Source organism: Ursus arctos, unplaced genomic scaffold (assembly GCF_023065955.2).
Source record: "Ursus arctos isolate Adak ecotype North America unplaced genomic scaffold, UrsArc2.0 scaffold_5, whole genome shotgun sequence".
Classification (NCBI taxonomy): Eukaryota; Metazoa; Chordata; class Mammalia; order Carnivora; family Ursidae; genus Ursus; species Ursus arctos.
The window spans coordinates 43540597-43828954 of record NW_026623067.1 but is presented as its reverse complement, the minus strand read 5'-3'; the positions used below and the strand labels follow the sequence as shown (position 1 = coordinate 43828954).

The 288358-nt window shown below is 43.4% G+C and overlaps 2 protein-coding genes and 2 long non-coding RNA genes across 5 annotated transcripts; 1 reads left to right on the top strand and 3 right to left on the bottom strand.

Moving 5' to 3' along the window:
* Positions 1–52878: 52878 nt before the first annotated feature.
* On the top strand, positions 52879–163757 carry DPYSL3 (dihydropyrimidinase like 3). Of its 2 annotated transcripts, none has more exons than XM_026498969.4 (14): positions 52879–53414; positions 130581–130669; positions 134705–134889; positions 137704–137868; positions 140116–140177; positions 141045–141125; positions 144699–144767; positions 147971–148091; positions 152228–152384; positions 153056–153197; positions 154876–155046; positions 156282–156461; positions 158888–159050; positions 160460–163757. In XM_026498969.4, exons 1-14 carry the CDS (start codon positions 53025–53027, stop codon positions 160546–160548), a joined length of 2064 nt encoding a protein of 687 aa, XP_026354754.2. In that variant the 5' UTR covers positions 52879–53024; the 3' UTR covers positions 160549–163757. The 2 variants fall into 2 exon arrangements, with proteins under 2 accessions (XP_026354754.2, XP_026354755.1); XM_026498970.4 differs by lacking the exon at positions 52879–53414 and adding an exon at positions 102040–102231.
* On the bottom strand, positions 55783–70272 carry LOC113255339 (uncharacterized). The gene is made up of 3 exons (XR_003316253.4): positions 70200–70272; positions 58072–58157; positions 55783–56147 (listed from the first exon to the last, which is right to left on the bottom strand). It is a non-coding gene; the product is annotated as an uncharacterized LOC113255339 (long non-coding RNA).
* Positions 140065–146191, bottom strand: LOC123001048 (uncharacterized). The gene is made up of 2 exons (XR_006409573.3): positions 145961–146191; positions 140065–143752 (listed from the first exon to the last, which is right to left on the bottom strand). It is a non-coding gene; the product is annotated as an uncharacterized LOC123001048 (long non-coding RNA).
* Positions 163758–166486: 2729 nt separating the features above from the next.
* STK32A (serine/threonine kinase 32A) lies at positions 166487–287879 on the bottom strand. Its single transcript, XM_026498972.4, has 13 exons — positions 287797–287879; positions 283904–284051; positions 254097–254152; positions 252754–252905; positions 226755–226928; positions 204831–204868; positions 197286–197375; positions 189448–189545; positions 186561–186677; positions 183856–183981; positions 182251–182379; positions 170137–170201; positions 166487–169732 (listed from the first exon to the last, which is right to left on the bottom strand). The coding sequence occupies exons 2-13, from the start codon at positions 284007–284009 to the stop codon at positions 169642–169644; spliced, it is 1242 nt and encodes a 413-aa protein (XP_026354757.3). The 5' UTR covers positions 284010–284051; positions 287797–287879; the 3' UTR covers positions 166487–169641.
* Positions 287880–288358: the final 479 nt, after the last annotated feature.

The following is a 288358-nucleotide window of genomic DNA, read 5'->3' as shown; positions in this document are numbered from 1 at the left end:
TGTGGGGATGGGGTTTCCAGACACAAGCTGGGTGTCCTAACTATTCAGCTCAATTCTGACACCATCAGGAGATAGTGGCTATTCGGCTAAGGGATCGGTCCTACAGAGGTGCCCTCGCACACATACTCGATATGCCAGTTGCAAGCCCCAGGCTGACAACTCTGTTTCTGGCCGACTGGCTATAAGTCAGAGGTCCCACACCCTGTCCTCAGGTCTGGTTACTTTGCTATAGCAGTTCACAGAATTCAAAAACCCCACCTACCCCCTAGATTACTAGTTTATTGTAAAAGGATATTAACTTAGGAGCAGGCAGGTGGAAGAGAGGCGGAGTGATGTGCGGGGAGAGAGTGTGGAGCTGCCATGTTCTCTGGAGTGTGGCCAGCTCGGGCTATGCCACTCTTCATGGATTTCCACATGTTTACCAACCCAGAAACTCTCCACACCCTGTCCTTTTGGGTTTTTATGGAGGCTTCATTCCATAGGTACAATTGATGAAATCACTTGCTGTTGGCAGTTGGGCTCCATCTCCAGCCCCTCCCCCCACCCAGAGGTCAGAGAGTAGGACTGAAAGTTCCAACTCTAATCAGAAGCAGGGCTCCACGAGCAACCAGCCCCCATTCTTAGGCTCTTTCCAAGAGTTGCCTCATTAACATAACAAAAAATGCATTGATCCTCTCAGCACTTAGGAAATTCCAAGGGTGTGGGGAGCTGTGAGCCAGGAAGGATGATGGACGAAGACCAAATATATATTTTTCTTACAAATCACAACATCCCAGCTGGGAAGGATTTTAGAGAACTATTTGGTCAAAGGTTTTCAGGACTAATCATTTTTATCTCACCCTTAATCCTGAGGAACACAGTGTCTCTGCTCTTTCAGAGTGCCCAAGGCCCTTCTTTTAACTTCTTAAATCACACCATGCATAATACCATAATAACCCGTGCATTTCCATGCCAAGCAATGAAGCCTCAGCTTCTTCACTTATGCAAGTAGGAGAATACTAATACTTCATAGGATTCCTGGGAGGTTGAAGGGAGGTGGTGCAGGTAGCAGATGACCACGGTGGCAGGTGCATGGCAAAGATGAAATCCTACAGACCTGACCGTCCTCAACCACATCGCTCTGAAGGCAGTTAGAGAAGGGGCCGGGTACTCGTGACTCTATTCTTAGCGCCTACTACAGTGTCAGGCATATGAAAGGTGCCCAAAAGCTATGAAATGAGTAAAAATATTATCAAAAATCTAGAATGCCCAGGGTCTAGAATTCAGAATGATGAGAGGTCTATTTGAGGGTTTTGTTTTGTTTTTTGTTTTTTACCACTCACATAAAAAATCCAGTTAGAGAAACTAACGTTCACTTTACAAGGATATGGAGGAAAGTTCAAAATTCTTGGTTTTATCCTAAACAACAACAGAAAGAATGTGTTTCTAATTAGGGGAAAAAAATACCTTGACCACCGGCTTCCAAACACGGACTTCCTGAAAGAAAGTGGAAACATGCAAATCTAAATAGGAATCTGCAGCTTCTCCAAGAAGGCACCATATCAAGGAACACTCCAGAAGGGAGTAGTTTGCATCCACCAATGAAACTAGCTTCCCTCTGCAAACCCCCTTTTATAGGCAGAATTCCTTTATCCATTTCCTTGGGGTTTTACTTCACTTTGTGGGCTGCTTGCAAATTTCTGGTTTGAGAGAGCAGTGGGGAGGCAGGGGGCAGAATGCAGGAAGAGTTCCTCCAAATGTCAGGCTGGGTAGTGCCAGGACAGCTGGGCCTGAAACCCTGCACCCAGGAGGGGCACTGGTGTGGCCTGGAAGGAGGTGAGCTCAGCCTCATCTGGTTTCTCTTACTGCTCACTGCAAAGGGACTGAGTTATTGCATTCTTTCTCGATGTCTTACATAAAATCAGATTATTAAGTGCAGAGACAGTGGACTGTTCTCTGTCCTCCTGGCTAGCATTTTACATCACCATAGCAACGTCAATAAACAGAGAAGTAAATTAACCTCTGAAGAAGAAGTCTGCTGGCTTTATACTGTCCAAATTGCTCTGACTTTCTTTGCTCAAACACACACACACACACACACACACACACACACACACACACACAGAGTTGTCGTTGTGATTGCAATCTCTGTGCATTATTTGACCCAACAACAACAAGGCCTAAGAGCACAGCTTGGTTTTTGTCACCCTTCTCTTTAAAAACCGGTCAGTCGCTTCGCATTGCCTACAGTATGAAGTCTGATTTCCTTGCCTGGTGTTCAGAGTTCTTCATCTTTTTCAAAGATCTCCACCATTATTTGTCAGTAGCCCCTTCAGCCACTGATAAAGAAAGAGGTCTCATTTCTTTATCAGACTTTTTCTTGCCTCTCCTTCGTATTTCTGTCTGTGTTTCCAGCTGTCATCTGAGCACAACCAAGGCAAACTTTAAGTCCACCCCCAACACGGAATCCCAGACTTCCCCTCCTCCCGTTTCTCTTGCCACCAGCAGGGGCTAAACTATCCCCAAGACCATCCTGGATGACCCAACAAGGGTCTCTGAAATGGGCGGAGTGCTGCTACTCCTGGGCTGTGTGGTCTGTTTTCGATATGGCCGTCTGAATGATCTTTTAGAAATAGAAATCAAATTAGTGCATCTTCCAGCTTAAAATTCTCCTGTGATTTTTCTAGCACAAAGATGTCCTCCAAAGGCCTCACGCTGCCTGCTGGGTCCTGTGTGATTGGGGCGGACCCATCCATCTGACTCCATTTCATCCCCTTCTATACCTTGGCTCTTACTCTCTTCAATCACTGACATTTCCATTCCTAAACATGCTGAGCTCTTCCCTGTTTCTGGCCTTCAGATTTTCTCCTGTTCTGGAGTAGTTACCTCTGATTGTTTTGGGGCTGACGCCTTCCCAGCGTCACTTAGGTCTCAGCTTAAATGTTTTCTCTGTAGAGAATTTCTTGACCACCCCTGTCTGTGGTTATTCCATCCTATCTCAACACTCTATCCTACGGTCCTGTTTTGTTTTTTTGATTGCGTGTAACACTCTCTGACAGTATCTCTCTTATTTAATGGATAAATTAATCAAAAACTCACCGTCTGTGTCTCTCTGTTAGGGTACAAGTTGGGGAGGGACTATTTCTGTTTGCTTGCCACAGAATCCCTAGCACCTCGTAAAATGCCTGCCACACAAAAGGCCATCAATCAATATATTTTGAATGAATAAATGAACATCATTTTTCAGGATCCATTTATATGTAACCTTTCTCATGAAGCCTTTATTACCCATTACTAGAAACTTCCTCTCCCTCCTATACACATCTCCTACACAGTTCTGATCATTTCCTTTCTTTTAGATGAGTGATTTGCATAGCTGCTGTAGCTATTAAACCACTACCTTCTTAAGGATCATCTGGTTCATTTTCCTAACTTCCCAAACATAGCCTTCTGTATCTGAGGTGCTCGGTAAAAAAATGTGTCTTGCTTCTTACCCTGCAGACATAGGCCTGGGCCTACAGCAGGCCTTCTGGTAGATGTTGAGGCAGACATTGTTTATTTCTTGGTTACTAATTATAGCAGACACTTCTGGTGGCTCACATCCCATTCCTGGCCCACATGCGATGTGTGAGCTGTTGAGCACAGGTCTTTGCAAGCTGAGTCATGCTAGCCAATGTCTCCCGGTGGGAACCACACATAAGATCTTCTTCAAAGTTCCACAGGCCACGCCACCCACATATCACTTAAGAGCCTTTGAAGCTGCCAGAGTACTGTGTCCCGTCTACCTAGAGGTAATCCTCAGACGGGGGAGACAGAAACTAGGAGTAAGTGTCTCGTTTTCCTGTTTTTCAGAGGGGTCGTCTTGGGAAACATTCCAGGTCATTTTCAGATGTCCTGATGGAACTGAACTGTTGTCAATAATGGCAGTGACCTCCACAATAGACCTTTTTACTAGGTTTTTATCCTTTTCTGTGTCATTTGCCGCTTTCCCTCATTCCTGCTTCCTGACATCACCTTCTAAATAAGTTGTCAATAAGTTCTTATCACAGGCTCTGCTTCAGAGGAACACAAAATAAAACATTAACTTTTCCTTCAAGAACTTGCTTTGCTTTCAACAAATGGCGTTAGTAAAACTGGATATCCACGTGCAAAAAAATGAAGTTAGACCCTTACTGTGCACCATATACAAAAATCAGTTCGAAATGGATCAAAGACCTAATCATAGGAGCTACAACTACAAAACCCTTGAAGAAAACACAGGGAGGATTTTCATGACATTGTATCTGGCAATGATTTCTCGAATGTGACACCAAAAGCACCAGAAATGAAAGAAAAAGAGATAAATTAAACTATATTATAATTTAAAACATTTTTATTATCTTTTAAGGATTTTATTCATTGGGCACCTGGGTGACTCAGTCAGTTTAATGTCTGCCTTTGGCTCAGGTATGATCTCAGGGTCCTGGGATCAAGCCCTGTGGCAGGCTCTCTGCTCAGCAGGGAGTCTGCTTCCCCCTCTTCCTCTGCCGCTCCCCCTGCTCATGTTTGCTCACTAAATCTAAAAGATTTTATTCATTTATTTGAGAGAGAGAACATGAGCAGGGGGAGGATAAGGGGTAAAATCATCTATTGATGGACAGTTGGCCTGCTTCCATAATTTGGCTACTGTGAATAATGCTGCAGTAAACATGGGGGTGCATATGTCTTTTTGAATTAGTGTTTTCATATTCTTTGGGTAAATACCAATAATGGAATTATGGGATCATATGGCAATTCTATGTTTAATTTCAAAATTTAAAGCTTCTATGCATAAGGACTCTATCAGCAGATTAAAAAAAACAACCTATTGACTGGGAGAAAATATTTGCAAATCATATATCTGATAAGGTGTTAATATCCAGAATATATAAAGAATTCCTACAACTCAACAACAACAACAAACAATACAATTCAAACATGGGTAAAGGAAACAAACCAACAAAAACCAAATATAGGTAAAAGGACTTTAATAGACATTTCTCCAGAGAAAATATACAGATGGCTAATAAGTCCATGAAAACATCACTAATCATTAGGGAAATGCAAATCAAAACCATAATGAGATACTATTCCACAACTGTTAGGATGGCTATTATGGAAAAACAAAAACAAAATATAACAACTGTTAGCAAAGATGTAGAGAAATTAGAACCCTTTTGCTTTGCTGGTAGGAATATAAGATGGTACAACTTCTGTGAGAAACAGTATGGCAGTTCCTCAAAAAAGTGAACATAGAATTATCATATACTCCAGCAATTCCGTTTCTGGGTATCTGCACCAAAGAATTGAAAGTAGGATCTCAGAGACATCAGCATGGCTCAGTCAGTTAAACGTCTGCCTTTGTCTCAAGTCGTGATCCTGGGGTCCTGGGATTGAGTCCCGAATTGGGCTCCCTGCTCAGTGGGGAGCATGCTTCTCCCTCCCTCCGTGCCCCTCCCCTGTTCATGCTCTTTCTCTCGCTCATTCTCTCAAATAAACAAAATCTTTAAAAAAATAAAAGTAAGTTAAAAAAAAAAAGAAAGGATCTCAAACAGATATTTGAACACCTCTATTCATAGCAGCACTATTCATAGCCAAAAGATGGAAGCAACCCAAATGTCTATTGACAGATGAGCAGATAAACAAAATGCGGTCTAGATCTACAATGGAATATTATCCAACCTTGAAAAGGAGAACAATTCTGATACATGCCATAACATGAATGGACCTTGAAGACAGTATGCTAAGTGAAAGAAGCCAGTCACAAGAGAACAAATACTCTGTGAATCCACTTGTATGGTGTACCTAGAAGGGTCAAATTCTCAGAGAAAAAGTAGAATGGTGGTTGCAGGGATTAGGGGGTGGAGAAGAGGGAATTATTGTTTGATGGGTACAGAGTGTCAGTTTTGGAAGATAAAAGAAGTTCTGAAGATGAATGGTCATGGTGGTTGGAAAACCACATCAGTGAACGTGCTAATGCTACTCAACTGTACCCTTAGAAATGGCTTAATCGGTGAAAACGTAACAAAACAAACCTTCCTTTGCTATACATCTATAGTAAGAAAGAAAGGATTCGTGGTTACCTAAGGCTGGGCGAGGTTGGGGGAAATGGGGAGTCAATGCTAATGTGTAAAATGTTGCTTGAAGGGGTTGATGAAAATGTTCTCAAATTTATTGTGGTGATGGTTGTACAACTCAGAGAAATCCTGAAAAGCTTAGAGCTATATATTTTAAATAGGTGATTTATATGGTATATGAATTATATCTCAACAGGTGGTTATATTTAAAAAAGAAAAAAGCAAAAAAGAAACTTCCTTTCCCATTTGACAATTGCTTTACTTAGGCAACTAATCAATGATCTTGACCCTGCATGACATTCCTTCTTCGATCCCCATATTCACATTCCTTCCTTTTTCTCCATCAAAAACTATCCTCTGCCCCATTTTTTCCCTCAACATTGTATCTAAAACCTAATATGGTACACAGCTATATTTTTAAAAAAGGCCTTAGGGCGCCTGGGTGGCTCATTCAGTTAAGTGTCTGACTCTTGGTATCAGCTCAGGTCTTGATCTCAGGGTCCTAAGTTCAAGCCCCGTGCTGGGTTCCAATGGAGCCTACTTAAATAATAATAATAATAATAATAATAATAATAATAATAATAATAATAGAAATGATAAAAAGTCCTAATGAGTATCTATGGATAAACACATTTGGTAAACAGCTGCTGATTGAGAAGTTCCAAAGATTGAACTGTTGTGGGAAGTCCAGGAACCTGTCAGACCAAGGAGGATAGACTTAGATGGGGTCACAGAGAGCACACTAAAAGCTGCCCATAACTCTTCTCTTTTTGCTGCCAAGGGGAATAGAAACTATCAGTCACAGGGTTAAATGTTCACTTTCCAGAAAAGAAAAAGAAAATATGGAGCAGAACTTCCCAGCAGACTGAGCCATGGGACTCAGCAACACAGCAGTGTTCTAGATTGCTTTTGGTACCCCCCCCCCCCAACCACCACTGAAAAATCCTGGGATTCATTGTAAAGCTCAAGATTAGAAAGGGCAATCTGGGTTCTAGAGGAGCCCTGTTTTGTGTCAGAGAGAAAACCAGACACTGGTGGGAGTGGCAAAATAGATTTTCATCAAAATACCCTATTGCAGTAGGAGAGGAGTCCAGCATGAAGTGAACTCAACTTTGATTTATAGAAGAGTGACTGGTGTTTTAAAAGGAGAATGAGGGAATAGGGAGCGGGGTAAGCAGGGGCTCAGTAGAGTTGGTCCAAGGGAAATCCATCTGGTTTGTTAACCAGCCCTTAGGGAAGTTATGCCCTGCCCATCCCACAGAGGCTGGGAGACAGGGGCCCTGTCTTCAGGTGCTAGATGGAACTGATTAACTTCTTTTGGCAACCTTGAGTTTTCTCAGTCAGCCACTCTAGGGGGTGGGGGTCATCCTAGGGATGTAGACTTGAGCTACTAGAAACGATGTTAGTGTTTTGTTCAAGGCTTTTTTTTTTTTTTTTAAAGGTTTTATTTATTTATTTGACAGAGAGAGAGAGAGAGACAGCCAGCAAGAGAGGGGGAACACAAGCAGGGCAAGTGGGAGAGGAAGAAGCAGGCTCCCAGGGGAGGAGCCCGATGCAGGTCTTGATCCCAAGACCCCAGGATCACGCCCTGAGCCGAAGGCAGACGCTTAACAACTGAGCCACCCAGGCGCCCCATGTTCAAGTCTTTTTAGATTATAGTTGAGGTCTAGTTCTGATGAAGACTCAGAGGAGCCTGGCTAGGGTTTAGTCAGGGAGAGCGTGTCATCTATCACTTACCAGCTCTGAGGTCCTGGGTAACTCACTTATTATCTCCGACCCCTAGTTTCTAAGATCAAAATCAAATTCTTCCAACCCCAGGACCTTTACCAATACCTCACCTCTACCAAAGACACCTACTGAAAGGTGGGGGACTTGGGTTTGAGTCTCATCTCAGCGTTTAGTAGTTATGTGACCTTGAACAAGTTATGTTGTAGCAGAGCCTCTTAAAATGACAGCACATGATCTTTACCAAGTTTGGAATCTATGATTCCTGCTTCATTGCATTTCCTTGAATATTTCAAAGGTGGATTTAATCTTAATAGGGACTTTCACTATTTTGACTGGCAAAATGAAAATTAAAAAAAACCCAAATGTCTTTCAGTAGAAGGTTAGTTAAGTAAACAGCAAATTCATACAATGGAATCCTAATTAAAAAAATTAATTCTTCATTTAAATTCAATTTAGTTAACATGTACTGCATTATTAGTTACTTGGGTAGAATTTAGTGATTCATCAGTTGCATATAACACCCAGCGCTCATTATATCAAGTGCCCTCCTTAGTGCCCATCACCCAGTTACACCATCCCCTGACCTCCCCTCCAGCAACCCGCAGTTTGTTTCTTAGAGTGCAGTGTCTCTTATGGTTTGCCTCCCTTTGTGTTTTCATCTTATTTTATTTTCCTTCCCTTCCCCTATGTTAATTTGTTTTGTTCCTTAAATTCCATGTATGAGTGAAATCATATGATATTTGTCTTTCTCTGACTGACTTATTTCACTTAGCATAATACCCTCTAATTACATCCAGGTCATTGCAAACGGCAAGAGTTCATTCTTTCTGATGGCTGAGTAGTATTCCAGTGTGTGTGTGTATGTGTGTGTGTGTGTGTGTGTGTGTGTGTGTGTGTGTGTGTGTGCGTACCACATTTTCTTTATCCACTCATCTGTTGATGGACATCTGGGCTCTTTCCTTACTTTGGCTATTGTGGACATTGCTGCTATAAACATTGGGGTGAATCTGCCCCCTCAAATAACTATGTTTGTATCCTTTGGATAAATACCTACTAGTGCAATTGCTGGGTCATAGGGTAGCTCTATTTTTAACTTTCTGAGGAACCTCCATACTGTTTTCTAGAGTGGTTGCACCAGTTTGCATTCTCACCCACAGTGTAAGAGGGTTCCCTTTTCTCTACATTCTCACCAACATCTGTTTTTTCCTGAGTTGTTAGTTTTCGCCCTTCTGACCAGTGTGGGGTGGTATCTCATTGTGGTTTTGATGTGTATTTCCCTGATGCTGAGTGATGTTGAGCATTTTTTCATGTGTCTATTGGGCATCAGTATGTCTTCTTTGGAGAAATGTCTGTTCATATCTTCTGTTCACTTCTTGAGTGGATTTTGGGGGAGGTTGAGTTTGATAAGTTCTTTATAGATTCTGGATACTAGCCTTTTATCTGATAAAACATTTGTAAATATTCTCCCATTCCATAGGTTGTCTTTTAGTTTTGTTGACTGTTTCTTTGCTGTGCAAAAGCTTTTTATCTTGGTGAAGTCCCAATAGTTCATTTTCGCTTTTGTTTCCCTTGCCTCTGGAGACGTGTGTAGGAAGAAGTTGCTTTGGTTGAGGTCAAAGAGGTTGCTGCCTGCCTTCTCCCCTAGGATTTTGATGGATTCCTGTCTCACTTTTAGGTCTTTCATCTATTTTGAGTTTATTTTTGTATATGATGTAAGAAAGTGGTCCAGTTTCATTCTACTGTATGTGGCTGTCCAATTTTCCCAACACCATTTATTGAAGAGACTGTCTTTTTTCTCACTGGATATTCTTTCCTGCTTTGTCAAAGATTATTGGACCATAAAATCGAGGGTCCATTTCTGGGTTTTCTATTCTGTTCCATTAATCTATTTGTCTGTTTTTGTGCCGGTGACATACTGTCTTGATGATTACAGCTTTGTAATAGAGCTTGAAGTCCAGAGTTGTGATGCCACCAGCTTTGGCTTCCTTTTTCAACATTACTTTGGCTATTCAGGGTCTTTTCTGATTCCATATAAATATTAGGATTGTTTGTTCCAGCTCTCTGAAAAATACTGATGGTATTTTGATACGGGTTGCATTGATTGTACAGATTCCTAAGGAAAAATTTTTAAATAGATCTTTATAATAGACTTAGAATTAAGTCCAAGAATCATAAAGTGGAAAAAAATCAAGTCATAAGACAGGATTGGTATTAGATCTCAATTTAATTTCTACTAGATCAAGCATATAAATAGTAGTGTATGTAAATGAGCATATACATGTTTGTGTGTGCAGAGATAAAAGCTGTACCAAGCATTAACATAACTGAAAGGAGTGTGTGTGTGTTCTGTGTGTGTATCGGAGTGTTGGGGAGGAAGAGTTCAGGTCAACAAGATGATAATTGATCAGTGAGGATCCCCTTGTAGATCAGGTAGTTTGTACCAGCCTACTATGCTAAGCCTTTTACACTCAGTAATTCATATAATCATCCAAATAATCTGAGAGGTTATTATTATTAATTTTTATTATTTCTGTTTTACAGATGAGAAAAGTAAGGCACAGAAAGGTTAAGTAAGTTGCTCAGTGTCACACCACCGTAAAGTGCCAGAGCCAAGATTCTCTGTAACCAATCTTTAGCTTCTCAGCTAATTGCTTTTGAGATAAAAATAAAAAATAAATACTTATCAGTAGAGTAATCTCTAATTCCAAGATAGTTTTTCTTTCTTCATCACAAAGATAGCACACACAGATTTTCTCATTTTTATTTAATATGGGGAAATATTTCCCACTTAGGAGTGTATATGGGTAAAGAAATACCTATCTATATTATATTGATATCATCAATAATATTTGTTCTTATCAACATGCCATTTAAAAGCTTCAAACTCTCACTTTGTGGGGTCCCTGGCTGGCTCAGTTGGTAGAACATGCAATTCTTGAACTGGGGTTTGTGAATTCACCTAAAAAGAATCTTCAAATTATCCCTTTGTTTTCCCTACCATTATAAATAGTCCAAAATTCAATGAGGGGAAAATCTCAGTATCCAAAAGTCAAAAACCTATCCCTCCCCATTTGCATCTGCTTCCTGCCCCTGCCCCTAATAATCTGAGGAAGAATGAACATCTGTAGATAAATCTCTACAGATGTATCCATAAACCAGAGAAGTCACTGCCTGAGAGTAGAAATGGGAATGAGAAAGACTGAAAGGTTTTCAACCACTTAAAGACAGAAAGAGTAATTTAATTGAAACACAATTTGCCAGTTTTCCAGCATGTTCCAAATCAAAATAGTTTTGGAAGATGAGGGGAAAATGTCAATTTTGGACCAGTGCAACCAGCTTTCTTGGCAAAGAGCATGGAGGTGGGGTTAAGCGATGGAGGGGAAAGATGGAGGTGGCGGATCAAACATACCACCACCCCCCCACACACACATACACACAAACACGGTGTTTAGCAATTACATGAAATGAACAAGGAAGTCCGCATTCTTGCCCAGAATTCCTTATTGGGTGACTTTGGCCTCTTTGAAATTCCCATTTCCCCCATCTATGAAATCACATCCTTCCTATTTTCTCTCTCACAGGAAACAATTGTCAAGTATCCATTCTTTGTTGAGTGCTTTGAACATTGAGGATTTATAAATAAAAGACATGATCAAGGCAAAGAAATACACTAGGACTGGTAATGCTGGTAGACTGTTTCTCTTTTCCCTCTTTTCCTCTCTTTGACCCATATGAACCTTGGCCTCTTGCTTGACCTCCTTTCCTGGTCTCATTGCATCTGAAGCCACTCAAAACCCATATCATAGATGTATTCCCTGTTCTGTGTCTAATTGGACACATGTACAAACATGCCAAAATGACAGAAACTATTTTTGTTGTAATCATTTTGGTATAGGATGCGTGGGAGAGATGGCACAATTCACAACAGGAGATCACAGAGTTCACTGGTCAGGCGCAGAGACTATGCTAGCCTGTCACCGGACCCACCCACTCTTCTTCTGGGGCCCACAGCCACAACACGTGTCCCAGATGGCCTAGTGGTCAGAGGCAGTTAATACACAGCTCCCAGCTCTGGTCCTCCACTCTCGTTCTCCTTCCCAAATTGTTGTGAAAAAAGGACAGAAATCTGAGAAGCTATGTGTTGAAGGAAGCAGAGCCATGGAATGGAAGGAACCGAGGCACCTGCATCACCCTGTGGAGGAGAGAAGCTCACCAGTCCAGAACACCTCATACGGGTTTTATACGGGCAAGAAAGAAACTTCACTTTTATGTGAGCCATGATGCTTTTTGATGTGACTTTGTTACAGCAGCTCTTCCCCCCTAACAGATACGAGTTTCCTTCCACCAAAAGAGAGCCTGGGATGAAGAGGCCATGGCTAAGAATTTGATCAGGTTGATAGAAAAGGCTACAGTGCAAAACACCATGGTCATCCATTTTGGTTGAGAAAATGGAGACCCCAAGAGAGGGACTGAAAATCCAAGAAATCTGGTCAGAACTCAAGAGTTCTGCATAACAGAGTGAGGAAGTTCTTAATAGTTTTCTAGAGCAATCCAAGAGGTTTTATGATGCAAATTTTGGGGCTGAAATTATACTCAGGAGAGATGAAAGGAAAATATCAAAGAGAGCATGAAATGGAGCAAGAAGACGGCATGAGTGAGAGAAGCTGCAGAGAAGCTGGCCGGAGGCAAACTGGTCAGTAGGCTGCTGGCAGGAGGATTTTAAGAATGTGAAAACCTTACATGAAAGTCTATGTCATTTGCTTTGTTATGATGTGACGTAACTGTCTTCAACTGATGTCATGCATTTCCTTGTATTGGGATATTTTAAGGAAATCGAGGAAAAGATGCTGCAGATCACACCCAGCCTTTGGGAGAATAAGACATATAAAAAAGAGTGACAGTAATTTCTTATCAAAAGCCAGCGAAATGGGAGAAAAAATGAATAGGAGAAAAATGGAAGTCTCCCAGAGCTCTCGGGGATAACGGTAGGATGCTGGATTTTCCACTATGTATGAATACATAATAATATAAACTGTTTTTACACACTGGCTCTGAGGTTAGACTGCTGATGACTTACACCAGTTGTCACCAGTTACTAACTGTGTGACTTTGGACAAGTCAGCGTATTTCTCTGGGCCTCAATTCCAAACCGTATAAAAAGAGGATAATACTAGAGCCTGTCTCTGAGTGGTGTTATGAGGGATGAATTGATTATATGATGTTAAGATAAATGAATATAGTATCTGGAATATTGTAAGCCTTCAATAAATTTTATCTATTATTGTTGTTATTACTATTCCATGTGGAAGATAATGTAGTAAAGTCAGGAACTGGTGAAGACGAAAGCTTTTGAGTATGTAGTTTTATGAAATGATTTATGATGAAGTGACATTTATATACAACTGTTATAAGTGAAAGTAAAATTAGCTAACAGAGCAAAAATGTCTGCATAAAGAAACATTATTAAAATGAGGCTATTTCCTGCCAACATGGCTAAAATTAAAAAAGATTGATCATTCCTGAATTCAAATGGAATTCTTATATATTGCCAGTAGAACTGAAAATGGGAGCAGCCCTTTTGGAAAACTGTTTAGCATTATCCTCTCCTAGATGTGTAGCATTATTTCACTCCCAGATGTATGCTCAATAGAAATACATATATTTACTCACTGAAACTCTTCAGTATCTTCAAATCAGATACAACAGTGTCCATCAACAGTAAAACAGAAAAATAAATTCATGTCATGGAATACCACATAGCAATAATAATAAAAAAAGAACTCCTGGTACATGTAAAAACATGGGCAAATCTTACCAAAATAAGACTGAGAGAAATGAAGCCAGACACAAAGGATTAGATGCCAACTGGTTTACTTATATCCAGTGAATATATAGAATTATGGATATATAATGAATATACAGAGTTGAATATAGTGAGGTAAGGTATGGTGTTATGTGTCGGCTGAGCAGGGAGCCTGATGCGGGGCTGGATTCCAGAACCCCGGGATTATGACTGGAGCTGAAGGCAGACACTGAGCCACCCAGGCACCCCCAGGAAGTGTTCTAAAGAGGATCCTTAATAAAGGTTGGATTCAACTGGATCCAAGGTGGTGCTTGTTCTCTGCTCCCAGGATCACAAACTTTCAGTCTCCATCCTTGCTCAGAGACGGAAGTGAACACAGAGATGGAAACCCGCAGACCCCATAGTTGACGCAGGGCTCCTAGCTGCCTCTGGCCAGAGCCACGGGCCCTTACTTACTGTTCAAGAAACCTGCAAAATTGTCTCAGGAAATAACAAAGTCGCCTCCTCAGAAGTCTATGGGATGCCTTCCTGCTTGAGATAACAAAAATAATGTGTTGTTTGCAAGAGAAAATAATAATAATTTGCAGCTTGTACTAGTGACAGGATGTAGAACTTCTGCCTTTGTACACTAGACATGGTGCCACCAATGCCATCTGCCGAGAATGTTTTACGTTCCAGGTGCCTGCAGCCAAATGACCACCTCACTACAGTCACCCCAAAACCAGAAGGGAAGTTGCCAGAAGGGACAAGATGATCACGAAAGGAAACATTATGGCTGACCTAATCCCTAGTCAATCAGCATGATACAAGACCCTGAGACCCTTAGCCTGAGTTTTCACCTTTTAAAAACCCCTGCTTGTAAGCCATCGGGGAGCTGGGGATTCTGAGCCTGAGCTCCCCGTTCTCCTGGGTGGTGCCACACCAATAAAGAGCCTATCTTTCTTCACCGTAAAAGCTTGATATTAGTTTTTATTGGCCTGCTGCACATTGTGTGGACGAACTCTTGTTTGGTTTAGTTACAAAACCATAGAAAAGACTCCATCCTTCCCACAAAATCACCTAAAATCAAGGAACCAAGGAAATAAGCAACTAAACCACACATTTCAGTCAGTTCCCCACAAGCTAATCTTTCCATTCAAAATTGCTTCCAAGCTCAGAAAAATGAAGAAAGACATTCTATTTCCACAGACCTATTTGTCTTACCATTTCCATTGCTCTGCACAGGAGGAATTTTCTTTCCTTTTTAAAAAAAATTAGCTATTTTAGATTCAATGTTGAAATGCATTTTAGTAAGGTTCTTGCAAAAAAAAAAAAGTTATCTGTGAGTCTTTTGGTAGAAAAGATTCAAGTTCACTCACCGAGTCATTTCTACATCTGGCGATGCCATTTTGCCCCCCAAAATATTTCTTAATAAATTTAATAATCAGAAATCCCAACCACAGAGAACCTTATCTTCCTCTCTACTTACACTTGCAGTGACTTAGTGTGTGTTGTCTTCTTTCATTTGTGTCTTACCCATGGGACTGTAAGCTTCATGAGGGCTGTGATTAAATCTTTGCTGATTCTTTGTTTGATATTTGGTACCTAGAAGATAGATGAATAAATAAATCACGGAATATTTTTATGATCCACCGAAGTCAATATGTTGTCAACATTTTTAGGGAAGCAGCAATCAGTAAAATCTTATGCAGATCCTTGCTACATCCAGTATATAAAAGTGAAGCCATGGTGAAGGGTTGTCTTCAGGTATCTCTACGCAGTCCAAAGGGGCCTCACAGAAGGATATGAAAACCATGGGACCGCCTAGATACACAATCATATAATTCTGTGTACCAGGTAGAACTAGTCATCTAGTTAGCTAGCAGGAAAGTTTCTGGATCCTTCAGCAGACCTGCAAATAAGCAAAAGCAAGGCAGAGCAGAACTGGCCCCCCTGGGAAACCACCATCATCACCCTCGGGATTTCTTCCAAGTCTCTTATTTTGTGTGCACTCTCCCTTCACGTCTTTCAGCAGTTTGTTCAGACCTGTGAAGCTGTCGAGTAGAATAGTAAAAATAGATCCTATTTATTGAGCAATTACTCTTGCTTGTGCTGTTGTAAGCACTTTATGCACATTATTTTATGTGATCCTACTTACTACCATTTTGTAGCTGGAGGAGGTAGAGGGTAGAAGAGATTAAAAATTGGGCACAAATCAAACATCTGCTAAATTGGGATTTGAATACAAATCATTGGTTCACCCATTGTTTCAGCAAATCTGTTGTTTTTCCTTTTTTTTTTTTTTTTTGAGTGCCCACCTTGTTAGATCTACTCCTGTTTAGACCTAAAACAACTTTACTATACCACCAACAGTAAGTGCCTCGTGTCAACCTGTCTTGGCAAAATACTTCACTGTACCTCCATATCCATTCATTCTTTTTTCTTCACTAGGGTGAAGTCTTTTAGCTTACTATTTTAAAAAATTATTGCTAATACTTCTGAGAGACACTCAGTATTAGTCCTAGAAAGCTATGTTTGCCTTATATGCCACGCATCCTGATTCTATTGTCAAGAACGTCTGTAAAAGAGCTAGCATCATTCTCCCAGGATAGAGCAAGCCTGATGGTCACCTTGACCATGGCCTTGACCATGAAACTTGATGGAGCAGAGATTGGACACTGGATAGAACCATATAAGAGAAGTGAAACATATTGGGCTCCCAGGCGTCCGTCTGTGGTTCGCTGTATGGGAACCAAAGAGTGATTCAGGGAGCAGCAAAAGGCCTGTTTTCCAACCATCTTATTATCTACATTCCATGTGTGCTCATCATCAGCTTATAGTGCAGATGTTTCTTTTCTGATCGCAGATTGTACTTACATTCCCATTCAGGGTGCCATTTCATCTGAAAATCTCCAAGGCCTTTTCCCAGAATTAGGTTTTTTCAGACGGGAAAAAAAAAGACAATATAAAATGCAGAGGTTATATCATCCAGCTCTGCAAGCAAAAACTTAGAACCCTCCTCCAAACCACAGTTTCTGTCTTTGTTGGGTCATATGTTAATTTAATTAGGAAGTATGATGCTTCTGTTATTTTCTTTGTTGACTTGGAGAATTCACAGACATACCCAGAGTTGACTCAGGTTTGAGTTTGGGACATACACCATATTACACAGTAAAATTAGCCCAGGGAGGTATTTCACAGCTACTGAATACCATGTCAGAATGGAGATGTGAATAGGGGGATTGGCTTCTTCAGGAAATACAGTTCTAATCTCAAGGGAACTAGGTGACTTCTGAGAGCTGAGAACATATAGGAGACCCAGATTAGCTCCCAATAAGCTTCTAACTCCACACAAGGATGTCAGTGGTTGTCTGTGACTTTGTTCCTCCTTGTGGTTCATATAAAGTGTATAATGTAAAATGCACACATTTTGGGGGTTTTTCATATGTGATATTTTATTTGCAAGAAGCTCTTCAACAGCTCTTCAACATTGTGAAATATTTACTGAGAATCACCTTAGGTGATAATGTATCATGTAGAAAATTAATACAAAAGGCAGGCAGGTAAAGGTAGTAATTATATCTATACTCTCTTGTGTAAACTCACTCATTCATTACTTATTGAATTCAACAAACATTTACTGGGTCACTACATGTGTGTCTGGCACTTTTTAAGTCACTGGGGTTATATTAATTTAAAAAAATAGGCAAGATCTTTAGGTCCCGAGGGAGACAGATATAAAATAAGTAAATATGTTAAAATTACATGAGAAAGACTCTTAGTACTGTGGAGTAAAATAAAGACAGGAATAACGACAGAGAGTGAAGTGGAAAGGGTATAATTTTAAATGGGAAGGTCAGAGAAGGCCTCACTGAGAAACTAGCTATATTAGTCAGGATTTACCAGGGAAACAGAACAAAGAAAAGATAGATGATAGATAGATAGATGATAGATAGATAGATAGATAGATAGATAGATACATACATAGATAGATACATAGATAGATACACACATACGTACATACATATGTACATACATACATACATACACACGTATAGTGATAGAAAGAGACAGTAAGAGAGGCTGGTTTGCACCATTATGGAGGTGAAGAAGTCCCACAATCTGCTGTCTGCAGGCTGGACGTCCAGGAAAGCTGGTGGTGTAGTTCCCATCCAAGCTTGAAGGCCTTAAAACCAGGGAAATCAGTGGTGTGAGTCCTGATCTAAGTCCAAAGGCTTCAGAACCATGAGTTGTCGATGTCCAAGGGCAAGAGGAAATGGATGTTCCAGCTCAAGCATCAAATTTACTCTTCCTCTGCCTTTTTGTTCTATCCAGGCCCTTAATAGATTTGGATTTTGCCCACTCACATTTATTTGGTATACTGATTGAAACGCTAATCTCTTCTAGAAATATGCCAACAGACGCAGCCAGAAATAATGTATTAGCAGCTCTCCAGGCATCTCCTAGCCCAGTCAAGTTGACATGTAAAATTAACCATTACAATTACATTTGAAAAGGCCTGAGTTCATAAGAAGTTGAATGTGGAAACCAGGAATACAACTATAAAAAAAGTGCTTCAGGCTCAATGTCCAGTTCAAAGGTCCTGAGATAGCAGAGTGCTTGTGCTCTGCTCAGCAAGGAGGCCAGCATGGATAGAATAGAGCGAGCAAGGGGGAGAGTTGTAAGAAATAAGGTCAGAGAAGTAACAAGGGGCCACACCATTTGCTGATACTTGGAGCAGAAATAGATTCAAATAATCACAATTCAGCAGTGGATATACCCAAGGCTTATTTCTAGGATCAGTTATCAGAACATAGGAGTAGATATTATTTGATGAATAAGTAAATAGTAAATGAAAAATTAAAAGATCTACTCTTTGCAAAAACATTCATGATCCAAGAAAATTTGATGGATGGGATATGTTTGAATCAGTTTTTGACAACAGGGAACATTATGGAGAACTCAGAAAATGAATGTTGAGACTATTGAAGAGACCATCCTAGATAACCCTAGAGGTATCTCTGTACTGTAGAACCAAGATCTTGCTAAAAGGGTGTCTCAGAGAGTATTCTATATTGTAGGTAATCAAAATGCGATTCAAATTGACTTAACTAATGAAGGAGATGTATTGCCTGTCATAGCTAGAAGATTCAGAGTTAGCAAAGACTTCAGAATTGATTTGATTGAGTAACTCAGTGGTGTCATCAAGCAGCCATCTTTCCATCACTCTACTCTGCCTTCCAAGCTGACACCTTATTCCGAAGAAGGCTACCCTTATGACAGGGTGGCTGCAGCAGCTCCAAATTTCATCTCTTTATTCCATATATCCAGAAGGTGAGAAAAGATGTTTTTTAGATGCTGTCTCAGAAAAGTGAGCAACTTCCAAAATTACTTGGAAAAGATTTTCTTCTCATTGACCTTAACTGAGTCACAAGTACTTTTCTGATCCAAACTCTCGGCTGGGTGAAGTCCATGCATTGATGACAAAGAACTGGTTTACAATGACTCATTCATTCATTCATTCATTCATTCATTCAATTAATATTTGAGTGCCTATTATGTGTCAGGCATTGTTCTAAGAATTTGGAACACAGCAGTAAACAAAGATCCATATCACAGTGGTGAGGGAGATAGACATTAACACAATAAGTGAATTATATAGTTTAGAAGGTGATAAATGCTGAGGAATAAAAAGAAAAAGCAGGGGAAGGGGGAATTGGACCATTGTAAGTTGAAATAGATGGTTTCAATTTTTTTTTAAGACTTTATTTATTTGATAGAGAGAGATAGCCAGAGAGAGAGAGGGAACAAAAGCAGGGGGAGTAGGAGAGGAAGACACAGGCTCCCAGCAGGAAAGCCTGATGCGGGGCTCGATCCTGTAACGCTGAGATCACACCCTGAGCCGAAGGCAGACGCTTAACGACTGAGCCACCCAGATGGTTTCAATTTTAAATTAGATGGTTAACATAGGACTTATTAGGAAGACAACACGTGAACAAAACCTTCAAGTAAAGGAGGGAGTTATCCATCAGATTATCTTCACGAAAAGCACTCCCAGGAGAGCATATCACTGATGAAATGACTCTAAGGCATGAGCAAGCATGGCACATTCAAAGAACAGCAGTGAACCCAAAGTGGTGTGAGGGAAGGATTGAAAATCAAGATGAGGTCAGAGACATAATAGAACCAGATTATGTAAGTTTTGTGAGCACTTGAAAAGGCTTGACTATTACGTGGAATGAGAGGGGGAGCCACTGCTGGTTTTTCAACTGAGGAAGTTCATGATCTGACTTGTTTTAAGAGGAACCACGTAGGGGCGCCTGGGTGGCTTTAGTGGGTTGAGCCTCTGACTCTTGTTTTCGGCTGGGGTCATGATCTCAGGGTTATGGGATGAAGCCCTGCATGGGGCTTGAGCTCAGTGCAAAATCTGCTTGTTCCTTTCCCTCCTGCTCTGTTCTCTATCTCTAAGATAACTAAAAATAAAAACAAAAAATGAAAGGAACTATCTAGTTGATGAGTTGTGAATAGACTATTGGGGGACAAGAGTTGAAATAGAGGGTCCAGTTAGGAGGCTGTTGAAGTAATCCAGGTGACATAAGATAGCTTCTCAGAATAGGTGGTAGAAAGATGTGGCACAAAGTAGATTCAGAACATGCTCTGAAAGTTGAGCTAAGAAGATTTTCTATTGAATTAGATACGGTAAGAAGACTCAGGGATGATTCTAAGCCTTCTGGTCTCAGGAACTGTAAGAATGGTGTTAACAATGAATGAAGAAGAGTCTACAGGAAGAGTAGGATTTCAGGGGAAGATCAGGAATTGTTTTGTCACATTAGTTTGAGATGATAAGAGGATATTTGAAAATAAGAGTCATAGTTTGCAAGATAGGACTGAGCAGGAATATAAATTGTGGAGCCATCAGTTAATAGATATTATGAGATCATCAAAGAAGTGAGAGATACTGCTATCGAGTGAGATTATAACTGAGAATAAATCATGGGATTTACAATATGGAGGTCATTGGTGATTAAGACAGGAGCAGTTTTAATGGAGTAGTAAAGAGAGGAGAAAATGTGGTAGAAAGTCTACGAAGATAGCCTCCATCCCTTTCTCTCCTCTTTGTAGGGAAGTATTTTCCCTCATACTTAGAGAGGAGTCTAACACTCCTCACTTTCAATTTTTGTTTCTTGCTTGACCAAAAGAAGTGATGTTCTGAGAAGTGACAAGATGTCCTGGTCTCTTCAACACTTATGCTTGGAATGGCCCCACTTGGTACCCAGCTACCATGCTGAGAGAAGCCCAGGCCACATGGAGAGCCTATGTGTAGACATTCCAACTGATAGTCCTGACTGATAGCATCAAATGCCAGCCTTGTGAGTGAGCCATCATACATGTCTAGCCCAGTCAATCTGTTAGACGACTCCAACCTCAGCCATTGTCTGAGTGCAACCATGTTGTAGGTTCAGTTCCCCTGGAAGCAGATTCTGAGAGAGAGGAGGTTCATTAGGGGTTGCTTTGGGGATGAATACCTGTTGAAGGGAAGAGAAGGGAAGGAAGAAAATTGACAAAAGGAGAAATCAGACTCTAAGCAATCTCATCAGAAATCTCAACTGACTCCTTTAGAGAGTTCTGAGGATGGGCTAATCCCTTATATGTATCCCAAAGTGGGATGAAAGTATTGGACTTCATGTTCACGTACTCATCAATCATTGGATATGGGCAACTCTGGGAAGAGTATGAGACCTTGGGTGAGGTGACCTCAGAGGCATTCCCTGAATGAGACTGATAGCTGAGGTCTGTTGGCCATGCTCCTAGCAACTGATGTAATATGTCCTTCATTCCTAAAATAAGATCTCACTGACATATCAGTGTTCCCCATACACTTCATGATAGATCCCAAGAGAAAATTGTCCAGCTGACTCCAATCAACCCATGGAATCCTAAGAGGTGACAATAAATTGTTGTTCTAAAGAATTTCTAGTTGACAGAGATTGTTGAGCATTCTTGGATAACTAGAAGAAAAGAGGGAATAAAGATTGAGCTTTGGAGCAAGTGTATAGTAAGCGTACATGGAGAAGAGTAGAAGCCAGTAAAAAGCCAGGGAAGGAGTGACCAGTAAATAGGGGATAAAGCAAGTCTCTTGTGCCTGACTTGGCCCTGTAGATCCTCAATCCATCCCTCATCCTTCCCCCACTTGACCCTTTATGTCAGTGGAACTGACCAGTGCAGTCTGCTTTTCCAGGATTCTGATATTAGTTGGTTTCCAGCTGGGATTATCTCAAGAAGGACAATGATGGAAAATTGCAGTGAGGGGAGAAAAAGGAGAAATCAGGGACATTCTCTCCTTTTCTGGGGTGGTGTCTCTGGGTGTGGCTGTATCTCTTCCTGGGCTGTGGCTTCTGCTAGACAAATCCTACATAGTTGTAACTTCTGCTGGTTGCCCCCAAAGCCCATGGGCCCCTTCTCTCCTCTTTGTTCCGCCAGCCTAGGTTGGTACTGCTTTTCTCCTGTTGCCAACTCCTGCTTTCCTCACACTTTCCTATTTGGCTTTTCATCTTTTGTCACCTGTGTCATCAAGTTCCTGAATTAAATTCCTTCTGTTGAAATACCAAAAAAGAGTTTCTGTTTTCCTGATTAGATCCTGATCGATTAGGTCCTGAAAGCCAAGTGAAGAAAGTGCATCAAGGAGGAAGGAGTAATTAACTGTGCTAGCTGCTGCTGACAGATCCAGAAGCTGGGGGCTGGTAATGGATTCGTGGATTTAACAAATTGGAGGCCACTGGTAACATGACCAGAGCAGTTTTATTGGAATGGTGGGCAGGTGAAAGATCAATCGTGTGAAATCAGAGACCACCACTGCAGCAGTGGTAGGGTCAGTTCCCCAAGTATTGACATACAGAGAACCTAGAGTGGATGTGGGGAAATAACCACAGTATCCAGTCTTACTAGGGAAGAGAAGGAAGACTGAGGGCACAAGAGGGAATTCATCTAGGTGGAAAGAGCCAGTGGTCAAAGGCAGAGACTTCCAGTGAGTAGACTCAAGGACTCAGGTTCATGGCAGAAACACATGCTGTAGCAGGAAGGTAAAGTCACATAGGGAAACTTTAGAAAATTTGTGTAAAGCATCCCTTTTGGGGAAGAGTGAGTTTCGGCTTTCCAAACTTCGTTTCTGTAATTGGACAAGTGTATTTCAAGAAGTTAGTATAAGGCAGTAAAATATGTTTATCTGCAATAAACTTCAGAATACAACATTTTTGAGTAGTGAATCCACTTGAGAGACTCTAACCCAAAGAAATAATCCTAAAAAGGAAAGTGTTCAGGCGTGAAGATGAATACCGAACTACTATTTATTAGAATAGAAAAGTTGGAAACATTAGTTGTTCAGGAATCTAGAAATAGGTAATTAACTATAGAGTATCCACTCAGAAGACTGATATGAAAACTAGTAAAACTTATGGTTCCCTAATGAAAATATACAAAGAAAATACAGACAGTTTTATGTTCAGTTTTTAAAATGAAGGATGCAGCATTTCTCTGCAGAGCATAGTTATAACTAAGTAGATGTGCACCAACATTTAAGTAGCAGCGTGAGGGTTAGGTAAGCTAGAGACCATCGGTAATCTTTCTTCTTTTCTATGCTTTATTCATTGATCATGTATGTTTTTTAATAGTAGAAAAAATAAACTCCTTAAAAGGAAAAAAAAGTAGGTGATAAGAAACAGATTCCCTATTAGAGAAATTCTGTTTAATAAGAGGCACAGTAGAGATGGTTTCTTTTAATATTAGGATAGATGAGGAGCACCTGGGTGGCTCAGTCGGTTAAGCAACTGCATTCGGCTCAGGCATGATCTAGGAGTTCTGGGATCAAGTCCTGCATTGGGCTTCCTGCTCAGGTGGGGAGTCTGCTTCTCCCTCTCTCTCTGCCCCTCCCCATGCTTATGCTCTCTCTCTCAAATAAATCAACAAAATATTTTAAAAAATATTGGGATAGACGATATCTTAGCTAATCGAAGTCTTAATCTGAGTTCTAATTTCTTTCACCGCTTGTGATTAGCACAATATTTATACCTGTGTCAAAGCTGCCTCCCTTTCTTATCCCATTACTAAAGCTCGTAATTCACATGTCATACCACAATGCTTGAACTCACAAAATCGCATGTATGCAGATGTCACAGCCAACTGCTGCAAGTTTCTGGGATCCTAATTATATAGATGGAAGCTTGTGTTGCATGCAAATAGACTGAAAATCTTCACAGAGAGAGGAATAAAAAAAATATGCTGTATTAAAAATATCTTTAACACAATCTTTAGGAGAAAAAAATGGAGGATTGAGTCTGAGATAAAATTATGCCACTCAAATATATTATGAGTTCTCAGTCTCAGATTTAAAAAGATTTGTCCACAGTCTCCCCATCCAGAACCAACACCTTTTTCAAACCCCTCTGTTATTTCAAAAATCTAATGGATAGCATAAATGTTATGCTTTCTTTATATTGTTGGGGAATATATGCTGACAAAAGATAAGGGAGCTCTCAGACCTGAAGATAAGCTGAGAAGAATGTCAATGTCAACCAGTGTGGTAATTCTAGCAAACCCCAACAGCAAAGACATATTTGCGATTCCATCATAAATGAGGAGAATTCAAAAGTTCTTATTGCTTCTTCTTAAGGTTAACCAAGAAGCATCAAGCAACATTATCTCCTTGGCTTTGATCATAGCAACGAAACATTCCAGATATCTTATGCAGACAAGGATTGGGGATCTAAATTTCAGTTCCTGTTACATTCCTCAAATTATTTTAAAAGACGAATAAACAGCAGATATGTTGTTTTGGTAACCCAAGAGATTTTTAATCAGGTGTATGAATGTTTTCTCCAAAATTTGACATTCTTCCTTCCCTCAGATCAGGCACTGTGTTTTTTTTCCACTCCCAAAAGTTCAAATTCCTCTTTATCCGTTGAGAGATTAGAGATGAGCCTACTATGTTCAAGTTTTAACAACACCCTGGGTCAAAACCAGGGAATTAATTATATAGGGCAATGAGTATAGTGTAGTTTTAAAAGCATAGGCCTAGGAGGTAAAGTTCCTGGATTCAAATCCTACACTTACCACTTCCTAGAAAATGAACCCAGGCGAGCCACCTCACTTCTTCGAGACCCATGACTTCATTCATGAAGTAGGGATAACAATAGTACCTTCCTCTAAGGAGTAGCGTGTGACCAAATGAATTATCCATATGAAGCCCTTAGAGGGGCTCCTGGTACATTGTGTGTATTTAATAAAGTGTTAGCCGTGAGTACAATTGGCAACTTTTGTGTCCGGCTCCAGGAAATTCTTTGGAGATGATTACACCCACCCTCCCAGATAATATGGTAGGACTGATAATTAATCTCTCTAGTTCATTTAAGTGAACATCTGGTCAAGTTTTCATTCCAAACAATATCAGTTGGAATGACTCGGCCAGACCATGACTATATAAGGCAAGCATTCTCTAATTCTACTCTACTGCTGACCAAGAATGTCTTTCCCCTCTGCATAGAGCCAGAGACAATGTTAAGGCAGGGTGGTAATTCATTTTATTTCACAGACAAGGGAGTGTTTAAGCTAAATACATGGATTCCAACTACAAATATCTGGATAAAATATTTTTTTAAAAGCAGACACTTACCACACCATGCATATTTTCCAGGAATTTCTCCACCAACTCTTGGTTGTTCGGTGACAAAATATCTCTCCCATAAGGAGAAAAGATGGAGCCAATATAACTGCTTTGCAAATGGCGATCTTCACAAAGCTGGTGCTGCTCTGTACAACAAAACACCTTCTTGTCCACAAAACCTGGATGCCCTGTGGATTCCAAAAATAGCACAAACCTCTTTATTCTGTAAGAAGAGAATAAGGGACAAAGGGATCTTTGAGGTCGTCTCTTGTTCAACCACCCCATTTTAGACAAGAAATCATTTAAGAGAGAAGCAGAAAAGTGGCTTATTTAAGGTCACGTGGCAAGTTTAGGACAAATCTGGGACAAGAGGTAGATCCCCTAACTCCTAAGGGAATGCTTTCCACTGTTGTCATAAATTCCCAAATGCCACACCTACGGAAAAGAGGGTGTTGGCTCTGAAAGTAATAATGCAGTATATGTTGATTAATTGGTTTTAAATAAAACAAAACAAAATAAAAATAAATAAATTAATTAAAAATTTTAGAAAAGGGGGGGTATTGGCCCATTAACTTCCAGAGAGATATGGTGTGGATTTCTTTCATCTGTTGTCTCTTTACAAACTGAAACCGAAGTTCTTTTCCATCCTGACCATCTGGACACCTTATGCAGCATATTTGGTAGTTTGAAAAATAAAACAAGTTGAAGGGGTGCCAAAAAATTGCAGCAGGTGATCAACCATACATGGTACCTGGGATGGTTCAAGCAATCTAGGATTGAAGATTCAGGATGGGCCACGTCCTGGGCTAAATGCTCTCGAAGGGTTGCTTCATGTACTGCTCAGGAAAACCTTACTATGTAGTTAATATTATCACCACTCTTTGCCAGATGAGAAAATCAAGACTTAGGGAAGTTAAGTCAACTGACTGAAGTCACACAGGTATGAAGGATGAGTCTAGGCATACAGTTTGGAAATCTTATCCCCAAGCATATGGGCAAGGCTTTTTCTAACTTGGGGCCATCTCTGCTGTTCCCAGATACCACTCTCTGATTGTTCTATTTCTTGGTTTAAAGTTTACAAGAATGTGCTCTAGGTTTGTTGCCCTGATACGGTTTTTTCCTAGTTTTTTATTTTATTTATTTGACAAACATTTTACAACAGTTAGGCAGCAGCCATTGTTCTATACGATCCATGTCTATCACAAATATATTTATTTGGTCTTTACCACAACCCAATGAGCTAGGTGAAATTAACATCCTCATTTTTAAAATTTGAGGATAGTTGACACACAGTGTTCTATTAGTTTTAAGTGTACAACATAGTGATACAACAATTCTATATGTTATGCTGTGCTTACCACCGTTTGGCTCCCATCTGTCACCGTACAATCCTATTACAGTCCCACTGACTATATCCCCTGTGCTGTACCTGTCATCGGTGTGACTTGTTCATTCCATAACTGGAAATTAATACTCTTATTTTGTAAATAAGGAAACTCAGGCATTGGTATAATTTGCCCAAAGTGATACCGCTCATAAATGACAGAATCAATCACAATGCTGCATCAACTGATGTTATGTATTTTTCTCTTCTTTCTTTCTTTCTTTCTTTTTTTTTTTAAGAGCATACTTTTGAAAGAAAACTTAAAGGAAAAGGGTTTTGAGAGAAGGAAGGTGGGTTAGGCCCAGATTCATCTTCGTCTTCTGTACTGTGGTAAACTTTGGGGTATGCCAAGGATCATAAAGTGAAATTCACTGCTTTAGAATGTGCCTAAATAATTTTTTTCTTCCTCACTTATTTCACGTAATTGTTACCTGTTCTTAACCCAAAGGAATTGTGTAGCCACAAGCAATAACTTGCAGATGATTATGCAAACATTAAAAGAATAATTACAAGGACTATGTAATAACATGGCAAGGTGGCTATAATGCAAGATTAAGTGGGGAAAAAAAGGAACACAAAAGTGCATCCATTGTATGATTATAGTTAGATGCAAATCCATATGCCTATACATCTTTGAATGGCTATGTTAAAGGACTGGAATTATGAGTGATTTTTAAAATTTCATCTGAAGTTATTCTATCATTAAATTGAAAATAACACCAAAAAATTACCAGAAAAAAGAAAAAAAAGAAAGATTCATGAGGAAGGATATACTCTTCACCTGAAGGAAAGACTTAGTTGTAGTGACTTATCAGGATAGAGATTCTTCTGTAGATGAAGTTTGTGGGATATCTGTCTCCTAATGGTCTACTAGCATTTGGATTATTGTAAGGGCATTACTTGAAAGTTAGTCAAGAGCCTGATGAAGTGAGTTATGCCCATCCTCTTGAAACATAGTTTAGCCATCGAGAGTACTACTTATGGTCAATTGATGACATGGAAAGCAATATAATGTTCAAAAGAAAAGCAAAAGGGGCACCTGGGTGGCTCAGTAGGTTAAGGGTCTAATTCTTGATCTCAGCTCAGGTCTTGATCTCAGGGTCATGAGTTCAAGCCCCATGTTAAAAAAGAATATAATAAAAAAAATAAAAGGAATGCAAAATATAATGTTGCATATATGTCTTATGATCACAGTTATATTTAAACATTTTTAAAGGTGATACTTAGAAATAATACAGAAAAGAAATACACCAAACTCTTAGGATTGGTTGTGTTGGGGAGAAGCTATTGGGTTATTTTTTCTCCTTCTTTAATTTTTTTTGTATTTATCAAATATTCTACAATAAACATGAATTATAACTGAAAACTGTAAACTTTAATTTTAAGAAGAATTAGAAATCTAAAGTAAAAAACAAGAAAAGTGAGCATTTTATTTGAGAATTTTTTTTTTAAGTAGGCTCCATGCCCAACATGGGGCTTGAGCTCCTGACCCTGTATCCAAAATGTGAGGTCAAGAGTCACATGCTCTACAGACTGAGCCAGCCAGGTTCCCCATATTTGAGGATTCTAAGCGTGGTAGAAATTGTTTAGAGTTCCACTTCACATCTGTCCCTCTGTGGGATATGGGAGACCGAAGGGAATGGAACATCCTCCAGTGAACACTCTCCAGCCCAGCAATGGCCGTCAGATTTCTCAAAGCCACATGGTAGCTGCTGTTTCAATCCCTTGGGTCTTAGACAAAGTCAAGGTTCAAAAGAGTATGCACCTTTTGGAATTTTAAAATTACAGCAGGCTCGGGATTCATGGGTGGCTCAGTCATTTAAGCGCCTGACTCTTTTTTTTTTAATAATAATATTTTTTTATTATATTATGTTAGTCACCATACAGTACATCCCTAGTTTTTGATGTAAAGTTCCATGATTCATTACTTGCATATAACACCCAGTGCACCATGCAATACGTGCCCTCCTTAATACTTGATTTTGGCTCAGGTCCTTATATCAGGGTCACGGGATAGCAAACACCCCCCCACCCCCACCCCCGCACTGGGCTCCGTGCTTAGCATGGAAAATGATCGTCCTTCTCTCTCTGCTCCTCCCCCTGCATTCTCTCTCTCTCTCTTTCAAATAATTAGATAAATAAACAAGTAAAATCTTAAAAAAATAAAATTACAGTCGGCTCTCTTCTCAAAGAAATCATTTGTTTTGTTTTTAAATACAGTTCAAAGATATTAAAAAATTAGAAAAAGAAAATAGTCTATTGGTTGCATTTTCCATTTGAGCCCAATAGAAACAATTCCATTTAGGAACTACCTACACCGCCCCAGAAACCCCCAATCCTGGCTGGTTATCAGAACAACATGGGAAGCTTTTAAAAATAATAGGTGCCCGGGTATGCAGGCCATTAGGCCTCAGTACACAAGTGATGGGGTCCTCTCTGGTTTGTGTAAGCAAGGATTTGTAACTAGGCCAAAAAATACCATCCTACAGTGACCAATTGTTCTGATTTTCCCAGGCCTGTTTGAATTTTAGCTTTAGCCGTGAAAGTCCTGCATGTCAGGAAACTCCTCAGTCCTGGGCAAACAGGGATAGTTGGTCACTGTAAATTATCTTTCCAGACACCTAACCAGAACACCCTTGAATCACTTTTAGTCCTGATGCAAACACAGAGAAATGAAAACCAGAAAGAATGGAGTGAAATCTTTGAAATGCCTAAGTCATCTCTTTGCGGAGCACTGAAACCATGGAAGGGGTCATATCTGAAAAAAGAAAAACCACTTAGATTTTTAATCTTCTAACTTCCTGAATGTTTTTGTTTCCCAATAAGATTTTATTTAAGAGAACATGAGACAGAGTTTTAGCTGTTATGATTGCATTCTAAAATGCCTCTTAGGAAAAGGCCCAAAGAATGACAATTGTATCCAAAATGTGGGTCCAGTCCGCAGCCATCATGGGTAAACACTGCCTTGGTTTTTGTTTTTTTATTTGACTTTCCAATGGTAAGATAATAAACTCAAACATTAACAAGAAGGCTTTCTTTCAGAGTCTGGACTGGAATTAAAGTGTTTGGGTCCCTGTTTCATCTGTTGAAGCTGGAGTGGGGTCAGGTATAATTCTAGCGTTCCACTCCCTTCACCCTTTCTTCAGTAACAACAAGTTGGGGGTATAGAACAAGAACTCTTGTGCGTTAACAAGGGGAGGGAGTGATGTTTGTTATTATTAGAGATTTCTTCTCTTAGGAGGAGCACATGCTGAATCCTGAGAAGTTACACAGATTTAAGCAAGCCTCTTATAAATGTAGTGAAGAGAGACTTTGCCCTCTCGGCATCAAATCATAGTGTGGGGGAGAAAAGTGACCAAACAGTGGTTTTTCAGTCATTGTCCCAAATAAAGCTATACTATTTTCCCAGTAAAAATAAAACACTGTTATTTTTACCTTTCTTAACTCACTGTTAAGGAGAAAGAAATTACATGGAAGTTTTAAAAGAAAGGATTTCATAACAAGTCCTTTTGACATTTATCCACAGTGCAGAATCTTGGGTAAAGTTGGCTTATAAAATTTTAATAGCTTTGGCTCTGCTTTCAAGTGTCTTATTTACTTTAACAACAGGCTTCCTGACCAGGATCACAGAGCGAGTAATCTATGGCTAAATCCGCCTGTCATCCTGGCCGGGGCCAAGGAAAATCAAGGGACAGCAAAGCTTTGGAGAAGTGGAGGTGGCGGGCATGCAGTCAGGAGACAGTGTCATGTCGCGGTCAGCATACTGGCTCTGGAGGCAAACACTGTGTTCAAATCCAGCCTCTCCTTCCTCCTAGCTCTTGAGCCACAGGCTAAGCCCCAGTCCCCACCTGTAAAACAGAGTGATAGTACCGACCGCATAGAACCTTTCTGTGGCTCGAATGAAAGAAGCAAACCATCTAGCCTAGTGTGAGAAGTGAGGTGTGTGCCCCGTAAGTGTTGGCGGCTAATGTAAGTTTCTCTTCACTCTCCATGTTTCATCCACATGGGTATGTTAGACTATTTATAAAATAGCCTACAAGTTCGATTTTAACCACAGGCCTTCACAGCTGCTGGTTCACCTGCAGGAAGCTCCCCTGGCCCTTACGTGACCAACACTGGGCACCGTCCCAGTCTCTGTTCTCCAGGGAGACCTTCCCCAGGCACCTGAACCATCGGCTGTCATGACGAGGCCTATCATAAGCACTTAACAGACGATAATTATTTACTAACATCATTCTCATTTAGAAACGTGATGTCATAAATCCAATACATGGGGAAGATAGCTTTATGAAATAATGCTATTTATAGCCAATGGCTTCCCACCTCTTGTTGCAAGTAATCAGATTATAGCAGAACCTATCATACAGTGTTTGCCGGATTTCATTAATTCTTATTTTAACATCATGGTTTTTGCCATATCTATACAATATCCATAGTGTTTGCCCAGAATTTTCTTTATATTGCGTCTTTTTTGTTTGTTTAGGTTAATTCGTTTTGAGGAAATATTAAATTACAACCCTTCATGAGAAGCCGGTGTTTGCTAACCACTAATCTGCTTCATCTCTACCCTTTCCCATATCAGGTAAATGAGGCCTAGAGAAGGGAAGGAACTTTCCTCCCATCTTTTACCAGGTGTATCTACCAATGGCAGTAACTCAGATCTCCCACTCAGCGTGTCCTTTCTAGTATTCTGCGCAGCTTTGTGTAAGTTTCATGCCAGACAGGACCTGTTTTGGTTTGGTTGATACACGTGGAACAGACTGATAGAATAATCCATACTGATTTTGAATAACTTATAAAGCTAACTAAAGATCCACACTGCTGGTAGCCGCTTCTAACAGAAAAAAATGCCTTCATCCAAGGGCATAATTTGTGTTTCCGAAACCATGACAGACCAGTGACCTTCTTTCTGTCTCTGAAGAGCCACTCTAATAGCTTCTACTTCAATCACCAACAAGTAAAAACAGTTAAGTTAATTAGAATAAATTTCATCATTGCAGTAATGGTATCGTAATGGAAAAGCTGCCTCTTCTTTCTAAAAAGCTTTATTAAGTTGAATTCACATATTGTACTATTACAGTAAATTCTCCGATGTTTTTAGTGTATTCACAGGATTGTGTAACCATCGCAACAATATAATTTTAAAACAGTTTCTTCCCCTAGAAGAAACCAGTATTCATTACCAGACAGTCCCCACCTTCCCCCCTTCCTACTCCCTAGTTCCCTCAGCACTAAGTAATCACTAATCTATTTCACCTACTTTCTGTCTCTATGGATTTGCCCAACCTGGACATTCCATGTACGTGAATCATACAATATGTGGTCTTTGTGACTGGCTGCTTTCACTTAGCATCATGTCCTCAAGGTTCATCATGTTGTAACATGTATCAGTACTCCATTCCTTTTCATAGCTGGAGAACATTGCATTGTATGAATACATTCATGAGTTGATGGACATTTGGGTTGTTTTCACTTTCTGTGTATTATAAATAATGCCATTATGAATATTCAGGTTCAGGGTTTTATGCAGATGTACGTTTTCATTTCTTGTGGGTACATACACCTAGGAGTGGAACAATGGGGTCATATGGTAATACTACATAAAGCTACTGTTTTGCCTGCCTAAAATCCTTGACTCCTCCTTCTAGTAACAGTCCTTCCTGCCTCCCTTCCATTTTGCTATATATTTTCTCCCATGTTGGCTGCAGTCTTGGCAAAACTGTCAATCAGCTCATCAGGACCTCGCCTGCCAAGGGGTGAGCGTGTGATCCCCTGTCCTCTCCCTGGAATTTGATTCTTTGGCGGAGAGCCAGTGAGGCTGGAGGGAGCAGGGACTCATCCATCACTGTCCAATCACTGCCTAGCATCTACATCTCAGAGCTGCACTTACGCATCAACTTTCTCAAATACTGAGTTCTACCACATCCTTCTGATAAATTCTATGACTTTGTTTATGCCTTTAGCAGGTCAGATGTGGCTTTGTTGCTTGCACCCACCTTTAGCCTCATCTGGAACACTTTCTTTGGATCAATAAAATGCATGCATATTTAGTATCCCAAAGTGGCCTTTTGTTGATGCTATCTATAATTTAGTCAATTCAAATCCTCTCCCCAATCCCAGTCTCTCACCCAAGAGGATCAGGAAAAACACCCTCCATTGTATGTCCTGATCCCAAAAATGTGGAATAGAAACGAGTCCCTGAATTCACCATGTGTCCCAAAGACAGAGATCCAGCTGCCAGAGCCACGAGAGATGGTGGTTCTTCCTTGGTCAAGCTGTATTCTGAGGCTTTCCAAGAGCATGAGCCTTGCTTCATGTATATGAAAAGGGTTCAGTTAACACAAATGAAAGGTTTGCCTGTCTTTGTCCTGTATTAGCCCACAGACCTGCAGAAGTGTTCTTCAAACCCAGAGATGAGGTCCTGAACCTTCTTCTTTCCAACTGTGAAAGATACAATGCACAGGACAACTAAAGAGATGATTTCATCAGTCTAATGCACTAAGGAAAATGTTCATTAATGAAGAGGCTCTCAAAGGAAAGGATGGGAACCTGTGGTTTTATAGAGAAGTAAACAAACAAATCATGAGACAGAGTGGAGGTGGGTCTGAACTGAGTCATATGGAAAGAGTGGTCCTTTGTGGGTTAGCTCCATCCTGAAGCAGTAAAGCCAGGGGAATTCCTTTTTTGGTAGAAGAACTTTTTTGGAGCAGAGTGCTTACGTAAAGTTCAATGTCCTCCCTCCCTCCCTCCCTTCTTCCCTTTCTTCCTTCCTCTTTCCATACTTTTGTTCATTGTGGAAATACGTATTAAGTGTCTATTTTTATGCTGGCACCAGGGCTGTGGCCTTAGGAGAGGAGTCTGATCAAGGTCCATATGAAAGGAAACAGAGCCTTGTAGATGCTAGACCTGCACGGGCTGAGGAAACACTGGGTTTTGAGGCAGACTTTTTTTTAAAGAGCTTTTTTAAGTACATAGAAGTGTTTACTTTTTTTTAAAGATTTTATTTATTTATATGTCAGAGAGAGAGAGAGAGACAGCAAGCACAAGCAGGGGGAGTGGCAGGCAGAGGGAGAAGCAGCCCACTGAGGCTGAGCAAGGAACCCGACACAGGACTCAAAGCCAGGATCCTGGGATCATGACCTGAGCTGAGGGCAGACGCTCAACCCACTGAGCCACCCAGGTGCCCCTGAGGCAGGCTTTTAACTGCCTCTTTCCTGTCATCCCATTCCCATGTTACCTCCCCTCTCTTGGTCTCTGTATCTTGGATCAAGATGTTTCTCTGCATAGCACCTCTACATTTTCGTACTCCCTCCCTGGGCAATCTAAGTGCCTTTTCCTGCAAGCAATTTTTCTAGATTTCCAAGGGAGTATATGAGATAGCTTTGGGAGGCTTCTGTGGTCCTACTAAGCCCCATAGCATTCTTTTTTTTTTTTTAAGATTAATTAATTTATTTTATATAGAGAGATAGAGTGAGCAGGGGCAGGGGGAGGCAGAGGGAGAGGGAGAGCCATGCTCCCTGCTGAGCAAGGAGCCTGATGCAGGACTTGAGCCCAGGACCCTGGAATCATGACCTGAGCCGAAAGCTGACGCCTAACAGACTGAGCCACCCAGGCACCCCAATAAATAGAATCTTTAAACGTCTGCTCTGGTAGTTTGGTTTTTTTTTTTAATTTTTTAAAATTATGTTCAGTTAGCCAGCGTATAGTACAACATAAGTTTTGTTGCAGGGTTCAAGGATTCATTAGTTGCGTATAACACCCAGTGCTCATCCCAAGCTCTGGTAGTTTGTAGAACACTTTTTACTTATTGACTATCTCCCAAAATGCCTTCCACACCTCTCAGGTGTAAATGTGAGTTTGAGGAGCAAGGGTGAATTGCACGTATTTTACAGAACAACTAGTGCTTTGGCGGAAAACCACACATTGTCCATAGCGCATCCTTCTTGTGTTATCTTACTCTGATTACATGGGAGCTACATTCCCATAAGCTGTAAATAACTGACAACAATGTAAAATAATTCTTGTCTCTAGATGGGCAAATTCTCTTCTGTGGACTTCTGTCCCCCATCGTGGAGAAGTTCAGTTTTGCCTCCACTTCACATTCACTTTAGTATTTCTGATATCTCAGTGTGTCTCTTTTGTGTATGTGTGGTTTTAGCACATCTTTAGATCATCATTAATGAGTTAAGAACAACTTTGACACATGGTCATATTTATATCTATATGAGAGTTATGATTTTACCTATTTTTGAAAATTATATTTTAACAAGATTGAATTGCACTAAATTGCTTGGATCCTCAAGATGGACTGAGGAAATGCCCAACAGGTGTGAGTTCAGGGGTAACAGAGTGCAGTACTTGTTTTTTGGGGTTTTGTTTTTGGGTTTTTTTTTTTTTAATTTATTTATTCGACAGAGATAGAGACAGCCAGTGAGAGAGGGAACACAAGCAGGGGGAGTGGGAGAGGAAGAAGCAGGCTCATAGCAGAGGAGCCTGATGTGGGGCTCGATCCCATAACGCTGGGATCACACCCTGAGCCGAAGGCAGACGCTTAACCGCTGTGCCATCCAGGCGCCCCTGTTTTTGGGGTCTTTTCCCCCCTAAGCTCTGTGACCTTGGGCATGCTACCCCTTCAGTGCCTTGAGTGGAGATAACACTACTTTTTATAGGGTTGTTGTAAGGATTACATGAGCTATCAAACAGTGTGTGACATATAGTAAGGGCTCAGTAAATACCAGCTATTAATATTATTATTTAATAAGGAGACTTGAAAGTAAATCCTGGCCCCATTAAATTTTAACAGGTTAAAGATGAAAAGCACAATTTTACCAATCATCTGTCTCAAGTATTCACAGCCACGGTTCCATTTACAGGAGGACAAGGTGAGGTGATAGAAAGAGGTAGAATCAAGCTCACTTGAGATACTATTCTGCAGTCTTGTCCCACCTTACAAACAAAGCATTAGAATGTTAACCCTGGAATTTTCAAAACAAGGCCACTTAATGGACAGACAACAGAACTTTTCTGTTTCTCTCTCTCTCTCTCACTTTTAGACACAGTCTCCCACATACTCCCTCTCCTAGGATTTTTTACACATCTCCCCTCTGACTCAAAATGGAAAATGGGGCTGAGGCACAGGTATCAGGGTTATATGTGTCTCAGGAGAACCATTTTCAATGTACCCATTTAGAACCCCTTTCCAGCCAATTCCTGTTAAAGTATTTTTTGGAACATTATTAGGTCCTTCATGACCTCTCATTTTATCATCTCCCTTTTTGGCCGGAGAATAGCAAAGCTCCTTCATGGCTGTCTCTGATTGGATGTCTGGAAGATAAAGATAAAAAAGAGGATGAAGAAACCAGAAATGGTAGAAGTAGGGAAAGGGAGTGTCTGACTGACCTGGGAAGCCAGATTGGGAGAGGCAGCCTTATCTGAACGCGCACGCGCGCGCACGCACACACACACACACACACACACACACACACACACACGGCAGTTTGTGCCCTGTGCCCAGGAGGAAGGAATTATGTCTCAGGGAAATAATCACAGTGCTTGGGGGTTTTTTGTTTATTTGTTTTATTTGTTTTATTTTTTTGGTTTTCTTACAGGGAACGTGTCTTTTCTTTAGCTGCTTTTGTTTTGAACAAAACAGAACAAATTTTTAAAAGATTTTGATGCATAGCTTTGTTTTGCCTTGTCTTGTTTTTAACTCTCTGCGTATCTCCATAGGTCATAGAGGAAAACCACATTTATTTTTTCCCACAGTATCAAATTTCTTAATTATGGATTTATAGACCTTTCAGAGGTCAAGACAGGTAAACATTTTGAAGCATATATATATTAATAAATTCTCCCAGGGACCTTAATTTTGTTAGCTACTTAAAAGGGCTCAGGATTAACCCAAATTTTTTAAGACTCACTGCTTCAGAGGATTCTTAAAAAATGGAATAATTTTATAATTTCTTTTAGTCAGTAGGCAATAGGGAGCAAGCGAAGAAGGGATTTTTGACTCAGCCTTCGTTCCAGCTCCCCTCCAAGGCCAGCACTTGACATGAATGTAATTCAGAAAGGGAGAGAGTGATTGCCAGGGGGCAGCGGATGTGATCATTGCAATTTCACAAAATAATAAGAGACCACTTTTCAAAAATCTTGTCTATTCAGTGACATTAAAAAAAAAAAAAAGGAAAAATGGGTTCATCTTTCTTTTGGAGCAGTAAGCCTTCAAGTTCAGCTGGTTAAGTGATGTGGCCCAAGTTCATTCAAGTGTTAGATAATGTTCTGATTATTTAGAAGGTTTGGAGAGATTTGTTCTCTGATGAGGCTGGAAAGCACCACATTAAGACTATCAGTGACTCATCAAAAAGGTCAGGGGAGAAAAAAACTATTCCCTCCCCAACGCCCCCGCCCCCGTCCATCTTAAATGGTTGAATTCATTCTCCCAGCTTTCAACCTGCTTCTGAAATGCTCTGAACTGGATAACACAGAGGGAGAGGGGGAGGGGGAGTCCATTTATTGTCCTGTTTGATTCCTCAGTAGACAGCACAGACATATTTAAAATTTTTTTTAGATCATGTATTGAGCAAGCCTTTAAAAAGGAGGTTGCTTTTGATTAAGGAATTTCATATTTAAGAATTGCTTGCCCTTGAACAATTCAAGAGAATCTCTAGGGGTGGGCCCGCGTCATCATTAGGTTTCCAAAGTCCTCCCAATGATTCCAGTGTGCAGCCAGAACTGTGAATTGTTGGAAGTCAGAAAAGTCTGGATTTTTAAACTCCATTTCACTCTAAATCACTTGAAACTCACAGCCTATTTCCTTATCTGTAAAGTGGAGACATGCAACAAATATTATCCTAGGCTTTAATAAATATGGAAAAAGAAAAAAAAGAAGGGCACACTCTTAAAATTATATGTTAATCCTTTCCCATCCTACAATAGACACTCTCCCCCACAAAGACTTATAAAAGTGACAAATGTCTCATTACCATATTCAAATGTAATGAATCTAAAATAACTGGGTTTTTGGAGATGATTAATTCTGACCAAGCATCTTTTCCTCTTTGCTGAGTGAATAATAATAATTAATTTACAGTAAGCAGGTGATTCACATTCTACTCACACTTAGACATTTCTTGGCTAGAGCCAATGCAGAGGATCAAGCCATCTTGGCTGGCTGCCCATTCATCCGTGGGATTATTCTTCTTTGCAAACAGACCCAGCCACAGCAAGACGAATTCATGCCCAGCTGAGACAATTGTCCTTATCACCATGCATCTTCTGGGAATGTTCCCCAATCCCTGCCACATGTCCTATGTCTCCTTTTGTAATAAGACAAGCCACCATTTTCGAGTGCCTTCTCCGTGCCGGTCAATTTGTGCTAATTATTTTCCATATATTATTGCACTTAACCCTCACAACAGCTTTGTGAATAAAGCACATTATCTCCATTTTACAGATGATGAAATAGGCGTAGCGAGGTTAAAAATTTGCCCGTGGGCACAGAGCTAATATGTAATATCTGGATTTGAATTCCAATCTGTCTGGCTCTTAACCATGACAGTAAATTCCTTCTCGACCCACCAAGATTCTGCCCTTTGTTCTGGCTCCAAACAGAGAGTAAATGAAGTCTCCATCTCAGAAGACCTAAACTTAGCATTTCTATTACTATAATAGCTAACATTTGTTGAGGGCTTACCAGACACCAGATCCTTTATATGCCTTCTTCTTTCCTTTGAAACATTTCCTCTAGAGTTTCCACATGTATGTATTTTTTATTTTTATTTGTTTATTTAAAAATTTTTTTTAAAGTAGCCTCCATGCTCGGCATGGAGCCCAGGGAGGGGCTTGAACTCACAACTCTGATATCAAGACCTGAGCTGAGATCAAGAGTTGTACGCTTAACCAACTGTGCCACCCAAGGGCCCCTATGTTTTTTATCTTTAAACTAATGAAATAGTTCACCTATTCAAAACTTTGTGCATGTACTTACATATATCACATCTACCCACTTTATTTCTCACACTCTTTGCTCCTCCCCCTCTGACCATAAGAAACTTACCAAGAACCAGCCAAGCTCTCTCTTGCCTTTGGTCTTTTGCACGTACTGTGACCCTTGAAAAACACTGGTTTGAACTGCAAAGGCCCACTTACACACGGGATGTTTTGTTTTGTTTTGTTTTATTTGATAAATATGGCACTGTAAATGTATTTTCTCTTCCTTATGATTTTCTTTTTTTTAAATTGATTTTATTTATTTATTTGTCAGAGAGAGAGAGAAAGAGAGAGAGCATGCACAAGCAAGGGGAGCAGCAGGCAGAAGGAGAAGCAGGCTTCCCGCAGAGCAAGGAACCTGATGCGGAACTCGATCCCAGGACCCTGGGATCATGCCCTGAGCCAAAGGCAGACACTTAACTGATTGAGCCACCCAGGCATCTGATCTTCCTTATGTTTTTCTCAACATCTTCTTTTTTCTTGCTACTTTTTCATAAAAATAGAGTATATAATACTTATTACATACAGAATATGTGTTAATTGACTATGGTGCTGGTAAGGCTTCCTGTCAACAGTAAGCTATTAGTAGTTAAGTTTTGAGGCAGTCAAAAGTTATACACAGATTTTTGACTGTGTGGGGGGAGGGGAGGGTCAGTGCCCTTAACCCCTGCTTTGTTTAAGGGTCACCTGTAATCTTCTGTGGCATGCCGCTTTAACACCACTTTCCTTCTCCCTATTCATTGTTTAGAACTAACCTGGATTCCCTTACCTTCTGAAGATGGCTGTGTGTGTCCCATAACTGAGCTGATCCTTTGGATAGCACTTAGGTTTTATTTTCATTGGCAATTTATTTGTTTGTCCCCCCTGTGATGTCGGTCGCCCTACACCACAATGACTGATGCATCAGCTCTGTAAAACAACGTGTCCACATATGGTAGATTCAGGACATTTTTTATATAAGGGAATTACTTAATTCCAGCTTTTGATCCACATTAGATCACCTAGGCTGCACCTCACATCGTATTTCCAATCCCCGTATTGCCAGTCTCTTGGAAGTGGAACCAAAAGCTATTTGGTACAAAATAGCAGAAACGTATAGAACTGTTTTACATGATCAATGGCTTCCTCTTTTTGTTGTTGTTGTTTCAATTATTAGCTTTTTCTGTGCCTTTCTCAAACTTTACCTTTTAACAGACATAGAAACATTAGCTAGGATATCAATTTGCTTCAGATGTAAAAACGGCAATAGGGAGCAGTTGGATTAATTAAATTGTTAAAGTCAGTCCAGATTTTTTTTCCTTCTTGACACACGGCACACAATTTCAGCTCTTTGAATTGGATGTCAAAATTTAAAGCAGAGTGTTTCAGCTTAAAACACAACAGAGCCAAAACGGGGTGTTATACTGTGGGGACTATGGGCAGAACTTTTTTCCTGACTATAAAACTGTTAAGTGTTGGGGCGCCTGGGTAGCGCAGTCGTTAGGCGTCTGCCTTCGGCTCAGGGCGTGATCCCGGCATTCCGGAGTCCCACATCGGGCTCCTCTGCTGGGAGCCTGCTTCTTCCTCTCCCACTCCCCCTGCTTGTGTTCCGTTTCTCTCTGGCTGTCTATCTCTGTCAAATAAATAAATAAAAAATCTTAAAAAAAAAAAAACTGTTAAGTGTTTGCTTCCCAAAAGAGAGTGGAAGCACACTCTTTGAAGAAAAAGGGCATTCTAGTGTGTTAGAAAAAACCCAAATTGTGTGATTTGCAGCCAATATGAGGCTGTTACCATTTAACATGGAGAATTCTGAGAGTTGCAAGGATTTGCTCTTTGAATAGGGACCCCTCAGTTCCCTGTCTGCATTCAGGTGAGGGAAGGACCCTTGAAAGGACCTGTGGGGCATGGTGCTGAAAGAACAGTTCCTACAGAAACATTTTCACCTATACCAGCACACACAGGGAAGTGAGACCTGGGTCTTCCCCAAGTTAGGAAGTGTCCACACCATGTAACAGAAAAAGAGTTTCTATGGAAGTGGTCTCAGAGACACAAGAGAACACTATTTCAGACAATGTGCTCTGGCTGAGAACCACTTGTAGCAGAAACTTCTCTTTCAACTCAATGGAAAATGTCTTGCAAGAGCATCTCCTACAGAGAAGCCTGGAGACTTAGCCATGTGCTCTTGAATTATGATCTCAAGGCTCCAACTATAATTGACCACTTCTGGTCCTTGTCAGGAAAATGCCTGAGGCCACCTCAACTGGAAAGAGGTTGCTGAGGCTGCATCTGAAGGTTACATTGCTGATTAGAACCATTTTTTAAAAAGATGTATGTATGTATGTATGTATGTATTTATTTATTTATTTGACAGAGAGAGAGAGAGCACACAAGCAGGGGGAGCTACAGGCAGAGGGAGAATCAAGCTCCCTGATGAGCAGGGATCCCAATTTAGGGCTCGATCCCAGGGCCCTGAGATCATGACCTAAGCCGAAAGCCGATGCTTAACCCACTGGTAGAACTATTTTATTGTGACCACATGATGTAGGAGTATGCCACTGTTCTGAGTCACAATATTTGACTTCACTGACTTAAATATTTGGGGGACCTCAGCCAACTAATAACTCATCAAGATTTTGCTTAGGAATTTGTCCCTAAATTTTATATGAATTTCTACATTATATATATTTCTACAACTATTATCACTTCATCCTTACAACAATCTTGCTTGACCGTTATAGGAATGTTGCAGAATAGGTAAGTCTGTTAGGTCTATTGTCCCATTGTACAAATTGTAGAGGTTCAGAGGACTGGAATGAGCTGCCTGAGAGCTCTCTGCTAGTAACTGATGCTGCCTGAACCCAAATCCGGATCCCGCAATGCACTCTTCCACTGTTCCACAAGGACTCTCAAAAAAAGACAAAGCATTTTATTTAATTCAGTGTATATACACTATTGCATATTATCAGGCACTCACTATAACATCGTTTTGTGCATTTGTGCTGGTACCCTGAATGTCATATAGTAAAATTCACCTATAAAATATAATTTTGAATCATGCAATCATAACCATATCCACATAGCCATCCTCAAATATTACAAATGTAGTTATTTTAATTCTTGGAAGATTTTAAGTACTAACTGCTGAACAGTGGAGGGAGTTGTATAGATATATAAGGAATGGCTGGCCCACTTTTCAACCACCTTTCCCATGGATCAAGAGCATCAGTATGGGCTTCGCACCTGTTAAAGATTCCGGCACAACTCTGTAACAAGCAGAATTCTGAGATGGCCTCCAACGGTCCCACAACCCTGGTTCCATCTACCTCCTCCCAGTTACTCAATCAAACATTAGTCGAGGTGCTGCAATGAGATTGCAGATGTAATTAAGGCCCTGCATCCATTGATTTTAAGTTCAGGAGGTAATCCTGGATGGACCTTACCTAATCAGAGGAGACTTGAAAAGAAATCGGAGACTGAAAGCAAGAGAACTTCCTGCCGATTCCGGAGAAGCAAACAGCCGTGCTGTGAATTGCCTATGAAGGGGGTCTCGTGGCAAGGACATGAGGGTGCCTTCTAGGAGCTGGGAGTCACCCCGGGCTGACAGCCAGGAACACTGATGCCTGACAGTCTTGTAACTGCCAAGACCTGAATGCTGCCACCAACCAATGAGCTTGGAAAGGGACCCCAACGCCGAGATGAGATCTCAGCCTTGCCAGATACCTTCATTTCAGCTTGGTGAGACCTGAGCAGATGACCCAGTTAGCCTGTACCCAAATTCCTGAGCCATGGAAACTGAGAGATAACAAATCTGTGTTGTTTTAAACTGCTGAATTTGTTACATGGCAATAGAGAACTAGAGCACTCTCATCCATGGAGAATGGAAACCTTTCTTCAGTGCCTCTTGTTTAATCTTACATTTCACGCCCCAGCCCTGGTCAAGTGGACATCTGCTCGTCTCATCAGTCACAGCTCTGAGCTTTCTGCACTGCTGTTGAATCTCTCATTGCCCAAAAACTGCTCTCTGCCTGCAACCCTGGACAAAAAGAGATTACCTATCATCGTGAACACGCTGCAGACTCATTTAGAAACTCGCCCCTTCTGCGGCGTCTGGGTGGCTCAGTCGGTTAAGCATCCAACTCTTGGCGTGGACTCAGGTCTGATCTCTGGATCCTGAGATAGAGCCCCATGTCGGGCTCCTCCCTCAGCGTGGAGTCTGCTTGAGATTTTCTCCGTCTGCCCCTCCTACTAATGCGTGCTCTCCCTCTCTCTGAAATAAATAAATAAATCTTAAAAAAAAAAAAAAGCGAAAACTCCCCCTTTCTGTGGTGAAAATTTGCCTCCCGATTCTAACCCTTCTCCAAACACTCCTTGCGCCGCACCTGAGATTTCACACTCTGGCGTTCTCTGCGCCTCCCGAACCCACTCAGGAAGGGACAGGAAATCCATACACTGACCTGGGCAGGAGGGCTCACTCTCAGGAGAATTTATATCTACAAAAGCGTTGATGTCTTAAGTAATAGGATAGAGGCCCTAAAGATGATTTCAGACAGCTGTACGAAGACAGAGAAATTTGGGCAGAGGGCAGATGCTGACATGACTGCTACATCTGAAATCAAACCCAGGGACTCAGGCTGTAGGTGAGGTAAGTTTTGCAAAGCCGGTATGGCCCAGTGTATAGCTACTTTCCCAACTGAAAAGTTGCTTGCTTTTCATTCGGGGTCCCCCCACATTCAAGCCCTATCCAATCTTCCTGGCCTTATCCCTTACTCCCCTAGGAGCATTGTGCTTTCCAGCCAAGCAGGCCTGCTCACTGTTTCCCATTTCTCACTCTGCCAGGAATGACCTCACCCATCTTCCTCTGTCAAAACCCAACTCACCCTTTGTGACTTGTGGTTTGCTTTTCAGAAGGCCTTTGCTGATCTGTAGTTCCTTTATCCTCTTGCAACACTTATGACAGGCTAAGCAGCATGAGATTTCCCTAGTTGTCTTACCACCTATATTGTAAACTCCTGCAACATGTTGAATATTCCCTGGCAAAAAAAAATCAGTACTCAATAAATATGTAATGAATCGAATTGATTAAGCAGACTGTTCCCCTTTTGTTACTTGCACAGATTTTTGCTCTCCCTTGGCTGAGGGAGAATGGACTTGGCTCAGATTTTGTCTCTTCTGCATTTGAATTATTTTAGGACAGCAAACAGACCTGATCTTTGGATTAAAAAACAACAAAACAAATAAGGCAGTTGCAAAAATTCATAGTTTTTCTTTTTACAAAGACAGATTTCAAAGTAGTTTCTGAGACATTCTTCACTGTCTTCAAAGGAAAACAAACAAAACAAACTTGATTTCGGGAGCGTTGGGAAGAGTATTTAAAGATCTACGGGAACAGTTGTATTTCTAATAAAATTGGATCTGCCTTCCCCATGGGGAGTTTTCATTTATACCTGGTCCTGAATTAAAGGCTTCTCAGGATCCAGATGTAAAAAGTATTGGTAAATATCTAAATGGTGAAAGTAATCATCATTATATGATTTAACATTATATTTTAATTACTGATTATTGAATTTTTAAATAATTATGGACTTGCCAGCCAGTGTCAAAAATTATATCCATAACAATGAATAATCCAGCCAGCTAACAATATTACATCCTTCCTGTGTTTTGTTCAAAGGGTAATTCCCACGTTCTACATCTATCAGACTTATCAACCACAGTACTATGGACATTTTATAAATCCTATCCATGTCTTCAGTCACTCAAATTTTTTAGTTTAGTAAGTAATTTTTAGCTAAAATAAGCCATAAAATAAGTTAATATATTAAAAATAAAATTCTTCACTGGTAATTAATCTACTATAATTTTTGCATAGTATTCAACCTGAAATTTTCTTTTGAAAATCCTCCTAATTTATGTGTTTGATAAACATACGGTTTTGAGAACCTTGATTAGTTCATCTTGATATACTCTTGCTATTCCTAGAACTGCTCCATCCATTTATTGCAAAAGACAGCAACATATATGTTTGTAGGTGTAAATTTTAGAGTCAAAAAAATCTTTTTTGATACAATTAATAGTTTTGTAGTATATTATTTGAGTGTATGGTCATACTGAATATTTTTTGGTAAGAAATAAACTTCGGCAAGTTAACATTGTACTTTAAATGTTACAATTTCTAAGCCAATATTAAGAATTATTAAGTTGTTAGACATCGTGTAGTCAAAACTGAGTAAATTTTAATGTGGGCTCTGCTTTAAAACATCAATCTTTAAAAATATTTATATCTTATTATTTCTAGTGTATTTTGATATAACGTTTCACATATACATCTGAGTCTACCCTGGGTCTAGGATGCTTTCAGGGGACAAATGTCTAAAACTTTTAGGATTGTAATAGAAGGTAATCTGACTTGGTTTCCCAGAATATATTTTTCTCTTCGGTCACACCTAAGATTAATTAGTAATCATTAGCTACATACTACATACAGTTTTATCTACCATTGAAAAACAAAAATTCTATGGGGTGCCTCAGTGGCTCAGTCGGGTTAAGTGGCTGCCTTTGGCTCAGGACATGGTCCCAGGGTCCTGGGATCGAGCCCCTCATTGGGCTCCCTGCTCTTCTGGGAGCCTGCTTCTTCCTCTCCCACTCCCCCTGCTTGTGTTCCCTCTCTCGCAGGCTGTCTCTCTCTCTGTCAAATAAATAAAATCTTAAAAAAAAAAAAAAAAGGAAAAGAAAAACAAAAATTCTAGATAACATTAATTTGAGACCTGTTTACTGTTTATATACAGGGTCTCAGACACTGGGGCCAAGCACTGAAGAAAAGAAAAGTTAACATTTGTAGAAAGCAGTTATAAGTTGGTATGCAACAACTCACTTTATTTTTTTTCAACACCATAGCTTTTTATCTGCATTTTGTTGATGAGGGAACAGAAAGAGAGAATTTATGTAATTCCCCAAAATTCACTCAGCTAGTGATGGACCCATAATTGTAGGCCAGATTTTGTGACTTCAAATCCTAAGCCTTTCTCAAATGTATCTCATAGCATGTAAATACTCTGGTATTTTGTAATAAGAAAAGGAAATCAGGGCTACATGCTTAAACTAATTGTCTCCTTATTTTTTTCTTCATATTTCCAATATAAATCACTATAAAATCTTGCAACATTGACAGGATCCTATTTCCTACCCATTCTTCTTAATTATAAAGGATCTGGAGGAATAAGGCTTTCCAGGGAGCTGCCTGGACAAGGAGTTATTTATTAACAGAAAAATGAGCTCAGACAAAGCGCTGGGGTAAGAAGGCACTACCAATGCATTTATGTGTCTGAATCTATACAGAGCTATAACATTCTCAATGAAAGAGTTCTTCACCATGTGTTACATTTTTTTCCTTCCATATCTCTTAGTATCTGTCATTTATACTCTGGCCTGTTAGCTATTAAGCTGGAGCCAGGATGTGGCCTGGTCTTGTGGAGCCAGCAAATTTGTGTCTGGAATGAAAGGAGCTTCTCTTTTCAGATTGTCATTTTATTTGACTACCTTTCTATGTCCATTATTTAGTTTCTGCTCTAGGGAATACTGAAATAAAAAGTGATCTTTTTAAATGTTAAGTGCAAGTTATATGTCCAGTTTCCTGGAGCCACTCAAATCAGGATGATAACGAAAATATTCCCTTCAAGAGGAAATGGTTGGTTTTTGTGCTTGTCTCAAACAGAGCCAGTATTGGTTGATACAGAAATCCGGTGATCTAAAGACACACACCTACGCTTAGAGCGTGAGTGCCCTGATAAATGAGTGAGACGATTATCTTTATTTAGCAGGAGAAACCCTACTGGTACTGCTTCAAGCCTTAGTTAGCTTTCTGGGAGTGAGGGGCTTCTGTATATCAAAAGTCATGGTTATTCCTGAAAAGCAAATAATTAAACAAGGACAGTAGTGTATTTGGCAGGAAAAAGAGGTTTACGAATCTCAATGAAAGGAGGCACTTAGAACAGATAGCAGTCTCTATGAGAAGACGAGAGATGAATACAGGTTAGTGGTTCTTTTTCAGAGGGAAGAAGACAGAGTAGACCAGGTAAGGGGCACTTGAACTCTACTATATTTTATTGCTTGAAAATATAGGGAAAATATGATGAAAAGTTAGCGTTTAAAAATTCTAAAGAGTGAGTATATGGGAGTTCATTAAATTACCATCTGCTTTTCTGTACTTCTGAAATTTTCATTGAAAAGTAAAGACAGAAGGGAAGGAGAAACAGACAAGGATTCATTACTGCTTTTTAAAAAATCTTTAGATGGCAATAGGTAAGAGAGAATTAGTTTTATTTTAAATAATCAGAATGAGATTGTTATAATAATAATGTAGAACAAATGGGATGCTTTTGTAAATGGACAAAAATCAGGAAAAATAGCTGGAAAAATAACAAATAAGTACATTTTTTTAAAACCTTGGAAACAGGGGCTCCTGACTGGCTCAGTCAGTTAAATATCTGCCTTTGGTTCAGGTCATGGTCCCTGGCTCCTGGGATCGAGCCCCCATCGGGCTCTCCACTCTTCCAGGAAGTTGACTTCTCCCTCTGCCCCTCCCCCTACTTGTTTTCTCTCCTGTGCTCTCTCTCAAATAAATAAATAAATAAATAAATAAATAAATAAACAAGGCCTTGGAAACAGATTGTGATCCATTGTGGCTGTTAAAGAGGTTGGACAGATAATAGCTTTTTTTGTCTTTTGTTATTATTATTATTATTATTTTGTTATACCCTGTAGTTACATTTATTGTCTGGCCGTTCCTTAGAGATTTTTCACTTAGGAGATTAAATTGTACCTGTGAAACTGCACCAAAGGAAACTAGAGCATTAGAGCATTTGAAGTGAATATTGTTTTCTCATATTGGTCAGCAACTACCTAACAATTGTCTCCTTCCCACTTAAGGCAAAGGAAATTCCGTGATTAGAATTGGCTTTTGAACATTTGAAAATAGCAACATCAAAGAGAGATGCTCAGTGTATAAAAATTGGGAAGGAAACGCCAACAACTTCTCAGTAGGAAGGTGATCTTGTCGTGTCTTATTAACTAATCCTTTGGTGGAAAGGATTTGCCTCGAGGACATTTCTAAGCCCTCATTTCGTGTTCTTGTCATAATGATCATTTTCTTATTCAGCTGTCCAGCTGCTGATATGCTTTTTGCATGAGGTGACAACTTGACTCTGATGAGGAGTCTGATCATGTTTTATTTTTATTTTGCATTTTTGATAATTGATCTTCATAATAGAGTAGGGAGCTAACAGCTTGGTTCAATAATTCTCTATCAGCAATTTTCAACATGTTCAATAGTGTGTTTTTATCTAAAATAACATCCTGGACATATATTTAAAAATACATTCTGGGGGTTGCCTGGGTGTCTCAGTTGGTTAAGCAGCCAACTCTTGATTTTGGCTCAGGTCGTGATCTCAGGGTCATGAGATCAAGCCCTACATTGGGCGCAACTAGCATGGAGTCGGCTCGGGATTCTCTCTCTCTCTCCCTCCTCCTGTCCCTCAACTTGTGCATGCATGCACTCTCTCTCTTTCTCAAATTAATAAATTAACATTATGGGGCACCTGGGTGGTGCAGTCGGCTGAATATCTGACTTTTGGTTTTGTCTGAGGTTGTGACCTTGGGGTCATGGGATTGAGCCCTCCATTCTGCTCTGAGCTCAGAGGGGACTCTGCTGGAGATTCTCTCTCCTCCCTCTATCCATCACCCTGCTCGTGCTCTCTCTCTCAAGTAAATAAACAAATCTTTATATAAAAGTAACTCACATTTATAAAGATTTTGGAAAATACAGAAATGCATGAAAGAAGAAACTGGAAGTTACTCATAATTCTACAACTCAGCCTTTATGAATATTTTGACATATATTCTTGTTGATTTTTCTCCCTACACATATATATATACGTATATATATATATACGTATATATATATATATACGTATATATATATGTATATGTGAAATAGCAGGAATTTTTCTGCACGCACACCTGGGATTATTAAAAATATGTTAACAAACTGGTTTTAACATTGTGTGTGGATTTGAGAAACGACCTGTTTTTCAGCTTCTAATGAACACTTTGGTCACCAAATATTGAGCTGAAAATCACTAGTCGCCTGTCAGAATTCTTAAGGTGTGATGGAGGTGTATTGAAAATAGTAGTGACTTTTTAACATGTATACTAAACATTATCGTAATTTCAATTTGTTCCATAAAACCTTGCAAAGCTAAAGTTACAGGGCAAGGTCAAGCTCATTACTACAAACTCTGTGATACTAATGATGTAGCTAAATATACTCTGAGGAAATGGGGGACTAAAATTTATTGAGCATCTACAATGTGTCGGGCAGAGTACTGAATATTTTGCAGAGATTGCCTCATACATACGTGACATCTGTAGGGTGAAAAATGACATTTCCAATCTCTGTACCCATAAAGTAGGACAGAAATAACCTAGGTTCAAATTTTTGCAATTCAAGGATGGAAGAGACAGGGTGGATTTTGATCAGAAATATTTAAATTCACTGTTGAATCAAGGAAAAGTGCCTAACTCCTCTATTCTCTCCTTATTTTGAGTATGGAGGCAAAGCCTTAGTGAGTATTAAAATTGTATCTTCTGTTGGGTAGATTTTTTGCTTTATAAGAATTCAGTGCAATGTAATTTCCGTAAAAGATATCCTGTGTGCTGCCGTATCAGGATTGCTTGTGCATGCATTGCTTACTACAGGGGAGTCTCTGCCTTCCGCTGATCTATAGGTAATAGAAGATGCGTCTGGAATACATTTCCCTAAAGTTATAATCGGATATGCCATGGGCTCACATAACAAGTCATGTCAATGCAAAGCGGCAAGTCATTTACTGAAGAGTTACAGGAAATGCATATTTGATCTGGTGTGTGACAGGTTGAAAGCTCTATTCTGCTGCCCGCCTTATAGAAATGGCTTGCTCTTTGCACGCTGTTTTACATAAACCCTTTGCTGGGAATTGTGAATTAAGGTGACCATAGGCACGATGCTGCCCTTATGTTGGTGATTGTCATAAGTAATGTATCTTCTACCTTACCAGGGACAGACATGATAAAATTGGCATGTGTTCACGAGGCTAATACCTTTGTTAGGAGGACATTGGTAGGATATTTATGTGAGTGTTTTTCTTAAAGTTTGCCTTTGCCCCCAAACAAGTGGGGCACTTAGAATTTTTCGATTTGTTAACACCTTACTTGTGGTCTTCCCGTCATCATCTCTCTGAATCCTTACACCAGAACTCTGTGTTGGGCTGGCTTTTAGGAGCACGGGCTCGGGACTAGCTAGTACGGTTTGAATTCTAGCTTGAAGTGCTAGTGTGATACTTTGGGCAGGAAACTTAACTCGTCTAGGCTTCCTTTTCTCCCCTGGTAACGTGAGGATGGTAGTCACACCACATGTGCAGGGTTGTTGTGAACGTTAAGGCAATGCATGTGAAGTCCTTAGCACAACATCTTACTCAAGGAACGAAATCCCTCTAATCCTGTTAGGTGGGTGAGGCAAATAGAAAGCAGAAAGACATGAAGAAGTTAAGTAAGACCCTTGGCCTAAGGCCACATAGCTGCAGAATTGGAGTCAGATCAGCCATTCCCATTTCAGCCTTCTTCCCAAGGCTGCTTTGCTTTCTTAATTAAACACATATGTGTATATGCAGCTGTTGACTTTTAGATGCGATGTTTCATCAACAAATGTAATTATGGAGCTTATACATTGCAATAGACATCGTGGTGAGGCAATGTAGCTCTAACAATGGGACTTATCTATGCCCAAGCACCCACACACACGAGCACATGCAAGCACGCATCTGCATTCAGGATGTTCCGTCTCAAAGGAAACCTCACGCTCTCTGCACATGTCTTCCTTCTAGTTATGGTTCTGTCACAACTTGGGCATTTACTCAGAGCCTCAGCCTTCTTGCTGGTAAAAAAAGAAATAATAGTATGTGACTTGTGTAGTTAATTAAGATATTACTAATCCAAATTAATCAAGATAGTGTATGAAGCGTCCTTAGCATTGAGCCTGGCACTGAATAAATTCCTAATAAACGTTAGCCAATATCTTTATTTACTGTCGCCCTTGCTGACAGTGCTGGTGCCCGTGGTGTTTATGGAGTCAGAGGGGCAAGACTGTCCTGACCCACCCATCTAAAAGTTGGGAATCTTGTTTTCTTTATAACTCTTAGGACTATCTGACCTGATATCATCTCTTTCCTCCCATTAGATTTATGTTCCACAGAGGAGGGAGCCCAGGACAGTGCTGGACACATAGCAAATGTCCCCCTAAAAGTCTGTATATAAATTAATGAATGGAGAAAAGTTTGAGAGCAATGGGAAAGAGGAAGGAAATCACCCATGTAAGCAAAGAGGGAAGGAGCAGCTTATATTACCTATTTCTCACGTGAACTTCTGGGTCTGTGGGCAAGCAGCATTTGTTAAAAAAGCAGTGTCCCAGAGGAAGTCCGCTTAAGAAATCATAAATAATTTGACAGAGCTCCGGTGGTTCAGCAAGCATCTTTCTCCTCATGGGGATGGAGGGCAAGTACAACTTGCATCAACACAATTGTCTTTGATCTGAGTTCACATCAACTTCCATCCCCCAGCCTTTCATGACTGTCACAATCCTGCTATCGAGTCCCTTTTCCAATATCCTAGTTACTCTCCAAAATTGGACTTGCAAGTTTCAGTTGATCAAATTCATTGCAGATGCCTTCAAAGATGGTGCGTGCACAAAGACGCCTGCCATATGCTTCCGAGCATTGAGCGAGTTACTGTATGGGACACAATAACAGTAGTGACTGGCACACAGCAACAGCTCCATAAATGTTCCCTGTTGTGGCTGTTGTTATTATTCTTATCATTACCCACTTATGCAAAAAGGATTTATGGAGCTTCTCATATGTCCCTGCAGATGTTCCGGGCTCAAGATACTTAATGGTAAACTAAACAGACCAGATCTCTGACCTCATGAAGCTTAGAATGCGGTGGGGAGGTTCACAAAAGCAAGTCGAGTGTGTCACGCGGGGTGGCGAATGACTGTGCTACCTAGCCGGGTGGTTGCGGACTACACTCCTGCTGGGGGCGGCCCCCTCTGCCTTGTTTTAACACCATCGCTCCAGTATCTTGGGAAGAGGCATAGTAGGCATTCGATTCTCGCTGGATGAATACAGGAGGGAGCGAATTTCTGAAAGGGGGCTCGTCTAATGTGGACGCTGCAGGTTCTGGAGTTAGGCTGTGTGTGCGGGCACCACGCAAGCTCTGCCCTTTGCCGACTCTGCGTTTACTGGCAAAGTGTGCGTGGACGCGGCACATGCACAAGTGATATCTGTGTGGAACTGAGGTAGCACGGAAGGCAAAGGCTTTAGTTGGGTGTTTTTGAGGTAAATCTTAGTTTATGTGTGAGCCCACGTGGAGGGTTCTGACTGAGGTAAACCTGAGCTTGAGCGTGAGGGGTCAGCCTCGGGCTTGTCGTGTGACGGGGGATTGGAAGCACTTTACAAGACACAATGTAGGTGTGTGCGTGTCTGTGACCTGTGAAGTAACTGTGAGGCTAATTATGCGTGGGCAAAAAGCACAATCTAGGGTGCTCAATGTGAGGGAGGAGTCGTTTAGTGTAGATTGGTCTGTGAGTCAACGACAGGCTTTTGTGATTGTCAGCGAAGCAAGAGGGTCTCTCTCTCCACCAACTCGGGAGGTCTATCTTTGAGGGTGCAGCTTTGTGAGGCAGATTCTAGAACTGGGGACAGTTGTGAGACAATTCTAAGATGAGAATGAGACACACCTGGGATTAGGGGGGAGCAGTCTAGGATTGTGAGGCTGGTAAGCCTGAGTTGGTGTGTATGTGTGTTGTTGTAAATCAGAATTTGCCTTTCAGATGAATACACCTGAGCCAGCTAGGTTTGTGGGCACGAGTGGGGCAGAGAGATTTGTCTTCGTGAGGCAACCTCGGAAGTCAGTGTGGGCGAAACGGGGTTTGTGTGTTGTGTGCGTGAGGCAAGTTCTTGAGTGTGACTCTGGGGCGTGTTGGGCGGGTGTGCATGCGTGCGTGTGTGTGTGTGTGTGTGCGCGCGCGCGCCAAGTTGGGATTTCTACTTTCGAAGGGCAACCCGGCCGCGCGACCCTGTGAGGCCGCGTTAGGGTCGGGTGCGCGCCGAGGGGCGGCGGGCGGGCGACGGGTCCCGTGGCGGAGCGCGCCGCTGCCCCGGCCCCTGCGCCGCGCGCTCGCTGGCTGGCTGGGGACTGGCAGGAACCGGAGCTGCACTGCCGCCTCTGGCGCGAACGCTCAGGCGCCTCCTCCCGCCCCAGTCACTGTGGCTCGGCGCACGCTGCCGGCGGCTGCCCTTTCTGCCTCTGGGGGAGCGAACCCGCGGGCCGCTGTGCGCCGGAGCCATGGCCTCGGGCCGGAGGGGCTGGGACAGCTCCCACGAGGACGATCTGCCCGTGTACCTGGCCAGGCCGGGCACCACCGACCAGATCCCGCGGCAGAAGTACGGCGGCATGTTCTGCAACGTGGAGGGCGCCTTCGAGAGCAAGACGCTGGATTTTGATGCCCTGAGCGTGGGGCAGCGGGGCGCGAAGACTCCCCGGAGCAGCCAGGGCAGCGGCCGCGGCTCCGCGAGCCGGCCGGGGGTCGAGGGGGACAGCCCGCGCCGGGGCCAAGGCCGGGAGGAGGGCAGGGAGCCCGCGCCCGCCTCGCCCGCCTCGCCCGCGCCCGCCGGGGTGGAGATCCGGAGCGCCACGGGCAAGGAGGTTTTGCAGAACCTCGGCCCCAAGGACAAGGTAAGGAGGCCCGGGGCCCTTCTCCTCCCGCCCTCGTTCCCTTGGCGGCCCGGGGCACCCCGACCCGGGCACAACTTTCTCCCGCTCACTTCGCTCGGGCACGGGGGACAGGGAGGAGGAAAAAGGGCATCCTCTGCTGAGCGTACCGCGACCTCTCAGCCCGGACCCGGATTCACGCGGGTCCCCCGTGGCAGCATCTTCGTGCGCGTGGGACCGGGGTGCGCGGGTTCCCCCCCCCCCCCCCCCCGCCTCCCTGCCGCACCCTCGGGGCCAGCGGGTCTGGGTGGGTGTGTCAGCCCGGCCCGCTGCGGAGGCTTAGTGATTCCTAGCCCTTCTCTCCGTCTGAGTAACCACCAGCCCAATTGTCTTGGCCACACTCTGGCCCTAGATTAAATCTCAACCCGGGTCACCAGGGCAGAGGGCAAACCGGCGCTGCGAAAATGGGGTCATTTCCATAGTCCCCGGATGAACGTACAGGATGGGCGGTCTCCCCTCTCACTCTTCAAACATCAGCTCTGTCCCTGAAACTTTTGGGTGTGGAGCCACTAGACTAAACACCCTAATCTGAGTGCCTCTCTTCTGTCCTAGATCGACATTTCACATCTGTGTTTGTGAAGTGTACGTTTGTGTATGTAGTTTGTTGCAAGACTGGGTACCACAGGGATCCAGCTGCCTCTGGAAGAATATCACTTATTTTTGAAAACAGGCCCGAGTATTAAGGGTGCACTTTAAACTAGCACAAGCTGCAAATTCTCTGCTGCTCCTCCATGTGCCAAAGCCAATTTGTTCTGTATGTGTATTTTTGAGAAACTCATGCCACAGAGAACTGACTGGAGGTATGGCATTGAAATCCAGCTTGCTCTCATCTATTTGTTTATTTCATAGAAAATCAGAACCATAGTTTAGAAAATTCAGGGTCTGGGCAGGGCTGGCGTATTCAAAGTTCAGACTGATGCTGTAGAGTTGGGGAACAATAGTAATCAGATACGTCACTCTTGTGTAGATAATGGCTGCAAAATCCATCCACATATATTATTCTGTGTAAATACTGATATGAATAATATCCCGAAATGGAAATGTCTGCCCCAGAGCAATTACAGTTAATGCTTACCCAAGTTATAGATGTTTTTCCATTCAAATGCAGCCAGCCAGTCAAAGGAAAGCATATCTCTGCACTGCTTGATTTTTGAAAGTTTGAAAAAGCAAACTAAGCTTTAATTATTGATACCACTAGGGAAAGAAAGCACTGAACTTCGTACTGTGTAAGGGTGCCATTGGGAAACAATATCCATGTCCCTTGCAATCACTCATTTAATTTGTGATTTTCCTATCGTCCTTAGAATATGGGATTCCTCTAGGCCCTGCTCATATAATCCTTTTAGGAAAAACTTCTGATATTTTGGAAAAGCTGTGGCTGATTCCTAAACTTTAAGAACAGTGTTACAGGAAGATTATTGCCTCTCTTTGGGTCTGAGCTGATGGGGATTGAAATGTTCCCTTCCTGACTCTAAGGGGTGGGAGAAGTGATGGAAAAGGTCGGTAACAATTGCTGTGAGTCAGTGCTATTCCCTTTGCTGGAACACCCCTGATGTAAGCCAGATAATATGCCTGGTTTGCAAGATTTAAGAATGGTAACTAGAGAAAGGGAAAATGTTCCTCCTGTAAACCCAGAAATTCTCTCGTTTTTCTTCCTTTTGCAAACCCTATACTTTCTGCTCCTAATTGAAAAATAATAATACAACTTAAGCATCAGCAGGATTTCTTGTGCTACGTGGTTATTTCTAAGTTCAGGCTTGCTGTCAGCTTCATGCAGGCCATGTTATTATCTCTAATTTGGTTGAATCACACTGCTAAAAGAGTCAGCAGACCTTATCTACTTCTGTACTTGATGCCTATTTCCTTGAGGATATGGATTGTATATTTGGATTTATCACTGTGGCTGAAACGCCTGGCATGTTGTAGGTGGACCATAAATGTTTGATACATTAAACCTCCTTAATTAAGCCATATTTTTTGCTACATAGATGCACAGTGACCATCTGGCCTCTACTTACTTTTTTATATATTTTTTAATTTCTTAAAGTAAACTCTAGGCCCATTGTGGGGCTTTGAATGGATGACCCCGAGATTGAGGGTCGCATGCTCTACTGACTGAGCCAGCCTGGTGTCCCTTCTGGCCTCTATTTAAATACCATGTTTTCAGGGAGTACTCCACCTCATGAAGCAACTTTTGGAAAACTTCACTTTAAAAAAGTTAAATTAAGCCCAAATCTGCCTCCTTGTAGTTTCTATAAGCTATTCTTAGTTCTGACCTTTTAAAATACAAGAATAAAGTTTTTTAAAATTCTGAAATAGTTTAATAGTCGACTTGAAGCACATGGATTTGTTTAGCTGTCAGCAAAGGCTGGATATTGCCACAGTAACAAGCAGTCCCCATGTCTCAGTGGCTGAATCAAACAACAGTTTATTTCTTGCTCCTGCTACTGTCCAGCAAGGGTCAGCAGGGCAGCTCTAGTCATCATTTCCCAGCAGGGACCTAGATGGATAGCCTAATACAAGTTTCGTCTTGACGCACCCATGTTGGCAAGAACATGTGGTGAGTTGCTCATAGACTCTTGAACTCCCATGCTGAAGTCGCAAAGATGACTTAGGTTCCCATTTCCCTGGCCAGAGCAAATCATTAATCCGTGTTCAACCTCAAAAGAATGGAGAGGGTGCAGTCTTACTGCGATCCTGTAAGACAGAGGTTAGAAATATTTAGAATATAGCTTTAGTATCTCTCCTCTATTTGAGGCGGGACTACTGGGATGGGACCTGGCTCCACCCACCCGAATTATGTGACTGGAAGCATGTAACTCGGCCCCTGTGCCCCAACTTTCTCATCTGCAAGGGTGGATAACAGTGACTACTTTGCGCATAATAAGTACTCAGTGCATGTTAATTACTATTACTCTGATTTTCATGACTGTTATGTTTGAAGGCAATTATCACATTCTCCTTAAAATTCTCTTTTTTAGCCTTATTGTTCCTAGCTTCTTTAGCCTTCCTGTATGTAAGCCTTTCACCCTTCTGATATCCTTTTCAAGTTATACTATATTTTATAAATGTTCTTTCAAAAATACAGTGCCTAGAACTGAACACAGTGCTCCAGATGGGATATGGCCATGACAAAATGTACTAGGTTAGTTCATTTCCTTGATTTATAGACAACATATGCTTCTGTAGTACGAGATTACACCTAATAATTCAGTATCCATGTGCTGCTATTGTCTCCATAGTATATTCTCTGTTATTCAAGTGTTCAGAAAGTTTTTCACGTCAGCTGCTATTAAGCAAGGCTGTCTCCATTCTCTACTGGTACAACTGAACTTAAAACCAAAAGTAAACAAACAAACATAAAACCTTTAACTATGGGATTTAATTTTTATTCCTTCTATAATATTTATCACCATCTTAGCTCATCTTTCTGTCACGATAATTTTGAACGTTAATTCTATGACATAGCGTCCCTCTCCCCAGCTTTGGACCATCCGCAGATTTGATAATAAGTACTCTTTTTGAGCACTTTCTGTGTACCTGATATCTATGTCTCTATCTAGATATAGATATATCATAGAACATGATTTTACAGATAAAGAAATTGAAGCTCATAGACTCTAAGTATTTAGCCCCAAATCACATTGATAGTATGTGGGGAGCCACAATTCAAACTGATTTTTCTGAGTCCAGAGTCCATTTTTTCCAGACAGGGAGGCTGCTGCTTTATTTAATTCAGTGAGCCTGACCACTGTGTCTGCTACTGACATGTTACTATCATGCAGGGCAAGGACAGAGCTTTCTGTCATGCTTCTAGAACCTTCCTTCATCTTGCCACCAACCATTATCCAGGACACTTGGAGAACAGTTGCTCAGCCTATGAAAACAGTTGCTGCAAGATCCTTATTTTTCCAAGTTGAATGCAGAGTTATTAAGAGGGATTTTAAAAACATGTCTCAATAAACTCACAATATGCTTTGTCTATAGCATATCTACTTATTGTCTCCCACCTTAAGGAAATGAGTTTAGTTAATAAATGAATAAATGACAAAGAAATTTCACGACAAAAGTGCATGGCAGAATAAAAGTAAAAAAGAAATGTCTCTGAGTGCCAAGTGCCAAGTTTGAAGTATGAGTTAGATGTTTATATTGTGGTTCTAGACTTACCTGTAAACACTTTGTTAAATTATGCAGCTAGATTTTTCTTATGCTAGACATTTATACTGCCCAAATCCTCCATGGTTGGGTCACACAATTTTTGTTTATAACGTTTGACAATAAGTGCATAAAAAAGCAATTTTAAATGAAAAGGAAATATTTTTCACCATTTCTCGAGATAGTTTTTCCTGCAGTGAAGAAATTACTAGCGGGAGAAGAATTATGATATATGGTCTGCCAAGAGCAAATGATACTACAAAGACTCTGTCATCCAGTGAAAACAAAGTAATGACATTATGATTACATGGGTCTATTGATAACTCCCTTTCAGGAGCCCTGGGTCATTTCTAGTTCCTTGCTTCCCACGTGAGCCACTTTTGTGCAAGATGTTTCCTTTGTGAAGTCAGTAGGGGTTCTGAGTGTCGGAGGAGAGCATTTGAAACAAGCGAGCTGTGGTGCTTACCTTTTTATCACTTGTCATGTGCTTTTTTGGTCCTGGGTGAAAAGTTTTCAAAGCGATCCAGAGAAAGTGAAGTTCTCTTCCTTATCCTGCATAAGGGAAGACAGGTGGAAATAGAATTCTAGGTTTATATAGGCCTCTCTAAATCATCAGAATGCCTGAGTGCATGTGAATTTTACAAAGCTGCTCTGACAAACGAAAGTTTGCCCTTAGGCTGGGAAAAAAGGCTCTTGCTTACCTGGCCCCCAGGCCACACTCGAATCTGGGACTGTATTTACTTACCCAAACTTGGAAGTGTTTGAAACCTTTCAGAACTTTGGTTTAGTTTGACAATAGGCATTTGAGGGACATAAAAAATGTGCCTTCCAAGTAATGCTGCGATTGGCAGTGTTCCCTCAAAGTAATGGCCCATGGAGACAGGGTTTTGCTGACGGCTCTTGTAAGTAATGTTTCTAAAATGGCCAAGGGATTGTCCGGGAGGCTTTTCTGTCAGTGATTTCTATAGCTGATTCTCTTGCTGATTAATTTCCACCAGGCGTTATCCCTACAGATAATGTTCCTGGGAGCCAGTGGATAAAGCTTACTAGGAGTAGGCAGTCTGGTTGTGGGGAATGCGGGCGGCTCAGCCCTCCAGTTTTGAGAAAAGGCAGACGTCCATTTAGGTGTGTAAGCACTTTTTTAAAAGCTAAAACTTCCAGGAAAACGTAATGTTAAAACTTACCTGTACTCTTCACCTGGACTTATATGGCATTCAAAAAACAGTTCTACTCCATCAGAAAACAATGAGATGAGGCAAACAAACAATAAAAAAATCAACAAACAAAAACTAACGCAACAGGGTAAAGCATTAGCAGGCTCGGCTTGGAGACCCAGCCTTTCACCAGCTAGACAACTTGGGCGAGTTACCTCCTTTCTCTCTCAGCCTTAGCGTCCTCCCTTCTAAAATGAAGGGGGTGGACCAGGTGGTCACCACAGCCATGGTTTATAAGCTTTTTTGATTATGCACCTCTAAGCAAAAGTTTTTTGAACATGGTCTGTCTCTATGTATATGTACACACATGGGCGTATATATAAATTACATGTACAATTTATGGACAGTTGACCTTTGAAAAAAGCAGGGGTTATGGTGCCAGCTCCCGTGCAGTCAAAAAACCATGTGTATGTACCTTTTGACTCCCTAGAACTCTAACGACTCATAGCCAGCTGTTGACCAGAAGCCTTACCGATAACCTAAAGTCGTTCAACACGTATTTTGTATGTTATATGTATTATGTACTGTATTCTTATGATAAAGTAAGCTAGAGAAAAAATGTTATTAAGAAAATTGTAAGGAAGAGAAAATATCTGTACAGTACTGCAGCTGTATTTACTGAAAAAAAAATCCATGTGTAAATGGACCAGCGCAATTCAAACCTGTATTGTTCAACGGTCAACTGTATTAGTACCTTATGACCATTCTACAATACAGAGAAAAGTATAAAGTAAAATATTATATATGCAAATATAGGTCCTTATACCTTAGTGGCTTGTCTTACCCACCAAGTTGGGTAAGTGCTTGTAAGTCTGTAATCTTCTAGATCAAAGCCATTAAAAGTCAGTGGTTCTAATACTATAGTCCTAAATGAATTCATTATCGGTTTGAGTTCTTAAGAGATACATGCTCTTTTTTAAAAAAAGGTTTGTTTATTTATTTATTTATTTATTTATTTATTTATTTGACAGAGAGAGAGAGAGAGATCGCAGAAGCAGGGGGAGCGGCAGGCAGAGGGAGAGGGAGAAGCAGGCTCCCTGCAGAGCTGGGACCCTGGGATCCTGACCTGAGCCAAGGGCAAGATGCTTAACAGCTGAGCCACCCAGGCACCCCATGCTCTTTTTTTTTAAAATTAATTTATTAATTTATTTATTTGAGAGAGAGAGAGGAGGGAGGAAGAGGGGCAGAGGGAAAGGGAGAGAGGGAATCCCAAGCAGACTCCCTGCTGAGTGTGGAGCCTGATGCAGGGCTCGATTTCATGACCCCAAGATCATGACCTGAGCCAAAATCAAGAGTCGGACACAACCCACTGAGCCACCCAGGCGCCCTGATATATGCTTTTTTACAGACCTGTTTCAAAGAGAAAATTCAAAACTGTTGAAGGCTTGTTCTAAGGCTACAGACCAAGTGTTGGGTAGTGCTCAGTATACTCTCTTTATATATGTGGGGTTGGGCCTGTGTGTGGATAGCAAGGGTCACCATAAATATGATGAGTCCCCAGATCTCCCTTGAACCCCTATTTTTTTCTCTACTTGTTTATTCAAAAACACTGATTAAGCATCAGCTATGTAGGTGCTTAATGAAAAACTAATTTTGAAGAAACAAAGATGAAACAAACAGATAAACAACAGGAAAACATAAATTGCATTTCCCTATAGTCTCCCATAGAAAATTGCCATTAATGCAATGGTGTGTTCTTCACATCTCTGTGGGTATGACACATGTGCTTTACATTCCAAAATGAAAGCGGGAATATACAGTATTGTCTGTTTAAAACTATTGTTTACCACTTGAATACATTTTCATCAACTTTATTTCTGAGAGCAGTTTTAGGTTCAGAGCAAAAATGAGTGAAAAGTATGGAGATTTCCCTTAATTCTCCTGCCCCCTCACCTCTGGAGCTTCCTCTCTTATCCACATCTTCCACCAGAGCGGCTCATTTGTTACCCTTGAGGAACCCTCACTGACCTATCTTCATCGTCCACAGGTAGCGCTCATTCTTGGTGCTGTTCATTCTGTGGATTTTGACAAATGCCTAAGGACATATATGCACCGTTAGAGTATCATACACAGGATTTTCACTGCCCTGAAAGTCCTTAGCTCTCCACCTATTCATCCCTCCCTTCCCTCTAACCCCTGGCAACTACAGTCTTTCTCTTGTCCCCACGGTTTTGGCCTTTTTCAGAATGTCATGTAGTTGGACTCCTACAGTACGCAGCTTTTTCAGACTGGCTTCTTTCACTTAGTAACGTGCATTTAATGTTCCTCCATGTCTTTTCATGGCTGGGTAGCTCATTTCTTTTGAGCCCTGAATAATATTCCAGTTTCTGGATGTAGAGTTTATTTAACCATTCACCTACTGGAGCATATTCTGGTTGCTTCTGAGTTTTGGCAATTGTGACTAAAGCTTCTATAAACATTTGGGTGCAGCTTTTTAGGTGGACATAAATTTTCAGTTCGCTCGTGTAAATACCAAGGTGTAGTGCAGTTGCTGGATGGGATGGTGAGAGTATATTTAGTTTTGTAAGGAATATCTAAACTGTCTTCCAAAGTAGCTGTACCATTTTGTATTCATTCCTACCAGCATTGAATGAGAGTTTCTGTTGCTCCACATCCTTGTCCGTGTTTGGTATTGTCACCGTTTTGGATTTTGGCCATTGTAATAATAGGTGTGTAGTGGTTTCTCATTGATGCTTCAGTTTGCAATGATCTGATGACATATGATGTGGAGCATTTTTTCATATACTTACTTGCCATCTGTGTATCTTCTTTAGTAAAGTGTCCAGGTCTTTGGCCCATTTTTTAATAGGTTTATTCATTTTCTTATTGTTGAGTTTTAAGAGTTCTTTGCAATATATTTTGGATAACAATCCTGTATCAGGTGTGTCTTTTGCAAATATTTTCTCCCAGTCTATGGGTTGTCTTCTCATTCTATTGACATTGTTTTTTGTAGAACAGAAGTTGTTTTTTTTTTTAAAGATTTTATTTATTTATTTATTTATTCATTTATTTTTTAAAGATTTTATTTATTTATGTGACAGAGAGACAGCCAGCGAGAGGGGGAACACAGCAGGGGAGTGGGAGAGGAAGAAGCAGGCTCCCAGCGGAGGAGCCCGATGTGGGACTCGATCCCGGAACGCCAGGATCACGCCCTGAGCCGAAGGCAGATGCTTAACGACTGCGCTACCCAGGAGCCCCTAGAACGGAAGTTTTTAATTTTAATGAAGTTCAGCTTATCCATTATTTCTTTCATATGTTATGCCTTTGGTGGTGTAAGTTGTTGCCATATCCACCATCATCTGGGTTTTCTTCTATCTTCTAGGAGTTTTATAGTTTTGCATTCTACATTTGGATCTGTGGTCCATTTGAGTTGGTTTTTGTGAAGGGTTTAAAGTCTGTGTCAACATTCATTTTATTGCATGTGGATGTTCAATTGTTGCAGCATTATTTGTTGAAAAAGACTACCTTTGCTCCATCCTATTGCTTTTGCTTCTTTGTCAAAGATCAGTTGATTATATTCATATGGATCTATTTCTAGGGTCTCTATTCTGATCCATTATTCTGCTTGTGTATTCTTTTGCCAGTACCACATTGTCTTATTTTTTATTTTATTATTTTTTTAAGTGGGCTCCATGTCCATTGTGGCGCTCAAACTCACGACCCCAAGATCAAGAGTTGCGTGCTCTTCTTCTTCTTCTTTTTTTTTTTTTTGTCTAGATTATCAAATTTGTGGGCATAGTGTTTTTTATAATATTCTTTGTTATCCTTTTAATGTCAGTGGGATCTGTAGTGATGGCCCCGCTTCATTTCTTATACAGTTTGGGTCTTATCTCTTTTTTTTTCTTCGTTATTCTGGCTAGATGTTTATCAGTTTCATTGATCTTTTCAAAGAAACAGCTTTTGGTTTAATTTCCTTTATTGATTTCTTTTAATTTCCTTTCATTGATTTATGTTCTAATTTTTATTCTTTCTTTTCTTCTGCTAACTTTGAATTTAATTTGTCTTCTTTTTCTACTTCCGTAAGATGGAAGCTTAGATTATTGGTTTTAAGTGTTTTTTTTCTTTTTTAATCTACTCATTGAATGTTATAAATTTCCTTCTAATCTCTGCTTTAATTGCATCCCACAAATTTTGTTATGCTGTGTTTCATTTTTATTTAGCTCAAAATATTGAAAAATTTCTTTTGAGATTTCTTTAATGACCCATGTGTTGTTTGAAAGGTGTTGTTTAATCAAGTATTTTGTGATTTTCCTGCTATCTTTTCGTTACTGATTTATGGTTTAATTCTATTGTGGTGTGAGAGCAGACATTATATGATTTCTCATTTTTTAAATTTGTTAAGGTGTGTTTTATTGCTCAGAATGTGGTCTATCTTGGTGAATGTTCTATGTGAGTTTGAGAAGAACGTGTGTTCTGTTGTTAGATGAGGTAGTCTGTGGATATCAGTTATATCTAGCTGATTGATAGTGCTATCTAGTTCAGCTATGCCCTTATTGATTATCTGTCTGCTGGATCTGTCCCATTTTCCATAGAGGGGTGTTAAAGTCTCCAAGTATACTAATGGATTCATCTGTTTCTCCTTGCAGTTCTATTATTTCTTCCTCACATACTTTGATACTCTTTTTATAGGCATATATATGCTAAGAATTATTATGTCTTCTTGGAGCACTTACCCCTTTTTAATTATACCTGATAACTTTCCTACTTGGAAGTCTGCTCTTTCTGAAATTGATATAGCTATTCCTGCTTTCTTTTCATTAGTGTTAGATAGTATGTTTTTCTCTACCCATTTACTTTTGGTTCATGTGTGTCTTGTATGTTTATCTATCTATCTATCTATTATTATTATTTGAGAAAAAGAGCATGAGTAGTGGGGAGGGGCAGAGGGAGAGGGAGAAGCAGACTCCCCATTGAGCAGGGAGCCTGACACAGGGCTCAATCTTGGGACCTGAGATCAGACCTGAGCCGAAGGTGATGCTTACCTGACTGAGTCACCCAGGTGCCTCATGGGGTTGTGTTTTTGATTCACTCTGACAATCTCTGTCTTCTAATTTGTGCATTTAGACTGCTGACATTCAAAGTGATTATTGATATAGTTGGACTCATATTTACTGTATTTGCTTGTGTTTTCTACTTGTTCCTTTCCCTTGTTCTTATTTTGTCTTCCATTCTTTTTCTGCCTTTTGTAGTTTTAAATGATCTATTTATATGATTCCATTTTTTCTCCTTTCTTAGCATATCAATTATACTTTTTTCCTTTTTCTAGTGGTTGTCCTAGAGTTTACAATATCCATTTATGACTAATCCAAGTGCAAGTACCATATAATAACAAAATATTCCCAATTCTTCCCTGCCCTGTCCCTTGTATTATTACTGTTACTCAATTCATTTATACATAAGCATATATAAACATATATAATTGAAAGCATTGTTGCTATTATAATTTTGAACAAACTGTTACATGTTAGATCAATTAAGAATAAGAAAAATTTAAGTTTTTATATTATCTTCACTTATCCTTTCTCCAGTGCTCTTTCTTTTTTTAAATGTAGATTCAAGTTTTCGACCCATATCATTTTTCTTCTCTCTGAAGAACTTTTAACATTTCTTGCAAGGCAGATGTACTGCCAACAAATTCTCTCAAGTTTTATTTGTCTGAGAAAGTCTTTATTTCTCCTTCCCTTTTTTGAAATTAGAGTTGACATACAATGTTACATCAGTTTCAAGGGTACTACAAAGTGATTCCACAAGACTGTATGTTATGCTGTGCTCACCAGAAGTGTAGCTCCCATCTGTCACTATACACACTATTACAGTACTATATTCCCTATGCTGTACCCTTTATCCCCATGATTTATTCATTCCATAACCGGAAGCCTGTATCTCCCACTTCCCCTCACCCATTTTGCCCCTTCTCTGACCCTTTTCCCCCCTGGCAACCATCAGTTTTTCTCTTTATTTTATTTTTTTAATTTTTTAAAAGATTTTATTTATTTATTTGACAGAGATAGAGACAGCCAGCGAGAGAGGGAACACAAGCAGGGGGAGTGGGAGAGGAAGAAGCAGGCTCATAGCGGAAGAGCCTGATGTGGGGCTCGATCCCATAACGCTGGGATCACACCCTGAGCCGAAGGCAGACGCTTAACCGCTGTGCCACCCAGGCGCCCCAGTTTTTTCTCTTTATTTATGGGTCTGTTTCTGCTTTCTGTTTGTTTGTTTCTTTGTTCATTTGTTTCTTAGATTCCACATGTAAGTGAAATCATGGCATTTGTTTTTTTCAGTCTGACTTACTTCACTTAGCATTATACCCTCTAATACCCTCTAGTTCCATCCATGTTATTGCAAATGGCAAGAGCTCATTCTTTTTTGTGGCAAGTAATATTCTGTATATATATCACGTCTTCCTTATTCATTCATCTACCGATGGACATGGGTTGCTTCCATATCTTGACTATTGTAAATAATGCTGCAATAAACATAGGGGTGCTCATATCTTTTCAGATTAGCGTTTTGTTTTCTTTGGGTAAATATGCAGTAGTAGAATTACTGGATCAGCTGGTATTTCTATTTTTATTTTTTTGAGGAACTTCCATGTTGTCTTCAGTATGTTTTCTAGCCAGCATTAGTGGCTGCACCAATTTACATTCCCACCAACAATGTATGAAGATTCCTTTTTCTCCATATCCTCACCAATGCTTGTTTTATCTTTTTGATTCTAGCCATCCTGACAGGTATAAGTGATGTCTCACTGTGGTTTTGATTTGCATTTCCTTGATTATTAGTGACGTTGAGTGTCTTTTCATGTGTTCTCTTTCACTTTTGAAGGATATTTTGCAAGGTCAGAATTGTAGGTTTGTTTTTTTTTCCTCTCAACACTTTAAATATTTCAGTCTATTCCCGTCTTGCTTGTATGTCTTCTGAGAAAAAATCAGAGTAACTTTTATCTTTGCCTCTCTGTAGGTGTTAGGTTAGGTGTTTGGTTTTTTTCCCTTTGTCATCTTCCAAGATTCTGTCTTTATCTCTGATTATCTGAAATATGAGTAGAATAAGTCTACAGTAGTAGAGGTACTTGGGGGAGGTACTTGATGTTCCTTGAGCTTGATGTTCCTTGAGCTTCTGTGATATGGTGTCTGACATTAATTCTCAGTCATCGTTGCTTTAAATATTGCTTCTGTTTTCTTTTCTCCTTCTGGTATTCCTATTATATATATGTTACATTTTTTGTAGTTGTCTCGCAGTTCTTTGATATCGTGTTCCATATTTTTCTGTCTTTTTTTTTGCTCAGTTTTGGAAGTTTCTATTGTTATAGCTTCCAATTCAGAGATTCTTTCTTCAGCTGTGTCTAGTCAACTAATGAGCCCACCAAAGGCATATTTCATTTCTATTACAATGTTTTTGATTTCTAGTATTTTTTTGATTCTTTGTTAGAATTCCCATCTCTCTGCTTATATTATCTATCTGTTCTTGAGTGTCATCTCCTTTTTCCATTGAAGCAAATTAATCAATTTTTTTCTAAATCCCTCATCTGATAATTCAAACATTCCTGCCATATCTGACTGGTTTTGATGTTTGTTTAGTCTCTTAAACCTGTGTTTTTTCCCTTTTCGTATCCCTTGTCATATTTTCTTGAAAGGTGGATACAATGAAATGGGTAATAGGAACTCCAATAAATAGACCTTTACTGATGTAGTAGTAAAGTGTGGATCAGAAGGGAAGCACTCTATAGTCCTATGGTTAGATCTTAGTCTTTTGGTGAGCCTGTGCCCTTGGACCGTGAGCTTCATCATGCTCATTCTTCCTCTGCCACCCCTTAGGTGGAAAAAGATGACTGGATGGGGATGGAGATGTGTATTTCCCTTCCTCTACATGGAAGGCTCAGTGGAGCTGGAGTTAGGTATTTTCCTTCTCTTGTGTGAAAGGCCAGAGGTGTGGTGTTGAGTGTATCCCCCTTTCCATCAGGTAGCTTAGATTCTGATAGCAAATTACGCTCTGGTAAAACAGTTGATCCTGAAGTCAGGCCTTGTTAAGAAGAATGGAATGTTCTGGGGGGCTGGGTGGCTCAGTTATTAAGCGTCTGCCTTCGGCCCAGGGTGTGATCCCGGCGTTCTGGGATCGAGCCCCACATCAGGCTCAACCACCGGGAGCCTGCTTCTTCCTCTACCACTCCCCCTGCTTGTGTTCCCTCTCTTGCTGGCTGTCTCTCTGTCAAATAAATAAATAAAATCTTTTTTTTGTTTTTTTTAAAGAAGGATGGAATGTTCTGGTGTATTTCAAAAATGGTTCCTTCACCCCTTCCCATTCCAAAAACAGGAGGGGATCTTTTTCTGATAGCTGCTTTGAGGACCTTGGAGAGCTCTTGGAGGTAATGAACACAAAACTGGGAGGGCCTCCCATGACTGGGCCCCTCTGGAGTTTTGAACTCTCAGGGTTGTCCACACTGAGCCTCCATCCATTGCTCCATCACAGTTTAGGTTTCCTACCATGGCACTGGCGCCTGTGGAATTGTTTGCTTGTGAGTTAGTGCTCATGTGAGTCATGATGCTCTCTATTTGCCTCTCTGTCTCTCCAATTCTGAGGGCAACGGTTTTCCATGTGACTTTACCTTTCTGCTAAGTCTAAGGGGAATTGTTGGTTTGTCAGTTTGTTCAGCTTTTTACTTGTTAGAGTGGAGTGGCAACTTATTAGCTCCTTACATGCTGACCTAGAAACACTAAAATTATTTTTTTTAAAACCTAAGTTATTATGGCATCTTTACAGAGCATCAAAGATTTTCCAAAATGTAATTTACAATGGCAATGTAGTACTCTGTTGTGATGTATCACAAATTTAATTACTAATTTCCTTTTTTTAAAATTTTATTTTTAAAGTAATTTCTACATCCAACATGGGGCTCGAACTCACAACCCCGAGATCAAGAGTCGCATGCTATACTATAGACTGAGCCAGCCAGGCACCCTGAATTGCTAATTTCATTTAAGTGGACATTTATATTTTAGCTTTCAGTTTTGGTTTCACTTTTACTTCCCTTTTTTTGCCATTGTAAATAAGGAGGTGATAGACCTTCTTCTAGCTAAATCATTGTATATATTCATTTCTTTATTGTTTGTCAGTGGAAGCTTCCTAGAAATGGTGGCATGTGGTGTGATTGTTTTCATGCTGCAGGATTACTGAGCATGGGATGGTTGCTTGCCATGTGGCACTTCAAGGGCAGGACTCTGGGTAAACCAGGGAACACTTCTGCATAAATCCTGTAAGAGGGAGGAGTGTAGCCTGGGCCACACTGCCCAACAGCAGATGAGATTAAGGGGCCACAAGAGCCAGGCAAGTGGGGATGAAGTAAAAGACATGGGAAGAAGATGATTTTAAATCTTAGCTGGAGATAAAAATGTAGAAAGAGAAAAGTGTCTTCTCTTTCTTTACCAAAGAAGTTCTCACCATAATCTACTGGAATTTTACTTTTCCTTGGCTTTTGGAGCACAGATATGAGGTTCATGGTGTGTTCTAATGAAAAGCTCCATTTACAGAGTACTTATTTTTGCAAGGCATTGTTACCTCCAATCCTTACAATCATTCTACAAAATAGGTATTAATATCTACACACTCTGGAAAAGAAACCGAATCCTGGCGAGGTGCCTTGACTTCCTGTAATCCTACAACAGGAAATGGACAAAGTCCAGATTTTAGCCTAAAGACTGTCTGATTGATTTTTATATACTATTTTGCTGTTCTTTTATATGGTGGCAGCTTGAGCATTGGTGCTGAATGGGGTCTAGTGCTAGAACTGGCTTGATGAAGAGGATTATCCAAAATAAAATGTCTACTAGGGAACCTTTCTGGAGAGTGAGTGGGCGGGGCTCACAGAATCAAAACAAGGAACCTGAATTTGATCCAGTCCAAAAGGTGAACACAGTGGCCGAAGCAGAAGACATTAGAAGCTATGAGGCCTAGAGGAAGGCCAGGAGATGGAGCAAGGGAAGGAAGAGTGGAGAGGCTCAGACAGTTTTCATGATATGCCCCAAGTGCCCTAAAGGTAATTTTTTGTGGATGCTGTGGCTTGCTGGTAGGTTGACCTGACTTAAAGGCACCTTTACTATCTGCTAAGGGCAGATCATATTCAAAGGAAGGTGGCAGATAGGGCTCAAACTGAGGTCTACAGGAGGTGTGGGACTCACCACTTTTCTAGACAGACTCTACTGAAAGCAAAACTATTTGGTTTATTTTCAAGAAGCTAGCCTATGTCCAAAGAGAAAAGATGCAGTGCTTATGTTGAGTTATAAGTGAGCTAGGGAGGGGCTGTTTTCTTCTTACTAATATCTTCACACCCTGTCACTTGGATAGAAATAAATAAAACCACTGAAATGAGAAGTTGTGGGATAAATGGATACTGTGTGAGAAAGAATAAAACTACAATTGATGAATAGTAGTATCTCAGAATTGGTAGGGAGGGAAAACCTTTCCAGAGATAGTTTTCTTCTGCACACCAAGCAAGAATCAGGAAGCCAGCCAGTGGTACTTAGGGGATGTTTAAGTGAGACTCTAGAGTGGGGTGCAGGGAGTTTGAAATGGCTGTAGGGGATTTGAAAGGAAGGCAATATCTGGCAATGCATGCTGTCAGCTAAGAGTTTGTAAATAAGGAATGAGATATCCCTCAATTGTCTACAACAGGAGTCTATAAAGGTCCAGATAATAAATATTTCAGGCTTTATGGGCTATAAGGTGTCCACCACAACTACCAAAGTCTGTGTAACAAAGCCATCCGTAGACAACATGTGAATGAGTGGGTGTGACTGTGTGTCAATAAAACTTTATTTACAGAAGTTAGGTGGTAGGCTGGATTTGTCCCAAGGGCAATTGTTTGCCAACTCTTGGTCTTGAATATAAGAGGAGCACAGGGGAGTGTGGGATGTGTTTGTGTATGTGTGTGTGTGTGTGTGAGTGTGTGATTGTGTGTGTGTGTGTTGTTTGTATGTGCAATGTGCATTGGAGTGCAGACGGGCACCCAGAAACTTAACTTTTCTTTTCCCTTTCTTTCTTTCCTTCTTTCTTTCTTCCTTTCTTTCTTTCTTTCTTTTTTCTAGAGGGGAGGGGGAGGGGAAAAGGGAGGGGGGGAGGAGAGAACCTCAAGTAGACTCTGCACTGAGTGCAGAGCCCATCGCCCCCCATCTCTCAACCCTGATATCATGATCTGAGCGGAAAGTCAGTCTTAACCCACTGAGCCACCCAGGCGCCCCCCCCCCCCCAGCAACTTTTCAATATGAAAAGATTCGAAAACTTGAAGTAGGTGTGATAACTAGGCAAGACAGTTTGGAAAGCTCAGAAACATCGGTCCTCTTTTTGGGATGTCTGAGATTGAAGGAGGAAATTAAAAATAAATACATACCTGACAATGAAGAGGAGAACACTGCAAGATATTTTAGAGAATCCCGATTTATGAAGCGGAGGCAAGGTTTTATAAAGAACAAAGACAGGGGAAGGGGGGAGGTTGCAGAGGCTAACCTGGAAATGACGAGAAAGAAACAAATACCGGAAGTCCGAACGATTAGGAAGAAGGAGGTCAGGCTGAAAATAAAGCTTTGCTGCCCTGCGAGAAAAAGGAGAGGTGTGAAGGCAGCCAACAGCTTGGAGCTGCAAAGGGGAGAGGAAGTGGTGGAAAATAGGTTTTCTTGGAGTTGTTAACAGAACGTGACAATGTTAAGTGAACGGGGAGAATGCTAGGATTGCTCACACGCAAGACATGTCAACAGATTAAAAATGGGGAGTTGGGAGAGCTGCAATAATGGGTTTATAAGTGTGTGCTTAGGAGATTTCAGAGAAAGGGTGTACTTGGGAGGGTGTGTAGTGCCTCCTGGAAGACGTGTGCTCGCGGCTCAGGAACCTTGACTTGCCGTGAGGAATTCAGCGGGGGCTGGCTCCCTTCGGGGCATGCAGCGAGAGTTGGGGGCTCTCCACTTGAGCGTTCATTCATTTCTTTTTTGCTGCATCCATTCATGGGCCCAACAGGTGCTCACTAAGAGTCCATCGTTAGCCTCTTCAGGGTCACCGCAATCAGAGATCCAGCAGGTACTCGAAGCAGTTTGCGGAAGAGGTGATAGCAGCTTCAAGATGAGCGCGCAGAGGAAGGGCGCTGGCCTCCCTCCTGCCAGGAGAGGGAGAAGGAAGGAAATTATTCATCGAAAAGATTTCTCCATCAAAAGGCAGACTCATCCTACTAGACTGTAGAATCTCAGAGCTAGGAGCAATTTCAAAGGTCATTTTCCCCTCTCACTTTATGAATAGGAAAACTGAGATCCCCCAAGATGGGAATAGGGATGAAAAATAAAAATTTTTGAGTGCTTTTTATATTCCAGGCACTGTTTTTTTAAACTGTGGTAAAATATACATAAGATAAAATTTACCATTTTAAAAACCATTTTGAATTTAATTTTTTAAATTTGAAGTATGGTTGACTTCTTTTATTCAAGTGTAGTTGACATTAACCATTTTAAAGTATAATTCCATTTACGCTGTTGTACAGACATTACCACTATCATGTTCCAGAACTTTTCCATGATCCCAAAAGGAAGCTCTGTACCCGTTAGCAGCCACTCCCCATCTCTCCCTCCCTCCAGCCCCTGGCAAGCACTAATCTGCTCTCCGTCTCTATAGATTTGCCTATTCTGGACATTCCATAGAAATGGAATCATACAATATGTGGCCTTTTTTTGTCTGGCTTCTTTCACTGAGTGTAATGTTTTCAAGGTTCATCATGTTGTAGCGTGCATTGGTATTTTATTCTTTTTTTAGGGCTGGATAACGTTCCATTGTATGCATATGCCACTTTTTTTTTCAAGTCCCTCCTGAACAGTTTTTTTAATTAATAGACTACTTTTTTGTGCAGTTTTAGTTTAAGAGAAAATGAACAGGAAGCACAGGTTTCCAACACACCCTCCTTACCCTCACCCTCCAATTTCCTCTATCACTGACATCTTGCATCAGTGTGGTATTTGGTTACCATTAATGGGCCAGTATTGATACTTTGTTATTAAGTCCGCAGTTTATATTAGGGTTCAGGCTTGGTTGTGTATATTCTGTGGCTTTTGACCAAAAGTACAGTAACATGTATCTGCCATTACAGTATCATACAGAATAGTTTCCCTGCCATAGCTGAATAAGACTTTTAAAACATTTATTAAGGAAGTATAGTTGATCTATAATGCTACATTAGTTTGAGGTGTAGTCTATTCCACATTTTGTTTTTCCATTCATCAGCGGATGTACATTTCGGTTGTTGCTACTTTTTGGCTGTTGTGAATACTGCTGTGCCAAGCATTTGTAAAAGCACTTTACATATATTAATTTAGTCTGTTCACAAAAACCCTTGGAGGGAGGTTCTGTAATTATGCTCATTTTATAGATAAGAAAAGAGAGATTAGGCCATTTTCCCCGGTTACACAGTTCTTCGGAGGGGGTTGAGGGGGAGCTGAGACCCAGATGTCCTGTTTCCCAGCCCACGCCCCCTCCGCCCTCCCCACTATCTCAGCTCTAAGGGCAGCACGCACCCCTCACTCTTACTGCTCCTCCTCAGTGTCCGCGACAGCGCACGGGCTCGGTGTCTATGGTATAAATTAAGTGAATTAAACCCCTCTGCTGAATAACATGTAGGAAACTAAAGGAAAACTAGAAGCAATTTCTAAGAAGTCACTCTCTTGTAATAGTAAATGTGTAAAACAACTGCCTCAGTCACAAGATCTTGCAAATAATTCATGGACTGTTCACATGACAGAATACTACAGAGCCATTAAAAATGATGCCGTGGAAGAATCATAGCGTGAGAACATGTCCTGGTTTACTTAGTCCTTCAGCCTTAGCAAGGCCCTGGGCGGGAAAACTGACGTTTAGATGGTTGACTAATCCGCAGGAGCTCAGACAGCTTGCAGAGCCAGAATTCTGTCTACACCTCCAAACCATGCTCTCAGCCACAGTAAAAATTACATGGAAATTTAACAGAATCTTAGCAGCGGTGTATTTCTGAGCAGGGAGATAATACCTCGTGTTTTCTTCTATTCCTTCAGCACCGTTTTCCATCCTTTCTACAATGACATAGCATTGCTTCTTAAGTTGAGTAAAAACGTTACGTTTTCTCTTACAAAGAAGAGAAGACTGTTCAAATTAACCTCAAAATGTTGTTGACTTAAAAAAAAGAGAGAGGGAGAGATTAAACCTGTCAGGGAAGAAAATCGGAAGAAAATATGGGCCTCAGCAAAAGTAAGGAGCCGTGCTGGTGAGAAATCCTCCGTGGGGCTAGAGTTCTGTGGCTACTTTCTTCTTTACCGCCTCCACATTTGGCAACTATTAATGGCTGCTGACCCCTCCTTTTCCCTAAATAAGCATTTCTATTTCCCAATTCTGGACAGAGTTCTTGTGATGATTTGGGAGAGTGGTGAACGAAGCACACTGCATCCCGGGCGGAGATTTGCAGCATTCAGGTATTCGAGTTCTGCCCCTCTGTCCTCTGACCCCTGCGTGCAGTTTTCCCTCGCTCTCATTGCTGAATATCTCCAGGGAGCACTGGCTTGGGGCCTGACTTTTATCTTCTGGGTAGTCTCCAGGAGGGATTTGAGAAATAAGCCGTCGTCATATTGTTCATACAAGAACAACATTCGTGTGTTATTGTTTGTTACTGTTGATAGGAACGTTACAAAAGCTAGTCATTGTCTCTGAGGACTTAGGTTGTTGATATTTAATTCCAAATTTCCCCTTTCACGTCCCGTCCCCTCATTCAATCAGCTCTGATGTGACTCCACAATAGCTATAATATTGTCATAATTTCCATAGAAACCGTCCGCAAAGCTGCAAACACAGGATTACACCCTCCCTGCAGGCTGAGGCAGGAAGGCCAGATGGGCTATGAAGGGGAAAAGGCCCTCAGTGAGACATCAATCACTTGGTGCGGGGGGGGGGGGGGGGGGGGGGGGGAAACGACTCGATGGGGGAGGGGTGAGGAGGAAACCACTTTAAGAGGAAAATTGTGTTTGGTACAGTCTTTGCCACAGGGTGAAATTGCCAGTCGAAGTGGCCAGCAGCTCAGGCTCCTTTCCTGGGCCCGGATCTGGGCCTGCTTACTTGCTTGGACTCCGGTGCTAATGAGGCAGGAGACAAAGATTTCTTCCTATGTAGGCTCTTGACTTACTGATCATTAACCACAGAGAGATATCAGGTCCTGGTCAGCACTCGTGCATAGGGAAATAGAGACAGGAAGTGACACGTAATGCCATGCCAGCCCTGTGTGCCAGGCTAGAGCCTTCACATGAATATTTCTTTGGACATTCACAGCATCTCTTAAGGGGCGAGATACCATGATTCCCATTTTACAGATGAGGTAACTGGGCTGCTCTCTCTTGCTTTCCTTCCTATCTCAGCTTCATTTTGAGTGTTTTCAGGGACTTTTACCCAGGCCCTCTAAGGCCCTCTAAGTCAGGTGAGGTGCTCTCGTGTGCTACCTGTATCTGATACTTAAACGCTATTTTATACATTCTTGTTTGCCTCTTTCCCACTAGCCTGGATGTTTTTTGAAGACAGTGCACGTAGTTTCTAACACAGGGATTGACTCACAGTCATGTTCAATACATATTTTTGAATGAATAAATAGATGAATAGGGAAGTTTCAGTAACTTACTCAAACTCTGTTTTTTTCAGTTATGTCCTGGCAGTTAGCACAGTCTCTGGCATATAATAGACCCTCAATAAATATTTGAATGAAATAGTTAATGGAATGAACATCAATTAGCTCATCACATAGTGTATCAGGGATTGATGCCAAGCTTTTCTGACTTCCGATGCTGTGTTGAATTAGCTGATAGGAGAGATCATTCTCATGTCTGGCCAGGCAATTTAAAGTGCATGGCTTCCTGATACTGGCATGGTACTGTCTGCTTTTAGAAGTACATCTCATTATTAATAATGGCTCTTACACTTATCTGAGGCCACCTCCACGCTGTTGGAGAGAACATTTGTCTGAAAGCCATGAGAGCAAGGGAGAGACATGGTTCTCTTACTCATTGTGTAAATTTGGCCAAATCACTTCACCTTCTGGGCTTTAGCTTCTCCATTTTTATTTTTTATTATTTTATTTTATTTTAAGATTTTATTTATTTATTTGTCAGAGAGAGCAAGCACAAGCAGGGGGAGTGGCAGGCAGAGGGAGAAGCAGGCTCCCTGTTGAGCAAGGAGCCTTATGCAGAACTTGATCCCAGGACCTTGGGATCATGACCTGAGCTGAAGGCAGATACTTAACCGACTGAGCCACCCAGGTGTCCCACTTTCTTCATTTTTAAAACAAAATTTTATAGTTGTTGAAGTTGGGTCATTAACACATGAGGTTTGTTATGCTTTCCTCTGTATGTTCATGTAAGTTTGAAATTTCTTTTCAAATAAAGGCTTTAAAATGTTGAATTCTAAAAAACAAACAGAAAAACCCCTGAATCCCTCAAATTTTAGTTGAGTTAAATTTGAGATTTTCTAGGAACATACCTCCCTACCACCTTTTTTAAAGGAAATATGGTTGACACACAGTGTTATACATGAGTTTCAGGTATACAACATACTGATTGAACAAGTCTGTACTATGCTATGCTATGCTGTTGTGTTACATGATGCTCATTACAAGTGTAGCTACCATCTGTTACTAAATAACACTGCTACAGTTTCATTGACTGTATTCCCTATGCTGTGCCTTTATCCCTGTGGCTTATTCATTCCATAACTAGAAGTCTGTATCTCCCACTTCCCTTCACCCATTTCGCCCATTCCCTCCACTACCTCCCCTCTGGCAACCACTAGCTTGTTCTCTGGTATACCTCCCCTTTTTAAAAAAAAAAAAATAAAAAATAATCTTATGCATAACCCCAATAAAAGTGGACCTTCATGGGTAGAGTTCTTTATCTTCCCTTCATGTGCCCACACCCACTCTTGATAGCCTCTGAGAAGGCTCGTCGAACAACTAGCTTCTTGGTAAATACAGTTCAGAACCTACTAGAATAGATTACATTTAGGGCCCCTCTCATTCTAAAGTTTAAGAATTTTAGAAAAATGGATACTGAACCCTGCAAACTATATTGTCAATTCTGGGCTAATGGTATGTGTGACATATCTTTCCAAAAGGCATCTTAATGGAGATGATTGGGCATGGGATTTGGGGTCATACTTTCTGATTTTTGAACCCAGAATCACCACTTCCCCAAAGGTTATTACGATCGAGCAAGTCATTTTACTTTTCTGAGCCAGTTTCCTCCTCTGTAAGCTGAGGAAAGTATTCTTTTATGGTTGGGTTTTATGAGACTCATAGTGATAACAACCACTTACTGTGTAATTACTAAGTACTTAGTGAATTTTTCAGGAGAGGCAATCTACCACGGGCTTTGAGTTTCCCTGCATATTCCCGTGGCTATCCCCAAAATGCAAGGCTCTGACTACTCTTTACCTGGAACATTTCTCATGGTTATGTTTTCACTGAGCAAGCTTGAAAAATGAGGTAATGTTTCCCCCAAAGAGTAGTCTTATTTCCACTTACTCTAAAATGAGCGAGTACCCCAAGCACAGTGTTCTATAATGGAACCCACTGTATGTGCAGGCAGCCACGACAGGCCCTTTGTGTCATCCTGTGAGACTCGAGGGGCATGATCAAAGAAAACCAACAATCCGCTCTGGCTAGTGCTTTTGGCATGAATAATGAAGTTGTTGGTCTCTGACCCAAGAGTTTCCTGTCTTCTGCCATCAGCCATGAAATAGCAATAGGCTAACTTGTTAGGTTGTAAGTATGATAAAAATCTCAGTTTCCGCATAGTTCTTGACATACTATATATATTATGTTACATTAGTTAAATGATCACAGCAGTCACATGGGGTAGGTAGTTCTAGTAACCAGATTTCATAGGTCGGGAAAGAAAGTTTCAACAAGGTTCGGCAACTTGCCATAGTTCACACAGCTGTTACATGTTAATCTTTAACCAAAAATTAAACTCATGTCTGTCTTACTGTAAAGGTTATACTCTTAACTATAATATATTTCCTTTCTGGGGACACCTGGGTAGCTCAGTGGGTTAAGCGTCTGCCTTCGGCTCAGGTCCTGCTCCCAGGGTCCTGGGATCAAGTCCCACATCGGGCTCTCTGCTCAGCGGAGAGTCTGCTTCTTCCTGTCCCACTCCCCCTGCTTGTGTGCACTGTTTCTCTGATAGATAAATAAATAAATAAGTAAATAAGATCTTCGAAAATGCATCTATATTTCCTTTCTGAATCATGTGAAGTAATGGCTATGAAATCTCCTCCAATCTCTAAAGCATTATACATACCTGTTATTATTAATAAAACTGTAATTGTCATGTGAGCACTAAGAAATTGGTTCATTGCAGCACATCCATACTGACGATCTGTGGTGATCCTTGCTCCCCACGGCAGATAAAGCTGCCTGTTCCAACCCTAGTGGAAAACCCTAGGTTGGTAATGGCCATGCTGCTTACTCACTGTGTGACACTGGAGAGGGTACTGAACATCTCTGTGTCTGTCAAGGTTGAGTCATAAACACAGACGGGGTACTAGGTACTCCAGAGAGAGGGGATTTAGCACAGAGAGTGGAGTACACACGTGTTAGAAGCTGAAAGAACAAAAAGGAACATAGATGTCAATCCAGAGAGAGCAGCTAGAAGAAGCACCAGCGACCTGAGGCTGAGTGAACAAAGGGATAAGGCTGCCAGAACGGAGGTGTGCCGAGGGGCTGCCCTGCAGGGCCGGCGCTCAGGTTTTTGAGACCCTCCAGCTGGCTGCTCCTGGTGCTGTCGACAGGGTGTGGTGAAACTGGGGGTAGCAGCGCCCGAAGAAGCTGCAGCCTGGAGACCACTGCCCTCCAGGAGTGAGGCTGCAGGAACAGGGAAGCAGGAAGGAAGTTCGCTTTCCCTTTCTTTGGACTTTCTCAGCAAGTGCATGTGCTGCCTTCAGTATGCAGAATTTAATGGAAAACTAGCTGGTTACGCGTCCTGGGTCATGCGGTGTGCGGAGTCCCAGCCAGGTAGAAGTTAGAGAGTAGGGACTGTGGCAGGATGGATTTGGGGCTGAGAAACAGTCAGCAAGTGACGGGCACAACTGCTGTCTCTTGGTTCTGCGTCTGTAAAATGGGAATAATGTCCTCTCTCGTTAGATGCTTTTGGAGGATTGAATGAAATAACCACTCAGTTGCTGGAGACTGATTGCAAGTGCCCAATAAATGTAAGCTTTTATCATTCTTATTATGCTAAGCTTGCTTTCTATATAGTCTGCTGCCTTGGCCTGTTTTCCAGGGGGCTGGGGTATTATGCTTGCTTCGGGGATTATCAGGCCATCTGGGAAGCTGGCTTTGCTAAGCCCCATGTGGAGAACAGGCTTCAGAACTCTTTGCTTGCCCTTGTGAGTCAAGATGGGAACCCTCTCCCCAGGGATATTTAATTAGCTCGTTGTCAGAATGGTGTTGATTAAATGCTTGTCTTCGATTGGATCTGTGGCTGCTCTGATGTGGGATTCTCAGTTTACTTCATTTGTCATCCTGCTTCCTCTCTGTCCCAAAATAAAGCCCCCTATGGCCTTTCACTGCTGTCTCTTCATTCTCTCGTCAGACAAGATAAAATGGCCTTCAGTGAGTCAGCAAGATTTGTACTACCAAACAGCTGTTCAGTGTTCTGGAGCCTCCTGCTGCAGGCCTTCTCAGAATGTACAGCCACCTGGAGTTTCAGCAACGTAGGCTCGGAATTAGAGATGTCGATTGTGCAGTAGAAACAACCAGGGTTCGGATCCCTGCTCAGCATTTGATTAGCTGTATGACCTTAGGCGCATAACCTCCCTAAGCCTCAATTTCCTCATCTGTAAAATGAGCCTGGCTGTTGTGTGTGTATTATAGGGTTGTCGGGAAAGTGGAAGAAGATAATTCATGTAAAGCCCTAAATCCGGCATGCCTCAGATTTCATAAACTCCTAACACACGATAACTCTTATTACTGCCCACCTGCACTATTTTTTTTATAAGCTCCTGAAATATGCAGAGCTGAATTTATTAATTAGTTTATTGGACACCTATTAGGTGTCAGATACTGTGAAAATAATTGGTGAACCAAAAATGAGCAAAATACAGATTTGACCTGTGCAATTAGAAAAGAATTCCTGCCTTTGAGGTGCTAACAGTTCGGGAAGTGGGCGGGGGGTAGGTTGGCCATGATCAGAAACACTTAACAGCACAGTGTGATGGGTTTTACAACAGAGATATGCACAAAGGGCCGGAGGAGCTAAGAGACAGACGGAGGACTAAACTGAGACTCGGGGGATGGGGGTAGCTTCCTATGGCCTCGTTGCACGTTTGAGTTAGCCTGGAAAAATATGCATGTATGGTATACTGTTAGACACATATGCTTGTGTGGGTGGGAGGTGGTGGCAGGAGCTGTGGCGTGGGGTGGGGGTGGGGGTGTTCCAAGTAGAGGATCTATAAAAGAGAAAGCATGGCATGCTTAAGACCTGAAATCATGGGGTCCCTGGGTGGCTCAGTCGTTAAATGTCTGCCTTTGGCTCAGGTCATGATCCCAGTGTTCTGGGATCGAGCCCCGCATCGGGCTCCCTGCTCAGCGGGAAGCCTGCTTCTCCCTCTCCCACTCCCCCTGCTTGTGTTCCCTCTCTCGCTGCCTCTCTCTCTGTCAAATGAATAAATAAAATCTTAAAAAAAAAAAAAAGAACCTGAAATCCTATAGATAGTGAGGACATAAGTTGGGTAAAAGTCAAAGCCGGAGAGGTCAGCCAGGGCCAAATTATGTGGAAACTTACAGAGCCTATGCTGGGCCATGATCCCTGGGATCCACCATGGACTCTTTTTCTCTCTTGGCTTCTCCTTCTTGCCAGAGAGGCCTTCTGCATCTCAGAACATTCCTCCTGTATATTACGGTGTTTGTCTAACCAGTAACCATTTGTCTCCTTTCTTACTAAGACAGCCCTCATTTTGCTGAGGGGGAGGCAGTGTGCCCAGCTTGAAAAACTCCCATTTTCCAGTTTCCCTTACAAACAGGGTTATGCATGGCTGACTGCCAGTCGTAACTGACACTGATGTGTACAGCCTGGAGATGCAATGAAAATAAAAAAGAGTGCATATTACGATCTGTAAACCTCCTCTAGCAGACCAATAAATGCAAAGGGAATGTTTGAAGCTTCGGCAAATGTGTCATCCTACACAGTGGATAACCCAGGATAAATCCTTTATTAAAGAACATTTTTATAAGAGCAATAATTAAAGAGAGAGCTCAAAATGTTAGGACTCAGGGGATAGGAATTCTGGTCCTAGTTCTCAACAGTCTTAATTGTGATCCTAAATGGGCCATTAACTATCAAATAACATAATTCCCTGGGAAGATGGAAACAGCCTCTACTGCAGTGCTATTGTGAAATCGAATAAAATATGGTAATAGTGGTAACACTAGCTAATGCTCCTTGAGTGTTTCCTACATCCCAGGCACTGTTTCGAGCATTTTATATCATTTCACTGAAAGCACAAAGCTTTCTGATCATCAGTGAGAGCTACCACTTAATCGATACGTGAAACGAGACAGATGGAATAACTTGCCCAGCATCAGAAAACTTCTAGTAGAAGCAGGCAGAGTTAGGATTGCTGTCATCTGATCCAGAGCCAGAGATCACATTAAAAAAAAAAAAAAAGATTTATTTATTTGAGAGAGAGCACGCGCGTGCTTCCGAGCAGGGGAGGGGCAGAGGGAGAGACAGTCCTCGAGCAGATTCCTCCCTGAGTGCAGACCGACATGAGGCTCCAACTCAGGACCCTGAGATCACGACCTGAGCCGAAATCAAGAGTTGGATGCTCAACCGACTGAGCCACCCAGGCGCCCCATTCAAACCTACTTTTAAGAGTGTTTTCAAGAGTTTGAGTGGCCTTCCTCGTTATGATGACATGTTAAGACAATCCTTTACGTGGCATTACTTCTGTAGTTTCTAATGACTTTGATCTTTCCACCTTTCCTCTGGTAGCTTTTACTTCTTTAATGTAGTTTATGTTTATAAAGTAGCCTTGAAGCTCTGCTTTCATTGTTCTCTCCCTTGTTCTCTCCCATTGTTCTTTCCCTTCTCTTGAATAATCTTCCATTTTGAGCAATTTGTGTTGTGATTTCGGTCTTTCTATCAAGTCTTTGGCAGTGAGGATCACATTGTGTCAATTACAAGGAAAATCATATATGCCAGCTTTCAGGTTTGGGTAACTTCTTCAAAACTCATCTTGGCATTCCTTTTGAAATGCCACTATTTTAGCTTTTTTATTTTGAAATGATGACAGGCTCCCATGAAGTGGCAAAACTCATACATGAGGTTCTTTGAGCACTTCCCTCAGCTTTTGCCACTGGTCACAGCTTAAATATCAGCAGTACAGTATCAAAACGAGGAAATGAACATTGGTACAATAATGTTAACTGGGCGCCACGGCCTTCATCAGGTTTCAGCAGTTCTTACATGCATTTTATGTGCATGTGTCGTTCTATGTGATTTCATCCCACACATATCCATATAACCACTATTGCAATTAAAATACAGAACTGTTCCCTCACTACAAAGGAACTCTCTCACGCTCCCTCTTTATTGTCACACCTACTCCTTTCCTGTCCGTTGGCAACCACTAATTTGTTTTCCATCTCTATAGTTTTGTCATTTTGAGGATGTTGTATAAATGGAATCACACAGTGTATCACTTTGTGAAGTGGTCGTTGTTCATTAAGCATCATGCCCTTAAGATCCAGCCTCGTTTTTCGTCTACCCAGGGTTTGACCCTTTTTATTGCAGAGTAGCGTTGAACTGTGTGGGCGTACCAGACTTTATTTACCCATTCACCTATTAAAAGACATTTGGGTTCTTTCCACTTTCTGGCTCTTATGAATAGAACTGCTATAAACATTTGTGTACGAGCTTTTGAGGGAACATAAGTTTTCATTTCTTTGAGATAAGTGCCCCAAAAGTGCAGTTGGTAAGTTGAGTACTTATGGCATGTTTAGTCTTATAGAAAACTGCCAAATTATTTTTTGGAGTGGTTGTACCATTTTACATTTCAACCGAAAGTGAATGAGAGAAGTACCACTTTTTTTTTTTTTTTAAGATTTTATTTATTTATTTGACAGAGAGACAGCCAGCGAGAGAGGAAACACAAGCAGGGGGAGTGGGAGAGGAAGAAACAGGCTCCCAGCGGAGGAGCCTGATGTGGGGCTCGATCCCAGGACCCTGGGATCACACCCTGAGCCGAAGGCAGACGCTTAATGTCTGAGCCGCCCAGGTGCCCCAGAAGTACCACTTTTGACCCAATAGTATTTTCTCCTCTAAGAAAGCTATGAAAACTTAGATTTTAAAAAATAAAGGACTTTCCTGGTGACAAAAAAATGGTTCCATCCTTAGGTTGGGGTGATGGTTGTATGACTCTGTGAATATACTAAAAAACCATTGAATTGGACACTTTAAATGGTGAATTTTATGGTATGGTAAGTTATAGGAGTAACTTGTAGAAAGAAATGGGTATGTAGATATGGATATGTATGTAGAAAGAAAAAGGCTATTACAAGAAGGGATCTAATTGTATTATAAAAAATCTTATTCTGTCACACAGTTTCTGATGTTTATTAAGAATTTACTATGTGGCAGGCATTACATGTAATGTTTGGTACACATCGAACCATGCCCCCTTTACTAACTAGGATGTCATTTAACCATTCTGAATTTCCACATCCTTTTCTGTAAATGGGAAAAGGAAAATTACCTCCCTTTGTGAGGATTAAATGGAATAATGCATATAAAAGCATTTAGAGTGCTGCCTGCACAGTATCATTATCCTTGTTATTAAATTCATGAAAGGACATTTTCCTTATAGCAGTTCATAACTGCCTGGTAATAGTGTTATGAGAAAGTGAGCCATGCATAGTAATAAAGGATGACAGAGTCTGCCGTGGTGTGTATGGGAACACAAGGGAAGCAGCTGACATTTACTGATCGCCTGCTATGCACCGGACACCGTATTTACTAGCCACCATTCTGCACATTTCTTCCAAATATTGCTCCACAACAGAAAGTAGTATTATCCCCATCTAGTAGAAAAGCAAGCAAGCTCAGAAAGATTCAGAAACTTTCTCAGTTTCATGAAGGAATTATTTGATGGAGCCAGGATAGAAACCCACGTCTGTGTCCCAAGGTTGTGCTTTTCCACTTTCACCCATAAATTGATGTCAGCAAGACTATTTTTCAAACACCACAAGTAACTTCTGGTATTTAGATACTTGCAGCTTTTCACTTTATTTTCTCTCTTTATTCGGAAATGAAAACTTAGCATTTCCAAGGTGGTGGAATTAAAAATATTTTTAATGTATTTTTAAAAGAAGGTGGACATCTTTAGAATAGTTCAGAAAGAACACTACGGTTCTGTCCAACCTGAATGTCCACCTGCTTAGAGCTTGAATGAGAATTGAACTGTAAAGAGCCAAACTGCTGCTGGCGAAGTCCATGGCCACAAGTGCTCAGGAAGAGGTGAAGAGATGTGTTCTAGAAGTTAGAAGGCAAAGCCCGCCCACCCCTCCATGCTAACTAAGCTCAATTGAAAAACAAGGGGTCCCTGGGTGGCTCAGCTGGTGAAGGGTCTGACTTTTGATTTCAGCTCAGGTCGTGATCTCAGGGTCGTGAGATCCCGCTCCACCTGGGACTCCATGCTCAGCGGGACACCTGCTTGAGATTCTCTCCTTCTCTCTCTGCCCTTCCCCCCACTCATGCCTCCTCTCTTGCTCTCTAAAATAAATAAATAAATCTTAACAGAACAAAAAACAAAGCCCAAAACTAAATCCAAGCTCAGAAGAAAAGAAATCGTTTGCAATAATATGTCATCAAAGCCATTTCTCAAGTTTATTCACCCATGGCTTAGTCTTTGTGTTCTTTCTTTCTTCAGACTCCTTTCTCTTTAGCAACTGCCAAGTGTTGTAATGGAAGCAAAGACGGGACTCTAATGTCAGCCAATTTATTGAGAAAAACAACAAAGAGAAGTCATTTCCTTTGTAGAAAGCCTCAACGATTATGCATTCCCATTCCTCAGGTTTATGGAGGAACTTGGCTGTAGGTTTCCACTGGAAAGAAACACAAGGATTTGGAATGCCACTCGGAAAACTTAGGTCTTCTTGATTTCTGGATCAACTCAGAGAGAGAATCCCAGTGGGCATTCTCATATTGATGAGAGACAGGAGATCTTTGGCTAGGAACCTCCTAATTTATTCTCTGGGCTTTAATAAAGCTCTCTGCTTCATGTGTTGGTATGGTATAACTGATTTTATTTTACTTTATTTTATTTATTTTATTATGGGCAGGAGAAACAAGGTCTGGTTCCTATATGATTAACAAAACAAAGCAAAACAAAAACAAGTCTTGGGTTGGGTGAAGAGGTTCTCTGAACCATGCAAAATGACCTCGAAAGTGGCTGAAAACCTCACCAAGAATGAGAAATGGCATGCAGTGGGTTCTAGGAGGATGCTGCCGAGCTCAGCTTCAGGCGCATTTCATTTTGCATTGTTATGAATGGCTTGGAAGGAGCTTGTAAACCTACTCGGGTAATTAGATCTGCAGATGAGGGTAAATTTGGTGGTGTCCAGACCCTAGTGAGGAAGAGACATAGCACAGAGCAACCTACAGAGTAGAAAGATGGACAGGAAATGAACAAATGAGATCAGCCTGGAAAAGTAGAAATGTGCATCTGGAGAAATACATAATTTGAAAAACAGAGAGGTACTTAAAGGAAGGTCAGACTTGGAAAGCAACAGTGGTAAACAGGGCTTGGAGTGGATATCAGTTCCGGATATGTGTGTAACATGATGGAAACATAATACTAAGCCTTGGTGTTCATATAGCCTTTGGAGTGCATTTGTTTTTCGAACAGGGGCATTTCCATGATCTCATTTGATCTTCAGCCCAAAGAGGTTGGAAGCAAAGAACTTATTCTCTATTAAAGAGATGAAGAGAGGGTAGATAAATTGCGTGAGGTCAAACAATTTGTTAATAAAGTAGACATGGCTAAAGCTTGGGTCTCTTGACTCCTTACTCTTTTTCTCTTCTCACAACGATACCTCATCATTATGTTTCAGTATAGTAATTGTTTGTGGCTCAGTACTTTCCTCTGTTTCTAATACTGTGCACCGTTTTATTTCATTTGAAACTCAGCTTAGTGTTACTGAAGCTTTGACCAGGCAGGAAGCCCGCCCGCCCCACCCCTGTATAACTAGGATGAAGGGAGGCACCGTCTGGTGGATGGCAGATCTGTGGATGAAGCGTCAGAACCCTACGCTGATGGTGTCATTAACTGTGGGCTTAGGGGTGCACAGACCATATGCCTTCTCTAGTCTCATGTGCTTCAGCTGTAGGACTGAGCTGATAGCTGTGGGCTCATGGAGTGATCTCTTTGAAGATCTAAAAGAAGAACGAAGCTAGTACAAATAAAGACCGAGACCAAGAAGCTTGAGAAAGAGCTAGAAGGGGTGGGGAGTACGGATACATGTAAATATCTGGACTGAGAACACTTACTTAGCATATGTCAAGCAGGCAGATTAAGCAGATCCTTATTTTCAAGGATCCCCTTTACAAAATTTATCACTCGCAGTGTGATTAGAATGAAGAAAGATGGCGTAGCAAATGTTCAGAGAAAACATGCAGCTAATGTAAATAGAAGGGGGGTACAGGCCTGTGAGGCCTCAGAAGGTAGAAGACTGTGGCAGATGGATCCTGATTCCAGCCTGTCTGGATACCTCTACTTGGATCCTTCCAATCCAGTCCCTCTTCTTTAAAAAAATTGTTTTACTGCGATTGTTATCTTTAACTTTTAACAAGGTATTTTTACTAAGCGTTAACCTAAATGATAACCCGTTAATATGCAAATGAGCCTGTCTGAAACGTTCTGCCACCCCCACCAATCCAATATCCTTCAGGATGCTGCTCTCAGGTCGGGTTTGCATTTGGTTTGAGTTTGTCTATGCGTGCGTGTATGTATGTGTGCATGCGTGCATAATGTATATATGTATATTAGCATGTAGTCATCCAAGGCAATCCTTTCTTTGACTAAAAATTTATTTATTTATTTTAAAGAGAGAGAGAGCCCAAGTGGGAGGGGCTGAGGGAGGAGAGAGAATCTCAAGCAGACTCCATACTGAGCTGAGTCTGACATGGGGCTTGATCTTAGGACCCTGAGCCAAAACCAAGAGTCAGACACTTAACCGACTGTGCCACCCAGGCACCCCCATCCAAGGCAATCTGAACACACATCTCATGAGTGCCTTCATCTATAAGCTAGGCACTGTGTGGACCCTGGGGATGCAATGCTGAATAAACAGAGCCGCATCCCTTCTCAAGGAGCCTGGTGAAGATGGCTAATTAAAACAGATAATCATAACATACTCTGTAAGCCCAGGACTGGAGATGGGCAGAAGCTCTGGGAAGCACCAGGAGACACTGAAAAGATGTTAGGAAAAGCTTTCTAGAAGAGACAAAGCCTGAGCTGAGTCTTAAGGATTGTTCGGAGTTTCCCAATTTAAGAAAGGGGGTGGCGCCTGGGTGGCTCAGTTGGTCGAATGCCTGACTCTTGATTTCGGCTCAGGTCATGATCTCGGAGTCGGGATTGAGCCCCTTGTTGGGCTCTGCACTCAGTGCAGAGTCTGCTTGTCTCTCTCCCTCTCCTCCAAGCCCTGCTCCTGCTCTCTCTCTCAGATAGATAGATAGATAAATAAAATCTTAAAAAAAGAAAGAAAAGGTACAACTGTTTCTGGCCAAAATTCTGACAGGGGCAAGCACTTGGGGGCAAGGAGCGGCATGATGTAAGAAAGGAGCTCCTAGTTCCTAGGGTTACTTGGACCCAACATGCAAGTCAGGAGTGAAGAAAGGTGAAGCCACAGAGGTGAGCAGAGGCCAAGTGGTGGTGGTGGGGGAAGGGATGGTGCATGACATTTAGCATCTTAGATTTCAGATGCTGAGTCTGAAGGGGAATGATTGGAAACCTGCAGGTAAGTGAGGAGGTGACATTCAAGATGACACCTGAATGATAAGGACTCAAACTGGTTGAGGTTGATCCAGGCAGAGGGAGCAGACAGGACAAAAGTACCCAGGATGGAGGCCTAGGTTTTTGGTTAAGATGACCAGGTAAGGTGAGGTATCACCAGCTGAGCTACAAAGCACTGGAGAAGGTACAGAAGGTTCTGGAGCCTACCTGAGACATGCTGAGTGTTCTAGTTTCCCTAGAGAACAGATCATAAGGCAAAGATTAACATTCCAGAAGTTTATTAGGGGATGGTCTCAAGATCAACACCAGGGGAAGGGAAGGAAGCCGAATTGGGTGAAGGAGGTTGCAGCCTCAGTAGAAACCTCGGCTAGCCCTGCAGGGAGTTCTGAAGAGAGAATGAAACTTCAGCTCTGCTCCGAGTTAGGATAAGAGGGTCAGGCCTCAACTCCCCGCTGGTACCAATGAAGACCACCCCCCAGGGCAGTGTCATTCAGGCAAGGTGGATCTGCTTACCTGAAGCAGTGTTCAAAGATGGTTGACAGCTGAGAGCATCTGCCAGAGGCACTTGTAGCATCTGGAATCAGAAGCCCTTTTTCCCAAAGGGGGAGGCAGGCCATGCACCGCGGGGAGTGGGGTGGAGCAGGGTGCCCCTGGATCGCTCAGACAGAGGCTTCCCGTGTGCAGTTGGATGTATGAGCCTGAAGCTGAGAGGCCAGGGCTGGCCAAGAGGCAAGGTTTGGGAGGCAGTATCTTACCAGTGGTGTGAATGCATTAATTCGGGGGGTCGTGCACACTTTTGAGAACCTGAAGGAAACTAGAGACAACCTCAGAAAAAATATTTGTTTGGCTGTCTTTGGCCTGGGTTCACTCAATAACTGAAATCACTTAGTAACACTCTATACCCTGAGCAACATCATGCTATATGTTAATTAATCTGATTAATTAATCCGGTTTCTTGGAGCATTCACAGAGTATCAGGTACTCGCCATTATTTCACCTGATGCTCATGCCATGTAAGTTCACCATGTTGTCCCCATTTTGCAGAGGGTGAAAGTGAGAACTTGTCCGGGGTACCACAGTCAGTACATGACAGAGCTCGAGCTGAGATACCTGGTGATGTGACTGGTGGAGTTCAATTCCAGAAGTCCGTTTGTGAGCGCCATGGTGGGCTCTCCAGGCCCCTTCTTTGGCACTCTCAGGGTGACAGTGGATTCTTGCCAAGTAGGGGGAGAACCAGCCACCCAGGCACCAGTCAAGCAGGTTGACTTCCGCCATTTACTAGGTTGCCTTTTTGTTTTGCCAATGACTTCCTTTGTTGTACAAGAGCTTTTTATTTTCGTTTAGTTCCAGTAGTTTATTTTTCCTTTTGTTTCCCTTGCCTGAGGAGACATATCTAGAAAAATGTTTCCTAAGGCCCATGTCATAGAAGTTACTGCCTATGTTTTCTTCTAGTTTTATGGGGTCAGGTCTCACATTTATGTCTTTCATCCATTTTGAGTTTATTTTTGTTTATGGTATAAGAAAGCGGTCCAGTTTCATTCTTTTGAATGTTGCTGTTCAGTTTTCCCAGCACTGTTTATTGTAGAGACTGTCTTCTCCCCATTGTATATTCTTGCCTCCTTTGTCATAGATTGATTGACCATATAAGCATGGGTTCATTTCTGAATTCTCTGTTTTTTCTACTGATCTATGTGTTTATGTTTGTGCTGGTATTGTACTGTTTTGATTATTGCTGCCTTGTAGTATATCTTGAAATCTGGGATTGTGATACCTCTAATTTGTTCTTCTTTCTCAAGAGTGCTGTGTCTGTCGGGGGTCTTTTGTGGTTCTACAGCAATTTGAGTATTATCTGCTCTGGTTCTGTGAAAAACGCTGTTGTTTTTTGATAGGGATTGCATTGAACATGTAGATTGCTTTGGGTAGTATGGACATTTTTAACAGGATTCTTCCAGTCTATGAGCATGGAATATCTTTCCATTTGTTTGTGTCCTCTTCAGTTTCTTTCATCGGTGTTTTATGGTTTTCAGAGTATAGGACTTTTACCTCCTTGGTTAAGCTTATTCCTAGGAATTTTATTCTTTTTGGTGCATTTGTAAATTGAATTGTTTTCTTAATTTTTCTTTCTGCTACTTTGTCATTAGTGTATAGAACACAACTTGTTTTCTGTGTTAATTTTGTATCCTGCAACTTTATTGAATTCATCTATTACTTCTAATAGTTTTTTAGTGGAGTCTTTAGAGTTTTCTATGTATATTATCATGTCCTTTATCAATGGGGACAGTTTTACTTCTTCCTTACCAATTTGGATGCCTTTTCTTTTTTGATTGCTGTGGCTAGGACTTCAGTACTATATTGAATAATAGTGGTGAGAGTGGACATCTTTGTCTTGCTCCTGACCTTAGCAGAGAAGTTCTTCGTTTTTCACTCTTGAATATGATGTTCGCTGTGGGTTTTTCATATACGGCCTTTTTATATTGAGCTTTGTTCTCTCCAAACCCACTTTGTTTAGAGAATATCATGTACAGAGTTTGAATTTTGTCAAATGACTTTTCTACATCTATTGAGCTGATCACAGGATTTTTATCTTTTGCTTTGTCAGTGTGGTGCATCACATTGATGTGCCAATATTCGGCGTACTTCCAAGAGTCTTTACCATCTTTTTATACTAGTTAATGAAAAGTCAATTAGCAAGATTATAGTAAATTTGTCATCACAATGTTAATGAGTCTCATATCAGACTTCTGTGACAAAAACAGTTTCCACCTTTATCTGCATAGAAACTTTCACAAGAAGCTTTGTGATAAAGTAGTTTCCTGTGAGAACCTTTCACAGTCCCAAGATTTTAAATGAGGAGACCTTGGATCCTATTAAAACAAACTTTCCACGTGACAAAAACTTAGAAGACTTAAAGAGAAACTCAATGTTATGGTGACAAAATAGATAATATAAAATCTTATATTTACTTTAAATTCTATAGTAAATATATAAATTCATCTTAAATGCTATAGTAAACATATAAAATTTCAGTAACCTTTTCCCATAAAACTACCTCTACAAGTGGTTTCCGGGGTCCCTGCTTGGAAACAAGATGGTCCCTTAGTTTAACTTTAATTTTAGTTAAGGCTGAGTAAGAGATAAGTGGGCTTTTATGAAAGCGGCTTTCCACAGTGGCTTTAGCGTTAAACCCTCATTACAACAGAACTGTTGTTCTACTGACATCTGCTTATACATTACTTTCATTTGTGCTGTAGAGAATCCCCAAGAAATGTATAAACTAGGTAAGTGTCAATAACAAAATGTGTTCATCTCTGTAGCAGTGTGTTGAGGTTTTTAAAATGGAGATCATCGTAAATTATTTGTGGCTATGAAGTAATGAAAAGAGGACTTGGATACTTGTTAAAATATGCATTAGTTAATTATGCATACCTTTTGGGAAGGTGCTCAGTATACTGTGCTGTAAGTCCAGAAAGTCCTTATCTAATTTGGTACATGATTTCAGCAGGGAGGCAAGATTAGGAACTGCTCGTGGGCCGGCTTGGACAAGGGTTCTCCGTTTTCCATCCACTCACTATTACACAAACTCCAAGACTTATTCTTTTAATCACTCCATGGCGTAATGATATAAACCAGCAACTCCTTTTAAATGAATCACTCATCTTTCTGTTCCATAAGACCTGTTCTCTCATGTTTCTTGTTAGCATATCCACTCAGTTATTGTACTGACCCATTTTACAGATGAGGCAAGTAAAGCTCAGCAGGTTTTTCACACTGTTAATTCTAAAGTCAACCAATCTGAAATGAATTTAGAAAATCTAACAGTATTTCTCTATTTCAGTCTCTGGTTCTTCTGCTTATGTTCACTGTCTTCAGTGAAAAATGGACTACCTGGACCTTGAAAACTGACCAAGCACTCTGCTTGGGGCCAGGTCACTCATTGATACTGGGTGTCCTAAAGTCAGAAATCCAGGGTTTCACTTGGGATCAGAGTGTAGAGGTGACCAGTCCAACAAAGAAGAACACATTTGTTGACATAGCAGTGATACGCAAGAGGAGTCTCTTTTTCATTCAACAGCTCCTCCGGAAATTTGCTCAGAGAAACCTGTGACTAGACCCTCAGGCATGTGTTTCTGCCATTCCTCCTTCTCTGAAAAGTTAGGGAGCCAGAGGCTGATGAGGCCCCATAGCCCTGGAGCGTTTGCTATAACTGAATACAGGAAACCAGAGGGGGAAAAAAACCTAAAAGACTTGCAGCCAAAGTCCCTTCCTGGAGAGATTGGGGAAACCTGGAAAATATAAACTGGAGTTGCCACCTTGCATTTGGGGGCTGGCTTGCTATCCTGAGCCTCCATCCAAGAGTGAGTCTCACATCTCTCATCTAGGAGGGAGCTTTCGTGCTCTGCGGAGAGAGGTCTGAATCCAATCACGTGCGTTTCCGTTCAGCCCCAGGCTGAAACTGACTGCACTTAGCAGTAGATTCTGCAGCTCCGGTCATGTTCTCGCACAGGCTTTTAGCACACGGCCTGTAGTTCCGGGATTCAATCTTGCGGTTTAGGGCGCACTGGGAGTGAAGTGGGGGTGGGCTGGGGAAGGAGGTAGTTCCCTGGAGATAACTCACTGCTATCTCAATTCTGAACAGGCAGCAGAGACTGCTTTGGAAAAAAACAACCCTCACCTTTGAGACTCAGAGGCCCCTACTCTTTAATGCCTAAATAATTCAAGAATCTCCAAATGATCTGGTGTCAGAAATTCATGTAACTATATGCCAGGCAGGTGGCATAAATAAACGGAAGCCAACCTTTCTTCAAGGCAAAGGAAACAGCAGACATAGCTAATGGGAGAGTACGTGTTCTACCCAGAAGGCAGCCGGTATTCGATTCTAGCTGATGGGCACCAATGTGTATCGGGGAGCCCAGAATTCCTGAGTTTTCCAATTTTTTAAAAAAGATGTATTTATTTATTTGAGAGAGAGAGAGAGAGAACTTGAGAGCGAGAGGAGGGGCAGAGGGAGAGGGAGAGAATCCTCAAGCAAACTCCCCACTGAGTATGGAGCCTAACATGGGGCTCAATCCCACGACCCTGAGATCATGACTTGAGCTGAAACTGAGAGTCAGAGGCTCAAGTGACTGAGCCACCGAGGCACCCCCCAAGTTTTCCAATTTTTAAAGATATCTAAATTTGAGTGTGAAATCTGTACATTTTAAAATATTGGCTTAGTACAAAATATCATCCCAGGTATATATTCACTTACTACCAGCCTCACTTTGCATATTGAATTTCCTGGGGTACAGATTCTGGAGAATAACATGTAGGAAGTTTATTAGGGATCACCATCTGTGCAAGGGAAGGGAGGGGACAGTTAGACAGAGGGGGAAGTTGAGCTGTGATGTGGTCTACAAGGCTTTAGCTGACCTGACAGGCTTTGGAGTTGTTACCCTGTTGTGGCTAGGAGGCCAGGCCCTTACTTGCTCCCATTAACCACTTACTGGATCAGGCTGCCCTTGGGGTGGGGGTGGATTACCTGAGACAAGGACGGTTTCCAGAGAGGGCTGATTGCTGAAGGTTGAGAGCACCTGGAGGACAGAGTCCTTCAATCCTGAAGGCGGGAAGGGGGGCCTGGGTGTAGCTTCAGAGGGTCTACTACATCTTCACTGCTCCTGGTGGTTTACTTGGTGTTGGGAGATGGACCCTGGTCACCATGCGCTTGTCCATTTATGGCTGATGTACTTGTCTATTTACTGTGAAGACTGGGCAAGGTAGTACCTAAAAGAACCCACGTGCATTGCAAGGGTGTCGCCGTAATTCTCCTCCCTGCCCCCATTGTGTAACAGCAGCCCTACCTCCTCTTGATAATCTGGTCCTATGAAGTTGCTGATTCTCTTCGTTGCCTGTTTAGTCCCTGGGCATAGAGAGACCGGAGTGCTCCGTAGCAGCAGTAATGGAGTTCAGTAGGACTCTTGCTCTGCCCCCTGGTGGAAAGCGTTTCCCCTTCGGAGAAAAGATAGGAAACAACCCAGAGTTGCAGGGAAGTGAAACACGTGTTTCCCACTTGGCTCCCTGGGAGTGATGGTCAAAGGGGTCACTCTTGCTTCTTCCCCTTGGTTCTTGGACTCATGTATTCTTCTTTTTGGGACAGTACATACTTGATAAAGGGCACTGATTTAAAATGACAGTGCATCCTGGAGGATGTTGCCTTATCCTTGCAAGGAATCATCCCTGAATTCGTGCTTCACTTGTGCCTTCAGTAGATCATTCCTCCACATTTAGGATGGCATCTTCTACGTGGGGAGTCTTTGCTAGAACTACTGGATCTTGCAGTCATATGACCTTTCATGCATCTTGCTTGCTATTAAATAGACCCCTTAGTCCGATGTGATGTTATGGAACCCACGCCATTGCATCAAATACTCCTTAGTGTCGAACTGAGGCTCTAGAAGCAGCAAAGGCAAATCCATACCTAGAATATGTATTCACCTCTTTTCTTTTTTTTAAGATTTATTTATTTTTTGGGGGGGGGGGCTTTTTTCTCCACTCTCTAAAGTTCGTGTGTCCTTCGTGAACACTGTACAGCTCATGTGTCTTACCAAAGCCTTCAGCATACTTGTCACTTCTCACTCATCTCATCAGTTTTGCATGATGTCATCCAAAGAGAGTACCAGTAGGATGTTCTTCAAGATGTCCAGACTAGATCTTTTCAGACTGTATTTTAATGGAGGGAAGGACAATCGTAGCCCTGGTCAAGACTCTTCATGTGAATTGTCATCTGTTTCAAGTGCATGCAAACTGCTTTGCATTGCTTTTGTGGCAGGGATGGAAAAGAACTTCTTGGATAGTTCAGTGGCTGTGTACCATGTGCTTGAGGCCATGACAATATGCCCTAGGAGAGTATCACAACACTTTCAATTTGGGATCTTAATTGATTGAGTTATGAATTGGGATTTGTGTGTCTTTTGTACTATCTGGAATAGTGAATTAAATGACAATATAATGGGGATTACCAGCCCCATAGCATTTTGGTCTTTAAGGCCATTCTCTTAAGATGCAAAAAATTTTTAAATTTGCTATCTTGATTTAACATCTTGGGGTAAAGGTGGGGAAGAGTTTTAGAGCCTTCTCCTTGATCTTCCCAGCTTGATTGCTGTTACCCCACAGGCTAAGAAACCAACGTGGAAGTGTGCTAATTGCCATATTTGTCCATTCCAATTAATTAATAGAGGTTTGAAAAATGACCAGTAGGTGGATCTGTAAAGGTAGTGGGCCAAAGGTAAGCCAGAACTGGACCAGGAGTCCATTTGTTACTTGGCCTCAGCATGCTTTCACTCTAACAGAAGAGTTCTGCTGATGCAAGTCTCTGGGTATCAGTGTCAACAGGGAACTTATATCCATCTGTCCTCCAGATGTTTAGGTAGCCCCCTTTCCCATTAATAGGTGGTGCTAGGACCCCTTGGGGAAGGACTAGAGGAATCATACTCATCATGGTGTTGCAGGATCTTTCCTCATGATGACCCGCTTCTCCTTCAGTTAATGTTTTGCAAACCTCAAAACTAGGTTAGATCTAGAAATTGGACACAGGATTATGACTTTTTAAAAAAAGATTTATTTATATATTAGAGAGAGAGTGTGTGTGTGAGCCGGGGTGGGGAGGGGCAGAAGGAGAGGGAAAGGGAGAAGCCTCAGCAGACTCCCCACTGAGTATGAAGCATGATGCAGGGCTCAGTCCCAGGACCCTAAGATCACAACCTGAGCCAAAAACAGGAGTCGGCCGCTTAACCAGCTGAGCCACCAGGCGCCCCATGGGATTATGACATTTTAGTGGAGTACTACCTTCAGCCTTCTGATCCTCAATCCTTGATTCATTTTGATTACTACCTATTTTAGTTTCCTACTGCTCTTGTAACAAATGTGACCTCTCCTGTGGGTCTAACATGTGTTGGGCCAGAGAAGGAGATGAACACACAGTAATTTATCCCTCCGTCCCAACCTTACCCCATAGCCCTAGTGGCCCTGCCCGGGGCTTTGAAATGAACTACCATCATATCTTATGAAGGCCAGAGGCCTTCGGAACCATCCTCTGTTGAAGAAATGAATGAGAAGCTCTATGCAGGGAGAAGTAGGTTTGCACACCTTGCTCAGGCTGGTATAAGTATGATTTTGGAATAAGCCCATAGGAATGTTTTGTGTATTTCTATAATATTTTTATTTTTTATTTTTTGGCATATGTGTATCAAAGGTAGAATTCTTTGTCCAAATATTTCTGTGTCTTTAATGTACAATCATCTAATAATAGCAGGTGAATCACCACCTTGATTTTCATTCTGTGATACTGGAAGCATATGACTAAGACTTCCCCTGTTTGAACTGTGGATAAAACATATGGACCCAAGTGACTTAATGGGCAGTTCTGTGATTAAATGTGTATTTGCTAACATTAGAAGAGCCTGTGAGTTTCACAAAGGCTTTGGATATGGTTTTTGCCCCTTCAGAACTCTTTCTGTATTTGTTTTGGAACTGTTTTTTTCCTCTATCCTGAAAATGGAGATCAAGGAAAATGTTTCACCATGTTAATATAGCAAAATGTAAATTTGTTTTTAAAAAAGTAGAACATATTTTCAGTGATCAAAACTATAAAAATGGCTGATCACTTATTTTAGGTATATTGGAGATTAAAAGGACAGAGAATATTCTTGATTTTCTCCTCTATTCAATTTATCTTTTATTTATTTACATTTTTAAAAAAGATTTTATTTATTTATTTGGCGCAAGAGAGAGAGCAAGAGAGAGCACAAGTAGGCAGAGCAGTAGGCAGAGGGACAGGGAGAAGCAGGCTCCCCACTGAGCAGGGAGCCTGATGTGGGATTCGATCCTAGGACCCTGGGATCATGAGCTGAAGGCAGACACTTAATCGACTGAGCCACTCAGGGGCCCCTATTCAATTTATTTTATACTGCATTAATTCTACTCTATTTCAAGCATTGTGAAAGAGCTGGACACTGAAAAGATAAATAAGACATAGTCCCTGACGTAAACGAGTTTGAAAAATCAGAACAGTAGAAGTAATGGCAGGAATAGTTGCCATCTAATTAACTTGCTTTGGACTAAGAGTTTTACATGAATAATCTTATTTAATCTTCAATATGTTCACTATCCTTTATCTTCCTATACACTTATGCCCTGTTTTCTCATTTAAGGACACAAGATCCCTTGCTCCATCCTCACTTCCCTGTGGAGGAGCCATCTTTGCTCCTTGCTATGGGCAAGCCCTCTATTTGAATGCTAGATGTCACCTGTGTTGCCCACTCAAGGACAGTAGGGCTCTTGTCCACATTCTCTTACAGAGTCAGCACCATAGGCCTACAACCATGCTCGTACTTCTCTCCCATGAGATTCTGCTTTCTCTGCCTGTCACTGCTCCATTTCCTTGTCCCCATGGGCAACAAAATCCCTTGAAAGAGGTGTCTACATCAGATGTTTCCAATTTCCACTTCGAGTGTCTCTTGGAAACACTGATCAGTTTTCACCCCCACGACTTCATTAGGACTGTGCCGGTACACACACACATAGTAGGTACTCAGGAAATATGACTTGAATCATTTAACATACGCTCCCCGGAAAACCACTGTGAGGTGGCTGTTAAGATACTCATTTTATAGGTGCTCTGGTGAAGGCCCACAGCGACCTTGACAGTGTTTTCATGTACTAATTAATTCTCACTTCTCATCTTCCTTGAACCTTCAGCAGCATTTAACAAAGTGAATATGTTCTCCTCTTTGAAATGATTTAGTTTCTTGACCTTCAGAACACCATGCTCCCATGGTGTACCTTCTGTCTCACTGACCCCTGTCTCCACTCCTTTTCCTGGTTGCTCATTTCCCCTCAGGACACTTACTTACCTCAGACCTGTCTGCCCTCTGTCTCTACTCACTTCCTTGCTCATCACCTCCAGTATTATTAAATAATACCTAGAGGCCGACAACTCCTAAATTTGTGTCTCTGGCCCAGATCATCCCTTAGATTTCCAATCTCGAATATCCGCCTGCCTGCTCAACATTTCGCTTCGATATTTTTTTTAAGATTTTATTTCTTATTTATTTGCGAGAAAGAGAGTGTGTGCAAGCATGGGGGGAGTAGGAGGGGCAGAGGAAGAGGGAGAAGCAGACTCCCCACAGAGCAGGGAGCCTGATGCGGCCTCCGTCCCAGGACCCTAAGATCACAACCCCTGCCAAAGGCAGATGCTTAACTGACCACTAACCACCCAGGCACCCTTTCACTTTGATATTTAATAGGAAGGTCCACAGATACATTCCTGATCTTCCCCCCAGTCCCTTTCCTCCCACATTTTTCCCTGTTGCAGTGAGGCACATCTTTATCTTTTGAATTGCTCAGGCCAACAAATTTAGTGTAAGTGTCATTTCCTCTTTATCTCACACCCTGGTCAATTCCATCAGCAAAAACTGTTGGCTTTACCTTGAGATATATCTAATATGTGACCATTTGTCGCTGCTTCTACAGTTACTACTTGGTCCAAGCTACCGTCATCTCACCTGACCTTCTGTGACCTCTCTACGTAAAATTCCAGCCCAAACTCAAGACAGTGGAATGGCTTTCACCTTCCCACTCCCGGTTTAGTTATCCTCAGTGTACTTCCCATCATTTTAAACACCATGTATTATCATTTTTAACCTTTGACTTGTCCCCTTTCCTAAAACGTAAGCTTCAAGAGGGCATGGATTTTGTCTATTTTATTCAAATATTTGAATTCCTAATGTCTAGGTGCCCACAGTAGGTACTCAATAAATAAAAGTAAATAAATAAGTAAATATGGACCAAGGTCCCTCTATTTCCAAATCCAGATCCTTAAACAGCACACCATTCTTTGTCCCTATTTTGCCCTCGAAACCCAATATCAATTGTTTTTTAATTATTTAAATTAACACAAGGCTCTCAATGTTCTCTTACAGTTTGATGGCAGCTACTCTCAAAGTCACAGCTCTCTAATTAGTGCTCAGGTACTAAATCTATTCTACCGAGTCGTTCTTTGGCCCATATGTTGCCTTAGAATTTTGTGACTGTATCATATTAGCAAAGGGATTTCCTCACAGCCTGAATGTACCTGCTGTGAAATCTGAAATCAGGAAACTCTAAGAAGCCTTAGAGAAGCAAAAATAGATATTCTTTTTCTGCTTTTAATATTTTATTTATTTATTAGAGAGAGTTCACAAGCAGGGGGAGGGGCAGAGGAACAGGAAGAAGCAGACTCCCCGCTGAGCAGGGAGCCATTGTAGGCTCATCCCAGGACTCCGGGACCATGACCTGAGCTGAAGGTAGAGGCTTAACCAACTGAGCCATCAAGACACCCCCAAAATAGATATTCTTAAATCTAGATTTTATCACATGCCCTTTAATCATAGGAACATTCTTGTTCCCATGTATTTACTTTTTCTTCAGACACAATTTTAAAATTCACATAGTCACTCACCTAATAATTATTGAGCAATTTCTGTGGGCAGAGTCCTATTTCACACACGAAGGATATAGCTGTAAATAAAACCAACATATTACCTGCCCTCACGAAGCTTACATTCCAACGACGGGGAGAAGGATAATACTCAATGATCAATTACTATGCATATGGTGAAAAGTACCATGAAGCTAACACAGGCACAGAAGGGCACCAAGTGCCTTATTTTTGAGTAAGGGTATAAGGTAAACTTCTTGAGATCTGGGACGTTATTATTGTTATTCACCTCCGTAACACTAGTACCTGGAAAACTAATAGTGTGTCGTAAGCACAATATAAATATCGTGTGAATATTGTGAGAACGAATGAATGATGGAAAGACCCAGTGAGGGGGTTTCTGCAGCAGTCCATGTCAGACGTGAGGGTGCTAGGCACAGGAAGAAGTTTTGCAGATTAAGAGGTCGTATTATTGTCCAACAGCACGCAGAGTACAACTTCGTAAGGAGTTTGCTGTCTTTTATTCAAGGGAAAACAGTCCATAGATTGGGGGGATACCGTGCCTCATGAGCAGTAGAACACACTTTCTGAGGGATTTTGGGCAAGAGCGAGTTTTACAGAGAGTTAGAAGAAGCAGCGTGGAAATAGGGCATGGTTGGCCAGGGATTGCCGTGTAATACTTATAATACCCTAATACTTTAGGGTAAAGTAAGCTAGCTAAGCTGCGTTGGAGGATTGTGATTCACGCTTGTTAGGTTTCCGGTAAGTGGAGGCTGATTTAGGTTTAGATTTGTGACATGGTCCCAGGGACTGGAGCCGCCTCCATTTTGTGGCTCTCAATATATGAATTAACTTCATCAATCTGGATATAGTTAAGAGACAGAACCAACAACATTTCCTGAAAGATTGGATATGGAGTGCAAAGTGGATGGACTGAAGGAGAAGAGTCAAGGCTGATGCCATGCCTTTGGCCTGAGCAACTAGAATGAAGTAGCTTTGATTGAGGTGTGGAAGTCTACCAATGTGGTAGGTTTGGTGGCCAATATTAAGTTACTTTGGGACCATAAATTAAGTCTCTCTATGTCTCCTTTTCCCCCTCTCATCGTTTCCTGGGATACCTAAAGCCAAGCTGTGTATCCAAGGAAAACCATCCAGAGTCATTCTACTGTGGAAAACAGCCACGCTGGTTTCACTCCTCACTCTCTTGGCCAGACACAGAGGCATCCTGTATTCAAAGAAAGGCCCAGCCAAGGAAGGCTTTTTCCTTCAAACTCATCTTGGACACTTTCTTTTGATTTAAGAAAGAAAAAGATGATTGAGGGGACAAAAGAGGGAAAAAATAGTGTTTGTTGTACATTTCTGATTGTGGCAACAGCTTGAACCGATTAGCTGGTTATTATGCATTCCTGTGCACGGCTTGTCACTGGAGTCCGATCCGGAGAAACGAATCACAAGTCCTATTCTCCATGGCTGCTAGCATGCAGACCTGACCTCAAAGAGTTTAACCCCAGGTCTTCTAATTTGAAATAACACACACACACACAAACACACACACACACACAATCAAGTGACCAAAAACATGGTATAAATCTATTTTAGTAGAGAGTGTTCTGGATTATAATGACAGGAACAGAGGACATAAATAGGTTGCAAGAAAGGGAAAGAAACCTCTAGTATTAAAAAAGAAAAAAACGCAGTGGTATTTCTTTAGGATAGTCAATATCCCCTACATATTTTTGCTTTTCTTAAGAACTTGCAAGATCCCTTCCAGCAAGTTTGGGACACATCTTTGGGAAAGATACAGAGAGAGCTCTGCAGGGTTTCATAGTATGTAGTTAATTCTCTTTTTACCCTGTTCTAAATATAATCCTGCTCATTTGCATGCCAATCCCCAGAATGCATTGTAATTTCACAACTCTTGGCTAGTGGTCTCAGCATAAGAACAAAGCAAAATGTTTTGGGCGTGACTTTGGCCCTAAACCCTGCTCAGGCTTTGCAAAAGAGCACAGGGAGGTGACTTTGCCTGGCATTCATCCTTCTAGCCAGGGTATCACAGAACTAAAGTGGAGGTGGCTGGGGACTTTCCCTGTGAAGACTGCATTCAGTCCACTTACCCATGAATAACCAGAGGTTTGGGTTAACTCACTTGAGAGGAAGGAGTCTTGAATTCAGGGAGCTTAGTCTCCCCTCGGGGATTATGTGCCCAGGGTGGTTCATTTTAGGTTTTTGGAAAGCCCAGGCTGGAGTATTCTGTTCCTATTCTGGTGGATGCTTTATATAGTTCCTCTACTGCAGAGAAGGCCTGCAATTTAATGAAAAGATGGCCAGAACTGTGGTCAGTGGCCTGCCTTATAGAAATGTGAATTTAAGATTATTCACACAGACCTAGTTGTGCTTAGTGACATCTGCAGAATATTCAGTAGGCCATTAGCAGTGACAGTTGGGGAGTGGGGATGGTATGAGACTTGTCTTGAAAGGGTTTTACAGTTCTTGCAAAGCGAGCCATTTTTGTTCTTTAAATGATATGTTTGGAATCATTTTCAGGGAGAGCTGAGGGATCTCGCACCAGGACCACCAGGTAGCCCCCGCGCATAAAAGCCCCTCCAAATATGTCTTCCTTGACCATTTAATTTTAGCGAGGAGCTTAAGGACAATATATTCCAGCGCTAAAAGGCCATGTCTTTGCTCGCAATGACATATTGACTTTTGTCCATCAGCTCTGCCTAAAGTAAACTCGGGATTTTCAGCAGCGCACGCTGTTCACAGCCCAGGGGAAGCAACAGTAGTGTCCCTCACGCATCCTTGTCTGCACACCAGCAATGTGACGGGGGTGGGGGGTGCTTTCAACCACAGGTGTTTTCTACTCTTGACTCACAGAGCAGCATTAATGCACTTCGCCTATTCTGAGAGCCAGGCAGTGGAGTTCCTCTACAACAAATTATTTTGAGACTGTTTTTAAAATACGGAGAACAGTTGCTGGTAACTGACGCGGAGTCCCTCGCAGCCCCGTGAGAGCGAGTGGTTGCTTTACATTTTCCGACACGTAGTGCCAGGATCTCAGGCGAGCCGCGGGCCGGCCGGGCTGCACCAGGTGTGAGCAGGTCTGGGTTTTCTCCGGGCTTCGGCGGCGGGTTTACACCCGCAGCGGCCGGCAGAGGCGGCGTGCCGCCCTTCGCTGTAACAAAGACGGCGCCGCCGCCTGCAGCCCGCGCCGAATCCGAGGAGCGCGGACTCCGGGAGGGAAGTCGGGAGCCTTCTCTGGTCCGAAATGAGGGTCGGGAGGGTGGGAAACCCGACCAGGGGCTGGCCGCTGACCGCGTTGGTGCTTCCCGGGGCTCGGCCCGCGAGGGCAGGGGGCGACGCTCGCGCTCTTCTTTCTCCACCCGGGACTGCAGCATCCCCGCCCCGAAAAGTCCCTCGCGCCCCCTGGTGGCTGTGAGCAGGCTGGCTCCGCCGCACTCCTAAGTCACAAAAAAAGGAAGAAAAAGAAAAAGTGGGTGAGGCAGATGCAAAGAGGAAAATCAATAGGGATAAGAGAGAAGAGGGAGGAGTCGCGGAGCAGCCATTCTGGTCTTACGGGGTCCCAGCTGGCACGGCAAAAGAAAAAAAAAAAAAAGCCCGGGCGTGAACGCGAGTGGAGGAGGGTGTGTGTGGCGGGGGGGTCGGGGGTGAAAGGGGGGACCGGGGAGATTTACTATTGTCTCTGGCAGCCGCCGCGGGAGCCCGGGAGGGGGGCGGAGGCGAGAGGAGGCGGCGGCTGTGGCCAGCGCACCATTCGCTCCACCTGATCTCCGGCGCTGCGCGCTGAGGAAGGCGCGGGCAGGCAGGAGCAGGAGCAGAAGAAGGAGGGAGGGAGGCCGCTGCTGCAGGCACCGCCGCCACCATGTCCTACCAAGGCAAGAAGAACATCCCGCGGATCACGGTGAGTGGGGCGCGGGGCGCGGCCGCCTGCGTCTCTCGCTCGCTCGCTGCTCGCTGCGCCGCGGGCGGGGCGCCTTGGATCCCGCCGGCTACCCTGGTCCGGTCCCCGGGGAGGGACGGGGACCCGGGGTCCCGGGGGTGGAGAGCGGCGGTCAGCCCAGCCGGCGCGCCGGGCGCCACCCAGACGGAGCGACCCTGGCGTTTGGGGGAAAACAAAACAAAGAGGAAACCCAGAGTGGCGCGGAGAATTTTGGATTATGTATCAGAAGGATACATAATCCTCTGATTTCCCACCAGCCGGTAGTTTCCAAATAACGCAGGGCTCAGGCCCTCCCTGGATCCCCGCGCCGCCCGGGGTGTCAGTGTGCGCTGCCCTAGGCAGGGTGTGCTTTTTGTTTTAGGTGCCTTTTGGCGAGGCGGGGTATGGAGAGATGACACCTTTCCCCAGGGGTGCCTGGTGGCACGACCGCGCCCCTCTCCTAGCTCCAACCCCATGTCTCTGCCTCCCGCGCCGCGAGGGTGGCGGCGTGTCTGGACCTTCGGTCTTCACCTTGTCCCCTTCTCGCCTGCATTCACCCCGTTCATATTTCGGTACGTCATATTCCGGACTAGACAACTATTGTGGCTGTAGAGGCAATGACCAACTTTTTTTTCCCCCCTCGATGGATTTTTCGTTTTTCAGGTCATTTCCCCCCCTCATCCCTAGAAAAGGCTGAGTTTGAAGAGCAAATTTTAGTTTGGGGTAGTAGGCGCACGCTGTGTGCCTTACAGTGAGCCTTACATGTCCGACTGCCATTGTGTGCAAAACCGAGCCACCCGTGGCTGGCGGGTGTCAAATGCCCTGGGCGAGCGCCTAGGGCGGGGTGGGAAGGGGACCTGCCATTATCAGGTACAGAAGCCGCATCTTCGCCAGAGGCAGCTCTCAGCGGCAAAATACCGCGCCCCAGCTGAGCGTTTCTGTGGGATGCGCTGCAATGAAGCCCCTGAATGGAAGGGGCATAAGACAACCTGGGATGGGCATTACCAAAAAAGGGGGGGGGGGTCGTAGGGAGCAAAACAACAATAACAAAAAACACTGACATTGGTTAGTTTCGCATGAAGCAGTATGGTTGTGCTTTGTAGTGAATGGGGTGTGTGTGTGTGTGTAGTGTGTGTGTGTGTTTGTGTGTGTGTGTGTGTGTATAGTGGGGGAATGGGTGGCTACTCCATCTTTGCAAGGCGAACAAAGGAAGCGATCAACTGGCCCCTGGGAGGCTCTGCAGCTGCCCTAGGGCAGAGCTGTACCTGCTACTATAGTTCATTTGCCAGGGATCCACCAGATTTTGCTGTGGGCATGAGTCTGTTTGCACTTGGTCCGCTATGTTTGGAACGCCCTGTGTGCTTGAGACTGCCAATGCAGGACCTTACCTTTGTAGGCAGGGGGAAGCTGTTCTTGGCTCTAGTGCACTTTATTCTCAAGTGGTTTTGTTTCTATTGAAGCAGGCTATCTTTTTCATGCACCTGAGCCTCACCCCACACACGTGCACCCCACCCCTACCTGCCGTCCACCTGGTCTTAGGGAATAAACAACACTGCTTAGGAGAAGGAGAGGTCGGGATGGGTAGGGATCCTTTTGCCAGGTAAAGGTGTCGGGTGTACACATACCCTCCTTTACCACTGCGTGATAACATTGACTTCACATTATTGAAGAAACATTGTGGATCTTTACAATGCACGGTGGTTTTCTCAGTGCCAGTTGTCTTTGCAGACAGCTGTGGAAGATATTTAAAAAAAAAGACTGGGACAAAAGCTCAATTTTGATATTTTCCCTCAGTGAGGAGAGATGAACCCCAGCTCTCCTGATGAACCCCAGCTCTCATGCTGTTTCATGCATGAAGCATGCTGCTCAGATGCCCCTTGCCTTACCTCTGCTATACATTTGCCAGTTCTCCTGTTGGGGATAAGCAGAGAAAAGGTTATTTTTTTTCTTTCTAGTCCAAAGACCGCAAGGTTCTTCTTATGAACTCAGCCTGTGCTGTGGTACCGAGGGCCACGCCCATTCTCATAGGTATCACTAGGCCACCTTTCAGGAGAGCTACAGAAATTTAGCCCTGATTGATAACTTGCCTTCGAAACCCCCATAAATGTGGCTGTGCCCTAATCCTAGGGCCAGGTTTTCAAGGGGTTCCCTTTTGTTCTTGTTTGGATGCTCTTCCCTGGGGTGCCTCCTTCATTTTCAGCGCAGCTTCCATCCTTTCTCTCGGTGCATGGGGCGTGGTGCTGCATAGCCGCACCTTCAAGCTGGGGCTGTGTGTCTCCAGCAGCTGTGAGGAGAATGGACAGTGGTTGTGAATTTCTTCAAGCCAGACTACCTTGTATTCACATTGTTGCAAGGGGTCTGGGGTGGGGTGGGGGAGAAGAGGAGCATAGCAGGAGGTGGGGGGTATTGGGCTTCAGGGGCAAGGAATCCATTTGTAGATTTTCCTCAGGCTTTGTGTTGTATTTCTGTAAACAAGCGTTCTATTTTAGATTCGATTATTTTTGCATGTTTGTATGTCTTTAGATGATTCTAGTTATCTATACACTGTAAGGGTTGAGATACTCTTCCTGGATATAATTAAAAACATTAAAATATGGACACATATACATACATGAGAAAATGTCATTAAAGATCTAAATGTGACATATATCCCCTACTGTCAATTCTAGCATATTTTTTTAAATGGCAAGATTATGGAATTTGAATTAAGTTTTTTAGCCTCTGTATTCCTTTCTGTGAAGGCTGCCCCACCCAGTAGCTAAAATGTCACTAGAATCTGAGGACCGATGGGGGCAGTCTTTCTTGCTGGATACCCATTGCCTCCCCAGACACCACCCTCTGCCACAATTTGCCCCCCCCACCCCTACCCCCGTAAGGCTTTGATTGTTTTTGTTTTTCCTGCCACCTATTTTTGCTGCCCTCCTGAGATCAAAGCCTTCTTATACCTGTGTTTATTGGTTTCTCGGAGAGAGGGGTTTCTCTGTCCTTGGTAGAATTGGCTGGAGCTTTCTGTGTGAGTGGCTCAGGACTCCCATCTTATTGTTCTTCTCAGGTTATCCACGTGCATGACCTGTCTGGTCTACCTCGATACCAGCCCTTGCTTCTAAATGTTAGGCTGGCAGTTTAGTCTGGTTCAGCCGGTCACAGCAGGGACATTGTGCTGCCGTCACCTCTGTCTCCACTGTCTAGCATGGTCCCTAGCACATAGATGTCTCCTGGTTATCAGTTAAATCAATAAATGAATTAAAAATTGTTCCTAATAAGAAGAGCTCATACCTATTGAGTGTTTATTTTGTCTGTTATTGTTCTGTGTGCCTTACCTCCATTGTCTCCTTTTGATCCTTGACTTAACACTGTCTAAAAGGTGCTATAGTTATTCCCATTTTATAGATCCCCAAAAAAACACCAAACAAAAAAACCCCCAAAGAACCAAAAAAAAACACCCCAAAACCCATAGAAAATCAAAAGCCTTTGCCCAGGATCAGAGACTGTGTGGGTGTTAGAGGCAGGACTCAAACCTGCCCACCTGCTTGAAGTCAAAGTGCATGCCCTTCACCACCACATTCTTTGTGGTGTTTCTGCTTCTACCATCACTATTACTTGGTGTTAGTAAGGCAAATGGTATAGAGGAAAGACTCCGCACCCCCTAAGTAGTCCTGGTAGCATCTGGGAGGCGTATTTTGCCTGCCAATGTCAACAGATCCCTTAACATGGTGTCTCTTACTTATATTCAGTAAATGTAAATAGCACTTTGGGGGAGGGTAGCTAGCCGCCTATCAGTTCCGCGGTGGGGAGTTACCGCTTGAAGCTGACCGCAAGACTGGGACGGATCTCACAGTCACGTTCCAGTGCTTTATATGTATTCTCTTGTCAGAGTCTCTGCAAAAACCCATTTTAAGGAAACTGAAGCACAGATAGGTGAAGTTAGTTATGCAGAGTTACCCAGCGAGAATTTGGGGGCAAAGCCTGAAGTCAGCTCAGGCTTCTCTGGCTTCACAGTCTCAGCGGTCCTGGTGCAGCTGCCGCCTCCCAGAGGCACGTGCAGCAGAGATCTGGAAGGTGTGGATAAAGAGTTCCAGAATTCCCTCTGGGAGGGGAGGCACATCACAGAGAATTGGCTTTTTGCAAACGGTAATTGGATTTCCGTAAATATTATCTTGCAGATAATGCGTTTTGGCCGCACTGGGGGTTGGGTTGTGTGTGTGTGATGTTTGGGAATTCCCAGAATACACATCCTCAGGCAGGAACACAACCCGGAGAGTTCTTACCCGGGCGCATAGTCAGGACGCTGTGGTCTGGTTTGTCGGGTGGGATCGTGACCTTTGTGAGTGCCATAGGAAGTTTTTATTCTTGAGGGGAAGGGAAGGGGCCTTATGAAGTGCAGCAGCTGAGCTGGGGGCCTGGAACCAGCGGAGAACCTGGAGGAGGCGCGAGTGCAACCCTGCCCCTGCCTCTGTGCCTTCTTCTTGCTTCAAGAGGTGCCACTTGGGACTGGGACTAGTCACTTGGGACTAGCATTCGGGAGACCGAAAGAAAAGAAGTCACCCACAGTTGGCTTTATCCGTGTAAGGCATCTTGGTAGGGAAATTCCAGAGTAAAAGACCGAGGGAAAGTTAGGAATGGAAAGCATCTTAGATATCTGATCATGGAAATCTCAGCCCCGGCCCTGCCTGGGGTGTTCATTTGTTACTTTATATTTTGAGAAGCCATGTGGTGATTCTCGGCCAGGTTAGTCCTCTTTCCTTCTTTTTTTTTCCAAGTTTTTTTTTTTTTTTTTTTTTTTTTTTATTGGGATGCCTGGGTGGCTCAGTCAGTTAAGCGTCTGCCTTTGGTTCAAGTCATGATCTCCGGGTCCTGGGATTGAGTCCCGCATTGGCTCCGTACTTAGCAGGGTGTCTGTTTCTCCCTCTCCTCCCTGATCCTGTTCTTTCTCACTATCTCTGTCTCTCTCTCTCTCTCTCCAATAAATAAAATCTTAAACAAACAAAAAAAAAAGATTTTTAAAATGTATTTGAGGGGGGTAGAGAAAGAGAGAGAATCCCGAGCAGACTCTGAACTGAGCGTGGAGCGCAACACAGGGCTCGATCTCACAACCTTGAGATGATGACCTGAGCCAAAACCAAGAGTCAAAAACTCAACTGACTGAGCCACCCAGGCGCCTCTGGGTTATTCCTCTTTCTGAAACACCAGCAAAGTGCCTCAGGTGTATAAAGAGCTCTGCCTATTAGTAGCTATGATGGAGCTGGCTGGGCATTTGGGGGAATTCTAGAGGAATAGATTTTCTCAGAGAATTCCAGCCTGTGTGGTAGAACTGTCAGCTTATAAATGAAAATCTTCCTGCTTATCTCCCTGGGCTGTTGAAAGGCCCCAATGAGGAGAGTGACCCTGAACGTGGTCTCTGAGCCCCGATATCTTCACAGTAGTAAATACTGATTTATTTATAAAATCTCAACTACTCTGGAATGTGGAAATTCATGAAGGGGACGACATGATAAAAGTCTGGGATAGAAAGAGGCTATTAGGAAACTATTTTTTGAATGCAAGTTTTTAGAAACAAAAATTAATACAGTGTTCTATAGAAGCTCCTGTTATTTTTTCTTGCTTAAGTTATGTCACAATGTTTCTCAAAATTAGTCTTCTCATTCATTTCTGACAATCTAATAGAGGCCATTAGACTGTCTTTGGTCTTTGATATAGAGACTTTCTCTTAAGCTGAATAAAGGATGTTTTTCTTAGTTGCACTATATTGTTTTTCAATCCTAATTAGCTTGTAGACTAAAGTGACACAGGTTATGAACACCCTTTCTGGCAGGTTCTTTACGACTCCCTGTTCAGTAGCTTTTCCCCTGCCCTTTCTCCTCAGTTGGGAAAAAAAAAACCACTGAATTTGAAAAAGAACAAAAAAAACCCCTTTATGTCCTAATGGTTCCTCTGTTCTTTACCTGTTGACACATTTCATAGGACGATTTGCTTTTGCTTATTACATTTGAAAAGTTACAAAATGTTTACAGCAGTAGGAACTTCTCCCTAGGATAGAAATCTGCCCCTCTTTGATTAAATCAGTGCTCCTAATCATAAGGGGACTGGAAATTTGACTGTGTTATCGCCTCCTGTGATGAATGTTGATAGGAAGCCTGACAGGCTCCCCAGTTACTCCCTCCTCAAATGAGTGCTCCATTTTACCTTTTCTCTCATTTTCTGTAGGCCACTCAGAAACAAATGAGAAAGACCCTGGACAACCCAGAGAAATAGGCTATTTTCTATTTTCACACTCTTCTGTTGTGAAATTTCTCGTTCCTCAGACTCGGTCTATGGGTATTTCAGTATACGAAATAGACCAAAAATACTATGTGGTCAAATAGGATGAGCCCTTCAGTTTGGCCTCTTTGTTTGGCCCTAGTCTCTATGTGGAGTCTACTTACAAAAACAACTTCTCTTGGGCTGCCTGGGTGGCTCTATCAGTTAAGCTTCCGACCCTTGATTTCCAGCTCAGGTCATGATCTCAGGGGCCTGGGATTGAGCCCTGCCTCTGCCTCTATGCTCAGCACGGAGTCTGCTTGTCCCTCTCCCTGTGCTCCAACTCCTGCTTGCGTGTGCTTGCTCTCTTTCTAATAAATAAATAATAAATAAATAAATAAATAAATAAATAAATAAATAAATAAAATCTTAAAAAAAAAAAACACCCCAGCAACTTCTCTTGAGAAACTTTACTCTGTTAATTAGATTGTAGGGATCTCGGTGGTTAGAAAGATGGGACTAAGCCTAGTGGAGCTGTTGAGCTACCGCTTACTGAGTGGCTGTGTGGATTCCCTCACTTGACTCATAGCATCTCCTGTAGCTGCAGTGATTGACCACCATTTTTGTGCTCTGGATAGAGGCTCCAAGAGTTTGAGTAACTTGACTAAAGTCATACAGTTGAAAAAACAAGATCCTGGGATTGATCCGTCCAGAGGTGAGTTCGTTTCATAGGCAGGAAAGCAGTCATTCCCTATCCACAGGTGGTTTTCCCCATCCCCGTCACCTCCAGCTGTCAGCACCTGTTAGCTCACAAATGCGGGTCAGTGTTCTCAGGGTGGAAGGAGTGGGGATGATCTGGCCAAACCTGTCACATCACCCCCGGAACAACTACCGAGTGTATGTCCTCCTCATAGTGGTTCGTGCATGGCTTTGCCATCCGTCTGAATTCGCTTCTGGCTTTTGCCCAGATGCACGTGTGAGTGGACGGTGGAAAAGCAGATGCTGTTTTCCTGCCCTGCATACGTACAGTCTGGGCCCAAGGCCCCTTCTCACTCTCTGCCTGTCTGCTTCCCAGACTTGGAAGGAGCCAAGCTCCCCATTCCGCCAGAGAAATATAGGACACTCCCAGCACTCTGAGCCAGATGGGGGAGCTCCACTTTAGAATGGTCCAGGAGCCTATTTGGGACATCTGGAATTCAAGGACACATTTCTCATGGCTTAATTAGTCTCTTTTTTCCTGGGAAGCCCTGAACAACGAAATATGCAGGATAAAGTGAGATTTGATTTTTTTTAAGAGAAAAGTTCTGGCTAGTACAGCAAAGGAGCCCTCCAGCTTTTTTGACACAGGGAGAGACAGCCCTGGATGGAGTATCAGCATGTTGTGGTTCAGGCCTGCCCTTGCCTCTAATTTACGTGTGACTTGGGGCAAACCCTTATTATCCCTCTGAATTCTGCATCAGTCAAATGAGGGCATTGAACTAAATGATCCCCAAGGTCCCTGCCAGTGCACATGACCCTGTGAGCCTTTATTTTGTCCTCTCTTTTTTCCTGAGATCATGGTCAGCCCTCGTCACTGTGTTCCAAATTTAGAGAAGAGTCATAAGCCCTTTCCGTGAGGGAAGACAATGCAGTGAGAAGAAAGTCAGAGTAGTCCTTGTTGGCTTAAAATCGGTGGGACCAGCCCAGATCTGTGCTGGGTCTAAGGGTCTTTGGTTGCCTTTTACACTTAAAATCCCCCCTTTTTCTCATTCAGAGGGTAGATGTGGTCAATAGACTCTGTACAGGAGAGAAATGGAATAATGTTGTCCTTTTCTTAGCAGAACTTTGGTATTAATTCAAATGAGTGTTCTTCGAATGAGACCGTGATTCCTTTGCTGGCACATAATAGTTTCTCTTTTGGATAAGGCTACCATCAATAAGGGCACGAAACTGATAAATTGCCCCAAATCTACACTGGTCAAGCAACTAGGTGGACCAACAGAAAACAGCTCTTAGTCTGTATGTGCTCCAGCAAGCTCTTTTCAGTTGCTCTTGCCAATATTTTAAGTGAGGTGGCTGCCATCCAATGGAAATAACCCACCCCCAAAAGCCAAATAATGCCATGGACACCCCATGAGGTAGGGATGGTTTTGGTTTTGTTACCACTGAGTCTACAGCACTCAGTCTTTGTTGGCACATATTAAGCCCTCTGTAAATATTTGTTGAATGAATGGGTACATTTAACACTTAAATTGAAGGAATGATGTCAAGCCAGAAGATGATCAGAACGTACATACATTTGTGCTTGTATGTCATCCTTCCTTTCACTGGCGGCCTTCTTGAATATTAACTTTTAAGAGACCAGGCCTGGCTCTAAGAAATCAGCAGAGGCTCACTGAGCCAAGGGAAACAGGACAGCACACCCGTAGAGTGAGCAGTGTCAGCTGTACTCCGGGACCTGACCGGGGCCGACGGAGCCCGGCCCTCATTTGTCCTTCTCTCTTCTTAGACCTCCCTTGCTTCCCTTCCTCCAAATCCTGCATCTGACCCCATTCTCAGCCTGTTTCAGAGCCTACCTGGCTACTCCTTGCTTGCAAACAGACCCGTTGTTTCTCTTCCAGGAAATGATTGAAAAGAAAGAGACCTTTATGCCTCCTTTCAAATAGAGAAAATTGTCCCCATGACTTTTTGAACCGGGATCCAACATAGATCTGAATTGAGGCCTTTCTGCCTTTGCATAGAAACCACAAGCCTTTGGAGTTATTAGTTATTCATTATTAGCAGTTAGATAGGGCAATCTGCTTTGCACAGAAAACCCCGCCTTTTAGAAAGCTTGGTGAAGGAGCAGCCCAAAGGTCTTTTTTGCTTCCCTATTAGGGTTGGCCATTTTGATGGAGTGTTTTCATGTTTGTGTGTGTGTGTTTACTCAAAGATTTTTAGTCCCTCATTCCACCGCATCTGTCAGCTTTTTCTGGGCTTATATTTGGAGCTATTCCTGTTATTAGCATTTATTCTGAAGTTCATTTTTTGCTTTGATCGGTGAAGACGATTAAACTCCCAGCACATTTTATCAAGTTCATCCCTGGCTGTAAACCATGTGGTTTGTGGTCTCAATAATCTTTAGGTAATAGTTGTCACTAGATCCTTTTAAAAGGAGCATTAATGGGGCGCCTGGGTGGCACAGCGGTTAAGCGTCTGCCTTCGGCCCAGGGCGTGATCCCGGCGTTATGGGATCGAGCCCCACATCGGGCTCCTCCACTATGAGCCCGCTTCTTCCTCTCCCACTCCCCCTGCTTGTGTTCCCTCTCTCGCTGGCTGTCTCTCTCTGTCGGATAAATATATAAAATCTTAAAAAAAAAAAAATAAAAGGAGCACTAATAAGAGAAGGCAAAGTGAAGAAGTAAAGTCTATTCATGGAACCTAACATCTCAGGTCAAAAAGCACGTGAAATACTTTATGTATTAGAAAAATCATATATAAAATAATCAAGTATAATAACAGCATTTTGCTCTTTTTTGATTGTAGAACAAGTATTGACCATTGGCTCTGGACCTAGAATTGCAATGCTTGTCCCTGGAGCATCTAATCTGGAACACAGATGGGAAATTAGTTTATGATAACAACTACTACTACTACTACTACTTACTAACAATAACAAATTTTTATTGTATCCTGTGTTAAGTGCTTTTTTTTTTTTAAAGATTTTATTTTTTAATTTATTCATTCAACAGAGATAGAGACAGCCAGTGAGAGAGGGAACACAAGCAGGGGGAGTGGGAGAGGAAGAAGCAGGCTCATAGCGGAAGAGCCTGATGTGGGGCTCGATCCCAGAACGCCGGGATCACGCCCTGAGCCGAAGGCAGACGCTTAACCGCTGTGCCACCCAGGCGCCCCTGTGTTAAGTGCTTTTTATTCATTATCTCATGTAATGCTCAGAACTGTTCAGTTAGGTAGACGGATTTTCCAACTCAGGCTTCCCATTTCATTGAGGAGAAAACTTAGATCAGAAAATTTGCCTAAGAGCACGCAAGCCTTCAGTGGTGGAACCAAAATTCGGACTGACTCAGCCCACATTGTCAACTGCTAGGTGGAGCTATCTTAAATTCTACCTTCTTTTATCTTCTTCCACCTCCAAGGTCATGAGACACCCGTTCAAATTGGAATTCACTTAATTCAGGTCCAGGGTGAAGGCCTTCCCTGCACCTGTTTCCTGTGAACCTTGCGTAGTTGAGGTTATGGGAGGTACAGAGAACAGCCCTTTGGTGCCCTCCTCTGCACGAGCACTGCCTGGTTCCAGAAGCTCTCCAGCCTTCCCATTACAGGCAGACTCACTTCCCAGCATGTCCAAGGCAGCTCCACACGATGGCACAACCCGGGCCAACTTGCCAGGGGGGCGGCCACCACTTTTAGCAAAGAAGACTATTTTGCATTGAATTAACAAAAATACCAATGGGGGTTTCTTCTTGATGTGGATTTGAATGCCTCCTTCTCATTCCATACCCCACAGGACATTCCCCAGCTTCTCAATAAATCCAAAGCAAGATTCTGCCAAGGTTTTGATTAAATGTAAGCTCTGTGAGATTGATAGAGTCAGAATTCCCTTAGAGAGAGTATTTTAGTCTAGATTTCCCTTACAGGTGAAGAAATGGAGACGGAGATGCAAGTGGGTCTGAATGAATTAGGGCTTCTTCTGTCTGGTTTATTGTAGGGCACTGAGATTTTAAAATTAAGTAGGAATTTTTTTCCCCGATACGAAAAACAGCGTGAGGGTTATAGAAAAATTTACCAAAATAAACACAATGAGGACAATACAAATAAGCTATAGTGAAATTAATCAGAGACAGACGTTGTAAATTTTATGAATACACCCATTTTGAGCTTTTTCTTAAGACTATATATGCTATTTATTAAAATGGTACCACGTAGTGTTCATGCTGTTTTATGTCCTGCTTTCCATTCCACAATATATTATGACATCTTTCCATGTTTCAGATATTTTTCTATAACATAATTTTAAAAACCCACATATTACCCCAGTGCTTGGGGATCTGATTAAATTAATCCCATTTTGGTTGAATTTTTTTGGTTTGTTTCTACGATCGTGATATTAACAAACATGAAATGATGCATTTGTTTTCAGTTGCTGTTTTTTAGTGAAGTTAAATTAAAAGCTATTCCAGGATGAGAGGTTAAGTAACTTGCCCCGAGTTGCTCAGCTCAAGACTGCCAGACTAGAGATTTGAAACCCACTGTCTTTCATCTTCGTCCTGTATTCTTGTCATTGCTCTGATTGCTTTGGTAGTTGGGCCGTTTTCCATGGAGAGCTCTGCCTTCCCTCTCTCTTCTTCTGCTCTTGAATGAGCACATTGGTTTTCTCACGTCCGCCCTTGCTTGCCTGTCTGACTCGCCGAGGCTGTTGACATTTGTAGAGGTACACAGAGTTCTGGGACCTGAAGTTACACAGCTGGAGAGGAAACATGCCCAGCTCTTTCTCTCTTCTCCTTACTGGCTTAACCTATGAGCTTGGAAGCTGGTTTTAATTTTACATTCTCTGTGTGTATGTATGTTTGTTTTTAAAACTTTTTTGCCCTTAATTCTTTCAAGGAGACCTTTATTTGAAATCATATACTCTTTCCCTCAAAGCCAATTTGTGCCCCAAATCTTGATGAGATTACTTTGTTTGGGGATATTGATAAATTCACCTTGGGGTTTCTGGTTTATCCAACTAAATTGGTTTAAATTATGGCCTGACAGAGAGAAAGGGCATAAACAACTTAGAAGGTTTTAAAGCAATTGGATCTAATCCTCTGCTTCTAGAGACTTCATCCTGGGTTGATTCCACAAAGAAGGTATGTTTTGTTTTGTTTTTATTTCAGTTGCTTCGTGGCGCGCTCTATCTCAGACCCTTTTTGATGTGAGAAATTATGGGAAAAACTTAGCTTTGCTCGGTTAAGGGCAGGAAGAGAAATAAGGGATCCATTATTCCAACCCCCTCATTTTAATGATTAAGAAAATATGGGCGGAAGAGGGAAAATAATTTGCCAAAGGTCACACAGCAAAATAATTAAGGAAAAAGAGAAGTGTAGAACTTGTTTCCCTTACTCTAAGTTCAGTATTTTTCTCACCCCCTTTTCTTCTGAGGCAGGGGAACTTGAGGATCTGTTACTGGATGAATTTTGTCTCCTAAAAGTTCGTGTGGTGAGGTCCTAACCCCTAGTACCTCAGAATGTGACTGGATTTGGCCATAGGGCCTTTACAGACATGGTTGAGGTAACTAAGGTCAGGAGGTTGGGCCCTAATCCATTATTGGCTCTAGAAGAAGAGATTAGGACACAGTCACAGAGCAAGACCATTTGAAAACACAGGGAAGAGAAGGCCATCAGCAAGTCAAGGAGAGAGGCATCGGGGGAAACCAACCCTGCCGACACCTTGATCTTGAACTTAGAGTTTCCAGAACTATGAGAAAATAAGTATTTGTTTTTAAGACGCTCAGTCTGTGGTACCGTGTTATGGCAGCCCTGGCAGAATGACACGGGGACGTTAAGGACTAAGACTTTTAAAGATTCAAATCTTCAAACTTGAGAAGCTCTCAATGAACAGAAAAGGGAAACCCACATAAATAATGTAAGAAATGATGCCTTGTCAGAGCCATACCGACTGGTTTTTCATCATAATTTTATCTATGACATCTCGTTTCATCCTTACGTCTAGATTATAGTTATTTATAGCTCCACTTTACAGATGAGGAAACAGATTCAGGAGGGTAGCTTATCTCAAGTCACATAGTTAATAACTAGCTGGTGGAGGAAGCTCCCAGTTCACCTCCTTGTCTGACTTGAAGCCCTCACTTAGTACATGGTGCTACTTCCCGGGCAGGAAGTTAATCCAAACTGTAGAGTCACGAGGGTCATCTAGTTGTTTAAAGTTAGGAAGAAAAAAAATGTACCCCAGAGTCTCAATGCCTTGGAATCCACTTAATGGATTGGACAGGACATATTTGGCCCCTGATTTTAGGAAAAATTCAGAGATCAGGGACATTTTAAAAGATAAGCTATTTGAATTTCACTACAAAGTCTTCCCTTCACCTGTTGAAATGGACAGCTATACATAGTGAAGGATTAAGGTTTGGGATGATGGACCCCAGGCCCCGAAGAACTCCGACCCATCGCAGGGGAATCACTTACGTACGCTGGATCGTATCTGCTCAGGCAGGAATCCAGACCCATACATCTGTAACATGAATGGATGTGGAAATTATCTATGCCAGAGTTTTAAAACGACATACTTTAGAAGTATTTTCAACAGGAAGGCCTGATAAATACGCAGTCACCTAAAAAAAGAGAAGAAAAAATGAAATTAATTTGAGCTGCTGGTAAACCCAAAGCTTATCATATGGGAAATATGAGGTGCTTTGCGTGTTGAATGTAAATGGTGGTCTTCCAGCCCCATCCTCCCCATTTTGTCTGGTCTATCAGTGCTTACATGTAGAGGTTCAAGTCACTCGGACTTTGTTAGTAAGAAGGCACGATCAAGTTAAGAGGTGAATAGAGTTTGTTTTCAGGAGATACTGGGGGTAAGGCTCAGCTCAGCTGTAGACAAGCCGTGCAACTTTGTTGGTTCTGCCTTTAGAATAGAATCTCCATCCAACCCCTGGTCACTATTTCTCATCACTCGCCACCGCCCTACCTCAAGCCTCCCTGGTCTTACCGTAACCCCCAATTGAACTCCGTGCTCCCACTTTGCCTACACTTAGGTCATTCTCTGGGCATCACCAGGGTGATCCTTTAAAAATGTAAATCGGATCAAGTCGCTCCCCCAGCTCAAACATCTGTTGCACTTGGAATAAAACAGACCGTGACTCTCTCCAGATTCCACATGGCCTGGCCCTGACTGTCCTCCTTTCTGGACGCCCAGCCCTGCTGCTGCTCCTTCCTGGGTGACTGGCGGCAGCCGGCCTCTGCTCCCGCGCTCCCTGGGACATCTTTGTCTGCAGCTCAGGGCTGCTGTGCTTGCTGCTCCCCGGGAGTGGGCAGTGGTCTTTCCTAAGAGCCGTTCTTGACTTGGATTGCTTCCTCAGATCGTTCAGAGTTCTGTTCAGCAGACAGCTTCTTAGACATATCTTCTTTGAAAACCTCCTCAGACACAGTCCCAGACGCTTCCAAGCCTCTGCTATCCCCTTGCCCTCGGTCTGAATTCTCTTTATCACTGTCGCAAGTACAGTACTCATTTAGCTAGCTTACTTGTTCTTTGCTTTTCCAACCACGACAGTACAATGTCAAGGAATGTATTTTGTTCATGTTGTATCCCTACTCTGTGAACAGGAGGCGTTTATAAACATTAAATGACAGAATGAAGGGATAAATAAATCAGGGAGTGAAAAGGCTCACTGCTCCTTTACTTGAGACTAATGTGCTTTCCTTGGGGTCAGTGGTTTGGGGAGAACAGGTGTCAAGGAAGCAGGGTTATCAGAAGGCTACTGAACGGTCTGCTCCATGGTGACAGGGACCACTTCTGTGTCCTTCCGCATTCTCGCACCCAGGCCTGGCTCAGTCTCACCTCGAATGAACGGAGCAGCGGATGAAGGTGAAAAGATTTGAGAACAGTGGCAAAAGAGGTAACACGTGGACAGACACCTGCTCTCTCTGAACTGAAGGGAAGAGACCTGCAATGGTTACAACTTGCTTGCTGTGTTTTAGACACAGTTGAATACGTGTCACAGTGCACGTCTTGCTTGGGTATGCATCCAATGTTTGCAACTCTAAACATCCGTCCTCAGAGCACTGTTTGAAACATTTCTGAGCAGAGACGGTCATAAAAAAAAAATTGGGAACTATATCAAAAGATTATTCTGCTGGTGTTAGAATCTTAGAATGTGAAATAGTGTTTATGAGGCGGGGAAGCAACGTCAAGGCTTTGCAGGTAGGGAGGAAGCCTGCAGGCCTTCAGGCCTGGGGCATACAGTCCTGTGATTTCGGTGTGATGCTTGCAAATGGAAGGCAGTCTGAAATACATCTTAGGGGGTGCCTATTGTGGGAAGAAACCTTTTGTTGTAGGATTAACTGCCTGCCAATCTCGTTTTTGAGTTCTGATAATTTTTAAATGGAGGCTCAGTTGTATTTATTTCAAGGGTTCACTTCATTCAAAGTCCGCCTGACCTCTTGAAGTCCTTGTTCTCCGAGCATCTGCACTTTTCTCTGTCCGTATTACTTGGAGAAGTTTGGGGCCCAAGAGTCAAAAAATAGCCACTGCTTTAATAACCACCTTCTATCAAATGAAAACAGAGCTATGGGTTTGCAGGTTTCTAGGCAGATAGAAGAATGAGCAAGAGAATTGGTCATTACCACTGTCTGCTAATTGTGTCAAGAAAGAGCCAGAAAAGGGGCGCCTGGGTGGCACAGCGGTTAAGCGTCTGCCTTCGGCTCAGGGCGTGATCCTGACGTTATGGGATCGAGCCCCACATCAGGCTCCTATGCTATGAGCCTGCTTCTTCCTCTCCCACTCCTCCTGCTTGTGTTCCCTCTCTCTCTGGCTGTCTCTATCTCTGTCGAATAAATAAAATCTTTAAAAAAAAAAAAAAGAAAAGAAAAAGAAAGAGCCAGAAAAAAGAGTGAGCTGGTTCATCCTCTCAGCTCCCCATATTCCTTGGAAAGTGTTTGGGTTCTTGCAAGAAGGTAGTTTGTATACACACACACACACACACACACGTACACACTAAAAAGAAATGAAATGTCAAGCTACTTTTCAGGGATAGAGGAGAGAGCAGGGAAGCATCCAGGTGAGAAGCACTGACCTGAGATTTGTGTCCCAACCTGTAAAGAAACCTGCATTTATTCAACACCTACTATGCACCGCAATTTGGGCTTACTCCTCACTTTAGTCCTTTGGGGTGGATATCATTTTCTCCATTTCACAGTGAGGATTGTGCTACAAAGCCCTTTCCTCTTTCCTCCATTCCGTCTGGCACGGATTCACCGCTTGCGTTCCTAGCTACAGAGTGAATGATGCGGCCCCTCTCTGCGCTCCTCTATGGACCCAATCTCTGACGTCTGGGCTCCGAGGCAGAACAAACTGGGGGACATCTCTGGTCTTGGAAACAGCCCCTTCCTCCCACGATCTCTCTTCAAGGGCCCTTTCCACAGCAACGTGGTGTGAGCTGGAACATCCCAGCTGTAGCTCTCTTAACGCATCCGCCACCGGACCGGTTTTGGGAAGTTGCATAAGCCAGTGGTTATGTGCTTATAACCACAATCCCCAGGCAGCCCCGCCAATTTTAAAAGTATAAGGTCAGACTTGGAGAAGCATCCCTGTGGCCTCTGCAAATAGCTGGGGAGCAGTTGCCTGTCATTTGAAGGTGCCGCTCACACATTCCAAGGCCCAAGCCCGCATTCCTCCCCTGGGAATTGCAATTGGCCAGCTTTCAGATTCAGTGAAAGAGTTTCTTGTTTCTGACAGGCAATCGGGTGGGAATTCACTAGGTTTCCCTGTCATTCTAAAGGCTCCGTCAAAGCCAGCTGCCAGTCCTAAATGATCAAAGAGGAGTCTACTTCTTTTTTTTTTTTTTTAATATTTTATTTATTTATTTGACAGAGATAGAGACAGCCAGCGAGAGAGGGAACACAAGCAGGGGGAGTGGGAGAGGAAGAAGCAGGCTCATAGCGGAGGAGCCTGATGTGGGGCTCGATCCCAGAACGCCGGGATCACGCCCTGAGCCGAAGGCAGGCGCTTAACCGCTGTGCCACCCAGGCGCCCCAAAGAGGAGTCTACTTCTAAAACAGGAAGTGAGTACCGCTCATTGGACAGTAGCCCAGAAAGGCCAAGTGCCTTGCTCAGGGTCGCAGAGCTAGGACCAGGATCTGGGGCTCCTGACCCCCATTCCAAGAGTCTACTCTCCTTTCTTGCCTTTCACTTGGCATAGCCAGGTTCACAATGGCATTAACGCAAGTCCATCCATTAACACCTGCCCATCCTCCTAAATCACAGGCTCCCATGTCTAGCTGTTGGCTTCATGGCTGTATGATTGACCAGCACCTCAAAATTATTATTGATACTCTTGCACCTCAACTTTGTTCTTCTCTTTTCCTTTCTCCATTTTTATTTGTGAGTCCTTCCTGGCCACCTTGCCTTGAAACTTCAGTCAACTTAGACACATCATTTTTCCTTCCCCTGCAGCCGCTGAGTTGATTCTGGCTTTCCTCCGCGTCATGCCTCGTATTTTCTAATCCGTATTCTTGCTCTCACCTGGGCCATAGTCATTACCTTAGTCTTTTTCCTCTTTGTAATTTTCTTTATTAAGCCCCTTGTAAAAGTTATAAATGGCATATGCTTTGTGCAACTAGTGACATAATATAAGTAAATAGTGGAGAAACAGAAAGGAAAAAGTAAGTTTTCCATACCCCTTCCATCTTCATCCTTTCCCCCTACCATATCCAATGTTAATAATTTGGTTTACATCCTTCCAGACCTTTCTCCTGCTCACACAAAAACATAACAAAACACGTTTACCTATAGTATTTTTTTTTTGCTTTTGCCACAGTAGAATCATATTTTGCACATTGATCTGTGGCTTATTTGAAAGTCAAGATACAGATATAACTTGTTGAAAAAAATAGGTGTATGACTACCCATTGTATGGCTGTATTGAGGTGTATGACATCATGTCTCACGGTTGGATATTCAGGGACTGGGCAGGATATTTTCAGCTTGCCTCTCCAGTTACCTCTCCACTTTTTCTGCTCTGCTGCATGCCGTGGGGCTCTCTCTCGCCTGCATCTGTAGGCCCTTTGCCCTTGGGCTCCTACTTGGATTCAGTTCCTTCAGTGCAGCTAGGAGATTGGAAGGAAGGTGCACAGCTCAGGTCAGAGTATCTCGCCCTCCTGATTCCTTCCTGCGGGGTCACTGAGGAGGGGCTGCATGCCTCTCCTGCAGGTCACACCTCCGAGGTCAGGCAGAGCTGTGCTCACAGCGCCCTCTTCAGCTGGGTGACTTCTCTCTCCCCTTGTCTGCTTCAGGCCTGGCGATAGGGTGGCTCCCTGCTGTGGGTGGGCACAAAGCCTGCCCACACTTTGTTAAAGAATCCCTTTGTTACACTCTCTTTAATAACCCAGTTATTAACTCACTTTCCTGGTACCCTGAATGGTATAAGCTGTTTCTTTTCTTTCTTTTTTCTTTTCTCTCGCCATTAGCTATGGCTTTCCAACTAGTTCCTTCCTTTATCTCCAGCATGGTTATTCTGTCAGCTTAATTTTCTCTTCTACTCGGAGACTGTATTTCATTCATTTTCTCAAAATCCTTCTAGAGCTCCCCAGCATGCACAGAATGAAGGTCAAACTCTTCAGCCGGCCATCTCTTGAGCGTCCCCCATTCCAGAATCCTAGGCATCAGGGACTCTGCCCAACATCACAGTTGCCCACTGAAATGCGTTTCTTGAGTTGATGCAGTTAGTTCTCCTACTGACTGGTTATGTGCTGTTGGACCATGAGCCAATCTCTCCAAGCTTTCCTGTCTTCGTCAATTCAGTGAGGAGAACAGCAACGTTTCACTGACAATTCATTGATCTCTTTGAAGACTTTCTAGCACATAAAAAGGTTTCAGTAAATGCTAGTTATAAATTATTGTTCCTTGGGGTGCTTGGGTGGCTCAGTCAGTTGAGCGTCCAACTCTTGATTTTGGCTCAGGTTATGATTTTAGGGTCATGAGATCTAGCCCCCTGTTGGGCTCTGTGCTCAGCAGGGAGTCTGCTTGAGATTCTCTCTCCCTCTCCTTCTGCCCCATTCTCCCCCTCCCCCCACCAGCTCTCTGTCTCTGAAATAAAATAAATAAATCTTAAAAAAAATAAATTATTGTTCCCCTGCTCTGATCAGAATTCTCTCTTTGGCCGTACCCAGGTGTCCAGATCAGCCATTTTCCCAAGACCTACCTTGATAAGGCCTCACTGGACCCTCCTTTGATTTCTACTGGACAGAGGATTTTTCTCCCTTTCTCTTTCTCTCTCTCTTCATTGACAGACTTTGCTTTTTAGAGTACTTTGAGGTTTACAGAAAAATTGAGTAGAAAGCACAGAGCACTCTCATAAACTCCCTCCATTCCCCCCACCCCAAAGTGTCCCATTATCAGCATATGGCATTGGTGTGGTACATTTTTTACAACTGATGAACCAGTATTGATATGTTAACAGAAGTGATAGTTTTACATGAAGTTTCACTCTTGTGCAGTTCTGTGGTTTTGACAAACACATAATGTCCTGTATCCACAATTATAGTATCGTACGGCGTAGTTTCACTGCCCCCCAAACCCTGAGGGCACCATCTGTTCATCTACTCACCACCCACCTCGTTCCCTACCTCCCCACACCACTGGCAACCACTGATCATTTTATGTCGATAGTTTGATCCTTTCTCTTGACTTCCTATTGCTGTTTGTGTTCATAGCTTACTTTTCCTACACGCTCCAAACCTACAGCTTCATGGGCAGTAGTCGCAGATGAATGAATTATTAAGCCCATTTATCCCTAGAATCAAGGCCTGGGTTGAAATTTCATGCACTCCTTCCTGATGAAGTAGGCATTTGGCTTTCGCACAGGCTGTTGACCTAAAGGGACATGGGATCGTGTTTGAACAAAGCTGGACTCAGTTTTCTAGTCTGCCTGTGTGCAGAGCACTTTCACCCATTACTGCGTAGACTTGAGGCCTAAAAAGGAACAAACGAACAAAAATAAGGTCATAAACCAGACACAAAACTGTCATCTAAAGTCACGCCAAAGATGGCTGTGAATTAGTTCTTTAAAGCACTAACTGTTGTTCAGTCTGTAGTCTGCTTCACATTCTGGTCCTGGGCAGGACGTTTTACGTATCACAGTAGTGTCCTGTGATGTGGATTTGGCTCTAATTGTCTGTGTGCATTATAGCAGCAGCAGTAGTGATGTGCCCACCACTTACGGACCCCGCCTGACAGTTAATCCTCACGTTACGATCTATACTTTATAGATACAGAAGCAGGCCTTTTTAGAGAACGAAAGCCAAGGAAGCCGAGGATTAATCGAACTCCGCCCAGCTAAGGAAGCTGAGGCCCAGAGACAGATCAAGTCACCTGCCCAGTACCACCTCAGACCTGCAAAAGCAGGTCTGGCTCCCACACTACCTTGGTCTCTCCCTAAACTCTTGTGAGGCTCTACAAACTGCTGTCAGGCCTGGTTTCCATCCCGGACAGCAACCTCTCCGTCTTTCCCTCCCAGAGTCCAGCTAAAGATGAGCTTGTTTCTTCATGAGCCCCAGTAATCTCCCTGTGGCTCTGCTTTGGGCCCTGCTCTTGCTTCTGACAAGCCCGTGTGGACCCACATTGGCCCACGTCGGCCCACGGTGGTCCCTGATGAAGAGCAGGGGTGGCATTCCTACATGGAATCATTTTAGGTTGTTCTGTAAGAGGGCATTCAGTAACACTGAATCCCACAGTGAGACGTGTCCAGTTTCTAGTTCTTTTTCTAACCTGCTGAATAGCTGAAGGAAGAAGGCTCAGCGTAGTGCTGGTCTGAATCGGACACCTCCCTGACACTTGGTAACTTCATTTTTTAACCAAGGTAGCAGATCTGAGCTCCTCCTTTGGAACCTTTTTCAAAGGCAGCGGAATGTCCCCAAAATGCAGTGAGTTTTTATAGTATTCATTCCTAGGTTGCTGTCTATTTTTGGTAAGTGATAGTGGCTTAGAATTTATAGGAGTAAGACAGTGTTTACTTGGAAAATACATTTATGTAAGGATAATACCATGCAAATGACAGTACAGTTTCTACAGGTTATATCAACTGCCATGAAAATGGTGCACAAGTGTCTGAGGTTTGGGCTTCATCGGCCCAGCTGACCTTCCTGCTTGCGACTGGAATGGCTTCGTGGCCCCTGTGCACCTCCCCTCCCCGTCCTCTCGTTCCTACCCTGCTTATCCACTTGTGCGGATGCGTGTCTGGAACCCTGCTGAAGATTGAGAGACCGTTATCAGGGGGCTGGGATTAAGATGCCATCCACAGTTCATCCCCCACTCCATTCTGACCCAGGGCAGGCTGCATACCTTGTCTGGCCCCCTGATAATCACATCTCTAAAATGGTTAACATGGTTCTGGGGAGGGAAGAATGCACCCAGCTGCCTTTGATGTTCTAGTTCAGAAGACTGAGTGTCCACCCTGCTCCTGTTAATACTGCCCGCGGCTACTGTTTCCTCTGTGTCAGCACCTCTTTCCTCCTTTTCTGCTTTGGGTTCTGCCCCTCCAGGGCCAAACTACACATAAGAAAGAAAGCGGAAAATGGTGCTTCCCATTGTTACCAATTCTGCTTAGTGGGCTCTGTGTTGAAGGGTGTGCCCCAGGTTAACCTTCCTCTAGCACACCTGGTCTTAAGTATGTTTGGATGATGCGAGAAACAATGTTTTTGAGACTCGTCCATAGCATTTCAGAGGAATGGAATAGCCAAGGTTGTGAAACTAACTGCTCAGTTTCAGTGCAGACTCAGAGCCGAGAAACTGCACTCCTCTTCAAGAGGTCTCACTTCTCCCAGATCTTTGTCTTTCTGTCTGTCTCAAAGGCCTGTTTGTCACTGAGGGTCCTAGAAACAGATCCATACATGGCATAGGGAGAGTGGGTTTGGGGCCAGGCGTAAGACCTTGCCTCCCACTCTCCATTCCTGCTGGGAGAGAGCAAGTGGATTGTTATCTCCTCTTCCAGAGGAAGAATGACCTGGAGGCGCCATGGGATCTTGCCCTCCGGGGGGCGGGTTTAAAAGGAGAAGTCTTGGCTGAGCTTGGCTGCTCGTGGCAGGAGCTGAGAACAGTTGCCGAGGGTTGAGTGGGGCCTGGCGTCTCTGCCAGTCCCTTTATGGCAAGGTCTGTTCTATTTTGATTAATAAAGTGCTAGTTCAGTTCTTCCTGAGTATTTGTGAGCGGGCAGCTCTACAGTGGCCAGCTCTGATAAAGATGGTAGCTCACATGTCGTCAGCATTTACACAGAGCCAAGCAGAGCTCAGCCGTTCACACATGGTATCTGCATAATCCTCACCAGCGCCCTCAGAGAAGGATAGCATTGTCCCCTTGGAGGTAACTGAAGCCCGGAGAAGCGAAGTTACTTGTGTAGGCACGGGTAGCGTTGGTGCGAGAGTGTGAGCTCAAGTCTGTGTGTCTCACTGGAAGCTTCATGCTTAACAGCAGAGCCGGGATGGGAACCCTGGTCCCGTGGAGCCTACTCAGTACCTTTCCCCAAATACTGTGTCGGGTCAGCCGGACTATCTTAGAAAGCCCTTTCTCTCTCTTCTTTAAATGATGCTACTTTGTGGGAAGAAGACCAGCAAGATCATCCATGTTGTCTTTCCATCCTAATGTATTCTTCAGAGTGGGAATGTTTTTAGGGGGTTAAATCTAATTACCCAGATGGGAATTTATTTTAAATAACCAGCTGCGCCTTCATGTGGACTTTAAAAGGATCTTGAGTCCCCACCAAAGGTCAGAGTCTGTGCTTTGTGATTTGAACGCAGGTAACAAAACATTTGATTTTGGAAGACATTCTTCATTTTATATCCTCCTTTTCTGTTCCTAGGATTATAGTTTTTATTCTGAGCTGCTGGAATGTCGGCAGAGTATAGAACAGATGTGTCTTAAGTACTGTTCTCAGGCTGACTTTATTCACTGGGAAGAAGTCCACAGAGGGCTCCGGTTTCTCTGGGAGGCATATTCTCATTACCTCAGATAGATAGAAGTGGTGATTTAAGTTCTTTTAAGTTGAAGACTAGACAAGGAAAACTAAAATGGGAACCCACATCTCCAGTAGGCTTGAGTTCAAGATTCTGTTCTTTTATTCTCTGTTCTAGTTTGAATCTAGCCTTTCTTTCCTTCTTTCTTCCTTTCTTCTTCCTTTCTCTCTCTCTTTCTCTCTCTTTTGGCTCCACACCCAGTGTAAAGCCCAGTCAATGCAGGGCTCAAACTCATGACCCTGAGATTAAGAGTCGGATGCTTAACCAACTGAGCCATCCAGACACCCCGAATCCAGCCATTCTTAACCACATCCCTCCTTACAGAGTTTGTTTTTTTCTCCCTCTCCCCCTTCCTTCCTCCTTCCCTTGCTCTCTCTCTCTACTCTTTTCCTTTCTTTTTGTCTCTCTTCTCTCCCTTTTTCTGATAAACTCCACATTTTTTTTATGATTGATTTTTCTAATCATTGCCATACATTAGTGAGGCTTGAAGGGCTGGTACTACCCTGGATTGTAAGTTAGGTCCCTTTATAAGCTGCATGAACACACTCGGGCCGTAAGGGGCAGGTTGATGCAGTGCTTTTATAAGTCGCATCTTCAGGGTTACCAGATTCCTTAAGTTACCTGCTGCAGAGAACTGCATCAGTTTGAGCCCTGGAACAGTCGGATTCAGCAGCAAATGGTAAAGAGAGCCCTGTCAGAAAGAGTCCTTTGTCGTGAGGTTTAAGGATCAGTGGTTCAGTGGCCTCAGGTGGAAATCTGTCCAGTGCCCAGAGGTAGGAGTCCTGGATTCGCTTCCAATTGAAACTAATCAGCTCTGTCACTTACGAGAAAGATGCTCGCCCTGTGCGTATCTCCTCACTTGGAAAATGGGGACAGTCTCTCTCCAATATACTTAATTTAAGACTTTTAAAAACATTTTGAAGGGCTGTAAATAATTTGAATGGAATCAATATAATGAATATTTAAGATTGTTTACTGTGTGTTAGTTATTTGATATGCGTGCGTGCGCACACACACACACACACTTTCCTCCCTCATTTATTCCTGGCAGCCACACTGTGAAGTGAGCTAGGTATTATTATCCACTCTGAGCTAATAAAAACTGAAGTTCTGAGGGTTAAGTCCTAACTCAAGATCACACACCTCGTTAAGGTGTCCACCTGATTCTCCCAGCCGTGGGAGAAGCCAGCCAGACCCAACCTGGCCTGCTGCTATGCCCGGCACCCCACTGGCCTGCAGGACCTCACCACACTCAGCCTTGGCAGCAGGGCAGGACCCAAGGCAGTGGGGGTCCTTGGTTATTTTAGGCTCTGAATAGCTTTTTTGGGGTTCCACGTGATCCCAGTGTGCTCTAGAAATACCATCACATATCTATATATCTCTATATCATCACATGAGAAGCCTTGCTCGATGTCCAGACTAGACCATTTCACGTCTTCGGGTATCAGCTCCTGGACACGGTCAGCGGCTGGGAAAGGAAATTGAAGAGCCCTGCAGGGCCCCATTCACAAGGCCTTTCTAACATCATGGAGGATGACTTTTAATCATAGATGGCAGATCTGTTTGTCTTGTGGGTTTTCAACCCTAGCGTGTGTTCATCTATAGGGCTGGTCTGTAAACTCACAGGCAAGCATATTTTGTAACCAGTAAGGTTTGGTTTTATGTAACCTGGGGGTGGTCAGGAGTTCTGCTGTTCTTCAAGGCCAAACGCAAGGCCTGCCTTTTAGACTTTCCTGTGTCTGAGGACAGTTTGCCTAGGCTACCCTTTGTAGTGGATCCCACGTGCATGGAAAGAGTTAAAATTAATGAAGTAGTTTCATGAGCCCCTTTAATAAAAGATAGGGGACAAGCCGGGGACCTCCAGAGACAGCATGTGTTGGGGCTCTGTGAATTGAGGTTTGTGTATCTCTGGTCTGCGTGATGAAAAGAAATATTAATACTGTAGTAGTCCATAGAGCAAGAGTCTTGTTACTCCTATCTCTGAAACTTATGCCAGGCCTGTAATTCATCTTTATCTATTCAGATTCCTGACTATTGAGCCAGAGAAGGTGTATTTAATTAGCATGTGAAGAGTTTCCAATGATGCCATCTCAGTGATGTCAATTCCACTTGGCCCACCTCTTACTATGTACGTGGGCCTGAGATAGCTTTTGCCCCTCTGCTAACATCTGATGCTTGTTGAAGGAAGTAACGATCATGCCAGTCGTTCCCTAGGCGGGATGTTCCGCAGGCGGGAGAGTGGTCGTATTTCATACCTGGGCTCACTACAGGTGGTAGCTGGCCCCTTTCCAAAAAGCAGTTTACTTCGGTTCTTTGCTAGGAAGATAAAGAACGTCAGAAGAGCACTGAGCTATTAGAGGGACACCGTACAGTTACCAAGACTATTATGGAGCTGCTCTTGGAGATGCTTCTGCTGCCTTCGTAGACACACGGAACTGTGCCCAGGACACACCGAAGCCTGGTTTCTGGTGCTGGTCTCTAACTTGGCGCTGGACTGGCTGATGGCTGCATGAGAGCCATTTGTGGAGTTTATAAAATACAGATTTGGTGGGAATCCATATTCTTCTAATGTGCACCCTAGTTTGGGAAGCACAGCCCCGGGACTGCCTCATATAATTTTGCAACTACTGTTAAAACAGTAGTCCAATTTTCTGGCCACATCACATAATTTTGTGACTCAGCTGGTCTTTCCGTCATAATAACATGATACAGCCTCCTGTGTCCCACCCTTCACCCATTTGTTTTACCAGTATTTGACAGCCGTCTAGGGTGGGCTCCACGAATGAAGGGAACAAGATCAAAAGACACAGAGTCCCAAGACCAAAGGAGTTTTTGCTCTAGGCAGGAGACAGGAACGGGAAAGCGGCTGTTCTAGAACAATAGAGTTGTTTGAACTAAATGGCGAGGAGAGCAGGTGGAATTTGCTGGCAAGTCAGGTAACGCATCCTACAGGAGAAGCCCTTCGAGAGGGTGGTCGTCAGAAGCCAGTCGAACATGGGAGAAGGCAGAGGGAACTTTGTTGCAAAGTCTTAGTGGCCACAGAGCCTGCAACGTGACAGTGACTACATGTTTTTTACTTTGCCGTGGTATGAACATGATGATGGATACATGATGATGGCCATACATGATGGAAATGAGGGCGGACCTTTGGACTAACGGCAGGTCGGGAGGGGCTTGGGGATCAGGTGTGGCGGGAATTCGCATTTCATGTCATCTGCATATCTTTCTCCGGCGTCTGTGGGTGTTTTCCTGGGTGCCTCTTTGATCTGTATCTCGTTCCGAGCCTCTCCCCTGACAGTATGGTGTGATGAAATCTCCTGGTCCCACGTAATCCCTGGGAAGTGGGAGGAACTCGGTGGCACTTTCCTGTATCCCATGTGGATGCCTCACCTCAATTCTCCGTTTCTGGCCTTGTTCACACCCTTTTGTTTCTGAAGCCAGATGTCAGCCTGTTTGTGGTCTTCCTCCCCCGTTAGACTGATGTCCTTTCTGAAAGCCAGTTGCCTGCCTCACCACCTTCCTTTCCTCTCTGCCGCTTTCCTCCTTGATCCCTAAGCTCTCCATCTCGAAACTGATCTTTTTCAGGTTTTCAAAGGAACAAAACTTATTTCTACCACAGGGCTTCTGCTCATGCTTTTCCCTCTGCCTACAGCTCTCCATCCCTGCCACATCTACTTGATCTTCTCCGTAAGGCCTGTTTCCACCTCTGGTTAAACAAGCCCACTCCCCTATACATTGTGACGCTTGATACAATTTTACGTTGTTTTGCTTGTTTTGTTGACTTTCTTTTTTCCTTATTGCCGCATAGCCCCTTTTGGTTTCATGAAAGCAGGGGCATGGTATGACTCATTAACAACTGGATCCTCTCTATGTATTTAGTCATACATATCGAATAATTACTTGCTGAATGAGTGGATAGAGGAACAATGGATGGATGGATGAATGGATGGATCGATGGGCGGGCGGATGGAGTTGAAGTCTGTAATTTGAATTCTTAACAAAATGCAACATACCATTCTCTTTTCAAGCTGTTCCACTCAGCCACGCTCCTGAGATTTCTCTTCTCCCTCAGGAGTCCAGCAAAGCTGCATATACCCTTCATGCTACAGTCCAAACTCCAGTCATTCTTTTAATGAAATGTGTGATACTGGAAACTGACTCTGATTGGTTCCTCCTGAAATATATGAACTATATATTTATATTTTCTTTTTTTTTTTTTAAAGATTTTATTTATTTGAGAGAGAGAGACAGAAAGCACGAGAGAGAGAGAGAGCACGAGTGGAGGGGAGGACAGAGGGAGATAGAGAAGCGGGCTGCACATTAGCCAGGAGCCCGACACTGGGACTGATCCCAGGACCCCAGGATCCTGAACTGACCTGAAGGCAGATGCTTAACCAACTGAGCCGCCCAGGCGCCCCTATATTTTCTTAATAACCTTGGAGTGTATGGGCATTGTTTCTAGTTGCATCACTTATCCAAATTTTATCTAAGCTATAATTTTAAAAAAGACTTTAGTTATAAGAAAGGCAATTTTTTTCATAATAAAGACAAAAAATACATTTCAGAAAATGTGAGAGTTTAATGAAGCAAATACAAATCCTGCATAATTTGTCCATCCTGGTTAAATACTATAGAATACTATAGCTATTTTGTCTTTTTTCTATTCACTGCTTTTCCTACACATTCCACAACCTTGTGTGCACGTGTTCGTACATGTATAAATATCCTAAATTTTAAACATAACGTACTGAGGGCTTCAGAGGGGAGGGAGGTGGGGGATTGGGATAGGCCAGTGATGGGTATTAAGGAGGGCACGTATTGCATGGAGCACGGGGTGTTATACGCAAACAATAAATCATGGAACACTACATCAAAAACTGGTGATGTACTGTATGGTGACTAACATAACGCAATAAAAAATTTAAAAAAAACAAAAAAACCCATAACGTGATCCTCATGTCATTATAAAGACTTTCAAAGACTATTTCATTGTATGATCCCAAGTTCTGTTTTTGAGAATCACTGCTGATCGCCAACAGGATGCTGGGCACTCAGGCATATATTATACACCACTTTTAATATTTACTGCTTACTGAGCCAGGAAAAATAATACAAAGAGTGTCTTCCCTCAAGTAGTGCCATTTCTGAGTGGCTATGGTAGGTTCCAGAAGCAAGAGGTGAAACTGTAGAATAATTTGAATTTGGGGCAAACGTGAAAGGCTGTATCCCCAACAAATATACCCAGTTCAAACACTAGTGCACTGAGCGCACAGTTGTCTTAAGTAAATGTGTTCCTCCTAGATCTCTAGAACAATGAACTGGGAAAACCTTGGCAGACCAATCTTCTCCGAATTCCTAGCTATGAGAATGACTTTTATTTGCCTTCTTTTCTAGAGTGACCGTCTTCTTATCAAGGGCGGTAGAATTGTCAACGATGATCAGTCCTTCTATGCTGATATTTACATGGAAGATGGCTTGATAAAGTAAGTATGTAGAAACTTACCTTAACTTTTTGTGCTTCCTCTCTTCATTAGAGGCTCAGGAAGAAGCTTGCTTCTCTTTTGCTTCCTAGGCCTTTGATTCTCTGTGTTTCATTTCTTCTTCTTAAAAATGAGTCTGTATTTTTTTTTAAAGATTTATTTATTTGAGAGAGGGAAAGGGAGAGCACGTGGGGGAGGAGCCGAGGAAGCGGGCGAGAATCCTCAAGTGCACTCCCTGCTGAGAGTGAAGCCTGATGTAGGGCTCCGAGGTAGGGCTCCGTCTCACGACCCTGAGATCATGACCTGAGCTGAAACCAAGAGTTGGATGCTCAACTCACTGAGCATCCCAGGAGCCCCAAAGTGAATCTTTATTTTAACCTTTCGTTCTGGATACACATAATCCCTTAAAATGGGAGCTAGCCTTAATTTGTATGAATCTTGTGAATGAAATGAGAAATCTGAATTTGAGCAACCAAATGATGCTGCGGGCCCCTTTGTGCAAACTGTATTGATGGGCTCTCTGTGCATCTTAGAGAAGTGGAAGATGTGACTCTTGTCCTCTAATTTATTGAAAAAATGTGCACAAAATGACAGCACCTTAAAAATATAAGGCCTTGTGCTGTGGGTGTCAAAGGAGTTCAAGTGAAGATAAATGCACAGAAAGGAGAAATCCCTTCAGAGGATGGGGTGGGGCTGGAGAGGGCATTTGAACTGAGCCTTGACTTAGGTAGAACCTAGGTGGGCTGAGCATGGATGGGACATACATCTCAGACAAGATTTTCAAATGGATACTGCAGGGATGTGTTACTAGGTGTCCGTAAGCAGCGTAGCCAGGTTCCCTTTTTCTGTGGGCTCCCTACCTAGTAACCTGTAAAAGAGGATTTGGTCTACACATAGCCTTTCATCACAGAGAGTGAGCTACGCCCTCATGCTGAAAAGATATTGTATAAGATCAGTGTATCCAGTCCATCTTATTAGCCATCCCTGGCCTTGTTCCGTTTTATTTTTACATTTGTTAAACTCACTGGCTTGTGTAAGATTCTGGCCATCGTGGCTCTCTTCCTTCTCTTTGAAGACTGGGCTTAGGCATAACTTTCTGTAGGTGGCTATTTCTCGTCAGCCCCCACGTCTAGGCTGGTTTCCCTTCTCGTGCCTTTCTCAGTCCCAGCGGTGCTGACACTGTTAGGCACAGCAAGCACCCTGTCCTGTTCATCTCCATATCTGAGCGCTTAACTCAGTACTTAACACGGAGACACTGTTATAAGAGCTACCTTTTAGTGACAAGGTAGTGTGTGCCAGGTGCTGTTAAATGTTTTACATGCCTCATTCCATTTAATCTGCCAGCAATCCCACAAAGCAAGTACTATTACTACCCTTTTTCTCAGATGAGAAGAAAGAGGAACACAGGGAGGAAGTAATTTACTAGCGATCAGCATATTAATCAAGTTCATTGAACTTATGAGTGAATGGATAAATAAATGTGCAAGAATGGAGATATCCTGTTTAGTCGCCTTACCTACATATAAACACTTTTTCATATTAGGAATAGGAGATACGGAAACAGTAGGCAAGCTAACCAGTGTGAAACAAGAAGTTCTTTGAAAGATAAGCCCCAGTTGATCTTATATTTTTCTCTTACTAAACAATTATTGTATATAGTCGGCTGTCTTTGGAGATAGCAGGTTCCCTCATTTAGAGATTTTCAGAGATGGAAAAAAAGGTAGCACCTAATACTCCTTCCTCATTTCAGAGCTCATGATGGGCATCACTAATTGATCACAGCACTTTTCACAGTTGAGCCTGAAATACAGGCCCAGAATCCGTCTTCCCACAGCGAGTCAGGCATCTACGACCAGAGTTGACTATGTAAATCCCTTTTGCCATCTCTATTAGAATAGACTAGAAGGCCACTTGCCAAGGGTGTTATGGAAGAGATGTAACCTTTGGATGTGTGTGCTGGTGGTAGAGAGAAGGGTGGATCTTCATCCAATCCTGACATTTTCTTCAAAAACATTCTGAAATCGCAGAGCGTAAAAACAGAAATAATTCCCTCCAGTTGTCACAGAGCTGTTTGTCTATCTGTGACTGTTTGTGGAGTGTCTGCAGTGTGGAAGGTGGTTGGCTAAAGCATGGGACCCATGCTATGTCACATGCTATGGTGGCTGTCATCGGGACCCACATCTGCCCCCAGGACCTTGCAGTCTTTTCGGGGGGCATAACATGACCAGGTACTAGCAGCAATGAGGGTTAAGGTAGTAGAGGAGATGAGATTCAGGGGGAAGGAGGGTGCTATGTGGGATTAGCATGGTTATTAATTATCATAGCTGATGCTTGCTGAATTTTCCTGTGCCTAGCAGTGTTCCGTGGGCTTAACACCTACTAACAATCTGCACGACATTTTTATTTTACAGAGGAAGAAATTAAGACCAGTGAGGTTAAGCAACTTGGCCAAGGTCGTAAAGCTAGTAACTAGTGGAGCCAGGATTGTGAACCCACATAGCCTGCATCCAGGGCAGATCTCTACTCTTAATTATTAGACCTGGCTGTCTGTCGGGATTTGACCAAGGAGGGGAGATGGAAGCCAAGCCTTCAAGGATTCATATGGCCTTGAGTGGCTCCGTGGAGGAAAAGGGGGGAAGGCATTTCTGTTTCAGACATGGTATTCCACTCGTTTTCAGAACTGGCGGAAACACCCAAGCAGACACACACACACACACACACACACACACACACGGGCTGGGTAACTAACTCTTCATGCCCTTGGTTCTCAGTTTACCTCAGAGGAAGATCAGGGAGGGAGAAAAATGGGAACATCGTGGCCAGTATCTGGACTCTAATGGAGGTACAATCAGAGGCTGCATTTTTTCCACAGCGTGTTTTGAATTGTGGTGGCTCTGGAATGGCCCAGTGGGGATGTGGTGAAGTTGAACTCTTAGAGATGTCAGGAATACTTTATTTTAGTTGCAGAACTTTGATTTTGGAAGGCCAGTGGTGGCCTTCTTACTGTCCCGAGAGGGTGTCTGTCTCGGCTCGCTGTGAACAAAAGGGGAACGTGTTCGTGCCACTGGTAGTGGGGTACAGGTCTCCCCAACGTAGGACGTGTTTAATAATAATGTCGAGGCTTGTGAATCTTAAGTCTCCCTAGAATTAACTGGCCATTTAAACCAAGGGTGTGAAGTCACCTATAAACCAAGCAACATCAGGCGGTCTAGGAGGTGACATCTGGCCAGGAGTAGTTGTCTTTGTCACTTGCCTGGTGTAGGTAGTGTGTCTCTGGAGTACTCATCAGCTTCCTCCCCACCTAAGTCCCCCTTTCTTCCTCCTGGGGATGCACTGAAGCTTCCTGGGCAAAGGTGTGTCTGGTAGAGGTTGTCACCATCACCTTCCTTGGCTTGACGCTTCTGCTGAGACGCCCCCCAGCTGGGCGTCTGTGTCTTCCGCTTCCTCCTTTGAATCTGCCTTTGGCTGTGACTGACAGATAAGTTATCAGGGAAGGGTGGAATTGGGAGTGAGGACTGACGTACACAATGACCCCAACAGATTCCTCTTGTCAGGAACACAGATGGACTCACTGAAGAGGATAGCCAAGTTCACATACGTATTCTTTAAATGATTCATTACTTCCTTCAGTCTCTCCTAATGCTTCATTATTTTACATTCTCCTAATCCTTTTCCAAATGTTACTTTCCACCCTTCACTCAGATAAAGAACAAAATGAAAGGGATACCAAAAACACCTATTCTTAAAAAATTATTTCTTACACACCCTCTATTATAGACACTGTCCCACCCGTGGGGTTGCAGCACTAAGCCAGGACACGTGCACACTGTTCCACCAAGCAGCAGATCAGCTCGTTTTGCGCCTATAAAGTTGTTTTCTGGGTGTACACCTGTCTTTATTTGCTTTTAGATTGTTAAGCTTGCGAATCACTTGCAAAGGCCGTTCTAATACAAGTTGCCTCATCTAAAATCCTTACAGTACTATGTTTGTCTTCAAAGTCGCTCTTTTAAGTGACCAGTTGCTTCCCTGTCTCACCAGGCAAATCGGAGACAATCTGATTGTCCCTGGAGGAGTGAAGACCATCGAGGCCAATGGGAAGATGGTGATCCCTGGAGGCATCGATGTCCACACTCACTTCCAGATGCCATACAAGGGAATGACCACAGTGGATGACTTCTTCCAAGGGACGAAGGCTGCCTTAGCGGGGGGCACCACCATGATCAGTGAGTCGCCTGACCCTACATGCTCCTGGTCCCAACAAGTGACTGTTTCACTGACGTCACAACCCCTGTGCTCTCTGGCAGTAGCTTATACACGTCTCTCAGTTCAGTGTACAGACCTTCTGCCTGATGGGACCTGAGGAAAGCAGGGGCTAGGGAGGACCCTGGCAGCTCCCTGAAATTGCCTAGAGGAGATTCACGAGGCCAGGGAAATAGCTGTCCTCTCTCGTCCGCCTCAGAGCAGGGGCTGGGTATACCGTGGGTGGGGAATCGGCAATCATCTCTGGGCCGGACACTGGGAGAAGTGTGGAGAAGGGCCCTACATTATTTTAGCACTTCCAGCTCGGGCCTGGGGCAGGCGGGGACAGAGCGCGCGGGCAGAGCGCTGTCAACGGGACTCAGTGTCCCCGCGAGGGAAAGATAACGGGGACCTGCTGTGCTTGAGGAACTCGTGGGGTTTGGTGGCATTTACTGTTATCTGGTCTGCCCTGGCTCTTGATCAATTCCTATCTGAAGGTGGGGCAAGTGGTGGTGGTTTCCTTTGGTTTTTGTTTCTGTTTTTCTCTTTCTTTTCTTTTCTTTTCTTTCCTTTCCTTTCCTTTCCTTTCCTTTCCTTTCCTTTCCTTTCCTTTCCTTTCCTTCTCTTCTCTTCTCTTCTCTTCTCTTCTCTTCTCTTCTCTTCTCTTCTCTTCTCTTTTCTTTTCTTTTCTTTTCTTTTCTTTCTTTTTCTCGGAACTATTGCAATTCCAGAGAAACCTAGGGAGTTGCGTGCCATTGGATTACGGAACAGATAACATTCCAGGGCAGTCCTTCCTGTCCCAAAGGAATCCCAAGGAATTGGGTCCCATCCCAGTCCTGGGCCTAAACTTGGTCAGCAAGAGCACTGTTTATTTTACCACCGTGTGCACCCATCCAAGGACACAGAACAGCCTGAGCTGTGGAGTTGCTCATTGTCCTTGGGCTCCTTTTGACGGGAGCCCTGCAAGGTTGAGCTCCAGCAAGCTGGGTGTGGAAACCCGGGAAAATTGCATCAAGGCCATAAAAGGTGCAATTCAGGGAGACTGAAGCTTTTCTCCAGCTAAAGGAAGGAAGCCAGCTGACTTCTTAGCAGCCGCCTGCCCACAGAAGCCCTGATGTAGGTCCATACGTCAGTGATGCAGCTCCTTGCGTCTGCTTTCTGAGAAGCACACTGGGCTGCCTGGGGTAGGAGGCTGAGGAAGTGAGTGATCTTGGCTTGGCTTTCTGCCTTCCCGGCCAGCAGCTGGACCTGTTCAGTATCCGGGGAGTGTGTATTGTGCTTGGTCTTCTAGGTTAGGGAAGGAGCTGGAGGGGGGTCAGAGTTGTACGTGATGAGAGAAAACCATACCAAGAAATCCAAAGCTGTACATGTCCTTCATAGATAAATTAAGACCCTGGATATGCAGCAAGAGAAGAAAACCCATAAAGCCCCCATCACTGTTACGGTTTGGCTATAGTTTCCTTCCCGTGAAGCAGAAACAGGATCATAATAGACATACTGTGTCTTAGTGGTGTTTTAGTGTATCATTTCAGTAAAAAATCCTGGCAGGGATGTCTTTCCATCCATTATCTTTTTATTCCACTACAGCATTTAAAATGGGTGCCTGCTCCTCCATTCTATGAAGGTGTATTTATCATTTAGTTAAACTTCTCTATTGTTGTAGATTTTGATGGTTTCCAGTTTTTCACTTAAATAAACATAAATAATGTTTGCAGTGGCAAACATCTTTGGCACCCACGTTTTGCAAATGGCATGTCGATTTCCTTGGAAATAATTCTTTGGCATGGGAATAATCATCGTGTTAAGGTATGAAAAATATCGAGTTGTTATGTGTATTTCAAAATTTTTCTTAGGAAAGTTGTACCAATTTGCACTTCTCCACAACTGCCCAAGAGAGCTACGGGAGTGGCAGTCTTGTCTTATCCTCCTCAGTTGTAAATGTCATTATATTAAACAGTGTTGTCCACGTTGCAGGTACTGTGGAAGTAGATTTGGGTCTCAAAAGAAAACATATTCTTTTTTTTTTTTTAAGATTTTATTTATTCTAGAGAGACAGAGAGAGAGCAGGGGGAGGAAGAGAGGGAGAGGGACAAGCAGACTACACATTGAGCTTACTGCAGGGCTTGATCTCAGGACCCCAAGATCGTGACTTGAGCCAAAACCAAGAGTCGGACACTTAACTGACTGAGCCACCCAGGCGCTCCAAGAAAACATATTCTTGACAAAAAGTTTATATGGAAATAAGATCTGTGGGCTGAGCATCAGGTTCGTGACACTGGCTCTTTCCTGTGGCAGTAAACACAGGATGTCACTGCCCTGTTACCTGGCATCACTTTAATTACCCTCCTTCCACCCTCAAAAGGGAGTCTGACTTGCTTCACTAGCAGTGACTTCCCATAATTCTGGTAATAATGGCACCTAGTAGGTACTCATTGACATTATTGAGCACTTACTATGTGCCAGACATCGGGTGAGATGCTTTTCATGCATTTTGCCATTTAATCATACAACAAAGTTAGAAGGAAGGAACTATGACATTCTGCCCTCTACCCCACTGAGCCCCGATCTCAAGGATGAGAAAACTGGGGTTTAGAGAAGCTAGTAGCTTGTCCAAGAGCAACACGGGTAAGTGACAGTTAAATGATCAGCAGTCTGGAAACTGCCAGGGAACACTTTCTAACGCTATGCACAGGAAGTAGAGGCTTTGCAGCCTTAGCTAAGCAAGCAGGAGCAGGCCTGTGCAGAGGGGAGCAGAGGCCGTGTCAGTGACTTACCCATCTGGGGCCTCTGTCGTTCAGTTGACCACGTGGTGCCCGAGCCCGAGGCCAGCCTGACGGAGGCTTATGAGAAGTGGCGAGAGTGGGCGGATGGCAAGAGCTGCTGCGACTATGCCTTGCACGTGGACATCACCCACTGGAACGACAGCGTGAAGCAGGAGGTGCAGAACCTCATCAAGGACAAAGGTGAGCCCCGTGTGCCCTCCTCCCTTCTTTTTTTTTTTTTTTTAAAGATTTTATTTATTTATTTGACAGAGATAGAGACAGCCAGCGAGAGAGGGAACACAAGCAGGGGGAGTGGGAGAGGAAGAAGCAGGCTCCTAGTGGAGGAGCCTGACGTGGGGCTCGATCCCATAACTCCGGGATCATGCCCTGAACCGAAGGCAGACGCTTAACCGCTGTGCCACCCAGGCGCCCCCCTCCTCCCTTCTTGCTCGGAGCCTGGACGCTTGAGCGTGAGTGCTAGGTGAGGGTACCACTGCGTTCCAGGCACTTTGTCTTGGTGTACGCCATCTCCCTCCTTATGAGAGCCTCAGAATAAGGATGATTATCTCAGTTAGCAGATGGAGAGCCTGAGGCTCAGAATAAGTGGCCCAGGATCACAGGGCTAGTTAGCGGTAAATATACCCAAAGTCTGTACTCTTCACCTCCATGCAACACTGCCCATTAGAGGAAGAAACTGAGGCCAGGAGAGGTTAGCATCTTCTAGAAGGTCACACAGCTACTAAATGTGAGATTAGGAATTTTTAACCTTTGTAACTTGCGCTCTAAAGATCAAACCATTATGGTTCTCAAACAGTGTTATACTCAGGAAAGGCTATGGCACTTGTGGGAGCAAAGATGTGTTCGTACTCAGGCTAGGAGCTTAGGACATGGAAATGTGTGTGTCCTCTCAGTGGGTACATGATTTGGGTTTCCCTGGTCGTCTTAGATTCTTCTGTTCTCTACTTCCTTCTACCTTTCAATCATCAGATATTTCACGTACACGCACTACCCCCTCATACACACAAATAGACCCGCAGTGTGCTCAGCATCATAACGTCACCTGGGGGATTTAGGGACATGTAAGGAATGGTCTCTGCTGAGCGTGCAAGGCCAGAGGAAGCAGGCCAGTGAAGAGCTACAGGATAAATGCCACAGGGTGCTGGATAGTGTTGTAATAGTAATAGCATTACACTAATTTCATCACAATCATGGTCTAATACTAATGTAATAAGATGTATTGTTATAACACTAAATTAATAATACTGTTCTCAGTGAGCTGCCTGGATGCGGATGCCGGAGTGCAGTGGAAAGAGTGAGCTCTGGGTTGCAGGGGAGGGGAGAGGATAGGCTCCCAGGGTCCACGTCCCTCCTCATCCGACGAGCTCTGCCCAGACCTTCTTGATCCAGGATATGAGATTGCAACCCCCCTCCTGTCTTGTGATTCCTTTCACACCATGCATCTCAACTGGGGTAGAAAATGGAACGGCTTTAACGCCCACTTCCCTTCCAAGGAGCCCGGGTCATTCCGCAGATGATGCAGAGGCTTATGGGAAGGGTAGTGTTGGGAAAAGCTGCCCCAAGCTGAACCATTCTGGGTAGGGAAGTTCTCACATTACAACCCGCTTTTGGCCTGGAACACTGTGGGCTGAGATGGCCCTAATGGTTGGAGACCAAAATTATCCTCCTTTCCTCAAAATGACTCTCTGTTTGTTCCCCAGCCCCACCTATTTATATAAATTACTACATTAATAGCCTATTTGGGAGTGAAAAATTAAATAGCGCTTTCGTTATAGCCCTTACAGCTTAGATATTTAAGCACACGGTGCACCTTGACTTCTGCCCCTTAGCTCCGTTAGTTCCCCGAGGATGTGGTCTCCATCCTCGATGCAGACCCCTGCACAGGCTCTAGTGTGGAGCAGGCATTCCTAAAGTGGCGAAATAAACCCATCCCAGGAGCTGCATTAATGAAGCTCAAATATGGTGCCAGGTCTGGTGCTGAGCCTTTGGTATCTGTTGTCTCACTGAACGTTTCCAACTGCCTTCCGAAGTAGGCTGTGGTCATTTTTCCATGTTACAGGTGAGGAGACGGAGAGGTGAGGTATCCCAAGCTCACTGAGCTAGTAGGTGCTGCTGCCCCCGATTCTCGGTGCTGTATCCTGCCTCGAGCAGTAGCAAAGCTTACTGACTCCCTGGGCTGGGGGACGGGGGAACGGGGGGATGGGGAGGCAAGACAGAGGCGTAGCAGAGCTCCTTCTGCTGTGACACCACGTCGGCATTGCTGCTTCTGCACGGGAGGCGAGAATGGAGAATGGGAAGCAACTGCTTTATATTGGACGGGCGCCTGTCATGCACTTGGACCCCACGGCCGACGGGAGCAAAGGAAGGAGAGTGGATGTGATGTGCTAATGGTTTTTTCTTCCTGTTTTCCCTCCCTTCCCTCTCTTGCAGGGGTTAACTCCTTCATGGTTTACATGGCCTATAAGGATTTGTATCAAGTGTCCAACACAGAGGTAACAAGCCATTGCTGTGTGGTTTGGGGTAGCTGGATGGGTTTCCCATTGTTGCCGATGACCTTGGCTCTTGGAGCGTGAGTCACTGTGGTCTCTGTGGGAGACTGTTGGGCCAGAGTGCTTCTTAAGGCCCTCGCAGTCCACACTACATTTTAAATAAGGGAGCAGGCAGGGTGCCCATGGCAAGGCAGTCCAGGAGCTAGAATTTCCACTGGCAGCAGCTTTCTCAGAAGGACAAGAGGAAGGGCATGCCGAAATCTCCAGCTGCCACACCAGCCCTAAACCCTGCAGGAGTTCAGCAGAAGTATGAGGTGCTCTGCCTCGCAGGATTAAGAGGGCCTTCTGCTGTTTGGGCGAATAGCTTGTCTCTGACTTTCCCTGAGACATTCTCATGGCATGTGTTGGTTTGAGATGAATCTCACATTTTCAGAGGAAATACAAGGAATGAATTCCCATCCCTCCTGGGTAGGAGGTGGGGGGGAGGTCTACCTTGAAGGGTTAGGGAATAGGGGTGCCAGCTTTCCTTCGAGCTTCTGGCCAGGCTGTAGCAGCTCTCAGGAGCACTTGTCGAGAAGGACCATTAAAAACGTGCTGGAGGCAGCGTAGAAGGCTCGACAGCACGTTGTTGTACATTTACCCTGTCGGCTGGGGAGACATGACATGTTCTTCACAGAGAGTTTCCTAGAGTTCCTGTGGACTCACACTTCTTGGTCGTGCATGTTTTAGTCTGTGTTTCTTGTCCTAATCACTGATTTTCTCTGGCTTTCCTCATTTGTTTTACTTGTGGCCCTAGTGATGGACCCCTGTGTGAAGTTGTTGAAAGCCTCAGTGGTTGGTGAAGCTGACAGCAACTCCTTTCTCTTTCAGCTTTACGAGATCTTCACCTGTCTGGGTGAGCTGGGAGCCATTGCGCAAGTCCACGCAGAGAATGGGGATATCATTGCCCAGGTAACGCCGCGCAGCCCTGGGTGTGCTCTCTGCACGGGCTTGGATCCCCGGCCCGTCTCTCTCCTTGTTCCTGCAGTATTGCATGAGCTTTTCATGGGCGTGAGGCTCGGTCCCAAACCCTCTGCTAAAAACAGCACCTGCCCCAAAGAACTTCCCAGGCTAGGAGGAGGCAATGAAGGGAAGCAAGGGAGAAAGCCGAGGGTGCTGTGAAAAGGGGGACTGTCTGACCATCCAAGGGGATCAGAACAGGCATCCCGGAAGAGGTTTTCCAATTGGGCCATTTAGTGGGAGAGTGTTGCTGATTCTCTTTGAAAAGTGAGTCCAAGCTACGTGACAGTCTCTGTCCTAGGGAAGAACCCTCAGGCAGTGCTTCTCAGAAATCCGATCCAGGACTGCGGAGCTCACGGCTTTAGGTAATAAAGGTAATAAAAATCTTGTGGGGATCAGACATCCCACTGGTTTCCTAGAAGTTGTACTGAGAAACCTGAGGCAAGAGTGAGGAAAGCGAGGCCCCAAGACCCAAAGTGATGGTTTATGAGGAAGCAGAAGGCACTCTCTCCATCTCCCGGGTCACTTAATGGGCTGGCTGCCCAGATGTGTCTTAGCCAGGGTCTTCTTTACCTCAGAAGCATTCAAGATTGGCCTCTACTAGGAGGAGGCCGCTAGAAGAGTGGGAGCTCTCTTGGTCCATATAATAACATTCACAGCTAAAACCATTATTCATTCTTTCAGAGAGTATTTCCTGAGCGCTTTGTGCCAGGCACGAGTTTACTGAGGGGAACCAAAACAGACACACTCCATAGCTTGCTAGTCCTTGGGCTGAGACTTCATTTTAGAAGTCGTGCAGGACTTGGTGAATGTGGTCAGCAGGGTGTGGGAACCATGAGGCCGACCCTTGTCTCAGACCTGTGAACATCAAAGAGCAGGTACCATGTTGTGAGCCCTTCCGGCCGTGTGCGAGGCGCTGGTGCGCGCTGTAGTGTGTTCTCACTCTTCACCTGGCCCTTCAGAGATGGCTACCATCTACCCTGTTTTGTAGAGGAGAACTTTGGGCTCAGAAGGATGCAGTCACCGGCCCAAGGATCCCAGCCGGTAACTGGGAGAAGAAAATCTTAGCTCTGAGGTGGTGTGGCTTCGCCAGAGTCGGTGCGTCCTGGGCCTGTTGCCCCAGCAGTCCCGCTGCAGGCCCCCCAGAGAGACAGCATGTCCCCGCAGCGCGGGGCTCCAGCTGCTAGGATTTCAGACTCTGGGTGTTATCTCATGAGCAGAGGAGGTGAGCTAAATGTGTCGTTTCCTCTTGCTGACCAAGGAGATTCATTAGTCAGGCCCCTGACAGCCTTCTCCCACGTCCCCCACACACTCAGAGATAATGAAATCATTTTCCAGAGAGGGTCCGGTGCTCACAGGAGGCATCCCCGTGGTGCTAGAGCTTCACTCCTCCTCTTGCTCTCCATTTTCAGCACAGCAGCCAGAGGACCCAGCCCTCCTTCCAGATGCCCTAGAAACCAAACTCCCCACTACTTCCTCCAAGGCCCTGTGGAGGCAAACAGACTCTAGTGCTAAGCCCCCTTTCCAGCTTCCTCTGGTGGCCCCTTAGCACCAAACTGTCTCTGGTTCCCCCCCCCCCCGCCCCCGTCCCCTCTCTTCCCTACCTTGTCAAGGATCTGTTCTCAGTCAGGGAAAGAATAAGGGCATTTTTCCATTTGGGTGAGTTTCTTGTGGGTATTTATTATATTCAGATTGAGCTGAAAGATTTTATCACATTGTCGAAATGAAGGCAGCTGCTGTATTCAGCCTTGATGCAGAAATCACCAAAGAGCAAGAAGAAATCTCCTCATGGGTACCAGCCATGGAGATTTTCAAAAGTTTCAAGCCGGCAGGACCATCTGAGAGGGTAGCCTCTTTAGCCGTTCATCTCACAGTAGTTCCTGAGCACCTACTATGTGCTGAGCCTTGGAGAGGGAAGATGAAAAAAACAGGGTTCCTGTCCTCTTGGAGCAAACCAAAATTGTGTCATTACCCAAACTGGGATGTAATTACAGCCATGGTCAGTGCCTCAAGGTGCCCACGCCCCCCCCCCCCCCCAGGTAAGGTGGCTTCGAAGGGTCTTTGCGTCCCCTTCCTAACCTTCCAGCTGTAGGGACACCAGGGCGTTTAGACTGGGACTTCCCAGCAGGAGCAGCGCATTAAAATCACCTGCGGAGCGTGGGGATTCCTGGGATTCTCGTGGCTGCAGAGATGCTGGTGTAGGAGGTCGGCACTCAGCTTCAGGCACGTGATGCAATGTCCTGGGAGACCGCTCCTGGAGCGCGCTCCCTCCTGTGCGCGGGGCCAGCACCCTTGGACAAGATCGACGTGAGAGTGTCAGATGAGACAGAAGAGGCTTTGTAGTTGGACACCTCGACCTTTGTGTGACTTCAGGAGACGACACAGAGCAGAAGCTCTCCAGAGTTCAGAAGAAACTGGGTTCAGTGCAAGTTTCGAGAAATGGAACAGTAAGAATGAGAAGTGAAGGTTCTTTGCTGCAAAATCAGCCTGTGGCCTTTTTTCTAATCCTGTAGAGCTGGAGACGGTGATCATGCCTCTTCTCACAATTGCTTCGAGTGTGTGCATCTTTCTTCCTATACCTTTAAAAAGATTTATACTATTAGAAACAAAATAAAAACAACAATGACAAAAAATAGTTCTTCTTGTGCAGAGAGAAGGACTCCTTTCCTTTCTACACATCTCCTACTTCCAAAGAGCCACAAGGCTTCGTTCAGGTCACTCTCCCTCGTCTCTCCCTGCACAGCGCCCAGGTTCATTGGCACTGGCCTCAGTGCTTGGAGAGTGAAGCCCAGCAAAACTACAGACACGGCAGCTTAGGAGTCCTGCCAGTCCCAATTAGCCCACGTGTGTGTTCACTGCCCAGCCACCTGCTCCTTCCAGAAAGCTGGCCATAGTCTGAAGAATTTAGCCATCAGCTGTGAGGGGTAGGCAATTTTGTCACAAAACAGACTAATTAAATAGAATCGGACCGTAAGACCGAGTCAGGTAATGCTGTTTGGAGGCATTGTTTCATCTGGTTAAATTCTGAGTCTGTTTGTTGCAGCCATCCATTTAAACGACAAGAAAGCCCGAGGGCTTTGTTAGAGCGCAGATCCCCAGAATGTCACCTCTGCATTCCGATTTGGAGAGGGCCAGACAGCCGCACGGCTACAAAAGCAAGCCGGGCGATTCTGATGTAGGGGGAGGCGACTAGACCTTGTGAAACACAGCAGGAAGCTGTAAGAAGTCAGTGAGTTGGTGTGACTTTTGATGTGTAACAGCGACAAAATTCTGATGCTCTAAGTGACTGCCGTCCTTTTAATAAAAAAAAAAAAAAGCTACCCTGAAACGTTTTTTTCTCCTCTTAGTTAAGACTTGACCCTATTTTATAATTCCAGATGGAGCATTAACAAAGGTATTCAACATACACGTCTTATTCTTTTTGTTCCCTTGGACCCTTTTCTTCAGATTAAGATACCAGCATAGTTTTTCCATGCCTCAGTGGAGCTTATCTCAAAACTGTTCTCGGTTCTTTTCTTGCTGTAGGAGCAAACCCGGATGTTGGAAATGGGGATCACTGGCCCAGAAGGCCATGTGCTGAGCAGACCAGAGGAGGTGAGTTGTGGGGGGCCGGGGATGGGGCTGGAGGAGGGGGCAGGACAGCCGTGGAGGTGCTCTGTTTTTCCATCATCTTCTGGGAGACTCGTGTTCCTACAGTCCCCAGCAGCCTGGTAAATGGCCTCCTGCTCGTTTGACACTTGGAGTGTTTGTGTTTGGCCTGCCTCCCCCAGGTATGTGCTTACACGGGGTAGGAGCAAACCTTGAGGAAAGGTGGGGAGAGTCTGTGAATACCAGACAGCAGTATTGGATCATTTCTTCCAAAGACCACACATCTGATGGACCAACTCAAGGGACTCAGAGAAAAGTAGAAAGCAACATGAGGGAAATGCGTACTTGTGACCCCTTGTCTCTCTAAAGAGAACTCAAGGTGGAGGGTCTTCCACACTTACTCATTTGGAGAGGTAAATACCTAAATCCTTTCTTAATCAGGGTCCATCTCAAAGACATTTCCGCTTCCTCCCTGATTCCATATTATATTCTGAGTCCTGCAAAATAAAATATCAGCCATATGGGTAGTAGGTGGAGTGGGTGTTTCATAGACATTATGTCTATCGATTTGTTGTAAGGTGATGAGTAAGTCTGCATATGGGCGTTTCCCTCGTGTAAAATGAATGATGAATAGAGTAGGGCCTGCTTAGTAGCTGACGAGTGAATAGATGCTAACTAGTGGCTGATCGCGTGTGTTTGGGATGTCGGCAGCTTCAACTGCTGGCACAGGGTGCAGAACGGGGCCTTGGCTGGCCACATGGCTGACAGCATACCGGCTTTGGGAGGCCAGCCCGGGAGTGGCGCCTGGAGTGCCTTCAGGGCCCTCTGTGCAAGTGGCCTGAGCCCAGCTCCTGCCCTGTCGCCCCAGCACCCCCCACTCTGCAGAAGGCAGAACCAGAAACAAGTGATTCCTGTGGCCTCTTTTAGAGGCTTTTAAAAATTAAAAGGTCACTCACAGACAAATGTTCCTATCATAAACATTCGAGGACTTTTTACGAGCTGAATACAGTTGTGTCACTCATGCCCAGCTGGAGAAGCAGAACTGTCAGCACTCGTGAAACTCCTCAGCATCTAATGACATTGTTGTTCCCGGTTAAAATCATTTATCCTTATTTCACAGCATTCCAGAAAGGTCTGGCTCCGGAATATCAGGCCCCTTCTATGGAACGCTAGCCCGTACCCGGCGCTGTGCTAATTACCTTAGCTGTCCTTGATGCTGCTCAGGGTGCTGGGCACTACTGTTGGGCGAAGAAGCGAAGGCTCAGGGGGTTAAGCCCCTAGCTGCTCCCATGTGAAGGACTGGAAAGCTGTTTACGCGGCGTGAGCGGGCCGGGGTGATCGGCACTGTTTGTGAAACTTTCCCTAAATGCTGGTCGCGGCAGAGATTTGCTGGCAAGATGGGTTTGTGTAGCAGCAGCCAGGGGATTTCTGAGCGAAGTCTATTTTTGTTCCTTGGTTTGTTTTCCCAACCCCTCCCCACCCCACTCCTCCTGTTCCCGTCTCCTTTTTAGTAAAAAGCTTCTCAGCTGTAGATCTGGACAACCCTGAAAGCCCTTTTGGGTGAAGCTGCAGGGTGATGTCACCTTCCAAAGATAGTCATGTTGTCAAGGTGCAGAAGAACCCGCAGAGCTGGGAGGGGGTGGGACCCGAGGGGCCAGACTGAGGCCGTGGGGAGTGCAGTGGGCAGCACAGGTGTGAAGAAGGCGGGATGGGCGGAGGGGGGGCCAGCCCCTCTTCGGTTCGGAGCACACTCTGCTACCATCTCAGCACACCCTGTGCAGAGAGAGCTGAACCTGAGCTTTGCTCCCGAAGTCCGGTGCTTCAGGAAGGTGGCCATATTCATCTGTGGTCAGAGGCTCCAGGGGCTCGTCCCCTTGGAAGCAAGTGCCGCTTGGGGGATGCCAGCAGGCAGGACCCGCCAAGTTCTAGAGTCTGTTTCCTGAACCACACCCACCAAGGGCAGTGGCTGGTTTGCGTTATGCAAACACCGGGCATCTGCAAGCTGTTTTTGGTATTTTTTTAAAGTGTTGGGCTGCATAGGCTGACCAGAATGTCCTATCCATCCAACATGGAACTATTGCCGATTGAATGGGAGAATGCCAGCATCATTGCTTTGGGCTGAATCGGACTGCCTTGGGCTTTGGGCAGTGACACAGGCTCTCCCACACTGGCCAGGAGCTGTGATGAGCAATAAGACCAACAGCCCGCCTGCCAGGCTCACTTGCCTTGTCCCAGGGGCAGGTCAGGTGCCTTAAAGGATGAGCTCTTAGAATCCTCACAACAGCCCTGTGTGCCAGGTCCTATTACTGTCCCCATTTTACAGACAGGAAACTGAGGCTTTGGGAGGTTATGTACCATACCCGAGGTCGCCCAGCTTGTCTGTGGCAGAACCAGAACCCAGACCCAGGCCATTTGAAAGAACCTGAGCTCTAAAGACCGTTTGTTAATAAAGTAAGGGGAAACTCATTATTTCTTATTGAATAAATCCAACCAAGTTGGCTAGCGTATTTGAACATGTAGATTCTACCTTGGAGGGGATGGAAGAAATCGAGAAGAAGAGAACCCTCTGCTGAGAAGCCTGGGACTCATTTTCTTTTTAAAGATTTTATTTATTTATTGTAGAGACAGAGAGAGAGAGCACAAGTGGGGGAAGGGACAGAGGGAGAGGAGAGGGAGAATTTCAAGCAGAGGTCACACTAAGTGTGCAGAGCCTGACGTGGGGCTCAGTCCCACAACCCTGAGATCATGACCTGAGCTGAAATCAAGAGTCAGCCCCTTAACTGACTGAGCCACCCCAGTGCCCTGGAAGCCTGGGAATTATCAGTGCAAGAAATGCCTGCTGGGATGGCCACCTCTGACTGAAAAGGATTTGATGTCTAATCACCTTTACTGGTTATTATTTCCATATTGGTGTTGGGATGCTTTGCCAGAGAATCTGTCTGGGAAGACTGGGGAGCAAAAGCTTCCATCACATGAAGCCACTGGGATCATGACAGGGAGAGGAGGGAAGCAACCTAGGAAGGTGAGGGCGAGACTCTGAGACGCCAAGTGAAGCGCCACAGCGGGGACGTGGTGGGTTGGGGGCCTCTAACTGCAGACCCTCTGGGCTTTGCAGCTCGGTGCTTCGCTACATTCTCAGCTTACAGAGGCAGGGGAGTGGCCCCTAAGAGGCTTGTGCTTCTCTTGACTCCCGGGACTTCTTTTTGCAGCTGGAAGCTGAGGCTGTGTTCCGTGCCATCACCATTGCGAGCCAAACCAACTGTCCACTCTACGTCACAAAGGTCATGAGCAAGAGCGCGGCGGACCTGATCTCGCAAGCCAGGAAAAAAGGTGATTGGTGCTCCCAAGGGCTCAGCACCAGCCATGTGGCTCCTTCCCCCCTCTGGCTGTCCTGTGGGAATGTGCTTATTTTACTCCTTGCCTTGCTCTCTGGGAAGCCCTTCCTCCGTGTTAGTGCAGAGGGTCCTGTGTGGATGGCAGGACTCTGGCATTTCTCCCACTTGGTGGGTGAGTTTACTAGGCTCAGGAAGGGCAAGTTGTTTGTCTGGGATGACACAGCTTCGATCAGTGTTTTGAGGCGTCTTTCTTTTTTTTTTTTTTAAGATTTTATTTATTCATTTGAGACGGAGATACAGAAAGAGAGAGCATGAGCAGGGGGAGAGGCAGAGGGAGAGGGAGAAGCAGACTCCTGGCTGAGCCAGGAGCCAGACGTGGGGCTCGATCCCAGGATCCTGGGATCATGACCTGAGCCGAAGGCAGGCACTTAACCATCTGAGCCAGCCAGGTGCCCCAGGTGTCTTTCTTCCTCCCTTTGATCCTTCATTGTCAGTTCACATTATCTGAGCTTTATAAATGGACATACTAGTCAAGATTATAGTGGGTGCAGAAGTCAAAGATCCAACTCAAATGGACTTAAACAAAAGTAAATTATTGGTTGAAGGTGTTTCAGGCATAGCTGGATCAAGGGGTTTCAACAATGATGTTGGGGCTCTATCACTCTTGATCCTTTCTTGTCTCTGTTTTCCTCTCTTTTGGCTTCATTTTCAGGGTGAACAGTGACAAGAGTAAATGCTCAGAGGCACCCGTTGTCCTCAGCATTCAATGGGGGGGCATCCATCAAAGATGGAGCTTTTCCAACAGCTCCATCAAAAGTGCCCAGGAGGGCTCTGATTGCCTCGGCTTGGGTCATGGGCCCCTCCTAGAGCCAGTGTCTGCTCCGGGGATGCTGCAATTGATCGGCCAGGGTGGAGGGCAGTGAGCAGGGGCGGGGTCCCACCACCTGAGCCACACAGGTTAGCACAGCTGATTTTGGACAAGGAGTTGAATGGGTCTCTAAAGCATGACTCGTGGCACCGCCTTCACACCCCGGAGCTTTGTCCCCACCGCCTTCTGCCTCCTGCTGTTTTCCTCCGTGGCTGTTAACTTGGGCTTCATTTGCTCCTCCGGTACCAAGCAGAAGTTTACTCTCATTTCAGAGCTTTCTCTTCTGCTTTTTGTTCTCGTCTTCCGTGGCACACTCATGGGCTCACTTGTGAGCAGCGTATGGTTGAGAACCTGGAGGTGTGGGGCCCTGTGTTAGTCGGGAGAGAGGATTTCCTAGGCCCGTGTGTATACTTGTTACCACCCTGTCCTGGCGGCCATTGTGGTCATGGAGACCCCAGATAAGGGACTTATCCACCAAACTCTGAGCGGGTCTGTAAAGACCCGCATGTGGGTGGCTTGGGTGGCTAAAAATAGTTCCCCGGACTCTGATGGCTGAGTGTTCAGCTGCTTGCCCTTCTGGCAAAGGGGACCCCTTTCTTCTGGGAGGGGATTCTTCCTAATTGTCTAGACAGGCTTCGTAGCTAGTACATTCTGGGGCATCTCCTGCCTTACCCCGCTCACAGTAAGCCTGCTGTTTTCTTTCTTTGCTTGTAAATGTCTCAGCGTGACATGGGTGGCTGCTCTCCTGGGTATGAGTCATTGGGTGAGAGCCAGGAAAGTAGCCCAATCTTCCTTTCCCATTCTTGGAGAAAGGCAAAAAGAAAAAAAGCAAGCAAGCGAGCAAGAAAAATGCATGGGGAACCCTCCCACCCTCTCCCCAAGACCACCTACCATACTTACTCTCATGCCTTCTGCTCATGGCTACATCCTCCCTCAGAACCATCTCAGGATGAGCGAGAGTCTCAAGGACAGAGAGCTTCCACTATACACTGGGTCTTCTTTTAAACTCCTGGAGAAAGATGCCTCACCCTTTGCCTTCTGGCTCATGATTGTCTGGCAAGAAGAGCTAGGATAGCCATGTCTCCAGAGTGGCCGGGAGGCAGGGAGACCTTGTTTCAGGGCTGAAACGCTGACTCCTGACACGGAAGCCAGGAAACATCTTGGGACCTGTCATTCACAGGGAAGGAAAGAAGCATACTTAGAGCAGGGAGAGAGTATAGCAGGGCTTACTCTCTTCCCTCCTGACCTGAAGTCCGGTGTCTTCACTCACCAGGTATTCTTCAACAACTCTGCATAGCTGCTCAGAATTAATATTAGGGATTCACAGTTTAATAAGGACCAACTGTATGCCCCGCACAGAGATAAATACTTCAAATTTATTGTTACGCAGAATTGTCAAAGAGCCCTGAGAAATAGACATTATCCCCATTTTTCAGATGAGGAAATTGAAGCACAATGTGTCAGGATCTCCCAGCTGGGAGAGCTGGTGTTCAAACCCAACCATTATTAAAATTTTTGCTTATTCTACTCTTCCATCTAAAGACAGTCTGAAGGGAGAGTTCTTCCACTTTTTTTTAAAAGAGATTTTATTTATTTATTAGAGAGAGAGAGCACGAGCGGGGGGAGAGGAAGAAGCAGGCTCCCCGCTGAGCAAGATGCCCGATGTGGGGCTTGATCCCAGGACCCTGGGATCATGACCTGAGCTGAAGGCAGACGTTTAACCAACTGAGCCACCCAGGCGCCCCAGAGTTCTTCCACTTCTAAGATCGTATTTCTCTTAATAGTACCTGGGGCTTGCCTTGACCTCCATTTCTTTCTTTGTGGTCCTATATGATGTAGTTGGGTAAATTGCTTTAGAGAGCCCTTGAAATTCTCGTTAGTTTTGTGTGGATCCTTTTTCCCGTCCTCCCAAAGAGCAGGGCTGTCATATATGAATCATTGCCATTGATTCCTTCTTTTGCCTATGGCAGACATCACAAGTCAGTCTTGACTCTTACAGTGAAACCAAGAGCATATTTAGAATTCTTTTGGCAAAGAATTCCAGGCAACCAAAACCCATAGATTGGAGTTGAAGGAAGGCAAGACATATTTATAATTTTGGCCATAGAGCCTTCCTACACTTTGACAATAGGGGGAACCTGAATGTGGAAGGTGGAAGACTGAAGCTAGAGAAGTCCTGGGCTTTATGGGGCATCTTTTGCCCAAGATTCTGGTGTAGAGAAACTTGGTACCAAACAACCTTCTGTGAGACAGCATTTGCCTTCTCTTTCTCTCTCCCTTCTTCTTTAAAAAGCTCAGCTTAGATCAGTTTATTTCCCAGTATCCCTTCTCCTTGCTGCTTGGTTTGCGCATATAAACCCTGAATTGCAGACACAGGGTCCAAGAAGTGAGCCTCATCTTTGATGTGTCCCAGGTTATTGGGTGCCCTCGAGCAGATATCACTCCTTGTTTTAGCTTATGGAATAACAAGCATGATGGAAAGATTATGAGAACCTCATTGTGGAACCAGAGCATGTCCTTGCAACAAGCAGGAGCTGGCAGCTCCCAGGCACGCAGGCGCGCTGGGGGCTTCGGGCGTCTGCCGTGGGAAGGAGTAGCAGTAGCATAAGGAAATCGCAGTCACCAAGCGTCTCGTGTGTACCAGACACTTTGTACGTGCCAGATCCTTTCATTTTTTTTTTAAGTTTTTTTCTTTTCAAGATTTTATTTATTTATTTGACAGAGATAGAGAGAGTACAAGCAGGGGGAGCAGCAGGCCGGGGAGAAGCAGGCTACCGCTGAGCAGAGAGCCCGACATGAGGCTGGATCCCAAGACCCTGGGATCATGACCTGAGCTGAAGGCAGATGCTTAACTGACTGAGCCACCCAGGGGCCCCCAGATCCTTTCATTTTCAGAATCCTGAGAAGTAGACATGGTCTTATTTCATCTATTCCAGGAAAGGCCTAGTCCATATTTTAACATTTCTGAAATGTCAATGAATCTTAGAATCAGTATATATACATTTTTTGTTTTGCCTCAAATTGGGGCTCAAAGCTGCACCTTATAACCGATGGCTTCTTGTGAGCTAGGGGATACGACATTGTTCATGTTTAGCAGATAGAAAAGCAGAGGCTTAGAAAAGGTGGGCACCTGGACTTGACCCCAGGCCTGCATGACTTCAGAGCCACAAGCCTTGAGGAGGGCTCGGGGCCGTGATTACCTGAGCCTGGCCCAGAGCAGCACAGACGTTAGCAAACCCATCACCTCTTTCCTACCATCGCAGGAAACGTGGTCTTTGGTGAGCCCATCACTGCCAGCCTCGGCACAGATGGAACCCATTACTGGAGCAAGAACTGGGCTAAGGCAGCTGCCTTTGTGACATCTCCACCTCTGAGCCCTGACCCCACCACTCCTGACTACATCAACTCCTTGCTGGCCAGGTTGGTGCGGGGATGACGAGCAGCATGCATCCCGTGGAAACCTCGTGGGACTGGGGTGGGAGGGTGGGATGAGGACTGGAGCAGCCCATCCATCAGCTAGACTAGAATCTGCAGTGAGGAGAACACATGGAGAGCAACGGGCTCTTCCCCGTCATAGTTTACACGTGACTAACAGTAATCATATTAATAATGACAGCAGCAGTTAACATATAGCATGTGTTAAGTCCTGTGGCGAGACTACACACATGAACTCATCGATCCTCATGACAACTGTATGCGCGAGGGACTGTCATCTCCATTTTACAGGTTAAGCAACTGAGGGTCAGATCATGTGTCTAATTTTGAACAGCACCTAACTGAAATGAAAGGGACGCTCATTGATGGCTGACCCTGCCCCCAGGACATGTAGGGTCAGTCCCGTCACTCATTTGGGTCTCTTGTACTTTGTTACCCAGAGATGATCTAACCCCCTGGTTTTCCATTTGGGCTAACTGTAAGCCCCGGGGAGGGAAAGAACTCACTTATGCTCACACAGCTGCTAAGAAGTACAGAAAGGATCCTAAACTCAAGTCCTCGAATTCAGAATGCTGACTTTAGACACTTGATGCTTGTCCCCAGCGGTGCCTCTAAGCCACTTCTCTGGTTTATATGGAGCTTTTTTCCTTTGCCAGTGGAGACCTGCAGCTCTCTGGGAGTGCCCACTGCACCTTCAGCACTGCCCAGAAGGCGATTGGGAAGGACAACTTCACAGCCATCCCTGAGGGCACCAATGGTGTGGAAGAGCGGATGTCTGTCATCTGGGACAAGGCTGTGGTAAGGATCAAGGTCATGGATGGGGGCCAGGGCCAGATCAGAGCCTCCTGCCACTGCTTTTTGTAGGTGAGCCCTCATGCCTGCTGAGATGTTTCTGGAACCATGTGTCTCAAGTGGTGTAGGAATATCATTTCTAGAGGGATGAGCCTTGAGATTGTGAGGAGACCTCCTCCTCTAGATTGTTAAGAACTAGGAGCCACACATACAGACCCTTCATCTGATGGCATGAATGATCTGTACTTAATAGTGAATCAAAATTCTTTCTCTGGAGAGTGTTATCACTTCTTTTGAAACGTCTCGACAGAACCCGTTGAAATGGTAAGCAAGGGGGGCGCCTGGGAGGGCGCCTGGGGGGCGCAGGCATTAGCGTCTGCCTTCGGCTCAGGGCGTGATCCCAGCGTTCTGGGATCGAGCCCCACATCAGGCTCTTCTGCTGGGAGCCTGCTTCTTCCTCTCCCACTCCCCCTGCTTGTGTTCCCTTTCTTGCTGGCTGTCTCTCTTTGTCAAATAAATAAATAAATAAATAAATAAATAAATAAATAAATAAATAAAATCTTTAAAAAAAAAAAAGGTAAGCAAGGGGTGTATGCCTAAGAGACTGAAGTCAACTTGCTCATCAAGGATGCCCTTCACTGAGTGTGTGGTCATCTAGGCTGTACGATGGATTGTTGACCAAACAAAAGAAATAGCCATGCAAATGAAGGCTGTCCCAAAGGTCTTAGTAAAAATAATAATTAACTCATTAAGTTGATCACTTCCTTTTTATTTTTTAATTTTATTATATTTTTAAAAGAATTTATTTTTAAGTAATCTCTACACCCAACATGGGGCTCGAACTCACAACCCCATGATCAGGAGTTGCATGCTCTACCAACTGAGCCAGCCAGGCGCCCCCCTTCTCTTTTATTTTAAAAACCCTAAAGACAATTATTTCTGAGCCACATATATTGCTTATGAATTAATGCCTCATTCATCTACACAGTGTAAGCCACCATATTATTTCCCTTCTTATCTTAGCTCCTAGGAAGTTCAAAGTTAGATTTGAAACTAAATCCAGGCTTTTTGTTTTGTAAAGAGGAAAAGTATAAATATTTTTGTCTCTTCTCTCACATACTTAGGTTTTGTTTTTTTCTTCAACACTGGTACATATTTGTGAATATATAGTGATCTTAGTACAATCTGGAATTGTTAAAAATAATATATATTTTTTTTAATTCCACATGATACATTCTCATTAAAAGAACACTTGGAAAGCACAGAAAAGCACACACATGAAAGAAAACAAAAATCAATCATAATTCGACAACCCAGGGTTAACCATTATTATCATTTGGGGGAAGCTCTTCCGTGCTTATCCCGTGACCATGCAAATACAAATAAATATCTAAAGAAGGAGCTCGTAACCACATGTGTTTTTACTGGGAACTCTGTAATTCTTTTTGGAATTAGAGGGGCAAGGAAGTAAGTGTATGCACATATCCAGAGAAAACGCACACTCCAGGAGTCGTAACGGCCTCCCGAAGCTGCGGGTTAGCCGCTGTGCGTGTAACCGGGACAGCGCGGCCAGGTGGGCAGCTTGCCGGTGGGGTCTGTACTCATCACCTCAGAGGCCCGTCCCTATGGTCACGGTGCTCTGACCGCGGGAGCCCTGCACTGAGTTTTTTTGGTATTTCCATAGGCCACCGGGAAAATGGATGAAAACCAGTTCGTGGCTGTGACAAGCACAAATGCCGCCAAGATCTTCAACCTGTATCCCCGCAAGGGGAGAATATCTGTGGGTTCTGACAGTGACCTGGTGATCTGGGATCCGGACGCGGTGAAGATCGTCTCCGCCAAGAACCACCAGTCGGTAAGGCTCGCGCAGGCGGGAGAAGAGCAGCATGGAGAAGGCGTGGGTGGAAGTCGGCCAGGAGAGATGTGTGCATGTGCCTTGTGCCAGGCCAACTAGACCCGGATGGGTCGCAGTCACAAACCGTACCAAATTCTCAGTGACGTAACACCTCAGTACGTTACTCCTCACTCCTGCTCTCCTTGATGGGTCAGCAGGGGGCTGCTCCCAGCACAGTCAACACAGAGGTGACATGTCTACACCCGCCTCCGTGATCGCTGAGGCCGGGGACCAGGTCATGGTCCCTGGAGTACTGCTCAGAAAGGTTTCCTAAGAGAAGTGGTATATGGCCCTTCCTCTCATACCGCACTGGCCCAAGCCAGCCCTGTACTTGACCTTACCCGAGGAGGGCGGGGAGGGCAGGATCCCCCCTGCACGTAAAAGGAGAGAGAACATGAAAAAAATTGGTCAGCAGCCCAGACAACTTCCTCATGAGGAGTTTCGTGTAAAGGATAATAATTAAAGCCCAGTCCCTAAGGGAAACGGCTTCATCCGTGTTAGTAAAAATAGTTCATATTTTTAAAGCATTTATGTTTCAGGCAGTGTGCTTTTCATTCCCTGAATCTCCATTACAGGCACTGTTATCATCCGCATTTTATCGGGGAGGAAATGGAGGTGCAGGGAAATTCAGTAGTTCATACAGCAAGTAAATGGTGAAGTTAGGATTCAGACCCACACATCTGGACTCCAAATGGATGTCCTTGACCCTTTGCAGTAATGCCTCCTGCTTGGTGAATAAATGAAGGCCGTGGAGAGAAATCCCATTTTTGGTGGGGATGGCCTTCATTCAAACATTGTGTCACATCATTCACTTTTGGGCTAGTGGAGACCTAAGGGTCGTGGAGCCCACCCACTCACCCAGTGCGTACAGCAGGGCCAAGCACAGCATCCCTGACAGTTTCCGAGCTTCTCTTTGAACACCGCCAGTGGCAAAATGTCCGTCCACACCAGGGCCTTTCTAAAAATCTTTAGATGCTTCTCTTTGTTGGCAAGTCCAGCCTCTACTTAGCAGCCATCTCTCTCCGAGGGCTTCTACCCACCCAAAGCTTCTGGTGGCGTTGGAGGCTCTTCCTGGCTTCCCCGGTGCATTGGTTATAGTGAGGCTGAAGGCAGGCCCCACGCCCAGGAAAACCGTGTCCCTCTTCTCCCCATCCTTCACCCCCACTCATGGCTTTGTCCCTCACCCCTGTCTCTAGGCTGCAGAGTATAACATCTTTGAAGGGCTAGAGCTGCGCGGGGCTCCTCTGGTGGTCATCTGCCAGGGCAAGATCATGCTGGAAGATGGCAACCTGCACGTGACCCAGGGGGCCGGCCGCTTCATCCCCTGCAGCCCGTTCTCTGACTACGTCTACAAGCGCATTAAAGCCCGGAGGAAGGTGAGACGCTGGCCGGGCCTGGGGGTGGGGGGAGGACTGTGTCCCATTCAGGCCCAGGGACAGTAACCACAGGATCAGGAGGAGTCTGTGGGCCTTGGACCCTCCCAGAGAAGTTCACAGCAGTGATCTCTTCTCCAGAGACACTTGCACAGATTTAATGTACTATAAAAAGGGGGTTTCCGAAACTTTTTTGGCCCAAGGAACCTTTTTTCTCAAATAACTTTCCTCCATTTTTGTAGTACTCTCAATTAAAAATAATTTAAAATTTTAATAATTCAAAATGTTTATATATTTTTAAAAAATAACTCTTGAAGGCGTACAGTGAGAATCAGCAGCCCACACCCACCCCTCCCAGTCTCATTTCTTCCATCCACTGTTGCTCCATAGGGCAAATGTTTATAACCCTTTTAACTAGTTCTATGGTTCACATAAAATCTTGTTTATGTCCCTGATTTCACAAAGTAGAAAGATAGATACACAGACACATATGTGTGTCTGTGTATCTACCTAAATATAACAAACTGAGCACTCTACTTAATTAAGGGGTGAGGCCCAGAAGTCTGTTTTTTCAGCGCCCCCAGTACCCCCACACCCGCCACACGGTTGCCTTCCAGTAAGGCTAGGGATCCACAGAGCGGGGTTAGACCAGCCCTGGGATGGGGTGGAATTTGACCCCGGTCCCAACCTTGTCTGTTGGAAGGCACACAGTCATCTGTGCGCATGGGATGGGCCAGCACCCAGCAGCCGGGAGCGTGAGTCTTCAGTCATGGTGACGGTGAGGCGGGGGGCTGGGGACACACTGTAGTGGCCATTAAAGACAGACTCACGGGAACTCCGTACCCAAGCACCCAACCTACTCCCAGACCGCCAGTGAACATCCAGCCTCTGAGAGCGGATGCAGGGAGCCTCGCTGTCTGCGGAGGCAGCTGCCCTCTCTGCCTGTGACAACCAGCTTCTTCCTGCGGGCCGCAAGGCTCCCTCCCTGCAGTCGACTCGTGCTCTGTTCTGCCCCTGGCGTCCTCGCGGAGTGAGGTTCACCGTCTCTTAGAGCACGTGTATGTTTCCAGACGCATCTGTCCTTTAGTCTGAATATCCCTGCACAGCTTATGATAGCGTTTTATTCTATTTTAAAGATTTTGAGAGAGCAAGAGCAGGGCGGGGGGGCAGAGGGAGAGAGAGAAGCAGGCTCCCCACTGAGCAGGGAGCTTGACTCGGTACTGGATCCCAGGACCTTGGGACCATAACCTGAGCCCAAGAGAGACGCTTAACTGACTGGGCCATCCAGGTGTCCCTTCTGACAGCGTTTTAAATCCCTGCACCGGCCCTGCCTCTAACGTTAGGTGGTACGGAGTTTAACTGCACACCCCGGCTGCGGCCTACTAGAGAAGAGAGTGGAACTCAAGCCTACCATCTACATTACGTCTTTATTTCTATTAATGCGACTTAGATTCTGCACCCAAAGAGATGTTGAAGCTCTAGAGTTACTGGCTAAAGTTTTTGGGGAACACGGCTAGAGACAAGGTCCCACCTGAGTTGTCCGCACCTGCAGATGTCATGAGCGTCGCCTCTGTACCTGCACCTGAGTCGCTCCCAGAGGGGAGGGCAGGCTCTGTGGCAGATGTGATCAGCGTCTTACCGTGGGCCACCCTGTACTGCTGGCCTCCTCTGGCAGCCGGGGAGAGGACATGGGCGTAGGTGCTGTGCGGGCTGCACTGCTGCCTTGCGTGATCCGGCAGCCTGTGTCTGATAGACCGGGGGCCCCTCTGGGGGAGGCACCATGTTTCGTGTGACCCCCCTGCCCCTGCCTCCCGCTCCTGGCACCAGGCCTAGCCTGGAGCGTGCCAGGTGTGGGGCGGGGCGGGTGGTGCTGGCTGGCTCCCCAGTCCCAGGACAGGTTCACAGCCACAGCGAGGCCAGGGGGTCAGTCTGCAGGACGCTCCCTTTGTGGTTTGTCAGCTCTGCTGCGCGCTGAGGAGTGTGTGGGTGGAGCTCCCGCCGGACCTTACCCTGCCAGCACGTAGACCTTGGCCCAAACGGCTGCCTTTCCCGCTCCCTCTGCTCCAGGCCTACAGGCGGTCCTTCCATCTGCAACATTTCCCCCACCTGCTTCCTCTGCGGGGAGCGCCGCCTTCTACCCTGGTCCTCTGCCCCTCGCAGCGTCCTCCTTCCCTCCTGCCCGGCCCCACAACAGCCTCCTTTGTTCTGTAAGAGGGAAGCTCACCTATTTAGAGAGGACTTCACTGACCTCTTCCACTGTCACTCTATCCCCACGCCCCCTTTATTGTCTGCATCTTCTTTCCTTAAAATTACCCTATTTTATTATTTGTTGGCTCCCACCACCCCCTGAATTCCCTGACTTATCTTGCTACGTAGCACAGCCCTTAACTGTTGACAGACTCAGGGGTGACTCACTTTCTCTGCTGCAGATGGCAGACCTGCACGCCGTCCCGAGGGGCCTATACGACGGCCCGGTGTTTGACCTGACTACCACGCCCAAAGGGGGCACCCCCGCGGGCTCCACCCGGGGCTCGCCCACGCGGCCCAACCCGCCCGTGAGGAACCTCCATCAGTCAGGATTCAGCCTGTCCGGTGAGTGGGACGTGGTGCCCCTCGCTGGGGAGGGGGACAAGGGAGAAGCAGCGAGCGCTCCAAGCTGGCGGGTGATCTGGGAAAGAGCCCGAGCTGAGCCCGAACCTGAGCCTGGAACACCTTCTGAGAAAGACAGTGAGGGGAGCCAGCAGGAAGCTTTGCCCAATCAAAAAGAAGTCCCCTTGAGAAGGCAGGGTAGGGCTCGATGAGGTTAAAGGTCAGGTTTAAACGATGACCAGTTCTGCTTAGCGATCACACCTGCTGGGGCGGGGGCGAGAGGCTTCCCATTAGGAATTGGTATTGATTTTCCACGTGAGACCATGGGAGCTGTGCGTGGTGTTGTCCCGTCTCTGTGTGCCCAGGGTAAAAAGAGAGTGGATATTGCAGGGGCTTCTTCGAACCTGGCATTTTTACTCTCCACACCCCCCCCCCTTCCTAGTAATAATGGTGGTGCTTGCACGAGGTGCCCTTGAGTACGTACTTACCCTGGGCTAGCTGTACCATTAACCTCAGCTATGCTTTAAGAACTGATATTGATAGAAAATAATTACCCAGTTGCTCCATAGCCAGTAGTCTTAAAAGGGGGGACAGTAAATGTCGATTTGTGTCTCTACGATGAACAATTTAAGTGGAAGGGAAGCAAGACAACCAGAGGGGCAGGGAGAGGTAAAGAGGAACAGGTCTAGGGAAGGAAGAGGAGCGAGAAATGGCAGAAGCCAGAAAGAGACAAGGGGACAGGGTCAGGGGAGGAAGGCAGAAGGAGAAAGCTGCAGGTTTTGAGGCGATGTTGCCACAGGTTGCATGATTGTCACACGTAGTTTTTGTCAGTGTTTTTGGCCATTTGAATTGCTCCCTGGCTGACCTGCTCCCTAACGTGTTGGCAGCTCCCCAGTGAATGGACGTAGGTGCACGCGAGCGCGTCCTTCCATGCTGATTTGCAGGGGCCTGACCAGCACTGGGCCGGGCTGTGAGACCTTGGTCAGGTTCCCTAAGCTCTCACAGCCTCAGTCACAGCCTCTGTTCAATGGGAGCAATCACAGTAGCTCCCTGTGGCAGGATAGTGGTGAGGGTCGGGCGAGGTGTCTGAGGGCCACGTGAGACTTTGCTCGGCACGCTGAATGTAAAACAGCTGTTTCTCAGATCATCGGCCTTGTTTTTTATTGTCGTTTTTATGATGCTAAGGGTCCGATGGCATCTAGATGAGAACCTGGTTTTTCCTGGCGGACACGGGTGTTCAGGAGGGTGGATATGAAATGCCTGGAATGCTTGACAGACTGGAATGGAAGTTTCTTGGGAGATGAGGCCAGGATGGTACTTGCCATCTGACACCCTGAAAATTAATGTAATTTCTCTCTCGTCCACACCCTGCTCTCCCTTTTCTCTTCCTGGGAATGTATTGCCAACTTCAGGCACCCAAGTGGATGAGGGGGTCCGCTCGGCCAGCAAGCGCATCGTGGCACCCCCTGGAGGCCGTTCTAACATCACGTCCCTGAGTTAAGCGACCCCTCCCCAAAGAGAGGGGCAGAAGCAAGAAGAGATTTTTTTGAAGCCAAAATGGTACACCAATATTTAAGAAGGAAAGCGAATCCAAACAGTTGCGATCTAAAGAATCAATAAGCCTCAAGCCTTATGTTTCTCCGATGCTACACTCGCTTGCCTAGCTTTACGAATATTGCTTTGTTTTCTGTTCATGCATAGCCTTGATTGGTTTGACCCTGCCTCCCCGCATTTACGTGCATGCAATCAGACAGGCTACTAAGGTAAAAGTCTGCTATATAGTGTTGAGAGCGTGTGTAGTGCTGCATTTTATGACAAGGGGACAGACAAAGCTGGGATGTCAGGAAAATCAACAAAAGGGACGCAGTTATTTGGGGTTAGGGGGTGGTGGGAGCCCAGAGCGAGGCGGAAGGCTCAGAGGGGCTGGGGTAGGGCGTGGAGGGGGGGGCGGGTGGGTGGGTGAGCATAAGGGGGCTTGTGTATTGTGTTGATGAAGCACGTTTATTTCCACGGAAGATGGCTACTTGGGGCAGCCGTCCCTTCATCACGGTCCACAGGGGTCTGTGGAGAAGGCAGGCAGTCTTCAGGTTCCAGACTTTCTCACATCCCCTCCTAGATTTTATTCCTTTGAACATTTTATTAAAACACCAAAACCCAACCATTACTTTCACCTGTTTGATTGTGCCAGTGTTTGGTGGGGCCTCTTTCTCAGCGTTGCTTTCAAATTCTCCTCTTTCCTGGGCTGGGAAGGAAGAGAGGAGAGAGGAAACCACCCTTCTCCTCTGTCCTGCCTGCCTCTTTGGTGCTCTTTAAAAGGCAACAGCTGGGAGCACACACAGGCCCTTGGGATGAGGGCAGCCATGCTCACACACCTTCCTCTAAACACATGTTGGAGATCACCTCTCATTCGCACGGCTTTGCGAACCGGGAAGAGCAGCGTGCCTCCGGCGTCCCGAGTTAGGACCAACCGAACTGGGACCCCAGGAAGGGCTTCTCTTGCTGGAGGTTAGTGGCCGATTTTTTTCTGTCTCAAGATCCAGGCACATCTGTGATTGAATAGGATTTTTTGTTTGAAAATGAAAGTGGTTAGGTGTTCTCTGAGTTTTGCTCTGAACAGGTAATCTCAGTTAAGACGGGAGCCAAGCAAGGATTTAGGAAAGCTCGTTTGTGGAGCTGGGGGAGCACATTCTGGGGCCATGGGTCTGCTTTTCAGCCCTGAACCATCGGTCTCCTCTTCCTTTAGCACATCCTCTGGGGGAGCTTTTTCTTTCCTTTTAAAGCCTCCCAAGGTGAGTGGAAATGACAGGCAGCTTTGTGTTCTGTGGCCCAGAACGGAAGTGAAGCTCAATGTCCATTTCCCTGGCCTGCCACTTCTGAAAATTCAGTGTTGGAGCAAGTTCTCTGAGCCAGCTGAAGAGCTGTAGAACTAAGAGGCCCAGAGGCAGAAAAAAGTACATTCACCCTGGGATCAGAATATCTGTGCTTGGGGGATCCAGCTGCTAGGACCCCTAACCCTGTGTACTAGGTACTTGGAAGAAAAAGAGCAGGTCTCAAACACCTTTCAGGTGCTCAGGAGAAGCCATTCTCTCTGACAGCAGCTTTAATAAGCTGAAGACCAGAGGAAAGGGCACAACGCATGGCTAAAAAGGAATTTGGAAATAGCCAAGGAAGAGGATATCCCCTAGCCAGCTAATTACTGTTCTGTTCTTGAAAATGATCGTTTCTCCTCATAATAAGGAATCTTGCAATTTTAAGGCTTTTTCATGGTGCCTTTATTTTAAAGGAAACTTAAGGGGAGCATGTAGCTCTTGATTTATAACTCAAAGATGTGGGGGCCTGTCGCAGAACTCAGAATGACAGTTTTGCAGGCAGAGGGAGATTGTGAGATCTGAAGCGTGTATGCTATATACCTCAGTGGCTGGGCTGTTCTGTAGGAAGTGTTGCAGTACCAGCCACAACCACCAGGTGGAGGAAAAGACAAGAAACCAGTGGGGGCGTCCTCTTCTGTACCATCTGCTCCTTTTACGTAGCCAGAGCCCAGCTCCTCCCTCCCTGACCTGTCTGTGCCATGACAATAAATCTTTCGTGGCCAGATTGGTCATCTGCACTGCACTGGGACTGCTGAATGAAGCATTCAACCAGAACTTCATATCCTACACAAGCTTTCCAGGTTGCAGGGATGCCCGCTAATGCCTTCATGATGGGCAACGTGATCTGGGAAGGCCTCCCTTTCTTCACTTACTATAAGTAACTTCCCAAGCACAGAGATTCCTAAGAATTGCAAGAAAACCCCCTTTCCTTGACTTTGTTACTTAAGTTAAAATTTATATTCAAATGCGCCCTTTTCCATAAGACACAGCAAAGTGCCCTCCCTATGCACAGGGTTTAGGAAGAGAACATGACGCAAGTCACTGAGCTCTCAGAATTCACGGCATCTCATCCACGTGTGGGAGGGCTTGCTGGGCCTTCTTCTCCTGCCCAAGCTTTCTTTTGCCCTCTCGTCTCTTGGGCCTGGCCCCTCTCTAAGGCTGCCCTGCCCCCCCCAACCTTCTCGCATTATTCCTTACCCAGATGGCAATCAGCTGGGGTTCTCTCTGGGAGGGCCATAATCTTAGGTAGTTGAGAAGGTATTTGTGGAATCGTTAGATCAGCCAACCCCGTAGAGGTGTTTCTTCTCTTTCTGCTTTTTAAAAATGGCAGGGTTGTAGTCATCCTGAAAATGGGTTTTCTTCAAAGACCAGTCACCCTTTGGCCTTTTTCCTCATGCCTACACCAGGAGAGTCATGCTCTGCTGTGAAGGCCTTAATCCTAAGCCTGGACTTGCACTCGCCCTGAGAGGCCCTTCCCAACAGGGTGGATGAGCCCCCCTGACTTTGGTTCTAGCCACAAGCTTCCCAGGCCTTCCCCCCTGGAAAACTCCAGCTTGAGTCCCAGATATACCCATGGGCTATCCTGGGCAGCCAGCATTCATTGTACAAGTTCCCTCTTTGGAAAACGGTGTGTGGGTGTTCAGTTCTGTGTCTGGTGAATATGAACAGACCGTAAATCTCCCTGTGATCTGTGGTAGCTGTGAGGCAGCTCTGGAACGTGAAGAGCTGTTTGGTTTGAACCGTGAAGAAAACTGTGTTTTGAGTTTAGCTGAGATTAAAGAAAAGTTCATCAAGTGACTGTTAATGTACACCTGGTTATTAAAATAACTATGAAATTACGGATGTTGTTGTCCAGCCTTCTTCTGTACGCGATGTGCCGTTTCACCTACACTATGAAAATTGTGCAATAAAACTGACATGGTTAACGAGAGGGGCAGATTTGATGAAAACAAGAGGTTTCCAGAGGAAATTTGGGGGGTTTCTATCTTCTCAGTTGAGGTTGAGTTTTTGTTTTGGCCATAGAATTTGATGACCATTATTGGAACTTAGAATGACTGAAGTTTTTTCTGAGGATTGTCTCATGTAAAACGCATTGCCATTTGAGATAAAGTCTGGCTGAGTCCAGTACAGATCCTGAGAGGGTTTCTTTCATCTGTTTGTTTTTTGTCATCCCCTGAAAGAAATTCTGTTTCTCCCTAAAAGCCTGGACTTTGAGGAAATTCAAACTAAGCATTTTCCAAGGTATGTTCTTTTTTTTCCAAACCGCATTCTTTTTTTTTTTTTTTCAAGATTTTATTTACTTTTTGAAAGAGAGAGAGCCAGAGAAAGAGAGCACGAGCAGAGGATGGGGGGCCGAGGCAGAGGAGAAGCAGATTCCCTGCTGAGCAGGGAGCCGACTCGGGGCTCAATCCCAGGACTTCAGAATCAGGACCCAAGCCAAAGGCTTAACTGACTGAGCCACCCAGGCATCCCTCAAGGTATATTCTTTAACATACTGATCCCAAGTTGTGTTGGCGTGTTGGAAAGGATTATTTACTAAGCTACTTCTCTGACAGATTTAAGGTCCTATCATCCAATTAAAAGGTATGAGAGATCTCGTAAGCCTTTCAGAATTTGTCCTGTTCAAGGTTCTCAAACTTTTTTTGACTGCTGAACCCTTCTATCCTATATCCTCTTTTAACATCCCAGTGAACCTATTATGGTAAACTCTCTTTGGGGAAACACACCTGGATCCACTTCCATATTGTATGGGATACTTCCCATTGCAAATGGTAGACTACCATATGCACAAAATTTTTTTGAAAAGGGTATTTAAAAGTCTGGTGTAATGAGAACTTCAGGGATAGAATTGGGTTGATTGGAGCATAGCTGGGTCTAGAACATAACTCCTAATCTCTTAGCCCTGCTTGCTTTCAGTAAGTGCTTCTTTGGAAAGCTGGGTGTGGGAGTAGAACTGGCCATCGGCATCCCCTGGTTTTCATTTTGCCTGCCTAGCAACTTGGGAAGGAGAGAGGCTCCCTCACTAGTTCCAACCAAAGAGACCAATTTGGTTGGCCTGGCTTGGGACCTGTGTTCACCGTAGGATTAGGCATCCTGGCTAGGACACTGAGGCTAATGAGCCCTACCTGGTCATGTGCCCAGCCCCAGATCCAGGTGAACCCTGAGGACTCTGGATCATACCCAGAACAACCAATTTGTGATACCAGATCTGGATACTGGATGGGCAAAACCAGCAGATGGCCGTGGCACTTTCTCAAGCCTGCAGGGTCTGAGTGTTTTGCTCAGTGAAGAGGCTGTGTGTAGGTTGGAGCAGGTGGACATGGGGACCAGAGAATGGTATTTTCTTATTAATTGCTTGTATGTGTCGTGATCCCTTCTCGCATCTGTAGAACAATGCTGTCAGTACAGGAGCGTAGAGTGATGATAGCTTTTAACACTGAAGCTTAGAAAACATCAAAAACTACACTCGGCACAATTTAGTTTGAGGTTCAAGGTTTGGCCCATAGTCTGTTTGCAGCTTGAACTCAGGATTGGTGAAATACCTGTCCCAGATCATGACCAAGGCAGCAACTGAGCTCTGCTTAGGATTAGAGTGGGTTTAAAGGGCATGGGCAAAGCTTAACTAAAGTGAACTCAGGTTGTAGGGTTTACAAGAGATGAGGCAGTGTTTTTAAAAAATGTTGGTGAAACAGACATAGTGACTTTCACACCTCTGTGGGTGAGAGCTGTTTGGGGCTGAGTCACACCTGACCAGGCAGGGGATGAGAGTACTGCACAGGCATAAGAAAGGTCTCTCTGCTTTCAAAGAACCTCTGGAATCAGCTCTGCTACCATCAAGCCATCAGAAAAGGGACACCAACCATGAGCAGGAAATGGGGGATGGAAGGGCCAAAGAACTGACAAAAATGAGATCACATACTTAAGGGTGGCACTCTTCAGAATCAAGAGTTCTAGATCTTGCCGTGTGCTCAGTTGGCTACTGGGGACAAAACAAGGCACCTGACATGGCCTGGACAACAGGTCACTCAGCATTTAGGACTTCAGAGCCTACATGACTTACAAGAGCCTACTGACTTCAGGACAAGCCCAGGGTACCAGCTGGCCTGGCTGCTAAGCGTCTGTGGGCGTAAAAGGAAGTTGCTTCCAGCTACAAGGATCCAGAGCTGCCTGTGACGCTCCTGTCCCAGGGTTGGAACATCTTCCTACTGTTCCGGTGTATGGAATGGGACAGGACAAAGATGCTGAAGGGTAGCAAGGCCCAGTGCTGAAAAAGAGGGTCATGGGCTGTCACGGACGAGGTCCGAGCGAAGGGCAAAATCTGGAATTCTGGGCTGTGCTCCCTAAGGTGTGAATGCTAAGGGGGTCAGGCTTTTAGGTTTGCTATTTGTGGATCAGTTAAATGGTACTCCATTCCATCATTCTAGAACGTCATCTCTCATACCAGCTTGTCCCTGGTCGAGGACGGTCCTCACAGTGGGAAAGAGAAGTACGAGCAGGTGACTTTGGGCACCCACAGCCCTACCTGTAGGAAAAACAATGACACAGCTGACAAGGAAGGACCAGTGGCTTACTGTGTACAGAAGACATTTTAATACACCAGGGCACATTTACATTATATCAACAGAAGCACGTGTTTCCCACCCAGCGGCTGCCTGTTCACAACAGCGCAGACCACTGAAATATGGATTTTGAACATCCATGACTAACATCAGACACACTGAGCTTGTAAGAAAGAGCAATCACAGGCGGACAGGAGGAAACAGGATGTTGTGTAGACAATGCAAGCATGACTGGCTGCTGAAACAAACACGATGTGTTGCACGCCTCCTCGGTCGGCTGGAGAATGAAAGCCTTAGCATGACTGCATCATCGAAAGCAGTGACACTGTGTCCTGCTAGCTCGTTTACATCCTTTCTCCCGAGCTATGTATCTGCCCATCCAATCTAACGAAGCTGTGCTGATCTACAGCCTAGTCGTTTCCGGTTAAAACGTTTCTATCCCAAGATGCTTCACTACTAATTAGTGACCGTAATTCATTTAGCAGTGCTTTGTGCTGCTGGACATTCACGGCTGCCCCGGCCATGACCCCAGCCCAAACCAGCGCTGCCCTCGAGATGTGTTAGCCATTAGCAGAGTATGGACTTCCACGGAGTTCGGGGCGTGGGCAGGGTTGCCGGGCTTGGGTGCCCACCCACCCACTAGGGGTCACTGAATGCAAGGGGGTGGGTGGCCCTGCTTGCGTGTAAGAGTGACAAAACCAGGATGCTTCTGGTCTTGCTTGGACTTCTCAGATGCTCCACACAGGTTAAGGGAGGAAACAGAAGAACATTGTAGGAATTCCAGACAAAGGGCTGCAATACTCGGCTTGTTTTCTAAAATTCTGAGCCCTGAGCCTTGGTTGTCACAAATCTAATTGATGAGACATGTTCCAGCTGGTTAAGATAGTAACTTTTGGCCCAAGTTACAGAATAAAGTCAAAGAATCTGATACCATCATCTAGCAATCATGGTGCAGGTTTAGGCATCCTTCTGGTCTTTGGAAAACTTGTCCTAATGTTTCAAACGTGTGGTGGTGGGAGATGCTTATAATCAGTTGTTCTGCACTCTAGATGCAATGCTTTTTCATTTCTAACTGGAAACACGTGGTGGGTCTGTAACCTGCTTAGGACTGAAAACCCATCTTACCGCTCGGAGGCTGTGCTCTCTAGTTGGTGTGTCCATGGTTCCTGACTGGCCACAGAGGTGCCTCAGGCACAGCAGCAACTCACTGGAAATAAAAACTAGGGGTTCAGACTACAGACATGGTATGGGGTTCCTATCCTGTTATACATTGTACAAATGGCATAGAGAACTGGCTCCCTTCCCCACGGAGAGCCTCTGATCCCACTGTCATGCGGCAAGTGTTTCTCGAAGTCTTTCCCTGCAATGACACACACAAGGTCACAGCAAGAGGAGGCACCAGGGGACTACAGAGCATCAGGACTTGAGTCAAAACGCATGAAAGATGCAAGTTGGAAACATGCCAGTGGCCCCTGACACTCCTGGGGTTACCAGCCTGGAACAGAACCAGGTCACCTTCTTCCCCTTGCTCTTTTCATATATAATCAGAGATGGAGTCAGGGCCAGTGCGTAGTCTATAGTGTTTGGAGAAAAGCAAAATAGCACAGGCAAATAATATGTGGGAACCATAAAAAAAAAAGAATCAGAAGGAAAGAGCTGGTTTTAATTCTTAACAAAAATATGGTTGCTCTCACAGCAGAGAGGCACTGTTCACAGCTCTGCCAGGAATTCTGGGCCTGTTAACTCAGGAGAAAATCCTGGAGGTCAAGTTAAAATCCAGCATTGGCTTCCTACCCACGTTTAATTGCCTGAGTGCTGCTTGCCTCCTTGGAGGTCTGGCGTGGCGGGTGTGGGATCTGTTCCTTCTGCCTGTTTTCTCTGTCTGGGCTTCCCTGCTGCCTGCCATCTTGGCAAGGCCTTACTGTCTGTAAGGACAAGGTTTCGGTGATCGGAGCGGCATCTCGTAGTTCTGTTATTCCAGTCTATAAAGGAATGTATAATCGGTTCCACATTTTGGTTCATCTGATACTGGCCAAAAATGAGACCAAAAATAAAAGACAAAATCAAACCCCCAAATGGTGATTAGTTTCATTACTGAGAGGTGGCTCACTGCACTGGGGCTTCGCTGAGAAGATACCTACCATAGTGTGTGTAATTTAAGGGAGTTTCCAAGTGTAAATTTTACCCTCTTCCAAATTCGCCTCCATTCTACTCAGACTATAACCCTTGCACCGTAAGGGAGAGCTTGACTGGACTACAAGGTAGACATGGTCCCGATGTGACAGTATTATTTTCCGGTCCTCCCCAGACACAGGTCTCTGATAAGACAGCAATTCCCTCTCAAGGAGCATACTTACTAGAAGAAGGTGAGCAGTATTCTAATAACTCCTTCACAGCTGGCTTGTCTGGGGAAGAAAAGCCCGGATTTGAAGCATTTGCCCATTTCCATGGTGTAAATATTGCCAGTATTTACCAATCATCACCATTTTCAGCTGCCCAGCTTCCCATCACTGTCTGGGGGATGGGAGTGATGTGCTCACTAGGCTCTTGCTGGCGGACACGAGCTGATAGGGTGTGCTGACTCCAGAACACCACTGGAAAGCCTCAGAAATCTGGTTTCTTCTAATCTGCTCCCATTCATTGCTTCCTGATTCATTTCCTGCGCCCTCTTCAATCAGATGGGGGGATTCTGACCTGTTTCTGAGATTTGCTAGCTCTGAAGAGCCTCACGCAATCATCGCCCACCTGGCAGTGTCCATTTGCCCATTTGTCACAGGGTAGTTAGAATGAGTGGAAAAATAAATCTACATCTAAATATTCCTTTTAAAATAAAGGCTGTGTGGAGTAACAGAATGGTACCAATAGAAAGGGCGAGCAGAGCTCCTCTAGTGTGACCCTCTTATCGTAGATGATTGACCCGAAGCAGAGACTGTGGGGAAGTGGCTTGCTCAAGGCCACACAGTTCATGAGTAGTGAAACTCCATCCCAGGAGACCCGGGACTCTCCGTCTGTCACGCTGCCTCCTCCCAAAGGCTTTCGTACACATTTTCTAAGGTGTGTGAGGTGTGGAGAGGTGAGAACTACTGTCAGCAATTCCCGGCCTGGGTTGGCAGGAAGTTCCTGGCCTGAGGTGGCAGGAAGTGTCCCAAGCAGATGTGGAGGACTTCACGCCTTATTCGGGCCATTCTCTTCTTGTGGGTCTTTGGTTTGTTCCAAGGCTAGATTAGCCGGCCTTTTATTAAAGTCCCTTTTTACTCTTAAAAGAAAAAAACAAACAACCAGGGCTTATTGTTGGAAAGAAAAAGAAACAATTTAAGCTTTGAAATGATAGAATTAAGCCCCACGATGTATAAAGCGGCATGAGCCAAGGAAACCATCTTAAACACGTCACTGATTTTAAGTGTTTTTAGTCCCATGCCTCTGTCCTTCCCTGAAACAGAAACTTGGTGCTAAGCTAATTTACCTAGTGCAATTTTTGAAATCTCATACGGGGGGCAGGGGAGGGAGCTTCTGAATTTTCCAATTCTTTCTATTATGGATACATATCATTTTTGATGTGAGAAGAAATAAATGTTAGAAAATCTATTAAGGCTCTGCGAGTAAGTCTGGCAGAAACACGCCATCGTCTGCTGGGCTGCTGCGGAACCAGGGCTTACTTACTTTTCTCTGTTGAAAATGATGAACTCCTTCTGGACAGACTCCAGATGCTCTTGAAGAAGGCACATCTTCCGGGGGAACAGGTGGGAGTGGGGTGGGGAGAGAGAGGTGCAGTTAGCGGACCAGTGGGGATCCTCAAACGTCAAACAGCCAGTGACCTCCTGTCTGTCCACTGGCTTAAATCTCACAAGCGCCAGTGTATCTTCCCAATGGACACCTATCTAAAAATATGTGGCAGGAGACCCCAATTAGAGTAACAGGGGAGCAAATAAGGAAGAAACCGCCAGAGGATAAAGCAGGTCAACTCTGCTCCCCACAGCAAGGAGGACGTGGGTTTTGGCTTGTGAGCCTGACGTCAGCCCATGAAGAAACAATGGCTTCGAGGTGGGTGGGAATGAGGGTTTACTGAGCTGATTACCTACTCGCCAGTCATCTCCTGGCCTGCTGTGAAAGGTTTGGACGTTCTACTTGGATTTAATGAGTAGCCTGGAAACACTGAGTTCTGCTGGAATGTTCCCTTCAACAACGGGTAACTATAGACCTCAGGAGCAATGAGCAGGATCTTGTGACTTTCTCAAAGACATGCAAAACATTTGCTTTGACTGTACTATCCAGCTTTCAACATCTCTTGATGACTTCTCCATTATAATGAGAAAATTTAACCTCAAAATGGTGATTATCATCAGGCCCAGGACAGTGTCAGACCCAGATCAAATGTTTTACAAGTCTGCAACAAAATACTTCCAGATGACTTCGGATGAAAAAAATATTCCCTGAGGAAAAAATAGTTATTGATTTATTCATTTTTTTTTTAAATCTAGGAATTAGGAAATAGTAAGGCTTCAAGTACTGGAGAATTTTCTTTCCTGAGTGCACGTTTAGGTGATAGCAGAGGCAAATGAAAAGGAGAGGACATTTCAGAGGAGTGGGGAGGGGAGCAAGACAAAGGAGAGAAAGAAGGCTCTGCTACACTTAGTCTTGTTCTCAAAGTGGGGTATTTGTAACCCTGAGGGTTTCTAGTATCAATCATGATGACATGAAACCGTGGGGTAAATAAAAACTGATAGAGCTTCTTGGAAGCAGCTTTTCCCCAAGATTTTTATTTAAAAATTTTATATATTTATATAAATAAATATATAAAGCTTATACATAGTGTTCTTAGAAACATCTTTATTAGATGTATTGTGTTTCCCCTAGTTTTATTGAGATATAATTGGTATGCAGCCCTGTATAAGTTTAAGATATATAGCATCATGACCCGATTTTCATATATTGTGAAATAATTACAACAAGTTCAGTTAACATCAACTGTCCTATAGATTAGAAAAGGAAAAAAAAATGGTTTTTCCTTTTGATGAGAACTCTTAGGATTTACTGTCTTAACACCTTTCTCTAGATCATACCACAGTGTTAGCTGCAGCTATCATGTTGTCCTTTGCCTCCTGCTGCTTATTTATCTTATAACTAAAAGTCTGTACCTTTTGACCTCCTTTATCCAGTTACCCAAACCCCACCCCCCTGCCTCTGGTTACCCAAAATGTGATCTCTTTCTCTATGAGTTCGTTGATTGATTTGATTCCACAAATAATTGAGATCTTGTAGCATTTGTCATTCTAATTTCACTTAGCATGACACCCTCTAGGTCCATCCGTGTTGTTGCAAATAGCAAGATTTCCCTCTTTTTAAAGGCTGAATTAATATTACCATGTGTGTGTGTGCATACCACAACTTTACCCGTCCACCCATGTCTTGGCTATTATAAATAATGCTGCAGTGAACATAGGAGTGCTGGTATCTCTTCAACACAGTATTTGTGTTTCCTTTCGATCTATCCCCAGAGGTGGAATTGCTGGATCATAGGGTAGTTCTAGTTTTAATTTTTTGAGGAACCTCCATACTGTTTTCCTTAGTAGTCACACCTATTTACATTTCCACCAACAGTGTTTAAGCGTTCCCTTTTCTCCACATCCTGGACGAAATTTGGTACTTCTTGTCTTTTGATGATGGGTATTCTACTAGGTGTGTGTGGTTTTGATTTGCATTTCCCCGATGTTTAGTAATGTTGAGCACCTCTTTGTGTACCTGTTGGCCTTCATATATCCTCTTTGGAAAAATGTCTATTCAGGTCTTTTACCCATTTTTCAATTGCATTATTTGGTATTTTTTTGTTTGTTTGTTTTGTTTTTTTGAGTTGTATGAGTTTTATACATTTTTGGATAATAACACTTTATCAGATACACGATTTGCAAACATTTTTCCCATTTCGTAAGTTGTCTTTTTATTGATGCGGTCCTACTTGTTTATTTTGGTCCTGGTGCATTAGGTATTATATCCAAAAAATAATTGCCAAGGCCATTGTCAAGGAGCTTTGTTCCTACCTTTTCTTCCAGGAGTTTTATGGTTTCTGGTGTTACATTTAATTCTTTAATTCATTTTGAGTTAATTTTGGGGAGTTGATTTTTGTAAGATATGGGGTCTAGTTTCATTTTTTTTACATGTGAATGTCCAGTTTTCCCGGCACCATTTATTGAAGAGACTGTCTTTTCTCTGTTGAGTATTCTTGTATCCTGTGTCAATATTAATTGATGGTATTTGTATGGGTTTATTTCTGGGCCCTTGATTCTATTCCATTGGTCTATGTGTCTGGTTCTCTGCAAATACCATACTGTTTTAACTACTCTAGCTTTGTAGTATAGCTTGAAACAAGGACATATGATGCTTCCTACTTTGTTGTTCTTTCTCAGAATTGCTTTGCCTATTTGGGGTCTTTGGTGGTGCCATATAGATATTATGACTTTTTTTTTGTTCTACTTCTGTAAAGATCCCCTTGGCATTTTGATAGGGATTGTACAGAATCTATAGATGGCTTCGGGTAGTACAGACATTTTAACAATATTAATTTTTCCATCCATGAATACAGGATTACTTTCCATTTATATGTGTTATCTTTAATTTCTTTCATCAGTGTCTTATGGTTTTCAGTATAGATATTTTTCACCTCCCTGATTGAATTAATTCCTAAGTATTTTATTGTTTTTTTGATGCTATTGTAAATAGCATTGATTGATTTTTTTCAGATAATTCATTGTCAGTATATAGAAATGCTACTATATGATAATTTTGTATCCTGCCATTTTACTGAATTCAGTGATTAGATCTAACAGTTTCTTGGTGAAGTCTCTACAATTTTCTATATATAAAATCATGTCATCTTCAAATAGGCAATTTTGCTTCTTCCTTTCCAATTCTGATGTCTTTTATATCTTTTTGTTGCTTGATTGCTCTGGCTAGGACTTCAGGGCTATGTTGAATAGGAGAGATGAGAGTGGGGACCCATGTCTTGTTCCTGATCTTAGAAGAAAAGCTTTCAGTATTTCATCACTGAGTATGGTGTTAGCTGTGGGCTTGTTATACATGGCCTTTATTAAGTTGAGGTATGTTCCTTCTATACCTAATTTGTTATGAGTTTTTATCATGAACAGATGTTGAATTTTTGCCAAATGCTTTTTCTGTGTCTCTTGAGATGATATGATTTTTCTCTTCCAATTCTATCAATGTGATATATCACATTGATTGATTTGCATATGTTGAACCATCTATGCACCCCAGGCATATATCCCACTTGACCATGATGAACATTTCTTTTAATGTACTGCTGAATTTGGTTTGCTAGTATTTTATTGAGAATTTTTGCATCTGTATTCATCAGGGATGTTGTCCTGAAGTTTCCTTTTCTTTTCATGTCTTTTTCTGTCTTCGGTATCAAGGTAATGCTAACCTCATAAAATGAGTTTGGGGATGTCCCCTCCTCTTCGAGTTTTTGGCAGAGTTTGAGAAGGATCAATGTTTATTCTTCTTTAAATGTTTGGTAAAATTTACCAGTGAAACTATCTGTCCTGGGCTTTTCGTTGTTGGGAGATTTTTGATTACTGATTCAAAGTCCTTACTAGTAATTGGTAACTTCAGATCTTTAATTTCTTTGTGATTCAGAATTGGTAGGTTGTATGTTACTAAGAATTCTTCTTAGTAAAAAAAAGCCCATTTTTTTCTAGGTTGTCTAGTTTGTTGTGTATATAGTTGTTCATAGTAGTTTCTTATGCTCTTAACATTTCTGTGCTGTCTCCTACAGAGAGGAGTTGTAATGTCTCCTCTTTCATTTATATTTTATTGATATGGGTCCTCTTTTTTCCTTCGTTAGTTGAGCTAAAGGTTGTGTTTTTTTTTCTTTGAGTATAGTTCACCAAGTGTTTTTCTTTAACATTAAAGTATTACATAAAACCTAAATATATAAACGTACATATTATACAACACTTTTACATATACAATATTTTATGTTTATATATGTATATATGTTTATAATATAGATCATATATTAACAAAGCATATTTATATAAATATACATAAAATATTGTATTTAAAATATATGTAAAATTATTGCATAATATGTTTAGATATTTGTATATGTTTATATAGAATATATAAACAAAACATTTATATAAACACATATAAAGATTTATATACATATATGGACATATAAAATGTTACTTAAAATATAACATGAAAAATATTTAAAATATTAACATTTTAAAATATTTTTAACATTAAAAGTCAAGATTAAAATCAACTAAAAATGTAGAAATTCATGTGAATTTTTTTTTCTCTATCACCTAATTCTGTTTTACTTAGAGATATAAAATAGGCACTCAGAGAAGAATTTGTGATCTGGCACAGTAGACTCCACGAGTCCCCCCACCCATTCCCCCTGGTCCATGAAGCATTCACATTTGACACGTTCTCTTTCCTCTGCTTTAGGTGAAAAAGTTTAAGAAGTTCAGTGACATGGCTAAGTCAACAACAGTAGCCAGAAAGAGAAGATGAGGGAAAGGGGAAGGCAAACGGAATGGAGGGATGAATGGGTCTTATGTGACTGAGAAGGAAAAGGTTAGTTAGAACTCTTTGAACCCGCTTCTCAGGGATGAGCAGAGCAGACAGCTATTAGACTGGTAGGCACGGAGGTGGCATCAGAAACATCTGAAGGGATTGGAGCAGGTGGAAATCTCAGGAGATAGTAAAAGAGGACTTCAGTCATTTGCCTCAATAGCAGATCAGCTAGGTGGTGTGTCTGTGTTTTTCGTTTTATACTTTAAAGTTGTTCATAAGCAGAGAGGGATAAAGGGAGAATATTCTGGAAGCAAAGAAGTAGAGGCATCTGACATGAACAGGAACAAAAGTAGGAACACGGGAAAGAAAGAAGTTAGGAGTCAGGACATAGAATGGAAAAGTAAAACATCATAACTGATCATTTTGCTGGACACATTGCATGAACTAATTGACTCAGAATAAGTCTATGAAATGGGTACTGGTATCAACTCCATTTTATAAATAAGAAAACAAGAGAAAGGGAAAATTGTAGTGCTCTTACTTTATTTAATCACACCCTAGATTCCGGAGCAATGGATCTCAACCTTAGCTGCAGATACAGAATCACCTGTAGAACGGTTTCACATACTGACGCCCAGGCCACACTCCCGGATTCAAATGTACCTGATCTTGGGGGGGACCCAGACACCAGTATACTGAAAGAGTTTCCCCAAACGCGCTAAGTGTGATGCTAAGTTTGAGAAGCACTGACGCAGCGGGGACCTGGAGGAGAGGCCCAAGGGGTCATACAACAAGCTTTCAGCACTATTAATGGTCAATATGCCTCACTAACATTATCTTACTTTCTCCTCAGATCACTTGTAAGAGGGAGGTCCCATTACTATTGCTTTTTTTTTTTAATATAAAGGAATCAATGCTTACAAAGGATGCATGAGTTAGTGTTTAAAGCATTCCATTTAAAAGAACCATATAGCTGTTTGGTAAGTAACCGCTGCGCACACTGCCTCATCTAGTCACAAGAGGAAGTATTCACAGGAGATGACAGCTCTCACTGGAGAGAAGGGACATGTACTCTCTAACAGATTCTAAACAGTTTATCGAAGATCAACTGTCACCATGCTAGTTGTATTAGCAGTGACTGTTCAACATACAGAAACCATCATTGCAGATAGTTACGCACCCCACATTCCATCTTTTCACAAGATAATTCTACCCCTTTCTTATCCTTATTATAAGTTTAGAGCTTTTCAGGCCTGCCTCTTTCTGTTCCATACTCACTAACGCAATTCCATTTCTTAGTCTTGAAGCACACAGACCCTCCTAACGGTGGGCGAAAGAAGTCTACATGACTACGAGATGGAAAGAAGAGAATTTTCCCTCTCCCTTATGGCTACAGATAAGAGATCTTCATCATGAAGGCAAAACAAAAACAACACACACACACACACACAGATTCTAGCAGATATTTCTAAGAAAGTGTCTTGTAAGACTTTTGGACTTCAGAGGTTGTTGATAAGCCCTGTGGAAATAGATTCTACCCTCTAGTGTGTCTACTATGTTGAGTGGAAAGCTTCCTTAATAACATTTATATCCCTTCCTCCTGAGATGTAAATAACTACATAGATTACCTTTACAAGTTGAGAAGGCATCTGAGGCATGACTCCCCTCACCTCTTTTCCCACATGAAAAAGTTAAAAAACGAAAACAAAGCAACTCTACGAGAGTTACACATATTTATGTAAGATGTGCATAAATACAATTTTATATTTATAGAACTATATATGTCAAATATATATTATTATATAAATACAAAATATATATACAAAAACAAGATATATATATAAAATATATATATATAAAATATATATATAATATATATATATAAATATATTTTATATATATATATTACAATAGGTTTTATTTTCCCATACACGAAATTGGCATTGTAGGGCTTTTTAGGATATACATATAGGCCCATGGGATAATTATATCTTGCAAATTCTCTCTCACACCCTAGCATCTCTTAAAACAATTTTTTTTTTTAAGAGAGAGAGTAGGGGTGGGAGGGGCAGAGGAAGGAGAGAGAGAATCTCAATCAGGCTCCACGCTGGGTATGGGGCTTGATCTCACAACCCTGAGATCATGACCTGAGCCAAAATTAAGACTGAGTTACCCAGGCGCCCCTCTTAAAACAATTTAACCAAAACAGACCAGATAAAACACAGGTTAACGGGTTTGCAGGATACTTAAAGTACATCTTTAAATGAAAATGATGGCTCTGTGAATACAATTAATTGGGCTAAAAATTATGACAGAATTTCCATTTTAATGAAATGCCAAATAAGAAAGCAGATGGAAGGTAAAGGAGAAGATAAGTCAATGGGTTTGTTGCGCATGTTTTTTCCCAACCAGAAAGCAGGATTTAAAGATTGAGGGAGTAGTAGGAGACCATGCATTATCACTAAAATGACCACAGTTGGATTGCTGACCACTTTTCCAGGTCAGGTCTGGTTCCAGATCTGGTTCTTCTAGGTTGAATACAGGTAGCCACACAGAAAACAAAGGATAAGGGCGTTTCAGGACTGGTACATCCTGAGGGTATAGAAATGCCTTCATTATTTCAAAAGAAATGAAATGGCAGATGGTTGCCAACAGTCAGAAATACCAGTCCTGTGGTCAAGAGACCTGGGCTAGACAAGGAACCACATCAAATGTTTGCTCTTCTGGAAAGCCTGTCTTGGACCTTCACTCAGGACCCATGAGTAATTCCCAGAGCACTTTGTCCCTCTAAGGTCAGCAATGACTAGCAAGTCAGAGATATTTCCTGACATAGCAGGCACTTTACTATCATGTATTGAATGAATGAATGAATGAATGAATGAACGAACGAACGATCATGGTAATGCTGTAATGAGCTGCGAAGATTGATCCTCGCATTTTAAAAACCTTGATGTGAAAGAGTAGGTAGAGTGCTATTTGGAGATTCAAGATCTTTCTGATTCTTCTTTGGGGGAATACTAGCCCTCACTATGAGGCAAAATAATTTTTATTTTTAAACTTAGGGTACCAGATTAGGAGGCACTAGAACATTATATTAGGCAGCTCCAAGCTCCCCGTCAACAGAAAGAACAAAGCAAGCAGAAACTGTCAGAATTCTGGAAAGCAATCAAAGTTTTTTTGTTTTTTTTTAACAACCAAGGAAACACTAAATCAAGAAAAAAAGCAACTTAAAAAATGCTCCTGGTGCTCAAGGAAATCTCTGTCAAAATATTAGCTAAACACAAGCTAACATAACAGGAACTGCAGGGATGACACATGACAAGGAATACGGTGTTTGCAAAAGTGGTTTGTAAAAGTTACTTTAAAAAGGATAAGCACTGCCTTCAACAATCAAAAAAGAGCAAACCCTACAAAAGGAGAGAATCTGATTTCTGGAGGTACTGCATTATAATATTCAAATGTCAGGTTTTCTTTCTTTTTTTTTTTTTTTTCAAATGTCAGATTTTCAACAACAAAATCAGAAGGCCCATTCAAAGGAACAGAAATTATCTCTGAGGATGCCCAAACATTGGATTTACTAAACAGAGACTTCATTTTTAAAAAAGATTTATTTATTTACTTTAGAGAGAGAGAGCAAGAGCAGGAAGGGCAGAGGGAGAGGAAGAGAGAATCTCCAGCAGACTCTGCCCGGTGCAGGGCTAGATCTCACAACCCCAAGATCACGACCTGAGCTGAAACTAAGAGTTGGACACTAAACCGACTGAGCCACCCAGGAGCCCCCAAACAGAGACTTTAAAACAACTATCTTAGATATGCTCAAAAAGATAAAAGAAACCGTGGAAGGAAACCATGTGTTAGGGTACAAAAACAGTCTCAATACACTTTAAAAAGATTAAAATCATACAAATTATCTTCTCTGACCACAACAAGATGAAGCTGGAAATCAACAACAGAAGGAAAACTGGAAAATTCACAAATATGTGGAAATTAAACAACACATTCTTCAACAAACCACTGTGTCAAAAAAATCACAACAAGAATTAGAAAATACTTCAAAATAAATAAAAAACCCCAACATATTAAAACTTAGGGGATGCAGTGAAGTCAGTAATCAGAGGGGATTTAATAGCTGTAAACGTCTACCTTAGAAAAGAAGAAATATCCCAAATCAATAACCTAACTTCATACTTTGATGAATTAGAAAAAGAAAAGCAGGCTAAACCCAAAGCTAGCAGAAGGAAGGAAATAATAAAGATGAGAGCAGAGACAAATGAAATAGAGAATAGAAAAACAACAGACATAACTGCTGGTTCTTTGAAAAGATGAACAAGATGGACAAATGTTTAACCATACATCAAAAAAGAGAAAAGATGCAAAACATTAAAATCATAAAGTGGGGACATGACTTTCAACCTTATGGTGAACAACTGTACATCAACAAATAACATCTAGATGAAACGGACAAAGCTCTAGAAAAACAAAAATTACTACGCTGACTTCAGAAGAAATATAAAATCCCAACAGACCTATAACGAGAGTAATCTACAAGAAAAAATCTATAATAAGAAACTTTCCAACAAAGACAAGTCCAGGACCAGATGACTTCAGCAATGAATTCTACCAAATGTTTAAAGAAGAAATAACACCAATCTTTCTCAAACTCGTCTGAAAAAAAAAAAGAAAACACACACACACACACACACAAAACAGAAGGGGAGGGAACACTTTCTAACTCATTCTATGAGCCCAGCTTTACCCCAATACCAGCTAAAGACATCAAAAGAGAAGAAGATTACAGGACAATTTTCACTACGAATATAGATGCAAGAATCTTCAACAACGTACTAGCAAACCAAGCCCAACAGCATATTAAAAGATTATACACAACGAGCAAGTGGGATTTATCCCAAGAGTGTGAGAATGGTTCACCGTAAGAAAACCAGCCAACGTAACACATTGCATTAATAGAACTAAGCAAAGAAAAATGTGCAAGATTATCTCATTTGACCTAGAAAAAGGCATTTGACAACATTCAAAACCCTTCATGATGAAAACACTAAAAAAACCAGGGATAGAAGAATACTTCTTCAACGAGATAAAGGGCTTTTACAAAAACCTCACAGCTAACACAATACTCACTGGTAAAAGGTATTTCCCCCTAAGGTCAGAAAAAAGGCAAAGATGCCTGCTTTTGACGTTGCTATTCAACAGTGTGCTGGAATTTTTAGCCAGAGCAATCAGGGGAAGAAAAGAATTAAAGGCATTCAAACGGTAAAGATAGGAATAAAACTATTCTTATTTGCAGATAACATGGTCTTATAGATAGAAAATCCCACAGAACCCACGAGGAAGCTACACAGCTAATGAACGAGCTCAGCAAAGTTGCAGTATACGGAATCTACGTAGAGAAATCGGTTGTGTTTCTGTACGCCGGGAATTAACAATCCAAAAAGGAAATGAACAATCCCATTTCCATGGTGTCCAAAAGAATAAAATACTTAAGAATAAGCTTAGCCAAAGAGGCAAAAAATTTATACTCGCCAAAGCTGCAGAACATTGCTGAAAGAAATCAAAGAAAAAACAAATGGGGTTTGGGGTAACAAAAAATTTTGGAACTAAAGAGTGGTTGGTGGCCGTACAGCCTCGTCAATGCACTTCATGCCACTGAATCGTACACTGAAATATGGTCATAACGGGAAATTCCATGTTATAGGTATTCTACCTCCATAAAATGTTAAGAACAAAACAAAAAGATCCAGTGGGGGTACACTTCCCTGATTAGAGATGGAAGGGCCTGTTTTTATCATGGGCAAAGCCACTTCTTGGTAAATGATTCTGAGGTCGATATGAGGCCTGGAAGAAAGGGGAAGCAGCACCCCTCGTTTGGGTGGTCTTTGAAAATGCGAGGGTCTGTACTGTGGGTGAGCGGCTCGTCACCTTTCGCATCAGGAGGGAGGCTACCTGGGGCTGGGCTTTGGGGAAGAACTAGGACAAGAGGGCACTCCAGGAAGATGACCAGTGGGGCAACATGACCTTATAACTCTAAAAAGAGCGATGCCTAATTTTCACTGTGCAGTTACAAAATGTCCTTTCCTTCCAATATACTGAACCTCTTGTTTATTGAGCCTATGCTGTGTGAAGGCACCGCTGGGGTTCCATGAAGACACTGGTGGGGATGACCTGGGCTTCCCCCACAAGGAGCCCGCATTTTAAGTGGGATAGAAAAAGAAACACATAAATATTTGTAAATTATGTTAATGTCATGAAGGAATTAAAAACTGGGGCTGAGAAAGAGCGCAGTAGCGAAGAGACCTTATCTTCAGCAAATGGCATTTAGGGTATAAAGGACGATAGGAAACCCCCTACATCAAGATCTGAGAGTAGAATACTGAAGGAAAAGGGAAGAGCAAAGGTCTTAAAGAAGGACGAAACCTGTAGTTAGAGAGGGTCGGGTACCTGTAGGGTCATGTGGTTGGAAGGTCTTGAGCGAGGGCAAGAATGATCCAGTTTAAGGACCAGGTAGAGCATGGTAGGCCCGGTGAAAAGTTATTCACAAACCGCTGTCGTCACTGAAACTTTAGAATACTAATAAAGATGATCTCTTGGCCTGGGCTACACTGGGGGGTCTGTTCTTGGGGGAGCCTGTCCGGGCAAGCTCTGCAGGTGCACAGCAGGGAGCAAGGCTGGAGAAACCAGCGGTTACGATGCCAAGAGCAGATCATTAGGAGGAAGGTGGTGGAAGTAGAAGCAACAGGCACGATGGGTCTGGCCACACCGAAGCCTCCCTTGGAAGGCTGTAGAAAATACTTGAGGACGGGCAGCTGGCAAGAGGCCCATTCTATGAACAACCGCATGTGGACGTGGCTAAATGGACTGTGAAGTATACAGCGTCCCTGGAGGACTAGAGACACGAAGGACATGGAGAATATTTATTTGTTTGTAGAGCTACCGATTGGAGTGTCTTCCAGGAAATTGTACAATTTGAAACGAGAGCTTGAGAGGACAATAGCTGAATGAAGTTCATGGCGGAGCCAGGGTCCCCCCTGAAACGTGGCTGTTCTGCTCGGAACCCCAGAGCTGCCCAGGCCTGTCATTTCAGAAGCCCGGGTGTCCTGCGACCCCGTGTGTTCCCTGAATAGCCGTGAGGGGTGCTGAGCGGTCCTCCCACCAGAAGTTCTCGAACAGCGGCCATCAGGGACAGTCCCGTGACCCCGAGTCTGGCGGGCACCAGCTTACCTGAGAGGAATCACACTTCCTCATCTCCTTCTCCTTCTTTGCCAGACGCTTCTTTTTCTTGTGAAGAGGTTTGGACTCCAGAATCATTTCTTCCAGTTCGAAGGTGGGGTCGCAATTCAGCCTGCCTTTCTGCAAGAAAGACCAGTTGGCTCAGTCCTTTGCTTCTGGGTCATTCTACAAGGATGCCAGGCCGAAAACCAGGAAGACCACCTAGTTTTGATGGCGCCGTCCAAGAATAAGGAGCTGTGATTCCTACTCTGTTTTAGATAATTTATGGTCGGCGTTGTTTTTCATACACCTTCATTTATATTTTGTTTTCTAAACTCCCCACAAGCCTTCTGTGAGTGAGAAAGGAAATCAAACTCTAGTTATTTTTCTGCAGTTTGAACTTGTGAATTATGTTTCTCGAAGTGTGTTCTGACGATCATGTATGCAGATCAGAATCACCCGAGTTGTTTGCCCAGCTGCCCAGTTCCCCGGCCAGGCCTTCAGAGTCAGTGTTTCTGAACAGAGGCTGAGGAAACTACATTTTTAAGAAGCTTCCCAAATGATTTGCATGGACGGTAAGGTTAGAGAATCACACATGGAGCCTCTCCTGAGGCAGGGTGGGTGGCTAATGGCTGTGGTGTGTGCGTCGGAGGAAGAGTGGACGCAACAGCAGGTGTGTCTGGGTCTCCACAGTGTCATGCATCCATCAGCCACGGTACACGTGGCCCCTGTAGGACTCTGCATCACGGCCTGGTAAGACCTCCACCTATCTTCTTGTTGCTCCACGAGAGAGCAACTCCCCAACCCAGAATTCCACCACACTGCCTACTCATGTCTCCCACTGTGCTCCTTCACCCAACCCACCCGCAGGTGCGTCGCCCTCTGTTTGCACAGGAAGGATCACACCCCCACAAGCCCACGGCATGTGTCTCCCTTGGGCTGCACCACAGAAAACTCTGAACTGTCTCAGTTGTACCCTTTAGGAGTTCATTATTCTGCCAGTCTACCCGATACTGAGTGTGTAGAATCAGACTGACAGAGGGAAGCTAGAGGTCTCCCTTGGGTCCCTTGGCCGAAGCTTCTGCACTCCAGCTTTTACCAGTGGTCTGAAGGAGGCCACAGATGTCCTCAGCCACGTACTGACCCAGTGGGACTTACTTCCCTTTGGCTATTAGTGCTTATGAATGTGGCTCTGTGGCAGCGAACCACCAAAGGAAGAGGGGTGAGTGGTAAAAATAACCCCAACATTTTCAATGCTGTGACTCACAGAACTCCATGGAAACAAATTTCTCCATCTTTAAAATCTGAGAAAACACTGTTTCCTCAATGAGCAGATTCCTGGGAATGACTGTTTGGAGGACCAGGGCTTCCTTCCAGTAGCACACCACAAAAAGCGATTAGGAGCTAGAACTGCAGATGCAGATGGACCTGGACGAGAATCCCACTCGGCCACCTGTTAGCCACATGACCTTTGGTGGCCCACGTACCCTGTGTGTGCCTCCACTGTCTCATCTGTGAGATAGGAGTTGGGCTGTCTCACAACACTGGTGGGGTTATCTAATGAGACCGTGTGTGTAATGGATGAGAGTTATTATGGGTGTGTTAGGATTGACTCACGTTAGGAATAAAACCCGGAATGAGCCTCTTCTGCAAAACTGCATCCCAGTTCATGTCATTCATATACGGGAAGTTCTGGACGTCAGACAAGTGAGAAAAGCGTTGGTCTGGATTAGGCTCAAGTAGCTGCCAACGGAATACAAACATCAAGATCATAATGAAGGTCAAAGTCGGGCAAAAAATCATACAAATTCCCTGTAAAAGTTTTCTAGTGTGGGTCTGACGGAAACAAGGTAGTGTTCCCCTTCCCTAATCCTATCAAATAATAACGATAATAATATACATAAATAATGTGATAATGCGTGGACAGAACGAGCTGTAAGTAGGTTTTTGCAGTGTGGTGAGTGAAAATAGATTGTCCTATTGGGTCAAACATACCTTTGATTCCTGACTCCCTTATTTTACTACCTATGGGCAAGTTTGTCCTCTAAACCTTAGTTTACCCTCTATAAAAAGGGGATAATAGCTTATTTTGTATGGTTGTAGCTAGGAATAAATGAGGCCATGTATATAAAGTACCTAAGAGGATGTCTGCCCTTATTATGTGGGGAACGCTCATGTGTTTTTACAAATGAAATTAATTTCCTACTAAAAGTCGTAGCTGTTCATACAGTTAATCAAAGTATATTGGGTGTGCCACAGATAAGATGTAACCAAGGTTACTATTACGGTTTGGGGTTTTGCTGACTGTGATGAAAGATCTTCCCCCGGTAACTGCTTCACAGCCAATATCACATTGGTCTCCTGGCTTAAATGGGAAATGTCAGTTCTGCTTGAGAATTCTCCTGGAGATTATAGCCATGGATCATCAGTGTGTAATTGTGGGGTGAGGAGAGCTGTCTTGGAACTGAGGACAATTTGCTTATGGAAAATAACCCCTCTCTTCTTCATCTTTGACATCATCAATATCCCTATTCCATAACAGGGTACTTGACCCCAAAGGCAGGAGGCACAGGGGTGAACTGTAGGCCCTCAAAGCTCTTATCCTTAACTGGCCACAACCTGTGTGTGATTTTTCCTTTTCAAAGAAAGCCAAGTGCATCCTGTGGGGCTCCTCATTCTTTCCTCCTTATAATAATTCAAGGCATACAACTTAGCTGCCGCTATAGTTGCCATTAATCTTTTCCATGAACATGGGCATCCTGCAAATCTGATAGACACTATGGACCTCATTTATTCAAATACCAGATTTTATCACCTATTAGGCTCTGTGCTAGATGCTGAGGATAGCATGGTAAAGAAGCCCCTTATAGGGCTTAGGAGACAGTAATCATTAACCCAAGAATCACACATACGTAATACATAAGTTCAAATTAAAAAAAAAAAATGGTATGAAGGAAAGATAGTGTTATGTGAGCTTACAACAGAAGAAAGCTTCCTGAGGAAGTGATATCTGAGCTGAAATCTAAAGCTGTGCTTCTCAAACTATCTATGTAGAAGGGCCAACTTTTTCTGTTTAATTTCCAACCATGAGATTAGTATGTGGTCTTCTTGTGCATGGCTAGTATGCAGGGCCACACCATGTACACCTTGTGATTTGAGTTAATACCCTGTTCAATGAGATGAGTCCATTGACCATGTACTTAGAGGCATCCGCAGTACCGCATTGCTATAACAGTTTCTAAACGCTTCTCTTAATTTCTATACTTCTCAAGGGCCTGTAGGAAACAATTCATGGACTTGAACCAGTTGGTGAATCCCATTGAATAATGTTGATCTAAAGGAGGTAGTGGGAGGAGCTGGGGATGGGGGCACTGTTCCAGGCAGAGCATGTGCAAAGGCCCTGTGGTAAGAGATTGATAAATGATGGTGAGAAGGGACAAGAAAAGGAGAAGACAAGAAGTCGATGTATAGTCAAAAGGGGAACAAAAGTCCAAAATAAGGCTTGAGTGGTAGTTGGAACCTTTATATCATACAGATTATTTTGATCTTTATTCTGAGAATAATGAGAAGACAATGAATTTTGCTTTGAACAGATCAGTATGGGGCAGAGGGGAGAACTGATTGGAGTGTGTAAAAGTGTCCGGGACAAACCAGTTATAAGGCAAGGCCTGATGGCAGTAGGACTGGGGAGATGGCAGTAGAGAGGAAGAGAAGTGACAGAGTCACGAGATATTTACAAAATCAGGTTACAAAACTTGGCAATGAATTGGAAATGGGGATGGTGGGTGACTTCTGGTTTCTGGCTTCTATAACTGGCTAGATGGAGGGGCCAGTCATTGAGAGAGGGAACATCGCAGCAAGTCCAGGAAATAGAGAGCGATCAGAAACTCCGTTTTGGACACACTGAGTTTGACATGGCTCAACAAGAGGACACGCATGTTGCCTTAATGAAGCCATGGGTTTGAAAGCTGTTAGGTACAGGGGCGCCTGGGTGGCGCAGTCATTAAGCGTCTGCCTTCGGCTCAGGGCGCGATCCCAGGGTCCTGGGATCGAGCCCCACATCAGGCTCCTCCGCTATGAGCCTGCTTCTTCCTCTCCCACTCCCCCTGCTTGTGTTCCCTCTCTTGCTGGCTGTCTCTCTCTCTGTCAAATGAATACATAAAATCTTAAAAAATAAAAAATGAAAGCTGTTAGGTACAAGCCCACTCTAGAAATGTGTATTATCATGGCTGCTTCCAATATTATAAACTAACTTTTCACCTCAAATCAGAGGGCATGCTTCTCTTTATCACTTCCTTTTGTCATGCGGTCCTCCTTCTTACCTTCTTAAGTAGTGACACCATTTCCTGTGACCAGGCAGAGGGGTAAGTCACAATAGCGGTCTCAAACATGTGTGCGATCTCCTTGCTGGAGGTACTGGAGCGAATATGGTATGGTCTCTTGGGGAAGAGAAGAAGGAAGAGTCTTCATTTTTATAGGGTAAAGAAAAGATTTTGCTTGGCCCATGTTCCCAAGCTAAATTTTCAACCAGTAAAATCTCAGTATCATTTTCTGATCCCTTCCAGTTGATTGTTGTTTTCGTATGCAAATGTGGTCTACTGTTGCCAGATCTTTTATTTAACAAAAAAAAAAAAAAAAAAAAGACACCAGAAATCTCGAGTTTCCTGTGAAATCTCAGAATTTTTAAAAACTTAGTAACTCCACTGGGCCAAATGAAACATTTCTGTACACTAAACACACCTCTGAGATCCCAGTTTGGGAGTGTTTTGTAAGGCAGGTTACGTAAGTATTTACGTGAAACATGGGACAAATGTTCAGTGATTGTAAAGAGATCCAGAGTTTTACTCTACACCTCTTTGTGCTTTTTGAAGCAGTAGTAAGTTCAGGATAGAATGTCACCCAGAAAACTAACTCCAGTCTAAAATGCTATGAGTTGCTAGTTCTGTGGAGTGGGGTGGAGAATTTGATGATGAGGCATGGTATTTTTACTTCTGAGAGAACCAAGGTCTTTTATAGTTTTAACGTTGGGGCAAAGAAATCAAACAGAACAGTGGTTTTGTTATATTTTTCATAGCTGTCCACTAGAGAGCAGCCTTTACCTATATTAATTTCTCTATTTCTCAGAAAATAGATTTATGGGGTTTTATCTTTTGTGTGAATTGTGAGCTACTTAGGGCCAGAGATCATCCCCTATTCATATTTGTGTCCATTGGACCTAGCACCTAGTAGACGCTCATTACATGTTTGTTGAATGAACAATTCCCGTATTAGAGCAACCAACAATGGGACACTTAATATGGACACGTACATTCATCAAGTGCCTGGCCCTTTCGAGATACTTCATAAATGACTGTGGACTGATGGAATAAATTGGGAGAGGTGGAAGAGTTTAATATTCTTCCTGTTGTAAATCAGTATTAAAAGGTAATGTAATTATAGATGGCTAATAGACACATAAAAATATGCTCATCACCACTCATCACCAGGGGGCCACAAATCAAAACCACAGTGAGATATCACCTGACACCTGTCAGAATGACTAACATTAACAACACGGGAAACGAGGTGTTGGTGAGGATGTGGAGAAGGGGGAACCCTCTTACACTGTGGGTGGGAATGCAAACTGGTGCAGCGACTCTGGAAAATACTATGGACATTCCCCAAAAAGCTAAAAATAGAACTACCCTACAATCCTGCAATTGCATTACTGCGTATTTACCCAAAGGATACAAGAATACCAATTCGAAGGGATGCATGGACTCTGATGTTTACAGCAGCCTTCTCAACAATAGCCAAATTATGGAGACTTAAGTAAACACTTAAGTAACTTAAAGCGAGAAAAGACGGGCCTTGCCTTTACGATGGCAGATAAAGCAGCTTAATGGCTAAGAGGCCCGTTCATGTGAAGTTCTGAAACCGCAGAGAGGTCAAGCATATTTGTCTTCGAGGCATGTATTTTTCTATAAATGAGAATTTGTAAATGTGGAGGAGATCATTGTTTAGCGCCCGTCCTCTGTGGTTTGGTTGTGTTGATAGTTGTAATTAAATGTGATTAGCTAGATTTTGAACCCTAATGACCTACAGCCTACTTGGTGATTCTTTGCTAGAATGTGGCAGAATTGATGTAGTGCCTTGTTCCCCCATTCATTCAGTACACAGTGGTTACGGATCTATTTAAAGTTAAATACTGGGGATAATACTAAACTGTATAAGGTACAGTTTATATGCTTCACCTTAATGAATTTGTAATCTAATAATATAGAAGAGATAAGGTAAAAATGGATAGATCTCGAAAAACTCACAAGGGCAATACTTTACAAAATGGAATTTAAATTCAATAATCTGTTAGTACCTTTTCTTCACCTCCCCCTACCCCCAAAAAAGAAAGAAAAAAGTGAATCTGACAATGTTAATACATCATATGACAGAGAACTACCACGGAGATAAAATAATATGGGAGGGGGAATATTTTCTGGGTAAAATTCTTCCTAGGCATTTTCTTAGTTTAAGAAATGTCTCCTTTAGGGGCGCCTGGGTGGCACAGCGGTTGGGCATCTGCCTTCGGCTCAGGGCGTGATCCCAGTGTTATGGGATCGAGCCCCACATCAGGCTCTTCCACTATGAGCCTGCTTCTTCCTCTCGCACTCCCCCTGCTTGTGTTCCCTCTCTCACTGGCTGTCTCTATCTCTGTCGAATAAATAAATAAAATCTTAAAAAAAAAAAAAAAAGAAAAGAAATGTCTCCTTTAAAAGGAAACTGCTCTAAGTTGCCCCCAAACTCAGAACCCAGGAGCCAAATGACAGAGAGGAATCCAACAAGACAGGGCATGAATTGTGTTGTATTAATAATTCACACTCACCTGGGGGAACTATGTCGAAGTTAGAATCCTGTACTGTGACTGCCAGATGATTTTCTTTAAACAAACAAATGTATTTCCACAAGATATTTAGTGAGGTGCACTGATCTTCCCTCTCTGGGAGTTTCTAACACACACATATTCATTTAATTTTATCTGCAGTTAAAGCGAACTCACATGCTTGGGTCCATATATAGGAGAGTAGTATGTGCCGAAATCCCAGGTATCACATGGCATAGTGCTTTCACCTTGCACACAAACTGCTTGATTTTAGGGGGGAAAAATCCATTCTTTCATTCTAAAAATGAAACTTGCTGGAAGAGAAACCAAAGAGAAACGCAGTTCTAACATACCCGGCCTCTCAAGAGCTCATAGGCCGTCACTCCCAGGGACCACCAGTCCACAGCAAAGGAATAGCCTGTTTCTCTTCTGGAGTTGAACATCTCAGGCGCTGAAAAGATAGGAAAGTGAGGTCAGTTTTACTCCCGGGGACGTGCCCAAATCTCTGCTCCCAGCGTGTTCCTCCTGAGGCGTAGTACCAGGGCAAGGAAAACGAATCAACACTGCCACGGACGTCTACCATCCCTTGCTAGATGGCGCACAGCAGGCAAAACCGGCTGATTTTCTTGTCTCAGTGGCCTCATTCATCCGCCAACACACAGGCATGCACAGGCCTGGATGGACAAATTCCCTTCTTATTTATAGTGTGCAACTATTAAAAATTGGATCCCGTAAGGCCTCAAATGTTCAGCTGACCGTCAAATCAGGAAGGCTGGGAAGATGTTATTTGTTGCCTTGATTTGAAAGGTTTGTGCTAAAGGACTGAGATCCGTATTCCTGCTGCAGACAACACTTAGAATTTGGTGCAAGGTGTATTGGATTGGCTTTCCGTCTCACCGTCATCTCGAAGACCCAAGGGCAGCGTTTCCAGCCTGCTGTTGGTGGTGAGGGAGAGAGAAGGAGGGAGTGGGCCCTCTGAGAAATAGAAGCTTTCACATGAGGTGGAGAAACTTACACTTTGTAATGTGGTTATTTGAAAGGACTCCAAGGAAAGGCAAAGCTACAGTCAACTTTGCCGCCGGTGGTGGCCGCCTGGTTATGCGTTCTCTAAGCACGTCGATGCCCTGAGAACCTTCTTCATATTCCTCCAAGCACATACCTGGCTCGTGAGGGGTAAAGCCAAAGCAAGGGCAGGGTGCTCACCACTACACTTCTAGGGTCTCATATTGAACCTGGCAGCTAGAGTCACTCAACAGAACTGTGTTGACCAAAGAAACGACGAGGAGTCAAGTCAACAAGAGATGGTGGCAGTCATTTGCTCTGGAGACATGCCGTCTGGGGTCAGAACCTGCCTTTACCACTTATCCTGACCTTGAACAAGTCAGCTGCCTGAGTTTGAGAAGCCTCATCAGCCAAGTCAAAATAAGATGATCTTTAGAGCGTGAGAAATTAAATGAGATGCTGCATGACGAAATCTGAGCTCCGTTCCTGGCATCTAGAAAGTGCTCCAAAAACGAGTCACTGTTCTGGAGAGGCAAACATAGGGATGGGAATGTTACTTATCAAAAGCTATACACAGTTGACCCAAGCCTCTGGTAGTAAGGCGCTGGCTCTGGACAAAGGAAATTGGCGCGATGTGAGGCCTGCGCACGGGCTTGACCTAGCTGGGGTACTCACGTCCCAGTAAAATCCTGTGGACGGCATCCAGTCCGAGGTAGAATGTTGACATCCCGGTGCCTGGACTGACCCTGCCTGTAAGAGCCTCATTTCCCAGCGAATCCATCTCCCACGCATCACTGCATCCTATCTTTAAGTCACAGCTCCCCATCAGCTCGGGAGATAATGGCCCTGACCCCAGGGTACCCCCCACATTGGATGGAAATGGGCTTTATTTCCACTTTCCCTTACCAGTACCCCCGGTGACACGTGACAGGCATCTCCTACCAGCTGGGTATTTTCGATTTGACAGTATTGTGAACAATGCTGTCATGAACACTCCTAAAAGTCCACACATCTATAGGGTGTGTTCCTGGAAGGGGAGTCTCTGGGGATACGATGTGATTCTTCGTACTCTGGATAATGATCAATGATTTAACCAAAGTGGTAGTACCGATTAACATGGTGACCAGCGTCGTATCAGGGTTTCCTTCGCTCAGCCTCCTTACCCACACTTGGCGTTAACTGACCTCTTGAATTTTGCCAGTCTAGCACGTGTGTATTGAGCTTTCATTGTGGTTTAACTCGGTATTGTCCTGATTACTAATAAGCTTCACCACATTTTAATGCATGTATTGGCTATGTGGATTTCCATCATTTAGTTTTCAGGTTTTACAATATCTGGATAGTAGATTTTTTAAAAAGATTTTATTCATTTTTAGAGAGAGAGAGTGAGGAGGAGGGCAGAGGGGGAGGGAGAGGGACAAGGAGACTCCTTGCTGAGCACGGAGTCTGACATGGGGCTCAATCTCATGACACTGAGATCCTGACCTGAGATGAAACCAAGAGTCAGACACTTAACTGAGTCACCCCCTAGATAGTAGATTCTTGGTCAAGAAATAAAGAAAGGGCCTCCAACCTAATCCATAAATGTAATGCAATAGAAATAATTAATGAAATTTAAAAAAAATTCTAAATTTCATCTACCGAAAAAATCTGTGACTAATAAAGGTTTTCTGAGAAATAAAGACATAGACATGTATCTCATGTATTAAATTATATTATAAAGCTGTAATAATTAAAATTTGAAAATGCTTATATATAAGAATATTTAGTTTATGGTGAACATATTATAAATCAACATGACATATCGTTATTTGATATGTCATCTCAAAGCAATTATTTAATGATCTAACAAAAAATAAAGTCAGATCCTTACGACATACCTTCAGTCAAGATTATATGTAACTGGAATAAGGGGAAAAATGAAACTATAACAGCAATAAAAATATTAGGTAACCATATCCCAAATCTGGAGACAAGAAGGTCTTACTAAGAATACCATCAAAGGTAGAAACTCTAGGGGCGCCTGGGTGGTGCAGTTGGTTGAGGGATTGACTTTGGTTTTGGCTCAGGTTAGGATCTCAGGGTTGTGGGATCGAGCCTTTGTCAGGCTCTGCATTCTGTGTGGAGTCTGCTTGAAACTCTCTCCCCTTCTCCCTCTGCCCCTCCCCTGCTTGCGTGTGCACTCTCTCTCTTTCTCTCGTGTGCTTTCTGTCAAATAAGTGAATGAATCTTTAAAAAAATAAATAATAAAAAAGGTAGAAACTATGAAAATGACTAATGGTGTGATGATGTTAGAAAAATAGTTCATTACAATAAAAATGTTATAAGAACAACAGCAAACTAAAAGGTAGGAAATCATATTTATAACACATATGATACACTATCATATTCTGAATATATAAGGCTCCAGAACTTTTTATATAATCAATAAGAAATAGGATAAAAATATTAACACCCTAATAGGAAACAAGCAAAGCACAGTTTACAAAAGAAGTCAGAGAATTTCAGTATTAGCATCACGAGGGACCATTTTAAGTGATCTTTTCAGGAAGATTAAAGAGATTCAATGTGCAGCCCGGCTGAGAATGCAGGGAAGTGAATATTCTCAGACACTTCCAGAAAGAACGAGCAGAAATCAATGTGAACTTAGAGGAAATGCACTAACACATAAATATCCACTGATCCAAACTCCCATCTTTGAACGGGAGTTTGTCACAAGGATAATCAAGTTGCAGGACCCGTTTCTGTGAACAGGAGTTTCATGACAAATCTATTTATGTTTCAAAATCAGAAACAACCTAACATTCCACAATAAAGAATTGGTTAAATTTGCTGCAGTCCTCTAGTTCTGTAGCACACGATCATTAAAAATGATAGTTCTACACACAGGTGTGGGCCAAGAAGAAGAATATCATTTGCCAAGACCCAGGCTCTGGAGTCCGAGAGAAACAAGTTGCCATTCTGGCTGAGGCCGGGTTAGAGACCGGAGGCCGAGAGGTTGCACAGCATAGCAGAGTGTTCGAGAGTTGGGGCTCTGACCCTCGACAGCAGTAGCCCTACCCGTACCCGGGGCAAAGAGCTTCATTTCTCAAGTGGCATGTTTCAAGTGGGAATAACAATAGTATTGGCCTCACGGAAGTTTTCGTTTCCACGATGTCATACATGCACTTCGAACAGTGCTTGGCACACAGAAGAGCGCAGTCAATGTCGGCCATTGTCGGCCCTTCATCATCATCACCACCATCATCACCATCAGTGCTAAGGCTCGATTTCAGACGTGGTGCTCCACCCGTCTGTGCTCCACCAGCTACTTGCTGTGTGATTATGAACCTCTTTCACAGGGTTGCCTTGAGAATTTCAATGCACAATAAATGTTAAAAGCTTAGCAAAGCGTTTGGGTCATAATGACTACTCATTGTATGATGTCTATTGTCATTACGTTATAAAGTAAAAATTTAGGTTACAGAAATTCAGTATGATTCAACTTTTAAAAAATATGTGTTCGTATGTGCACAGAAAAAAAAGTCTGGAAGGAAACCATAAATATCTACAAGGAGAGGGATTAATTTAACCTCCTTTTGCTTATCAGCATTTTACACATTTTCCATAGTGAATTTGCTTTGTTTTTAACTGGGAAGAGAGGAATGTTTTCCTCGGTGAAGCTCTAAGAGATCTGGATTATACTCACACGGAGGAGAAGTGAGGGTGAGGAAAGAGGAAGAGGAAAGGGAGTCGGGAGCTGAAAGGGAGGTGGTTCAGAGCGGGGAGACTGCTCAGCCCGGCCTCTCCAGAGCCAAGAAACTGCTCTAACGTGCTCAGCACCTATCTTAGTAGATGTCCTATATTCCTATCAACCTCAGTATTTCATCCTCATTTTCTTTCTTTCTTCTTAGAATATTTTTTTCTTTCTGGGGCCCCTGGGTGGCTCCCTCAGTTAAGCATCAACTCTTGGTTTTGGCTCAGAATTGTGATCTCAGGGTCAGGAGATTGAGCCCTGTGTTAGGCTCCGTGCTCAGTGGGGAGTCTGCTAGGGACTCTTTCTCCCCCTCGCTTCCCCTCCGCCCCTCACCCCACTCGCACACATGCAGGTGCACTGCGCAAGTGCTCTCTCTCTGAAATAAATAAAATCGTTAAAAAAAGAAAATTTCTTCTATACCTGCCAGTTAGTATCCCACAGGAGCGCTTTAAATGGGTATGGGTGCTGGTGAATGTCTGTTACCTAGATATTACTAAATTATTTGGATCATAATTGTTAAAAAGAAAAAGCAGATTTCTACCTATGACACCTCTTAGAAAGACTCTTACCCAAAAATCAAAGGCAACCTCTGCATTCAGAGTGAAGTGATGACAGATACTCATTTATACTGAAATGAGAAACATTTCTAAAAGTTTGGCTTACCTAAATTGATTTGCAACCTTTTACGGACCACAAATAATTTCTAATAAATTTCTCCCTTAACTCTCTTTCAGGAAGAAGCTTGACTTTCTGAAGTCGGAGCTTGCTTTAAATTTAAGCTTTTTCAATTATTAGCCATGTGACTTAGCTTCTGATTTTCTCATTGTAAAATGGTGATAATTATAGTCTGCCTCATAAAGTCGCTGAGAAAAAAAATGAGTAAAATGAACGTTAAACATTTAACACGTTGTCTGGCCCATAGAAAGCTTTCAATAAATATTAATAATTGTTAATTATAAGGGTGAAGGTGGAAAAGCAGAGAGAACCTTGAACGCACTCCAATTTCCTAGCTCCGTGTTGTGAAAGGACCCGAAATGCCAAATATGAGGAGAATTAAATTATACGGATATTGTATTTAAAATCACTGGGGAGAGAAAAGAAGGGTAGTCTCCCTTTACTCCTCTCACCATGGAAACCAGGCCTAGAAAACCCAGATGCACATTCTGATTTGGCTCCAAGAAAATAGCCCTTAATATGGAAACCCAGGAAACCTGCAGAAAAAATTCATCAGACCAGCAGGCTCAGATATTTCCTTTTATCATCTGAGAACTGTGAGTTTTAGGCAGAAAATAGGCTGAATTATATGTGTCCATTATTTTAGAAGTGACAAAGGAGATTTATTCCCCCGCACTGGTAATAGGAAGCCAGGAAATCTGTAGTTGTTCAAATATCATCTAAAATAGGACTCATTTTTTCCCCAGAGGATTTCTTTCTCTTGGAAAGTGAGGTGGCCAAGGGGTTTTCTTTTCTTTTCTTTTTTCTTTTCCTCTCTCTAGTTATATGAGGAAGGAAATGACATATTAAAAGTGGCTTTGCTCTTACCCTTGATTTCAAGGTCAAATATTTTGCTCATAAATTACTCTGACCATATCTAGTCAGGACAATTCATCCCACCTCCCTAATTCCACTGGCTTAACCAGTGACATTAGCTGCTTTAAGCATCTCAACTAATTAGGGTAGAAGCAGAAATAGGCTTTTGTCTTCCGTCATCTGCCTACAGCTGTGCAGTGGCTAGCTTCCCGTTTGTGTTGGGTAGGGGGCTCCCTTGATGATAGCTCCTGGTCTCTTGCTTAATACATTTTAATCCTTTTTGCCTGGTTGAGGGATAGTGGAGGTAGAGGGATCCTGAGGTGATCTCTCTTTAGTTGCTTCTAATAGCTGACGTCTCTCCTTCTCTGTGGCAACCCTCTCAACCCTGGCTACATGGCAGAATTACCCGAAGAGCTTCTAAAGCACCCTGTGCTTGGGGGGCACCTCCAGGATTCTGCTATGGTTGAGCTCTATTGGAATTGGTGGTGTTTCCAGTAAGCCACACCGATAGGGACCGCCCTCCCTCCAGGCTACTGGCAGGGTCCCAGACAAGCTGGACCCCACCCTCTGGCTAATCCAGACACACTCCCACACTACTGTATCTCTGTCTCCTAACGTCATGGTCCCTGGGAGGACTTAACTCCAAACTCATCAAACCCCCATGGACAGATCGGGTTCTGTGAGTACCAGGACCCGTCAGCACGGACGGTGACGAACCAGACATTGACCAAGCTTGGAAATCCAGGTCACTCGCCTCACAGTCACCCACCGACTTTCCAGATAATTCTCTTAAGACCTGACTCACCGTCCTAGGTGGGGAGAGCGGACAAGTCCCTCTTCCTGAATCCCTTCGGGAAAAGGACAGCAGTTCTCCCTTTACGTTTCTTGGGGGTGGGTGGGCGGCAAGGCTAGTTCTGCCAGAATGGTGTCCACACAGAGACGCTCCAGCAAGAGCACTTAGAATGCGTAGTAATTTGTGAGTGTTAACATAATTGAATGTGAGACCTCGTTGACAGTTTTGGCACCTAACCTATCCTTTTCATCACCCTCTGGGTGTATTTTGAATCTTCAGGCAAAATCCAGTTCTTCATCTTTAAGAAGGAGAACTCATGGGTTTGTCGTGCTGCTAAAACTAAAAGTAAAATGACATCTGGGAGGCGTTGTGTGAACTTTACAGTCCTATGCGTGTAATGAGGGGTTGGTTATGTAAATGATGGGTATAGTAATACTTATGTCACCTATCACCATCTGATTTATTACTGCATTTTACTTCTATTTGATTCTATTTTTAAAGATTTTATTTATTTATTTATTTATTTATTTATTTATTTATTAAGACAGAGAGCGAGGGAGCTCATGAGTGGGAGGAGGGGCAGCAAGGGACAAGCAGACTCCACGCTGAGCACAGAGCCCAATGCGGGGCTTGATCCTATGACCCCGAGATCATGACCTGAGCCGAAACCAACTGACAAAGCCACCCAGGTGCCCCTGATTCTATTTTTAAGAACTCCTCTCCCTAGAAGGTAAGCTCCATGAGCAGGAGACCTTGGGTATTTTGCTCACGTACGGGGTCACCAGTCCCTGAGACTGTGCCACGCCCACAGAGGCCGTTAGTAGAACTTATTCAATCAACTAGCAGTCTTTGTTAGGAAGTGGGTAGAAGCTGTCCTGCATAACTCATAAAGCAGTGTTTCGAAGCGTCATCAGTGGCCCTCCTGAACCAAGCTCAGATCAGGTGCTCGCTCAGTGGAGCCTCCTGAGACCCACCCCAGACCCGTGAACTCAGAAGCTCCCCGGGGAAAGTCACAGGGGAACTTGGCATTCTGAGCGCAAGAGGCTCCAGATGCCTGGACCTGGAGTAGATGTCTACCGGAATGGAAAAGCCCAGCCTTGCTCTTACACCGCCGCTCGCGAGGCCCGTACCCATGTAAGGCTTGGTGCCAGCCACCGTGGTGAGCCCCGTCTCCCTGGGCAGCATCGCGGCGATGTTGAAGTCCGTGATGTGCACGTGCCCTGGAGAGACAAAAGCACCACACAGAACGTTAAGTCCCGTTCAACTCCGTGGCGCAGCCGTGCTTCTTACGGAGAGCCTCTGGAAGCTGCTTTTGTCAATGCCTGCGTGCCGGTAGCAAGCGCGGTCCAGGCAGCAGCAGCACAATTATTCTGCCCTCAAGACCAGCGTCATCGTCAACCAGCTGAGTCTGCTGGTAAACCTGCAGTTCAATCTCAGAAAGTTTTAAGCTGCCTGGTTAAGAGCTCACACTCTGGTAATTCTGCTTATGATTTTTCGTTGGCAACATTTTAATTTGGTCACACCTGTAAGCATCAAGAGGGAAGCAGCCAGGGGTATTCTATGTATGGAATTTCCAAGCATTTTTCCAAGTGTCTCTTAGGGGATTTTTTTTTTTTATGACGTAAATTCTCCTGATTGTTTTTATTTAAAAAGCACACGGCAATCTTTTGACAGTAATAGCGAGGAAACAAGCAAGGGTTTCTGAATCTAGGTTAGGAAATAGGCTCCACTTAGGGAATTTTTTCCCCGAGATAAATATTGCTACACAATTTGCTGACACAAATGTGGATACATGTATTTATTTCTTTGCCAAGCAAGAGTACCTTTTTCCTCCTCGTTTCTCTGAAATATCATGAGTATTTTTTGTCTGACAGTTTAGGTTGTCCTCTACCCACCCCCAACAAAATAATGTATTAGGGGAAGGCAGGGGCAAAAAAGTCAAGTTTTATTTATAAAGAGGCTGTATCATGAGCCCTGGGCAGCGAGCCAAGAGACCTGAGTTCTGCCCTGAACTCTGCCCCTGATATCTCATAGACTTTGAGTCCGTTTTCATGTTGAACCCAAGTTTCTTTTTGTAAAAAAAAAAAAAAAAGAAAGAAAAAGAAAAGAAAAAGAAACAGGCAGACTAGCTCCTCTCTAGGGTCTCTCTCAGCTCTGACACTCAGGGCATAGAGCGTGGGTCTGACGCCTCAGCTCTGCAAGGAGCGGCCCCTGCCAAGGGTCCTGCATTTCCAGCTTGAAGGAGGAAGAGGGCAGGAGCAGCAGCAGGCAGACTGCCCGTGATGTCAGCTGTTGGCACAAAATTCATACGCTTTCAGAGGCCCTTGAAGTGTTGGCATTTCCATTTCCATGCCCTGTGGTTTTGATGAGACACGGCTGCCCTGGGAGGGGATGTCGTCGTATCCTTCTTCCGTGGCTCACAGTCCACACTCCCCACTCCCCACTGCCGAACCTCTCAGTCTGCTCCCTGATAGCACCCAGTGTGCGCTGAAGACAAACCTCACTGCCTGTATCGCTGGGGTTTTGTTTTGTGCAAAAAAAGAGTTTTGTGTGCTGATGTGACGACATTTTAATAAAGTAAGAGTAGCACTCGTCCGGCTGAAAGTGAAGGTATTCTTGCTCAAATGGTACCAACAGATAATTCTGATAACTCTTCTAATATTGTATAGGCTGCCTCCGTTTTTTCTTTCTTTCTTTCTCCCCCTGAGTCAGCTCAAGGGATTCACGGATACAAATTAGGTCAGCCTAGAGACACTGTAGTTACGAAAGGCTTGTTCTCTGGAGTCAGGCTGCCTGGCTTCAAGTCCAAGTTTGACCACTAACTTTCTGTGTTACCTTAAAAGGTGACACCTTCTCTGTAAAATTGGGATGGCAACAGGAATTTTCTTATGAGTTTGTTGGGGAGATCAAATAAAATAATACCGTGGAAGAACTTCGCTCAGCATTTGGAAGGAAGAAAGTGTTCGACTGTTGCTCTTTCTCATGATCAGAAACCCCAGCACCATTTTGCCGAACACACATGCCTGGACTTGACTCTGCTAGCAGTGGGACTGTAGAGAGCCAGACACCCGTGTTAGAAACAACCAGAAACTCCACAGGTGATTCAGATGAGCAGCCTGGCAGGGGACCCTTTACTTTAGTCTGAGCAGACGTCCGGAGCCAACTCAATCCTGAGATTATCCATGCTCTTACAGAAATAAAAGGTCGAGGTTGTTTTCGAGCCCCGTGGTTCTGAGAGCGTGGTCCTCAGACCAGCAGCACCTGGGAACCTGCTAGAAATGCAAACTCCTGAGTACCGCCCCCAGCCTACTGAATTAGAGAATGAGGGTGGGACGCCCGTGTTTAAACAAGCCTCCCAGGTGATTCTGACGCTCAGTCAAGTTTGAGAACACTCTTTTACAGTAAGATCTGGCCTGGTAGAAGATCCCGACCCAGTAAGTACTCGTTATGTATCTTATGAATCTGTTGACAGGCTGCTGGATTTTATCTTTCAGTGGTATTTACGTGTATGGATGGATTGCTATTTTCAAACGGGTTAGCCGGGCGCAATAGTCCCTGTTTAATAGAAAAGTTGTTTGTGGCTAATTTCACGGAGCTCAGAAGTAGCAGAGCTGGGATTAGAATTGAGAATTTGGTCTGGGACCCCTTGGTTGAGCTTTGAATTTCCTCCAAACTTTTTGTGCTTTATCACAAGACCAAAGAGCTGGAGAAACTGAAACAGTCCCTTCCCGGTTGGCTCAGAGTTGGTCTCCCTGCCAGAGGGCACAGTATGGGTGGGGAGAAATTGTTTGAGGGCTAGCCGGGTTCTACTGGAACCTGGGGTCCGGGGCTCTTAGCGAAAGCACACAAGCAGAACTCCGCGGAGCCCGTAGACCCTGGCCCCAAAGCGCAATTCCAGGCCCAGGATGTCCCCATAGCTGGTCATCCCTCTGCCAGGTTCCTCCCAAGCTGTGAAAGTGAACCTAAGTGCTGGCTCACAGGGGGAGGGGCAGTCCCCTGCTGGTTGAGGGACACAGGAATTGCCTTGGGAACGGGGGACCATCAGCCCAGGCCCTTCCGTGGAGTTTCTCAACCTCTTAGACCTGGTCATTCTTCACCGTGGGGCTGTCTTGTGCATGGTAGTAAGTTCAGTAACACCCTAGCCTCTACCCACTAGAGGCCAATGGCACTTCCCGCTCCAGGCTGGAATCCTGACCATGAAAATGTCTCTAGACACTGCCAGATGTCCCCTTTGGGGGCAGGAAGTAGAGCAAAACCACCCCCAGTCAGAACCACTGCCTTCACGTGGGGTTTTCCAGGTACAAGGCTTAGAAGCTCCCGATTTGGTACCTTAGGAAAGCATTTTTGCCTTTCTTTTCACCTCTGTACCTTGAGATACAGAAGCACATTGCAAATCTGAATCGATAGCACTGAGTCATTTAATTCAACTATCATTATTGTCATTACTTCTAGCTCTTTCTCACTATGTCTGCTCTGCCTGACGATCTTTATCGACACAGCACTCCTGGCCACCGTGACCAGTCCGCCGGTGTTGCCCCAGCTTTCAAACATTTCCACCACCCCGAAGTGTTGAGAGGGTGGGTGCCATGTCTTCCGGGATTCTTGTTAAAAATGCATATCCTTAAGTACCATATGGTGACTCACATAACATAATTATTAAAAAATGCATATCCTTAGGCAGTAGCTGAGACTCAGTGAATTTGGTTATTGGGGATAGGGTGCTGCTTTTCTCTCTCTCTTTCTCTCTCTTCATATATTTATTATCTATGTAGCCGCCTAAACCTATAGGTACTAAATAGATACAGGCATTTAGTGATAGATAAATAATTGTTTAAAGATTTATTTATTTATTTTTAGAGAGAGAAAGAGCAAGCACAGAGGGGAAGGGCAGAGGGAGAGTCTCAAGCAGACTCCGTGCTGAGCGCAGAGCCTGACCTGGGGCTGGATCCCATGACCCTGAGATCATGACCTGAGCCAAAACCAAGAGTTGGATGCTTAACCGACTGCGCGACCCAGACACCCTTAGAGAATTTTTTTCTTAAAAGGAGATTCCCACTAGATTTTTAGGCCCATTTTGGGACTCGGCAAGGAAGAAGCTGTTCGGGGAGCACGCGTCGTGCTTCCTCTTACCCCCAGACCGAGTTTTTGCCTTTCTCCGGTCCCTGGGACCAGGGATGATATTAAGGGAACTAAATTATAGATGATGCCATAATTGTCGTTTCCTCAGATACTCCAGGCAGACATTATTGTTCCTCTGGATGCAGTATTTATTTCCTGAATAATTTAAGACACACACAAAAATTCAGACACGATGGAATTGATAGAATTGGATGCGGTACTTTCGTTGGTAGGATATGAAAATATCTATCAGGATGACTGAGGATAAGCCGTCCGAGATCTAACGTCGGCTTGGGCTCTGAACTAGTGAATGAGACATTTGGGGAGAATAGTAGCAGGTATGCTCTAAATCAAAAACATTCTTTTCAGTCCCGTTCTGAATGCTCGTTGACGCGGTGGAAAGATTCTGCGTTTTACAAAGGGCTTCAGCTCCTTTAAATAGCAGTCTTTTCTGATGACTACGAACCAATATGAATCAGTAAGAATAAGACAAAGTTCCCGCCTGTCGCCGTGTGGTGCTGAATTAAAATGTAAGCCATTGGTGTGATGCACAGCTCACTTGGAGGAACGGGCGTAGAAGGCATGGCAGACACAGGCAATTATCCTTCCCGGCTGCTAAAATCCCCGTGCAAAAGGCGCGCGTGACGGCCCATCAGGGGTGAAACCCTATAAATGTGGATAGAGAGGACAAATGAGGGTTTCAAATAGGAGCCATGGAAAATCATGCCAGGAGACTCTTGGAAAGGCCCCCATGGATTTGCGGGGCAGCCGAATCTCCCAGGAGCAGCTCTATAGCATGTGCTCAGGGCTGGGGGTTATCAGGAATGGACGCACTTAAGCGTGGTTGACTCTAGTCCCTGAGCAATGCCCGAAAGGCTTAGCTTCTCAGAACTGGCATAAACAGAGCAAATAACCTTAAAAATTATGTTTTTCAGAAAGGGGTCCCCAGGACCGTGTTCAGAGAAAAGCTCTCTATCTTTTTGGTTTGTTTGCTTCGATCCCATTCACAGATCCGTTTCTTTCCAAAACAATGTCTCTCTTATTAACTGTGGTGATTTTCAAGTTGAGTTCAGGATGAGAAAATAATACCAAAAGAGGCCTCTTAATTCATTGTTGAAACCCAAAACCTTAATAGTGAAAGGGTCAGTGTTAATAGTTCACTAGGTAACAGGTGTAGACTGGGACTGTCCCTCTGGCCGACTGGGACGGCCGCTCATACTCCCTGAACAACAGAGCCCCATCCCTAGCAAGAGTAAAATGCCCCCCAAAGTGGGCTGAGCCCCCTACACCCAGGAGAGAAAAGCAGAACAGACCACTGAAGGCATAGCTGCCTGAGAAAAAGCGCCAAACAAAATGGCTTAAACACAAGACCTACCAAGTAGACACACAGAAGCTTTGGCATATTCCCTCCAGAATCAAAACAATTCTTTAGAAAGACAGGCAAGAGCCCAGCTTTCACTGACTACCTGCTATCGACAGAGACACATAAAACAAGATCTAGAAGCCTTAGCTTCCTTCTTTAAGGGAAAGAGTCACTACTCCTTCGTGAAATTGTACTAATAGTTATCTTCTGAGTGATTTCCTGGGGACGGACACTACAATCAGCACTTTATAGATAGTAGGCTAGTTCATTTCTACAGTGACTCTAAGAATTACTCTTTTGGTTCCTCAAAAAACTGAGATTCAGAGAAAGTTGAGACAGTCTGTGGAAACTCTCAGAGCTAGTGATTAGTGAGGGGGTGAACTGGGTTCGAACTCAGGCAATCGGGCTCCAGAATCCATTCTCTTGACTATAATATCATACAATTATTCTTTCACATGGGGGTTTCTAAGGGCAGGTAAACTTGAAGATTAATTTATTTCTGGACTGTTCTCCTAATCTACAATCACCAAGTTGACAAGAAAATGAGAAGGAGAAAGAAATCGAATGAGAGAGGATCAGATGACTTAATGGTAGAAATAAGATGAAGCCATGTTTGGGGCCCAAGATGAAAGCGTTGTTCTCTGAATGGGAGGTAAATCTTGAAAGGTTGTGGACAACAGGACTGTATGTCTCCATCCAGGGCTCCACAAGTGGCAGAGCAATACATCGTACACAAAGGCAACCAGAAAAGGGAGCAGGTAGGGACAGAACCCCAGACTGTGTTCTGCCTGGCCAGCCATGCACCTTCGTGGGTTGGGGTGGGGAGACAGAGAACCTCTTTCTAAATTGTGCAGGGGCAGTCTCTCTGGGTGAGGGGCGGCCCTCCCCATGACTGTGAGGCCCCACAGAGTTTATCCGCACCAGGGTGAGAGAGGCTCCCGCCTCTTCTTGGAGGCATGGAGAGCCGGTGTTCTCATGAAAGTCACCTTCACGCCAAGTCTCACACTTGTTCACATTTTGGAGATTCTGAGAATCTGCTCCTGATTGTCAGAAGCAGTAAAGGGAAGGAAGAAATTAGGCACCGGAAGAAAGTGGAAAAAATCTTTTTAGACAGTCCATAAATAAATAATGACCCTGAGCTTCGAAATTAGAGGTCATACGCAAAAGTGTTTCTTAGCCCTCCGAGAGCAGGTGGGGTCTGGCAAATCAGGTTGAAAGCGCAGTGAGGTAAATAAGTAATGAGCGATGGATGGTACGTGGAGTTGCAGTCCCACTGCACATCCCTTTTGTACAAGTCAAATGAATAAGGAGCCCTGCACACCTAGGACTCCCTCATCCAACAGCTTCCTGAACACGTAAGAAGGATCTCAGTGCCACTGTTAACAGTTATAAGCTGCAGGCTGTGCGTCCGACGGCTCTGCCCTGGTGGACCCGTATATCCGAATGGACATTAAAGGAAACAGTGGGAAGAGATGACACACACTAGTCATTGTTGCTGAAAGTTTGCTCTCAGGATGTCCTTCATCTGTGTTTCTTGGGTTTCCGGCATTCACTGATCACCTTCATGGTGATTGCCAAATTCCCTGTATCACTTTCCCATCCGGATGCCACATGCACTGTGGTCCGCTTTCTCTTTTTCTTTAAACCGATGCACTTTCTTCAACTGAAAAATCTTTGGACGAAAAACTTGGTTTTCTCTTCTGCAAACGTGAAACTAATTTTCCCTCATAAGAAGAAACGCATGAAAGTAGATGCAATGAGATCAAAATGGTGTCACTAATCATTTGGGAGATAGTTTTGCCTGCCACGTGCTCTGAGCTTGAGGCCTTTTCTGCTTTATTAAAAAAGAGATGATTTTTAGAAAGATATTAAGGCAAATTAGCACCAAAAAAAAAAAACTGTGATGGTTTTCTTGAAAAAATCAGAAGTCTAACAAGTTGAAAAGGGAGTGACGTTTTCATTATGTAAATATAATGTTACTTAAGGGTGTCCTAGGGTACCGCGCCACGCTACAATAATGGAGTTCACCCAGCTTGTCCCTCCCGCCCATCAGATCAAGTTTGTGCATAGAACTCAACTGAATGAACCAGGGCGTTTTCCGTGCGTAATCCTCCTTTGCCCGGGTAATCATTTTTGTCGCACATGCTTTTTCTATGTGCAAGCCATGTTGATTGCAAACAAATCATTTACTTACCATGTTCATCCAGCAAAATATTGTCAGGCTTCATATCCCTAGGGGAGTAAAAGGAAAAGAGAAAGTTGCTCATAATCAGACAAACAAACCAACCAGAACTAAAGCGTAAAAGCGAAAACGCACAGGAGTTCCAAGGAGGGAACAGCTAGCCTGTCTTCCTTCCCAATCTCATCCGTTGCCCATGGTGAATCTCCGACAAGCTTACCATGAAGACCCCCAAGTTCTAGATCAGAAAACGGGGGCTTCAAGAGGTTAAGCAACTTAAGGTCACAGAGTTGGGAAGAATTGGGCTTTGAGCTTGAGCCTCTCTCATTCGAAAGCTGACATTCTTAAATTCGTAAGCAGCATATGACTTGTAAACGCGCAAGTTTAGCTCCTGGGTCACAGAGGGAATTAAATGGCCGTAAGGTAGTAGTACTTATTATCATTTTCGCTGTGTCACTAGACTGAACATCAAGACGCTACAAAACCAGGGGAAAATGATACATAATGTGGTTATATTTTAAAGTTGCCGAAATTAGAATCTTTTTAAGGATGATTCTCTTATGCCTCTAGTTACTTAATAACTATTACAGCTGGGGTAGTTAAAGGAGTGGGACTCGTCTTGCAGACACTAGTGAGATCCTTAAATCCATGCGAGAGAACAAAACTCACCTTCTTCCAGTGAAGGGAGTAGTTTGATGGTAAATACCTAGGGGAGTGGCCCGCAGGGTTTTCAGAGTCCTTGTGACGTGAGCACCAGCGTGAGCCGCGCTCCTCGAGCAGAGAACAGCGCTGTTGTTTGTAAGCGCCCCAGCTCTTGCATTCTCGGTGTTTTACTGCCCTTCCCTAATGCACCATTAAAGCCCTTCAACCTAAATTCACAAAAGCCATTAGAGATGAAATTCTGCAATAGGTTTTGGGGACGCATTTTCAGTCTAGTCAAGTGGCTTTTATGTCACCAGAATAAGGTGACCTTAGTCTTTGACAGACCGAGCATGTCAGGGTCCTCTTTTCTTGAAACTATGAATGAATACCAAGCCCCTTACCTACAAGCAGAACCAAGCTTATGCCACACCAGCGTGCAGGTGCACGGATAGTCTCACGAACTTGGAATATTTTCTTATTTCACGTGTGAGGTCCCTAACATGAATTCTGGCCTCGTAAGTGATCATCTGTGTCTGTGGCACATTCTTCTCTGGTGCGGGGTACAACGGGCCAAAAAGATAGAGGGTCAGAGGGTTTCCAACTGCCTGTTTCTATGGCTAAACTCTCTCTCTGTTGCAAACCACCCCGAACCCTTTGATGGATGCCATTGTTTCCAGAATTACGCATTCCAACTCACTCATATGAAATAAAGTCCCTTTCATAATCTGGCTCCTGTGCTCCAGCCACACAGAAGCAGGTGGCATCCCTACATGCTCCCTACGTCCCCTCACCTTCTGCTGTCTCTTTGCCTGAATCAGAGCTCTCTCACCACGGGCTCAGCAAAAGCCGATTCAGCCCTCGACTCAAAGCTCCAGTGCCACTTCCTGCAGGAAGCCTTCTCTGAATTTCCATTTCTGAGTCATTGCCCCTCCTGGGTGCTCGGCGAGGTATACTTCTTCCATCATAACATTTATCATGCTTATATTTATTCTTCTCCACCTGGATCGTGAAGTCCCAATGTCAGGGATGGTTTCTACGTTAACGTCCTATTCCATTACATAGGCTCACAGTGCTCGGTAGGCCGTAAATGAATGACAAGATGACACCAGGAGAATTTCTAGTGCTTCGAGAAGGTGAATCCTAACAGTACATACCAGTGCACTCATGGTGTGCCATCAAATACTGGGCAATTCAAAGCTCAAGGTAAACCGGGTGTCAGGCTCTTGCTACTTCTTTCAGACCGGCCCCAGTGAGCATCCGCAAAAAGGAGGCCCCATGGAGCTCGGCCGGGAGGGAAGACACTTGGATATGGCAAGATTAACACTGTGATTTCTTTGCCTTGAATTCTGGAGGGGTTGGTGAGAAAAATGACTTGCTGTGGGTTTGACTCTTTGGGAACTTTCTATGAAATCCTAGAGCATCATTTTTCTTAAGTATCAGATCAAAGCCACATCTCATTATATCCACTACCTTTCCCAGAATCTGCCCTGAAGTTTAAAGAATAATACAGAGATCAGAGAGGTACCATTAGCTCATGTGATGTTCTTACTTCAATCTCAGACACGTTTATTCATCGAGTACTTACTACTTTGATAAGGCACTGTGCTAGAATATAGGAAATTAAAGACAAACGAGATCTAGTTCTCTCTGGGATGGAGAGGGTAAGAAAGGTTCATAAGGAACCAAGCTGAAAGGTTTACCGTGGTAAAGGGGTGTATTCACTACTAAATTCGGAGAAGGAATAGGAGGAAAATATAAGACAAATGTTTAAAAAGTGGACTTTTAACATAAAAATTAAGTGTAAAAACACAGATTCTGATACATAGCTTCCCCAAAATGTGGCGAGTAACTTCTAAGTCACTACAGGGTAAACTGCAGCGTGCTAACATTGTTATGGAAGGGCGTGAAAATAAACCCCTTGTACTATATTAAAATTCCTGGTAGAACAAGTTGACATTTACTAGTTTTGAAATTTAGCACTACTTCCTTATCTCTTTAGCCTGGTTAAATAATACTAAGTATGAGAGAACTTATTCTAAGCTGTTTCTTCCAATTAAGGTGACCTATACTATGGTTTAACTCGATGGTTACGTTTGGAATCACCTGAGGGGGCTGTAAACAACCTGGGTTCTCTGACCTAGTTCAGTCCTGGGGCAATTGGACTCTCTGTGGCCAGGCCAAGGTGTCTGTCCAAAAACAAGCAGAAACTTCTAGGACCTTCTGATGTACAGTCATCTTCAGAAATACCATCCAGGCATTGTCCACAGCCAAAGATGTCAATCTGATTTTAAACTATGAAACTCTTAAAAGCTTATCTATGAATGAAAAGGCATTGGCAAAGCACAACACTTAGCATTTTTGACAAAATTCTTTGGTTAAGATATATATAGAGGACTCTTACAACTTCTATGTCATCAGCGGATCACGAATGAGTTCCCTCTCTCTCTCGTTATTCATCATTCTTGATGATGACAAGTCTTTGCGGACATTCCATCGAATCCCTTAGCACTCACTGGCCCAAATTACCTACAGTTATCTTTCCGTTTATGGACCTCAGTTGTTTCCTGACTCCTATGTCCTAACTGTTCCTTTGCTGTTACAACAGCCCTCCCCCTGACCAACTTCACCTTCTATCCAATCCGCTTCCCAAGCTGGCACATGCAGCCCCACAAAGCCACCAATTATTGACTCTGTCACTTTGCATTTACGCATCACAACTCTCACTCATATCCTCAGTCCCCTTCCACAGCCATTGTTAACCTCCCTTGTACAAATCTTTAATTCTCTTACCCCCGGCAATGGTACTCACCTATTAAAACCCCCATATTGGTTAAACCCAACTCCCCAATTCTTCTCACCTACAGCCACGCCCCTAAGCTTTTCTAGAAAGATCATAGTAGTATTGACTTCTCATTTAAATTAATGGCCACACATCTCAAGCCAGCAGCAGTGTGCCAAGCCACAGAGAGATACCTTCTCCAAGAGGAGCACTGCACACTTTCCCATTGCCTTCAGGTCTCTTCCATGTTCCCTCCCACTTTCTCTCAGTTGATGACCGAACCTCCTTACTTCACGAAGACAAGAGAACTATCTACCACTAAGTCTACCAACCGCCCTATTTCTATAGCCATACCCACGGTCTTGCCTCCAGTTATACTAGATGAAATGTCCCTGTGCCTACCCCAGACAGCTCTTCTCCTGGGGCTCTGGATCTCATCTCCTCTCACCTTCTCACAGATTTCTCTCAGCTAGGTATTCCTTCCTTCTCCTACACCTTCCCTTTCTATCTCTCTTGTATGAAGTATGTTATGATTGAGTCTCTTGGAAATACCTTCCTCGATGCATAGCGATCTCCACTTATCGTCCCATTTTACTATTTTCCTTTGCAATAACAACTCTGGATTGAATGGTTAATAGGTGAGAAACTAGAAACAGCATCTCCATTCTCCTCCTCAGCTGTTCTAACCAGGCTTCCATCCCCTCTACTTCCAGAAATTGCCCCTGTCAAGTACATGGATGACCTCCAGCTTGCCGAATCCACTGGCTGCACTTTTATTTATCAAATTGACTTCTCTGTGGGTTGATCATTCCTTCCCTTCTGACGTCTTTATTCTTGTGGCTTGCAAAAAGCCCCTTTCTCCTGGCTTTCCTCCTGCCACAGTGGTTCCTCCTCAGTCTTGTCTGCTGGTATCTTCTTGGTGCAACATCTAAATGCTGAGATTCCCCAGAGCTCAGTTGTATATACAGCTACTCTCCACTTCAGTTATTTCATTTAGTCCTGCGATTTTAAATATTATATATATTTTATAAATATAGATAAAAATATATATACGTATGTATGTATATAAAACCTCTATCCCTGACCCTGGATTTCTAGATTAATAACATAACAAACTTCTTGCTTGATGTTTCTGTGTGTCTAACAGCCATAGGGATAAATGTAATATGTTCTAAAGAGAACCTTTACATTTATCCACATCCCACACGAACACCCAAACCCCTTTATTCCAGAATTCCTTAGCCCAACACATGGCCCCATAATTCTCCCATTATAAAAATGAAAATCTTGAGATCATTTTGGGGGGGGGGAGTGAGGGAGTGCGCACACAAGCAGGGGGAGAGGAAGAGAGAGAACTTTAAGCAGGCTCCACACCCAATGTGGAGCCTGACACAGGGGTCGATCTGATGACCCTGAGATCATGACCTGAGACAAAATCAAGGGTCAGACGCTTAACTGACTAAGCCACCCACGTGCCCCATCTTGAGATCATCCTTAATTCTGTTCTTTCTTTAACTCATAACACCAGTCCTTCAACAACTCTTGATAACTTTACCTCTGAAGTAAAATTATTGAAAACAATATGGCAGTTCCTCAAAAAATTAAACATGGAAATTAACATATGATCCCACAATTCTATTTCTGTGGGTCTACACCCAAAAGAATTGAAAAGCAGGTGCTTGAACAGATAATTGTATATCCATGTTCGTAGCAGCACTATTCGCAGTAGTCAAGAAGTAGAAACAAACTGGGGCGCCTGGGTGGCACAGCGGTTAATCGTCTGCCTTTGGCTCAGGGCGTGATCCCGGCGTTACGGGATCGAGTCCCACAACAGGCTCTTCCGCTATGAGCCTGCTTCTTCCTCTCCCACTCCCCCTGCTTGTGTTCCCTCTCTCGCTGGCTGTCTCTCTCTGTCGAATAAATAAATAAAATCTTAAAAAGAAAAAAAGAAGTAGAAACAAACCAAATATCCATCAGTGGCGGGAGGATAAAAAAATGTGGTGTAGACGGACAGTGGAATCCAGCTTTAAAAAGGAATGGAAATCTGATGCAGGCTACAACATGGATGAACCGTGGAGACATTATACTGAGTGAAACATGCCAGACACAGAGGGACAAACATGGTATGATCCCACTTACATGAGGTACTTAGAATAGTCACATTCACAGAGACAGAACATAGAATAGTGGTTACCAAGGGCTGGGTGAGGAGGGAATGGTAATCGATGTTTAATGGGTATAGAGTTTCAGTTCGAGAAGATGGGAACATTCTGAAGGTGAACGATGGTGAAGGGTACACACAACTTTATCACTTGAAAATGGTTAAAATGATAGATTTTATTTTATATATATATTGCTGCAATAAACATAAACATAATCACCATTTCCACTGCTACCATTGCTTCTCTCAGTTGAAGTACTGCAGTAGTACCTTCTTGCTTCTCCTAGTGCCCCTGACGATCCACTGACCACATGGCACCCAGGGACGTGGGGTTCATTACACACGTCTTCCCAGTGTAACATCCTCTGGCTCCCAACCCACATGGAATACAAAATCAGCCATTCACCCTGTATGTCCTGCAGCCCCGCACAGCCCTGAGCGCCACGTACTAGCGTCCGCTCCCTGCCACACGCCAGGCCCCAGCCGCACTGGGCCGCCTTAGCTCGCCTGCAGACGGCCCCCTCCGCCCGCAGCGCTCTCCTCCTAGACCTTCACTTGCTCGCTGCTTCCTGTCCTTTCAGGTCTCTGCGAAAACACCATCTCCCCCAAGCTCTTTCCTGAGCGCCCGACCTAGCGTAGCCTCCCCCACCATGCTTACCTCTTGCCTCCATCTTATGCCCAGTGAATCAACTTAACACTGTTTTCTTATGTATTTATGATTTTTCTACCCCCCCACTGGAATGCAAGTTCTCAGAGAAAGGACATCTTTTCTGTAGTGTTCAGTGTTATAGCTCCCAGGCTCGTAGAAGTGCCCAGAACGAAGAAAAGGTTTACGTAAATATTTGTCATAAAAAACGAGTGAATCTGGTCCCTTGGCTTCTCAGACTTCTGGAATAATAAGCCATGTATTTCTTTTCTCCTTAAGAAGAGAGAGAGAAAAAAAAACAAAGCAAAAAAGCCCTCTCTCTATCCCCGATACACTGTATTTACTGTTGGTCAACGAAAACATCAGTCATTTCTATTAAGTTTGAGTGTATATTAGAGTAAGGGTAAGAAAGAAGTGATTTCTGCATAATTAGAGTCTGAGATTTCACGGAGGGCTACAGAATTTTGGGGGTGGTGAATTGCAGTTCTAGGGACACACATTCTGTAGAGATTCTTTATTCCATCTTCATTTGATGAAACAGAAGAGGCTGGGTCGGCTGCCGGCTCCTGCGCGACTATGAATAGGCCGCGGAGATACAGTGCTCCCCGCGGCGGGTCCGAGGCCCAGCTGATACATCAGCTCTTCCCACTTGAATGACTTTACACGACAGTAGCAGAACTTAATAGGCTAATTACATCCCTTCACTGCACCTACCCAGGAATCAAGTTGTTCACCCTGCAATCCGATATGGGGTGTTGTGAGACCAGGGAACAGGCAAATCCGTGTCCAAGCCACAATCAAGCCGGTCAGTGTCCAGGGCTTTCTGACAGGCCTCCCGTTGGGGTTTAATTCTCTGTTACATAACGTACTCTGGGCCCTCCTCAAGCTCTTGAGCAGGGAAAAATACACATACGATTCTATAATATATTATTTAAGATGTCACACAAAGGCTATTGGGCACATAAACAGATGTATGTTAAGAAAAAAAAAGTGAGGAGGGGATGGCAGGGTGGCAGGGGTAACTAAGCAGGAATGCGTGGTTTGGAACAGGAGGCGGCAGTGGAGCGCCAGGTATGTTATGGACCAGGTACAGCCTCTGTCTCTTTTCTACTAACTGGCTGATTTTTTTTTTAATCTAAATTTCATTTTTAAAAAAATTGAGATATAATTGGCATTCAACATTATAATTTTTTCCGGTATAGGACATAGTGATTCGATACGTATATATATTGTGAAACGATCACTACAGTGAGTTTGGTTAGTATCCATCACCACGCAGCGTTACGGTGGTTTTTTTTGTCTTTTGTTTTTTACTGTGGTGAGAATTTTTTAAGATTTACTCTGTTAGCAGCTTTCTGCCTGCTCATTTTTGTTGTTGTTGTTCAGCTCCAGCATTTCCCACAGTTTGTTCAAGGGAATAGGAGTTACAAATATATTCTGTAATAATGTAATATGGAGCACATATTGCATATATAGTATATATATGTAGCTCTGCTTCTCATTTGTCATCCCGCTACGCAGATCCAGTGCCTTTATATATTAATCAGGTGTTGAGGGCAGTGATTTTACTATCCTTGCATCCATGAAAATGTTACACAGTATCCCGTTTTGAATTTGTGTTTCTTTTCCCAAAGTATCACTGAAGACACCAGCACGCTCCCCATGCCTTCCTTCTCTCGGATGTCTTCTCCCATGGCTTCTGGATTTCCCCTCCATTGTCCGTAATAATTTAGCTTACATGTCAAAACCAAGCTAGAGCATTAGAGCCCCATCTCAGCATCTCACTCTCCTCCAATCCCCACCACCCAAGCAACGTACGAAGAGATTCACCCAACCAAGATAGGTTTCTTCGATAAAGGGGAAGGGTGGTAGGGACCAGATGTCGATGACCTTTTGGTGAAAAAAGAGGATAATTCTTCAGTAGAGAGCTCTTGAGGGAGTTACAAACAAGCTCTTAACTCAGGATCTGAGAAGCAACTTCTGGATAGTCAGATACTTCCAAAGTCGGCGTGAACTATCATGAGATCTTAAAATGTGACGTGGATGCTGTCACTGAGGCTGGATAAGCAATTTGACACCAATACAGCAAGTGGGCCGTGCAACACAGGAACACTAGCCTGCTCAGATGACCCTTCACGACACTTTGAGCCCGACTCTCTGTGAGCCACCCAAGGCTTCTCACAGAGGCTCCCTAAAAGTCACCCCCCTTCATGGATTTATCACATAGATGCCAAAGGAAAACAGTACTATCCACATTTGCCAAAAAATAAAAATTAAATAAATAAATAAAATACATTTTAAAAAAAAGGAGACTTAAGGGCCCTGGCTTGCCTACAGTCTCATGGCTCATAAATGGCAGAGATGGAATTTAAATGTCATGGTCTTTCCACTGTTGCTCACTTGGTTATATTTGGCAAGTAGGTTCCAAGCATGGGGCCAATTCTTTAGTCAGCAGTGTCTGCCATGTTGAAATGGAGGGTGTTCACGTTCAAGAGAAAAGAGTGCCAACCTTGATCAGCAAATCCTGACATAGACACGGGAAGAGGGGTTTGAGGATTGTGAGGTGCAATCTCCGTTTACATCTCAAATGTTTATATTGTAGTTTTCCTAAGGAGAGAGGAGAATATCTTCACATACCTGGCGGTCTGGGATGTGGCTCACATTAGGCTGCAGCAAAGTTTAATTTTTTTCGTATAGTTGAAAATCATGTATATTTTCCACCCTACTCGATCGTATGGCCATGTCTCTTTTAATGTAAAAGTGAAGTTCCCGGTGTCTTACCGTGGAGTAAGTCTGTTGTTCTAGGAAGGTGAAGCATGCTCACTCTGATGGTACAGACCCAGTAGCACAGACACGCCGCTGAGAAGCGTGGTTATATACCGCCATCCCACTCACTTGAGATTTTCAGCCAACTTGCAGTCTTCGGAGGCAGAATGTTTGCTGACAAGGCTTCCTGCTTTGCTGTTTAGCATTAGTCGATGCTCATTCACTGTCATTATTTCCTTTAATTTGGATTCTCACAGATAGAAACCTAGGTCACATTTACCTGCTCTGTAACCAGGGAAGAAAGAACACAGCATTAGGGACCTGAACTAAATCCCCTAGCCACGGACACTGGCCTGAACTCGGATCTCCTGGATTTTTCCCTCAACCCAAAGAGATTTTAGGGATAGAAATGTACTAGTTAGAGGAAGGGAAAGAGTCTACATAGTAAGAGAGACTGAAAGTTGGTCATCTATTGATGGTAACAAATTAACTGTCATGAGAGGGTTGTTTTTTTTTTAAATAATCAAATAGAGGAGAAGAGTATTCAATTTGAGGCAAAAAGCAATTTGTTCCATTTCAGCTCCAGAACTGAAAATACCCTCTCTTGCCAGGGTCATACATGACCCGGCTGGAATTCAGTCCCAGCTCACCGGGTACAGCCCCCCTTTTCCTCGCTGCCACACTGCCTGCTTAAAGGAGATCATGAAATTTGTCCCACCTTCTTCCTCGGTGATAGAACCCCAATTAGGCAGCAGTACCCCCAGTCCCAGGTTGAGGGATGATTGGCATACATCAGTCATGAGAATCTGGTTTTCCTTATCACAGCCTCCTTGAACGTGGGGACGAGCCAGAATGGCCAACGAGCGCTAAGGGGGATTCTACTGTAAGGGCCTTCAGAAAAACTTTTGCTTCCCCAGTAAAAGATTATAAATAGCCTTCTGAGACTGAGACCCCTGATTCTGTATCTCGAGGACATAACAGTATCTATACGGTTGCCGTGAAGGTTTAGTGAGACGAGGCAGACAAAACTCTGAGTCCGGTAGTCTGTATACAGTGGTTGTTCCCCTATCAGGAAACATTGAACAAATGATTAGGAAGTATCCAGTGGTAGGAAGGGCTAGATGGTGAGAAACTGATGTTACCCTGAGGGTATTAAAGGATGAATAGTTGTTTTCAACTATCATCGCACCATTGTGATGTACTAATGATGGTAGATTTCATTTAACCAACGTGCGAGAAACCATGATAAGCCTTCAAGTGCTGTATTCTACATTATTCTCAAACAGCCTTATCAAGTCGGTCCAATGATTCTCCCTATTTCATAGATGGGGCCCCCAGAGGCCCAGAGAGCTGATGGAGCCATCCTATCGTCACCCACTATTATGAGAAGTCAGGACTCCTCGTCAGGTTTACCTGACACCAGAAGGGACACTCACAATACTTCACAAGGAACAAACACTGGCCAGTCAGCACAGGGCACTGACCAGTAACAATCCTGGAGCCACTGAAAAATGACCAGTACGCCAGTACCTGTGGGGGACGCCTAAGCGAAGCCAGGTCTGATGTAAGGCTCCCCCGGGCAGCAGCAGAACCAACCACGAGCCTTCCTTTGAGTCAATAGGAGGAAGAACTTTCTGAGAATCAGGTGTGTCTGAACATGAAATGAACTACTTTATGTGGCAGTGAGTGTCCCATCTCTGAGTACTGAAAGGCCAGGAAGATAGTTTCTTGTTGTGGAGGTTGGGGAAGGAATTCTGTCTTTAGAGGGAGGTAGGACTTGATTTCTAAGCTAACCGTCACCTCTAATATCCTACGGCTTGGGAATAGCCTTAGTTGTTTGACATCGCTCTGGAAAATGGCAATATGGCTTCCCTTCATTAGCCATCTCTGTTTTCCGAAGCACTGTAACAGGAGATTTCATATTTTTTTGGCTGTATTACCTGTGACATTATTAAATCAATTTTACAAATTAGAAAAACAAATCTTGGAAGAAGTATGCCAATCCATTATCTGCAGAGTGAGCCCCTTTAACCCCTCAAGTGCAGGCTCGGTCTTACCCTGATATCTAGAGTAGCAAGTGTACCCCATTCTCTACCATTTCCAGCCTTATTTTCGTCCACTTACTGTGAATGCTCTATTCTTACCTCCAAAGTGATAACAAATTCAAATATGTCCCCTTTCCTGGACTGGCTTTGTATCTCAAATGGGAAGTGAAGTTGAGCTCGAGGATTTGCTTGAACATGGTAAGCTGATCTGGCCTCGGCTCCCCTCTCTTGGCTTGAACCACTCTCCCCCTTTCTCACACGTTCTGACTGCAAAGACCACTGTTCTGCTCCAGGACAGAACAGACTTCCACCTTAGAACTGCTTGACGGCAAGTCTGGCTTCAAATGCCACCTACCAGCTCGGGCTTCTCTGAGCCCCACGCTAATGCGGCAGGTAGCCTTCCCCCCAAATGTGTCCTCTCTGAGATCCCTGCTTATCACCGGCGAAGGACTGAAGGCAATCAGCCATGAGCACAGTCATTTACATATCTGGTTCCTCGTTCCTTGTCTATCTTTTCCACTAAACCGTGAGATCTACGAGGACAAAAAATACGTTTTTATTCTTCAAAGCTCTATTCAAGAACTATGTGCCCAGTGCACAAACAAGTGACTCACCTGAAAGAAGGGAGCTTACGCTTTGTACTGAAATAGGTGTGTGTAGGCAAAGTAAAATTTAATTTGGACCAAGTCGCAGGTTGCATATTAATGGAACTCTGAACCTTATAGAAATTATTAAAAGCGCAGGGCAGGCTAATTAAATGTTAACCTGTAAACAAGCCGTTCTCTGCCTTTTTCACATGGGCTCTCACAAATGGGTGGTCTCGGGCGAGAAGCACAGTCACAAAGCTCCTTTCGAAACTGCCCAACGCCTCATACAAAGAGGGCAGATTCTCCTGTGTTCGAACGCGTTGTTCATGCTCATTCATTATTTGGTAGCTCTGGAGCAGGTGCTGGGTAGAACTTACCAACCTAATACCCTCATTACTGCACTGCCGTTTTGTTTTGAGGCTCAAGTGGCCCTTCTGTTGTGGGAGATAGAAAAAGAGAACATTTGCAAGGCTCGTGATCTCCTGAAGAGAAGATTGACCAGAACAAGAAGAAAGGGTGTTTTCCGTAACCCCTCCACTGAAAACGGTGGCCTGAAACCAAATTCTGGACCCCACTGCAACAACAAATATTATCAACATACTGAAAAGAAGAAAGCCAACATCCAGTGGAACGTATGCAGCACAAGTAATCAGTTACTCTATCATTTTTTCGACCCGTAATTTTCTCATACTGGACACGCTACTTTGGTAAATTGAAAAAGATTGAACTTCCCTGATAGATGCTTAAAAGCAAAACAAAAACACCTTGGACCAGAGAAATGGTATAAAAAAGCCACAGAGATTTGAAATATCTTGCCAAATCTGAAACACAAAGGCAGTCTTTGGACAGCATAAAATAGTTTACCATACACTAAAGCCAATAGATTTGACTTATTGAATATTCTCTTGGGTTACCCTAACTTTACAGACAATTTTAACAAGGTTGTTTTTTTTTTTTTTTTTTTAAATGCTGGTCTCCCATCCCACAATATATTCACAGCAGCCTATCAAGAGTGAGGACAGAAGCTGCTCTGAGTAGCACCTGCTACGTGTGAACATGGAAGTCTTAGCAGCTAAGCAAACAGTACGAGCATTCTGCATCAGTTTGCGAGGGCTGCTGTAACAAAATGCTACAGACTGAGGGGCTTAGAAGACCCCAGAAACATGTTATCTCCCAGTTCTGGAGAGTACCGTCCAAAATCAAGGTTTCAGCAGAAACCTGTATGTGAGAACCCTTCCTTGCTTCTCCCTAACTTTTGTTGGTTTGCTGGTAATCTCGGGCCTTCTTTAGCTTCTAGACGTACCACCCCAGTCCTCCGTCTTGACATGGCGTTCTCCCTCTGTCCTTCACATCATCCTCCCTTTGTGCTCACGTATTCTCTTTTGATACGAACACCAGTTACGTTAGACTAGGGCCACCATAATGAATCATTTTTACTTGATTACTGCTGTGAAGACTCTATTTTCCTAATAAGGTCACATTCTGAGATACTTGGATTTAGGATTTCAACATAACTTTTTGGGAGAGGTGCGATTTAGCCCATAGCCCATACCAACTAAAATATACGCATCTCAACCAATGTTTGTTGCCGTGAGGTAAACAGCAGTAAACAGCTCATCGGATCTTGAGGGTGCCTATTATTTTTGTATGAGTGAAAATAAGGGAGCCTATATTAAGAGCAGATATATGGTATCTTTGAATCAGATAATCCCAGTTTTGAATCTGGCCTTAGAACACTGACTGTGATATAAGGCAAATGATTCAACGCCGTCATGGTACCGCTGACTATCAAATTCGGCCACACATAGAAAATGCTTCTTACCATGGTGGCCACTGGTAATACATGACCACTCTTCTTAAATCATTAAGAAGACGATCTATTTACTTCATAGTATAAATTAAATGTTTAAAAAATGTTGGTGAACAGAAAGGAGTAGTCACCTTTAGGAATGAGAAAAACGTCTCTCCAGATGACTCACTCCCAGAGGCTTCGGAAAGCTGGGGCTGTCACTGAGGCGGCAGATTCATTCATCTGTCACTCAATAATCGCTGACTAAAATGATTAGTTGCAGAACGATCTCATTTTTTTCCCCATGCACGATCATCTCAGGAAAATGAAGTGCGACTTTCAGGATAGTATGGTGCGTGTGAGTCAGACAGAAAGGTGAAATGTCAGCCAGGAGAGCTCTGCCTGCAACAAACCGAAGAGCTGGGTTGAAACAAATACTTCCGGTTCACGACTCAGCAGCAAATAAGACCTTAACTGGTCAGTGTGCTAACAGCAGTTTATCACATGTCACTGCCGCATGCGGTTTAGACGGTACATTTTGGTCACACAGCCTTCTTGGGGAGAAATGGGTTTGTGGTAGAGAGCAAAGAAACGAGATTATACTTTGAAAAGCATCCTACCAGAGCTAAGAGGAAATCATCCTAGCCTCTTAGGTGTGAAAGAACCATTCCTGATCATTTAGTCAAACGTCCTTGACAGAGAAGTTTGTGGCTCTTTTTAAGGTTGCAGAGGAAACTGGATGTCAGAATCTGGTGTAGCACAACTTCTTTGGAGGAAATATGGGGGACAGACTTATGGTGACCCCCATGATCCCCACGTCCTGGTGTTCATGTCCTGTATCATCCCCAGCCCCTGAGTGTATCAGCCCCAGCCCCTTGATTCTAACCCCCATTATGTAACAAGGTGGATGAGATGTCACTCCTGCGATTGTGTTGTATTATGTAATGGTTATTCAGGGATATATCCTCCGCCTTTCTAGCACACTTGCTCTAGAGTCTTGCTCTCCTCACTGAATTTGAGAAAATAAGCCAACGTGAGTCCCGCAGCCCCAAGGAAATCAATTCTGCCAACATTCTGACTGAACTTGGAAGTTGACCCTTGCCCAGGCCAGCCTGTGGAGGAGAAGCCACTTCTGGCCAACACCTCGAATGCAGCCTTTCAGGGAGCCCAGTTAAGATGTGCTGAGCCTCCTCACCCGAAGAAACTATGAGATAATCAATATGTGTTAAGTACCTTTGTGGTCATTTCCACATGCTGTGGGCACACAATAGGAATGGATGGAATAAATTTAAAAAGTTGCTGAAGACAACATCACCCACAGTACCCTTCACCTGCTACGTCCACCCAAGGATCGCAAGTCTGTGCTGTCCTTGTTCACTGGTTCAGTCATTCATTCACTCAGCAACCACTCCGGATTAGATTACGTGCTGGGATTAAGAACACGAGGGAAGTGCAGTCTCCACGCGCAAGGACTTAAGTTTACGAGGGAGAGACAGCACTTGCTAAAGAATCTTGTGATCGGGGGGCTACAAATAAGAAGCAGAATATAACCATTGTGAAGATGCAAATGAGTGTGTGTGTGTGTGTGTGGTGGGACACACACACAACCACCTATGTTATTTATACTGCATGCCACAGGATTAAAACACCTTTCTGATATGGATGTTTAAATGTTTGCTTGGCTCCCTTTCATGCTGTGATGTCATTAACTTCGGATGACAGGGCACCTGTCTGTCCCTTCACCACTGGCGAGCAGCACCGAGAACACTATGGAGCCACGAGGTGCTCAAGAACCAGTGTTGAGTGAATATTTATAGTAGAGACCTTATCCCCAAGATTTTTCTTCACCATCGAAATGCTAATTTCTAGAAGAATGATAGCGACTTCTCACAAGTAGCTACTTTAGTCCAAGAGCAAATGTGGGAAAACTAGTTCCTACGAATCTCTTACTGGAGGCTCCGAGATGAGCCTGAGTGTCCGTTATTGGTCCCTGTGATTATAGCCAAGAAGACAAAGGTGATGCATAAAAATACATCCTGTCTTGGGCAATCATACGTTTCTTTTTATTCCTCCTTCAATACATCTGGAATCAGCAGGAGATGAAATGTTCGCAACTCTGTTGCATTGCAGTTATCTCTACAAACTGCCTCATTAGAGTTTGATCTCATTCCTACAGGATTTGGAAAGCAGGGGGAAAATATATATATATATATATATATATATATATATATATATATATATATATAAGTTTTGAAGAGAGCGGAATAATTCTTACAAGAAGAAAAAAAACGATCAAACATTCCCTCGCAAATGGTAGTTTGATCCAGGATGACTTACTCTTTCACTGTCCCATACGATTCGCCTCATTAGCGTGGATTTGTAATTGAGTCTCCTTTAATATCTGACCAGGGAGTGAATACAAATTTGTCTTTGGGCCCCAATCATTACTCTCTATCACGTGAGTCACTGGAGAGGTTGTGGCAATCAACAAATCAAACACTACTATCCCCACAGGCGGGATTGTGATGGGTTTCGTTTTCCTTGTTTTCTTCATAAAAGCAAATAATCACTGTGTCTACATTTTAAAATCTTCACTAACTGATTTAATGTAAGTTAAGGGGGAATACTGAGCTAGAAACTGGCCACCGTTTGGAAACTAACGCTGATTTTCAAGGTGTCCTCGTAGAAAAACATTTGGCATCTTGCTAATAAGAAAAGTGCTAATTGCACAATTCCAAATTAATGGTTATTGGGCAATCCTGTGTCTTTCACAACAACTGTAGAAAAGGAAGTTTCTAAAATTGAGGACAAGTAGCTAAACATTCTACATATGTAGGAAACTACTGAAAATTAAATTTGGTGGATTAAAAATAAGTCCACAAAATAAAACAACCCCCCCTTTATGTCTCACTTATGAAAGAAACAAGATTCATGGTATTTAAAAAAGTAACTAAAGTAGATATTGCCGGCAGGAAATTCTAGAAAAAGTAAAAACAGAGAATGTTCTACGTAACACAGGGAGATAAATGAGTGCTTTCATTCAGAGTACGCTTCCTCGGACATACACTGGACTGTTCTTTCTGCTCTAGCTGTGAAAACCCTTTTGAAATCCTCTGAGCTCCCAAGAAACTTTGTTTTGTCACCCCCGACTGTCATCTTGTCTGAAGTACTTCAGGTTTGCTCACACAATTTAGCATCTGGTTGAACACGGTTCTCTCGTCAGTTGGTTCCATATGTACCATCTTCGCCTGGGCCGCCAGACTGCGTAGCTGCAGGCAGTGGCCGGGCCTCACCTTGTCCCCCGCCCCCCTCGGAGCCACAACCACGCTGAGCACCAGCGGCGTGGAGAGTGGCGAGGACATCTGCACTTCCTTCGGGGATGCCTCCCCTACTTGCGAGCCATGCGCCCTTGGGCAAGTTACTTCATCTTTCCTTGGCTGTAAAATGGGGACAATAACACCCTCAGCCTCCTGGTTGTGAGCAGATTAAGTGAAATAAATCACAAGTGCTCGGCAGAGCCCCTGGTCCCCAGGAAGCCCCCAGTAAATGGCACACCTGCTCTGCGCACACCTGCTGACTGAAAGGGATGATTTTGAATCTTCTACTGTGTTCAGAGACAAAATGTTGTTTTGAGTCCGACAATTAGGAAGTCACGTATTTTATATATGCAGATGGCCTTTCCTTGTCTTAGGAAGCTACTGAATTTCGTAGACTCTGTTTTCTTCATTCACACTGTAATAACTCAGGACGTGTCTCATGATCTAATTTTCTGAGTAGCTGAAAGATGTTTTGTTGTGTTATCTTAGATTTCATCAAATCTAGGATGAGTTTTGTGGATTTTTTGAAGAACGTTTTTTTTAAAAGATCTTATTTATTTATTAGAGAGAGAACATAAGCAGGGGGAGCAGCAGAGGGAGAGGGAGAAGCAGACTCCCCGCTGAGCAGTGAGCCTGATGCGGGGCTTGATCCCAGGCCCCTGGGATCATGACCTGAGCCGAAGGCAGATGCTTAGCCCACTGAGCCACCCAGGTGCCCCAAGATTTTTTTTTTTTTTTTTGAGAGCAAGCGAGCACGAGAAGAGGGGCAGAGAGGGAGAGAGAGAATCTTAAACAGGCTACATGTTAAGCGTGGACATGGGGCTCGAGCTCACAACCCCAAGATTATGACCTGAGCTGAAACCAAGAGTCAGATGCTTATCCGATTGAGACACCCAAGTGCCCCTGAAGAAAGATTTTTAAAAGAGAATTAGAGTACTCAAAAGCCTTCTTTTCTTCCCTGCTGCTTTTCACGCTTTTAATGCTGCCCCGTGAGCCGGAGCCTTGGAGTGCCATCATTATTATCCTTTTACTCTTCAGACAAAGGAACACAGCTTACTTTACTGTGTCCGTGTGTTTTAAGCCACTTGACACCTTCTCAATTTGATATTTGGTACTCGGCGGGAAGAAAGCCATGATTATCGGGGCACTCTCCCAATCAACATGTTTATTTGGTCACTACTGTCTTGAAAAGGCTTAATGATGTTGATACGTGTCCGTTTTTTTTCCAGAACATTTATGGGTTTGTTTGTTGCCCAAGCAGAATTATTAATAGTGACTCCTTTCATTCTCAGGAGTAGCCTGGTTTGCATGATCAATTATACGGTTCCTCCACGTGACGCCCAAGGTAGGTCTGAAATTCTTGGCTTTAATGCCTTGTAGTTTAATTTTGTCTTTGGTATTTGTAAATGCGGCTGTTAGTCAATCATATGTATGGTTCAGGCAGTGTTCATTCCCTCATATTTTTACTACGTGCTGGTTATACGGTGAAAAGCAAAACACACAAGGCCCTAACTCATGAGGTTTACACTGTAAAGCTGCAGATATTAAGTAAGTGCACGTCAACGCGTCACAGCTCCTCGGGAGAGCTGCAGAGTGCTACGGCGCCTATCAGATAGAGCAAACGCGGGCGCCTGGGCGGCTCAGCCAATTCAGCGTCTGCCTGCAGCTCAGGTCGGGACCTCAGGGTCCTGGGATCGAGCCCTGCGTCGGACTCCCTGCTCTGTGGGGAGCCTGCTTCTCCCTCTCACTCCGCCCCTCCCCCTGCTCGTGCTCTCTCTGCTCTCTCTCTCTCAAGTAAATAAATCACTTAATTTAAATATATATATATATAAAAAACACACGGGAAAGACAGTGAGGCCTTATAGGCAATGGAAATACACCTGGCTTATGTTCTGACCCCAAGAAGATGTCCTCTCCTTTGAACACCATGCTCAGAACGTCACCGGGTTTGCCTTGTATTCATTTGTCGCGGTGAGGAGACACTTCAGGACAAGGAGCCTCTTCCGAGAATGGGCAGGAAGTAATAATCGTGAGTGTGTCAAGGCCAAGAGGCAGAAAGCTAATCCTTGGTTTCTTGTTTAAGTGGCAGAAAGACGGTGAGAGCAACAAAGAGCAAGGGAGGAAGTAACGAATGGCAACATTTGGTGTTAGCAAGTGCAAATTGTGTTGACTTTTCGGGGGTCTTTTTCCCTTCCTGAATTCCTTTAGGAACACATTTCTAAGCGTTGGACAGAGAAAATGAAGCCCAGGGAAAGAAGGGAGGGGCCCAGGTTCAAACAGGGAGAGAAGAAAGTTGAAAGGCACTCGTGGCCATGCGCGCTTCTCACGGTACCTGCCTCCTTTCTGAGATCCAGAGCGTCAGCGCCCCAAGCAGATTGTGGGTCGGCAGTCTCGGGTCGGGTGAGTGAACATGAATACCCTCAGTGGGACACCCCAGACTACAGGTAGGAAAGTTTCTCTTTAGCAAGAACTGCGGGGGACCAGAAAGTCGGTCTGGGAGGAAGACTGCTTGGGAACAGGGTTCGCAGTTCCTGACAAAACAGCAGGTGTGTTCATTTACTTCCAAGATCCTACACGATTAGCTGGTCTGCCTTCTGGTCGTCTGTTGCCCGAAGAGCGCATTTCCAACACAAATAGGTCGTCCGAAAGACAGGAAATTCAACAACGAGCATGTAAGTATACAGGGTCAAGGCCACACACACACACACACACACACACACACACACACGGATCGTTCCATAGTGCCTGCACAAAGAATCCATAAACCATGATGTTCCATCTTCACCCACAGGCTCTGTACTAATCTAGATAACTTGTAGGTTAACGTCAACTTAGTGGTTGGCAAATCTTTTATCTGGCCAAATTTTTACTACACCGTAGAGACGTAAACATACTTAAAGACCTAGCAAATACATCACAGATTAGAAATAAGACAGTGGAAGAGTCACATGCATTATTTTTCACTTAACGACGTGTACTTAATGCATCTATTTCATATGTGTAACAAATGCAAGTTGGTGTAGTAGAAAGGGCTCTGACTTCGGATGCAGAGAGACCTAGGTTTAAATCCTGGCCATGCCATTTGTCAGTGGTTTGTCCTCGCAAATCGTTGAGCCCCAGTTTTCTCATTTGTATAATGGAGATACTATAATGAGAATTTAATAAGATAACATACGACGGTACATCGTAGTACCTGGCACATAGACGAAGTCATCAGCAAACCGTAGTCGCATTGAGGGTGATGAGGTTCAAAATTGTTATAAATGATTGACCATATAATTGGGGCTTTATTTCTGGGTTTTCCATTCAGTTCCATTGATCGTTGTGTCTGTTTTTATGTCAGTACCGTACGGTTTTGATTACTACAGCTTTGTAATATAACTTCAAGTCTGGTTTTCTGGTAATTCCAGTTTGTTTTTCTTTTTCAGGATTGCTTTGACTATTCAGGGTCTTTTGTGGTTACATACAAATTTTAGGATTGTTTGTTCCAGCTCTGCGAAAAATGCTATTGGCATTTTGTTAGAGATTGCATTAAATCTGTAGATTGCTTTGGGTAGCATAGACAATTTAACAATATTTGTTCTTCTAACCCATGAGCATGGAATGTCTTTCCATTTCTTTGAGTTGTCTTCAATTTCTTTTATCAGTGTTTTATAGTTTTCAGAGTATACGTCTTTTGCCTCTTCGGTTAAGTTTATTCCTAGATATTTTATTGTTTTTGTTACAATCGTAAATGGGATTGTTTTCTTATTTTCACTTTCTGCTTCTTCATTATTAGTATATAAAAATGCAACAGATTTCTGTACATTGATTCTGTATCCTGTCTTTACCGACTTTATTCAATCAGTTCGAGTACTTTTTGTGGAGTCTATAGGGTTCTCTCTATATAGGATCATGTTGTCCAGAAATAGTGAAAGTTTCACTTCTTCCTTACCAATTTGGATGCCTTTTATTTCTTTTTGTTGTCTGCTTGGTGTGGCTAGGACTTCCAGTACTATGAAATAGATGGAGCTAGAGAGTATAATGCTAAGTGAAATAAGTCCATCAGAGAAAGACAAATACCATATGATTGCTCTCATATGTGGAATTTAAGACACAAAACAACAAGCAAAGGGGAAAAAAGAGAGAGAGACCAACAAAGACACAGACTCTTAACTATACAGAATAAATGGATGGTTACTAGAGGGGAGGTTGGTGAGGGGATGGGTGAAATAGGTGAAGGGGGTTAAGGAGGGCACTTATCTAATGAGCACTGAGTAATGTACAGAACTGTTGAATTACTGTATCATACACCTGAAACTAACATAAGACTATGTTAACTATACTGAAATTAAAATTAGAAACTTAATAAAAAGTTCTCATAAATACCCTGGATGATAATTTAATATCTCCAAATCATGGTTTTCTCATATTTAATATAGTCCAACTATACCTGCTCTGATTACTTATCACAAGTTATTATAGAGATTAAGTGAGATACTATAGAGGAAATCATCATAAAAACTACCAATAACTTTACATCACTAAGTTCTACTCCTGAAACCAATATTACACCATATGGTAACTGACAAGAATGTAAATAAAAACCTAAACAAAAAAACCCTACCAATATCTTTTCTTTAAAAGACTGTGTTTATGTATTCGAGAGAGAGAGAGAATGTGTGGGAGGGAGAGGGAGAGAAAATGTGAAGCAGACTCCAGGCTGAGTGTGGAGCCTGACACAGGGCTTGATCCCACAATCCCAAGATCACAACCTGAGCCGAAATCAAGAGTGAGACGCCCAATTGACTGAGCCACCCAGGCGCCCCATCTACTGATATCTTTACAAATACAAGTATCCTTTTCTGTCTATTGTCTGTTAGGGTTTATAGCTACTTGCGTTATTTCTTTGTCTTCATTTAACACAGATTCCACAAGTGAAGGAGACACATTCTCATATGTCACCTTTTCTTTGTCTAGTGCCAATACTCATGGATTCTGGTATTATTGTTTATTAACTGTGACTTTGAAAAAATTAAGCTCAATGGGCTCATTTTTTTTTTTTTTTTGAATCTTTAAAAGAGGAACAATAAGACTACCTTAAGGGACTGTTGCAAGAGTTCAGGGAGGATTACCTGTCATGTTCAATATGAACCTGTTGAATGCAGCAGGCTGCGAACTCTGTCCTGTACACTCAGTGCACGGCTGTCCCCCTGGACCTGACTGACCTGTGGACGATGCGCTGGCTCTGCAGGTAGTCCAAGGCCATGGCCAGCTCGCAGATGAAGAGCTTCACGGTGCCCTCCTGGAAGCGGACATTCTGCTGCAGGTGGTAACGCAGGTCCCCGCCCAGCAGGAGGTCCACTACCATGAACATATCCTCCTCGTCTTGGAAGGAGTACCTGGAATAGAATGAGACATGAAAGTGTATTAAATACATTCCCACACTCTAGAGTCCCAGAGGCAAATGACACCTCAGAGATCAGAATAGAGTGTTCTTGAGCAAAGAGTTCGAGCTTTGGGAGCAGATGGTCTGTCCCTAGGTCTAGACCCTAGACCGTCAGCTTCCACATGTGTGAAGGTATAGAATACCTACTACATTTGGTCGTAGTAAAGAACAAATATAACATTCAATGTCTTGCCTGACATATAGTAAGCACTGAATAACGATTAGCTTACAAAGCTATAAAGCTCAGGAACTAAAGAAAACCCCGCTCATCCCCTTACCATTAACAATCGTATCTTAACCACACTATTACAGGAGGTCCATAAAATATGAATTACGAGGTGTCCTTGAGCCATTCTCGTTCCCATTTTCCACACGATTAACTTTATTGCCCAGCAACCTTCTAACAAATCATGTACCACGTTAATGATAAAAAGATATAAAAGGGCAATAGAAAAGTGAGTGCGTAATACAAGGAAGTAATTCACTTTGGGATGGGGAGGTAAGGGAAAGCTTCTCAGCAGAAGTGAGGATTGTGACGATAATAACCACAAAATAAAGCTAGTGTCACCGATGTCTCATTGAGCGACTGCTCTGGGGCCGGTGCTTCAGCACCTCTACAAATGGCTCCCTTAGCGACCCCCAAAGTGCTGCGCTTAACCTCCCATTTTACAAATGAGGAAATCAAGGCCCGGTGAAGTCATGTGCATACGGTCAAACACCTAATACGTGGTAGAGCCGAAGAGTCCTCCAGGTCCAAAAGTAAGATTTGATAGAGAAAAATAGGCTGCATTAAGCACAGACATGGGATGTCTGTGTGAGTGGGGAAAGGAAGACAGTTTTGGTTTGCCGTAACAACAGGTATGATGGGGAAGCTTGAGCCTAGAGAGGAGCACAGGGCAGATCCCACGACAGGTGCCTGCTCACAAGTCTGTACGCGTTGGGGTGACATTGAAGAGTTTTAAGCAGTTTGTTCGATCAAGCACGGACTTCACACTTGAGGGAGCACGGGGTGGAGAGACGGGAAGAGGAAATGAGACACAGGAGAGCAGAGCTGGCCTCTGCTGCGTGCAAAGAGCCGCTTGTAAAAATGCTTTCCTGCTGCTATGATTTATTTTGTTTCCTTCAAAGCAAAGACATGATCTCTAGGCACAATAATGCTCTCTGAATCAGCACTGTTTTGACATGTTTCTTTTGACATAATGTCACTGAGATCACATTTTAAGGTTTTATTTGAATCCAAGAATTAAGTGTCTGCAAGCAGTGCCCAGGGGTGCAAACGAATTCCAATTCTGTGCCCAGGAAAGAAATGGAGACTGTCGATAACTGATGACCCGTACTGAGTATATTTTCTTCTTCATTTGTAACGATCATTATGCTAACGGAGAAGGTGGGGATTTGCAAGGAAAAGAAACAAGAGAAATTCAAAGGAGCATTAATCCGAGGCAGTAACATTCTAACAAAGACTAACAGCCCCTGACGCTTAATTGTCCAGTGAATAAAATTTTGTTTACCCCTGAAGACTGATTCACATAGAAGATGACAGAAATTAAGCCCTTGGGGGAGTTTAGACAGAAACACAGGAAGTGCTTTTTAAAAATCTGACAACGAATACATTTTTGGTATTGTCTTCTGGAAATGATATTCTTCACCTCAGCGTGATGACTGGCTGGTCATCCCTGCCGTGGGTTTCATGGGCACCAGAAAAAGTGCCTGGACCCAGGCTATTGGGTTCAAATCTTTCCCACTGCACTACTGCACATTACATTTGTTGTGTTCTATGGGTCTTTCAGTAAGCAACGATGCGCTAGTAAACGGGTACTCGTGCCTGGGACCTGTTGCACCTTGGGCTGCTTTCAGCTAATGAAGCAGAAACGATGATCCCTCAGGGGATGTCAGCAAGGTCTATTGGGATTGGTGGCAAGTGGGTGGGGTAGGGGTGGTGATATGGGTGAGGCTTGGGTATCAAAAAAAGGAGAAGAGACGCTAAGGCAAAGAGCCTCTGCAGACCAGGCTAGCAGACAGGGCAGCCGTTGACTGCGTTCAGCTCCCATGGGAGGCAGGCGGAGCTCAGAAACCTGGCGACGTACCAGAGGACTCCTCTCCCGTCTCCACTGAACTCTAAGGAGGGGCACCCTGATGAACAACCATTTTTACTGAGACTTGAGTGAAGCTATTTTTATTCCAAGAACAGACAGATAAAGGTGTCAGTCAGAGGTAAGTTAACAACAGTGTTCTACCATGCAAGGGATTATTAATCAAAGAAAGAAAAAGCCCAGGCAAGAGATAACATGCTTCCCTTGTCCAGTATGGATATATATTTATTTAATCATGGAGCCAACTTTGCTGTTAAGAATCATCTTTCTCCTTCTGAAGCCCTTTATACAGATCTTAAAAACTCTCAGAGAAAGAGAAGATAAGGATCTGATTATACAGAACCGTATCTCATAAAATATGTGGGCATAATATAGTTTGGTGATAACCAGAATATGCAAGTTCATACCATAGTCTGGTATTTATTGGTAAAAGAGTAAGAGCTTCCTTATACCTTGTCCATTTATCACAGACACTGTTGCATTTCCAGGGCTTTTATTTCTTAGCTGACAGCTCCAAAATTCTGAAGTCTGGTCCCAGGGCATAGGAAATGCATTGCACCATGCTCAGTAGGATAAGAGATAAGCAACAAAAGACCACTACCCATTCCACCCTGTTCCATCATGTTTGACCCAGACCACGGCAGTAGCTATTCATAGCTCTCTCTGCATAATCTTGGACCACTCCAGTCCTTTCTACACACCCTACTTATAATTTTACACTGTGAGCCTCATATCATCAGCAGCATAAAACCCTTTCACCTCTTTCCATGGTTTATAGGATCCTGTATGGTCTGTCTCTGTTTATTTTTTCAGACTTAGATGTCTTCCTTCCACCCCTCATCTAATAGCTCATGCTCTCTCCAGCCTTAGAAGACTGCGATGCAGAGTGGCCCGTGCCTACGCGCATGATGCTGTCCACTGCCAGGCTCTTTTCATCTTTCACTCTCAGCCCAAATGACACTTTTCACAGAGACATTCCTAACACTTCATATTAAATCAGGTCACCTTGTTACACACAATGCCATATTCTTGTTCACAGAATTTAGCATAATTCGAAAATATTTTCTTCGGTGCTTTTGGCTTAACTGTTTTCATTCCCACTACACCCTGAGGACGCATGCCAGCTTTTACTCATCCTTGACTCCTGAGCACCTGTACGCTGCCTGAAATGTAGCCTCTACAAATAGCTGTCAGAAAAAAATAACAAATTAATAAATGAACTAAAGAAAGGAAAGAAAAAGGTTAAAACACAAGCTTTGGGTGTGTGTGATATACATACATTCCTTAGGTTCTATTTTTTTTTTTTTTAGAACAACCAGGTCTATTTTTTAAATTTAAATTCAATTAATTAGCATATAATGTATTATTGGTTTCAGAGGTAGAAGTCAGTGATTCATCAGTCTTATATAACACCCAGTGCTCATTACATCACACACCTTCCTTAATGCCCATCACCTAGTTACCCTATCCCCCCACTCCCCTCCCCTCCAGCAACCCTCAGTTTGTTTTCTATAGTTATGAGTCTCTCATGGTTTGTCACCCTCTCTGGTTTCATCTTGTTTTATTTTTTCCTCTCTTCCCCTATGATCCTCTGTTTTGTTTCTTAAATTCCACATACAAGTGAGATCATATGATAATTGTCTTTTTCTGGTTGACTTATTTCACTTAGCAAAATCCCTCCAGTTCCAGTCATGTTGTTGCAAATGGTAATATTTCATTTTTTGATGGGTGAGTAATATACCACTGGGTATATATACACCATATCTTCTTTATCCATTCATCTGTTGATGGACATCTGGGCTCTTTCCATAGCTATTGTGGACATTGCTGCTATAAACACTGGGGTACAGGTGCCCCTTCGGATCACTACATTTGTATCTTTGGGGTAAATACCTAGTAGTGCAATTGCTGGGTCATAGGGTAGCTCTATTTTCAACTTACTGAGGTACCGCCATACTGTTTTCCAGAGTGGCTGTACCAACTTGCATTCCCACCAACAGTGTAAGAGGGTTTCCCTTTTTCCACATCCTCACCAATGTTTGTCGTTTCCTGACTTGTTAATTTTAGCCATTCTGATTGGTGTGAGGTAGTATCTCATTGTGGTTTTGATTTGTATTTCCCTGATGCCGAGTGAGGTTGAGCACTTTCTCATGTGTCTGTTGGCCATTTGTATGTCTTCTTTGGAGCAATGTCTGTTCATGTCTTCTGCCCATTTCTTGATTGGATTATTTGTTCTTGGGTGTTGAGTTTGATAAGTTCTTTCTAGATTTTGGATCCTAGCCCTTTATCTGATAAAACATTTACAAGTATCTTCTTCCATTCTGTTGGTTGTCTTTTGGTTTTGTCGACTGTTTCCTTTACTGTGCAAAAGCTTTTAATCTTGATGAAGTCCCAATAGTTCATTTTTGCTGTTGTTTCCCTTGCCTGTGGAGACGTGTCTAGCAAGAAGGTGCTGCGGCCCAGGTCACAGAGGTTGCTGCCTGTGTTCTCCTCTAGGATTTTGATGGATTCCTGTCTCACATTTAGGTCTTTCAGACATTTTGAGTCTATTCTTATAAATTAGTATGGTTACCAACTAAGTCCGAAGAAGTCACTCATGCTTGAAGCCATCTCATGGAAGCCGTCTTCAGATAAACCTGAATCTGAGCATTGGAAGAGATCTAAAATATTTTCAATGCAGCATTTTTGAAATTGTGGCTTATAACTTATTAATGGGTTATGAAATCAGTTTGGTTGGTTCTAATAAGCACTTTTTTAAAAGAAATAAAATAGATTGATTAGCACAGAAAAAAACATCATTTATGAAACTTTTGGTTTTGTGAATATGTGTGTATCTGTGAGTATATCTACTAGGCTGTGATGAACAATATATTTCTTCCATTGGGTTGCAGTCAAAGAAGCTTGAAAATCATGACAGTAGGAGAACCTGCTGCCTATTGCAGAACTGTTGCGCCAAGTCTTCATTCAGATTCTACCTGAACAAGGGTCGGTTCTAATATCATTATCTAGAAAAGCAAAGGAAATGAATTGCTGATATTAGTTACTGCTTCTAAAAGCACTCAGGTTTGGGAGAAAAAATATATATTGATTGTTTCATCAAAGAGTCAATTAAAAACACACTTGAGAAAATACAATTAGAAAATACATATAGGGGTGCCTGTTTGGTTCAGTAGGTTAGGTATCCAACACTTGATCTCGCTCAGGTCTTGATCTCATGATTGTGAGTTCGAGCCCTGCATCGGGCTTCACACTGGGCATGGAGCCTGCTTAAGTAAGTAAATAAGTAAGTAAGTAAGTAAATAAATAAATAAATAAGTGTCAGATAGATCTGGGTTTAAATATCACATGTGAATTTGGGGCAAATCTCTTAAACTCAGAGAGGCTATCTGCACATTGGTGGTAATTTTATGCATCATGTGGCAAAGAGTATATTAGATATAATGTCTGTAACGTAATTAGCGTAAAGCATGGCACATAACATAGTGGTAAAGAACATGGTCTTGGGGCCAGACTGTTTGTGTCCAAATCCCAGCTCTTCCCCTTAATGTCTTTATAATTGGAACACCCCCATCTATAATGGTACAGACCTCATAGGGCTATTGGGAAGTGAGTTAATACATATTAAGTACTTAAAACAGAGCTTGGAAGATAGCTTGCAATGGGTAAATGTTAGCTCTTATTTTAATTACCTTTCTTCTTCCACCCATGAATGCAACCTAGCTCTGGCATTAAGCAGATTAATTTTATGCAGTTGTTTCCTGTTATTTCATAAGAGGTAATTATATGAAGACGTTTACTGCCAATGGTATAAAAAATATGCTGCCCACTAATTGAACTTTTTGCTGTATGTCTGGTACCTTGCTATATACTTTATATGTATTATTGTATTTAATTGTTACTGTAAACCTGTGAGGTAAGTAGTATCAATATCCCCATTTTTACTGATCATAACAATTCAGGTTCAACCCTCAAAAACATTAGCAATCCAAATCCATCAACATATTTAAAAGCTTCTACACCACAACCAGATGAGATTAACACCTGGAAATCAACTAATATAATACATCATATTAATAAAATAAAGGACAAGACATATGATCATCCCATTAGATACAGGAAAAGCATTCTACAAAACACTCATTCATGATAAAACTCTTAACAACTTAACAAACTTGGAATAAAAGAGAGCTTCTTCAATCTGATAAAGGTCATCTATGATAAAACCTACAGTAACCATCATACTTAACGGGGAAAGACTGAATGCTTTCCCTCTAAGATCAGAAGCAAAACCAGATCATCTGCTCTCACTTCTATTCAGTAGAGTACTGGAGGTTCTAGCCAGTGTAATTAGCCAAAAGAAAAAAACATCAGTAAAAGACATCCATGTTGAAAAGAAACAAAACTATCTTTAATCACACACAACATGATTCTGCTTATAGAAAATCATGAGAAAACCACGAAAAAACCTATTAGAATAAATAAAATAACAAGGTGGCAGGATACTAGATGAGTATACAAAAATCAATTGCATTTTTCTAAATAAGCAATGAACAATATGAAAATGACAGAAAGAATACGGTTGCATTCACTAAAGTTTCAAAAAGAATAAAATGCTTAGGAGTAAATTTAGGAAACTTGTGCAAGACTTCTACACAGAAAATTATAAAACTTTGCTTAGGAAAATTAGAGAAGATCTAAATAACTAAAGACTACTCCATGTTCATGGATTGGAAAATTCAAATATTGTTAAGATGTCAATTATGCCCAAATTGACCTATAGAGTCAGTGTAATCCCTATCAAATTCCCAAAAGGCTTTTGTTTTTGCATATTGACAAGCCACTCCTAAAATTTACAAGGAGATGCAAAACATCTAGAATAACCAAAATAATTTTGAAGAGGAAGGAAATAAGACTGACTTTCCAATTTCTAAATGTCCTATAAAGCTATAGTTATTAAGACGGTGTGGTACTGGCATATTGACCTATATATCAATGGAAGAGAATCAAGAGTCCAGAGATAAAGCTTCACAGTCACTTGATTTTTGGCAAAGGCGGTGGGAAAGGAGAGTTGGTTGAACAAATGGTGCTGGGACAACTAGCTATCCACTCCCAAAAATGATGAACTCAGATGACACCATATACAACAGTTAACTCAAATGGGTCCTAGACATAAACGTAAGTATAAATACAATACAACTTTTAGAATAAAACATAGGATCAAATCTTTGAGACATCAGAAGAGGCAAAAGTTTCCTAACTATAATACGAAAGCAAGGTCCATTAAAAAATTGATGAATTAGACATTACCAAAATTCAAAACTTCTGCACTTCAAAAGACACCGTTAAGAGAATGAAAAGGCAAGCAGCAGACTAGAGGAAAATATTTACAGAATATATAGTCAATAAAGAATTGCATCCAGAATTTACAAAGGAGTCTTACAACTCGATAAGACAACTGAATCAAACAATGGGCAGGGACACAAATCGATATTTCACTAAAGCGAACACAGATGAAAAGATGGGCGGCATCATTAGGAATTAGAAAAGTGGAAATTAAAAGCACAAATGTCATACTTACCTGAATGGCTCTAATAAATAAGAAGTAATAAGAAGTGTTGGTTTAGGACGCTGAGAAAAAGGAACTCTGATACATTGCGGGTGAAAATGTAAATGGTGCAATCACTTTGGAAAACTGTGAGTCTCTCAAAAAATTAACATAATATTATCATTTCACCTAACAATTCCACTCCTAGCTATCTAACCAAGAGAAATAAAAACATATTTCCATGCAAAGACTTGTACACAAATATTCATTGGAGCATTATTCAGAATTGCCAAAAACTGGAGAAGGGCTAAATGTCCATTAACTGGTGAATGGACAGAATGTGGTATAGTCATGCAGTGGACTACTATTCAGCACTGAAGAGGAATGAACTACCACGACTACAGCATGAATGACCCTTAATAAACATTAAGCTACATGAAAAGAAGCCAGACACAAGCGATGACTTATTTACAACTTAATTTATATGAAATTGCCAGAAAAAGCAAAAGTGGGGATACAGAAGCTAGATTCGTAGTTGTCTGGGGCTCAAGGTAGGAATAGGGATTAACTCTAAATGAGTAAAAGCAATCTTACTGAGAGGATGGAAAGATCCATAAATTGACTTATAGCAATTACTGTACCACTCCATAAGATTACTAAAGATCGGTTCCCTTGAAATGGGTGAATTTTATGACATGTAAAATATACCTCAATAAAGTTGTTACTTAAAAAAAGGACAGTGAGTAGGGGAAAAAAAGGATTATGGTGTAGAGAGGTTATATATTTGTTCAAGAATCATATGTTAGGAAACTGTGGAAGCAGGATTGCATCTAAACCCACATGGTTAACATACATGCTGTGTGAACAATGATCAGTACAGCTCACAAAACAAAAAGCATCCAAAGCTCATAATAAAATCCTGCCAGGGAAGAGAATAATTATTCAAATGCCCTTTGAGTCCACTCCCAAAATTCATTTCGCATGCCCCTAGGGTATTCTCATTCCGATGGTGGAACATTTCCGATCATCAGCCAGGCATCTCCACAGAAGAGTTTTTAAGAGCCAGTGTTGTCCTATGCACGCGAGGGATAGGACAATTCATCTGTGTTTTTCAGACTCTGAACAGGGAGTGCTCACAGCAGGCTTTTCACAGTTTAGGAAAAGCACTAGCTCTTGTGAGAAGAGATCCCCCAGGAATGGGTCAAAAGGGGGTTAGGGTATACTGTCCCAATTGTGAAATACAGACTGAATTTTAAAACCTATCCTTGGAGCAGCGGCTCATCATATTTCTCCTCTTGTGGCTCTGTAGGAATTTTCCAAAGTACATCCAGTGTGAAATTCATAAAAAAACATAAACAGTATTATTTCACCTAATTCATTTGCCGTGACAACACAGAAAAACCAAGGTTTGCAAAAGTCTGATTTCAATAGTTTACAAAAACTATACCCAGCTGTTGTTGTTGTTGTTGTTGTGTGTGTGTGTGTGTGTGTGCGTGCGTGTGAGTGTGTGTTTAACCGAAATGCCACAGCCTGAATGACAAGCTGAGGCAAAGAAAGATGAATGGCTTGGTTGCTGGAACCAACTTGAGACAACAATCTAAATTCTCTCGCCTATAAATTTAGAGGGAAAGAATTTACAATCCAAATAAGCACGTCTGACTTCTATTCCTTAATGTATCAGAGTGACAACACTTCCATCGAGGTTTGACGAGAGCCGCGGTGGGTGAGGACATGGAGAAATGGGCTCTCTCTTATGCTCTGATGGAGGGTAATTTGGTGAAAGCTCCTTTGAAGATAACTTAGAAATATCTCTTCAAAAACAAAATGAAACAAACAAACAAAACCCCCACGTGGTTTTTGACCCTGTAATTTTATTGCCAGGAACTTTTGCTACGGATATACTTGAAAAATCATAACAGGATGTACTTGTAAGGAGACTCATTATAGCACATAAAATAAAAAATAATTTGCATGCAATAGGGGAGCATGTAAATAAATTATGGGAAATTCACAGTACAACAATTAAAAAATGAGGCGGATCTACATTCTGATATGAAAAGATTTCTAAGATATCATGAAGACAAGGTGAGGGAGAGAGCAGGGTTCTACTCTAATATGCATTATAGCGGAGATGTTTAGTGTACATCTAATCCCAGTGAATCCTCTCTCCCTTACTGAAAATCGTGGTTCTCAGGGATTTCGAAATCTCTCAAGGAGGTTTCACAACTAATCCTTCATTCTGTTTGCTTTATCCCATCATATATAAAAAAACACTCTCAGAATAGCAACATTAGAACACTACCTCCTGCAACACCATTGCTACAAACATTTTAAGACGTTTTTGCTCTTCTTTTTTGCCATTGATGTATATTTCACCAATGATGTACAGTAAAGGTATTGCTTGAAAGTTACTTGGAATAGTACGTTACTGTGTGGTTATGCCACACACTGGACATATATTTAGGTTAAGTTATTTCATTTTATGTTGCATTTTTTGAAATTCTTTTAAAATTTAATTCTATTTTATAGTTATGTAAAACATTTGTTTTCAAACTGAAATCTGCAAAACAAGGTATATTGAGAAAAGTTGAGCTTCTCTCTCTTTCTGTTTCTTGTAGTCCCACCATCTCTTCATTAAAACTTCTTTAAAAATGTTTTTTATTGTGGTAAAATATATATAGTATAAAATTTATCATTTTAACCACTTTCAGTGTATAATTCAGTGACATTAAATGCATTGACAATGTTGTGCAAACATCACCATTATGTACTTCCAGAACGTTTTCTTCACCCCAGACAGACACTGTACCCATTAAATAACCCCTCATTCTTCCTTCTCCTCCCACCTCTGTTTTCTGTCTCTATGAATTTGTGTATTCTAGGTACCTCACCTAAGTGGAATCATACCATGTTTGCCCTTTTGTATCTGGCTTATCTCACTCAGCATAATGTTTTCAAGGTTCATTCATGGGGTAGCATGCGCCAGAATTTCATTCTGTTTTAGGCTGAATAAGATTCCAGGGGATGCGTATGCCATGTTTTGTGGATCCATTCATCTGCTGATGGACACATGGCTTGTTTCTACCTTTTCATTGTTGTAATAATGCTGCTATGAACGTTGCTGTACAAGTGTCTGTCTGAGTCCCTGCTTTCAATTATTTTAGTACATGCTTAGAAGTGGAATTCCTGGATTGCTTGGCAATTCTACATGTAACTTTCTGAGGAACCACCGAAATGGTTTCCGCAGTGGCGTCACCATTTTACATTCCTACCGGCGGTGCACAGTGGCTCCATTCTCTTCACAACCTTGCCAACACCTTTTATTTTCCATTAAAAAAAAAAAAAAAGTAGTCTTTCTCATCAGTGTGAAGCAGTATGTCATTTTGGTTTTAATTTGCATTTCCCTAGTGTCTAGTGATGTTGAACACCTTTTCATGGGCCATATATTTATTGGCCATTTATTTATCTTCTTTGAAAAAATATCTCTTTAGACCCTTGGTCCATTTTTAAATCAAGTTATTTCTCTTTTTTGTTATTGAATCGTAGGAGTCCTTCGTATATTCCAGATGCAAGTTCCTTAGCAGATACATGATTTGCAGATATTCTCTCCCATCCTGCGGATTGTCTTTTCACTTTCTTGATGGCGTCTTTGAAGGACAAATGTTTCTCATTTTGATAGGGTCTAATTTATCTGCTGTTTTCTTTCGTTAATTGTGCTTCTGGTGTCCTATCCAAGAAACCATCACCTAATCTAAGGTCACAAAGATCAACACCTTTTTGTTAAAAGAATTTTATAGTCTTAGCTCTTATATTTAGGTCCATCATCCATTCTGAGTTCATTTCTGTGCAGCGTGTGAAGTGGGCATCCAACTTCATTCTTCTGCATTTGGATATCTAGTTGTCCCAACACTATTTTCCAGAAAGACATTTTCCCATTGAATCGTCTTAGCACCCTGGTCAAAAGTAAATTGACTGTAAACGTGAGTTTATTCTTCGATTCTCAGTTCTGTCCCGTGACTAACTTTACGCCAGAGCCACACTGCCTTGATTACTATCGCTTTGGAGTAAGTTTTGAAGTTGTGAAGTGTGAGCCCTCCAATTTTATTCCTCTTTTAAGACTTTTTTAGCAATTCCCTTGAATTTCTTAGATTTCAAATACTTTAAATTTCTATATAAATTTTCAGCTTGTCAATTTTTGCAAAGAAGCCAACTGGGACTGTGATAGGGATTGTGTAGAATCTGTGGATGACTTTGATGCCACATCGCTTTTTCCACCTGATATGCTCTGGAGTACAGGCCTTACCAGTAGATACATCTAGTCCTCACTCTCTGTCTCAGCCGCGTAGAGCTGCATTTACGGATGGCCCCTGTTTCATCGACTTGTTGCCTACTGGAGGACATTTGGCGTTGTTTCCAGTTTCTTTTTTTTTTTTTAAAGATTTTATTTATTTATTCGACAGAGATAGAGACAGCCAGCGAGAGAGGGAACACAAGCAGGGGGAGTGGGAGAGGAAGAAGCAGGCTCATAGCGGAGGAGCCTGATGTGGGACTCGATCCCAATACGCCGGGATCACGCCCTGAGCCAAAGGAAGACGCTTAACCACTGTGCCACCCAGGCGCCCCTGTTTCCAGTTTCTTGCTCTTACTGATAGTGTAACTGAAAAAAACTTTTGCATATGCCTTTTCGTATTCGGGACAGAACACTTCGGGGTAAATTCCTAGAAGACGGTTTGCTAAGAGAATGTTTTTTAAAAACAAGGGGTAAGGCAGATAGAATGTTTGCTCTATAGTGCCAAATTTATCTGTGCAGAGGGTGTGTACCATTTTGAATTCCCACCAGCCATATACGAGAGTGCCTATTTCTCCACATTCTCTCTCTAGAGCGTGTTGTCAAATTTCCGGAAGTTTTCAACTTCAGAAAAACCAAGCAGTAAAGGAAGAAGATATGAAACTTACAAAGTGATCTTTCTCTGTCTCATAAAGAGTCTTATAAAGTTCTTCAGGGAAAAACACCACCTTCCATGCCCTCATCCACACATGCAGAAATGACCTTGTCCACTCTTGTCTATCTGTATTTAGGTTAGACACCCACATATCTAAAATTCATCAAAACAGATAATTGAGAATTTATGTAGATCTTTTTAGCAGTAGTTGGAATGAATTTGAGGGAACTACCTTAAAATAGGTATAATAAATGCTCATGAAAACTTCCGCTTTAGCCAGAAGAAACTTCTATGTATATCTCAGGAGACATAAAGACTCAGGGTCTCGGTTCATCTCCCCTCCACCTTAGAATTTCCTGACCTCTTCTCGCCAGACATAAATTGAATGTTACCCCTTTGTACTTCCCTCTCTGCACTTCCCCAGCAGTCTGCCATTTCTTTATAGAACACTCCAGAAACCTAGCTATAAATGGTTGCCTTGTATTATATTGTATTATAACCATTAGAATTTTTTTTTTTTTTTTGCCTGAATTCCTCATTTGGCTGGACAATTTGAGGCATTTGTGTTTCGTTCATCTCTGTTTTCATCAACAGCCCCTGGCATATAGCTCGGTACCTAATGAACCCTTGTTTAGTCAGTGGCCATTTTACACATACTTACATTTACTTGTACAAGGTGCTGAAGCTAAAGGAGGAAACCCAGGAACCCAGGAGGAAATAGAAATAAATATTTGTACAACAAATATGTAGTTGTAAAATGTGCTAGAGGCCATGAAAAAAAAGTGGAGGATATTATGATAGAGGCTGACTGAGGACCTACTTTGACTTACGGTGGGGGGGCGGGGGAGGGGAGGCGAGGGGAGGGGGGAGGGGTCAGGAAAGCCTCAGACCGTGTAACACAGGTGCCTGCCTGCTTCGAATCATGGACAACAGCCTCCAATGAAATGAGCAAAAATCTACAATGTACACAGTGAGAAAGACTGTGGGTGATTTTTTAAAATCACGCAGAACAGCTTGCAGACTGTTTTCCTGATGTTCTGATGCAGTAGTTGTTTTCCCCAAGCCCTGACCTTTCTCTGGACAGAGATCTGAATGCAATTTTGTGATCCGCCAGCTCATCCCGTACTGGCTCTGGAGATGTTATTTATGAAGCTTCTCTGGGGAAATTTTAGCTATTATTATTTTCTACAGAATCTCTTGAGACGGTTACCTCAGAGAATAACACAGCCAGTAAGCAGACAAAGGGGAATAACACCATCTTGCTACTTACATAAAAGGAAAAGCCAGGCACAAGCTCGAATGATCAGGAAGAACAATTAAATCAGACTCTGACCCCTAGCATTTATCAGGGGTCCAGAGGAAAAAAGGGTTTGAAGTTAAAACTTTTTGAGTTTTATGGGAATTAGAGACTGACTGCAGAGAGACAGTCGAGTGGGATGACTTTGTGTCATTGATGGGATTGCAAATGGCCACTTGTGATGCAGAGAGTGGCTAGGGAGGTCCCCAGGGTGCCCAGAGGTCCAAGAGATGCTGAGTCACACATCTTGAGTGGCTGTTGCTCCAGAGGGGATGAAACGGAGAGACAGAAAGTTCATCTGGCACAGGGTGTGATCTACCCTCTGCCTGTCGAGCCAGAAAAGCGAATGTTTTCTTACCAACCAGGTTCCCCAAGTCTCAGAATCCTGGGGCAGGGGAGGGCTTGCTAGCCCTCGTCAGCACTGCTACCCAGCAAAGAGATTCTTCCTTGTGCCCTGCATGCCCTCCTTCTAGCCTCTCCATTTGTCATGCTCCCCACTTCCTTCAGCTGACTAATGTTCATAGTCTAACCAGACCAACTGCATCTTTAGACATGTTTTGATGTTTCTGCCTCTGACCTTCATCTCCTGGGGCTTTTCTGTCCATTTCTATTTCGGATACCCAGTGGTTGGAACTCTTCCAGGGAAGCAGGGAGAGGCATTATGTTTTACCTCAAACTGGAGGATATTCGGTTATAATGTGATTTTGCTCCACTACAATATTACTGTTTATCAGGTGAAATGGCCCTTTAAAATTGTTTTAGTGATTTTATGGTTGTATATAATGTTTTAAAGTTTGGCTTCAGAATTTTAGAAGTAGTGATGTCTATATAAGCGACATTCTAATAAAATATGTTAACACTGGAGATCTTAGAATATTTGGGGGGGGTGGGATTTGGAATCCAGATTTACCATCACTTTCTGGTTTCGTGGTTTGGGCAAAGACTCAAACGTCTCATCTTCAGCTTACTCATCTTTACAAGGGACAAATACTAATTCCTATCTTACAGAACCTAGTATTTGAAGATTTATAAGATGATATATGTAATAGCATACCCCCTCAAACATAAGTCCTCAGAAATACTAGCTGTGATCAGTGACTCTACAAATGCATGATTTCCTTAAGTTTCCCCCAGCAAGCTACTTCTGGAGCCTATCTCTTGAAAATAGACTTTTCATTCATCAAGCTTTGGTGTAGTGAGGATGCCTCCCCCAAGTAAACCCCAATCCTGATTAAACATACCTGCATTCAAACAGCAACAAGCTAACATCTATCCTGTACACTGTCGGGAGAAAAAACCACAAAGCTGTGCTGACTGGATTCACTTTACATTTGTAACGACGGGCCTCACATAGATACTTAGAAAGCCCTATTCTAGGGCACCTGGGTGGCTCAGTTGGTTAAGCGTCTACCTTTAGCCCAGGTCATGATCTCAGGGTTCTGGGATCGAGCCCCGCGTCAGGCTCCCTGGTCACAGGAGCCTGCTTCTCCCTCTCCTCCCTGCTCATACTCTCTCTCACTATCTCTCTCTCTCTAATAAATAAATAAAATCTTAAAAAAAAAAAGAAAATCCTATTCTAATTCTCGATTAGTTTCACACATTCATTCACCCAGCAGCTTCTCTCCCCACAGTTTCCTGCACTATGCCCACTCCTCATTCTCGGTTGGTGACCTCACGTGTCACAGTGGGATTGACACCGGAACTCCTTCATCTGCCCACCAACACATCCATCTGCACCGGCTTGCGAATCTGTGTGCTACATACTTTGCCTTCTCTCCTAGCACAGTGAAAGCGCTGCCCCACTTCCACCCGAAGCCAGCTTAACACCTGAGCCCCCAGCCGTAGCCATCTTGCCACCCTCGGGGCCTCACTCTGGCAATCCTCCCCATTCTGTCCCACGTGACCCATTCTTTCTTCTCAATGGGCTCCTACTCTTTGCACTCAAACCTGCATATCTTATGCACATCTAGAAAACATATATATAAAATAATTAAAATTTAAAATTAAAAAATCTAATATCAACAAATAATAATATATAAATAATAAATAAAATAATTTTTAAAATCTGTACTACAGTATCTGATGATATGTACAAAAAAGATAATAGACCACGACCAACTAGCACTTGTTTTAATAGAACAAGACCAAGTAGGGTTTAAGAAGCTCATTATAAGATTTGCAAATCCATTAATTTACTTCACCACGTAATAGAAATGATCGCAATGAAAAAGAAAACACATTTGACAAAATATAATACCCATTAATGATAAAAACTTCTAGCAAACTAGGACTGAAGGAAAACTTACTTACTGTGATAAAGGATATCTATCTACAAAGAGCCAAAGGCAAACATCATATGAAATCTTGAGATCTTGAGAAACTTCCCCATGAAATCAGGACAGACACGGATGTCTGCTGTATTCAACTCTGTTCTTCACGCAAATACAGTAAGCATGAATATAAAAGATATCAAAATTGGAAAGGAAATAAAACTGTTATTATTAGTTAATAACATGATGGCAAATATTGAAAATCCAAAATAATCTATAGGCCAACCAGTAGAAATAATCAGAGAATTTAGCAAGTTCACTGGATACAAAGTCAATATTAAAAATCAACTGTATTTTGCTCTACAAGCAACAAACTACTAGAGAATAAAACCTGGATAAGTAATTACCATTTGTCATCACATAAAAAACATTAAAAAACCTAGGAATAAATCTAAAGATATGCTAGATCTCTACACTAAAAAGTGAAACCAAAGAGAGAAATTAAGGGATACCTAAATATACAGGAAGATATATATAAAATTCATGAATTGGAAGGTTTACTATTTTAAAAAGACCTTAATTCTCTCTGAATTAGTTTCAGCGTAAGTCACTACAAATACCAGCAGCTTTAAAATACAGGTTAACAAGCTGATTGTGAAATTTATATGGAATCGCAAAGGGCCAAATGGAGTCAAGATAATTCAGAAGAAGAATTATATTACTGACTTCCGCCACCCGCCGAAACCTGCGGTAAGTAAGGTGGCGCGATACCTGTGTAAATGCACACGAGGAGGTCAGTAGAACAAAGTCTGCAAATCCACACACGTTTGGTGGTGTGACTCTCAGCAAATGTGTTACTGCAGTGCAGTAAGAAAAGGAGAAACTTCTCGGTGAATGGCTTTGGGTTCATTTGATTTCCATATGGGGAAAAAGTGAATCTTGACCCTGGATCACAGATCTACAAGTCAAAGCTGAAACAGCAAGGCGACCAGGAAACAGGGTGGAATATTTTCATCTCGGTAGGGGCAAAGATTTCCTAAACCAGACACACAAGACACTACCCGTAAGGGAAAAGATGGATAAACTATACCACACTTACATTCAAGCTTTTTGAGTGTTCAAAAAAAAAAAAAAATCCTTGCAGATTATAAAGGTAAGTCACAGATTGGGCAAATAATTTACACTAAGAAACGGACCAATGAGAAAAAAAAAAGGCAACCAATAGAGCAATGTACAAGACTTAAGCACTTCATAAAGGAGGATTTCAAATGACCAACAGTCATATAGAAATGTGCCCAAACTCGTAAGGCACCAGGGAAACTCAAATTAAAACCACAATGAGAAGCCATTCTACCTTTACCGGAACACCTACGTAAAGAAACTGAAATACCCAACGTGGGTGAGGTTTGACAGCAACCTGAATTCTCAGACATTGCTAATGTGAGTATAAACTGGTACAACTTCTTTGGAAAACTGTATACCAGCTAAACCTACATAAATCCTAGGATCTAATGACTTAATTCCTGCATTTACATCCCCAGATATATGGACTTTTATCAGAAGATACAAACAAGAATGTTAATAGCAGGACTATTAAAGTCTCACACTGGAAATAACCCAAATATCCATCAGTAGGAAGATGTGTAATGGAATATGAGAGAGAAATGGCAATCCATTATCGCTACCCTTGACAATATGGATGAATCTCTCAACACAACCCATTTTGCACCCTGCCCTCCAAAAATAACATCGCTTGCTTCCTGTGTTCTCCTCGAGCCAGTCCCTTCCATCCTCTGTCCTGTCATTTGGACTTGGCTCTTACCAAGGTCACAGTATCTGTATCTTCCCAAGTCCAAGTTCGCAGTCAGTTGTCTCCTTGTTCCCGAACTCTCCACAGTACTTGCAATGGTTTGCACTCCTTCCTTTGTGAAACAGCCTCTAGATTCTAGGAGGCTGCCCTTGCCCAGTTTACCCCTAGCTTTTGGCTAGCTTCCGGGCTGTTGCTTTTTTGTCCAGTTTCCCGAGTCTTCCTCCATCAGAACTGTAAGTGTGCTCTAGGTCTTTACAGCCGCTGGCCCTTTTCTTCTAGATATTTAACTTCTCTCCAGAGATGCTCCATTCAAGTCTCTGGTCTAAATAGCATCTACAAGCCGATTTTTCCCATATTTGTGTTTTGTTGGCCTTCTCCTTGGACCCTGGATTTCTCTTCTGAGCTTTAGACTTCGCCTATGCAGCAGCTCTATTTGGATGACTAAGAGGCAGCTCAAAATGAACCCAGCTAAAAGAGATTTCTTGATTTTCACAACGAATCTGATCCTTCTCCCATCTCCCCATCTTGGTGAAGGGCACAATCCTTCACCGAGTGGCTCAGGTCGACAGTCTGGGAGTCATGAGTTATTTTACTCTTTCTTCTAGCCAAGGGGCAGGCGTGTTTTCTGAGCAAGGCCAGTTGGACTCCCTCCCAGGACTTTAAGCCTTGAGTGGGTGACACAAGGTTAGAAAATTGACGGGAGCTGATTCATCCCTGCTGAGACAGCCGTAAGTGCCTGTCCATTGGTTTCTGCCACCTAGATTCCCAGACCTGCCTTTGTCCCTCACTTTCTCGAGACCTGCTTCTTCAGCTTTACGTCCGAGGCTGTAAACTACTCCAAGTCATCCCAGAGAACTTCTCTGTAGCTTCTATTTTCTAATAGTTTCCTGTGTTGTTTGCAAGAAAGGAATTCTTTGCAGTATTGATGAGTAAATGAGTAAGCGAATGTCTGCATTATAAAGACTCAGTTTCCTGTCTATTAGTCCATCAGTCAGTCAGTCAACAACCAGGTGTGCGGGCATTACTAGGTACAGGCCACACAATTAACACTGTTTTCTGCTAAGCTCTTCAGGGACTGCTGTCTGTTGTTCTCCACTTATCCAAGCTCGTCAGGGCCATACCCAAGGAGAGCTTCTTCCAGTGATGGCATTGGATCATTCGGGATAACCTCCCCTTCTAAAGATCCTTAATTTAATCACATCTCTTCCCAAGATAACACAGCTGGACACTAAGATAAGAAAAGCAGATTTTTTGTCAATAATATATTATTGCAACAGAAATCCCACAGTGTGAGGTGAACTCAACTCTGAGGTGTATAGAAGTGACCGGGTGTCTGACAAGGAGAATGAGAGGATGGAGAGGAGATAAGCCGGGACCTGGTAGTCAGCCGAGTGAAAGTTACAAAGAGCCCTGGATGGGGTTGGTCCATGTGAAACTCATGTGGGTTTGTTAACAGGCACTTATAAAGGCAGGCCTCTCCCCTCCCACACAGGCCGGCGGACGGGCCCTGTCTTCAGGTATTAGCTGGAACAAACGGCACGTTCTCTCGGCAGCCCTGCATTTTCTCAGGCAGGCAGTTTAAGGGGAGCTAACGCCATCCTAGGGACGTGGCCCCGAGCTGTTGATAAACAATGTTAGTGTTCTGTTCAACGGTTAACAGACCAAGGTCGAGGCCTAGGCAAGAAGCTGATTCAGAAGAGCCTGGCTAGAATCTGGTCAAGGGGAAGGCCCAAGGTAATCAGACGGGTCCTTCAAAGATGGACGAGAGAGGCATAGAGTCAGAGGCAGAGAGAAGTTGGAGGAAGCTGTGTGGTTGGCTTTGCAGATGGAGGAAGGCGCCTTGAACCAAGGAATGCAGGTCGCCTCGAGAAGCAGGAAAAGGTAAGAAACCATTCTTCCCTAGACCTCCCGAAAGAACACAGCCCCGCCGACAGCTTCCTTTCAGCCGAATGAGACGACGTTTGCACTTTTGACCTCCAGAAGTGTATGATACTAAGTTCGTGGCTGTTCAGTTGTCTCATATTCTTTTATTATGAAACCGGTAAAATATATTTACAGCGAAATGCACAGATATTAAGTGTAGAATTAATGAATATTTACAAATCTATGCTCTGACACAGGCAGCACCTAAATCATGAGGAAAGAGTATTTCAGCCGCTCCCGAACTCTCCCGCATGCCGCGTTCTCGTTAAACCCTGCGTCCCGTAGGTACTCATTGTTCTGATTAGTTTTGTCTGTTTGTGAACTTTCGGGAGGAATGGAAATGCAGGACAAAAGGAAATCATGTGTTAATTATGTTGTGAAAATAGCTTTAACCCCAAGTGCTCCACTTCCCGTTGTTTGAAGCCACTAAGTTTATGGTAATTTGTTCCAGAAGCAATAGGAATCTAATACAGCAGTTATTTCTGCATAATGTAATGTAGGTATCTATCATTTTCTTTAGACTCCCTTCATTTCCATATTTTATATAAAAATATTTTGTATTTAGAACAAATATGTATTTGTATTTAAGAACAAACTCAAAGACTTTCTAGTGGTCAGCTCACACGCAGGGGCACATGTCTACTCAGGAATCTGCTCTGGGCTGGGCTGGGGCCTCACTGAGTTTTTGTTTTATGCCCTCATTTTTTTTTTAAAGATTTTATTTATTTGTCATAGAGATAGAGAGAGAAGCACATGCAGGGGGAGGGATAAAGAGAGAGGGAGAAGCCGACTCCCCATTGAGCAAGGATCCAGATGCGGGACTTGGGACTCGACCCTAGGACCCTGAGATCATGACCTGAGCCGAAGATAGCCGTTTAACCAACTGAGCCACCCAGGCATCCCATAAGTTGTCACTTATGAAGCACCTACTATGTGTGGGGTGTTTTATAAACATATTCTTACTTATAGCAATACCTTCTGCCCTGGGTATTGCTGTTACCCCCAATTATGGAGGAGGGAACCAAGCAAATACGCGATGTAATTTGGTCAATTCACAGCTACCAAGTGGTGAAGTGAGGATTCAAACTCACATCCCTCTGACTTCAGGGCCTGCCAAGAACCTGGAGTGGGCCTGAGTAAATGAGGGGATGATTGTGAGTGTGCAGGAAGTGTTAGTGGTAGAAACGGGGAAGGAGCACAACCTGAAGCCTGGTGCCAGTCCTAACTCCATTCTTCCTTCCTTCTCTTCCTTCTCTTCTTTTCCTTCCTTCCTCCTTCCCTCCCTCCCTCCCTTCTGCAGAGATCTGTTGAACCCTTACTGTGTGTGCGAGGCATTATCTTGGGAGTAATGAACAAAATACACAAACATACCTGCCTCATGGAGTTTGTATTCTTGTGGGATGTAAAAGACAATAAAGAAAATAAATTCCTTTTCCCTCATAATTTATAAAAGAGTCCTACAAGATGTCCATAGGGGATGGGATAGTGTAGCAGGAAATGCAGGGTTTCTGCAGCCAGAATGTCTGGGTTTGAGTCCTGGCTCTGCCAGTTCCTGGCTGTGTGGCTCCGGGAAAATGACTCAGCCTCTCTGGGCCTCTGTTTCTCTGGTGTAAAATCGAACTAATAATCCCCGTCCACCTAAATTGTTAGGATGAGTAAATGAGACAATATAGGCAAAACTCTTAAGTAACAGAATTCCATTGGCAGAATTCCACTCTTAAGTAACAAAAGCTCTTCTTGTATCTGTGGCCCTGGAGACTGCCTTGGGTTCTCACAGTCGATGGGTCTGTGGAGAAACACAGGTGCATAGTCCTCAATAACCGAGGTTGATTCCAGGGAACCTGTTTATTCGGCTGCGTTCAGCTATCTGACAGGACCCCCTTTCACAGTCCCGATACAGGTGGTCCTTTCCACTGACACCAGTCGATCTCGTCTTCTCATTTCCTGAAACACACGCGGGCCCCTCTGTTTCCAGAACAAGAGACAAGGCAGGGGGCGGCGTGGAGCCCGCGGAGCTGTGCAGCTGCGGGCTTAATCTCAATTAACAAAAGCCACCTGGGGAACGGGGGGGGGGCTCTGCGGGCAGCACTGCAGCCTGTTTGTTTGCAGGCTCCTGGTTGCCAGGGCTTTGTGCGCAGCCCTCAGGGAGGGATGCGCACGCGGATTTTATTTGCTTTCCCTGGATGCCAGCCCCGTCGGGCAGCCCTCGCTCTAGAACGTGGCCTACATCCCACGGCTGTGTTCCCGGGTGGGGTCAGGTCCGCGGAGGCTGCGAAGGCTGAATTTTAATTCAGACTGTGTTTTCACCCTTAACTCCACTGCCCCAGACGAGGACACACACACACACACACGCGCACACACACACACACACACACACACACACACTCCTGTTCTACCTAGTCCTTCATGCACTTCTCACAGTTGATGTATTTATGTGACATTTGATTAATATGAGCCTCTCACGGTTTCTGGAAATGGGGGGTCAATCAGGGGCTCTGCCCACTACCGCTCACCACTGCATCCCCCCACTCTGAGTCTGTGTTCCAATGAGGGTTGGAAATTTAGTAAATACAAATACAAGATGCCCACTTACATGAGAAATTGGGAAAAGGAATCATTTTCAGATAGAATAGGTGCTGTGCACTATTTGGGACATATACTAAAAGTGATGGGTTATTTTTCTAGAATTCAAATCTCACTGGGCGTGCTGTGTTGTATCTGGCAACCGTAATTCTACCTTGTTTGTGTTGCTCGGTAAATATATCCATGAATGAGGGAACGAGTGGGGCTAATGCATGATTAAAAGCAGAACACCAAATGCAGACATTTCTCTGGCAAATACATATCAATGTGGTTGAAGTGGTTTCAAGGTGGCAGCATTTTTGGAGAATTTTCATTTTTCCATGTGATTTTTCTGTTCTTCAAGTTGACTGCCATGTGTGTAGTTTTCACATATCACATATGTATTTATACTTCTACACACACACACACACACACACACACACCAACTTCTTAACATTAGTGTAAAACTTGCTTAAAAGAAACAGCTTGTGTTTCTCCTCTGCCTGAAAACCAGAATTTTCTAAAAACCTCCCTAGAGGTTAGCAGCATTCTGAGTACCCATGAGAAGACTACCGAAAGCAATACTGAGAGGCCTACGTCGCTTACCAGGATAATAGACACAAGGGGTACACAGGAATTAAAACGGATTGCCGTTACATTATGAATCCTATGGTGCTTCTTAAGAAAATTGGCTCTGAAGCTTTGGGGATGTAAAGATAAATCTAGTTAAACCTAGGACACAAAATCCTGATAAAATTGTACATAATGGGGGACCTTTGAATCCTTGTTCTTTGATTTGCAGAATGAGGGTGGAAAACAGAACAAACATAAACTCTTAGAGTGAGTTGAAGACTTGGCCCTCCCCCCCCACAAGCACAACTTCCTGTGGTGTTTTGAGGCTGAGCGCCCCCCCCCCCCGGAATTTGTGCCTGGGATGTCCACAGTGGCCCAGCAGTGACGGACATGTTCGGAACACTACACCTTCATGGAGCAGGGAGGGAAAAGAACTCCCATTTATACGATGCTTACTCTGTGCTGGGCATAGCGCTGTCTCATTTTGTTTGTAAAAACAACCCAAGTTACACACATCTTATAACTGTGACTTAAAAACGATAAAGATTGGGGCACCTGGGTGGCTCACTTGGTTAAGCATCTGCCTTCAGCTCAGGTCATGATCTCAGGGTCTTGGGATGGAGCCCTGTGTTCTCCCTCTCCCTCCGCCCCTCCCCCCACTCATGGTCTCTCTCAAATAAATAAATAAAATCTTTAAAAAAATGATGACGATTGCCCGCAGGTCCTACCTACAGCAGTATTGCAAGGTACTTAATAGTTGGGAAGTCACATTTCCTATGTTGCACTTACTAAGGCAGAAAGCCTTTATTAGAAGGAATAAATATGCTTTCAGATGATTTTTATCTCAAGATTTGAAAGACTGAACATTTTCTGCTATACTTGAAGGACGGCCCCCTCTCAGTTTCCAGTTCCGTATGTGGTGCTAGAATTAAGGTGGGGGAGATTTCTTCTCTCTCCTCTATCACCATTAATGGTGCCCACTGTCCTGTGAGGTTCAGTGTGAGATGGGAAGTCTAGGCTCTATGTCATGTTGTCACCAAGTCCGCATGCGCGGAGAACAGAAAGGTGCCTGCAGTGACACCAACATAGCAAACGGCAAAATCGGTAAACTTTGGTCAGCTTCAAGACTCTTAACACCCACCTTATAAACAACCAAACAAACAGGAATAGACTGAAATGCGTTTTGCATATTTAATAATGAGGGACTGGCATGAAAGGGGGAAATGCTAAGTATGTCCTTCTGAAGGGTTCCTGGTCTTAAAAGGAGAGAGTTAGTTGGCTGAACTTTGGAAGAAGGAAAATGCGACTTTGAACAAAGGGAGGATGAGAATTGAGAGCACCTCGTCATTGTCAGGCTGGAGGTGGGGGGGGGCAATCTGGTGATTGCTAGAGGTAGGGAAGAAAGAGCCGCATCCGCGTTGACACGGCGTGGCCGCCCTGTGAATAGGGCACTCTGAGCTACTGATTACGCACCCCGAGCGTGGGCCAGAGTTAGACTGCACCGTGTCTGAGGAGTGCACGAGCCAAAGGGACCTATTTCCAGGTCACACGGAGCCCTCTTTCAACTACGGTGTAGAATCTTGGAGCAAATTTGATATCAAGTGAACTGTATTATATTAATTAAAGATGGAGACAGTTTTCATGCATTAACTCCTCCAGAGAAATGTTCCTAAACACACAGTGACATTCCAATTATTTTCCCATTAGTATTCTCTGAAAAAAAAACTCTTTTTTTTGCCTTTGCTAGTAGAAACTGCTTGGTATGCATATTTAAATGACAGTCACACTGAATTAGCTTTAAGAACAGGCTCTTAACATAATGGATGCATTAAAATGTAGAGGAAAATGAGAGAGCCGCATACACACGTCCACGCGTAAGAAAAGAGTAGGGAGTGGACACAGCCAACTTCTAGCCATTTTCTAAGCCTTGGATCATGATCCTGGCTTTGGGAGGAAATCACAGTTACCTAATGTCTAGCCACTGATCTGAGTTAGCTCCAGCTCTGTTAAAAGCAATGTGGTGAGGGGCGCCTGGGTAGCGCAGTCGTTAGGCCTCTGCCTTCGGCTCAGGGCGTGATCCCAGCGTTCTGGGATCGAGCCCCACATCGGGCTCCTCCGCTATGAGCCTGCTTCTTCCTCTCCCACTCCCCCTGCTTGTGTTCCCTCTCTCGCTGGCTGTCTCTCTGTCACATAAATAAATAAAATCTTAAAAAAAAAAAAAAAAAAAAGCAATGTGGTGAGAAAGGCAGCACCTGTCCTTTTCCAACTCGCAGGCGTAGATCTGTGGCTGCTGGAGAAGGGTGCTGCAAGGACCCCGTGTCTACTGCCTGTCATTATAGAAAGTGCTTTTTTGCACAAGTTCTCAAGATCAACCTCCCCTCAGCCATTGATGACCTACTTAGTACCGAATGTCGCTGCCCCACAATTAATGGGGAAAGTAATGAATGACCAGACATCTGAACTCATTCTTTATCAGCCTATTTAGCTACCATGTTTTAAAAACGATATGGTCCTCAAGGACCGGAGGAACTGTGACCAAACCAACCAACAACAACAACAACAAAGTAGTATTTGTTGACGACAATAAAACAACAATTTGTTTCATTTAAAGTCAAAGAAACCAGGGAGAACCAAAGCCTTTGAGAGAGAGCCTACCGAAGATTTTGGCAAATGCACACCTGGGAATCAAGATGGGCTGACGGAGCAGTGTTTGGGGGTGAAGCGGGAATGGCTCCATTCAGAGATCCCGTTAAACCACTTACCACAAATTAACCAGGAAAGGGTGCTCCAGGCCCTGCATGATCTGGAGCTCCTTGAAGACATTTCTCACTTCGTTGCGCTCCACACACTTTTGCTTGTTCATGTACTTCATCGCGTACATCTTCTTGGTGTCATTCTTCTGCACAATGCAGACCTAAGGGCGCAAACCAGGGGAGAAAGTGGTCAGGGCGTTGACGGAGCAAGGCCGCGGGAGACAGGACAGGACGTACTCAACAGCACGGCCCGGAGGCCTCCCCACTTGCAAATTCTCTGATGCTAACGTTGCCGCTGAGCTCTGATTTCAGAGCAGAAAATTTCCTTTTCTTTCCCTGTACCAGGTCAGTTCATGAACCTCTGCTTTCTCAAACAAGCCTGCCTGTTTTCCACTCTTTGGGTTTTGTTTAGACAGCATGTTGGAGAAAATAGCTGCTTCCTTGTCAGGAATCTTCCAACAGCCAATGACACATGCTTATTCTGCTCTGAGTGACGGATCTGAGCACGGCTAAACCACCGAGCTGAACAACATGGCGCAAAGAATATCTCTTTACACCATAACTGATAGAACCTAAGAGGACTTAAAGCCCTGGGAAAGCACTGAACGTGATGTCCATGTTTTTGAAATCCATTTAGAGGTTCTAGAAGTCTGATAAAGTGGGCAGCAGACAATTTTAAGATGCAAGTTCAATATGAAATAAGAAATATTCTCAAAATATGTCTCTCCCAAGAAACGAATGTTCAGGATTTGAATCTAGAAGTGTCTTGCAAAAAAATTAGGCTGGATCTATCTTTCATGGTAGATTTTTGAAAATAAAAACATGGTATAACTGGGGGAAAAGCAGATATCGGGCAGCTTCTTTTCCACATAAAAACAGTTAACTCTTGGAGCGCCTGGGTGGCTTAGTTGCTTAAGCATCTGCCTTCAGCTCAGGGCATGACCTTGGGGTCCTGGGGTCGAGGGGAGCCTGCTTCCCCCTCACCCTCTGCCCCTCCCCACCAGCTCATGCTCTCTCTCTCTCTCTCTCAAATAAATAAATCTTAAAAAAAAAAAGTTTACTCTTAACATTGACAGGATAAGGTATGGATACAATTGGCAATTGCATCCAAAATCTTAGAGTGGAGAGAGAGTCTTAAAATCTAGTGAGAGTAAATGGGAATGACAATGGAATAATTCTGAGGACGACAGGTATCCATTATGTCACACACCTCAAACTGTGGTGACAATTTTATAAAAACCTCTCTGAATTATCATTCCTTGTGGCCCCAGTAACTGAATAATCTGAACATTCTCAGGCCCTGTTCCCTGAGCTGGATAACCCTGCTTGTGGTTAATCATTTTGGTTCTCACCTTCCCAAAACTGCCTTTCCCGATGGCTCGCAAAATTTCGAAGTGGTCAAAGTTGACTGTAAAACAAACAAAAAGAACAACGTGAAGGATTATCAGTTGCTTTTTCGTTACTAATAGATAATAAAGATAAGGCAAAACCCGGACTACCTTGTTTAAAACAACATTCCAGATGCCCTTAGGATGCCTATTCATTTATTCCGTAAATATTTCCTAAACACTGCTTACTCGTTAATCACGGTGCTTAGTACTGGGGGATATAGAAATAGCAAAGTAAAAATGGAATCTCTACCCTTTTGGAGCCTGTAGTCTCGTAAGGGCTCCATATAGAGACGCTTATAGATGAAATACTCATAAATTGATGAACAATGAAAACTCCCACTAAATGTTAAAGAGAGAAGTCGTGGGGCTCTAAGAGCATATAGCAATGGATTTCACATCAGCGGCAAGGTCCGGAGGAACCTCACTGAACAGCGATGATTACAGAGCGATCTGGTCCTAGAGAAACAGGAAGGACTCTCCTAGTTAAGAAAAACACACCTTCTACCCAGAAAGTACTAACAAAGTTGTTTAGTTATCCAACAGAGTCAACTGAATGACTTATTTCCCCAAATTCCTGCAGTTTGAGTTTCTTTAGTCCCCTAGATTTTAAACTCAATGAGGGCAGCGATAATAGGTCCTTGCCTTCATCCTGGTTTCCTTAGCAACTCGGAAAATCCCTGGCTTGAGGGAAAGCTCTACACGTCCCACAGAGCCTCACACAGTGATTTCCACTGGTTCTAGCTGGTTCTCAGCAAATAAATCAAACTAAGCTGCAAAGATACACAAGGACCTCAAAATAGTTGCTTCTTGTAAATGCGAGCAGCGTGAGCAATGAGGGTCTTCCAGGGAAGTGTTTTTCAAATGAGGTGAAGTCCATTAATGAGTTATGAAATAAAGTGGGTGCTATGAGAAGCGTCCAAAATTTAAACAAAGTAGAACAGGTTAGAGGATGATCAGAAATGTCTCAAACGGAGGAAGAGTAGTGTTGCTTCTGAAACTTTGCTTTGGTTTTACGTAAGTGTGTAGGTAGATATGGATTGGATCGTGATAAAATGTGGGGGGATATATTTTTTTCACAGGTGGTGGTCAGAATCACTTGAAAGACACTTCTGTAAGGTTTCTCTTAAGTTGCAAACTGAAATAACCGAAGCAAGGACTTCCTCACACTTATTACAGGAGACACGGTTCTTTATTATGTACCACAGAGGTGTCAAAAAGATGACCAGGATTTATTTGCAAGTCCAAGTTTTAATCTTGAGCAAACCCAGTAACATCACACAGTAATTTCTCCACCAGGAGCCTAGCCTAGAACGCTGTGATGACATTTTGAGTCTTCAAGTATACAGTAGGTACCTAGAAAGCATGAAGTCCCGTTGTGCTATCAATCCATTTCATAAACCATATCTCTTTATAAACCATTTTAAGCTTTCGTGAAAATGATAAAAGATTAGGTGCCAGGTTGCTAGTTCTACTAGCATAACTGCCTTAATTAACATCTGGTCCCAACAAAGTGACAGGTCTAAAGTTTTAGAAAGAATGCGTTCTTATTCAGTCCAGAAGAGAACAGACTCCAGTCCAATACCATACTGTTTGACGTCAATTCCATATGTAATAATTGGCATGGGGAGAAAGCCAATGACAGATTAAAAGTGGCTGGAAGAGAAGCTCTTATTCCATCCTTTCGGTCCTTTTTTTTTTTTTTTTTTTTCCTTTTAATTCCAGGGTAGTTAACATGCAGTGTTGTATTCATTTTCAGGTATCACAAGTTAGTGATTCGAAACTCCTACTCGGTGCTCCTCAAGGTAAGTGTACTCTTAATCCCTTCACCTGCTTCACCCATCCCCCCGCCCACCTCCCCTCTGGTCACCATCAGTTTCTTCTCTAAAGTTAAGACTGTCTCTTGGCTTGTCTCTCTCTTGTCCTTTGTTCATTGGTTTTGTTCCTGAAATTCCACATACGAGTGAAATCATACGGCGTTTGTCTTTCCCTGACTGACGTGTTTCACTTAGGATTGGGCTCTCTAGATCCATCCATGTTAGTGCAAATGGCAATATTGCCTTCCTTTTTGTGGCTGAGTCATACTCCCTGATAGATCTATACCAGCACATCTTCTTTATCCATTCGTCTACCACTGGACTCTTGGGCTGCGTCCGTAGGTTGGCTCTCGTAAATAATGCTGCAGTAAGCATACGGGTGCATGTAACTCCTTTGAGTTGGTGTCTCGTCACCTCTTCGGTTAACTCTATTCCTAGGTATTTTATTATTTTTGGTGCAATTGTCATGGGATTGTTTTTTAATTTCTCTTTCTGCTGCTTCATTATTAATGTGTAGAAATGCAACGGATTTCCGTGCATTGACTTCGTATCCTGCGACCTCACTGAATTTAATTATCGGTCCTAGTAGTTGTTTTTTGGTAGAGTCTTCAGAGTTTTCCTCATATAGTATCATATATGCAAACAGTGTAAGTTTTACTTCTTGCTTGCTTTGGACGCCTTTTATTTCTTGTTCTTATCTGATTGCTGCGGCGAGGACTTCAGTACTGCCTTGATAAAAAGGGGTAGGAGTGGACATCTTTGTCTTCTTCCTGAACTTAGTGGAGAAGTTCTGAGTTTTTCCTCATTGAGTATAATGTTAGCTGTGGGTTTTTTAAATATATGTAAGGGCTTGATTATGTTCAGATATGTTCCCTGTAAACATACTTCGTTGAGGGTTGTTATCATGAATGGATGCTGTACTTTGTCAAATGTTTTTTCTGCATCTGTTGAAATGACCATATGGCTTTTATCCTTTCTCTTATTAATGTGATGTATCGCGTTGATTCGTGAATATAGAGCCACACAGTGTCCAGGGCATAAATCCTACTTGATCGTGGTGAATGAATTTTTAAAACGTATTGTTGGATTTGATTTGCTGACATTTTATTAAGGACTTCCGCATCGACAGTCATCAGAGATATCGGCCCGTAGTTCTCTGTCTGTTGTGTCTTTCTCTGGGTTTGGAATCAGGTTAATCCCGGCCTCACTTACTGTCCCTTCTTAAATGTCCAGCAACTGGAGCAGTAGTTAGGAGGGAGGCTCATGGAAAAAGCAGTGAGACCTCACAACTCAGACAAAGTGAGAAAGAGATGAATTCAGAATTATGGATTATTTAATCAACAGAAACCCATACAGGATTACCGAAGGGGCTGGGTATGAAATAACGTATCCTCCGTATTCTTGAACCTTTGATCAACGTGTATAATATTAACCAGCAGATTATCTATGACCACAGGTCCCAATGGGCCTGCTGCCTGTTTTTGTCTTGTCTATGAGCTGAGATCAGTTTTTACATTTTAAAAGGGTTATTAAAAAAACAGTAAAAATATGCCACCGTATAAAAGTCTGTAACATTTACTAGCTGGCTCTTGACAGAAGAGTGTGCCGGCCCCTGAGATGGAAAGTACAGTGTTTGGAGACAGACTCCCTGAGCTCCCATCCCAGCTCCCACACTTAATAGTTGCATAATCTTGGCAGTTTACTTCTGTGCTCTGTTTCTTCATTTCTGAAATGGGTATAGAAATAATATACATCCCACCGGGTTTCGAGGAAGATGAAATGAGTTACCCTACAGTACTTAGAATATGAACGGGAGCTAGCTGCTGTCACTAGTACTCCTACCACCACTTCTTGGGGAATCGCCTCATTCAGACTCGCAGCAAATACCATCGTAAGCTGTTGTCGCAGCACACGGATGTTATCAGTCAGCATGGAAAGAAATGGAGGCTGTCAGTGTCGTGTCTCCACATCTGGGGTTTTTGTAGTCGATGGTGTGGTGTTCTTGCAGTGTTTCCTCCCATCTCTAAAGTGAAGTTAACCTTTGTTGTGCTTACTTGTTCTGTGTTGTCCTTGTACTATGTTCTTTGCGTCTGGTTCATGGAGGAGATCTGGCGCCCAGACGACCTAAAGGTCCTCTAGAGATGCTGTTAGACCCTGGGGCTCTGTGGGGCCTTGAGGGCGTCGCTGCGTGCGGAGAGAGGCAGAGCCTGGGTCTCACTTCCGCTGGCAGAGCCGGCCTACGTATATGGCTTGTGGAGGGACAGACAGGCTAAAAAGCTGAAACCTTCAGTATCTCTCTTATCTGCTCTGGAGTCTTGCTTTCCCATGGGGTTGCTCACTGCAGTCTCAGCAAACACCCTGTCAGTACAGTGTCCTTAAGGTGGCCTGGAGTTGTATCAGGTTAACAGCCAGAGTCGAGTGGGTCCTAATGTTATGATACCACTTTAAGTTGTTTTAAAAATACCTGAACTAAATATCATAAAAAGGCTTATTTTTGAGTTTTTCTTTGGGATAGGTACACGTTCTCCACAAATCAACCAGACATAGAAATTCTATATGAATGAGGGATCTGTTTACGGGTGGCTTGGTATGCATTTCATTTTTTTAAAAAAAGATTTATTTATTTGAGAGAGAGTGTACAGTCAGGGGGAGGGGCAGAGGGAGAGGGAGAAGTGGGCTCTCCACTTGAGTGTAGAGCCCAATGCGGGGCTCAGTCCCAGGACCCCGAGATCATGACCTGAACCAAAGGCAGATGCTTAATGACTGAGCCACCCAGGCGCCCACTGTGTGTTTCATTTTTGTGTCTCATTCTGTCCTCACAACAACCTTACAGCCTGCATAGCTGGAGGGGTTCCGGCTCAGACAGATTAAGCACCTTCTGTGGGTGTCACTAGCACAGGGAGTAAACGACCCTGGGGTTAGGTTCTGAAGACAGAAAGTAGGGTTGAACCTTGGTTAGTCCAAACTATGCGTGAAGATCTTCTAGAAAGGTATTGCTTTGAAAACCAAGGGAGTCTTTCAAAAAGTCCAACAGAGCTTTCTCTCGCGTGAGCACCGGTGAAGCTCCTGAATTGCATCTAGGTGCTCTGGCATAGGAACATTTACACACTGACATCCCCCTCAGCTCACTGGCAAACTAAATTTTATCAGTCACGTGGACAGTAAGAGCCACTGAGGGGACAGCTGGTTGACTGTTGTCACAAAACTACACCCAACGCTTGACTGCAGGAGTGGGCAAAATCAACCATCGGAGTGCTCAGGGCCAGTCACGTCAACTCAGTACACACCTTCCAGATACAGGACCCAGGCTCCTAGCCCCTATTTCTATAGTCATCCTAATGTCACTGCTCTGTATCCACCCATCCCAGAGGCTGAATCAGGGCGAGCGGGGTGGGATTTCTTTGTCTCTCCTCTTCGAGTCACAGGGGTCAAGTCAGCTTTCCCCAGGTCTTTCCCTAAACATAGGCACGCTGATTGTGGCAGCTGGTGCTTGATGCTTTTTCCTTCTTTGTTTGACTTCTCTTCCCATCTCCCCAGTCTCACATTCTGTGCAGTAAACAGAATGAAAGAAAGGAAAGGGGAAACTCTTTTTAGAGTTAGTTATGCCACTCTGACATTTGGAACTCGGGAGAGCAGAGGTGAAGCAGACTCCCCCCCCCCCCGCCCCTTTTTCCCCATGATTATGGTAAAAATATTTGGAAAATACTTTATTTTTTCCTATTAAAAAAAGTGATTCCAGCCTAAGTAAACACCGAATCATGGCCATACGCACAACTGTGGAGAACTACACTTCTTGATGTTTACGTAAATCTTCCTATGGATGAGGGAACGAGGACGCCAGCTGTGTGTCCCCATCTGTAAAATGGCGCTAAGTAAACTTGACTCACAGGTGGTTTTGAAGATGAGCTGCCAGACACCAGAAGTATCATGTCCGGCTCACTGAAAACTAAAAATTACAAATGGTATAGTACAATTATTTGAAGAAAATTGAGACTTTTCCCATTCTAAATTTTTGATTGCATTCCCAGAAGGCAGCCTCTGAACACATTCTGTGGATCCTTTAAGAGAATTTTTCTGCATCTATGTGTTTCCTTTTGACAGCAGTAGCAACATACTATCATTCCTACAGGAACATAGGTTATAAGTTCTTTCTATATAATGACATTCTCTCTGTTCCTTCCCGCATCACATACGGATACAGTTGATTATTTTAAACTGCTCTTTTGTTTAACATTGTGTAGAATGTTCCATAAGATATTTGGCTTTTTGATGGCATTTCAAAGATGGTTTAATTATCTGCTGTTACCTACAATACTAGCACAAACATCCTTGGTCAGGTTTTGTGCAAAGCCTTGTAAGCTAGCTTCGTAATAGCGGAAATGCTGTAACAAAGAGTATGTGAATTTTCCAATTTAATAGACGCTCTCACTAGCCCTTCAAAGGTGTTACACCAAAGTTCCTCCACACCACTAGTGTGTAAGAATGACATTCTGTCCACCACCTTACCATTGCTATTATGCCAACAGTCCTTGACCTGACAGGTAGAGAAAAATATTAAATTACTGATTTCGTTTATATTTCTTAAATGATAAATAAAGCCTCATATCTTTGTATGTGCATTGTTTCCAGAGAGCTGCCTATTCATAGATTTTTTGCCTGTTTTTAATGAGTGATTAGTCTCACTACTTTGCAAGTGTGCTTAAAATGTTACATAAATTAAGCCTCGCTTGAGTAGATCTCAGAAATATTTTATCCGGGCTCTCCATTTGGCTTTTGACTTTAAAGCATTTTTAATAGTGTGGAAAACTGAAGTGTTAAATTTGTATCTTATGTAGTCAAATTTTATATAGTCACATGTATTATTCTTTTCCTTTGGGGCCCCCTGGGTATATGTCTTTACTAGAAAGGCATTTTTCTTTTTACTTCAAGACTGTTAAAGGCATGCACTTATATTTTGACCACACATTGCTGTCCTGCTGTTTTAGTTTTTGAAATCTTTCTCTGCTTAAATTGGAAGTTAAAACAATTGCTAATTTCCTTGTATGCAGCCCTGCCAGTGTGATTATTAAGAAGTGGTTGCCTTTGAAGTCTTTGGGAGGATATCGTCGTAAAGCAGGCTCTCCATATCTTGCTTAGTCTGATAATTTACTTAGTAATACCTTGCTCATGTAGCACAATGTTAGATTCCAATGCTATTTGACTCCAGTTAAGAGCAAATTAAACCAGGCAGTCTCAGTAAGTTCAAGAGTACCAAGATAAATTCTTTAGAGAATAAAACTATATATATCTAAAAAAAAAAAAAAAAAAAAAGGTAAAGCCGAAGTCTGGCCTGACTTTTTGGTATGCTAATTTGGTATGCTAATTTGGTATGCTAATTTGGTACTTAAACATGTCCCTGCTTCAGGCTGTGATTCTCTCTAAAGGCAAAAGTAATTCACATGAAAACAGTTATTGCTTAGCTGGCTATGTGTGCCCCTTCTTCCGTCCAGTCCAGGAAGAACATACAGATTTGATTTCCCCCCAGGATAGCAGAAGAGACACTGAGGTGGAGTAAAGATGCAAAGGGAAACTGCTCGGTGAACTCAGTCTGTGTTTAGTGACATTTACCGATGGCTGACTCAGTCGGGGCCAGGCGTCGTACTAAGTGCCGGGGACAGAGAAAGCCAAGGCTGCCTTCCTTGATGGGGCTTATGGTCTAGTGGCCCAACAGAATCATTACTAATAGCTCATATCTAACATTTATGTAAGGAATATCAGGCATTATGCTAAGCATGTTACCTGCACTATCTCCCTTTTCCATCAGTGCTTTGAAAGAGTAGTACTATGATGGCCATTTTTTTGAATGAGCAAACTACCACGCAGAGCACTTAGGCAGTTCTCCCAAGGCCACGGAGGCGGGGGGCGGCATGGGCGGAAGCCCCACTCAAGGGACTCCCGAGCTGTCCTCAAACACGGTTCGCTCCTGAGGCCCGTTAAACACAGATAATGGTGCCCAAGAAAGAAGGATGGATAGCACTGAGTCAGGCAAAGACCTGGCTTTCCAAAATGTCCATACTTCTGCTTCTCTTTTCAGGTGGGATCTCTCTTTTTCATAGATTCTGTCTCCCAGCACCGGTCTCCCCAAACACACGCACCACCTGTCACCCATCCCGTGCCACACCCCAAGCCAGAAGCTTCCGTCTGGGAGTTGGGACTGTAACCTGCACAATTGTAAGCTACATATTAATATTCACGGAGGACTTTCTGATGTGGAAATGCATGCTTCCTCCCCAAAAAAGGCAGGTCAGCAGGCCCAAGGGAATAAAGAATAAAGCCGACACAGAATCAAGGAGTCTCACAAGATCGAGGGGGAGCCCTGATGGCGTTAAAGTGTGTGGCTTTATATTCATATAGGTCCTACTTTGTTTACTGATGAGGCATCCCAAATATTCTGCCAGTGATTCAATTTTTCATGTTTCCTTTTTTAGCCAAACTAATAAAGCTCCAACTAAAACAAGTCCTACTGCTGTGGGGAGAGCGTAGTGTCATGGGGATATACAGCAAGGACAGCCAACTTAGTCCAGACGAGGCAGTGGAACAGCCTAGAGGAGATGATTAAAAAGAGAACGGAGTGGCAAAAGGACTTGCTCTTAGTATTCTTTCCTCTAGATGTTCTTCATTTTTACACCTGCATTGAATTGGAGTATCAGAAAGATAATTTCCCAGGAAAAGAAATGAAACATACACATGCATACCTGCAATATAAAGTAATATACATGTATTCAGAGTTACATGTGGTTCCACAGCATTTCCCAGATTTGTCGGCCCGTCAGAATCACACAGAGCACACTTTTAAAAATGCAAATTCAGGGGCCTCATCTAAATCAGACTCAGGAGGCCAAACCTGAGAATTTGTATTTGCATTTTATTTTATTTTTTTATTTATAATTTTTATTTTGTTATGAGAATTTGTATTTTAATCAGCTTCCCCCAGGGACTTTGATGGAAACTGCCTGGAGCCAGACTGTCGGTCTTTATTTAGGAACTTGAACTCTGTACAGTAAAAGCCATAGGAATGGCTCCTACTATAGAAAATAAAAGAGCTTCAGGGGGGACCAGCATTGTAGTTGGGTCTTGCAGAATGGGTAGGAGTTCGACAGCTTACCAAGCAGAGGAGGACAGGGAGACCACACTTTCTGGGTGACCCAAACCTTAGGGTGAGGAGGCTTCCATAGGTATGTGTTGATTCTTTAATTTTATTTCAATGGCCTTAAACTTCCCCTCCTACCTTTGTGCCCAACTCCGTGAATTTGAAGCAGATTAATAATGGTGTCTCTAGTTAATAGGCCTTTGTTGTCTGCACTGTACCGCATCTTAGGTCAAAGCTGATAATTAAATTCATTATCTATTATGTATCTACCTGTTTGGGCGCTGTCCAGATACTTTATCACCAAAATACTATGAAGTGGTAATATTACTGCTCCGTTACGGATGAGTTACAGAGACCCAAAAAAGTTAGGTCTCCCAGGGTTGGAGCTTAGACCTGAACTTGTCTTTGTGTGGCTCCAAGTTCCATAATTTTAATGTTACAGATAAAACCTAGAAAGTTTATGATACTCTATGGTGGTTATGAGCATGAAACTGTGGGTTTGGGTTTGGCTGAACTACTTACTAGCTGTGAACTTGGGAGTAAATCAGTTTACTTCTCTGAGTCTTCACTTCTCCTCTATACAATTCTGACCATATATATCATCCTTCTGAGCTTCCTATGAGGACTCGGTGAAATAAACCCTATCATAGGTGCTTATCAAGTATTTTTAGCAGAGAGTAAAAATAAGTGTATCATTACTATGACTGGTTTGGTTACGATTATTAGGCAAGTTACTTGGGTATCAGCCCAGAACACCGCTGCGTTTGCTGCAACGTTAGGCAAGATGATGTGGAGAGTTCACATAGGACAAGCAGTGCCAAGAATGTTACCTTTGTGAAGGCAGACATTGGCCCATCCTGTTTCTCATTATAAGCACATTGTCTAGAGCCATGTCGGGCATGCAGCAGGCGCATAATGAATACTTAGTAACTGGAAGGAGGAGGCAATAGAGTACCATCATTAAAGTTTTACGAAGTATGGATGGCTTTGGAGGAAAAATTTTAAAGATCTTTTCCTTCATGTTGATTTCCTAACACATCATCATTTACAATCGGTCACTCTTAAGAAATGTCTTACCAACAGCCTATTATCAAAATGCTTTTTAATGAGGCAGGCAGTAAAGTAAGTCTCGACTTGAATGTTGAGATTTCCCTGCAGACATTGGATTTACATGGTAAAACCTCAAGGATTGACTTACTCACTGTTGCAGCTCAGAAGTGTTGAGAACTGCCATTCTCCACCCTGTCAACCTTACACTCACCAACTGTCCTACGTGAGGACATGGGTGATAACCTCCCAAAGACTGGAGGATCGTTACCAGCAGGAGTCGGGGGATATCTGCATGACGCTTGAGCGGAAGTGCACGTTTCTCACTCTGGCACCAGGAAGGGGCCCACACAAAGCTACAGACTCCCACACCCCTCCTCCGAACAGAGAAGGGATCAGTCCCTCTTCTACGTTCTGTCACTTTGCCCATTTTTTAGGATGGACATTGCATGGTTTGCCAAGAAAGGAAGTAAAAGGACAGAAAGAAATGGAATCTCTGGTTAAATATGTAGTTCTTCTGGTGTATTTCGCAGTTTCCCATTCATCAGATGAATGTGTAGTCATCATGCTACGTTCTCAAATGGAGGCAGTCACAAAGAAAGGCTCACATACACCCTTTTAAGACGGTCACAGCAAAGTGGGAAACAAGCTAAGGTCATTTGTCCAGAAGCTATAGTTTTGCTAGCAAGTCAAATCAACAAATACCCGTTGAGTATCTGTACGCCCAGGACTCTGCCAGGCCCTTGGAAAAACAGAAGGAGCTTGGGACTAAGTCACACCCTCGGGAAACTGAGTATGATTCACTCAGCAGCATTCATGAGAACACAGAACCTGTGTAGTCAAATGCCCTTTGTCTCACTGGTATTTTATTTTCCTGTAGTACCTTAGGAATCCAGTGTTCCATCTTTCTGGAATTAGATGGGTATAAATAAATAGATACATAGGCAAATACGCAGACCGAAGAAAGCAATCCAGTGTTGATGTTTGGTATGGAAAAGGCTCTGTGGACCTTCAGAGAGGGGAGAGAATATTATGGCATGACAATTGTGCTGCTTGGTTTTTAATGGATATTTTGATCAATGATTAAACAACTGTTTGAGTCAGACAGAACTGCCTTGGAAACCTAGCTCCACCACTTACAAGATGAATGAAATTAGGAAATGTACCTGACATTTCTGAACTTCAGTTCTTTGCTCACAAAGAAGATTATTTTTATATAAAGCTAATATGATTTAGGTATTAAAATAAAGAACTAAGTAGACAGAATTAAGTAGAACGAAGAAAAAATAATTTAAAGATAACCATGAATTAATATTTTGATTTTTCTTTCTTTAAAAAATTTCTAATTTTATCCAAGTTAGGTATCTCTATCTCTCTACATTTCTACACAGTTTGAGGAGTCAAAGAGTTCTAAAGGTTTATTATAAAACACTGATTTTAGTCCTCTGACACCCTTGTCTCACTCTCCAATCTCTCCCGGCCAAGAAGCTGACACTTTATACCTCTTCGAGCTAATAAATTTGCTAGTTCCTACATTATCCTCTAAATAGCATATTTTTCCTTTTTTTTTCTTTTCGGTTTCAGGCATCACTTATTAAATCTCCAAGATGGCAGGGGAGGATTTAGCTCACCTTCCAGCTCTTGGGGTCTCACCCCAACATGAGCCCATCTTTGCCATGTAGCTATATTTGGTAGAATGATTCAATTAGATCAGCAGGCAGTATTTCCATCATTAGGAATATGGAGATGGTACAGGCACCCTTGCATCATAGAGTAAATTGTGATGAGTTTTCCCTTCTTGCCCAGTTTTTGTTTTCCCTGCAGTTCATAATAGTGTTGTTTATACATGGGCTCATTTTCCTTTATCTTTTTTCCTAATTCAATTTCCAGCTCTTCTCTAGTTGTGTAAATTCCCCTTGAATGTGTTCAAGAGCCTCGATCACGTTGCCGTCTTCCTGAAAACGTCTCTCCCAGAGCCCTCTGACCTAACTGCGCTGGGCTGGTGGTCTTGCTGCCTAGCTGTCATCCTGGGCTCCCCTCGACCACCACCTTGCGGATCGCCTTCACGTTTCTACAGTGATGGATTCCCTGCTCCTCGCATATGCACTATCTTCCTCCTCCTTGTTTCACTCCCTTGTTTTTGTGGAGGACATCCTCCAATTGCTTTGTAAGAAAGATTGAGCGGGAGGTTAATTTTTGAAAATTGCATATATGAAAAATATTTTATTCTACTCACATTCAAATGTGAGCTTGGCTGAGTATGAAATTCTAGGTTGGAAATTATCTTCCTTCAGAATTTTGAAGGCCTTGCCCTCCTTAATTTCTAGCTTTTTGTGTCACTGCTGACAAGTCTAAAGCTATTTTGATGCCAGATCCTTGGAGGCAACACTTTTCTTTCGGGAACCTTACAGGATTGTGTATTCGTATTGAATGCTCTGAAAGTTCATAATGATACAGCTTTTTTATTTATTGGGCTGGGCGTTGAATAAGCTCATTCATTCTGGAAACATGTGTCCTTAAGTTCAGGGCTTTTCTTTTTTCCCCTTAAATTAAGTGGTGATGGTTTCCTTCCTTCTTTCCATCTTTTTGAGCCTTCTATTATTTAGAAACTGGAACTCCTGGACTGCGCTTTAAATTTTTATTTGCCCTGCTTTTTCCTTTCTCTGTTTACTCATTCTGGAAAATTTCCTTAAATTTGTCTTCTAAACCTTTGAATCTTCACACTCATGCTGTGATTTTTTTCCCCTAAAGCTAACTTTTGCTCTCTAAAGGTTGCTTTCTTGATATCCTAATTTTTTCTATTAAAAAAAATAGCCTTTTTTCTCTTCTTTTCCCCTTCCTTCCTTCCTTCCTTCCTTCCTTCCTTCCTTCCTTCCTTTAGTAGAGAGAGAGGGAGAGAGTGCGCGCACACATAAGCCGGAGCAGAGGGGAGGGGCCGAGGGAGAGGGAGAGAGAGAATCTTAAGCAGGCTCTATACTCAGTGTGGAGCCCCACTCAGGGCTAGATCTCATCCTGACTGGAGCCGAAATCAAGAGTCAGACACTCAACCAATAGAGCCACCCAGGCGCCCCAATAGTTGTTATTTCTTAACATCTCTCTGACAGTTTTCCTTAAGTTGCATTTTTTTCTGTTCAAACCTTAGTCTTTATCTGTCCTCGGAGAACTCTTTCCCATGTGCCTGAAAACCCTTGGCTGTCTGCTCGTATTTAAGTGTGGAGACTTAAGTCCTGTTTGGAAGTTCCGAGGCTGTGGGTGAGTCTTGTCCACAGTAAGCTTCACTCTAGAGAGCTATGGCTAGGATGTTGTGTTCAGAAAACTCCCATGTCGATAACTGTACACCTTCCTTCTTAGGTTGGTCAGAATCTCCAGAAAATAACCCCCCAAAACCTCTATTATCCTCTTGTCTGGAGGGTGAGGCCCCAGCTGCCCGTGTTATCAGAGCCTAATAGGGAAAGAGGGCTGAGGGCCTAAGCACCCAATATGCGCACATGTACCTGACGGATCCTTCGTTTTCCACAAGGCACCCCTGTCCTCGGTGCGCCCAGTCTTCCCAGTTAGGAGACCCTCCTCTCCAGAGGATAAACCACGGTGTGGGGTGGAGAGGACTAGTATGTCTCTCTTTCTTTTTCTTTCTTTCTTTCTGTCTTTCTTTTTCTTTCTCTTTCTTTTCTTTTCTTTTCTTTTCTTTTCTTTTCTTTTCTTTTCTTTTCTTTTCTTTTCTTTTCTTTCTTTCTTTCTTTCTTTCTTTCTTTCTTTCTTTCTTTCTTTCGACAAAGAGGTAGAAGGGACAGGATCAATTTTTATGCAGCCATCCAAACAATCCTCTTATTTTAGACCTCCCCTTTCACCTGTCCTTCTGGAAGCACACGACACTGCCAGTTCTCAGGGGATGGAAGTAGAAGAAAGTGTTTGACTCATCATCTTCCCCTGAAGCCTTGCGTGCATTTTTTCTCATTCGTAAGATAGATATAATGATACCTACCACGTAGGGCTGTGGTGGGGATTAAATGAGATAACGTATACTGGGGATATATCAAGAATATAATAAGCACTCAATAAATAAGAGTTTGGTTTTTTGTTTATTTGTTTTGGTTTGGGTTTTTTTCCCCAAAAAACAGCTTAACATTAGGAACCAGGGACAGCCATCTCTCTACTACTTACTGGCTTGGTGACTTTGGCTCTTGTTTTTTAAAAACCACTTTTAGACTCGTATTCTTCTCTGAATAAGGGGATGATGATCACTTTCTTGCTCATATCTCAGAATTAGTTTAAGAGTCACATTAGAAGAGGATGAGCAAGTACCTTGCAAATGTCAAGCACTGCCCTTAGGCTTTGGAGGCAGACAGAAGTGGGGTGACACTTCAGCTCTGCCTCTGCCTAGATGCGTGGACTTGGGCAGGTTTTCTAACCTTGCTGAGTGTCAGTTCTCCGCTCTGTAAATCACTGTGGTGAGACTTTGGCCTCCATTTGTGACAAAGGTGGAATGGGAGAACCAGAGGAGTACCACGCTGGAGAAGCACTCTGGAGCCCTGGTCTCTCTGCCCCCCTGGCAGCCACCTGTCTCTCCGACATGGGCTCTAAGTTTCCTGCCCTCGAAGTTGCCTGTAAACCTCCTCCCCCAAGAGCAGCATCAGTTGCTGAACAGGAGTGCAACCACGCTCTTAGCTGTGAGCGGATGGCTGGACTGCTCTGGTGATTACACGGAGCCTTTTCCAGGAAAAAACATAGCACATACGCAAACTAATGTTGGTATAAATTAGAGTTCCTCAGAATCCTATCTGTGAATGCCATGTTAACAGTTAGATCTCTTAAATGAAAAGTGAACTTTAAACTAGAATCCTAACATAAAACCCTACGTAGAAATCCCCATCACAAATCTAACGGTGATCTGCTAGCACTTTCCAGTGCTTCATATATGAACCCTGTACTAGGCATTTTACTTGAATTATTTAGCCCTAAAACACAAAGACAGCCCTGAGATTTAAAGAAAGCAGGTAACTTGCTCATGGTCACAGAGCTAGTAACAGCTGGAGTTAGCGGTCATGTCGAGGGTATTGGTTTTGAGTTGAGCAAGCCCAAAATGATTTGTTGAAGTCACTACCTTAGTACCTCAGAATGCAAACTTGTCTGGGAATAATGTTGCAGATACAACTGGTTCAGTTAAGATGAGGTTATATTGAATCCAGTCTGGACGGGGCCTTCATCCGATATAACTGGTGTCTGGGTAGGAAGAGGGACGTTTGCACACAGACACACGGAGACCACGTGAAGACAGAGACTGAAATGATGCTACCAGAAGCATGAACTGGGCAGGAAGCATCCTCCCCTAGAGGATTCAGTGGGCCATGGCCCTGCCAGTACCTTGATTTAGGACTCATAGCCTCTAGAACTGTGGGAATTTCTATTGTTTTAAGCCAGCTAGCCTGTGGTACTTGTTACAGTCGCCCTAGGAAACTAATAACAGGAAAATAATTTGGAGCTTCTGACTCCAAAATCTAAGCTTGTTACCACTAGACAGCGGCACATGCTTTCCATGTCCAACTCAAAACACAGGGAGAGGAAATGTGATGACATGTTAAAACAGGAGAAAGACTGGCTAATTCTAACTCCAATTACATTGTCCAAGAACTTGATGAACAGATGGAAGTGTACTTGTACTGTCCACGAAGAAAGTTTGAGAAGCTTGTGGAGCCGGGCAAGAGAACGTTTTTGAAGATCCTTGAAGAGAGAGGTCTGCAAGTGTTTGGTAGCTCCCTGGTGCCAGCTGGGCACTCGAGGAGGGAGACCAAGGGGAAATCGTTCACCTGTGCGTTATTTCCACCTGTAACAGGATCTGCCAACTCTTGAAATGGCCTGTTGTCAGCACATTTTGAACAAAAATAAAATAATCGATCCTGGTCTTTTAAGCTACCCCCTCCTTCAGTATGGATAAGCCAAAGCTCTGGCGTGTCCAGCAGTGACGAATGGGCTAAGGACTCAGGTGCACGGTCTTGAGATGACTACAGGGTTCCTTCTTGCAAAGTCTGCTGAAGGCACCAGAAAGCTCATCCCCCACCCCCATGTGAGGGGTGAGTGCAGCCTCTCCCAGCAAGTCCACACCTAGGTCTATACGCCACAGCACTGGAGAGCAGGCACTCAAACAGGTACTTGTGCACCAGCGTTCACGCATCATCATCCGCAAGAGCGCAGAGCTGGAAACCCCAAGTGTTCATCAGCAGATAAATGGGTCAACAAAATGTGGTGGCCACGTGCCATACGAGAGTATACGGCCAGGAACCTTGAAGACCTCATGCTCAGGGAAATGAGCCAGGCTCGAAACGACAAGTATCGTATGATGACACTTACATGACGTCCGTGGAGGAGTCAACTTCACAAAGTCAGAAAGTAGAACAGAGTTACCAAGGGTGAGAGGGAGGAGGAATGGGGGAGGTAGTATTTCGTGGGTACAGAGTTTCTTTTTGGGATCATTAAAAAGCTCCGGGAAATAACAGTGGTGGTGGTTGTACATAAGGAACTTAATGCCACCGAATTGGACACCTAAAAATACTTAAAATGATGAATTTTGTGTAATATGTATTTTTCCAGAATTAAAAAAGAGTGCTGGAAAAAGCTTTCAGCAAATGCTGCAAAATCCTTCACTTCTCATTCAGGTTTATCAAATTTATTTATTTATTACATAATATTCGTACTTCATCTTAATCCTGTCTAAATAGACCAACCAAACTGCTTTGGATATTAATCTATAAAATAATGCTGTAATATTCCAAACGAAGAAGTATGTACCTCTTCCTTCCGAGCACCCGAATATGTTGCAGGATTAAACAGTTACTCAACATCACAAAAAAGCAACTGCACTCTGAGAATTCCTTTGTATTTTAGAACTTAGGCATTAAATAAATCATAATATGTCCATGTTGCAGAATTTCATGGACACTAAATTATACTCTCAAGAATCATCAAATTTTACAAAACTGGGAAAAGTCACTCCCGATGTAAGTGAAAACGAAGATACGGATACATAGAGAGCATCATCCCAAATACATCAGAAACCTTTTATACACATACACAGGAAAGAAAGACAAAACGATTAATGTATTCATTTGTTCCACAAGGAGGTACTGAGGATATAAAAGTGAACAAAACCGACAAAATCTCTGTCCTTATGGAGTTTTTTTTCCTAGTGATAGGAAAAAACAGCAAAACAAATAAGTCAATTAAAACAAGAAATATGAAGAAAAGTCTAGTGAGCGAGAGGGATGAAGGATACCAGAAAGGATACAGGATGGAGACTGCAAAGGGAAACTTCCTAAAATGTTATCAGTGGTTACCGATGGGTTGAGGCATTGTGGGTAATTTTTTCTTTCTAATTATATTTTCCAAGCTTTCTATAACTCAGATGCACTAATTTTATAGTTATAAAATATGCCTTTAAATGCACACTTACACACTTCCTAAGAACAGCTGCAATAACGTTCACCTCTCTTTATGTCGGATACCCCCACAAAATGTGAACCATAGGGAATACTGGGACCATGGCCTTGAATGGAAACCCCCTGAGGAAAGCAAGCCAATTCTAGTTACCAATCAGGAACGTAAGAATTAAACAAATTCTTGGTAATGCTTAACAAAGCCTGAGTTTAGAATATGTTCTCTGGTAATTTATACATACCCTGGACAGAAAATGAAAAGGTGATCAAAGGGGTAATGACTTCAGTATTTGGTAAAAGTAAATCAAAATTAGCCCACCAGGTGTCAAACAAATTAGGTTGGTATAAACAGGCTGAAAAATGGGCGATGATGATGGTAAAATGAATTGGGAAGGACACGAACATCACTGTAATTGTTGTCGTTGATGCATAGAGGAAGACAAGCAAAACTCAAGAGTAGAATTATGTCTGCATAATTCCTTCCAGACAAGGGAAGATTTAATACATGGAGCCCCTGACACTTTGGTAACCGTGTGGTCTGAGGGATAAGTACGTGAGGTCCAGCGGAGGCGAAGGCAGAGGTCACTGTGACGGGCAAGGATTCAGCTCTCCGAGAGCAGGAGTTGATAGTAGACACATAATGGACGTTTGCTGTTTTGGTGTTTGTTTGTTTTTTTTCTGTAAGATTTTATTTATTTATTTGAGAGAGAGAGCAAGAGGAGCAAGATGAATGGAAGGAGGAGGGGCAGAGGCAGAGGGAGAAGCAGGATCCCCACTGAGCAGGGAGCCAGACTCAGGACTCCATCCCAGGACCCCGGGATCATGACCCGAGCTGAAGGCAGATGCTTAACCGACTTAGCCACCCAGGGACCCCTGGACGTTTGTCGTTTTTTATTGAAAAGCAATCCCCTTCCATTTGTTCATTTAATTTTAATAAATTTATTCTGGCTGGCCAGATATCCTAGGTGGATATCTAGAACTGAAAGAAATGAGATTCATTTGACATCATGATTCAGGATCTGGGGCGCCTGGCTGTCTCAGTAGGTAGAGCATGTGACTCTTGATCTCAGGGTCATGAGTTCAAGCCCCACGTTGGGCCCAGAGCTTCCTTGAAAAGATTCAGGACCTAGCTGCGTGGCTGTCTGATTTCAGGTCAGTGCTTTCATCTTCCTCCGCCTCGGCCCTGCCATGTGGAAATCGCGCACTGGGCCGATGCTAACGGGCTTCATGCTTGTTGGTCTCTCCCATTACTCCTAACAAGAATGTTACTGGGTGGCGAGTGCATTTCACATCACCTGCTTCCCAACTGAACACCCTGACATATTTCGTATCTGGATAGGAAGATGGGGATGGGTGAGAGTCCAGGAGGCAGTCTCCAGCTGGCTACCTCGCAGACAAACTGCCAGCCTGGGACAATGGCAGCCGCCACCATGCCCCATCTGGGTATGTCACAGGGGTGCTCACCCCACCCATCCCTGCAGCAGCACCCAGACTTCTGTCCTAGCTGGAGGGTGGCAGGGGTGAGGGCGGCACCAGGATCAACCAACCTAGAACCCTTCCTGGGGAGGGGGCAGCATGTGAGCCTAGCCCTCAAGCCCCCGCGGCCTGATCCATTGTCTCCTCAGACCTCACAAATACAAATTCAAATATAAAGTTGGTCAGAATTGAGAGACGGCAACTGCAGGGCATTCCAGCCCAAGTGTGGGCGCCTTCTGAAGCCAAGGCCCTGTGTACCTGCCCTGGTCCCACCTGGATGGAGCCAGGCCTGCTTCCTGCTCACGTGATTTCCTAGTTGCTTCCCTTTATCCTGGTAGAGAGCTTACACTTGTAGTCTCAATCTAGCATCTCCTCTTAAAAAACAGTTTTCTGCCTTCACATCATATTCAGTTTCAGCTGTTGGTTCATTTCTCTGCTCCCCTTTAGACAAAACTTGTTGAAAGAGTCGACACTTGCTGTGTCTATGTTCTCGCCTCCCCTACACCCCCCATCTCCCCAGAGTCTGGCTCACGCCCCCACGTCCCCACTGAACTGCTTCGGCCGTGCGCCCCGTCTCCTCCGGCTTGCCTGATCTTATGGGTATTTCTCACTGGCCTCTATCCCACAGGAGCATTCAGCAGAAGTGACTACTCCCTCGTTTTCTAAATACTCTTGTCTCTTAAATTTCAGGATAAATGGGTTTTTTTGTTCCTCACTGGCTGCTGCTTCTCACTTTTCTTAGCTTGATGGCTTTCCTCTGACTTCTCAGTAACAGAGTTCCTCTCCTCTTTTGTTTCCACTTACTCCCTCAGCCGAGACTCCTCAGTCTCCATGCAATTGAGAACCACATCTTCAGATTGCTAGCCTGGACTTCCCCACTCACCTCTGACTGCTCAGTCCCAGGGTCCTAACCGACACCATGATTTAGTCTCTCGGTCACTTTACGTGCCCAAACAAGAACTCCTGACTATGCAGGAACATGTCCCCAACCCCTCAGTGCCCCACCTTCATGTCAGTCAAGTGTAACAGCCATCTTCCTGTCTACTCAAGTAAACACCTAGAATTCACTCTTGATTTTGTTCTTTCCCTCTTATCTCACATTCAGACCATCAGTGACTCTCAATTATCTTATACTGAAAATAAATGTTGACTCAATTCTCAGCTTCCCATCTCCCTTCCTGCACTGCTAGCCCGGGGAGCCATCTTTCACTTAAATATTGTCCTGATGGAAATAGGTCATTCTTTTTCATCTCAGCCACTTAAGTGATCTACATAGAACTTACTGAAAGTTACAATTATACATTTGAATGTTACAGATCAGAAAATCCCATCACCCTAAAAAAAAAGACTGGAGGAGAAAAGGAAACTCGACACTGGGGAGGTTTTATTTTTTTTACTTGCCAAATAAGAGCATTAAAAATTCAGGTGATCGTGATAATGTGATAATGGTATTACTAACGTTTATTGAGCAATTACTATGTGTCAGGGACTATGCTATATACTTTTTATGGATAGTCACTTTTTTTTATTTTTCAAAGGTTTATTTATTTATTTGAGAGAGAGAGTGTGTGAGCATAAGTGGGAGGAGGGGCAGAGGGAGAGGGAGAGAGAGAATCCCAAGCAGACTCCCCACCGAGCGTGGAGCCTGATGTGGGGCTCAAACTCGTGACTCTGATATCATGACCCGAGCTGAAATCAAGAGTCGGATACTTAACCAACTGAGCCACCCAGGCACCCCTGGATAATCACTTTCTATTCCCACAAAAATGTTATGAGGCAGATAAAATTATTAGCCCCCATTTACAGACAAGAACACTGGGGATCGGAAAGGCAGGTCACTTCACTGAGTTCTCAGTATGGAAAACAATTCTATTTCCACAAGCCTTAAATAGTAAACACACACACAAGAAAGCATGCAGTTTTAGAACTGAAATTTTTAGTGGCATTAGCTTTCTGAGATGCTTATTGCATTGCCCTCATTTTTCTTTCACCAGAGATGAAGAAAAGCCTTGCCATAGGTTGGCATTTGTCCACAGAAGGTGTCCTGGAGCCACTGGTTTAGCCTATAAGTGACACCATACTAGCTAAAGTTGAAGGTCGGCTCTAGAACGTATCACTGGTGATCCCCTAATGAAAAATTACTTAGCCAGCTCACTAACCCTTAATCATCCCAAGTGGTTGACAGCAAATGGCTGCCACGAATACATGTGGAGCTTGGCAGGTCCTTTAAGGATATATTTGGACCTGCTCCAGAGAAGCAGCCTCCAAGGCCCATTGATGGCATCTGTTTGCATAGTCAGCACTTCCTTTTTATGAAACTCAGTGCCCCAGGGTGTCTGGGATTTACTGACACCCATTACTGGTGCCAAGACCAAGCAACAGACACCAATGGCTTCTTTTCCTGCTTCCTGAACCCCAATTCATGAATATGCTCAGAAGTCAAAAATACACTGGCTATTTCCTTAGAACCAGCTGGAAGGTAGAACAGAGGGATAGAACAGGGGTGATCAATACTTTCAGTTTTTGATGCCCCTCAGTAGAATAAATGCCTCTGGTAGGAAATAAATTCCCCCTAGTGATATTTCAGTGAATTACCGGCTGGTACCCATTTATTTGAACCTAGTCTGTATGACTTTCAAATTATATATATTATAAACGTAATACATTTGATCCATCGTAACAGTCGACTTTCTCGCCCAAGTACTTCCACTGGCTCACACTGATCAACCAAGAGAGAGTCAGTGAAGAGTGACTTTAAGCCTCTATGGAGAACAGAGAGCAGTCTCCTCGCCTGGCCTCTCAGTTTAAGGCTAGAGGGCTATGCATGGATATGAGGGCGGTCCCCAGAACATGGGAATAAACATCTGCAGGATGCTGGGGACCAGGGGTTAGCACAGTATGGCCCGCAGGCCAAATCCATCCCACCATCTATTTTTACATGGCTCGTCAGCTAAGAATGGCTTTTGTGTTTTTAAATGCTTGGAAAAAAAGAGAAAGAATATTTTGTGACAAGTGAAAATGATGTGAAATTCAAATTACAGTGTCCATAAATAAATTGTTACTGGACGAGCGCCACCTTCATTTGTTTTCTCATTATCTGTGGCTACTTTCATGCCACAACGGCAGAGCTGCGTAGCTGTGACAGAGACGGAGCAGCAAAGCGTAAGGTATTTACTATTCGGCCCGTCACACAAAAAGGACGCCAACTCCTATGTGAAGTAACTCTCAGAAATAAAAAATAGAGGCTACTTGAGCAGAAAGCAAGGTTAACGTGACTTATTTTACTGTAAATATGACTTCAGAAAGGGAAGAAGAAACGGCTTAAGAGGAACAAAATAAAGCAAGTGCCGGTCTATTGAATTCCAAATCTATAACCATAAGTTTTTCAGTGTTTTCACCATAGAAACAGGGCTCACTGTCCCAGTTTAACAAGAATATTATTCCATCATTGGCTTTTTGCGGCTGTTTCCAAATGAAATTTCCACAACTGGTCACACAGCAATGCAGAGCTGCGACCCTCACATTATGCACGGAACCTCAGTTGGTGAACTGATGACTCACACTGGTCACTGAGCCGACACCTGCCAGGCCACACAGCAGAGGCCCTTCTCATCGAAGACAGCAAGCTTGGAGTGCCGATCACATGTTCTAACACCGAAACCAGCGGACAGACCTAGTGAGTTCAACCTACGTAGTTTCAGGGTGAACACTGAAAAATGCCTATAGCTTTGGATAAAAATAAAACATGAGTATACCTTGAGTGTTATTTAATACTAAGCAACTACTCACCACAATTTATTCATAAGACACTCTGAACTAAAACGTTTTTTTCATAAAAAAAAGTAATAAAGAAGAAATAAACTGTCTCCAAATCCAATTCCTACCCGGACCAGCAACGTCCAACATCTCACAGTCAAACGGAGCTATCTAGTGTTTAGCTCATTACCCTGAGTAAACACGAACTGTGCCCCATGAAGAAGTCATGGTGAGGAAACCTTAGAGAACATAATGACTCTTTAGCCGTAGAGATTTCGCCTGTCATAATCTGCTGCCATTAAACCAGAGGGGTAAAAAGATCCATGGGAACAAACCATATTTCCAACACAGAAAGAAGGGATATAATCATGACCTTTCATTTCCCAAGTTGAGATCCCCAGAATACGATGTGTCACAACGGAGTAAGAGATTCTCTACAGAAACGGTTTCATTTTGAAGAAAGTCTGAAAAATATCAGAATCCAGAGTTTTCCATACTGTAGGACTTTTCAGAGTCTTTCACATGCTAATAAGCGCTGTGACCCTCCAAAGGCGGGTTGTAGCTTTATTGCATTAGCTTGAGTGGGTTTTCCTCAACGCGTAGTCTCCACTCACTGCTCAGGAAACAGTCAGGAAACAAGCACATCGGAAAGCACTGGCTGTCTCGGAGGTCTGTTTCCTTGGCTGTCTTGTTTCTCCCTGACTCTTCCAATCCCGTGGACTGGGGGAAATACAGCCCTCGTAAGTACCCGTTCTTATAAGCCAGTGGAGCTGACGTTGTTTACAACAAATGCTTTAACTAAATGTTAGACCGTCCAAGATGCCTTCATTTTTTAAGAAGCCCATTCTCACTGGAGAAATTTTCCCCATACTTTCCCAATCATTTTAATACAAAATAATTAATAATATAAGACAACGGGACTCAAGATTGAGCGGGGAAAGTCTGAAATTCATTTGCCTCTCCAACTGGGTACAAAAAGCAACACATAGGCATTAAATTAACAAAGGAGACTTTCACAGTCCTTCCTTGCTGCAATCAATTCAGTAACCTGCCATTTCTTCTGGGTTGCAAATCTGAGGTCAATTTTTTCGGCCCAGCAGTTTGAAGGACCCATTGCCTCTGCCACCAAAGAAGATGTAGGAAAACCGGAACCACTCACATATCCTAGGAGACAAGCGTTGCCAAATCAAAGTGGAACACTGAGTTTTCAGCAAGTCCAAAGAATAATGCAATAATTTGGCTCTTTGCAAACTCGGGGCACTGATGAACTTTTCGTAGCAGCTTTTAACCTCAAGCCAGCTTTTCTTGGCTACAGCACTCCAGAAGAAAATTGTCTCTTGGCTTAACTAAGCCAACTTATCACCTCTATATTCTTTGTATATGCTTAGAAACACATACTGTTAACAAGGAGCCAGACCCTCTCCTGTGGCCTAGACCCTGAATTATAAACAAGTGCACCTTCTCCTGTTATTCCAGAGTTTCTTTGCCTAAATCACTTTGAAAACCTCAATGACTGGACTTTTCAAATGTTGATTTTTTTTTAAATAAAACAAGCCAAAAAAAAAAAAAAAAAAGAAAGCCCAAGCAAAACAAAAGCACTGTGTTCAGACAGAAGAAATAAAGCAGATTTAAAGAAAAAATTACAAACATTAATAAGTATCACAAGCCTATTCTTTACTTTCAGAAAACTTATAATGTCTTTTCATATCATTAATTATTTCTCAGAGTATTCATATGGTATCTGGGTATAGGGAAGGGCAATTGTCACTGTGTCTGATCAAATGGGATCAGTTGACTCATCAGCTTTGGGCTTAAATCAGAAAAAGTAAAGTTTATTGATTTTTTTCAGCCTGCTTTTTGCTTTTGCCTTAAATGAAAATACAATCACCCCAGGGGAGGGATGAAAGAGAAACCAGATGAGATTCTGTTTTTTAAGAAGTCATTAGCATGGCTTCTCGTTAAAGAGCTTATAAAAGGTTTTCGCAGAATCCATAAATCTGCCATTCTGTCAGTTCAGTTTCATTGATAGAATTGTGAATGGGTCACATTAACTATGGCATCTACAAGAGCTGCATCTAATCAATTTCGTTTCTTTCGAAGTTGAAGTACAGCAAAGAGCTCATGCTGAGACTCTGCTAGTAGATAATTGTGTAACTAGCATTACTTGGGCGCTTACCTTATTTGAGACACCTCGCTAAGTGTTTCACTTGCCTTGTTTTATTGTAACCTCACAATGACCCAAGGAAGAATGCCCGATTATCATTCGCATTTAATATCGAAAGAAACTGAGGCTTTACAGAGGTTCAGTAACTTCCAGAATAGAAAGGAGTTTCTTTTTGTTTTTGTTTTTCCACATTAATTCACTAGTAAGTATTTAGGTTTGGGGACTTTTTTTTTCATGGTATTTCAAGTCCCCTCAGAACACTTTATAGTTAGTCAGATTGACTCTTGTGTTTGATGATGGGTGATCAGAACATGTCTCCTTTGATTTTTCTTGTAAACACCTAAATCGCTAGTATGTGGTGTGGCTGAGATTTAAACCCATGTATATGTGTTTCTGCTAGCAGAGCCCACGCTTTCACCCACGATGCTAAGCGGTCTTCGGTTACGAAACACAAAACCTAATGAGGTGGAAGACAGTGTAGTGCTTCCTTAAAAAATTAAAGAATTACCATATGACCCAACAATTCCACATCTAAGTATATACCTGAAAGAATTGAAAACGGACTTGAACGGATATTTGTACACCTCTGTTTATAGCAGTATTATTTACAGTAGTCAAAGGTGGAAACAACCAAATGTCCACTGATAAGCAATCAACAAAATGTGATACGTACATGTAATGGAATATTACTCAGCCACAAAAAGGAATGGAATTCTGATAAATGCTATAATACGGATAAACCTTGGAAGCATTATGCTACGTGATATAAGCCAGACAGAAAAGGACAAATATTACATGATCCCAATTATATAAGGTACCTGGAATAGTCAGATTCATAGAGTCATAAAGTAGAAAGATGGTTGCCAAAGACTGGGGCGGCAGGGGGTCAGGCGAGAGGGGAAGGGGAGTTACTGTGTGATGGGTACCAGATTTCAGTTTGGGAAGATGAAAAAATTCTAGAGACAGACGATGCTGATAGTTGCCCAAAATGCAAATATACTTCATGCCACTGAACTATAAGTACACTTAAAAATGGTTAAAATGGTACATTTTATTATGCATATTTTATCAAAAGAAGTTAGGACTGAGATTTGCACTAAAATGTGAACGGTAGGCCACAAAACAAAACTAGTATAATTCGCGATCTACTTTGTAAAAGATAACAGTAACCAGATACGCAGATCTTATTCCACTCAATGGCACTATAAATCTTCTACTCTGTCTTCATCAGACGAAGATCACCATGAAGAGCTAATAGGATGAGTCCTTCAAGTTCACTACCAGATGCAACAACATGAAATACAAAGCATCAGGATGAATTCCAGCAAGAACAGCTTATTTTACTGGACATCCGGTCACACCTTATCCCTTAATCACCTTCAAAGTGAATCAAAGCACTCTTCCGGGAGAAATCTTGAAATATTATTTGGGAAATCTGGTTCAAATTTTCTTCTTCAATTTACATACTGGGAACAGCAAACACTTTGAAGGAAATATTAAACACTTTTTCGTCGTGTATTGGGATTCTTTTCAGCAATATTTTTAAAATAATTGAATTGGCTCATTTAAGTGCCCTAGATTCTGGCCCAGTTTGATTATTTATATAAAAATGAGATAGAAAATGATGTAGGCATTAATGTTCTTTGATTAGTCAGTGCTTTTTGTTGTTGTTTCTGTTTCTTGGTCAGAAGCTTTATAGCAGTCCAATAAAATTTCCCTTGTGCTCAATCGAGAGCTATGAATGGAGTCAAATCAACTTTGTAGGATGTACTGATAAAAAATATGCTCAGAATGTCATACTTTCCCTCCCCAAATTCAGTGATCTTATAAACAAGTGAATATGGCAATGAAGTGTAGTCCCTTTTCGTAATATACAAACTCATATCCATGAGAATGGTAAGAACTGCTCATTTCTGATTTTGTCGTTATTAGGACTTTGGACTTGGGTGTCCTTACTTGAACTGTTCTTCTCATGTCATTGCATGAATGGCTTCGTCTCATCTTTCAGGCTTCACCTCAGATGTCACCTCTTCAGAAAGGCCAAGCCTGACCACACTCTATCTCAGAGGGTCTCTCCACCATCACCCTGTCCCTCTCCATAAGATCCCTGAGTCATTCCCTGGGTGGCACTTTAACATTGTCTCAAGTTGTCTGGTTTAGGTATCTGTTTACTTGTTCATTGTTGGCCTTCCCCCATCAGAACATGAGCTCCACCCGGGCAGACAGGGCCAACCTGTTTCCAGCTCTCTTCCTCCTGTCCAGCAGTTGGTGGATTTGCCCTCCTACTTCTGCCTCGCAACTGTGTGTGGAGACGGACTCAGAGCTTTACCCCTGGGGGGGCACAGACGTACCGCTGTGCTCATCTCTTCTCTTTATGGGCGCTGTGGTAGGCTCATCTCACCGGGCTGGGAGATGGACAGTGAAAAGGTGGTGACCAGAAGGGGTTACAAAGGACTTGTGGGGTGTCTGGGTGGCTCAGTTGGTTGGGTGTCCGACTCTTGGTTTTGGCTCAGGTCATGACCTTAAGGTCATGAGATCGAGCCCTGCATTGGGCTCCATGCTCAGGGGGGAGTCTGCTTGAGATTCTCTCCCTCTGCCCACCCCCCCCCGCCACCCCGCCATCCATGTTTTTTCTCTCTCTCAGATAAATAAATAAATTTTATACAATAAAAAAAGAAGGACCTGTTTGCTCCTCAGGCCTAATTTTACTCCAATTTAATTACTCCAGAGTCCCCCAAAGGTACTCATAAAGTGGTACCTTCTTTTCCATTTGCCTCAATACTTTGGATCTCTAGATTTCTTGGGCACCCCATGAGAAGAAAGGCTGGCTGAACTAAGGAAAATTCAGACAGCTCTGTAGTTTCTCATTATAATGCTATCCTAATACCTTAAAATGACATATCCCTCCCAAGCTACAAATGTGAATCTGGCCTCTCCTGCTCTCTTCTCTGTGGCCTCGCGCTCAGCATTAGCTCTGAATGCCCAGGGAGCACAGCGAACCAAACAAAGGAAATCCAAGCCTACTCGTCTGTTCATTTTGGAGATGGAAAAATCAAGTAACATCACTGGTCTTTAGATCTTTGCCTTTACTACTGGATAAAGCCAAGCCAGGCGACAGAAATAAGAGTGGGAAAAAGGTTCACTAAGACCATTTTCTAGATGTGTAATTCAGAGTTCCCATGCAATGCTTTGTACGGGTAATAACGAGGCACCTTTGAATCGACAGTGAATGACTGGGGACAGGGCACCCTGAGCAGTCAGACACTTGTGTTTAAAAAACTCCGTCCAAAGAACCAAAACCTGAGGTTGCAGCAAGCTCTCCCCTTCTTTTGTCAGAACTTATTTTTAGAAAGTTCATGGCCACATTAAGATAAGAAACTAAATTTCCCAGCTCCTTTGTAACTGGGAATGGGCGTGTCGGACGGAGTGCTAAGCAGCGAACAGGTGAGACGCTTCAAGGGGCGTGGGCTCAGTCTCCCCGCTTGACCCCTTCCCTGGGGCTGGAATGCCAATGATGTGTGGGGAGTGTCGGACCGTGAGAGGGACCCTCTAGGGAGAGGAAGAGAAGGGAAGAAACAGGCTCGCTGGAGCCGCCCCCTGGAGCCACACACTGCCAGCAGGACTCTGCCTGCTTTATTACGTGGGAAAGAAAAACACGGCCTTCTTGTTAAGCCACCATTATTTGCAGTTTCTGTTTCCGCATATTCACTTCCTAACACAATGGACTTTCCTTGCTGGTTTAGATGCTGCTTCACAATGTTTGCAAAGTGGCTTAGGATCTCAAAACTAAACGTACTGAGTTGAAAACAACCTTCCAAAGGGCGTTGGGTGGCTCAGTCCGTTAAGCATCTGAGTCTTGGTTCTGGCTCAGGTCGTGATCTCAGGGCCGTGGGATTGAGCCCTGTGTCAGCTTCTGCGCTCACTGCAGAGTCAGCTTGGGATTCTCTCCCTTTCTCTCCCTCTCCTCATGAATGTGCATGCTCTCTAATAAATAAATAAAAGCTTAAAAAAAAAAAAAAAGAACACAACCTTCAAGGTTACCCTACCTTCTTACTTAGTTGAGGAAATTGAAGATAGAGTCAATCAACTTCTTGAGCCCCACAGGTAGCTTGGAGTAGGAATAGCGCTCAGAACTCCTGAATTTCAGTTCATTGCTCTTTTCCTTTGTGGTCTAATCAGCAGAACTCCCTCTCTCTGAGAGGCCTGGACAACTTACTAGCTGGGACTGGGACTGCCGTTTTTCTAGCCGACCTATAAGTAGCTGCCCCCATGAGTCTACTGACAGGGCTGCTCTGGCTTCCACTCCAGGAAGGAAGAGTGATGTGGGGTGGCACATGTCCTCTTCTGACTCGCCTCACTGAGGGACGGTGAGCGAATCAGGAAAACCCTTGCTTTTCTTTCTTTTCTTGCCGAGCCTGACCTCGAAAGTTTCCCTTTCCTCCAATAATACTGACTCATTTTCCTATGAGCTAGCAGTGTGAAATTTGTCTAGGACCTCGAAGCATGCCAGTTAGAAGCTCAGAGCGCCCCGACTTGCAGGACTCCACTCCATAATATAATGAGTATTGATTCTCATTTAGACACAATTTGGTAATATAAGAAATCTTCTATAACCACTAGCAGTAGGGGTAAATTCAGCTGTCAGGGAAACAGCACAGAGAGCAACAAATCATTTCATTTCAAGGTCTTCTATCCACCAGGTACCCATCCACAGCTCCCTTTGGACAAAGGGTATTGGTATAGCCGTAATTAAGAGAACTGCCCAAGGTCTCATGGAGAGTGGAAGGTAAAAGCCAGCTATCAGCATATGAGATCTTCGGCTCACTCTTGCAGTTCTTTTTTTTTTTTTTTTTTTTTTTTAAGTCTTAGACTATGATTTACTTATGAAACAAGGTATTTATATTTGAATTCTGCCAAATTCTATACTTCATATACAGTTATCACATGTTTCTTACCATCCTCATTTTCATCAAACACTGGTGGTTTGCTTGAGGTGTTGGCTCCCATGGTCACGTCTACCCAGACCCAGATCCTCCAGTTAAACTCTCCAGGCAGAAACATTCATCTTCACTCAAAAGAGATCTGGAAGCCTTAGCTCGATACCTGGGAGAGGAAGAGAAATGGCATCCTTACAATACGGTGTGCTCTAGGGACCCTGAGCCAGAACCGTGGCTGCAATGTTAGCGTCTTCGGCACCCCTAGAGCAGAATTTCTTGTGATTGAAAATGACAATTTCATTAGTCACAGAGAACATCAGGCGTCTGGGAGAACCCTGCACGTGGCCCCATGGGGAGTGGTATGAGGCTTATGAAGAAGGAAGAGAGCTAAATATTTCTCTAAGTATGAAAACAAGTTTAAAATCCGGTCAACCATGTTTTATTTAACAAGTACATAATAAAATATTTTGTTGTGACTCCATATTTTTAAGAAAATATATTTGTCTAAAAATGTGTTTTTGATGTTTGACCAACAACTTTCTTATTTTTGTGGTCATAAAAATACATTTCCCACCTCGTTCTTCCTATCCTGGAAGGTACTAGAATGTAAAAAGAACAAGGTCTGAATTTGGGCTTTACCACACCAGCATATTGCTAAATTTCACTAAACATGTTTCTTTTTTTTTTTTTCCCCTCTCCCTGAACTTGAAGATAAAGATGGTCCACTCCTCAAAGGCAATTTGAATGTGATTTGAGACAATTCGTAAAAGAATTTTCACAGCATAAGTGGTCCATGATTGTTGGCCACCCTAAAGCTCAAACAAGGGATGTACATAAGAGCTAAAACCCCTGAAAAAATGTACGTTTATGGCTTTGTTCATTTTGAAGACTTTCCCTGAAATTGGTCAGGAGAGGCGGCACCCAGAATTCTGGTTCTAAAACTGACACTAACAATGGCTTTGGGCCAGTTGCTTGACCCCTCGTCTCTAAGATGGCAGAGACCACAGTGCCTTTCTCAGGAATCATAGGCTCCCATGCCTTATTTGAGTCAAGCAGAAATGCAGGTGCACTCACTGGACCAGGTGGAAGACGTCAGTGCCTTGTGGGGACCCTTGTGGCCTGGAGAATCCAGGCTCCATCTAAAAGAAGTCACTGCTCTCAGATCTAAAAGGTTGTCGCCAAGTGGAAACATGGGCCCAGGGGCCAGATCTTCAGATCTGATAAAAAAGGGGTAAAGATCCAGATTTGATACAAAACAATATTTAAAAATTCATTTCAGCTATATGGCCTGAGCAAATCTTATGCATGGGACAAATACAGCTTGTGGGATGCAGTTAATGAGATAATGTCTGTAAGCAATTAGCACAATGCCTGGCACATAATTTGCAAAGAACAGAATACTATTTTTAATAGTAGCTGTATTTCCTTTTATTTTACTTTTTTTTGACATCTATTCATTGATTTCCTCTTGGACTTTTTACACATGACGAAAATACAGATTAGAGATAGAATCGAAGAAAGCGTTCCAGGCAAACCTGGGGGAAGGATGAGTTATTGAAAAAGAACTTGAGAAGCTCCTAGGCAAGTCCAGAAGAAAAGCTCATTTTCCCATTAGGAAAATGTAAGTAAAGCCTGCATTTGGAAGGCGGACTCATTAAGGAAATGCTACTTTTCATACTAAAAGCCAACTGTTGGCAAAGTGCCGTATGGATTTTAAAAAGAATCATTAAATGGAGAGCAAAGAAAGAGTCAGCAATTAGGAAGCAACCAATTAAATGGTATGGGGGAGGGGCAGGTGGTAACAGGTGGCTGGAATAACCCTGGGGGGATTATTGACATCAGGAGGACAGAAAGACCTCAACTCTACATGCTCGCTAAAAAAACAAAGGGCTTTTAATTTTAGTACAAAAGGGGGTGAGGAAGAAGCAAGTGGGATGCCCTTAGTGTTTCTTGTGGGCCAGGGTGAAGCGAATGGGGTGCTCTTTGTGTTTTATTATTGTATTTAGAGCCCAGAATAAGTGGGGAATAGTGGGAGGGCTGAACCACAGATCACACTGGAGAGGATTGGTCCTAAAGAGAACATTGATTTTAACGAGTTGAGATTTTTAACACTGTAGACCGGGATCACATTCTCTTTTACTTTGTGCGTAAAACCCCAGGACACATCATTTTCACACCACGCCCCAATCCTGCCATTCTTGTATTTTCTTCTCTCCTCAAGCTTTTCTCAAGCATTAACCTTGCAAGTTGTCAAGACAGAGAAAAAGAAATATTATCACAATTTGCCACATTTCTGAGTTCCATCCGGATGTGCAGACAATTTTATTCCTCAAAGATCCAGTGATTTTTAGGGGGAAGGAAATATGTCAACAGGAAAACCACTTTTGTGTCTGTTTGGGGAAAGGGGAGGTGGCTGTGATGGCTTCCAAATTAGGTAATTTTCCCTCATATCCAGAAAGAAAGAAACCATCTCTGGCAGGAAAATGGAGACACATCTTTCCCATTCTGCCGCATCGGGCCCAGAAGAGCTACAGGACTCTCATCTGCCAAACCCACACCCGTCCTGATCTCCTGGCACTAAGTCTGCAGGGGACATGGGCATCATCCGAAGACGTCTAGATGACAGTGACCACCCATACAAACCAACATCCTAAACACGGAAAATCTAAGAGAGAAAGAAATGTGTCTTATAAGGACACAGAAAATTTTTAGATTTTGCCCTGAGCTGGCCAGTTACCAGATTATTCATGCAGGCTCATTCTCTCATGCCAACATTTGACCTTTGGCCTACACTTTTGGGGGGCTGCCAACAGGTGAGCTTTTCTAAGCAGCTAAGGCCACTTAGGTAAGAGGTGTCGTCTTTCAGAATTGAAGAACCTATGCTGTGATGTGAGAAAGTTGCTACTTTGATGGAACTGTTGGGTTCCATGCCACAGCTTGTGCAGAGAGCTTAGTTTGCACGTGAAACACAGAGTTTCTTAAACCAAGAAACACACAGAAACATGGCAGGAAAGAAAATGTCATGAAAAACACCACTTTGTTACATTGGTTGTAATTCATCCACCCTGCTTCGTCATTTTTATTCACTAAAAATTACAGGTAAATATCATTTCCCCCTGAACCTTCCTGCCAAATTAGTTCCTTTCACACTTCCCAAAGACAGACATAATCACGAACCTAGTGTATGTTTTACAGTCTCCTTTCTATGATTTTACAACATGACGTGTGTTTTAAAATAAGTCATCTAAACGACATGGACGAGTAGGGACACTTTGCGACTTACGGTGATCATTCACATGACACCTCTCTGTTCTAGCCATGCTGGTCTCTGGGGCTCTGATTTCTGCTTTTTAAGCGCCGTGTAGCAGTCCATGGTGCGAATACACCACGTTTTATTTTTCTGTGTAAAAATGTTCAGATCCTTAGGGCTTGGGGCAAACATCCTTGTGGAGATGAGACCAACCATCACAGGCAGTTTCTGCTGGTTTAGAAGCTGGGTAAGAGCAACAGTCCGAAACACCTTGCGCGCTTACCTCCACCCGGCAAATATTTATTGAAGTCTGTTTGGGTCTGGATCTGAGTCCATGAGAGGCTGACGGACACGGTCGGGGTTCACAGTAACTAGGGAGCTGGGCTCGACCCCAGCCCTATCTGGTTGTGGTGGGTTGTCCTGATCGCCTGCCTTTGTCTTATTTCTCTTCCCCTCTAACTTCCTAGTTTCCCAGCAGTGCCCTGAACATGCAGGTTTATTTAAAAGAAATAAAAATCTAGACCACCACTCACCTAGATCTTGGTTCTCTCTCTTCTCTCCTTCAAGAAGATCGGACTGGGGCTCCCCCCCTCCCCCCAGGGCACCGGGGTTAGCAGAGGGACTCCCTGAGCCGAGGAGAGAGCAAGGAAAAGGCGCCTACCTGTCTGGGCGCGGCGGCTGCGGGCGGCTGCGGGCGGCTGTGGGCGCCGGGCTGCTTGGGGCTGGCCCGGGCGGGCGGCACCTGCGGCTGCTGGGGCTCGGAGCACCGCCGGAGCGCGCAGCTCCTCCGGGAGGGGCCGGGAGCGGGGAGTGGCCAGCCAGCGGGCGTCCCCTGCCGCTGTCCGCCCCAGAAACCGCCGGGCAGTCGCCTGGGAGAGCGACAGTCCCCTGGGGTCAGTGCGTCGCCGGGGGAGGGCGAGACGGGGGACAGCGCCGTGGGCGCGGCTCCGAGCCGGTGGCGGGGATCCCGGGGCGCCTTGGCACGGTCCTGAGCCGCCGCACGCGGAGCGCGCCCCAACTTCTCAGACCCAGGCCCGGCTCGCCTGAAGTGACCCTCTTCGCCTCCGAGACACCCCGGCAGCGCTGCCGAGGACGGGGGTCCTGGGAGTGGTGGTACTGGCCTGCCGACGGGGGTGGGGGAAAGGCGATTTCCCGTAAGACGAACTCAGGTATTGCGGGAAAACCAAGAGAGGATTGAGAATCGCATAGGACCCGACGGGAAG

Bases quoted from the DNA above. Each gene is read 5' to 3' on its own strand.
- DPYSL3 (XM_026498969.4), top strand. From the start codon at position 53,025: ATGGCCTCGGGCCGGAGGGGCTGGGACAGCTCCCACGAGGACGATCTG. The intron at 137,869-140,115 runs GTGAGCCCCGTG...CCTCTCTTGCAG, and splicing joins GAACCTCATCAAGGACAAAG to GGGTTAACTCCTTCATGGTT. The intron at 156,462-158,887 runs GTGAGACGCTGG...TCTCTGCTGCAG, and splicing joins GCATTAAAGCCCGGAGGAAG to ATGGCAGACCTGCACGCCGT.
- STK32A (XM_026498972.4), bottom strand. From the start codon at position 284,009: ATGTTTCTGCCTGGAGAGTTTAACTGGAGGATCTGGGTCTGGGTAGAC. The intron at 204,869-226,754 runs GTCAGTCAGGTC...TTACTCCCCTAG, and splicing joins AGCCAGCGCATCGTCCACAG to GGATATGAAGCCTGACAATA. The intron at 189,546-197,285 runs GTACGGGCCTCG...CTATCTTTTCAG, and splicing joins TGGCACCAAGCCTTACATGG to CGCCTGAGATGTTCAACTCC.